General features: G+C 36.5%; 5 protein-coding genes across 8 annotated transcripts; 1 reads left to right on the top strand and 4 right to left on the bottom strand.

Moving 5' to 3' along the window:
• Positions 1-41,588: 41,588 nt before the first annotated feature.
• Positions 41,589-58,414, top strand: LOC150107007 (lysozyme c-1-like). Its single transcript, XM_090392884.1, has 5 exons — positions 41,589-41,916; positions 47,635-47,726; positions 50,783-50,846; positions 53,850-53,925; positions 58,065-58,414. The coding sequence occupies exons 1-5, from the start codon at positions 41,784-41,786 to the stop codon at positions 58,129-58,131; spliced, it is 432 nt and encodes a 143-aa protein (XP_090249010.1). The 5' UTR covers positions 41,589-41,783; the 3' UTR covers positions 58,132-58,414.
• Positions 58,415-113,719: 55,305 nt separating this feature from the next.
• LOC150107006 (lysozyme-like) lies at positions 113,720-137,971 on the bottom strand. The gene is made up of 5 exons (XM_090393538.1): positions 137,923-137,971; positions 121,824-121,915; positions 117,849-117,912; positions 114,461-114,536; positions 113,720-113,968 (listed from the first exon to the last, which is right to left on the bottom strand). Exons 1-5 carry the CDS (start codon positions 137,969-137,971, stop codon positions 113,902-113,904), a joined length of 348 nt encoding a protein of 115 aa, XP_090249664.1. The 3' UTR covers positions 113,720-113,901.
• On the bottom strand, positions 137,172-154,539 carry LOC150107005 (MFS-type transporter SLC18B1-like). Its single transcript, XM_090393537.1, has 5 exons — positions 154,348-154,539; positions 151,913-152,008; positions 150,275-150,348; positions 137,923-137,998; positions 137,172-137,337 (listed from the first exon to the last, which is right to left on the bottom strand). The coding sequence occupies exons 1-4, from the start codon at positions 154,537-154,539 to the stop codon at positions 137,977-137,979; spliced, it is 384 nt and encodes a 127-aa protein (XP_090249663.1). The 3' UTR covers positions 137,172-137,337; positions 137,923-137,976.
• Positions 154,540-169,306: 14,767 nt separating this feature from the next.
• On the bottom strand, positions 169,307-222,035 carry LOC150107004 (MFS-type transporter SLC18B1-like). Of its 3 annotated transcripts, none has more exons than XM_090392882.1 (14): positions 221,974-222,035; positions 207,371-207,558; positions 197,621-197,716; positions 192,729-192,802; positions 192,478-192,625; positions 189,763-189,831; positions 184,104-184,191; positions 182,046-182,188; positions 181,456-181,554; positions 176,565-176,656; positions 174,485-174,580; positions 171,490-171,564; positions 171,002-171,095; positions 169,307-169,941 (listed from the first exon to the last, which is right to left on the bottom strand). In XM_090392882.1, exons 1-14 carry the CDS (start codon positions 221,987-221,989, stop codon positions 169,792-169,794), a joined length of 1,428 nt encoding a protein of 475 aa, XP_090249008.1. In that variant the 5' UTR covers positions 221,990-222,035; the 3' UTR covers positions 169,307-169,791. The 3 variants fall into 3 exon arrangements, with proteins under 3 accessions (XP_090249008.1, XP_090249007.1, XP_090249009.1); XM_090392881.1 differs by lacking the exon at positions 221,974-222,035 and adding an exon at positions 220,191-220,306; XM_090392883.1 differs by lacking the exon at positions 221,974-222,035 and adding an exon at positions 220,191-220,306 and having other exon boundaries at positions 169,853-169,941; positions 171,048-171,095.
• A 4,187-nt stretch (positions 222,036-226,222) lies between these two features.
• Positions 226,223-268,314, bottom strand: LOC150107003 (MFS-type transporter SLC18B1-like). 2 transcript variants are annotated; one of them, XM_090392879.1, is made up of 14 exons: positions 268,187-268,314; positions 247,590-247,823; positions 244,662-244,757; positions 244,480-244,553; positions 241,131-241,278; positions 238,465-238,533; positions 238,282-238,369; positions 237,997-238,136; positions 237,742-237,840; positions 233,186-233,277; positions 232,836-232,931; positions 229,195-229,269; positions 228,913-229,006; positions 226,223-226,624 (listed from the first exon to the last, which is right to left on the bottom strand). In XM_090392879.1, exons 2-14 carry the CDS (start codon positions 247,809-247,811, stop codon positions 226,514-226,516), a joined length of 1,404 nt encoding a protein of 467 aa, XP_090249005.1. In that variant the 5' UTR covers positions 247,812-247,823; positions 268,187-268,314; the 3' UTR covers positions 226,223-226,513. The 2 variants fall into 2 exon arrangements, with proteins under 2 accessions (XP_090249005.1, XP_090249006.1); XM_090392880.1 differs by having other exon boundaries at positions 247,590-247,820; positions 268,187-268,295.
• Positions 268,315-288,358: the final 20,044 nt, after the last annotated feature.

Genomic DNA, 288,358 nt, shown 5'->3' with positions numbered 1-288,358 from the left:
CGCGGGACGTACGCTTCACGTTGGGAAACACTGAACTAAGGTTATGAGAGACCAACTGTGTGTGGGGGGGAGGGGGGGTGTAGGTGTGCTCGCGTGATGCACAAATTGAGTATGTTCTTTTGCTGGTTTGTCTGATTTGGTGGGATGGAAAAGTGTACATCGTTCATACCGACTGACTTACGGAGGTTCTGCAGAATCAAGGTATCAACTCTTTAGCCATGTAGTTCTCAAATTCTTTTCTTCTTTTAATTTTCATATACTTATACGGGGAGAGCCGCAAACCATTTCCGACAAAATTTATAAAATTCTCCTTTCTTACATTGCTTCGCTTTCCGCCCAATCGGATCAAAATGAAAGAACGAGGGTGTGAAGGAAAGAAAATAAGAATATTGTCACATACATACTACTACATATCTCAACTTTCAACCAATTTGCCATTTATTCCTCAAGTTCATAAGAAAAAATGGAATTCAGGTGCTGACACACCAGGAAATTATCTGCAAATTGGAAGCGTCAGCTTGGCTGACAATATTGTTTTAAATGTTGAAAATGTGAATTGTATTCTGAAATTAGCGATCCAATTAGAGCAAAAACAAAAATAGAACTAATTATTAAAAAAACATAATGTCAACAACGTAGCTATCCTCCTGTTTACTCATTACTTTGCTTAGTTGTTTTTGCGCTAGAAATAAAATAAAACACGCCATTGCTCCTTCCACTTTCAGAATATTGTTTTAATGTTATATCTACATGGAAAACATTAAATGTGAGGAATAATAGTTACTAGTAGAGAAGAAAGAGCGATGAAATTGAAAGAAGAAAACGTAAAAGATGCGAACTACAGAATCTAAACTTCCAGATTAAATCAATTTAAGTTGTAAATCAAGGGATTACAATAAAAACAGTTAAAAAATTTAATCAAACTGTTAAAAGGGAGGTGGAGGGGGATTAATCATGGAAAAGTTTCAGGAAAGGAGGAAGCACAAGAATTGGATAAAGGTAGAAATCATCCTGTAGAGAAAAGAAAAATATTGTCATTTTTTAAAAACTGAAATTAAAATTAATTTGCATATATCTCTATGGTATAATTAAGAATTCCTTTTATTGTTTCCTTTCAGACGGAAAAGTCTTCAAATGATTTTTTAGGTACGTTGGGTTATCAAGCGCCAGAGATGCTGACCAGTGACCGATACAGTAAGTAGTTTTATTAAGTATATTCGAAGAACGTTTCCTTGCACTTGCGAAGTTAGAATGACCACTGCACTATTAGAAGATAAAGGAATCAGAGAGACAGACAGAGAGAGAGAGAGAGAGAGAGAGAGAGAGAGAAAGAGGAAGGAATGCATTCACTTAGTGAGCTGATCCTACAGAAACTCTAAATGGACTTTTCAAACTCTGAATGACAAATGTTTAACAGTGTGGTCGACTACTAAGTCCTTCCCCCACTGAAAATATATGAAAAATAGGTTTTTGCAATTTAACCTGCCGGATGCCTGTGTTGCCCTGTGGAAATGACATTTGTGTAAATAACGCTAGGCTACCGAAAGAAAGTCGTATAGGTTCGATTCTAGTCTTGAATTTTTTTCTAGGTCTTTTCTTTGACCATTTCCTGAGTTGGTCGTTCTTTGACTCTGGCAAAGTAGGATTTTTCTACCAATAAATGGGTGGGCGGTAGGAGTTGTTAATGTTAGCATTAACATTGTTTCCTATTCATGAAATAGAAAAGAATGCCACCACACGTCGGAGTTCGTTAATGTATAACTTTATTCTTTTCAGATAAGGTTGTTGATTGGTGGGCAGTAGGAGTTGTGAGTCATTGCATTCTGTACGCAAAGCCTTTAGGTCGTCCTAATAAATGGGTATCGACTAAAGTTATTGGAGGTTTTTTAAGAAGAAGAGGTAAGTTTTTTTATTTTTATTTATTATTATTTTACTTATCTAATACTGTATATCGAAGGTAACGTAATCTCAAGTAATCTGATTTGGGCAAATGACGGGAAAAAAGCATATTCGTAAGCAGACTGTCTCGATGTATCTAGAATTTCTGCAGAAAAGTTTCATGCCGAACTTATTTGGGGGGGGGGGAGTGAGGGAGGGATGGGTCACTCTTGTCGTTTCTTTAACGTCGTCGATCACTTCATACGTCATAGGGATTGAGGAGTAAAGTCTCTGCTAGAAAATGAAGATTAGCAGAGTCTTTGTTCCCTTTCCACATGGAATTAATAATCGCAAACATCCCTGCCCATGGTGGATTCAAACCCATAACCGGTTGATTGGAAAGCGGATACGTTTCCATTTGGCCAAGGCCGATATTTGAGGTGTATGCAGTGCGTTTAAGAATTAAATCTATACAGACTCTATCAATTGGCCGAGTGGTTAGCCGAGAGGTCAGCGTATCCGCTCTCCAGCCAAAAGGCTGCGGGTTCGAATTCCGCCGTGGGCATGGATGTTTGTGACTGTCTGTGAAAACAATAGTGATGGTGGTGGAGAGCAGATGGCGTTGGCGTAGATGATGAGGTTGAGTAATGGAGACGGAGAGTTATAGAGTAGGTGCCCTTCCTCGATGAGTCTTTCGACTCCCTGGAGGTGTCATATAATAGTAATAGTAAACAGGAATCCGGCCTTTTGGTAGGAAATACTTTGATTCTCATTTGGGATGGGATGAACGTTGTTGTTTTTGAGTAACTCTAAAAAAAAACTTTAATTCCAACTATCATTTGTCTTTCCAGTGGTAAAGAAAGGAATATTTGTGTTTCCGGAGACAGCCACCGAAGAGGAAATAGAGTTTCTTGAGGAGTTGTTACAACCAGTAAGTTAAGTTATCTCCCTTTAATACGAAATCGCATTGCTTGTTATAGTTCTCTAGAATCATAGAAATTAATCTGTCAATACAAAAATAAAATCTGAAATGCTTTATTCAGGATCCAAATCAGCGATTAGGATATTATGGATTAAGTGAGGTGAAAGCACACCGTTACTTCAAGGGAAAGATCTGTTGGCACGAGGTAAGTAAGCCCACCATTTCGACATTTTCAAATGATACTACTAATATTATTGCATTCTAGTGCCGTCTTAAGGTTGCCAATCCGCTGCTCAGTGAATGCGTCGTGAAAACTGACATATTCAGAAGCGAGCAGTTCCAAACTAGACGATCGCGCTTAATCAATGTTTTTATTATATTTATTTTGATCCATTTTGCAGTCATTACCCCATTAATATTGCGGGTGGGCAAAGAACTAGATAATCTCCGAACCAATGGGATCAAAGATGAAACTTTTTTCAATCCACTTCACCATAATGTCTCAGAACGTCTCTGGTTTTCATGACAGTGGTCCAATGATGATGATGATTATGATGATGAATAGTAAGATATTTTTTAGCTCATTTAATTATGGGACAGGGAAACGATGATAAATTCATTTATTGCGAACGATATTATCGAACAACAAAAAATATAAATTTATTATTTCGCGGTGATTGTTTTTGTTTTAGTTAAGACACTTAAGGAAAGAAAATCAAATTAATTAACTCGAATAAAGAATTTTAAATAATTCCTCGAACAACAATCTTTCTTTTACTCTCATAGTTTTAGCAATTATTTAATTTAAATGTCGTACGAGGCATCAGCGTATTAGTCGGAGAGGAAGTGGGAACATAACTAACCGTCCAGCCAGGTCGGCTATTATGCATGTCTTCCATGTTTCATCAAAAATGGTATATCAATTCACTTCTTCTTCTTCTTTCCAGCAATTTTCTGTCCATCTGTCTACTGCTGGACGAAGTCCTCCTCCAGTTGCTCTCACTGTTCTTGACAATGATTGACCAATTTTTCACAACAAAATTTGACAATTCATCATTCCACCTTCTTTTAGGACGTCCTCGGCCTCGTTTCCCTTTTAGAATCCAGTTAGTCAGTTATCATGTCTTCTGGATAGATGTCCAGTCCATTTGCATTTTAGTCGCTTGTGGGGAAGATGATATCAGTGAGATGAGTCTGGCTTCTTATCCAGGTGTTTCGCTTCGTATCTTTTAATGTTAAGCCTAGCATCATCCTCTCCATTTTTCTTTGAGTTGTTGCTAGTTTATTTGTCAGTGCTGTTGTTAGATACCAAGTTTCACAACCATATGTGATGACTGGAAGTATACACTGGTTAAATATCTTCCTTTTAAAGCAGAGTGGGACATTATTGTTTTGAAATATGCTTTTCAAAATATTTTAAAATAAAGTTCTCATTTTGAACTTCCTTTCTGTATCTGTAGGTCTGTAGAAAATTCATTTCTAAATTGTCGAGTGGATAGCGTATCACCACAACAAACAATACAATGTGGGTTCGAATCCCGCCTCGGCCATGGGTGGTGGTGGTGCTGGTGGTACACGAATGTCATCGTAATTGCAATCAGCTACTGTTTCCTTCAGAATCATCACAAGTCACAATCAATCTCAGTTATTTTGCAATTATTTGCAAACAGTTTATTTATCTGGTCAAAGTACTGAAGGAGATGAAAGATTTCACCTTGCTTCTGATCTACGTTACATTGCCTCAACAGTACTCAACATCAGTGGCGGCTCGTGGCTTGAAATCGCGGGGGTTCTGCAACTTTCGAAATATACACACACACTGTAAGTACAGTGAATACCTGTGTGGATAAAATATCAAAATTATGGTAAAAATTTAAAAAAAAATTAAACACAAAAAATATTGTTTATTATCGATAAAATTGTACAGTTTAGTATAATTCAAAATTACTTAAAAATGAAATCCATTCCTTTAACTGTAATTAAAGGAATGGATTTACTTTTGGACATTACAATTAAATCCTTTAATTGTATCGTCCAAATATTTAAAGAGACGGAGTAAATGCGGTAGCACTACGAACACTCTACTACTGCCGCAAACTGCATGTAAACAACAGTGGAACTGCGCGACGGACAGTGCCGCATTACGCTAATAGGCACACAATGACGTGTATATGCTTGCGCGCGTAGCAATATGACACAGTGCTTTTAGCGTCCTTCGCCCTCCTGAGTGTTTCAAGATGGATTTTTATTATTTTTTTTTATACAAAATAAGAGAATTGTATAGGGTTGTTGATAAAAAATTAAATATTACAATCAAATATAAATACATTAATAAATATATTTATATATCGAGAAAAATTGGGAGTGCTGCAGTTCCACTGTGCTTTTACACGAGCCGACCCCTGCTCAACAGAGTACTTGGAGGAGTGTTCTGTGCATCAGTTGGCACAAAATCTGTATCCGCCAGAGAAAAGCAGAAGTTAGTGATTCCGACAATATTTACTTATAAGAAAAAATAAATAATTAGAATATTTAATTACTTACAAGCATCAAAATTAATACCAAACATTAATTTGGTAGTATGTTAGTCTGGTGTCCAGCTAATCTGACTTAGTGAAAAGCAGATGACAGTGAACTTGAAAACTATCTAGCAAAAATGCATAAAGAATTCATTTGTAACTAATTCGTATATTGCAATATTTATAATAGTATATTGTGAATATATAAATTATACATTCGTATTTATAAGTTTAAATATTGTAATAATCATTACACACCTGTTTTTTTTAATTATAAATGTAGTACAGTAACCTTTATATTTGATTTTCTATACAAGGAGTTTTGGTGAATGTTTTTGATGAGAGCGAACGTGTTACTTTAGACTGAGCCTGATTACATTGCATACAAGGTTTCTCAGTAATCTCATATTGCACTGGTGCTAACACAGTGTGATTCCTACTGTCTCCCCCTCTGCACGAAAAGTGCAAGAGGTCAAATGGCCGGCAGGCCCCACCCGCAATGAGGACCAGTGGTGGTATTAAGGTTTTATAGCGAGGTAGGTTTCTAACTGTGGCCAAGTGAGATATTGATACTCCTTTTCCCAAACTAGTAGGTTCTAAGAAGACTTTTCTAGTAGACTAACTCAGTCTAGACATTTGCTGGCAGGCTTCAAGCCCTGCGGGATCATATATTGCTTGTAGTCCGTCTAGGTCTACAGGATACTTTGCTGGCAGGCCCCCGGCCCTGCGGGATTATTATACTGCTTTTAACAAATCTCTGCTGGCAGGAAATCGCCACTTTGAGATGGACAACATCAAAGATCACATCCAGTTCCTTAACAAGGAACAGTCTCTAGAAGTGCTCAAACTTATAATAAGCAAATTAGAAACTGACTGGCCAGGATTTATAAAAGAGTACATTCACTCTAATGATGGAGAGGAGGAGGAGAATGAGATCTCACAAGAGGATCTCATTGCTGCTCTGTCACCAAAATCCCCGTGTCAAAACATCTCTCAAGGGGGAGCACTCTTATAAAAGAAGAAGAATCATAGAAGACCAGATGGATGTAGACACATGTACATTAGAAGTCCCAAAGAACACCGAAAAGGTTCCACCAGTAATACTAAGGGACAAGGACAAATGGATTTTTTGCCCAGGAATATGCAATTTTGTGTTCCCTGAAGGCTGTCACCACAGCCCTTAGGGAACACAAAATTGCATATTCCTGGGCAAAAAATCAAGATGAAGGAGTCAAAATCCAACCAGCCTCAGTCATTGACTACAGACAGCTGACAAGACTAATGGATAACAAAAGTCTCCCATATCATACTTTTGCTTTACCCAGTGAGAAAAATCTCAAGATTGTGCTTCGCGGAGTGACCAAGGGTGTCACCTGTGAAGAAGTCACCACTGACCTTATGAGTCGGAACCTAACACCAGTGAAAGTGAGCAGGATGCTTAGAGCAGATAAACGGCCAATGCCACTGATGCTTGTAGAAATTGATAAGACACAAAAAGAGATATATGAATTAACAACGATATGCGGCCTCAGAATTTCTACTGAACCACTAAGGAAGAGGTCAACAGCTGGGCAGTGCCATAGGTGCCAAAGGTTTGGCCATGCCCAAAAACTCTGCAAGGCAAATTACAGGTGTTTAAAATGTGGCGAGAGCCACCAGACAGTCATGTGTACAAAACCAAGATCCACTCCAGCTAAATGCGCCAATTTTGGAGGACCTCACCCTGCAAACTACAAGGGATGCATTACACACCCAAATAACTGAGGGTTACAAAAAACTACCCTTCCAACACAATTCAGCGATGCTCAAGACAGCCGTGCCAGTCACACTCCAGCACAAACTATCCCTAGCCCAACAACTCAAGAAAGGAAACAAATGCCTACAACTTATGCAGAGGCAGCACGAACAAAGGCTACTCCATCTCATGATCATATAGGCTCAAATCTAACATCAGTACCAACTGCCTCACTAGCTACCATGCTACAAGAATTCAGTATGACGAATCCTTCGCCGTCCTCCACGAAAAGATTCCTACAAGGCACCCACTCAATTCTGACAGCCTTCAACAATGAATAGAAGAAAATTCCATCCCAACTCTCTCATGATCACGGCATGGAATGCCAACGGACTCAGCAATAAAACTCTAGAACTACAAGAGTTCTCTTACAGGCATAATCCTGACATAATACTGGTAAACGAAACACATCTCAGACCAGCTAATAATCCCAAATTACGGAACTATACTATGTACAAAACAGATAGACTAACCGGAAGCGGAGGAGGAACAGCTATATACATTAAAAACTACCTAAGCCCCAATGTTCTGACCAATCTACAAACCAAGAACCTAGAGATAACAGGAATTGACGTTAATACCAACAATGCTGGCAATATTAAAATCTATGCTGTATATAATCCACCCAGCTTTCCATTGCTGGTATCTGACTTGGACTCCATTCTCGGCTTCAGTGACTCCATCATCATGGCTGGTGATTTGAATGCCAAACATACAGCTTGGCATAGCTCCACAATCAACGATAAAGGTCGAATTCTAAATAATTACTCAACGCAAAATTCTATTGTTGTAACCGGACCCACAGAACCCACCCATCACAGCTCAACTGGAAGTTCAGATGTACTTGACATAGTTGTCCTCAAAAACATCAGATACCAATATCATCTGGAAACAATAAGTGAACTTTCATCAGATCATAACCCTATTCTGCTTCAACTTGGTACACAAGAACAATTCTCCCCTCCCCACTCTTTCATATCTTGGGACAAACTCTCCAGAATCCTACCTGATCACATTGGTCCAGTTCCTACTATTCATACTAAAAAGGAGATAGAAATGGCTGTAATCAGCTTTACCAATCAAATCAAAAATGCAATAAAGGCAGTTACCCAAACCACAGTTTTTCACCCTAGTGGACGGATCCCCGAGGAAATTATGGATTTAATTAGACTGAAAAACAAAGCCAGAAAGCGGTATCATAACACAAGAGCTCCTCAAGATAAAGCAAACTTGAATCAATTAAACAGATATGTATGTGAAGCCCTCCAAAAGCATCGAAACCAAGAATGGGAATCTAAGCTCACAAAATTAAACCCTGAGGACAACTTCATATGGAAGTTTCTGAGAACTTTCCGCCCCAAAAGACAACTTTTACCCCCAATTCAAACCTCGAATGGTATAGCTCACAGTGATGGGGAAAAGGCGGAGGCTCTGGCTGACAGCTTGGAAAGTCAATGCAACCCCTCATATGAAAATTTGAACATCAATCTCATCTACAAGATTCACCGCCGAGTTAGGCAGGCCATAATACAACAAAAAGATGACCTAGAACCTCTGACACCTACTTCTCCAACAGAAGTTATAAACATTATAACCCACCTGAACAACAGTAAAGCTCCAGGCTCAGATGGAATAACAAACAAAATAATTAAACTACTCCCCAGAAAAGCAATTGTACATCTAGTCAACATAATTAATGCCATCCTCAGACTCCAGTATTTCCCATTAACATGGAAAATAGCAGATGTCACACCAATCAAAAAGATGGGAAAAAACGCTCAACTACCCGAGAACTATAGATCTATCAGTCTTCTGTCTAACCTTGGAAAGATCGCAGAAAAAGTAATCCTCACAAGACTTCAATTACAAACGGATAAACTAGATATAATCCCAAATGAGCAATTTGGATTTAGAAAAAACCACTCCACCGTTCAGCAGATTCACAGGCTGATCGAATACATTTCCGAAGGCTTCAACCGGAACCTTCATACAGCTGCAGTCTTTTTAGATGCCGCAAAGGCTTTTGATAAGTTGTGGCACCAAGGTCTTCTCTACAAACTCATCACATTCAATATGCCTATTAATCTAGTTAAAATAATTCACTCATACCTCAAAGACAGATACATGCAAGTCAAAATAAATAAAACTGTATCAACCAGACGCAAGGTTCTGGCGGGAGTGCCGCAGGGCTCACTCTTGGCCCCCTTGCTGTTTTCTATCTATATTGCTGATATCCCTCAAAACCCAAGCTCAACAATCACTGCATTATATGCTGATGACACTGCATTATTAGCAAGATCTCTCAGTCCCAAACTAGCTATTAAGAGACTTCAAAGCAGCATTCACACGCTGGAAAGATGGTTTATGGACTGAAGAATTCAAACCAATCCACAGAAGAACTTAGCCATACTGTTCACTAGAAAAAAGCCTCAAATCAAGGAAGATATACATTTACTAGGTGTTAAAGTCCCATGGCAGAATGCAGTCAAATATCTTGGAGTAATTCTGGATAAAAAACTACAATTCACTAACCATATAGAACACATAAGTTCAAAGACATCCAAAGCAATAGCGCAGCTCTAACCCATGATCAACAGAAAAAGTAAATTCGATACTCAGAACAAACTACTCATATACAAGATGGTAATACGCCCAGTCATAACTTATGCATCTCCTGCTTGGAGTCATACTTCTAAAACAAATATTCAAAAGCTGCAGAAAATACAAAACAAATGTCTGAGAATGAGTTTGGATGCTCCGTGATTCATCAAAAACTCCCAAATTCACAGAGACGTCAGCATTTCCTACATCACATCTCTTCTTCATTACCCTAGCTGAAAAGTTCTTCAATAAGACAATTAATCATCCAAAACCACTGATCAAGCAAGCATCAGACTATAATGAAGCAGATTTCTGCAAGTACAAGAGATCCAAGTCAATTCTATGCTCAGCTGAACACAGTTAATCTCACTGCCCTTTCAGGGCGAGCATAAAGCTCAATAATTCTCCACCCAAAGAACTTTCCTTTTCAGATGGAGGGGAATATGAAAAGCATTTATGCTTCACCCATCAAATCAGTACCGTTATGCGTTCCGTACAACATTCTTTGAGCAGACCATCCGGAAAATTTTATCGCAAAACAATGTACATTATAAAACGTTATAGTCACTCCAGCTTATAATAAAAAAACAATAAAATAGCAAGTGTTTATGATAATTTGTCATTTGTGTTTTTCAGATATAAATAATTAAGGTACGTAAATATAGTATCTAAATAAAGTGCTTTTTTTTACCTCCCGAGATGTTGTTTATAGTTTTATTATTTTTATTTGATGTTTTTTTTTTTTTTTTCAGGTAAAAAACGGAATTGTTCCTGGTAATTTGTCTCTTGCTGTGTGATTGGGCAAGACTCTTTTTATCGTCATGCTAATATGAGCATGCCCAGCTTTTGCTTGAAGGGTTACCTTTCTATGCAAAGTTGCTGATCAGGTAAGATATAAATTCGTTTATTAGCATTATAATACTCATTGTAATAATACTGTTAATCACATAAATTACTTTCAGCAAGTAAAGGAACCATCCGCCCAGTTTAAAGTTTTACTATACTGTTTAGTGGGGTGTGCATTCTTATTACATATACATTTGAATTGGAGCATTAATTTAAATTAAATTATTTAAATAAATCACTAATAAAATATTATCGTAGTATACACCATTTAAAATCCTATATCATCTCTAAATATGAAATTTTACCTTAAAAGCAAGAGTTCTGTCCTATCAAGACTGCAAACAGCAGTGGACCAACAGAAAATAATCCCAAATGAACAATTTGGGTTTCGCAAAGCTCACAACACGGTGCAACAAATTCACCGACTAACAGAACATATCACTCATGGTTTTAACTGGCACCTTCATACTGCTGCTGTATGCTGTATTTTTGGATGTTGCCAAGGCTTTTGATAAGGTCTGGCATCAAGGCCTTATCTTCAAACTAATTGAAAACAATATCCCAATTAAACTAGTGAAACTCATATATTCATATATCAATGAAAGATACATGCAAGTAAAACTCAACGGAATTGTTTCTTCAAGGCGCAGAATCCAGGCGGGAGTACCTCAAGGTTCTCTTCTGGCCCCAATACTTTTCACAACTTACATGGCAGATGTTCCTCTCAACCCAAAAACTACTACGGCTCTTTATGCCGACGATACCGCTATTCTGGCCAGATCGCTCAGCCCTCACCTAGCAATCACTAGACTCCAAGGAAGTATCAATGAGCTAGCAAACTGGTTCACCAACTGGAGAATTCAAGTAAACCCCCTCAAAAGCTCAGCCATGATGTTTTCAAGAAGAAAGATCTGCAACAAAGAAGACATCCTGCTCTCTGGTCAAAAGATCCCATGGCATTCAGAGACCAAATATCTTGGAGTATTGATGGATAAGAAACTCCTTTTCAACAAACACATCAATCTCGTTTGTTCCAAATCTTCCAAAGTCATAGCTCAGCTCTACCCATTGATCAACCGCAAGAGCAAATTGAACCTACATAATAAATTGCTTCTTTACCGGATGGTAATACGTCCAGTCATCACCTACGCCTCACCAGCATGGAGTCACACTTCAAGATCAAACATTTCAAAATTGCAGAGAATCCAAAATAAATGCCTTAGGATGATCCTGGATGCACCGTGGTTCGTCAGAAATTCACAGATTCACCGAGAAACCGGCATTCCATACATCTCCTCCCTTCTTCGTGATCTTGCAGAAAAATTCTTCGTGAAGTCAAGTTCACATTCAAACCCACTAATCGTGCAAGCTGTCAATTACAATGAGACTGATTACTACAAACACAAAAGACCGAAGGCTATTCTTCTCTCAACTGATCATAGCAAGAGTTCTGATTTTGCATTCAGCAAGATTATATTGAAATTATGCTATTAATATTAATATTAATTAAGTATTTGGTTTGCGAGTGTGTCATTCACACAGCAGTTTAGTAGTTCTTGCTTCAGATCGCTTCTCGGCCTTTTGGCTTAGATCAAGTGTGTACTAAAGTTCATTTTTGTGAACTTTCCCCATAAGTGTTTAGCTAAGCGCAAATTGTAGTATATGTTAGCTCAGTTATTATCGGCAAAGCGTCTCATAGAGGCACTTGATAATAAACTACAGCAGCAGATACAGAATAAACCCCAGACTGGGGCAAGAACAACACACTCGGTGGTGGGAATAGCTTAGGACCCCCCCTCACCAGCATGGCTTTGCCGCGTACGCGGACCCTTGGAATCGAAGTTGAAGCTGATCTACGACCTCGATGTTTGGCCAAAGCCCTCATCGAAAGCGTCGGCGCTGAGCAGATTTTTGGGTTTACTCCCTTTGGTGGTGGCCGCTTCCAAGTAGTAGTAAGGAGTGAGCAAACAAGAGACAAACTACTTGCAGGATTCGAGTGTAATGGAAAAACAATAGTTCCATTTTTGGTAGGGAGCATTACCAAACTACTTCGAATCCCCAGATTCCCTTTAGAATATATTGAAACGGATGTAAAGATCATCCACGAAATATTCGGGAAATGGGGCGTTATACACAAGGTGGAAGTCCTAAATGACGCAGAAAACCCCAAGTCGAAGTCGGGTGAAGTCCACATCTCCCTCGAGATGAAAACGCCCGTTCCCAACTTCATTATTATTGGATCCGCCAGAGTAATGATAAATTACCCTGGTGTAAAAAAACAATGTTTTAGATGTGGTGCTTTCACTCACCTTGGGGCGGACTGTCCTAGAGTGAAATGTAAAAACTGCCTCAAAGCAGGCCACAACCAAGAAAACTGTGAGTCAGCTTGCCTGAAATGTGGGGTCATTGATCACAAAGTGGACACATGCCCATCCAGAACCCTTGCTGAGAGGATGGGTGGTGCAATCACGCCAGCAACTCCACCAAGCAATGGAAATGACGCACCACAGGAAGCCTCTCCTCCTTTCGAGGCTGCTCCTGATATAACAGAAATCCATACCTCCACGTCTAAGAAAAACCGTAAGGGAAAAAAAAACTTCCACAAGCAGTAAAATCCAACAAGAAGAAACAGTCGCTATTGAAACCATCAATACCAATATAGATACTAATACAGACATAGAAGAGGGAAAGATGGAGGTGAACACTAACACCTCCAAACGGCCATTAAGCCCACAGAAAGAAGAGTTGGTAATGCCCAAAACAGCAAAAGTATCTGAGACCGACCACCCAGAAGTCCCTCACGCGAAAGCAGGGGAGACTCTCAGCCATCTCATCAGAGGTATCCCAGGGATGGCGGAAAAATTCAAAGAAGCGATGAAAAAAATAGGAGAACCTGAACTTCTCACAGGAGAACATGGATCAGACATCGTCAGTGCAAAATGGGGTGACATTTTCGTTGATGACATCAGCAAAATCACCCCTGAGCAAGTAGAGGTATCCCAGGATTTAGACGAGGAGGCAGCCTCGACGTTCTTCATAGCTCTCTGCAAACTAGACATGGCCAAGGGAAGTGAGGTGGCCAAAAGAATAATAACTGCCCACAACAAAAGAAAGACACAGTAACCACCTTGTGGGGTTTCTGTACACAGCTTCACCGGTTTCAGCTATCACAGGTGGGGGAGGACCTGAGAACCCGAGCGGCGAAGGCTTACAGCGAGGCGGTGCAGTTCCTTGTGAGCTGCATCACTCGGGCAAGATCCTTCCTTCACCTCTAAGTTTAACTTTCAATTTTTGCTTTTTTGTTTTTGTTTTGTTACATGTTTCCTTTTTAGGATTTTTCCTTTTTTTTAAAGTGAAAAATCAACGACCGTTTTAGAAACGCCCCTGGGTGGCAAACAGCTAAAACAGGTCAACTGAGGCCTCTTTAACCTACTCTACCACTATGCACTCTATCTTTATTTTCCTCTCCTACTATCTGCTGACTCTCAGCCTATCTTACTCTACAGGCCGATGATGAAGATTTGTTGAACTCACAAATTATTTATTAATACTCTACTGAAATAATGTTAATTGCATTCTAATTAATTTCAGGCATTTAGATTTAGATCTTTCATTATAGTGGTTGTGAATGCGTTATACAACCATATTTTCATAACGTTGTTTATAATAACTGATCCCATTCGATATATACTTTTGTGTTTGTGAATATCAGTAGCCAATTAAGAGGTAAGAATTGAATTCAATTTTCTATGGAAAACTTAAATTCAGACAACTTAATCCAAATTTTAAACCGAAAATCAAGCGCTTGACCTTTTTTAAAAGCTGTTGAAGAAGTTTGAGGTCCAGGATACAGAATATTAAATCCATATTCGTAAAGTGACGATGCTGATACAGAGGATGAAAATATAAACTTAATGTTTTCCCCACGTAAGGAGCATCATCAGTTGGATTCAGAGGAGGAACATGTCAGTAAAAGACGAAGGACTGAAGGAGATCACATGCAGGATGACTCTCCTATAAAGGGTGTGCCATGTAAGAATGAGAAGGTTCCTCCAGTCTTTTCGCGACAAAGAAAAGTGGACTTCGATCACACAAATCATTAAGGATTAAAATATTGCCTACTTCTGCGCAAAAAATACAGATAAAGGCTTAAAAATTCAGCCTAACTCAGTTATCGATTACTGTCAGTTAAATAAACTTATGGATAATTCCAACTAACCACACTTTTGCCCTAAGTAGTGAAAGAAACTTGAAGGTTGTACTTAGAGGAGTCACTGAGGATGTCACTCTCAGAAGAAATCGCGACAGATCTTATCAATCGTGGATTAACTCCAGTTAAGGTGAGTCGGATGTACAGAACGGACGAAAAACCAGTGCAATTGTGTTAGTGGCAATTAACAACACTCAAAACCAAATTTAAGAATTAACGTCCTGCGTCTCAGAATTACTACTGACTCCCTTAGAAACTCTACAAACATCAGCCGGGCAATGCCATAGACAAAAATTTAGCAACACCCAAAACTGTGTACGACTGGCCATAGATGTCCGAAATGTGGTGAAAATCACCCAACCAACTCTTGTGCCAAACATAGAACCACACTTGCCAATTGCGGTGGGACTCATCCTGCCAACTACAAAGGATCTAATTTCTCTCCAAAAAATAGATGGACGGGAAGAAATACAGAGTCTTCCTCCTATTTTTATACCCATGTCATCATACCGATTATCCTCCAACTCAAATAAACTCCACAAATCAGGAAGGAAAGCAATCACTGAACAAAACTTACGCCGATGAGGTGCATTCCAAATAACACGTTATGAACCCCAACCTAACTGCGGTTACAACCGCTTCACTAGCTACCATGCTATAAGATTTTAACAAATCCAGACCATCACTGATTTCTACAAAAAGATTTCTGCAAGTGACCCACTCTATTCTAGCTGCACTTAGAAACAAACTTTTACCAAACGCTCTCCTGATCGCCTCTTGGAATGCCAATGATCTCATCAACAAAACCCTCTAACTGCAAGAATTTGCACTCAGATACAACCCATATGTAATTCAAATACAGTGAGACGGATATTCCGCCGGCAAACAATCCGAAATTACGAGGATACACTATGTATAAAAATGATAGACTCGATACCAGAAGTACTTCCATACTTCCATATATATTAAAAACTATCTTAAAAATAATGCCATAGCCAACGCCAAACTAAAAACAACTCAGAACTGATTAACCCTACTTCTCCAGCAGGATGAATTAACATCATCAAACATTTCAACAACAAAAAAGCACAAGGTTCAGACGGTGTCAAAAACAAAATCATCAAACTACCTCCACGCAAAACTAAAAGCCCTATAGTTTTGCGTGGGATTTAAATGTTGACAATGATGCTCATTGATTACAAGATACCCTATTGTAGTATAGGGTATGTGAACATCATAAACGCCATACTAAGATTGCAGTATTTTCCTGCAACATGGAAAATTGCCGACATTATTCCAATACACAAACCTGGTAAAGAGACTCAGGTTCCTCAAAACTACCGATCCATCAGCTTACTATTCAATCCAAGAAAAATTGCTGAAAACATCATCCTATCCAGATTGCAAGAATAATCTGGAATCAACACATAAATTAAACATAATTTTAATTGAACAATTCGGTTTCATACGAGGCCATAGTACAGTTCAGGAAATCCATCTGTATATGTATTCTATATATGTATATTCTGTATATCTATATGTTGAATACATATACAGAATATAACTGGAAACAGCACATTGGCGCTGTATTCCTGGATATTGCAAAGGCTTTTGACAAAATCTGGCACCAAGATCTTTACAAACTAATCGAGCAAACATACCAATAAATTTAATCTTTGTAATTAAATCATATTTCAGTGACAGAAAAATGCAGGTGAAGATTAGTGGAATAATCTCTACCAAACATAATACATACCTGGAGTTCCGCAAGGCTCATGTAAGATCTATCCTTCTATACCTGGAAACCAGAAGACTATAAGAGTGTATCTCCACGCTGGAAAAATGGTTCTCTGATTGGAGGCTTCAAGTAAATCCTCAAAACTTACAGCCATACTCTCCGCCAGAAGGCTAGTATCCCCCCAAAATGAGATATCCAACACGTTAATGCAAAAATCCCACTTCAAACAGAAACTAAATATCTTGTGTTAAAATTAGATAAAGGACTATTCAACATTTACATCAACTCATCTGTACTAAAGTATCCAAATCAGTCGTTCAACTTTACTCCATGAGAAAATGTTTCAGCACTTGGCTAGAAGGACCAGAACAAGGGGTCATCCCTGGAAGTTGAATAAAGGTGTGGTTAGTAGGAGTGTGAGGACGAAAGTTTTTTGCTTTGTTTTTGGAGTTGTGAATGAGTGGAATGGATTACCAGAGTCAGTTGTGAGTGCTTTGTCTGTTAATGGTTCAAGGAGAGGTATGATAGATTGTGTAGATAGTTTGGGTCTCCCGTGATGAGTCTTCTGACTCCATGGAGGTGCCCATACAGTAAAATAACTTTGCCCCATGATTAACCGTCGTAGCAAACTAAATACAAGAAGTAAACCATTACTTTATCAGATGGTGATGCGTCCCATAATCACTACTTCCAAATATAACATACTGAGACCGCTACGAATACAGAACCAATGCTTAAGGTGCCCCATGGTCCATCAGAAATAATCAGATTCACCGTGATACCAATATTCCATGCATCTCTTCTTTTCTTCACTCTCTAGCAGTAAAATTCTCTTCAAATGAGGCCATGCATCCAAAATCAACTGATCAAGCAAACTGATGATTACAAAGAATATGATCACTACAAGCACAAAAGACTTAAGGCAATTCTACTATCCACTGAGTGACTTCATCTCGCAGTCCCTAAAAGGCGAGCTTAAAGTTCGCAAACTGCACATAACAGTATATAACTTTCAACGCAGATAACGGGGAGTATGATAAGCTGTTCGCGTCACCCATCATATCAGATCATCATATCAGAGAATATTGTGAAAGGGATTCAAAGAACATTTTTGTCTTATTATGTTCTTCTATTCTCTATTAATTTCGTCTTAATTTCACTTCTTCAGAAAAGTGTAGTAACAGCTAACTCATATTACAGAACAAAGCCAGCTAACGGTATTGCCAGTAATACGGAATATTTGAAATACACCCTCTGTTCAAAAAGAAACCGAACTTTTCGAAAATATAAGAAACTAGTGGGGCACCTGTTGTATCTTTTTGTTGTCGAAAGCGGGAACCTTCGTTAGTGTTGTGTCAACTGTTTATGCCATTTGTTTTATTAGAGGCCGAGTTATAGTGCCAAGAGTGACAGAGTGTTTTGATGAACGGTCGGAAATTGACAATGTTCAATTCGATACATTTTTTGGTCGTCGGTCAATTTGTGGGGAACAAATCGCGAATTAAATTTACGAAGGCCCAAACGCTCTGTAAAAATGTTGGGCACAGTTGATTTTGGAATCCCCAATTCATCTTCAATCAATCTCAGGGACGATTTCGGTTTTTTTTTTTTTTTTATGACATCACGCACTTTTTGGATGTTAACTTCTTACAGTCCAGTTTTTGAACGGCCCAGTTTTCGTCGTCCTCAAGCGTCTCACGACCACTTGGAAATCGCTTAAACCACTCGTAAACTTGAGTACGGGATGAGTATTCATCACCGTATGCTTTTTGAGGCATTTGATGCGTTTCGATAAAACGTTTACCAAGTTTAACACAAAACTCAATCGCAGCTCTCTGTTTGAAACTCATTTTCCGACCGTTCGTCAAAACACACTCACTCTTGGCACTATAACTCGGCTTCTAATGAAACAAATGTCATAAACAGTTGCTACAACACTAATGAAGGTTGCCGCTTTCGATAACAAAAAGATACAACATGCGGCACCACTAGTTTCTTCTATTTTCGAAAAGATCGGCTTCTTTTTGGGAAGAGGGTATAGACTAATAGTATTGCTCATGCAGGATTCACATAGTATTAGGATGGGTTGCAGAGTTTACAAGAACTGCATGCGCCAGGTTTTTAATTAGGAGCGACCAGGCATGATGTCGGATGATATCTTGTTTCTCCATGAATAGTCTTAAAATATTTCAATCAATGTAGACAATTTCTCTAAGCTACCCCACTTGATGATTAGTCTCACTTGTGTGTTTGGCTGATCCTGATTTTATTATCCATGCTGTTTATATGTTCGTTCTCACGTGCGTACTTCTCCTAGTGGATTGTTTGAACAATATCGCAAAATTCTCACTTGTATACTCCTGGCTTTTTGAGTGGTGGTAGTGATAGCAGCTTTGGAGGTTTTGAAAGACGATTATGATTTGTGATCTTGATTACCTGAGAGAAAGCCACTTTTACTAGCAACTGAAATTGAGAGTGAGGAATGAGAAGGCTCCACGTCCAGCTGGCTAAAATTCTTACTGCCACTTACTCTGTTAATACACGCATAGACAGAAGATTGTGATCATTCGGTGCCGGTACCAAGGTAGAGAGTATTACACTTCCACACCAAAATGATCACAAAAAACACAAAAAAACTGACTAGTAATTAAAAACAGACGTTATTTCTAACAAAACCTCAGCAGACGATCTCAATAACTAATGACCAGGTCAAATGTCCTTTGTTGTACGCACTTTTTAACGAGACATTCTCAGTGCCGTGTGCTTTAAATGAGACTACAGCGACCTCTATCACTTCTAAAAAAGCATTGAGATTTTAAACATTTTATCAGAAATTAAAATGTCTCATAAAATATCCAAATAGTGCTTTAATAACATCTGCCAAAGACAAGGATGATCTATTGGCGTCTTTCTTCCATTCTTACACTGATCGCAAAACAACGCTCCCATCCAATTCACCAAGATCTGCTCACATCCGCTGGTCTTCTCTCAGAATCAGAAAGAATTCAGACACAAACAAGTAACGTGCCATTGATTGTATTTCCCCTGCTGTGCTAAAAACGCATAGCTTAGGAATTAATATCTATCCAATAGGCCTTTTCAATATTTTCAACAAGAAATGCGTCTGCCCTACAACGTGGCAACAAGCTCATATTCAATCCATTCCCCTCGCTCATCCGAGTATTAATCGTCAACCAAGAATTTACAACACAGTTGCACTTATCCCAGTTTGTCATAAACTAAGGGCGAACATCATCATTAACTCCAACTTCTTCGCCATCTAGAGATCCACTAGCCCAGCGCTTCCGAAATTGTGGGCTACTTCCCCCCTTGGGGTCCGTAAGTTTTGTTGGGGGGGACCGTGAAATAATGAAAACAAACTTAAAATGTGTTTAAGACTAAGTAGTGGTTTTTTTTTTAATCTTAAAAGAAACGTATTTTATTTTTATTATTTATTATTTGTTATTTTTTATATTTTAATTGAAAAAAATCACACATTGGTGTTGGTTCACAAATTTTGCTTCTTGCATATTTCGGCGCTTAATAAATATTAGTAAATATATGCTTATTCATATAAGTTTCATTTCAAAGAAATACAAAAAGCTTACAAACGCAAATTCTTGAATATAAATTGTATTGAATATAAATGCAATAAATATTATAATATTATAATAAGATATGTCTATATTACGATTCTTTTTTCGATGGGGCCGAAATATTTTAATTTTTCCAAATGGGATCCTGACATCCAGAAATTTGGGAAGCACTGCACTAGCCAATTAGCGTCCAGCAATAGAGATTTTGCTACTCTCTATCTACATCGGATCTCCCAGCCATTTGCAGAAATTCAAGTGGTAACTTATGCATTTATACTGTATTTGATCAGGCCTGCCTTCTACCATTTATACTTGGATCTCCAGCTTTGCTTCTGATCACGGCTGATAGCTTCCTTTCCAGGAATATAAAGATCGATAAAACTGTCGTTGTTCTTAATTACTACAAAAGCAGTTCCAGCTATGAGACAAATGCATTGTGTCTGTTTATAGATGGATTCTTCTGGCTGTTTGGTTTTTTTTTTTTGTTTGTTTGTTTTGTTCAGGGGTGAAAATCCCAAATTCTCGGCGATAAAACATCGTTGCTTTCGTTCGAGACTCTTATCATCAGTTGAAATTAGTGGGAAAGCGTTAGCCGTTGAAGAAAGGGTGTGGGGACAAAATATCCTGCGGATTTCTTCTTTCACCCAGTCTCCTCCAGTTGGGCTAACTTACACCTCCACCCCTTCTTAAACACAAACATATGGGAGTCATTTATTCCCATCCTCTAAAAAAACTAGGTGCTTTTCTGCTTAAGACAATACTTCTCACTTTTATAACTGTTAACACTGTATAAATCCCAATCCCGCTCCACCTTGGAATGCTGCTTGCTCATAAATATCACTTGCATGGTGGTTTACCTAAAACCATCGCCGAATATGCGCGATGCTGTCCAGAAGAGGAGAATCCGATTAATTGACGACTCCTTACAGATTTACTCCAATCTTTCTCCTCATACACGTTATAGTCTTTGCCATCTTACTGAAATACGTATAAGCGAAAAAGGGCTGACATACAAAAAAAAAAGAGATAAAAATAGCAGATCTTATTTCGGATCATAACCATTCCCGTTCCATTTTGGCTTATAAATTGAGAGTATCCCAGACTGTCTATTTATCTTTAACTGGGAAATTGATCCTCTCCTCAACACGAATTCATCGGCTTAATTCCAAAATTATAGACTCAATGGAGTAGATAATAATACGGTGGCCAACCTGGAAAAGTAAACAACAGCTGCGCTATCGGCTTTGCTAATAAAATTATGAAGAAAGCCAGGCGCGGTTTCCCTACAGGCAGTCTAACCCTGAAGACAGGAAAAAAATGGTTCATTATGCGTTTAAAATCCCATCGGAACCAATAAATGAGACAAAACTTCAATACTGAGTAAATAGGATCAATCACTGTGGAAAAAAGGCAAAGGCTCTTCGCGTCCTCCCAGCAATCCATAGAGCGCGTGATATTCCATCCTTTGATGCATGCAAAGCCGAGTCTTTTTCTGACAGTGTGAAAAATCGCTGGAGTCCCAACTTCGTTTTGTAGAACTGGATTTCAGCGGGGAAATAAATTTTCGTGTGCGCTGTACAGTGAAACACACAGAATAACTCCAAGGTATCCAAGCTACCTCATAGGCTCAAGGAAATGGAAAGCACCGGGCACGGACCAGATTTCCAAAGCTTATGCAGCACCTATCGTATATAGTTGCCAAGCACATTGTAATATGATCTAGACTCTAGAGTATTTGCATCAGAGCATATAATAATAGTAATAATAAATTGTATCTTTTTTTTTTCTTTAGATGCAGTCTCATCGGATACTGGTAATGGAAAAGTCCCCTTTCCCGTATTATAGAGAGAAGAAAAAAAAGAAAAAACTCTCTTGAATTTTGTTGTCACAGAACTTAGATGACCTCTGAGTTGAATATGGTTTTGTAAAAATTCTTTCTAATAATTAAATGGACAACAGTATTAAAATCTGAGTATTATAATCTTATCTCTTTCTGTGTAAAGAAAAACAAAATTCGCTTGCTTAACTAAATAATTATGAGAAAATATTTCGATGGCAACAACTAAGCTGGAGTTCAGTGGTAACAAGCACCATTGCCTACGAACGTGTGGTGTTCCATTCTAATTTTCATTACATTAAAGGTGCACACCACGTTTTCAACTGGCAGGTGTTGTAGGAGTTACTGGAGGAGAAATAGAAACAGATACATATGGGTTCCTTATATAATTTCAGTTCATTTGAATTTAAAGACAAAAAGGAAAAAAAAAAAAAGAAAGATAAAGAAGTAAACGATCTTTTTATTGTTTTGGTTGACAAAGAACAGTAAATATTGCTTTGTTAAGAATAAGCTTCAATACGTACGTCTTGTAGCGCCATTAGAACGGCAGATTCCAAATCGTGATCAAATGTTTAATTATTTTTTTATATGTTATTATATATATATATATATATATATATATATATATATATATAATATAACCAAGCTTATAAAATTACTTGGTAACCCTAATATATATATATATATATATATATATATGTAATGACAACTGCAGGTAATGACAACCGCACATTCTTGTAATACCCCTGACTCAGCAAAACAAAGACACTTCTCCCCTACGACTTTGGACCCGAATGGAAGAGCAAAGGTTGCTATAAACACAAAAAACAAGTCAGTCAATTCAAAATCTTATGCTAATATTGTATCTAATGGAAATATCCTATCATCCTCCAAAACACTGATCTCACACATGAATGCCACATCAGCCATCAGTATACCGATTAACGAAAAAAAACTACTACTGTTACAAATGTCATTTCCCTAGAAAATGGAATTGTTATTTTCACCACCAAAGAAAACGTAGCACTAGAAGAGTATCTGACGGCGGTCGCCAAAGTTTTACCCGGCTTTGTATTTCAGCCACACCGACTGATGTGGCTGAAATACACCGACGTGTATTTGAGCCACATCTCATGGGTACAAACGATACTGCAAAAAGGCGTCGTTATAGGCGATCATCACTCCGAAGCAGCCCCAATAGCTCTGACCCCGACAAAAGTAACGGTTTCAAACGTTACTTTTGTCGGGGTCTTTTGTCGTTCCCCCTGAAATTTCCCATGAACGTATCAGATCCATATTATCAACATACGGTTCTGTCACAGGAAAAATACGCACATTGTCAATGTGCCAGAATTCGCCCATGTTAAAAGCTTCTGAAGACAGACAATTCCAAACAGCGACGCACTACACAATCTGCCAAAGTTAATCAACGTGGACATAAATGGAATCACCTACACTTTCTATTCATCCTTCTCATCACAGTGCTTGTTCTGTCATGAAGAGGATCGCATTAGTAAACACTATTCATCAACGATTCATCAACAGATATCCCAGTCCAGAATAGCAAACCAGTTGAACAGAACAGAACAACATCGTACATGAAGAAAATCAAAACATAGGAAAAAGTAAACCGAAAATCCTCTTCCCGCCATGAATTTCAGAGCCAAGTAAATTCCAAACTAGAAAAGACAAGGTTAACGTCGCTGTGGAATGCCTGAAGAGTAATGAGATCCAAAGCTCTGATAACGAAGTCGCACATCAAGCAATACTTAACATATAGCATGAAAACACGGATCCTCCTAACAGATATGACCAGGATGAACTACTTATAAGCAATCCCCGGACACAACATCCAGAATCACCAACCCAGGTTCCCACTAATTCAAAACCTTGTTCGATAGAAGAATATTCTCGGAATGGCCTTTCATCACCTGCAGCCAACAAAGCAGGAACAGAGCTCCCAGATGACGAGGAAACTGTCCTTTCCTTCCACATGATGACTTGGAGGAGGAAAAAGCTGAGGGAAAACTTCCCCACACTGACGCTCCCCTAACCATGAAGCAACTGTTATCCTTCGTACAAAAAAGTGCGAGGCTTCCCTCAGAAAGCCCTTAAATACACCACAAAAATCCTGAAAGTAATATCTCAACTTAAGGATCTACACTCGAAATTGAAATGTAAAAAGAGCAGAGCAGAGGTTAACAGGAGCAACCGAATCTACTACTTAATTAATGGGCTACAAGCACAATACTAAGACCAATATTAAATTCACTTACAATCAATCTTTCATAAACATAATTTCGCTGAGCCTTTTTTCTCTCAATGCAAGAGGATGTGCCTTTGCTTTACGCAATAGAATAGTCCTTGACCAGGTACAGAAATACCATATAGACGTAATACTTCTGCAAGAAACAAATATCCACTTCTCATCCAATTAATCTAGAAAATGGGCAGAGTGGCCTTATGACCTACATCACTCTGCAACCGAACAATACCATGGAGCAGGGGTTAGCTTAGGTGTACATCATCCACATAAAAGCACCCAATCATAATACCCTGCGCATGTGTTCAATATCTACGTACCACAGCAGGATGTTCTGGCATCACAAATCTTGGACTTCTTTCAAAACCATCTTTCTAGTATTGACCGAAGACACATCATATTAGCTGAAGACTTTAACTGCACTCTTGACAAAGAAAAAGACAGATTTCAATGTGCTGACCATCGTAGTTCATTAATAAACCGACTTCAAACACTAGTAAAGGATAATGAACTCACTGATGTCTTTCAGCATCAGCATCCAGATAAGAGGTCCTATACATGGAGGTCAGCGATCACAGCAACTAATAGGCCTCTCTAACAAGCACGACTGGACAGATACTACATCTCCAAACAGACTGCTCCTCTAGTTAGAAACATCTCACATGTTTCTTCCTACATCTCAGATCATTGCTTCATAAATCTGCAACTTTCACTATCTTTGGAAGCATCCAAATCAGGAAGTGCCTACTGGATCTTCAACAATACCCTTCTGAAAGATCTAGATTATATAATAAAAACTCAGACTTTAATAACTAACTTCATTCACTCGAAATGGAATACAGAACCAATGAAAACACGGTGGCCTTACCTTTCATTGAAATTTCAGCTAAAAGAATCGGATCAGTGTCTATTTTGCGAAGTTTCAATGAAAAGTAAGGCCACCGTGTTTTCATTGGTTATTTCTTAAACACACAAGAAATAACCAGCACCCATCCATCACTGAATCAGAACAATCCTCATGTGTAGCCTATGTCGGGAACTGCAAAGCAGGTTTTCACTAGAATTTGTTGATTACAAAGAAACAGGAACTGTCGCAAAATTCATAGAGGAGTGGAATCCAACCAGTACCCTTTTCTGGATTGCTGACAACGATACACTTCAGCTGAAAAATAACTTAAAGTGATACTGAACAGTAATATTGACTCTTAGTAAAAAGACAAATCCTGTCTACCACTGATGTATCTTTTCCCCTCATTTATATTGTATATCTAAAAAGAAAATTCCTTTTTTTTTGTAATATACATTCTTATAATATGTAAATAGTCATTTTTTGTTGTCTATCTTCTAATGTACATTTCATCAAGTTTAATAAAAAAAAATCTATCTATCTATCTATCTATCTGAAGGACAAAGATACTTAGGTGTGCACCTTGGCAACACCAAAATATATAACACACTGAACTGGACACAGCTGCACAATCGTTTTAAACAGGTGCTAGGTAAATGGAACAGCGTTCGTTCCATGTCTTTACTTAGAGGAAGAGTACTAATAGTTAACCAGATGGCTGCGAGTGTCTTATGGCATACCCTCAAAGTACTCACACCTCCTGAAGAATTTCTCTACCACATTCAAAAGGAAATCAAACGTTTCCTCTGGAACAAAACTCACTGGACAACATATCCTCAACTCTGCAAGCCACTCAGCAAGGGAGGTCAAGGCCTGATTTCCCTTGAAAACAAGATTCGATCCTTCAGGATAATCCTCCTCCTAAAGACACTTGAATGCAATCACACTTATGTAACCACCTTCGATTACATCACGAAAGCATCCACCAGAGGACTTACACTTTCCACAATCCTCCGAATGGCCAGTCCTGCACCATCTCCTCCTAAACTACCTCCTTTTTACAAAGATACTCTACGGCGATGGAAAAACACAGGACTCCATCACACACTCACAGGATCAACAGAGTCAACTGTACTTACAGAACCACTATTTTCAAACAAAAACATCACAAGTCTCACAACTGGCCAGCGTTTTCTTTTCCCTACATGGAACTGGGCATGAATAAGAGTCATAGGAGACCTCCTAACCCACACCCTAAAGTGGAAAGCATTCACAAGCCTACCAATGAATAACCCAAAAACTGAAAAGCAATATCAACAGTTACAAGCCTCCATTATAAAAGCCTATCCAGATATCGCTACACCTCAGGAAATCCGTATTCCTTCTAGAAACTGCTCGGGGCCAATATTTCATCTTGTACAATCTGAAGCCTCACTTCCAAATCTTCCCTCCAAGTACAAGAAAATATACCACTTCCTCATGTCAGTGTCCCCATCCTCACCATTCTTATATTCAGCCTTAACACTCTCATCTACAAGGCTCATATACCACACAGTTTTCAGTGGGATCTGCCATATAAATCAAAATGTGCCAAACCAGATTCCGAAATACAGTGGAGACTATGGCATAACATCTTGCCAACTCCTACAAAGCTCTACAAATTTAAGCTAAGAGAAACGGATCTGTGTCCATTCTGTGACGTTTCAGGCACCTTGGAACACACATATCTGACCCGCCCTGCAAACAAAGTGATAATCACCTATGCCCTGAATACCGCCTCTAGCACCTGTAACTACACACACAGCCAAAAAGACTACTGGAATTTAGTCCACACTGAAGAAAACAGACACAGAACATGCAATTTCATCTTCATCTGCGCTAAGGCCGTCATCTACAGCTTTTACCTAAAACAGACAAGAAGTAACCAGCACCCATCCATCACTGAAACTGCACAAACCCTCATGCACATCTTCCGTCGGAAACTAAAAAGCAGGCTTCTATTGGAACTTGAGCACTTCAAAAAAACAAGAACTGTCACGAAATTCCTAGAGCAATGAAATCCAACTGGTACCCTCTTCTGGATTGACGACGACAATGTGCTTCATCTGAATGATAACTCAGACTGAAACTGAACTGTTAATTTTGAATATTCATTTATTGCATTCTCTATTGTACACCCAGAAGGAAAATGTTTTCTTTCTCTGTAAATATATACTTATAATATGTATATAGTCATTGTTGCCTATCGTGTAATGTTTATTTTAACAAGTTAAATTTAAAAAAAAATATCTAATCTGTTTCGTGACGCTGAAGTGTGCAGACGTGTCCAAGGTCCCTCTTGCCTAAAGTTGTATTTTGTGCGGTCGAATACGTCAATCAACTTCAAGATTTATACCTACATAATCGTAAGCACCTAATCTATCGCGTTAAAAAATTAGTTTTCTAAATTTGTGAAGCTAGGAAAAGTTATCATAAATTTTAAATTTTAAAATCTTCTTTATTGGTGGTGCGTATTGTTACAACGGTATGCCTTCGAGTACCTGGAATTTGTGATAGCTTGCGTTTCCCCTTATTCGCCCGAAGCAATGGCCAGTATAAACCACAGCATATCACCACCACCAGCAGCCGGTCCACGCCCGAGCTCAGCAGGAATCGGTCAAAGGTCGCAGAATTCCGATCAAGGAAAAGACGCCAGTCACAGCCCCAGAGAAGGAAAAGACATCAGTCTCACCCCCCCCGGACAACAACGGACAAAGGTCAGTACTCTCTGTCTCCTATGCTAACATTGTAGCTAATACTTCCGCGCGAATTAATACTACTGCAACAACGACCACCGCACGTACGAACGTTCACCCAGCCAACCGCTTTTCCCGAGATAACGGAATTGTAATTTTCGCAATCGAAAATACCCCACTGGAAAAGTATCTAGACGCAGTAGCTCAACATGTTCCCCCAAAAAATATAACTCACATTTCAAGAGTTGCCAGAACCGTACAAATGTACTTTAACAACGCATCTTGGTCTGAGACATTAATTGAAAAGGGAATAGACATCGGAGTATGCCACGTGAATGTCTCACCAATCGCAATTGCTCCCACAAAAGTAACAGTGTCAAATGTCCCACCGGAAATAAGCCATCAAATGCTTCGCAGATTACTATCAAAATACGGCGCAGTGACAGGTAAAATACGAACGCTATGCGCCTCTACAACTAGGCCTGAATTCGCTCACATCAAGAGCTTTAGAAGACAGGCTCTAATGCACTTTGGCGACAATACAATCGGCTCCAAACCCAAAATAATCAACACAGAAATAGACGGAGTACCCTACACCTTTTATATTACTGTTGCTGCTCAGTGCTTTTACTGCCACGAAGAAGGCCATGTAAGGAAGTTATGGCCGTATATACCCTGAAATGAGAAACCGGTTAACAATACTACCAACCCTAGCAGATCAGAGAATCAGAAGCAGCAAGCAGCCAATCCCAAAAAACAGAGTATCTCTAACAAACAACAAAGATCTCAAGGAAACAGCTCTCAGTCCAGTACCGAGGAGACAAAATCAAGTGGTAGCACTAAAGAAACCCAACTTTTGAAAGAACCTCCACCAACATCGATTAAAAGCAATCCTAGAGAAAAGGAAACTGAACACAGACAACTAACTAACTCTGATAAAGATACAAATAACGAAGAGGAGCAAGAAACAAAAACGTAAAAAAAGTCAAAGACAAACCAGCGCAGCTGCAGCAGGGAACCTTTGCCTCCAAGCATTCTGGAACCCTCCCAACAGCCTGTAGAGGGGGATGAAGAGATCAAGCTTCTTGAGTCCTCAGATGATGAAGAGGAAACTGGAAATGCAGGTCTTCCTCACAGTGAAGGCCCACTTACAAGTGAGCAGCTTCAGAGTTTTCTTAAAAAAGTTCGAGGCTCTTCACAAAAACTGCTGACAGCCTATGACTACACCACTGACATCAGTGGCCTTATCTCCCAGCTGGAAGAATTAAGAACTATTCTGGCAGGAAAAAGAGGGAGAAAAACCACCAATCTCAGGAAAAGGATATACTACCTGATAAACGGGCTTGAATCCCAGCGGCAGCGTAACTACCCTTAGGGGATGTGAGGATTACCGCACCAAATAAAACTAAACCATAAAAATAATGAGCAACTCAATAAACCTTCTCTCACTAAACGCTAGAGGATGTGCCACACCACTGCAAAACAGGCTGGTCCTGCAGCATATCCTTGCCCACCGGCCAGAAATAGTTATGCTGCAGGAAACAAACGTCCATTGCAACAGCAAAGCTTCATATCAACACTGGAAGAACTGGCCTTATACCATGCACCACTGTCTTGCCATACAACTTCATGGATCTGGAGTCAGCATTGGAATTCACCAAAACAGCGCTCTAAAAGTAGAAATAATCGATACCTTTCCTGGGTGTGCAATATATGCACTCATTACAACTCAGACAGGAAAGAAAATATATATCATTAACATATACATCCCACAAAATGACCAGCTTGCAGTGCAGGTACTGGAGTTTTTGCGAAACCACCTCAGCAAGGTCAATGGCCACATCATACTGGCAGGGGATTTCAACTGCACTCTGGATCCTGAAATGGACAGAGCAGCAATGCCAAGAACATCGACACTCACTAGCTCAGCTTCTTCATGATGTAATAAATGACTTCGAGCTGACTGACACCTTCAGACACTTGCACCCACATGAGAAAATGTTCTCCTGGAGAGCCAAAGGTGGTCCTACCAGTGTCCTATACCAGGCACGGCTCGACAGATACTACACATCGATGCACACAATACCCTACATCAGGAGAGTCACATACCATCCATCTCATGCATCAGACCATGATTCCATCCTTCTTAACATTTGCTTTCCTGGACACACGAGATACAAAGGAGGAGCATACTGGATATTTAACAACAGCCTACTAAAGGATACAGAATATCTCAGAACCTCTAAAATCTATATCGAAACTCTCATCAGAGATATACCTACTTCACAATCAATTTCCGAGTGGTAGTCACTTTTTAAATCCAAAGTTAAGGTATTCACCCAAAAATATAGTCACCGAAGAAATTTGAATAAGCATTCAGCCCTTAAAAATTTGCAACAACAACAGCAACTGCATCATCCAGAATCTGAGGAATACCAGTCCCTAGAAGCCACCATACGCTCACACCTAGAGCACTCTGCAAGAGGAGCACTAATAAGAGCACGACGCAAACATATTAACTTCGCAGATGCCCCTACAAAGTATTCCTTTTCACTAGAAAAACGCCAACAAGAGTGCACCACTATATCTGCTATTAAAACCGATAATGGAAACATCATAGAAAATCATGACGAAATCCTCTTATATACCTTGCAGTACTACAAAAATTTGTACCAAGCCAACCCAACATCTATGGAGGCCACGAATATAATTCTCTCCGATGTGAAAAGACTCTCACCAACAACAAGGAGTAACACAGAACTCCCCATCACGTTACACGATCTGAAAACTGCCTGCACCTCCTTACCTAAAGATAAATCTCCTGGTATAGACTGATAAAATTCAGGCTCACCACTGAATTTTATCAGTCCTTCTGGGAACAGCTTGGACCTATCCTCTACTGAGTATTTGTCGAAGCGAATACCAATGGCTTTCCACTCAATATGACAACATCAGTTATCAAACTCATTCCAAAAAAAGGAGACTCGACGAAACTAGGAAACTGGAGACCCATCTCTATCACAAACACCGACTGCAAAATTATATCCAAAGCCATTGCCAACAAACTTAAACCCGCTCTGAGCGAAATAATAAATAGGCATCAGAGCTATTCCATCCCTGGAAGATCTATCCACGAAAACTTACACCTCATAAGGGATCTCATAAGCATAGCGAACAACAACAGTGAAACAATGGGTCTTGTAACACTAGACCAAGAAAAAGCTTTCGACCGCGTTGAACACCTTTACCTCTTCAACTGCTTGAAAGCATTTGGCTTTGGCTCAGGCATCATTCACTCTATTAAAATGTTGTATGCCAAGGCACAGTTTTGCATGAAAATAAACAACAGGCTTACCATAACTGCACCATACAGCAGAGGTATTAAACAAGGCTGTCCACTCTCCGGTCCTCTTTACACAATTGCCATCGAACCCTTTCTGTGTAGACTCAGCATGCTGCTCAAAGCATGCCGCCCTAAACTTCCTTACCAAACCATAACCCTGACAGCATATGCTGATGCTGTTACAATCACAGCCCGCAAAGAAGAGGACTTTCATAACATACAAATGGCATACCAACAATATCAGGCAGCCTCAGGAGCCAAACTAAACACACATTAAACCATAGGACTATGGTGTGGCAAATGGAAAAACCGAACCGATTCCCCAATGTCTGGTACCTGGTCCACAGAGGGGAAACAAATACCTGGGGTTTTACCTAGGAAACACACCCTCTTATGTGGATAAGAACTGGGAAACACTAAACAAGCGTTTCAAGCAGGTTCTAGGAAAGTGGGCAGCAATACGAGCCTCTGCCTCCACAAGAGGGAGAACAATAATCGTTAACCAAATAGCCACCAGTGTCCTTTGGCATACACTAAAGATTCTTACGCCACCAGTGCAATTCATCAAACAAATAAAGTCAACCATATATCGATTCATATGGAATAAAACAAACTGGCTTTCCTACTCCCAGCTATGTACTTCTCTCAAAGATGGAGGACAAAAGTTGGTCTCCATTGACAACAGGATAACAACGTTCCGCGCTCGATTTCTCATAAATGCCCTACAACAGGAAATATCACACAAATGCACAACTGAGTATATTTTCACTTCTGGAAGAAGCTAAACCTCCAGCACACAGTGAAGACAGCATCCCTACCTGAAATCCTCATGGAACCCATCTTTCACAACACGATGGTAAGAAGCTCGATCACTCAGAAAGAATTTTTCTTTCCTCCATGGAGCTGGCGAAACGTGAGGATCTTGGGTGACATTCTTTCTCCAAGCCTCACCTGGCGCTTTCCAAATTCGCTCGAAAACCTGGAATATGGGAATGAGTCTGAGCAGATAGACACCGTAAAGGCCGCTTTTCAAGCCGCTATACCTGATAGCATAACAGAAGTGGGGCTTAGCCATCCAAACTCAGAAATTTTGGCGCCTATCTTTCTGATAAAAACCAATAACTCATGGAAGAAACTTACACCCAGCAACACCAACAAGATCTACAGCACACTAACACAACAGTCGAACCAAAGCACTCTGTTGGAAAATCCTGCATCATCTGATCAAACACTATTTCAATGGGATCTACCATATCGCACAAGAGCCATCAAACCTGACGCAGATATTCAGTGGAGAATGTGGCATAATATATTACCTACTCCTACTATATTACGAAAATTTAACTCAAACGTCTCAGATAACTGCCTCTTCTGCTACCAATTAGGAACGGTCCGGCATATCTACTTGGAATGCCCAGTCAACACTAAATTAATCAGTTTGACTCGGGAAACGGCAGCTCTTACCTGTGGTAATCTTCATACAGAAGAGGAATATTTCAATCTCGTCCATGTGGAGTCAAATAACCATTCATTCTGCAATTACCTTTTCATCACCGCAAAAGCGGTAATATCCAACTTCTACCTCAGACATACAAGACCAGACAGCACAGCAACTTCACAGAGAGAGGCAACTGACCAACTCACTGCAGCCTTCCAACAAAAGGTGAGAAGTCGGATCCTACACGAGCATCACTACCATAGGCAAAACAACACCTTAGATCTTTTCCACCAAGAATGGAATCCACGGAATCAACTCCTGGCTGAGCAGGGCGACTGCATTATAATCCACTTTAAGTGACACCTTCCCCCCCCCCCCCAAAGAAAGGTGGAAAAAAGAAGGATTGTTGTGCTTAACAGTGCGAAAATTAATCAGCTGGCACTCTCATGTTAATAGATAATATTGTGCAATAGTAACTTTTTTCTGCATCAAAAAATCACTGCTGATTTATTTATTTGTTTATTATTATTTTCATTCCCAATGATCGATATCATACTCACTAAATTTTGATTTATTTTTATTTTATCGTGTTTTAGATTAATAAGTGAGATACGCAGAATAAAGCTTTGCTTTTTTTATATTGTACTAAAAATCATTAAAAAGAGTGAAATTAATCATAGGTTCAGAGACACTATGTTCTTCTTCTATGTTCTTCCACATTTATGTTCTTATACAGTATCATGTTAAAATAACTCTTAATGGGGTTAACTTATTTAAAAAAAAAATGTAATTAGCCTTATAAGTGACTTCGATGTAACATATCTCAACAAGAGTATGAGCATGTAACCTCTCTGTCTGACTGCAGAGAACCAAAAACCGGTTAATCCTGTATATAAAATTGTTATGTTCACAATAAAAAATAAAATAAATAATAATCTATCTATCACTGGAAAGAAAGAATAAATATTGCAAAAAAATTGGGGATCAATTTCCATTTTAGTATAAAGTAAAAAAAACAAAATGACTTTACTTAAATTAAGTGGATATTAAATCCCACATAGTTTTAAAACCGAATAAGAAACTCAAAGATTGGAATCAGAGAGTTTCTTGTCGAATATAGTAAACTATAAAGTATCTGCGAACACTTAGCGTGAGCTAATGCAAGTGACCCTAGTACGTAGTACAATAGCTATCTGAACTTTCCCCACCTTTGCAACGAGTCGTCCGGTATTGTACCACGTACTAGGGTCACTTGCATTAGCACACGCTAAGTGTTCGCCGATACTTTATAGTTTACTATATTCGACAAGAAACTCTCTGATTCCAATCTTTGAGTTTCTTATTCGGTTTTAAAACTATGTGGGATTTAATATCTCCTTAATTTAAGTAATGTTTTCATTGCAGAAATGAAGCTTATTAGCTCTTTATACTTAAGCAAAATGACTTTGGTTGTGGTTGTGGATTTGGAAGCGTTTTTTTTTTTTTTTTTTTTTGTGAACTCACTGCAGATTGTGAACTTCACAATCTGCAGAATTTCGTGGATTTTTTTCTCTCTCATTTTTCAATAATGATTTCATAATTTTGACTTACTCGTGAAGACAACCTTATAATCAGAATATTTAAATATATGTTTTGTGGCTTTATATTTATTTCTTATGTATAGAAAATTGAATTTTAAAATTTTACTATATGGAATATTTATTTTATCTCCAGAGATAGTAGCTTCTATTTTATCTATCAGTTTGACATATTTTATCAACTGTTGGAGGTAAACTGGGTTTAAAAAGTCAGCTGCAAAAAGGTACTTTCTCAATTGAAATCTTCGGGAACTGTAGTGTATTTATATGCGTTAATGAATTAGGTGAGTGAGCAATTGATTTTATTTTATAGTGTAGGGAATGTCAGAATCAGAGTCAGTAAATTCCCTATAGGTTGGTTGATGATAAATTTTCGAAGTGAAACTATTTCCGGATCGGGGAATACGGTAGTTCCTTTTTATGGCGTTCACATTGAAGATCTTCTATGTATTGAGGAAAAAATAGTATTTTGTATTTATTAGTGTCACGTCATAATTTTAGTGATTTCGTTTCAGTATTGAATATTAATAAAATAATTCCGTTTTTAAGTTCTTAGATCTTTTAATGTCTTTCTTATACTCCAATATTAAGGAACCCTTTTTTTCTGTCCGACTCATTTTTCTATTTTAATCGGGTTTTTATTCTCTTTTTTTTTCTGCATCAAAAAATCCCTGCTGATTTATTCATTTGTTTATTATTATTTTCATTCCCAATGATCGATATCATACTCACTAAATTTTGATTTATTTTTATTTTATCGTGTTTTAGATTAATAAGTGAGATACGCAGAATAAAGCTTTGCTTTTGTACTAAAAATCATTAAAAAGAGTGAAATTAATCATAGGTTCAGAGACACTATAATATAATTTTTGGTTGTTCCGCAGATTTTCATTGCCTAACAATAATAATAATAATAATAATAATAATAATAATAATAATAAAAACGAGAAACTCAACTTACATTCTATAAAATTACACTTATAACATTTATCAAATTAAACCATATAACGAATATGGTTTAATTATGGTAAAAAAATTTTCCAGGCTGTATCTTATTGAAAGGTCATACAATTGCTATATTTCAAAATGCATCTCAGTCTATTTCACATTCATTGTTAATATGTTAATATGTCACATTCATTATTAATTGTAAGCGACATTAAGAATGATAATGTGAATTGAAGGTATTAATTTTAATGAGAAAAAAGATATCTGAATGTATTTTTCTCCAAAAACTAGAGTTAATTTCTATTTCACATTTACGCTTTCAACAACTGAGTCAAAAAGATGAATTCTTAGTATGCATTATATCGTGCAGTGTTTTTTTTTTTTTTTTTTTGACCTCCTTCATTGGCACTCATTCCTGTTCTCTAAAAGAGTACGGACTCCAAGAGATTTTTGTAGAAAAACAGATAAGAAAAACTAGATTTTATAAAATAGAATTAAACTTTTTATTTATTTTATTTTAAAAATATACTAAAATTTACAAAATAGATTAAATAAGTTGGAATAGTTTGAAAAATTTTTATAACACCTTTCAAATATTTAAATAAAAAGAATATAAAAAATATGCTAGATGGTTTAAAGTGGGACATTTATGGGTGTGAACGTCCCAGTCCTTTTCAGGACTTCCAGGGTAACAATTAGCAATGCTGAACCGAGGAAGTAAACTGAGGTTCGGCTGTTGCTGTTATCCTGGGTGTGAGTTTTTGAGTTTGCTCCCTTGGGGTTTTTGCCTTAAGGGAGCACCTTGAGTCTCCGAAAAAAGGTGTTCTCCGGCAGGTCCCGCTGAGGGTGGGGTGGGGGGGGGGGGGGGTGGGGGGGGGGGGGGGTGGGGGGGGGGGGGGGTGGGGGGGGGGGGGGGTGGGGGGGGGGGGGGGTGGGGGGGGGGGGGGGTGGGGGGGGGGGGGGGTGGGGGGGGGGGGGGGTGGGGGGGGGGGGGGGTGGGGGGGGGGGGGGGTGGGGGGGGGGGGGGGTGGGGGGGGGGGGGGGTGGGGGGGGGGGGGGGTGGGGGGGGGGGGGGGTGGGGGGGGGGGGGGGTGGGGGGGGGGGGGGGTGGGGGGGGGGGGGGGTGGGGGGGGGGGGGGGTGGGGGGGGGGGGGGGTGGGGGGGGGGGGGGGTGGGGGGGGGGGGGGGTGGGGGGGGGGGGGGGTGGGGGGGGGGGGGGGTGGGGGGGGGGGGGGGTGGGGGGGGGGGGGGGTGGGGGGGGGGGGGGGTGGGGGGGGGGGGGGGTGGGGGGGGGGGGGGGTGGGGGGGGGGGGGGGTGGGGGGGGGGGGGGGTGGGGGGGGGGGGGGACTAGAGATCGTCCGATTTTTTGAGATTTTACCCTTTACTTACTAATCAGGACTTCCAGGGTAACAAATGGCAATGCTGAACCAAGGAAGATAACTGAGGTTCAGCTCTTGCTGTTATCCCGGGTGATGAGTTTTTGAGTTTGCTCTCTTAAAGTTTTTGCCTTAAGGGAGCACTTTGAGTCTCCGAGGAAGGTGTTCTCCCGCACGGCCCACCGAGGGGTTCTTGCCGGTGAATTATTTTCCTCGGAATTTGAGCGGTTCTGCTCAGTGGTCGGGGAGCCCGTCACTGAGTGGAACCAACGCTGAGATATGGACGGTCTTTCGCCCACTATGGAGTGGCCTAGAGATCGTCCGATTTTTTGAGATTTTACCCTTTACTTACTAATCAGGGTAACAATTAGCAATGCTGAACCGAGGAAGTTAACTGAGGTTCGGCTGTTGCTGTTATCCTGGGTGATGAGTTTTTGAGTTCGCTCTCTTAAGGTTTTTGCCTTAAGGGAGCACTTTGAGTCTCCGGGGAAGGTGTTCTCCGGCACGGCCCGCTGAGGGGTTCTTGCCGGTGAATTATTTTCCTCGGAATTTGAGCGGTTCTGCTCAGTGGTCGGGGAGCCCGTCACCGAGTGGAACCAACGCTGAGATATGGACGGTCTTTCGCCCAGTATGGAGTGGCCTAGAAATCGTCCGATTTTTTGAGATTTTACCCTTTACTTACTAATCAGGGTAACGGATGGCAATGCTTTATCCATCCAATGAAGTTTTAACTGAGGCTCGGATTGCCGTTACCCAGTCATGACTAGAGCTTTTTAGCTCAATAACACTTCATTCAGATGACGGGATAAAGATTCAAGGATTCAGTCCATCTCCCAGTTCTTTTAAGAACTGTAATGATATGATACCCCATAGCGATGGAAAATTGCCAACGTTTTCCTAATTCCCAAAACTGGGAAAAATACAGTTTCCTGAAAATTACAGACCAATCAGCCTTCTTTCATGGATAGGTAAGATAGCCGACCGTGCTATTCTCACACGAGTTCAAGAGGCAACAGATATCATCCATATAATTCAAGATGAGCAATTCGGCTTTAGGAAATATCACTCCACAACACTACAAATTTACAGAGTTATCGAACATATAACCCAAGGGTATGAATGGCACCAACACTCTGGCGCAGTTTTTCTAGACATCACTCAGGCATTTGATAGAGTGTGGCATCATGGACTAATTTTTAAACTACACGAAGTTGGGATTCCATTGCCACTAGTGCTGCTTATCAAATCATATCTAAATAACAGAAAATTTAAAATAAAACTCAACGGTATCAGATCCACAGAGAGGAGAATCACGGCCGGAGTACCTTAAGGCTCTCTACTGTCTCCCCTACTCTTCTCCATATACATGTCAGATCTCCCCAAACTGTCTCCAGCTATCACCGCTCTGTATGCCGACGACACAATCATTATAGCCAGATCCCTCCATCCACATCTGGCCACAATCAAGCTGCAGAGAGCAGTCAATGAATTGGAGGATTGGTACACCAAGTGGCGTATCGCAATTAATCCAAACAAAAGCTCTGCAGTACTTTTCACCAGACGTAAAGCAGAACCGAATACAAGCATACAAATATTTGGTAAAATCATCCCTTGGCGCAATTCTACCAAATATCTGGGAATCCATCTTGATAGACGTCTAAACTTCAAGTCACATATAGACAATGTTGCCACTAAGGCAAGTCAGACTATAGCACAGCTATATCCACTTTTGAACAGGAACAACTTCCTAAGCATAAACAACAAAATCCTCCTTTTCAAATCGGTAATCAGACCGCAACTAACTTACGCCTCTCCAACGTGAGGTCACACGACTAAAAGCAACATCAACAGACTTCAGATAATACAGAATAAATGCCTAAGAATGGCATTTAATGCCTCATGGTTCATCAGAAACATCCAGTTACATCAAGAAGCCAATCTTCCAGATATTAAGACCTACATGACAAGCATTGCAGAGAAATTCTTCACAATCACGGATAATCACCCAAATCAGCTAATTCGACAAGCAGCGGACTACAAGCCCTCAGATCGTTTCAAACATAAAAAACTGAAATTCTCCATCGCAAGAGAAAGCTGATACAGCCTCAATGCTCACAATGAGCGGGTAAATTACCCACAATAATCTCATCACCCACAATCTAAAATTCAGATGAAGGGATAAAGAGTCAAGGACTCAGTCCATCAACCAATTAAGTTCAACTAATGATATGATATGATATGATATGTGAATGAAATTCAATTCACTCCGAATGGGAGTCGAGGTTAATCGGCCATGAGATGCAGTGATTAATAATACCCTTGTAGGGTAATGGATGGCAATGCTGTAGCCAATGAAGTTCTAACTTAGGCTCGGCTATTGCTGTTACCCTCCTACTATGATCAGAGCTTTAGTAGCTCAATAACCTTATCCCTACACTATCCTCTACAGATAACGGGGAAGATGAAAAGCATTCTTGCTTCGCCCCTTTAAGTCAGTCCTTAGAAGGATAATGATATGAACAGAGTATATATATTTACTATTCATCTCATTAAGGAAAATCATCAAGCAAACAGGATGAGTGAAACACAAAATATCAAATACGATGTATCATAAAAAAACATCAAGAAACACATTGCTTGGGAAGAAGTCAACGGACACTGTAGTATGAAGAACAAACAGCCAATGCGCCCAACTTAAATAGATGTGGTACAACCTATCACTGCAGCAATCCCAAGTGGCATACTTTTCCATAAGTGTACGAGAGCGATCGATGGGAATTTTAAGCCATTCTTCCTGTAGGTATGTAATGAGGTCCTGAACTGTTGTGGGGAGGACGTCTCTTGACCTCATCCGACGCTACAGTTCATTCTACAGATGTTCAATAGGGCTGAGATCAGGGATATCTGGAGCCAGTCAAGTGTGGTGAGGTTCATGTCCATAAACTAGGCAGTTACAGCAGTAGTCTTATGACGGGTGCATCGTCGTGTTGAAAGAGACAATGGTCAGTTCCGTAAAAACGCTAGAATGTAGGAAGCATTGCATTGTCCAGAATGTTTATATGCCTTTCGGAGATCAATGTTCGTCACATTACAAACAGAAGTCCAAACCCAAACTAGGAAAAATAGGAGAGGACTATATCATCACACGGCCACCACCGAAATTCATAGCAGAGGTTATGCACTCTGCTAAGAGACGTTCACTTGGTATCCATTATGCTTGTCCCCATCTGTCTATCTGCCAGAGGGTGTAGCGTGATTTGTCGCTCCATAAGACAGCTTTCAAAACTTCCAAGTCCCACTGTACATCCTCTTTGCACCATTGAAGACGCTGCATGTTGGTTCTCGTAATGTGGGCTTGCATATTGAGGTCCGAACATGGAAACCCATGTTGTGAGCCTCGGTTCTGAATGTTTGGTGTGCAGATTCCCGTTCTAGTCGATGCCTGGAACGCTGCATTCAACGTTTCGCCCGACGAATTGTCGTTTTTATCTAACTTCCTTCATAACATCGTACAGTCACATTCAGTAAGTGTGGTGGGTCATCCACTGCAGGTTGATACCGTGCGATTCCACTTAAGTAGGGTATCACTGACTGTTGACCTGGGATGACCCAATTTGTTACCAGTTTCCCTAACACATAGGCCTGCAGCATGGCTTCCTGTCGTAACGCCTCTTTCACACTCCGTGAGTTCCCTTCTCGCAGCCATTTCATCCGGACACAGTTGCATTGATTGGGAGCATCACATTCCTCCAATTTATACGGGCTACAAACACGTGACTCGTTACAAGGCACGATCACCTTGAATCTGTAGTGTCCGTTGACCTCTTTTCATATGTCAATAGCTTTCTCATTTCTCAAGTTTTGCTAGCTCCCCCCGCCAACACACACACACACGTAACTCTGATAAGTTGTAAATACTGCTAAATCTCATAGTTGAGATATGCAAAAATAAAATCCAGGACTGAACTCGCGATTGCGAGTTAATTTATCAATAAATAAGAAGTAGGTAAATAAACGTATTAATAAATAAGAAGTAGGTAAATAAACGAGCCACAACTTGGATAGAATTCTTATCTTACATTTATTATTAATATTTATTACAGGATACTTCCATGGATTCCTTGGAGGTGTCCCTTATGTGTATGTTTCCACTTTCTTTTTATTATAAGCGAATTGGTTAATTCGTCCCCGGGATATTGTTATGATAATTTAAGAGATTCGGGTGAAAGATAAAGGAAATTCAAAATAATTTACAAATATTATAATATTGGTGTGGATTTTTCTGTATAATCTTAAATGTTGTGTGTAAAATGTTTATGTTTCGCAAGCGCTATGTACAATTTTTCATTTCAAATAAATTTATCTTCTAAAGAGAATAAAGGCCAACACATTTAACTCAGTTAAAGAACAAACATTACATAAGATTTCTTCTCTTCAAAGTCACGGGTTTTGTTAGAATACACAAACTTTAACTCATAACACAGTTTTTTCAAGTCTCAATAATGGCCATAAAATATCTTCGCGCAAGCGCACTATTGTCTGACGCGTTAAACAACATGGCGGTAAGGGCTTGATAAATGAAGGGAGAGGTGAACTACATGGTAAATAATAATAATAATAAAAAGTTATTCTTTCCTTTTTATTTAATTATTTTATCAAATTCGGCCGCCGCTAAAAAAATTAATGTAAGATAATCTGATATCGCTAGATAGCAGATATCTTACAGACTCAGCATTGGAGAGCACATTCCACATCGCAACTCACAATCTCCTGTAATAAGTCCTCCTTCTATACACTACGCGACACTACCACCTTTAACAACCAGCGCAATCTACCGCCCATAACCATTTTTGGCAACAAAAAAAATTCCTCATCAATACAATGGGATTTTAAAACCTCTGTCATTATAGAATTATTCATTATTGAATATATATATTTATTATTATATTAACTTGATGAAACTTTGAAAGACGTGGAAGCTATGTAAAGGTTTCGTGGAATTTAAGAGGCTGTATTTATTGATAAGTCATTTCGTATGCTAAGAATAAGGAAGTTGGTTTCCATCGGAAATAACAGAGAAGGATGTGCTGGTATCAGTTCCTGAGAATAAGTGCTGACTCTGATAGTTGTATTTCTTTGTTTTGACACGCTTCTGTTGTAATCAGCAAGCAGTGTTAGTTCAACTGCATTAGTTACGTGAGATCTGGAGCACAGGGGTTTGGATTTTTTCCCATTTCTTAAACTGAAAAACAGCCGAAAAATTGTTGCAGGCAGAATAACAGACTTAAGTTCCTATACAACGAGTCTTACAAGATGGTTCTCAAACCGAGTGCCGTATTTTATCTTCTCGGACTTGCGTTTATAGTCTCGGGAAAGAGATATACGCCTTGCGAGTTGGCTTCGAAATTGGTCTCATCTGGGATTCAGAAATCTCTCATTCCTGACTGTAAGTGCATAGTAATCTATTTTTAATTAAAAAAGTTTAATTAAAATGGCGAAAATTAAGATGTATGTTAAAAATTAAATAAACTTGAAAAGCCCATTAGTTGCGTTGTGAAGTCTCTTTTCAATCGGGAGAAGAAAATCACCTACTAGTAAGGAGTGAACATGCTTCTGATGATGCGAATTGAACAAACGGATTTTGAATCGAACGGCAAAACCAATTTTCATTATTTGTAATGATAATCATTCCATGCCACGTTCTAGAACTTCGTATCATTCTATTGTTTTAAGAAATGCATTAGTAGGTTTCTTTTTTAATAAACTAAACGATAATTATAAATATAATAAAAATCTTAATAAATTTATTTTTATTTACAACCTCATTAGTTATATATAGAATCATCCTCTATAGCCTTGGGAGAACATTTACATCAGTGTTATTACGAAAGTTATTATTAAATAATATGTGGTATAATTTATGATATAGGAACATTATTATGATGAGCTTCTATAGGTCAATCCGTTTCGACGATACCCTTCTGTTTGAAAAATCTGGGTTCACTCGGAAGCGAAGAACAGTTATCAGGACTTTTCAAGTGAAGGTGGGCTAGTCTCATACGAAGGTGACAGAGTTTCATCTAAATGATATCCCTGAAACTACTGGGCAGGTCTTTTGAAGATACTATGGAAACCAGATGGTGATTTATTATCCCTTAATCGTATTGCATGGAACATTAATATTCACGCGTATTTACAACAGTGTTTCGTGCGTTTATAATTTCTGTGTCTACGAGAGTATTTTTAAGGTTTTATACACAAAGTATAGATGGAGATCATCTATAGTTCACTGGAAGTGCATTTTACATAGTATGTATTGGCTATAGGTGTTATTGTAACCGTTGAGTAGGCATACAACCTTTGTTGATTTTCGGATTGCTCTGTATTACTTTCGTGGCAGCGCAGTGACATCACCATGTAATGTCGTAAAGAAGGAATAACCATGCAAAATCTTATCTGTCACTGAATTGATTTCAACTGAATGTGGATGACTGGTACGTTTTTTTGTTTGTTTGTTTGTTTGTTTCTGTCTCTCTTAGGTTATCGAGTATTAGTATTTTGTATTGAGCTGCTGTTCCGTATAAACTAGAGTCCATAGATGGCGAACCTATGGCAGGCGTGCCAGAGGTGGCACGTCCGAGAATTTTGCTGGCACGTCAACGATTTACAGGTGATATCCTTTTATACGTTTATAAATTATTCAACCTTTTTTTTTTAATTGTTACAATTCGCACAAGTTAAATTTTGTTTTACACCAGAGAGCAGCTATGACAATGTGCATATGATTGGTACGGTATTAACAGAAGGTCGCGCCACCCAAAGACAAAGACAACCTACAATTCTTGAGTTGAAATGCTAATTCTCTTCTACCGAATTCCATAACATGTGAAACTGTCATAACAGCATTCACTATATATTTCTTAGTTTTAACACATTCACGACGGGGTGTCGTTTATCGTTCTGACGAAACTTCTCTTTATCATTGGGCTCAACTCATCAAAGTTTCAACCTTTGGTTGAATTTAATTGCTGCTTGTTTGCGTTCGAGCTGGCACAGGAACTCACACATGCATTATATGGCATATTTCAATTCGTAGTAGAATTTTATTTGAAGTTAGCCTTTGTGATCTGTCATAATGACATCGAGAATTTCAAATGCAATCAAACAAACACTTATTTCATGTAATTGAAAAATTGGACAAGAGTTTTTAGTTAGATACTGTGTTTACGGTGCAACATATGGTTTTGCTTGAGTCTATACAACATAATTTCTGTAAGAGGGGACACGTGATTTATTAGTTAGCGCCGTTTTTATTCCAGCTGTCTCTAATTGCATTATTTGTTGAGAAATATATTACACAGACTGCAAAAGCCTCCATACCTTAATCAGGGATGCAATAAAACTACTTGTTTTTCTTGCATCTGCAGCATAATAGCTGTTGGCATATGCAACACTTTTTTCGTAAAGTGAAATCAGGAGTGCCAGTTATACGCGAGGGAGAGTTATTTTCGAGTAAATATGGTAAGCGTTTTGCCAAGTTGACATCCTTCTGCTGCTTCCCTTGCTCAGCTAACTTCGATGGATTTACAATTCATAAACATTTTTCTCACTACTGTTTTTTTTTTTCCAAACCAACATAATGAAAATCAGTTTAATAATACGATAATCAATTTCACACTGAATAACATTATAAATTTATATATAAATAAATATTATAAATTTATACATAAATAAATATTACAAATAAAATAATATATATATATATTATAAATTTGTAAATAAATTAAGTTAGATTAATTTTCTATTAATTTTTCCCCTATTAAAAACTGCCTGTCACGTCAGCAAATTCGATTGGTAAATTTTTGGCACGCGCACATAAAAAAGGTTCGCCACCACTGAGTTACTAGACCATTATTGTTTATTTATTTGTTTTATTAAACAAATTCAAATGAAACTGCTATAGCGTTAAAAAAGCGATATGAATTAGGGAGAAATGAACGAAAGAGATAATAAAGATTGAACTGTGTACAAAAGAAAAAAAAACAGTACCTCTGTTTTTTATTTATTCTAGTCTTCCTTCACTGGTTCGATAGAGTATAATAGCCTGTGGATACAGGTAGAGATCAACAGAATTGAGAAAAAGATAGGAATGAGCCAAATGATTGTTGCTGTGTACAGTGCCGAAAATAAGCGCGTGATTTACAGTTAACTATCTTCCAGCAATTTGGAGTTAACGAATGCACAGATCCAATTTCTACCGAGGACTACTGCAAAGGATATTGTAATCTAGGCCTCAGTTTTTCTGCTATCTGTTCTTTCGAAAGGCAACTTTCCTAACAGAAACATAGGAGCTTTCAAATTAAAAAAAAAAAAAAAAAGAAAAAAAGACATAATTATTCTCAAGGCAGATAAAGCAATGCCACTGCCATCATGAACACACTGACTACGGTCCAAAGATTTCTCTCCTTTCACATTCTTCCGCTTACGTTTATGCGATCTGTCTGAATGTTTCTTGTCTTTCTCATCACCATATGATATCCACACTGAGTTCATTAGAAATATTCATCTTATGGTGCTTTATACCTACATAAGACTTCTACATTATGACTTAGATTGTTTATAAATTAGAGTCGAAGGAACTACGACTATGAGGTCAAGTATTACTTCTGTCGATGGGGAGTGGTTTGTCTGTTTTGCTGAAAGACACAAAACATCAGAATTTCCGTAGGAAAAAAAATTCGAAATAACCTCGATTCCACAATCTGAAACAATCTAAAGGTATCTTAGCAAATATAAATGAAGAATTGCTGAAGTTACATCTGCTTTCGTTGCAGAGATTACAAGTCACAAGGACCTCGTTCCTCGTCCCACAGAAGCTCAAAGGAACTGAAATCGGTTGACTAAGGACCTAGATCGTCCGATTTCTTCACCACAAAGAATAACTGTTTAGAATAAATGGATTCTTCGTCGGCAGCGATGTCCATGATGTAGGCAACATCCTTCTTTGCTCTACCAGTAACGAGGGGATGATGTCATGTTGTTGCTGCTACCATATTGTTATCCTTTCCATTAGAATGAGCTTGGATTCACCATCCGATGCGAACCTTCTCCAGTCCTTTCCTCTCCAAAGATGATGTTTTTCACCAAACCTAACCAAATCAAAAAACAATTTTGTTGATTACGCATGGCGCCCTTTTCGTCATTTGTTATTATACTGCATTCATAACATTGCTTGATTCATGGTGTGTGTGTGTGTGTGTGTGTGTGTGTGTGTGTGTGTGTGTGTGTGTGTGTGTGTGTGTGTGTGTGTGTGTGTGTGTGTGTGTGTGTGTGTGTGTGTGTGTGTGTGTGTGTGTGTGTGTGTGTGTGTGTGTGTGTGTGTTCAAATACGTTCTCTCAGGTACCCCTTCTAGTTATACTGCACAGTTTAATGGGCGACAGCCACGTCGCCAATTATAGAACGTTAAGGATTATGTAATCCTTTATCCGCTTTTCTTGTCAATGATCCATTTATGTTCAGATGACAATATGACGTACTGTTTTTAATTAATTTATTTATTTTTATTATTTTTTGTTATTTTTTTTCGCACCACTCTCAGATTACCCGAGACAGTTTATCATGGCCATAGTAACATGGCAATAAATCTACTCAGATCGCGATCATTGCTGAAGGTCACGAATCTCCACGGAATATTTCTAATATTTTGTTCACTGAGGATGTGCATGTGTATAACTATAACATCGTGGTAATTTGTTGATATATACCGTTGCAGAGGTGTAGAAGATACTGTGATAATTCCCACAGTTAAATTTTAAAATGAATGTGTAATTTGCCATGTGTCTGATAATGTCCGAATCATATCTTCAGTCTTCCCACTAAATCGATCGATCCCCTTAGATCTTAGCACTCTTCTGGTTCTTACTGCCTGTCATAGTAACTGGCATCAAATGCCCATTTTGCTAATGTTTTCTCTCCCATTCTTTCCAAGTATATCATATACCATAGTAGATTAGCGCTACTGACACAATCTTGAATGCTAACACTTTCAAGATCTTTTCCATAGTGTTCAATTTCTAGATGGTACCATCTGTTCATTCCTTTCATTTTTCTCAGAACTCTCATATGTATGGTCTCAAATCTTTGATGAAATGTTTTTTTCTAACTCAGCTCACGGATCCATAATTGAAAAGGTTTCTGTACTCCTACTTTAGTGTTTTGTCTTATTAATCTAAAGCATAAATTGATCCAATTGACTGTCCACTGTACCATTTATTCTTAGTCTATTGACACTTTCCAAATTTATTTACCATTTTAATTAAAATTGGGGCTTAATAGCTATAATATATTTCAGTTATTAATTATGTCCCTCATTTTACAAGAAAATTTATCTGCTCACAATGTCTTCTAAGTGCTGGCTTACAACTTAAACGGAGACTACGTATGGCTCTGTTCATATCCCATTTACACTATAAAGTTATAGCTTTCAAAAAATCAGTTTTTGTCTTTTCCAGGTTGATAAAATTTACACAGAGATCCTTTTTATATTGATTACTTCTGAAATAATTGCCATATACTAAAACTCTGATTCTGCATTTGGTACGAACCCGAATTTACATATTTTATTTTATTTATTTTTATTTATTGATTTTGCTATTTATTGATCATTTTAATTCATTTATTTATTTTTGCTTATTGAGCCTCCGTAGCTCGGTCAGCATAGACGAATCCCTTCGGTCGGGAAGACCTGCGCCTCAGACATGAGGGACCTTTATCTGGTCTCTTTCGAGTAAAGGTGAGTTAGCCGGTCTCATTTGGAGGTAGAGGGTTTTTTTCTCCCTTAAACTCGGATTTTTCGTCCCTCAGAACAGACAAATCGGCCAGTAGAACACACGCAATTTCCAGACATAGGGTAATCGCATTATCCTCGTATTACGATTGGGAAGTCCAACGATTCTTGGGAAGGCGATGTACCTTAAAGTGCCTGCTAAAGCCACTGCTGAATGGATGGATTTTTGCTTATTATTTTATTCATTTATTTTTATCATTATTTTTTGTTTTATGAGAGTTTTTCTCCTACACGAACATCATTTTGTTATATATAATACTGTATGATATAAACTTGATTTTTTTTCCCTTAAATATATCATTAATTTTCTCATTTAGTTGTCTGTCTCGCAAAATACGAAAGTAACTTCAATACCAACGCCCGTTCTCCTCTCAACAAAAATCGTAGCCGCGATTATGGAATCTTCCAGGTATTTATTATTATTATTATTATTATTATTATTATTATTATTATTATTATTATTATTATTATTATTGCTGTAATAGCAGTATTATTGGTATTTGTTGGTTATGATCATGCTGTCATACGAGTAGGATAAGCAATTCCACTCATTAGTACAATGAGTGGACTAAGGGTTAGATAATGTGATTTTTCTGTTCTACACATCTAACATAGATTTATATATAAGATATCAGCTTTATACAAAACTTGTATATTATATAAATGACAATTTGCAAATATAATTCTTTTCCCGATCAATGGATGTCGCTTGTCAATTTCTCCCATTCGCTTTAAGGGAAAAGAACAAAATTGAAGACAGTATTTGCATTGTTTGTCTTTTCATATGACCACGAGATGTAAGAATATGGGAGTCGTATGGCTGCACTATCAGTTGCAAGATGACAAGAAGAATGTAAACTTTGTGATTTAACATCTGGCTGATTTCTTCTGAACCAAAAAAAAGATGCTTTGGTGGTACGAGTTTGCATTCACACACCCACACCAATCCCCTACCCACCCCCACCCCCACCTCACATACAAAAGAATATTTTCTGTACGTGATAGTTATTACAGATTATGGTAGTAGATATAATAAAATAATATTTATTGAATACATTAGATTTCTCAAGAAAGGTACTAAAGCTGGTCAATTTTTATCATGTAACATTTTTAGTGGTTAGTTATTACGGGGTCACCATCAGTGAAAAGTATTATATTATAAAATGATTTCGAAATATCATACTTAACAAGGTTTATCAAACTTCTAGGTCAAAATACATTTCACTACTATTTATTGAATTCTAATTAGAGAAAATAAAATAATAAATAACCTCTTCACCATTCTAATCCCTGAACTATAAAATATTGTTTTTATCTCTGCAACAACAGCTCTATTTTCTTTAAGCATCGTAATCAATACCACAAAAGTAGCAAGATTAATAAAAAAATCACAGAAAGAAAGTATGCATTTAAAATTATGAATATAATCATAGGTAGGGAATTATATTCCGAATTGTTTTTTTTTTTTTTGTAATTAATATTTATGCATTAATCGGGAAGATGAAAATCTATCTTCATTATAATAGAAGCCAAAAAACAAAAACACGTTCCTTGCACGAATTAAAATTAATCACAATGAGTAGAAACACATCGTTTAATCCACAATGATTTATATTTACACTATTGTAAAAAAACAGCAACAATCACATAATAGTGAATTCTTACAGCCATATACAGTAGCTGTATTTTGCCCCGATGTCATTCAAACATGAATTAATAATAATAGAAAAAGTGGCTTTATTATTAAAATCATGTTTGTCACAAGATGAACAAGAGAGGGCGCTTCTGTTTCATCTTACGAGGAAAATGGATGTTAATAATTTGTAGTTTGCAAGCGCGATTCAGACCAAAAGTCGCGTTTCTGAAGTCATTTAGACTGAGTCGTAAAACGCGTAATGTTGACATTGAAGTATCAGTTGGCATCTGTGTTACACAGGGTGTCCCAAAATTCACGCAAGATTTAAATTTAGAGCCATTTGTGCGGTAAAGTGTTGCCAACGAGAAAAAAAAAAAAGACAGCGTGACAGCTGACAGTTCAGGGTTATTAAAAATGGAGCGCTACACGAAAGACCAACGCATTTTCATTGTTGAGCAATATTTTAAAAATAATGAAGGTTTGGAAGCTACAGTTCGCAATTTTCGTACAAAACATGGTCGGAATAGTGATTTAACTTCATCAACTGTGAAAAGATTAATTAAAAAATTCAAGGAAACTGGATCAATTAGTGATCTTATACACTCTGGCCGTCCTTCAACAAGTCGTTCAACAGAAAACATCGAAGCAGTTCGTGAGAATGTTGCTGAGAGTCCAAGAACATCAATTCAGCACCGTAGTCTTGAATTGGGCATTTCGAGAAGCTCTCTACAGCGTATTCTCACGAAAGATTTGCATCTTTATGCTTACAAAGTTCAATTGACTCAAGAACTGAAGCCTACTGACCACACACAGCGAAGAGAGTTCGTTGAATGGATTATGGAACAACAACAAGTGGATGCTTATTTTTCGAACAAAATCATCTTCAGCGATGAGGTTCATTTTCATCTTGATGGCTTCGTTAATCGACAAAATTGTCGCATTTGGGATTTAGAAAATCCACGAGTGATTGTTGAGAAACAAATGCATCTACAACGTGTCACTGTTTGGTGCGGATTTTGGACTGGAGGCATCATCTGTCCATTCTTTTTCGAAAATGCGGCTGGTAAGGCAATAACAGATGGTGCTCGCTATTGCGACATGATAATCCAGTTTTTTGTACCTAAATTGCAAGATATGGATGTGGACGACATGTGGTTTCAACAAGACGGTGCCACATGCCATACAGCCCGAGAAACAATTCAATTACTGCATGAGTCATTTCCTGGTCGTGTAATTTCCCATTTTGGTGATCAGAATTGGCTGCCCAGATCATGTGACTTAACGCCGTTGGATTTTTTTCTTTGGGGTTTTTTGAAGTGTAAGGTTTATGCCAACAAGCCCAAGACCGCCCACGCCTTCAAGGAGGAAATTGAGCGCTGTATCAACGAATTTCAGCCATATTTATGCAAAACGGTCATGGAAAATTTCGACAAAAGAGTGCTTATGTGCCAGCAAAGCCGTGGAGGCCATTTACCCGATATGCTATTCCATGCATAACCCTATACTGTATACTTTATGAATCAATAAGAAATTACAATTTTTAATTAAACACCTGTGTTTTTTATCAAAATTACTTTTTGCGTGCATTTTGGGACACCCTGTATTAACAAACATATTAAAGCAGTTTATTCAGTAGATATTGATGTACAAAACGTTTCTAGTAGAGTGAAAGAAAAAATTAAAAAAAAATCCGCGTTTGTGGAATAAATTTTGATAGATAATCAATTCGCAAATAAAGACGTCTAGTTTTGTTTTCAGTGTCTTATACTTAGTTTGAAAGTGCATGCCTAGCGCTAATCAGTGGCGTTCTTGTTGTTGTATCATTGCAGATCAATGACAAGTACTGGTGTGCTCCTCCAGGACCACACAACGAGTGTAAAGTGAAGTGCACCGGTAAGTTCGTTTCTGTTTTATTCATGATTTAACAACTGGTTCTTCCTATCAAATACTGCTTCAGAAAAATAAATAAATATAAAAAACAGGACCACTAAACAAAGTAAATAAACCAACTTACAACGCTTGAATTTGCATAATATCGTACATAATTGGAGGATGTAGGATGCATAATTTGCATCCTCCATCTTTCACTATTTTAGGCTATATTTGTTTTTAAAATAATTCACCGGTAATTCCTAAAATAAAGAACCAAATGACTTCAATTCGGCTATGCAAAATTACATAAGCAACGTTGATATTAGATCCAGAATTATTTCAAACTCGAATGTAGAAACTATGAAAGTTTCGTAAGGTAAGTTGATCAGAGAGCTTACGGGAATACACTCGTTGGCATTCACGAGTTGCCTATGCGCGGGCTATTTAAAAGACATAAACTCCCCCCAAGTGTCTTGTAAGCTCCCGTAAGCTCTCTGGTCAACTTACTTACTTTACAAAACTCGTAATTTCTATATTTCAGCTTTGTAATAATGCTAGATCTAATATCCACTTTGATTTTATAATTTTTTTTTGACGAGTTTAGCCTTTTGCTCATTATTTTAGTAATTACTTTCATACACCGAACAAGAGTTTGCATATGAAAAATACATTAATATGACTGTAACCACGACAGATAGCGGGGAATATGAAAAGCATCTTGCTTCACCCTTAAAGACATAAATGTCAATTGTCAATTGTCATTACTATTACTAGTGAACGAGTGTTTCTGTTCTCTCTTTTTTGTCAGTTGTTTATTTTGAGCTCGAGGTCATGATTAACAATAATACCCTTCGAGGGTAACGGATGGCAATGCTGTACCATGAAGTTTAACTGAGGTTCGGCTGTTGCTGTTACCCGCTTGGGCGTTGAGATTCGAGTTTTGAGTTCGCTTTCTTAAGGTCTTTGCCTTAAGGGAGCAATTTGAGTCTCCGGGGAAAGTGTTCTCCGGTGAGTTGCTTTGTCGGTGAATGCTTTTCTTAGGAATAGGAATTTGAGCGGTTTTGCTCGGTGGTGGTGTGTGGGTGGAGCCAACGCTGAAATGGATGGTCTTTCGCCAACGATTGAGTGACCTAGGGATCGTCCGAATTTGTAGAGACGGCTTTACCTTTACATATTTTTTTTTTTTTTTTTACTTTCTGTTTTCTATATTTCTATTTGAATCTGGTTACTTACACATTAGGAGCAATTTAAGACTCCAGGATTGATGTTTTCTGACGTGGCCGTGTCGATAATTGCTTTTCCCGTGGAATATGAGCAGTTCTGTTCAGTGGTACGGTGAGACTGTCACTAAGTGGAACCACCGATTGAGTTCGACGATCCTTGGGTCACTGGTAGGGAGTGTGGTCTAGGAATTGGTTCAGTGGTAGGTTAGACTGTCACTAAGTGGAACCAGCGATTGAGTTCGACGATCCTTGGGTCACTGGTAGGGAGTGTGGTCTAGGAATCACCTAATTTTTAGAGAGGCCTTTACTTATACAATGCCTGATCTCTGAAGACCGATCCAGGTCGAAACAGCTGTCAGTACAGTGAAACCTTATCAGAATGGACTAGTAAAAGGCGGAGATATAAGACGCTTGGGCGGCGCCTATGTATTTTAAGTAGTTAGTCTGCGCTAAGGCAACTCGTGAATGCCGGGAAGTGTATTCCCGTAAGATCTAATACTTTTTCGAAAGTAGAAACTTTCATAGTTTCTACATTCGGCTTTGAAATAATGTTGGATCTAATATCTACTTTCCTTATATAATTCACTAGTGTTTGTTCGTTAATTTCTTCCCAACAATCAATGAATCCGTATTATTATTATTATTATTATTATTATTATTATTATTATTATTATTATTATTACTTTATTCACATGATTGAAACACAGCTAAAATAAGATATCATTCAAACAACAAGAAAATTCAAACAAAGAGAGAGAGAGAGATAGAGATTGCAATGTATTTCCTAGATAAGTTGAATAGTGATCGGGAAATTATAAATTTCTTAAATGACATTATCAGTTATTTGTTAATACCAGATTTAAATTTCTTAGTAGCAATACACGGATTAACTATAAATAAAAAATATAAAATATAATATAAAAATAATATGAATAATATAAATATAAAAAATATAATATAATATAAAAATATAAAATAAAAAAATATATAAAATAATGTATATAAAATTATGGCCTTTAAGCCTGTCCTGATAAGGATTTAGGTTGTGTGTGAGAGAGAGATTGGAGCTGAAATCGACCGTGAGATGCGGTGATTGATTCATTCAATCCAATACCTTGGAGGGTAATGGATGGCAATGCTGTAGCCAATGAAGTTCTGAGGCTTGGCTGTTGTTGTTACCCTCTTGCCATGATCAGAGCTTTATAACTCAATAAGACCTTATCCTTACACTGTCCTCTACAGACAACGGGAAAGATGAAAAGCATTCTTGCTTCGCCCCTTTAAGCTAAAGAATAACCTTGTCAGTAGATGATTCCGGGGATTATATCAGTAGATGGTGATTACAGACAGAGGGTAACGAATGGCAATGCAGTAGCCAATGAAGTTTTAACTGAGGATCGGCTATTGCCATTACCCCGCCATGACAAGAGTTTATTGCTCAATAACACATCATCCATAAGCTTGTCAGTAGTGTTGCATCTGTGCTTTTAATGTTAAAAAGAGGTTAGGAAGTTATTAATACTTTTTTGTTTAAAAAATAAAATTGCTCCTTACTTAAATTTTCGGATACAGTGTGTTGGGAAATCTCGTTAAAACCCGCACTGAAATCAGTCGTTGTCTACTCTCGGCCCGACTTCAAACTCAAACCAACTAAATATTTTCTTGTTTTCCTGCTAATAACTTCTGAAGACGTTCTAAACGTCCTTGTAACACCTAAAATACAAACGTTCAAAGAACGTATATAGATTATTAATTCTTTATTGCTCAAAATAGTTAATAATTCATTGTATATTTCCATTAGCCCTGCTGGATAACAATATTGATGATGATATAAGATGTGCCAAGAAAATCTACGCTCGTCACAAGTTTTCTGCTTGGTAAGTATCAAACTTTCACTTGCCTCTCAGTAACTGACTTAACTTTCAAATAAATATGCAAACTGAACACACGAAACTTATTTAGATAGACTTCGCTCAATTCTGAGCACTGATATGGAAAATTTCTTTATTTTAAAATTCAGATTGAGTTTTAAGATTTAAAATGTTAGTTTTATCATCATCATCCCATTATTTCTTTAAACGCTTGTATAATTATCTTCTGTTGGCATAGCATCAACGTTCAGTCTTCTTCCATTCCTTTCGGGTCTCGAGCTCTTCCAGTCCCATTTAGGATTCCTGTCTCATCTAAATCTTTTTGGATGTTTTCCTCTCCTCCCAGTGCATCCGTAGTCAACCACTGGGTGGTTTTCCATCAGGCTTCATCTTGAATGATTACTTACCCGTTTTCTCCTCACCCACTGTTTCCACATGTCCAATCCATCTCAATCTGTTTGCTCGTATCAACTAGAAGTGAGGATCTATAGAGTTCATATATAATTCTTGGTTATGTCTTCTAGTATCATCTCTTACGGGTTCATAGCGTTTTCTAAAGATTTTATCTCCAAAGATATGTACGTATTTGCATCTTGGTCTGTTATGTAACAGGTTCCCCTCCATACGAAACAATAGTTTTAATGATTGTCTTCCATATTTCTGTTTTAACTCTGCTTCATAGAATTTTGGAGAAAAATAAATGATGTAGCGAATGATAAGATCTATTGGAGGAATGTATTCTGTCTTTTATTTCTCTAATCATTTATTATCACGAGTAATCAATGTTCCGAGATATTTGAAGGAGGGGGCACTTTTAAATTCCAATGGTAACTTGGTCATTTTCTGCTTGCTTGTGATTTCTGCGTACATTTAAATATTCAGTGGGTGAATTTTAATTCCAATTTCTCAGCAGTAGTTTTGAGTTTTCTGAATGTTGTATTAATATTTTTTACGTAATATTTCTGTTCTATTTGTTTATCTTTTACAGATTCTGGAATACAGTTTTCTAATGCCAAATTAAAAAGGATGGGCAAAGGATCATCTGCTTGCTTCAATCCTGTCTTGATATCAAATGGTTGGAATTAGATCTAATTGGTTAATGGAATTAGTTCTAATTCCATTAACCAATGCAATGTTTCTGCTGTCAGTGGCGAAAATATTGACGAAGTGTATTATCTTATAAACTATCCCCAGTTCATGTGATGCTTCCCAAAGGCTTTTCTCTATGAATGTTTTTTTAACCGTAAACTTGTAATTAAGGAATGCAATTTCTTTCTTTCTTTTTCTTTAAACAGAACCAATATCAACTTTTACCAAGAAATCTTTAAATGCTTAAAAATAAATACCATTATTAATAAACTAATATTATTAATAAATAAGCATTATCATTTTACCTGTATATGAAAAACGTTTCATCCCTGCAGCCAAATGTGGACAAACATTTATTGCAGCATATCAGTATATTTTATTATACAAAAATATGTTCTAAATTTAATACAAATTAAATTGCAATACGTTGTTGGCAAAAACTATACATTTCCTAAGGACGTAGTTAAGGAAATAATGTACAGTGCTTACAGAAAACGATGCTGGGGGAGACATTTCAGTATACAGGGTGTTCGGGATAAATTTGACAGTTTCGTAAGGAAAAAGAAAATCTTCTTTGTATCTATTAAATTTAATGAAGTGACAAAAAACATTACAGGCAGAGTTAATTACAATACTATCAACAAGATTTACTCAAAATAACCACCATTAGCATCGATCACAGCTTCAATTCTGCTTCGGAACCTCGAACAAGCTGATGCTACAGTCTCCCTGGGAAGGGCCGCAAAAACTGTTTTAATTTTATCCATTAACTGGGCTTTTGTATTACTGGAAGTGCGATTGGTGTCTTTTTCAACTGCGCCCCATACAAAATAATCCATGGGGTTAAGGTCTGGGGAGTTTGGAGGCCAAACATTTGGACTGGTGAAGTCGTAGAAATTTTCAGACAACCATTTTTGACTTTTCCCAGAGGTGTGGCAAGGGGCCGAATCCTGCTGCCATACATACGGCCTACCATTGCCTACCCTTGTTATCCAGGGCTTGACTACAGTTAGCAACTCCACGAACAAAGCCCGAATTCCAATGCCAGGGTTCTTCAACACCTGTTCCTGCAGATTTGCGAGGAATTCTGCTGTACGAACGCAATCAGATCGTCTGCTAGGGATCTTTCTTCTTGCTACATCCTCGTAGTCACCATTGCAAGTCTCTAGTTCATGCCTGATTGTTTTTACTGTATTCAGGGAGCATTGGGCAGCAGTCGTAATATCCTTATTTTGATGGCGGGCACGAATCATCATGATACAAGTTATTCTCTTCCATGATTCAGGTGGGTTCCAGCTATCCATCCTTTCTGACATCTTGTATATGAATGAAGAAGGGTCCAAACTTTTAAATGAAGAGAAGTGTGTGTTAATACATGTAACTTACGGAAAAATATAATTAATTATAAATATGTCAAATTTATCCCGAACACCCTGTAGAATATATTCACCCCAAATTGCGATGCAGCAATCAGAACATCGTATACCGCACTTACTACCAAGCGATTTAAAAGTTCTTGAGGCAAACTGGCCCACTCCTCCTGTCTGTTTTCTGGAGGGGAATTTCGAGCAGCAGTGCATCTTTCTATTGCATTCAAAACGTGTTCTATGAGTTGAGATCTACGGAGTATGCTGAGCACTCGATTCGATTAATATTCTCAGTCCCTAGAAGTATCTCCGCTGCTCGTGTACGATGTGGCGTGGTATTGTCATCCGTACAAATCAATTCTTTGTCTACAGCACCACGGAACAGTTGAATAGGATGTTGTAAAAGGCGATGCAATATCGCTCACCAGTCATACTCCCTTTTCTCTGCACTTGTAGCTCAGTGCGTCCATTAAGCAAAATGCCTCCCCACTCGATGACCTTAGCAGCGCCGTATCTATGCCTTTCAAGAACATTCTCGCGATGATAGGCGGTACTACCACTTTCACGCCAGGTCAAGTGTCGTCTATAATATGAGGAAAGTGTAAAACGACTCTCATCTGTAAAGAGTACGTTAGTGTCTTGTCCAGTTTTTATTGATACAACACCGCCGAAAACGTGCTCTACGAACTGTGGATAAAGTGACGAAGACTACAGGCCTTCGGGGAGTATAGACCTACTTGTTGCAGTCGTCTAGCCACAGGTTGTCGAGATATCCATTCACCCACTCATTTGTAATGGAGCCGACTTGCAAACTGACCTGCCGTTGTGGGTCGATTATGTTTTTCTGATATAAACAAAAATCTGTCTGCATTCTTCATGGTAGAGGGAGGACGACCTCCTAGCAAACGTTCGGAACACATTCCATTAGTTCGAAACCTGTACTTCTGCAAACATGCTAATAATTCTTCCCTGCGTGAAATCACCTAGACAATGTCTTTGAGACATTACAAGACATCCAAGTTTGCAACTTTATTCCTTCACGAAAAGAGCTTCCTTCAAACACATCTCGCTTAGCGCAGCCTTTTGCCTTTTATCCTACTGAGTTCTACCACGTGACTCCCTTGAGCGATTCTAAAATTTGAATGTGTACTCGTTTTCTACGCCAAATCGTCAGTTATATAAATCGAAACATGCTGATTCGTGTGAATTTGAGGTTTTGCATGTTTAGAAATAATGTTTGTCCTTAGGTTTAAGACACCAGTGTAAACTTGAAATAGCAATATTAGTACAGTGGATAGGCTAATGCTCTAATGTAATTAGAAATGCCATTAAAAATAGGTACAGTACAATTTGCAAAATATAAAATGCAATTTACATCGTGAATGGCAGTAATATCAGAAGAATAATTTTACTTATGTCATGAAATATTCAGTGAAATTACACACATCTCCACTAGCGTAGAAATAAATAATATAATGAGCGCGAATATTTCGATGGTATTTAAAGATAAATGCTAAAGAATGGTCTCAGAAGACATAGCTGCTTATTGATAACATCTGAAAGATATACAATTCCTCAAAAAACATTTTATAATTGACCCACAATGCATTTAGTTAACTTAATCGTATTGAAATGCTCTATTTATTTATTTATTTTTTGCTGTAATTCTCATTTCATTTATTACATTAGGTATGCCTGGATAAACAAATGCAAAGGAAAAAACGTGAAACAGTACGTCAAAGGGTGCAAATACTGAACTGCGATTCGGATGTTTGCGATGGACGGTCTTGTTACCGACGACCTTCATACTTAAATGTTTAATTAAAGTATTTTTGATGGCAACTCCAAAATTGCCTTTTCACTTAATATGCTTTTAATATGTTATGCTCTAAGTGTAATGTGATATGTATGCTTATTTACAATCAATAATGTTTATATCCTTGTATCAGGTAATCACTTTTAAGGTTACTTAGAAATACTGTGTTTTATTGCATTTCTTTATACGCAGTTGAAATAAAACGTGTATTATTCAAGTCGAACTATTCTCTACTTTGTTTTCTTCATATATGAAAGGTTTCCAGAATTTTGAAGTGGAAAAAATGTCAAAATGAGAATGTAATAAAACGCTGTTTAGTGATCGATGAAAAAATGTCATTTCTTTCAATACCAAAGGTATTAGTCTTCTTTAAAATGTTACAACAAAGAAGGATATAAACTTCCTTAAAACTAAGCATTATTCCGAATATAAAAAGTACAGAAGAAATCTTCAGAGTACCATGAAGTGTAGGAAATATTACTAACTTACCAGAGAGAGAGAGAGAGTTCAAACTATTGGGGTACGCATATGTTGTAGCCTCAAAGGCATCAGTGACTTCCGTTTCAACTTCCACTCTTCTGTTTCTCTGTTTCAAAACTCCCTGATCTCTCTCTCTCTCTCTTTCTCTCTCTCCAGTAAAACAGGAAACACTAAGCATTGTGGTTAATTAATTAGCACTTGATCCTACAATGGCTGTGAAGTAAAGGACCTCACAGCCGTTATTAATACTGACTTCATCTCATGAAGCCAATATTAAGCTATTGGCTGTGATGTATTTTTTGTGTGTAGATCGTGTATATTCTCCTGATCGGGTTGCCTGTTTTGACGCACGAAACACCCGAGTTTCCAGGAGAGAAAAGCCTTTCATCTGCGTATGAGATCGGCTAACTCACAATTTTATTAAAACACTAATAAAGTTTTTTTGCGTCATAGACCAGATTCAAACCTGAGTCTTTCTAACCAAACGGATCGTCTTAACCAACTGAGCTACGGAGGCTTTTGCATGGTGGTGTTGTTACGAGACACATTTTGGTCTGTTCACCGAGTGTTAAAGATGGCCGAACAGTCTCAGTTGAGATCCATCATAAGTAGCATCTGCAATTGAAGCCATCTTGCATCAAAGTGTAGTACGACGGGCAGTCCTTATTGGGGTATTACAGTGCTGCTTGTTGGTCGTATGACTTCAAACGAGCTCCTGTTATGACTATGAAACACCTATTGCAGATCCAATGGAGGACCTCTCCATCCTTGTAAAAAAAATCAAATCATGAAATTTTCGATTTAAATAAAAAAAAATAAAGGAAAGAGAAACAAATGAAAACTATTTGTATATTTCTCAAGTATTTATATCATTATAAATACAATAGGGTCCCCCCTTATCAGCGGAGTTTGGTTCCATCGTCTTCCGCGGATAATACGAACCTTATTATATAATGTGTTTTTTCCTATACCTGAATACCTATGACGAAGTTTAATTTATAAATTACGCACAGTAAGAGATGAACAACAATAACTAATAATAAAACAGAAACAATTATAACAACATACTGTAATAAACTTATCTGGATGTGAATGGAATCTTAGCAACCTCAGATATGTGTAGCTTTCTCCACCTTTGCAACGAGTTGCCCTGGTGTTGGACTTCCTCTGGGATCAGCCGAACTGTCGATTACTAAAAGAAAGAGCCATACAGCTTCATTTCGGCGATGTAACAACTAGTTTTGTTGATTTGTTGTAAAATACGTGTGCAATAAGAGAGGTTACACTTTCAGGTAAGCTTTGCTTACTTTCATGTAAAAATGGATGATGAAGCGACGAACTACTTTCTTCTGCCATTTTGTAATTGGACCAAACCAGGAGTTCACGCTACTTCAGAGCCTGTTAGATGTGTTTGACGGAAAATTAGATGATCTCAACTTATACACTACAACACCAAATTCAGCTGTATCTGACTGAACAGAATACATTCCGTTTTGCAACAAACAAGCTAAGATTTCGAATTCCACCGCAAACATGTGTTTACTTAACAGTCCAGGGGTCAGCAAACTTGTTCGCATGAAGGACTGGGTAGGAAATACTTTAATCTTCACGGGATAAGAAATAAAATCGGGAATATCACATACTTATATATAAGACAGAAAACAAATTTTACATATTTTTTATTAAAAAAGAATGGATAATATTACGGTATACGAGATTTGATGAGTGCTTAGTACTAAATTGCAAAAATAAAATTTCAATACAGACAAATATCTACCAATATTCAGATAAACTCGTGATACTCGAGACTATGATTCGCAACGCGCTGAAAAAACTGTTAATTTAGCTATGCGAGGGCTAAACTCCAAGCATGATGAAATCCGTTTCAGACTGTTGCGCGTGCAGGTTTCAGCTGATTTGATTTGCTTGCCTGAACGTGTTTCAAGAAATCTCATTCCGATACGTCAAAAAGTCTAACAATGTAGGAACGGGCGCTGCTGCCAAGAATAAACTAATTTCAGACATCACAGTTTTAATTTTGTTAAAAATTCTAACATTTTTGACTACTGGTAACACTTTACATCGCAATGAACAATAACGATGGAAACTTTGCATGTACATTATATGCATTATATAATTATATGCATATATAATATTTATTTGTTTATTTTATTTATTTATTATTATTATTATTTTTTTTTTTTTTTTTTTGTTTGAAAAATGTGTAACCTTTTGAAACGGATATTTTTATACCGTTAAGAAAATGTGAGCACATTTTTATATACAGAAACTTAAATTTAGATTTGGTTTTGGATCACCAAATTTATGTATTGAGTGCGAATATTAAAAAATGTGAATGTAAAATTATTGGAAAAAGATGAATAATAATAAGAAGAAGATGTAAAAGGTGTTTCAAATCAAACCTAGTATCAATTTTATTATCCTGATTTTAATATTAATTTTGATTCTAATAGTACTGCTAATGTTATTGAATGGCATTTCTCACAAATCAGAATTTATTGTTAATCTATGGCTCCAATAATGTCCATTTTCTTAATCAATCTTCAATTGAGAGTTCGTCTAATATTCCCTTTGAGTAGTAGGGGAGCCTCTTCTGACAAGATCAAGATCAAGATAAGATAAGGAATCGTGACGTGTTGGTTGATGACGTCATTGTGTACATGGCTTCATGGGTCTGGAATGTTTGGAATTTCCGTGTGGGCAACTGTGTCACTGGCTTCATCTCTTGTGTTTTGGTTCGCGTATGGGATTATGGGTGATGATAGAGATAAGGATTCGTGTTGTGATTGGTGGTACAATTCTGACAAGATGAAGATCAAGATAAGATAAGGAATGGCGACGTGGGTGTGTGTTGTTTTCAGATGTAGATAAATGACGTCATTTTTTATTTGTAAATAAATGTCGTCATTTGTTATTTGTAAATAAGTGACGTTGTTGTTTTGAATGGAAAGGATGATATTAGTGGATAAGAAATCGTGTCGTGATTGGTGGTCACTTCTGACAAGATCAAGATCAAGATAAGATAAGGAATCGTGACGCGAATGTTTGTTGTTAGTTGTAAATAAGTGACGTTATTGTTTAGAATGGGAAGGATGATTTTAGTGGTTAAGTAATCGTGTCGTGATTGGTGGGACACTTCTGACAAGATCAAGATCAAGATAACATTAGGATTCGTGACGTGAATGTTTGTTGTTATTGAGTTTGGAATGATAATTTAATTTAACTATATTCTATGTCACACAAACATACAGATTTTTTTCGTCTATAGATGGTTGAACTAATTTTCCAATACATTTTGGGTATTTCTTTCCGGTTAAAGTGTGGGAATTCTTAGAGAAAGTCGTGATGGTTCTCGTGTTTCGAGCTTTTCTGAATAATTAATTATATACTTAAAGTACCTGTCCTTAAACACACACACACACACACACACACATACACATTAGACATAAAAAATCGCTAATGTGTCCATGTTGATACTCTAATATATACCCTATGATTATTCTTATGGAAGAAAAAAACTATTCAGTATTAGAATTACGCTTACCAAACAACATGTGATCAGTTATGCTTAAGTTAAAAAAGTACTTACAGCTTTCCAGATGACTCTTCTAAATACGAATATTCCAAAATAGTTCAATTTTATATCCACAACACAACACAAACACAAAAAGCACAAAGAATGAAATTTCTGTAAATACTGTAACCTGAACTAGTTACTTCGTCCTTTAGATTACGGACCGTAGATGGTGAGGTTTCGTCATTGCGATATCCCCCAGCAAGCGCTTTTCTTCAAAGGGGATGACATGAGTGACATCCGTAAATTGGGGTATTGTTCAAAAGGTAGCATTTCCTCAAGTTTGGATATTTCTCAAATACTTACATATGACTAAGGGATTAGTATCCACATGTTTGAATGAATATTATTCATTCTTCGTTACCGTCGGCATTCATTGGTGTAGTAAATTAATGCTTACATTTAATGTTAATTTAGATTGCTGTTAGAGTATGGAATTCAGACAAGTGAAATTATTATTATTATTTTTTTTTCAAATTGATTGGTTATTTTCTGTATTTTACTTTTACAGGTCATATTCTAACAGAATAACTGAGCAGAATTAATAAATATATAAAGTATATGTGAATTTATTTCCAACACTGAATATTTCTCATTAAGTCTTTTCTTAAAGTTGCCCAACCTTGGTAGGAAAGTCTATGCGCCGTTTTGTTTAGGGTAAGTGTTATTTCCAGTTTCGAATTCCGATTGCTGTTAGAGTATGGAATTCTGACAAGTGAAATTATTATTTTTTTTTCAAATTGATTCGTTATTTTCTGTATTTTACTTTTACAGGTCATATTCTAACAGAATAACTGAGCAGAATTAATAAATATATAAAGTATATGTGAATTTATTTTCCAACACTGTATATTTCTCAGTAAGTCTTATCCGGTCGCCTTTTGTTGTACGTAGGTGAGAAATGGTGTGTTTTGTTTCGAACTCGTGGTTTCCGTTGGGAAATTACCAATATAACTATTAATTTTACCTTCGATTACTTGTACTCTTAACCTATTTCTGTAAGTAGAATTTATTTGTGAATTATTTTCGCACACTGTTAATTTTCATTCATTAACCTTGTTTGTAGATAAAGAACAAATAAGACTTTTAATTCAATGAATCAAAAAAAAAAATTCTCTAGTTACTTTGTGGCATGAAATTTCACAAGGGAAAAAAAAATGTTATCTTCCTTCTTAAATTTGTATAACACATCTACGACACCCAATTTGTTCATTTAATTTACACATTTTATTGAACGAAATATTATTTACAAATTGTATTTACTGAATCTAACAATACAGAAAATAAATAAATTGAAAAATACATCAAAGGTTCTTCCATGCTTGTGGAATTGACATCGTATGGTTTTGACAATGTGACTCTCATCTGAAAGTTAATTTTCATTTGGTGTTTGTTTGTTTGTTGGGAATTTATTACTGCAGTAGTAAAATTAAGGGTTGCATATTTATATTTTCGAATACAATACGTATACTTCAGAGAATTATTAAAAGCACAGAATCTTTCGTTATGTTTCCAAAAGCATTTAAAAGTACACATTAGGTTTTACGTTTTGGGCATCCAATTTCATTTAAATCAAGAACAGGCCTCCCTATTAACTTCGTTAATGTTTTTGATTTTTCTCTTCCTTTGGCAAGTAATATATGATATTTGCATGTTGATTCTATCTCTTAGTTTGTCCAAAGCTAGTGAACCGATTTCCCACTTCAGCTGATGGTTATGTTTTTTAACTCTTTCAGGAACGGTTCTGGCTATAAAGTTTGTTAATGGTATTGATTTTTCTCTTCCAATGGCGGTAATTTTTTTTTGATACATTCATGCTGATTCCTTGTTATTGCACGCTACGATACCTTTTTATTTTCTACAACAAACGTTTTTTGAGTTTAAGTAACGTGATTGGCTAAAATATCAGCTGTTTGTCTCTGTAAAATAATCAAATTCTAACAGTCGTATTGTTAGAATTTGGTACGACTGTTTTTTCTAGTCTGGTGAAGGTATCTACAGATGTAGTAACAAAATTGTCACTTTTCAGTTCATTTTTACTTTATTCACCAAACTACAAATATGTTGTCAAGTTTTGAAAAAAAGAAAAAAAGTTTCGATTGGCAGTGATATGTTTTTAAACTTTTATCATGTACAAATATCTTAAAAGAAAAGAAAAATATACCTTATTTTCTTTTTTACATCAAGCTTTTTTAAGAGTTTGGTAACGTGATGAGTTAAAATATCTGCACTCTGTAAAATAACCAAATTTTTATCTTACTTTGTGTGGGGAAAGGTAAAATTTGTGTTTGTGTTATCTGGAGAGTACAAACCTTTTTTCTATACTAAACTTTAAGAGTTTAACTTATGTTTTGGGTAAAATTATCTGCTTTCTCTCTGTAAAATCACCAAATTCTAACAGGTAGGATTTTCGAGTATGCGAACGAAATGTTTACAGATAACTCAAAAAAAAAAATGTCAATAGGTAGCATTAGACAAATTTCTAAATACTTAATCACAGGATATCAGGTTTCCCATGGTCCTTGCATTAATTTCACATTAGTGATTTTTTTTACAATAATTAAACAGAATTGCATTAAGGTATAAAGTTATGGATTTAATTAAATAAATAAAAAATAAAAAAACGCGTTTTTTTATTTTTTTCCAAAAAAGTTTTCATAAAAAATGCGTTTTTTCCCTAAAACGTTATCATATAAAACCAGTTTTTAAAATTTTTTTTCCCAAAAAAGTTATCAGTATCAATTGGAGGTGACATCACTAAAAGATATCCGCAAATGATGAGCTCGCTCATCTCCACGAGGCTGAGCAGACATTTTCTGGAGGAGAGGGGTTTAGGGGAGTATTGCAAGGAAGACCTCAGTCACCCTCTTGACTACCTTTTCACTTTCACAACCTGATGCTATTTTTTTTCCTCCAAAGTTATCAGTATCAGTTGGAGGTAACATCACTAAAAGATATCCGCGAATGATAAACTCGCTAATATCCGCTAGCCTGAGCAGACATCTGCTGGAGGAGAGAGGGATGATGGGTTAGAGTATGGGATGGGGGAGCATTTAGCATCAGTTGGAAGTGACATGACTAAAAGAAATCCGACAACGGCAAAATAGCATATCTCCCTTAGATGAGCAGACATCTTCTGGAGGATAGGTAGGGTGGGGGAGCCTTGCAGGGAAGACCACTGTCAACCTCTTCACTACCCTTTCACACCCAACACATAATGCTATTTTTTTGGCGAGATCGTTCATCTCATTGGTTATCAGTTTGAGGTGACATCACTAAAAGATATCTACAAATGGGTAGCTCGCTCATCTTCGTTTGGATGAATTCGAGCCACAGAGATAAAGTTTGTACCATAATGTCACAAAGTAAGATAAACGCACATCAACATCAATCCACCAGCATGCGAAAACATGTCTGTGAGTCACCTGCGCGAGTTTCATTTTTCAAGTTTCATTTGGAAGGAACGGTCAGGGTAAAGGGTCAGGTAAATAGTACTATAAAGAAAAACAATCGAGTCGAGTGTCTTTTCAGTTACTGCAATTCGTTCATCCAGTGCAGCTATCGTGTTGGGTTGTGTTGTGGTGTTTAGGTCCAGTAAAGTAAAATAATGAGTGAACCACAAAAGTGTTTGAAATTTTCTTTCTTCAGGAAATTGTGTAAACTAAATATTGTGAAATATTTTTAGGTAATTACAAGTTTCGATTTTTTTTTCGTTGTAAGTAATATTTCAGCAAAATAAAATAAGCATTTGTAAAACTGAAATGAACAAAGATGTGGGTTGCTGTTGAGTTTTCCACAGTGAAATTTTTACTCAGTTATTCAGTTTAGAATTTGATAATTAAATCCATAACTTTATACCTTAATGCAATTCTGTTTAATTATTGTAAAAAAAATCACTAATGTGAAATTAATGCAAGGACCATGGGAAACCTGATATCCTGTAATTAAGTATTTAGAAATTTGTCTAATGCTACCTATTGACTTTTTTTTTTTTTTTTTGAGTTATCTGTAAACATTTCGTTCGCATACTCGAAAATCCTACCTGTTAGAATTTGGTGATTTTACAGAGAGAAAGCAGATAATTTTACCCAAAACATAACTTAAACTCTTAAAGTTTAGTATAGAAAAAAGGTTTGTACTCTCCAGATAACACAAATACAAATTTTACCTTTCCCCACACAAAATAAGATAAAAATTTGGTTATTTTACAGAGTGCAGATATTTTAACTCATCACGTTACCAAACTCTTAAAAAAGCTTGATGTAAAAAAGAAAAGAAGGTACATCTTTCTTTTCTTTTATGATATTTGTACATGATAAAAGTTTAAAAACATATCACTGCCAATCGAAACTTTTTTTCTTTTTTTCAAAACTTGACAACATATTTGTAGTTTGGTGAATAAAGTAAAAATGAACTGAAAAGTGACAATTTTGTTACCTTCACCAGACTAGAAAAACAATCATACCAAATTCAAACAATACGACTGTTAGAATTTGGTTATTTACAGAGAGACAACTGATATTTTAGTCTATCACGTTACTTAAACTCTAAAAAAGTTTATTGTAGAAAATAAAAATGATATCGTAGCATGCAGATAACAAATGAATCAACATGTATATATCAAATAATAATCGCCTTTGGAAGAGAAAAATCAAAATCATTAACAAACTTAATAGCCATACCCGTTCTTCATTTAAATGATACCAAATGATGAAAACAATATGGGTTTGAATTTCCAAACTTTGAAAAGCTGATGAATTTCTTGCTTACTGTGATCATAAATAGTTATTTGAATGTAAACATTTTATTTTTCTTGCGAGTCGAAACTTATTTCAAAACTTTACCACCCGTACATTCAAGTAATGGGGGAATTAAAAACAGAGACCATACCAAATAACGGATTTGTAGTTTTGTGAATAAAGTAAAAATGAACTGATAAGTGACAATTTGTTACTACATCAGTAGATACCTTCACCAGACTAGAAAAAACAGTCGTACCAAATTCTAACAATACGACTGTTAGAATTTGATTATTTTACAGAGACAAACAGCTGATATTTTAGCCAATCACGTTACTTAAACTCAAAAAACGTTTGTTGTAGAAAATAAAAAGGTATCGTAGCGTGCAATAACAAGGAATCAGCATGAATGTATCAAAAAAAAATTACCGCCATTGGAAGAGAAAAATCAATACCATTAACAAACTTTATAGCCAGAACCGTTCCTGAAAGAGTTAAAAAACATAACCATCAGCTGAAGTGGGAAATCGGTTCACTAGCTTTGGACAAACTAAGAGATAGAATCAACATGCAAATATCATATATTACTTGCCAAAGGAAGAGAAAAATCAAAAACATTAACGAAGTTAATAGGGAGGCCTGTTCTTGATTTAAATGAAATTGGATGCCCAAAACGTAAAACCTAATGTGTACTTTTAAATGCTTTTGGAAACATAACGAAAGATTCTGTGCTTTTAATAATTCTCTGAAGTATACGTATTGTATTCGAAAATATAAATATGCAACCCTTAATTTTACTACTACAGTAATAAATTCCCAACAAACAAACAAACACCAAATGAAAATTAACTTTCAGATGAGAGTCACATTGTCAAAACCATACGATGTCAATTCCACAAGCATGGAAGAACCTTTGATGTATTTTTCAATTTATTTATTTTCTGTATTGTTAGATTCAGTAAATACAATTTGTAAAGAATATTTCGTTCAATAAAATGTGTAAATTAAATGAACAAATTGGGTGTCGTAGATGTGTTATACAAATTTAAGAAGGAAGATAACATTTTTTTTCCCCTTGTGAAATTTCATGCCACAAAGTAACTAGAGAATTTTTTTTTTTGATTCATTGAATTAAAAGTCTTATTTGTTCTTTATCTACAAACAAGGTTAATGAATGAAAATTAACAGTGTGCGAAAATAATTCACAAATAAATTCTACTTACAGAAATAGGTTAAGAGTACAAGTAATCGAAGGTAAAATTAATAGTTATATTGGTAATTTCCCAACGGAAACCACGAGTTCGAAACAAAACACACGATTTCTCACCTACGTACAACAAAAGGCGACCGGATAAGACTTACTGAGAAATATACAGTGTTGGAAAATAAATTCACATATACTTTATATATATATTAATTCTGCTCAGTTATTCTGTTAGAATATGACCTGTAAAAGTAAAATACAGAAAATAACGAATCAATTTGAAAAAAAAATAATAATTTCACTTGTCAGAATTCCATACTCTAACAGCAATCGGAATTCGAAACTGGAAATAACACTTACCCTAAACAAAACGGCGCATAGACTTTCCTACCAAGGTTGGGCAACTTTAAGAAAAGACTTAATGAGAAATATTCAGTGTTGGAAATAAATTCACATATACTTTATATATTTATTAATTCTGCTCAGTTATTCTGTTAGAATATGACCTGTAAAAGTAAAATACAGAAAATAACCAATCAATTTGAAAAAAAAATAATAATAATAATTTCACTTGTCTGAATTCCATACTCTAACAGCAATCTAAATTAACATTAAATGTAAGCATTAATTTACTACACCAATGAATGCCGACGGTAACGAAGAATGAATAATATTCATTCAAACATGTGGATACTAATCCCTTAGTCATATGTAAGTATTTGAGAAATATCCAAACTTGAGGAAATGCTACCTTTTGAACAATACCCCAATTTACGGATGTCACTCATGTCATCCCCTTTGAAGAAAAGCGCTTGCTGGGGGATATCGCAATGACGAAACCTCACCATCTACGGTCCGTAATCTAAAGGACGAAGTAACTAGTTCAGGTTACAGTATTTACAGAAATTTCATTCTTTGTGGTTTTTGTGTTTGTGTTGTGTTGTGGATATAAAATTGAACTATTTTGGAATATTCGTATTTAGAAGAGTCATCTGGAAAGCTGTAAGTACTTTTTTAACTTAAGCATAACTGATCACATGTTGTTTGGTAAGCGTAATTCTAATACTGAATAGTTTTTTTCTTCCATAAGAATAATCATAGGGTATATATTAGAGTATCAACATGGACACATTAGCGATTTTTTATGTCTAATGTGTATGTGTGTGTGTGTGTGTGTGTGTGTTTAAGGACAGGTACTTTAAGTATATAATTAATTATTCAGAAAAGCTCGAAACACGAGAGCCATCACGACTTTCTCTAAGAATTCCCACACTTTAACCGGAAAGAAATACCCAAAATGTATTGGAAAATTAGTTCAACCATCTATAGACGAAAAAAATCTGTATGTTTGTGTACATAGAATATAGTTAAATTAAATTATCATTCCAAACTCAATAACAACAAACATTCACGTCACGAATCCTAATGTTATCTTGATCTTGATCTTGTCAGAAGTGTCCCACCAATCACGACACGATTACTTAACCACTAAAATCATCCTTCCCATTCTAAACAATAACGTCACTTATTTACAACTAACAACAAACATTCGCGTCACGATTCCTTATCTTATCTTGATCTTGATCTTGTCAGAAGTGACCACCAATCACGACACGATTTCTTATCCACTAATATCATCCTTTCCATTCAAAACAACAACGTCACTTATTTACAAATAACAAATGACGACATTTATTTACAAATAAAAAATGACGTCATTTATCTACATCTGAAAACAACACACACCCACGTCGCCATTCCTTATCTTATCTTGATCTTCATCTTGTCAGAATTGTACCACCAATCACAACACGAATCCTTATCTCTATCATCACCCATAATCCCATACGCGAACCAAAACACAAGAGATGAAGCCAGTGACACAGTTGCCCACACGGAAATTCCAAACATTCCAGACCCATGAAGCCATGTACACAATGACGTCATCAACCAACACGTCACGATTCCTTATCTTATCTTGATCTTGTCAGAAGAGGCTCCCCTACTACTCCTTTGCTTTTACCACAGAAATTTCCTCCATTCTGTTGTTTCAAATCACGTGCAAGTTGCAGCTTTTAGAATGCGAAGTAAACCAGAGCAAGTACACTTCCTGAAATAATAACACAGCACAATAAATCCACTCCCTGATAGATATCTAAATCCCCCTCCCAAACACACAGTAGACAGATTTAGAATTTTTAAATGTATTCTCTCCACGACCGCAGACATCTCGTTTATCTAGGAGCACTAATGTAATTATGAACCTTTGGGAAGTTAAGCAGCAAAATGGAGTTAGAAGGGTAGGCAAATATAAAAATTAATCGGAGAAATAATACAAGAGAAACGTGAAGTGGGGAATGAAATAAATTGAAATGAAAACGATGGAAAATACAAGAGATAAATACAGAACTGCAGATGACATCTTTGAAATGATGATATAAAAAGAGATTGAGAAAGAAGGCAAGATCACATGAATGAAACATGTGCATCAAAAATTTTCCCGAAGAATGTGAATGTTTGATTTCAGTGGCGCAGGACTTACAGGAATTGGACAACAGACAGTTGATAAACTGTGGTTTGAAATGATGAATCATGATATTCTCAAAATCCTCAAGGTGATGTTATGCATCGGGGAATGATTTTACTGATATGGAATAGAATCCGTTGCATTCCGTTGCTCTTTCCATGCGGTTTCTATGTATTATTATAGACACTTGTGTCCATAACCTAAGGGCAAATATTATTTCTGAATATTAGAACCGAAATTAAGACAAAGCAGCTTGTGGCAATTGGTATAAGTAATGATTTCAAGTAGAAAGCGGTGTACATTCAAATTTTCAAATCGTGTTCCAAAGGATCACGTGGTAGTACTCAACAGGATAAAAGGCAAACGGCTGAACTAAGCGAATTTGTTTGAAGGAAGCACTTCTCGTGAAGGAATAAAGATTCCAACTTTAATGTCTTGTAATATTTCAAATATATCATCAAAATGATTTCACGGGAGAGGAAGAATTCTTGGAAAAGTGAAGAAGGCCATACAATTAGCGATATTGCCGGAGAGTTTGGAATCACACATAGTATCCGGACTCTGAGCATCGTTTCAAACCAATAGAATGTGTTTCAGGAGTTTGCTGAGAGGTCGGCGTCCTTGCTCTTCCACCCAGCATGAAGACAGATTTTGGGTTATAACAGCAAAACATAATCGAATTACAAGTCAATTACATTTTGCTGTTACAGGTACGCGAATATCTTAACAAACTGTGATAAGACGTCTGCGACAATAGGCCTATGCGCCTGAAAGCCCTGTAGTCTGCATCCCATAATCCATAGCTCATCATAAAGCATGTTTTCATTGGTTTTCATATTGAACTAATGTACTCTTTACAGACGAGAATCGTTTTAGTCTTTCCTCTGATTGTAGATAACACTTGATCTGCCGTGAAAATGATACTGCTTACCATCGCGAGAATGTTCTTGAAAGGGATAAATATGGTGGTGCTGGGGGGGGGGGGTCAAGTGTGGGGAGGCATTATGCTTAATGGATGTGCCACGCTACAAGTGTTATAAAAAGGGACTATGACTCGTGAACGATATTGAAACGAAGTTTTTCAACGTCATGTTTGATTGTTCCGTGGTGCTGTAGGCGAAGAATTCATTTTATGGATGACAATGGCACACCACATCGTACACGGGTAGCGGAGATACATCTGGAAACCGATGATATTAATCGAATGCGAGTGGTCAACACGTTCTCCAGATCACAACCACATAGAATACGTATGGAACGCAATAGGGAGACGGATTTGTATTCGAAGGAGGAGTGGGATAGTTTGCTGAAAAACTCCTGAATCACCTGACGTATGGTATGACATTGTGAGAGCTGACTCGCAGGTTCCGGGTGAGGTGGACATGTTCCATAATGAAATGTCTGTCAGCATAGTCTTTTGTAATCACTGTACATTTATTCCTTAACTGCGTCCTTAGGAAATTTTTAACTTTTGCTGAAAACGTATTGCAATTTAATTTGTACGAAATTTATAACACATTTTTGTGTAATGTAATTTATTAGTATGGTGGCAATCGCTTCAGAACTTCGAGATAAAACTCACCATTGACCGATTGACCAGGCGGAACGAATTCTTTGTGGATTCTCTTGGAACCGTATAAACAAATCAGCATTGCCTTTACTTTTGACTTCTCCAAGCGACTTTTTTTTGGATGTTCGTCTTCTGGTGGTCTCCACTCTGCACTCTGGCGCTTTGTTTCGGGCTCCTACTCAAAACACTACGTTTCGTCACCACCAGTAACGTTTCAAGGAAGTTTGAGTCCTTACGAGCGGTTTTAATGAAATCCTTGCAGTGTTTAATTCGATACATTTTTTGGTCGTCGGTTAACTTGTGGGGAAGAAATTGCCAATTCAATTTACGAAGGCCCAAACTCTCGGTCAAAATGTTGCGCACAGTTAATTTTGGACTCCACAATTCATTTCAATCAATCTCACGGACGATTTCTGGTTTTCTTCGATGAAATCACGCACTTTTTGGATGTTCATTTAGTCCAGTTTTTGGACGGCCCGGCTATTCGTCGTCTTCAAGAGTCTCACGACCACTTTGAAATTGCTTAAACCACACGTAAACTTCAGTACGGGATAAGCATTCATCACCGTATGCTTTTTGAAGCATTTGACGCGTTTCGGTAAAACGTTTACCAAGTTTAACACAACAGTCAATCGCAGCTCTCTGTTTGAAACTCAATTTCCGACCATTTGCTATATATATATAAACCAAACTTGTTAGTTATATATATACTAGGGGGATACGCTCCCCCTTTCTCCTACGGCGCTCAATACCCCCGATTTCTGGGCTGGTAGGTCATGACTGATTATATGCGGTTGCCCTTGTGTTGCACTACCTTTAGGAGAGAGCTACCTACCCAATGAAAGGGCAACAAGGGCGACTCGCAGCAAAGGTGGAGTAAGCATCACGCATTTCGTCGCCTTCCAAAAGTCATAACCTAACAAGCTGACGTCACAGCCGTTTCGAATTTTATGTCACATCCGTGACATAATTAAGTTTCAAATTTCGGCTTATCTTAAATACCTGGAAACCTCTAATTAAAGGAACTTTATTGGGAGAAAGAAAAATAAAGTAAGAAAAAATAAAGAAATAAAAGATAGTTTCATAAATATGTAGAGTAGATATTTATAATCCTGCAAAATCTTAAATAAACTAAATAAATCTTTTAACACCTTTTAATTTTATATAGAGTAGATAACAAATAAAGTGACATAAAAACGCTTTAAATTTCGTATTTTTAATTTTATATTATATTCTCTCTTTGCTTGTAGAACCTTTTCTGTCCTACGGTATTTTTACTAATCTACCACCACGATCCTACTCTTCCCTAGATCCTATATCTTTTTTTTTGGCCGTGGCCAAACCTAAGACTGACATGTCTTCACTACTTCCTAGGGTGAGAACGGTCGGTTTTCAAACTGACCCATCCCTAAACAAAAGACATATCTGCAAAGCACTTTGTGAGGCAGTAGGTTCCGAAAACATTTACGGGTTTACCCCCTTTGGGGCAGGGAGATACCAGGTAGTGGTAAAAAACACCACAACTAGGGACAAACTGCTGGAGGGTTTTAAATGTAATGACGTAGAAATCACTCCGTTCTTAGTGGGAAGCCTGTTAAGAACGGTAAAAATTGACAGGTTCCCCCTCGAATATATAGAAAATAGCGACGACGTCATCCACAAGACATTCGCTAAATGGGGCACAATTAAGAACATTAAACGGGGCACTGATGTCGACTACCCGGATTGGAAATCAGGAGTGGTCATCTTCACAATGGAGATGAAAACTCCTGTTCCGAACTTTGTCACCATCGGCTCCGAAAAAGTCATGGTAAACTACCCAGGTGTCACAAAGCAATGCTACAGGTGTGGCTCCCACGAACACCTGGGAGCAGAATGTGCCAAGGCCAAGTGCAGCAATTGTGGCGAATCTGGCCATTCCCTACCACATTGCACCAACCCCTGCAAGAAATGCCACCAAAAAGACCACAGTTACAATGTGTGTCAACACAGAACATCAGCAGAACGAATGGGGGGTGCGATACAACCACTTCCCGTTCCTCCCCCCCCTTAGCTCTGACAACACAGAACCACCAAAAATACCCACCCCGACCCCGCCACCGATATCAACAGCCCAACCCAAACGTGGCAAACAAGAGGGGTTCAAACAAGTATCACTGGGTAAAACCAAAAAGTACAGTAGCCAAAATTCAACAGCCAGCGTTCCCCCCACCACCACGAACGCAGATACAACCACAGCATCTGCCATAGAGGAAATGGACACCTCTACAGCAAAACGTCAAAGGGAACAGGTAGAAGACGAACAAGCTTCGTTTAAAAGGTTGCCTATGGGCGGAAACCCTACTACCCTCCCCACGACAGGAACAGAACCCACCCCAGCACCATTCCCTAAAATAATTCCAGGGGAGCTACTATTCTCCACCATGTCCAAAAAGACCAGGACGGGTTCGAAAGAATCCACAACGCCATAGAGAAAAACGGCGAGCCACACTTCTATGCCCACTACACAAAGGGTTCATCAAAACCCTGTGTTGGCTTGGAATGGGACAAACTTGCCGTGCCAGATATTCTAAATGAGGAACAAAACTCCTTTAGAAACTCCATTCTAGCCGCCAATATGGGCTTACATGACAGCGCTATACCAAGCACTAATCAAAATAGTTACCGAAGAGACACTAAAATTCTAATTGTCCCTCCCTATAACTACACCACTAAAATGAACAACACTTTTCGCGTCGCCACTCTCAACATTAACGGTCTGCGCTCCGTCAACGCACAACGCGCTGTTTGGAGCCTAATCTTACTGCTAATCTTACTTAAGGTTCATGTACTCTTTCTTCAAGAGACGCATTTTTATCAGTACTGGGACATAGAAAACTTCTCCAGAATCTTCCCCGTTCAGAGCTTCTGGTGTTTCGGAGAGCGCTGTGCGAGGGGGGTGGGAATCCTTATTCGTCAGTCTATTCTAGGTGGGTTTTTCAATGTACAGAAAGATGCTGCAGGACGTCTAGTCTCTATAGACTGGAAGTTTGGAGGTAGAGTCATCCGCTTCCTTAATGTATATGCCCCCAACAACGCCCACCAGCGAAGCGGGTTCTTCATGTCCCTAGAACCCTATTTACACGGGGCTCAGTATATCATCGCCGGGGGGGACTGGAACTGCATCGCTGACGTAAGACTTGACAAAGTTGGTGGCAACATCAACTCCGGTACCGGTGGCTCTAGGGAACTGCAACTCTGCTGTGATAATGTCGACCTCATCGACATCTGGAGGGAACATAATCTAGACACAGTGGGTACCACATGGGCGAGCGGAGGAGTCGCAACGCGACTAGACCGCCTTTATATTTCCAGGAACCTTGGGCCACAAGTTATCTCGGTCAGGCATATAGCGGTTGGTAGCTCGATAACAGACCATAAAATGGTTCTGATGAACATCGAACTACCCGAGGTCGTAGAAACATCGAGAGGACCCTGGAAAATGCCTCCAAGCTTCCCCAAAATTTATAGCAAGGATTTGCAGCTGCTATGCGAAGGAAGGAAAAGGGCCCACTGGGACTGGGACGCGTGGGCCCAGTTCAAAACCGAGGCAAAAGAGCTCTTCCAAAATATCTCGAGAGAAAGAGCTCACGCGCAAAGGAAAAAAATGAGAGAGCTGTACCGAGAGCTAGGGTGGTACCGGGCTAACCGGAGAAACGGTATTCCTAGCGATTCGCTTATTAAAGCCGTGGAAATCGAACTCGAGGCACTTCGACGAAAAAAAGTCGCCGAGCTCGATTTTCGCACCAGATTGTTTCTCCGGCAGGCGGAAACACCTTCGGCCGCTTTTTATAACCGGCAGCGCATAGCAGCACAAGATGAGAAAGCGGTTCGGCAAATTCATGCTAACGGGCAAACACTCACAACCACGGGAGACATCCTGCGGCAATTTTCCCAGCATTACACGAGAACCTATTCCGACGAAGCTGAGGAGACAGGCGACTTCGGAGTGTGGAACATTGACAACATGCCTGAACACCTCAGAACTCTTCAAAAGAGACCAATCACTTCGGAAGAGGTTACTCGAGCCTATAAACAGCTTAAGCTATGGAAAACCCCTGGCCTGGATGGGCTAGGCGTTGAGCTCTATCGCTCAGCCTGGAACTTCATCTTGCCTATCCTGGTCTCACTATTCAACAGCTTCCTATTCACTGGTGACGTGCCTGCTGACTTCGTTAGCGGGTACACAATTTTCATCCCCAAGAAAGGGAGAGACCTAAATAGCATGGGTAGCTGGAGGCCCATTTCCTTGACTAACACAGACTACAAATTATTCGCAAGAGTGATTTGTAACCGTCTGAAGTTGGGCATTGGAAGTGTACTAACCAGCACTCAAGTATACGGAGTTCCGGGAAGATCGATGGCGCTCAACCTCTTCCTGATAAGAGACCTTCTTCGCTTTGTGACGAACAAGGAACTCCCACTTGCACTCGTATCAGCAGACTTAGATAAAGCGTTCGATAGTGCAAAGCACAACTTCCTGCACTATATCCTAGAGAAAGTCGGAGTGGCGGCCTGCGTAAGGGAAGCAATCAAAAGCATGTACGGTAAAACAACAACGCACATTGCAATTAATGGGTTTCTTTCAGAACCCATTCCCATACGCAGAGGGGTTCGGCAAGGCTGCCCCCTTAGCCCCCTTCTTTTCTCTTTAGTACTAGAGCCTCTTCTAAAAAAAATTGATGAGACGCGCGCAGTAAGAGGAATACCGCTACCCTTAGGCTCCAAACAGAGCAAAACTGTCGCATATGCCGATAACATTGTCGGAACCCTTAGGGATTCCGAATCGATTTACATCTTCTTCGGCATACTGCGAGAGTTCAGCGTGCTCAGTGGTCTTCACACCAACCCAGAAAAAACAAGAATCAAAATTTATGGGAAATTCGACCCTGCCAGTCTTCCGTATGGACTGAAACCCACAACCGGCCCATTAACAATACTAGGAATTCCCTTCCTAGAGACCCCAGTGTTGCAAACACAACACTTAATAGAAATGTGTTGCGAAAAACTAAAACCCTTCAGTCCCAACTACCTATCATTCGAAGGTAGAGCAACAGTTATCAAAACAGTCCTAAAACCGATGTTACTGCACACCATTAACCTCACAAACATAACAGACACACAAGACAACGCCATTCACAAACATATCACTAATTTTTTCTGGAACAACAGGAAACACGAGGTGCGCAGGGCATTTCTCCATCTTCCCCCCACACAAGGGGGATTCGCCCTGCCAATCCTCAAATACTGCCACCTAACCAACGCTGCTCAGACCATACGGAAAGCACTGGCATCAAATCACCCTTCCGGCAATCTGATGAAATACTTCTTAGGATTTTTCCTACCCTACTTCGGGATCACTGGCCACGCCGGACCATGTGCAGAGACGGTGCCTGAGTGGTACTACACAATATGTAAACTTTTTAAAAAATTGGCAACGGATGGAGTTCGAGTGCTTCAGCTCAGCCCAAACAAGCTGTACTGGAAAATTTTTGACAGCTTTGACTGGGAAAAACCCGATCTGGGCACAAACGAAGAGGTGCTGTTCACCAACATAAAAAACAGCTGGGGGCAACCATTTCACCGGGACTTAGCCTGGAGAATCGCCTACGGCAGACTCCCGGTGAAACTCGTAAAATCAGCTTACAACCCGCGACCATGCAACCCCTTCTGCGACGTCTGCGGTGCGATAGAAACCGTAGTGCACCTCTTCTTTCACTGCCCGCCAGCACAGCGTGTTTGGCACAGACTGGCTGAGGTGCTTGCGATCCCAGCGCTCACATTCCCCGAAATAGTCTTTCTACAGTTTCCTCCCCCAGTAACCAAAAACAAGAAACACCTGATTTTCCTAATAAATGCGATTAAGCACCACATTTGGAAAACCAGGAAAAAACACCTTCTTAACGAGGAGGATCGCATCTATCTCCGTGTTAAGAACTGCCTCTCAGCCTACCTCCGCCGCTTCCTGGAGCAGGAAAGGTACTTACGGGGAGAAGAGCGGTTCCTGAGGAGATGGTGCGATCCACCAACCATCTGCCAGATCATACAGGGGGGGAATCCGGTTGTTTCTGCTCCTATAACACCTTCAAGTTGTAGGTGTTGACGCTATCTCGATCTTCCTTCCTGATCAGCGTTTAACCCACAGGTAGGTCTAGTCCTTTCACAGTTGAAAGTTTTTCTATCCCCAGGTTGGGGTTGACCTGAACAAACCCGGACTGCGAAGGCCAACATCGAGGTGGTCCCAAGCCCTTTTCAGGCCGGGGTCTTCCGGGCCAGGTCATCTCCCTTCTTTTCCTGGTTATACTGTTCTGGGTTTGCTCGGCAAACTCATTCCTCTATAGAATTGTCTTCCACATAGTCTTTAGATTTATTTACACTTGTTAAATTTGCTTAGTCTCTCCTTTTTTTTTCCTTTTCAGGATTTTTCCTTTTTAAAAGTGAAAAATCAACGACCGTTTTAGAAGCACCCCTGGGGGGTCAACAGCTAAAACAGGTCAGCTGAGGCCTCTTTCATCTACTCTACTACTATGCACTCTATCTTTATTTCCTCTACTACTATCTGCTGAATCTCAGCCTATCTTACTCCACAGGCCAATGATGAGATACGTTGAACTCACAAATTATTTATTATTATATATATTAGGGTGCTCACCGAGAGGTGAGCTTTATGTCAAGTACCACCGATTATCGCTTCTCGGCCTTTTGGCTTAGATTAAGTGTGTAGTTCATTTTTGTGAACTTTCCCCATAAGTGATTAGCAAATTGTTTAGCTAAGCGCAAATTATAGTATATGTTAGCTCAGTTATTATCGGCAAAGCGTCTCATAGAGGCACTTGATAATAAACTACAGCAGCAGATACAGAATAAACCCCAGACTGGGGCAAGAACAACATACTCGGTGGTGGGAATAGCTTAGCCCCCCCTCACCAGCATGGCTTTGCCGCGTACGCGAACCCTTGGAATCGAAGTGGAAGCTGATCTACGACCTCGATGTTTGGCCAAAGCCCTCATCGAAAGTGTCGGCGCTGAGCAGATTTTTGGGTTTACTCCCTTTGGTGGTGGCCGCTTCCAAGTAGTAGTAAGGAGCGAGCAAACAAGAGGCAAACTACTTGCAGGATTCGAATGTAATGGAAAAACAATAGTTACATTTTTGGTAGGGAGCATTACCAAACTACTTAGAATCCCCAGATTCCCTTTAGAATATATTGAAACGGATGTAAAGATCATCCACGAAATATTCGGGAAATGGGGCGTTATACACAAGGTGGAAGTCCTAAATGACGCAGAAAACCCCAAATGGAAGTCGGGTGAAGTCCACATCTCCCTCGAGATGAAAACGCCCGTTCCCAACTTCATTATTATTAGATCCGCCAGAGTAATGATAAATTACCCTGGTGTAAAAAAACAATGTTTTAGATGTGGTGCTTTCACTCACCTTGGGGCGGACTGTCCTAGAGTGAAATGTAAATACTGCCTCAAAGCAGGCCACAACCAAGAAAACTGTGAGTCAGCTTGCCTGAAATGTGGGGTAATTGACCACAAAGTGGACACATGCCCATCCAGAACCCTTGCTGAGAGGATGGGTGGTGCAATCACGCCAGCAACTCCACCAAGCAATGGAAATGACACAGCACAGGAAGCTTCCCCTCCTTTCGAGGCTGCTCCTGATATAACAGAAATCCATACCTCCACGTCTAAGAAAAACCGAAAGGGGAAAAAAACTTCCACAAGCAGTAAAATCCAACAATAAGAAACAATCGCTATTGAAACCATCAATACCAATATAGATACTAATACAGATGATATAGATAGGGAATAAGGAAAGATGGAGGTGAACATCAACACCTCCAAACGGCCATTAAGCCCACAGGAAGAAGAGTTGGTAACGCCCAAAACAGCAAAAGTATCTGAGACCGCCCACCTAGAAGTCCCTCACGCGAAAGCAGGGGAGACTCTCAGCCATCTCATCAGAGGTATCCCAGGGATGGCGGAAAAATTCAAAGAAGCGATAAAAAAAAAATAGGAGAACCTGAACTCCTCCTCACAGGAGAACATGGATCTGACATCGTCAGTGCAAAATGGGGTGATATTTTCGTTGATGACATCAGCAAAATCACCCCTGAGCAAGTAGAGGTAGCCCAGGATTTAGACGAGGAGGCAGCTTCGGCGTTCTTCATAGCTCTCTGCAAACTAGACATGGCCAAGGGAAGTGAGGTGGCCAAAAGAATAATAACTGCCCACAACAAAAGAAAGACACAGTAACCACCTTGTTGGGTTTCTGTACACAGCTTCACCGGTTTCAGCTATCACAGGTGGGGGAGGACCTGAGAACCCGAGCGGCGAAGGCTTACAGCGAGGCGGTGCAGTTCCTTGTGAGCTGCATCACTCGGGCCAGATCCTTCCTCCACCTCTAAGTTTAACTTTCAATTTTTGCTTTTCTCTGTACTTTTTTTTTGTTTGTTTTGTTACATGTTTCCTTTTTAGGATTTTTCCTTTTTTGTAAAGTGAAAAATCAACGACCGTTTTATAAACGCCCCTGGGGGGCAAACAGCTAAAACAGGTCAACTGAGGCCTCTTTAACCTACCCTACCACTATGCACTCTATCTTTATTTCCTCTCCTACTATCTGCTGACTCTCAGCCAATCTTACTCTACAGGCCGATGATGAAGATTTGTTGAACTCACAAATTATTTATTATTATATATGTTCGCTCTCTGAACAAGTTTTCATGATGCTCTGGATGGAATTAAGTTCTTTAAAATGTATCGGAATTTTTACAACAAGAGAAGAAATGTGTGCGTCGACTTTGGATTATAGATGAGAGATTCTGCGCTTGAATGGGAATAATATGATAGTATTAATGCGCTAATTCTTCCAAGCTATAATTCGCTTACTACGCGAAACCGAATCCTGCTGGAGCGCACAGTAATAAGCACATGCACACAGTTGTTTGGAATGACAGAATCGCAGATATCACTGCAATGTTTTATATAATGTGATCCTTTTGCTATTGTTGTGCTTTGTAAATATTTTCAATTTGTATGAACAAATTGTAGAAGCCTCAATAAAGAGAAAATATATATAGTCATGTTTTGTTTGTTAATAAACAACATACGTGTTATTGTCATTCTGGTTTCAATCATAAGCAGATTTTTCTCAAAATTTAGCCAATAGTGAAACTATATGAAAATGCGACAACATCTTGTTTCCGCTTTATTCCTAGTAGCCTTATAGTCCTTATAAGGACTGGCTTAAAGGGGCGAATCAAGAATGCTTTTCATCTTCCCCGTTATCTGTAGAGGACAGTGTAGCCAAGCCTCAGTTAGAACTTCATTGGCTACAGCATTGCCATCCATTACCCTCCAAGGGTATTTATTAATCACTGCATCTCACGGTCGATTAACTTCCTTCCGAAAATCATTCCTATTCCTAGTAGCCTTATAAGGACTGGCTTAAAGGGGCGAAGCAAGAATGCTTTCATCTTCCCCGTTATCTGTAGAGGACAGTGTAGGGATAAGGTGTTATTGAGCTATTAAATTAAAGCTCTGATCATGGCAGGAGGGTAACAGCAATAGCCGAGCCTCAGTTAGAACATCATCAGCAACAGCATTGCCATCCATTACACTCCAAGGGTATTGGATTGAATGAATCAATCACCGCATCTCACGGTCGATTCATTCCCAGTAAAGTTTGATTAACTTCTGTATGAGAGACTTTATACAAAAAACAAATAAGTGTTTCAAAAAATATTCAGTAAATACTAGAAATTTAAGTATTCTTAGAAAAAATTGTTAATTTTATATATTATATAAGAAATATATTATTTTTATATTAATTTTATGTTAAAGATTAGCAAAAAATGCAGTTGAGCTGGGTTATTTCTATTTTCTTTCTAGATAATCAATGTAATCTAGCACATGTCTGTACCTGGATAAATACTACGTGTTTTACTGAGTTGATAACTTGGATAAAAAACAACCAAACAACCAAACGAATATTAGTGAATTGTGATTATATTGATAAAAATGACAGGAATAATGACTGAAGTTGCAAATTAATAAATAAATTATGCAATATGATTGAAAAACGTTTGGAAACTTTTTTAACTTTTATGGTAAAATTTTTTTTAATTTTTATGATCTTCTAGCAAAAATTGATATTTTTGTTAGAAGACCATAATTCCAAACGTGATTCGTTTGGAAACGTTCCAAACCGGATTCGAACCCTTATAATTTGAATTCAAAGGCCTCTTCATTACCGACTAGACTACGAAGGCTCTGAGTTTCAAGCAAAAAATGTCACCAATGGCGACCTAATAGCGAATATGAAGATATTATAAAAGAACTTGACATCCTGAATTAAGAGAGCTAGTTTAAACTGCTATGGTTATTTAAACAGAATGACAAGTAAACGATAAACAAAATAATTAGGGAGCAAAAATAACAGGAACATGCAGAGGGATAGTGCGATATAAGTAGCTGTTTCAGTTGGAAGTTCTTTAAAAGCCTAAAATCTAAGAACAAAATCATATCGAACACCAAATATTAATTATTTGTACTCATGTCATATTCAAGCCATGTGAATACACATCAGAACATAATTATTTACACACAGAAATTAAAATATTTTCCAAACGGCTATAAAGGAGGTCGAATTAGAAAATTTCCATTTTTGTTTGCGTTTAAAACCCTAAGTTAGATAATTTACGAAGCTGAATAAAAACATCTGTTAAACAGATAGAAGAAAATACATTTTTCCCTAATGTTAACTTCCTCCAAGTTTTGACATAAACTTTTCATTTATATCTATGATCATCGGAGGGAAAAAAAAGTCTGTTCCTTTTCCATGCAGGAAAATGGACAGGGAATATTTATAACTGAAGTAACATTGGCAAGTCCATTATCTTGACAAAATATAAGTAATTATTAACAGGTCTGTGTTTCTATCAAAAATAAATATGAAACATAGCACAGTCTTTAACCAAGCGAAGGAAATATGCAAACTGATGACGGAAATAAAACAAGACACAAATTTAAAAAATAAACTACACGAAAAATTACAAGCCGATTGCCGAGTGGTTAGCGTATCTGCTCTCCAGCCAAGAGGTTGCGGGTTCGAATCCCTAGGCATGGATGTTTGTGATTGTCTTCCACCTTCATACATTCATTCATACAAGTGAATAAACACTCCCCCCCCCCCAAAATGGACTGGGTCACCATGGAAGAAGTAGACCCAACCCTCCCGCAATGGAAGAGGCCTTCACTGTAATGGGTGGAAACACAGGCTAATCATCTTCATCACAAGCTAAAGATAAATTCTGAGTCTTTCAAATAAAAAGAGAATACAGCAGAGCGGTGATTACTCAAACTAAGATCAGTGACGTCATTTGTTAGTTGTAAATAAGTGACGTTATTGTTTTGAATGGAAATGGGAGATATATTAGTGGATAAGGAATCGTGTCGTGATTGATGGGACACTTCTGACAAGATCAAGATAAGACAAAGAATTGTGACGTGAATGTTTGTTGTTATAGAGTTTGGAATGTTTGGAATTTCGCTGGGACCCTTGTCTGTCGGGAACATCACGTGGTGTTTTTGGTTCGTTTAATGCATTGTGGGTGATATTTAGAGATAAGAATCGTGACGTTATGTGTTTGGAAATTTCTGGGGAACATATGTCTCTCTCTCTCTCTCTCTCTCTCTCTCTGTGATATCACATGGTATTTTGGTTTGGCTATGGAATTGTGGGCGATGTTTTTGAGATAAGATATCTTGGAATTTTCCCAGGGTGACACACATCCGTCATTGTCGTCATGTTTGTTTGGTTGTGTGTACTAATTTCCAATACATTATGGGGTATTTCTTTCCTGTTAAAGGGTGGGAATTCTTAGAGTAGAGTCGTGATGGCGGCAGTGATTACGCTTTTCTATATAATTTAATTATATGCTGGTGTTCCACAAACACACACATATTAGACATGAAATTAATGGAAGGGCCTTTTGCTTTATGGGAGATACTGAGATAGGAGTGTTGGTATCTTGCTCCACCTTTGCAAGGAGTCGCCCTGTGTTGTACCACTTTACCCCAGTCCTGAAGATACTTTCAGGCGAAAACTTTATTTGCACAGACTTGGATAAAGGATTAAACTAAATTTATTATAGTCTGACAAAGTGAAAAATGAACTGTCAACATCTTTCTCTAAATCCAGAGTGATTTCATAAAAAGATGGCACACCGTTTGGCAGCTCCTATAGGAGGAGATGACCTTGTTAATGCTTCTGCGCTTCTGCATAACACTTCATATACTGATGAAGAAGACCGAGGATTGATTTTCAATCCAATACCCTTGGAGGGTAATGGATAGCAATGCTGTAGCCAATGAAGTTCTAACTGAGGCTCGGCTATTGCTGTTACCCTCCTGCCATGATCAGAGCTTTAATTAATAGCCCAATAACACCTTATCCCTACACTGTCCTCTACAGATAACGGGGAATATGAAAAGCATTCTTGCTTCGCCCCTTTAAGCCAGTCCTTATATATATATATATATATATATATATATATATATATATATATATATATATATATATATATATATATATATATATATATATATATATATATATATAAGGACTATAAGGATAACAATTCATAGGTTAGAATGAAATAACATCCCAGTCCTTTTTAGGACTTTCAGGGTAACAATCAGCAATGCTGAACCAAGGAAGTTAACTGAGGTTCGGCTGTTGCTGTTATCCCGGGTGATGAGTTTTTGAGTTCATTCCCTTTGGGTTTTTGCCTTAAGGGAGCACTTTGAGTCTCCGGGGTAAGTGTTCTCCGGCACGGCCCGCTGAGGAGTTCTTGTCGGTGAATTATTTTCCTCGGAATTTGAGTGGATCTGCTCAGTAGTCGGGGTGCTAGGACGGGGCGGCCGACACTGAGTGGAACCAACGCTGAGCGGTTCTGCTAGGACGGTGCGGCCGTCACTGAGTGGAACCAACGCTGAGACATGGACGGTCTTTCGCCCACTATGGAGTGGCCTAGAGATCGTCCGATTTTTTGAGATTGTACCCTTTACTTACTAATCAGGGTAACAAATGGCAATGCTGAACCAAGGAAGTTAAATGAGGTTCGGCTGTTGCTGTTATCCTGGGTGATGAGTTTTTGAGTTCGCTCTCTTAAGGTTTTTGCCTTAAGGGAACACTTTGAGTCTCCGGGGAAGGTGTTCTCCGGCACGGCCTGCTGAGGGGTTCTTGTCGGTGAATTATTTTCCTCAGAATTCGAGCGGTTTGCTCAGTGGTCGGGGAGCCCGTCACTGAGTGGAACCAACGCTGAGATATGGACGGTCTTTCGCCCACTATGGAGTGGCCTAGAGATCGTCCGATTTTTTGAGATTTTACCCTTTACTTACTAATCAGGACTTTCAAGGTAGCGGATGGCAATGCTGTAGTCAATGAAGTTTTAACTGAGGCTTGGCTATTGCCGTTACCCAGCCATGACTAGAGCTTTTTAGCTCAATAACACTCCATCCACACAGACAGATTTTTTTCATTCAGATGACTGGATAAAGAGTCAAGGACTCAGTCTACTTCCAGTTCTTTTAAGAATAACAATTGATAATTGTAATTTCAATAATCACTGCTCCTATGTTTTGGTAAGCGTAATTCTAACACTGAATAGTTTTTTTTATAAGAATAATCATAGGGTATGTATTAGAGTATCAACATGGATACATTTGCGAGTTTTCATGTCTAATATGTGTGTGTTTATGAAATACTAGCATATAATTAAATTATATAGATAATCACGACTCTACTCTAAGAATTCCCACCCTTTAACAGGAAAGAAATACCCCATAATGTATTGGAAATTAGTACACACAACCAAACAAAACATGACGATAATGACGGATGCGTGTCACCCTGGGAAAATTCCAAGATATCTTATCTCAAAAACATCGCCCACAATTCCATAGCCAAACCAAAATACTATGTGATATCACAGAGAGAGAGAGAGAGAGAGAGAGACATATGTTCCCCAGAAATTTCCAAACACATAACGTCACGATTCTTATCTCTAAATATCACTCATAATGCAATAAACGAACCAAAAACACCACGTGATGACACCACGACAGACAAGGGCCCCAGCGAAATTCTAAACATTCTAAATCTATAACAACAAACATCGACGTCACGATTCCTTATCTTATCTTGATCTTGATCTTGTCAGAAGTGTCCCACCAATCACGACATGATTCCTTATCCGCTAATATATCTCCCATTTCCATTCAAAACAATAACGTCACTTATTTACAACCAACAAATGACGTCACTTATCTTCATCTGATAACGATAAACAAACATTCAAGTAACGATTCCTTATCTTATCTTGATCTTGATCTTGTCACTAGTGTCCCACCAATCACGACACGATTCCTTATCCGCTAATATATCTCACTTTTCCATTCAAAACAATAACGTCACTTATTTACAACTAACAAATGACGTCACTTATCTACATTTCATAACAACACATACCACGTCACGATTCCTTATCCTATCTTAATCTTGATCTTGTCAGAAGTGCACCACCAATCACAACACGAATCCTTATCTCTACCATCACCCATAATTCCATACGCGAACCAAAACACAAGAACTGAAGCTATTGACACATATGCCCACAGGGAAATTCCTAACATTCCAAACCTATGAAGTCACGCCCACAATGACGTCAACCAATCACGTCACGATTCCTTATCTTATCTTGATCTTGATCTTGTCAAAAGTGCCTCCCCTACTACTTATATATATTAAATAACACTGGTTACATTGGACATCCTTGAGGGAGATCTCCTCTGCTTATTGATTTCCATTTTGCAACCTTTTCATTGATTCTTAGAGCTATTTGGTTGTTCTAATACATGCTAGTTATTGCAGCAAGTAGGAATAGGAATGTTTAGATTCTTGAGTTTGTTCTTTCAGAATGTCAAAAGCTTTCTGGTAGTCTACATATATTATGTGTGTTTCTATTCGTAATGTTTTCCCATTAAGATTTTTAATGTAAAAGCTAGGTCAATGCATGATCGTCCTTTTCAGAGGACATTTTATTATTCGCAAAGTTTATCTTCTTGTACTGTACATATCATTTGAGTTTTGAAGTTAAACCAATCTACTTGTATTTAATTTATATATTTCTATGTAATTGTAGGAACACACACACACACATGCTTATAATGCAAACAGTGTGCACACATTTTTTTCATGCGGATTTTTTTATTGTTATTATTCGTGTTTAAACGCTGATAAGATGCATATCATCATCTTCCTTCTTTTCTATGGTTTCATGAATGATGATCGAAACATCAACAGGAACCCCAAAGACAAAGATCCTGTCATTGCAGCAGATTCTAAGCTGTATTAAAATCATGCTGCATTCCTCTATCTTTGTAAATGTAGCGATAATTTTAGAATTTATTTTATTAATGACATAATAAAATAAAGACACTTAATGCAACAGTGAAAGCCATTAAGCGTTAAGTTATTTGAACTTTAAGAGGATGTCAATAAAAGGCTTAAATTTTCTAAAGTAAAATTTAAAATACTTATATAACAAAATATAAATTATTATAATAATTAGGAAATTGTTTAAATCAAAGACATATTTAATTTTATAAAATTAAAAATAGTAAATAATTTATACATCTTTTATATTTCTAAATGATATATTTGAAAAGATATGGCAGAAATAGATTATTAAAGTACGTTTCAGTTAGTTGCTGCATTTGGGTCACAGATGTATAATCCATACATCTGTGACCCAAATGCGATCAAACATGTACAAATGTATGTACGGACAGCGAAACGATTAATTACTCAGAACTGTTACAATTAAGATAGAAATGCTTCCAAAATTTACCAGAAAGTTCCGACTGCGTATCTATTCGAATTATTTGAATTTAAAATTTTAATATAAAGTTAGAACCACGCGGTTGGAATTCTATCGTGCCGTCAACGAGCTTTTTGAGTTATTTAAAAATAAATTATACAATACACTTGTACTGATCTATGAGAAAATAAAATTTAAATAAATCAGAATTTATACAAGCCTAGTACTTTATAAATATATTTTGTGTACCTCGGGGTACGTGAATTTGACAGCACGACGCCAATGCTTGAAAAACTAATGAAACTACGAAGTAGCTGCATTTCCTTAAATTCCCCATTATGATACTTTTTGACATTTTAAAAGTTTGTATTTTACATGATAAAATTTCAAATTAGCAGTCGTAACCTGATGGCGACTTTCATTTTGTTACACTTTGAATTCTAAAAATTGGCTTTACCACTTAGCATTATGTTTGTTGACCACCCCACTATTTCAATCTGGTGGAATTCCTTAGTCCTCCTAATACATCTTATTTGTCCTCGGAGTTTGCTTCGGATTATATCACAAAGTAACTTATAGTTGTTGTCAGATCAGGTTGAAACTTACCAATTATTTGCATTTGGCTTCTTCTTGTTGTTGTCTTGTCATTTGAAGAGCCTTAGATATTTCCATGTACTCCTTGAACTGCTTTGGCAATGTCGATGATTTGTTCGTATAGAGCTGTTGTTCAGGATTAGGATCTATTTCTTGCAAGGCTGCTGTAATTGTTGGACAGGTAAAGATGTGAGTGGGTGTCAGTTCAGTATTGGGGCAGTTGTTGCAGTTTCTATATGTTCTCGTATCATCTGTATTGATCTTCATTCCTCTATAATGTCCTTTTCGGAATCTTGCTATTGTGGTTGAGGTCTTTCAGTCAACATTGACTTCGGGAATTTGATGTTGTATGCCTGATTTCAGTGGAATTAGTTTAGATTTTGCTAATGCGTTTGCATCAGCAAGAGTTATCATGTGAGTTTCTTGGTTGAGTTCTCTGGCCTCTTTTGCTAATTTATCAGCTGGTTCATTGTAATCAATGCCTACATCAGCAGGAATCCATTGTAAAATGCAACTTTTTTCCCAAACACTTTAGTTGGCTTAAGAGTTTATGGATGTCTTGAGTGAGCTTGGTATTGCCATTTTTTATTGCCTCCATAGCTGATCTTGAATCACTGTAAATTATAATCTCCTCTGATTGTTGATATGATGATAATTTTACGTATTCTTCCCGTGCTTTATTTATTGCGTAAAGTTCGCTGGTAAAATGGGAAGCAATTCCCCCAGGTCCAACTTTTATTGAAAGTTTTTCAATAAAAAAACTTTCGGGAGTAAAAGGAGAGCACCAGCGCCTTTATATCATATTAGTGTCTGACAATCCATCGGTATAACAAATAACCTGTTTGGAGGATGAAAGAAGCTTGATAGTATTTAGGCCTTTTTGTTTGAACGTTTCGTTTTTTTTTTTTTTTTTGCACAGAGTTTGGTAAGGTTTAGATTTATGGAGCTATGTGAAGGTAAAGGACTGGAAAATAGATGTTCTTTACTTATGTGGGCATTTAGACGATCAAGACCTATTTCCTTCCTGATAGTGTCATCATGTTCTAAAGTTGATGATCTGTGAAGTCTGTCTTTTTTCATTCCAACGTTTTTAGGGAGATATGATCGCTTTGATAGCTTCTGATATCATTAATGAATTTTATGGTGGCGAATTTTCGTCTGTCCTCCAGGTGGTGAAGCCCACATTCTTGTTGGACTCTGATGTTGCTAGTGGATGAGACTGCTCCAATGATAATCTTGGACATGGGGGGAGAAGTCCGACCACACCTCCTTGTTCCCCCCCCCCCCACGGACCATTGAAGCTTTTGACCAAATTTCTTATGGTCCGATTTCAAGGGACTAACGTAGCAACGGCATCCAATTTTCCAATGAAGAGTCACAGAACGAATTTGGCTGCTTATGAGGTATAATAATACAATATTGTTGCAAACGCCATCTCTTAGCGATTCTATAAACTAAATTATAAAAAAGTTCTGACTTGCTGCCACTTGGAGAGATTTTGTTTTCACTGCTATTATTATTGAGATCTTTTGTGACAAAAATATGTAAACTGACTCATTACAGTAAATTGAAATAAATTATATAACTAATATAATACACAAATTATTATTAATTCCTATTAAAGGTTTCACACAAGACATTTTTTTTCTTCAAAACAGAAGTAGGAGTTATCAGTTCTATAGGCGGAGTGTATTTCTACATGCTAGACGAGAGGTCAAATATGGAATTGATTAAAAAGGTGTATTCTTGAAAAAAGAAAAGATTTGCATCAGAGATCGGCTAACTGTGGAACGGGAAGGAAAATTGCATAAAAGGATTTTATTAATGTACGCCGTGATTTTATTTATTCTTATCTATAACGATATAACTAAAAACTAAATAAATTTCAATAAAAATAAATAAATAAATAAATATCGCTTATAATAAACGAAAAAAGGCAACGTTATAGGTCAATTAAAATGCGAAGGCGAAAAGTTATTTACTTGATTTTCTGCTACTGTACAGGGTGATCAAACTTAAAGTATTACTGTTTAAAGCCTTGCCGAGTGCCACCCAAATGATCCAAATGCACGAAGGGTTTGCAAGAATGCACTGTGCGTCATGCGGAAGCGATATCTGAGAAACCAAAGTACTTTCAAAACTCACCATCCGGGGTGTTCTAAACACCAAATACATGGAATTTGCATATCACACAACTCAGCAGGTGTCACGAAGGTTTAATAAATTGACAGGATTTTTCTCTTCATTCTTGTCATTAATACCATCCAAAAAGTGATGGCACTAACCTTGCCTCAACGTGCTTTGCTTGTGAAGCTGTGCTACTAAAGAATAGCAATTCTGTTTTATTTCGCATTTTTGACCACCATAACCCTTTAATGATCCCATCTTTTCCTCGCTAATGATGTTTTAAACGGCAATTAGCATATTCGGTATTTCACGGCCTTAATTGGTAGTAATTTTGTGACAGTGCTGGACTTGCGGATGCAATCAAGTAATTCGTTTCGAAGGTTAAATCCTTTTAGATGGTTGCCTGCCGATTGTGCCATTAGTGAAAAATGAAACGATTTATATTCAGATTACGTTCCTAATTATTTATCATTTGGGCATCGTGATTAATAGACGGTTTCTTTTGAAATATTGCTCGCATTTATCTTAACTTAGAAAGAGAACATTTTGAATCAATTCTGAAATTCCTTTGTCTTGTTCTTCTAATAAAATTTATTCATATATAAGATTTGATTTATTTCTTTATTTCGCCACCATTATTCTCCTCTTTTTTTAAGGCGCTCATCTTCGTTCACATGATCAAGTAACATCCTGAGGATCCATAGCAGGAAACACAAAACTAACATAGGTCGTTTTTAAAGTATTGCTTTGAATTAAAAAATAAGCAACGAACTCTCTGAGGCTAATGTGTTATATCTGTTACTTGCGTATATTCTTCTGGTCGGTATGCATGTTTTGCTGAATGAAAAGTGAGTTTGTAGAAGGAAAATCCTTCTCTCTTCCGTAGGCGATGCGACAGTTTGTCAAAGCATAAATTGAGAGGTTTTTTGCTATTACTCACCAGTATTGGGATTCCAGTGAAAAACAGTGAAAAGTTCCCAATACAAAAAGGCATCCGGCAAGGAGACACCATATCTCCCAAATTATTTACAGCTGCACTAGAGGAAGTCTTTAGAAGCCTTGATTGGGAAACAAAAGGAATAAACATAAACGGAGAAAGACTGCATCATCTGAAATTTGCAGATGATATTGTCCTGATATCAGATAATATTCAAGATCTGGAAGAAAGGAGAAATCAGCTAAACGAAGCTTCCAGAGAAATTGGATTAAAAATAAATAGAGAAAAAACAAATATAATGAAGAATAAACACATAAACCATAGAACTATCAAAGCTGAAAACCATGAAATAGAACAAATTACTTCATATGTATATTTGGGGCAATTGTTATCCTTTGAGGAGTGCCAAAGAAAAGAGATTGAACGAAGAATTCACCTTGGATGGATGGCTTATGGGAAAATAAGAGACATATTCAGAAGTGGCATCGCTCTGAGTCTAAAAAGGAAAACTTTTGACCAGTGCATACTTCCTGCCCTAACATATGGAGGAGAAACATGGACTTTAACAGAAGCCCTAAACAAAAAGCTGAGAACAACACAACATCGCATGGAGAGAAGTATGCTAAAAATAACATTAAGAGATGGGAAGAGAAATATCTGGATAAGATCTCAAACATGTGTCATGGGTATTGTAAAATACATTAAACAGGCTAAGTGGAGATGGGCTGGCCATATTGCCAGATGCGGTGAAGGGAGATGGACTAGAAAAACAACAGCGTGGAGACCAATGGATGGAGCAAAACAAAGAGGAAGACAGAGAAGAAGGTGGAGAGATGAACTGGAACAAATTGCAGGAATGAGATGGATGGGAGAGGCAGAAAACCGAGTGAGCTGGAAAATCATGGGGGAGACCTTCGTTCAGCAATGGACAGAACCAGATGGTTGAAGAAGAAGATTGGGATTCCAGAGTATGCTAGCTGTAAATTGTTATTTCGGGTGAATATTTTATTAAAATACACATTTGGTTGAGACATTCTTTAGTTTCCTTCAGCATAAACTGTACCTATAAAAGGCTTGGGGTGAAAATTAGATCGCTTTGTCGTCTTTTCACATTTTGTAAAGACGTAGCGAACATACCAATTCCAATATCATTACGAATTGATAAAATTTGTTATTTTTTCTTTAATATAATTATAATAGATTAAAACTAAAAAGGGTATTTGAAAATACTAGGTTTATTTTACAATATTAAAAATTACTTAAAAATTTATTAACTATTTAACAATAGATTATAGTTTACTAATAATTATTTCTTCATAAATATATACAAGAGCGATACTGAATCTTTATTTATTAAATAAATTCGAATTATTTTCGTTTTAAAACCAATATATAACATATCCTCAACCTTTCATGTCAATCACTAAAGGTTGTAGATATCATATATTAGTACTGTGAACCAGGCTCTAAAGAATCCGAAAACCCTGTTTTAGAGAGAAACACGGAACTTTACGCCAACAATAAGCAGAGTTGCTGTATATTCTCACCATTTTTGCACCCTGTGTTCGCAACATTGGACTACGAGAATTGCGTATCATTTAAAGACAGAGAAACATCCATTCCATTCCATTGACAGCAGATTTCAATGCATTTATGAAGATGAAACGTGCTTCTTAATACAGTAGATATTCTGTAGTTGTGTCAGCATTGAAATCTATCCTCCATTTCTTAAACCATCTTTCCAGGATTTTTGCTGCATTTTGTAATCGCTGCGTAGCTAAATGCGGCCTGAGAGATCTGGTCAAAATTGCCATATCCGCGTAGCAAGCCATGGTGGTTGATGCTGTGCTTGGAACGTCTGCGACGTAGACGTTGAAAAGCAGCGAGCTTTGGGGTACACCTGCAGTGATCCTTTTCATAGAGGATCTGAGTCCACACAGCTTAACCTGGAATTTCTGGTCTTTTAGATAAGAGTTAATGAGTTTAGTAAGGTATAGTGGAATGTTGGCTGTAATTAATTTGTAAATAAGGCCTTTGTGCCAATCCTTATCAAAGACCTTTGCAACATCAAGAAAGATAGTTCCTGTCTGTTGTCTCCAATTAAAACCAGTTGTTATAAACTCTATCCATCTGTGGACTTGCTGAGTTGTACTGTGCCCAGTATGGAACCCAAACTGCTCTTTCGGAAGGAGACTTTTTTGTTCATCGCATCTTGCAGACAGTTGAGAATAATTTTTTCCGCAATTTTCCCCAGGCACGACAAGAGGTTGATGGATCTATAATTCTGAAGGAACTTAGGTGCTTTCTCCGGATTGTGAAAGAGGATTATATCTGCTTGTTTCCAGAGAGTGGGAAAATAATTGAATCTGAACATTGAGTTTATAATGGCTACCAGATGCATATGCTTTATGTGGGAGCACCTTTATAGTTTTTGTTAGTAATCTCATCAGGACCTCGGGCCTTTTTGTTGTTGAGTTTTTGATGATAGAATAAACTTCCCTAAGCGAAGTATGACAAATATTTTAGGGGCTGCAGGGCTCAGGGAGCGCACAGCGAACATACCGGTGGATTTTCTCGATGAAAAGCAAATCCGCATGCGTGTAGTTAGGACTGCATTGAAGCTCCAGGGCATCCGTGAAAGCTTCTGCCTTTTCTTCATCTCTATAAACCATGCCTCATTCTCTGTCAATAGGCTGGGTGTTGGAACGATCAGTGTGGAGAGCTTTAGTCAATTTTCACAGCGAGTTATCTCAGCTTTTAGGGAACACAGCCTCCTTTCCCACTGTTGGTTCCTTTAATCTTTCAGCGCATAGCAAAGTAAATTGGTTGCCCTATTTAGCTCTTAACGGTTCTGGGGAGATAATGTGTTGTGATAGCGGCGTTTGATTCTGCTTTTATTGGAGACTAGATTTAGAATTTCTTCCTGAAGCAGGTTGGCTTGAGCTCGGGTGCTAACGATTGAGGCTGCTGCCAAGCCAGTATGAATTGTACTTTCTAGATCATTGAACGCTACATCTATTTCTTCACAGGAGGAGTACTGAGCCTATAAGAGTGCAGACTGCGACATTGAATTTAGTGAAGCTTGTGCAGGTCTGACTGGGGATGAGTTCAGGGTCTTCTCCTAGGCTTAGTAGTACTGGGTCGTGGTCAGAACTAAGAACGTTAATCACCTGTTACTGGAATTGTTGAGAGGTGTTCTTGAAGATGGCTATATCCAGCACATCAGGTCTGTCATGCAGTCCGTAGTGTGTTACTTCAACCGGACCTACAGTGAATATGTTTCTTAGCATAGCAAAGTCGTAAAGAATCATCCCATTATTATTGCAGATTTTATTGTTCCATAAAGGATGTTTTGAGTTGAGATCTCCCGCCACGAGTGTTGCTCCGTTAGTATCGAGCAGTTGAGAGAGATCGGAAGTTAGGAAGGTTTGCCAGGGGCGTTATAAGCTGAGTATATGTTCAGGTTGCCTCCGTTATTGGTGTGAATTTCAATACCAGTTTCATCCAGATTTGTTGTGGTGGTCTTCTTGATTTCGTTATAATGGATGTTTTTCTTGACAAAAATAGCTGTGCCGCCACCTCTGGCATTGAGTCTGTCATTTCTGACTAGCGAATAATATCAAAGTTTGGGGTTGTCGTTGGACATATGTGATCAACTCACTCTATTTACTATCTAAAACTATGTAGATTAAATTATCCTTTCACTGTGTTAACACATAACTTTGACATTTAAAACTTTCTTATACGTTACAATACACATGCATAATTCTCAGGACACATAATTACTTATATAATATTAATATTAACAAGCATACTTTCATTATAATCAATCATGTACTAAAGTCCTAGTATAAATTTCCTTAGTTTCTTCAACAGTTCAGTAATAGAATAATGATTAAAATTACAGACGATTTTCAGTTAACACGAGATTTTTACAATACCTTTTTCTCTTGAGTTTTCTATATTGGCCTCTACATTTTTCCGATTGAACTATCCTGATATGATCTCTCCTAAAATTGTCACTCCTAAGTTTTTGACATTAAACTGTGCTTATGCGATCTTTACTTTTCGTACTTGAATTAAGAACACACTTCTATACCATGGCTGTGAAACTCATTACGAGGACATCGACTTCCTTACAGATTTCCTTTTCACTGGACGATGAAACACATAGATAATACCTTCTTTCCTTTGGCTAAATGGCATTCCTCGTTTCTTACCATAGGAAATACGGAATCGAAATCCCGTTCACTTTTGTTTCCTTGTTGTGACGATTGAGATTAAGTCCAATCCCGCCACTCAAGAAAACCATGTGAAACCTATACGAAGGAGCTCGTTAAGAAACTATCCGGGAAAAAGCCTCTGTGAGGGGGTTTCTAACCCTTTTATACCTTGACTGCTAATGGCACCTTCTTTAATTTCTTTTCTCCGCCCCTTACTTGATTAGACATCACCAGCCAATTAGGGTGGCGTTTTTCTACCAAACATCCTTTGGTCGGCGAGCTGAGTTCAACAAACACTTTTTTTGATATATATTTTACTTGGATGCAAGAATATTTTTCTTTCTTTAAATAATTTATGTATTAGCTTTTATATAGGGGTTTTATTTTATTTTCTCCTCATGTTACACCATGATAACTAGGAATTCTACATTCTTAAGGTATCAGGGTGTAACAATATGTAAACAAATGTAAGTAATGTATCATATGTAATCAAATGTATGTAATAACTGTAACAAAAGTATGCAATAAAAAAATTTTTATTAAAAAAATTATTATTAATCAGAGGGCACTGTGTAGACAGGCGGATGCACGTACGCTGTATCGCTATCGCCGCTCCTGGTTTTATAGATTTAAAGTGTTATTTAACTCATGTTTTTAATTTGAGAGTGCTGCTCTTTAATTCTACGAGTTCACGCCGAAGACAGGGACATTCAAATCACCAAACTCGGATAAGTAATATTCAAATTTTCAGTGTTGGAAGTTCATAGAGTGTACAGCAGTCACCAGCCAACGAAGAACAAAGGACGTCGCCATTTTGAAAGTCGCACTACAGTCGCTAACTGGAAGAAAGTCTAAAGGTCACCGAGACAGCGAAGCTCAAGCACAATGAGCTGTAACAAATGCAATAAGCCATTAAGCTATGAAGAGGACGGGTTGCATTGTTCCGGATGTAACAAAAAACAACATTTTCACTGCTCAGGGATCTCAGAAAGCACGTGGAAATCAAAGGGAGCCGCGAAACGGACCGAATGGCAATGTCAGTAGTGCCGTGAGAAAGTGAAGAACAAAGACCAGACACCAAAGAAAAGTAATGACGCACATCAAGGCAAGCCGCTTCCTGATCCTAAAATAACAGATAACTTTGATTCATTTAAACACATGGTGAAGGACTTGCTAAATGCACACATGGAACAAATTAACAAAAAAAATTCGAGGAGTATGAACATTACATACAGTTCAATAACGAAACCTCTGAAGAAATGTTAGGAACCGTGCGAGAAATAAAGACGAAATTAACGGTAGCGATAGAAACGCAAGAAACACTCGAACGCGAAAATCAAGAATTGCGGAAAGAAGTAAACACACTCAAGTGTCAAATGGAACACGTGCTACAAAATGAAAGAAAAAAAGAACTTCAAATTGAGGGAATAACGAAAGAAAATACAGACGACTTAAGCAATATAATGGAACTGATCGGCAGCAAAATTGGAATTCAAATCGCAAGCACAGATATCACCTATATTAACCGAGGCCCACAAAAAAACAAAGAGAGACCACCACCAATCATCGCTAGTTTTACCAACAGAAGTCTGAGAGACTTGATTCTTGCAGCAAGCAAGAAAACAAGGCCGAAAACAACGATCCTAACTGATTAGAAAGTCCCAACACTAATCTATATAATCTACGGAACACTGGACCCCATACTTCAAAAATCTTCTATACGAAGCAAGGAAGACAAAAACAGAGAAAAATTGCAATGTAACTGAAAGAATTCCCAGATATTTTTGAGAAAGAATGAAAACACTCGAGTATACATAATTACAAGTCAATCCGACTTACACAGTCTACCAATATAAAACACTAACTTTTCTCATCCTTAAGAACAAGATTAGAACTCATTTAAAAACTATAATGGAGATCTCAAATATAGGCGAATATCCAGTCAGACAACATAAACTTCAAGGTCTTTGACTCTTTGAACACCGGGTCAGCCAACATTTCCACCAATACCAAATTCACTATCATACACACAAACATAAGAAGTATAAAAAAACACTGGCTTACATTGATGAAGCTTACAGCTCAACTACACCATGATAAATATAGATGCGCTAATACTGACCGAAGTTGCAATAAACGCACAAAAATTTACGCATACAACATAAATAATTAGCAAACCTACAACTTATGTAGACCAAACAAAAGAGGAGGTGGAAGCGTGGCATTTATTAAAGAAAAATGCAATGTAACTGAAAAAAAAAGTCATTTCGAACATGCGGAAACACTAATTTTGGAAATCACAAATAGCCAAATAGTATCAACTACACAATAAACACAACATACAGTCCCCAGATAATAATCCACTCAGCTTTCTTCACGAGTTAGAAACTTGGCTATGGCATCGAACCACGTACAACACACAGACTCATCCTAATAGGAGACATTAACATAAATATTCTTAACCACGTTTCTTCAACCACTAGCACATATCTGGATATACTAAGTCGGTACAACATAAACCCTACCATTAACTCCCCAACAAGAGAAGAAATACTCAATAATTCACTAACACAATCATGCATTGATCATATCAACATACGGGCTCCCATCCATACATATTCATCATCAGTAATTAACGAAAAAATTGCCGATCACTACTTTGTCTCAAGTTAGTTTTATTACGTTACCTATCCTCTCCCCCCGCCCACCACCACAAAAGTCGACAAAACTCGATCATACTGAAAAGCACTGTCGATAACGAAGTAAAAAATACAGACTGAAATTCCCTAATTAAAATAAACGATCCTGTAACATTATACGAGATTTTTCAACTAAAGTTCACTGAAATATTCAAAAAAAGCAACAAAGCCTACACAAACGAGGCGACAAACAGACAACAATCCACGGATAAATGACGACATACTAAATACTATTACTGTAAAAGAAAAGCTATGGAAAAAACTTAAAAAGTCACCCAGCAACACATATTTACAAACCTTATACAAAAACACAAGAAATCAACTAACAACAAAAATTCGTTGGGCAAAGAGACGCTAGTACTTCCAAAAATTCATGGAATGTAACGACAACATTAAGCAAACATGGGCTACACTCAACGAATTAGTAACTTGAAAAAAGAAAACTTCAGCACAAGATTTAATTGCAAAAAGTTTCGATCAGAACACAAACCAAGAGGAACTAGCAAACTCATTCAACAATGCCTTCACAAATAACATCACACAACTCAAAAAAGACAAACTACCAACGAGCAACAAAAAACTACCGACACAAAGTCAACAACAAACGATGTATTTTCCACCCATAACAAAACAGGAACTGAAAGAAGGAATCCTACAACTAAAACCAAAGACCACTCCAGGAATAGACAAAATAACACTCACAGACCTTATAACACACTTTGAACAAATAAATCCAATACTTTTGAAACTCGTGAACATAATATTCGACACAGGCATTATTCCACAACAACTAAACACTGCAGTAATTACGCCAATATACAAACACGACAAAAGAAACGATACTCAGAACTACAGACTAATAGCTACACTACCAGTCAACTCAAAAACTCCTAGAAAAAATAACACACACCAGACTACAGAACTATTTACAGAAGTACAACATCATCTCACAAAACCAATACGGTCTTCAAACAACAAAAAGCACCATCACTTTATTAGAAGACATCGCAGACACAATAAACAAAGCTCTCGAAAAAAACAAGTACGCCGTCCTTATACTGCTGGACCTAACCAAAGCATTTGATACACTTGAATATGACATACTGCTCACCAAACCATACTCAATAGGTATAAGAGGAACACTGCATACATGGTTCAAGAATTACCTCTCAAACATAACACAAGTAACAAAAATAGGTACATTAAGGTGCTATATTATCACCCACTCTATTCAACATATACATTAACGATGTTCATAACATATCCACAAGAAGTCAAATATTTCAGTACGCAGATGACACTGCACTACTAGCAATCCACACAAACATCAACACGGCTCTCTGTAAAGCACAAAAAGACCTAAATGAAATAACAACATACATCCACCAAAACACAATATTAATTAACGGCACCAAAACACAGATGTGTGTTCTTTTTTCTAGAATTTTTGAGGTGACTGGTAGGGTAGCAATTGGCCTGTAGTATTGATAATATACAACCCAAGAATCATAAGCCCCGCACCACTATCGATACACTGTGACACATACCGCTGCATTAACAACAAAAATACCTGCCAATTTTACGAAATCAAACTTGTAACACATACAAAATACCTCGGTCTCTATATTGGTTCCCACCTTAAATGGACAAAATATATAGAATACCTACACACCAAAATCCGGATCATCGCTGCAAAACTCTCCCAAGTTGAAGACATTATTCAATCCAACATAAAAAACTGTTATATGACGGTATCTGCGAATCCCTACTCGGATACGGAATAACAGTCTATGCAAACACATCAAACAGCCACCTAACAAAATTAGAAACACTACACAGGAAAATCGTGTCAACAGTGATCTGGACACCTTACACGCAACAACCAATATCCGACCAGCACATGGCGATACACAGAATTCTGAGCATTAAAAACCTGAAACACTACATGACATTAACAAGGAATTACTTCAACATCATCTATCGAAACAACAGAGACACATATCGTATAACACGACCTACAACAACTCTCTACATCCCCACACCCTTCAACAACTCATACGGTTCTTTTGTGAGATCACATCAGATACCCACGCAACTCAACAGTCTACCAAGAAAGTTAAAACACGTAGATAACTACAGAACATTAAAAAACGAACTCTGGAAAATATACCAACAAAGTTAAGAAACCATTAACACACTAATATACACATCACAAATCACTAGCATCCAATGCCTACATCGCATACATAAACAGTCGCAACAACACAAATAGGGAAAGCTAAATCCCACTCTCTTCATGAAAGCTAACCCAAGCTTCGAAGTTTTTTAAAAATATATTATTATTCATCTTTGCGGTAATTACAAGTACCTATTTTTCTTATCATATCACTCAGCAAGTAAATTTCTCATCTCAACCAAATCTAAATCTCAGTTTCTGTGAAAACAAATAATGTGCACACATTTATCTAACAGTTTTAAAATATCCGTTTAAAAAAGGCACATTTTTTTTGTAAAAAAATAATTCTAGCATGATTGATTCCAATCAATAATGGATTCGCCCCACAAAACCCGGATCTCAACTCCGATGGATATTTTCTTCCACACGTAGTGGAAGAAAATATTGAGAAGGAGTTGCAGGCAAACAAATCATTTGAAACTCCAAGCGCATCAATTGTCTGACACGGGATTACCGTGCTGGACTCTTAGCCCTCGCTTAGCTAAACTGACATTGTTTTGAGTGCCATGCATATGTTAGTCGCAAGTTTCACGAGATTATCTGAATTTTTCATTCTTTTTTCTTTTGTAAGGAGTACTAGGATCATCCTATAATGCACTCATCAAATATTTTTAAGATCAGTCATATATGGCGAGCATTTGCAACCCTCTTTTGATACGGATATTTGTCTCGTAAAAACGGTTTCTATATTTCTCACTAATTTCTTCAAAATCTGTTTGCACGCAGTTACATTCTTTATTTTGTTAACACAAATAGGTAAATTTTGTTTTTTCCATCTTATATGTAAATAAGGAATAACATTGAATTTATCTTTTGATCGTTCGCGCGGTTAGCCCAGTGGCTTTGCGCTTCAACGGAGTGTCCTAGGTTCGATTCCCGTCGACGACGCGAGGAGCTTAAGGATCGTTTTCAGTCATACGCAAGTTAGCCAGTCTTGGGCGTGGACTGCAGGGTTTTTCTCCCCAGTTTATCTGAGGTTTTACCTCATACAAGCAAGCAAACCGACCCCGTGAACACACACGGATTACATTCAGGAATACTTGATTGTAATACAGATAAGAGAGAAACACAGCATGGATATCGGAGTTAATTCTATTTTTTAATTCTATTTTATATTTAATTCTATTATATTATTTATTTATTCGACCGCATGGATGTATAATATCATCCTTTAAAATAATTTCTTAACTCTGTAAATGAAATGAACTGAAATATTAATATTTTAAAACTGTGTTTTCTGGAGCTCGTCTTGCATTTTGTATCAGAGGCGTGTTTTCAAGGTGTGCTAGATGTGCGGTGCACACCCTCGGAATAGCAATTTCACCGATTTTGTATTTTTGCATTTATTCCTAATAAAGACTCCACTAATTCTCTACTGGCTTCGATTATTTCTAAAATTAAACAGAAAATATTAATATTCATGAAAAGGAGACGTTTTGATGCGTACGCCTTGTATCATATTCATGTTAACAGCACGGTTGTGCGGTGACAGATACGGACGCCTTTGAGCCCTTTAAACGGATGTGCAGCGTGTCAAATGCTTAGCGTTCTAGTGGCTTAAACTGGCAAGAAAGCGAGGGAGGGTGTGTGCACTGAGATAATAGCACCCAAAAGTCATTATAGCTATGAGTGGTTATTGTGTGAAGCAATCAAATTGAACGTTGTCATTTGTCATGAGTTGCTGTTTTTGTTTTGTGAGTTTCATCTGTTTTGCGTTCGTGAAGTGGAAAATAACGTGTTTCACCAAAGTTCTAAATTCCGATACTAATTTAGAACTTTGGATAAATACGTCAGTTCACACTTCACGCACGCAAAACCCACGAAACTCAAAAAACAAAAACAATCTCTGACTTATAATGACTTCTGTGTAGCACTTTTATTTCACAAGAAACACAAGAACACAAGAACAGGACACTTCATAAATTCCTAGATGTGATAAAGAAGAGAGTTTGTCCTTATGAACGGATGAAAGTTGCCAATTTGACATAATGTTTAAATACGACGCTCAGCTACAGTATCCCTATTACTCTAGGGATACTGTGGGATATCTTACTTCATACCTTCTTAGCCAATGGCTATAATCCCCCATAGGATAGAAAAAATGCTAAATGCTCCCCAGAAATCCCCTCCATTACCTGCCACACAAGATTATAGCAAAACGGTTACCATCCCATACATTCAAGGCAGGCACATCTAAAAAGATATCGATGGGCAGACAGGAAGAACTGTTAACATCCGCCTTGGTGAACATAAAAAATACATCCGGCACCGTCGTTATGGCAAGTCTGGTCTAGCACCATGCCTTGGATACCACTTCACACAGAATCAATTTGAAGAAAACAAAAGTGCTACACAGAAGTCCATTACAGGTCAGAGAGATTGTTTTTGTAATGACAAAAAGTTTCAAAACATACTCCAAACTTCAACAAGTATGGCTGTATAGATGTACCAAAAATCTGGGAGACAGTCATTTTAAGCTATAAATAATATTTGTTTTCTCTCTTTTTCCAACACAGAAGGCACTAATTAGGACTTTAATTTCTTCTGTTGCCCGGTAATACAATTTTTTTAAACTAGTCCCACTATTATACCAAATTGTTCTTGTTTCGTGTAATGTGACAAACTGTTTTTATCCTCTGAAGATGCAGAATATAACAACACGAAATATCAGCTAAATAAGTTAATAAATATTATTTTGCTATCGTTACATTATTAATTATTATTAATTCAACTATGTATTATTAAGTAACTGTGTACAAAGCATTTCATGAACTCTTGAAAGTGATTATACTCGTATCATACAAGGATATAAACAGTTGTGACTGCATTAAGTACACAACTTCTATTCCACTTAAAGAATAACAAGTTATAAGCATATTATGCTAACAGTATATTGGCAGTTTTGGAGTTGGTATGAAAAATACTTTAATTAAACATATAAGTATGAAGCCCATCGGTAACAAGACCGTCCATCGCAAACATCCGAATCGTAGTTCAGTATTTGCACCCTTTGACGTACTGTTTCTACCAAACCGATGCTTGTGGAGATGCGTGCTATATCACTGATTAATTCATGTCATAAGTAAAATTATGCCTCTGATATTACTGCAATTGACGATTTCAGTTGCATTTTATGTTCACATGACATTGCTAATTTTCATTTCACTCCTAAATATTTTGAAATAGTCTCAAGTTGCGACAGGTAGTGATAGGCCAGTTAAATCTCAATACGTACCAAGCAGAAAACTTGTGACGAGCGTAGATTTTCTTGGCACAGCTTATATACATCATCAATATCGTCATCCAGTAAGGCTAAGAGAAATATGCAATGAATTATTATCTATTCTAAGTAATAATGAATTAATAATGTATAAACGTTGAACGAAAGTTCGTATTTTAGGTGTTAAAAAAACGACTATAACTTCTTCAGGAATATTGGTAAGAAAGCAAGAAGGATTAGAAAGTTATAAGCTATATATTATAAGTTATATATATATATATATATATATATATATATATATATATATATATATATTATTAAAAAGTTTTAATGACTGATACCGAGAGATAAAGAGATGACATGGTATATTTGAAAAGAAAGATACTACTAGTTTACTAGTTTCGTTGAATTGATCAACATCTTCAGGTATCACAATCAACGAAAAGATTGTCGAATCTAGGGAAATTTCTCTAGATTCTTCTCATATCAACAACAGCTTAAATTTCAATCTCTCTGACGCACACGTTGCCTCTGTTCAGTATTGGTGCACTCGTGAAAGCGCGTAGTCTACGTTTATTTGGAACTCAAGCTCACATTTTGTTTTCAAACACTCTACTGTCTTTTGTACTCTATATATATTATATTATGTACTCTATAGATATATATATATATATATATATCCGGTATCTCTATTTTGAGAATAGACCAGAGCATACATGCTGCTATGCAAGAACACGAAGCGCTGGTTTATTTTTTCTTTTAATTTTGTTCGTATTTTTGGTCAGTACTTCTGTTTTGAAAGAATAAAAATTATAACTTGTAAGAAAATAGAGTACAACACCTCAAGATTCAAAAAAGGTGGAATTATATCAGTATTATATTTATGTTATTCTTTGTTAGATGAATCAGTAGCGCAATTGGAAAGAATAACAAAATCTTCTGGTTTAAAAAAAAAAGAAGGAATTCACTTTCAAATCCCATTAATATTTTTTCTCCATTACCTTCTTTCATTTTCAATTAGATGGTCACAGACAAATATAAAAGGAGTTTGTTTTACTTTCTGCGCATCTGAAGGACATTATATCACTAAAATAAATGTTTATTTATTTGCAAAAAGTATTACTTGACAGAGAAATAGAAGATTGAAATTTATTAATACAGACCGCTTCGTCATAGGAACGGATATAATCTGTTATTTTTAATAGCATGAAACAAAATAAAAGTAAAATTATGATACTTCCATCCTAAGTCTTTAGAGGCATTCACTTGACAACAAAACAGTAACTTTTCATTCACCCAAGTTTTCTCCAGTATTTGTTTCTATATTTCGTATTGCTTTTCTAAAATTTTCAAAGTAATTTTGAAACTTAAAATTTTAAATGTTTGAATAGTTTTCAAACAACTGCTAAATCGGGATCATTTGTCGTCAAAGCGGTCATTGGTACCATTTGTTAATCTAGTCACCCTTCTCTGCACTTGGTTGGGGCAGTTTTCCCCTTATTTCATTCCATAATCAAAAAAAAGCAGCCAGAAGACATAATTAATAGACACATTACACTGGTGCTTCATAGCCTTAGTTGCGTAGGCTACAATCCAATCCTTCTACACGTTATAAACCTATCAATATCCTCCATGCGCATACCAACCTGTATTCTTTTTAGAGTGCCTGTCTAATAATAAATATTTCAGCGGCTCTTAAGATTTTCAAAATGTAAAATTATTACGTTTCTAATGGTTAACAAATTCATTTTCTATTAAACTGGCTTGCACTTTTTTTTTTTTTTTTTTTTGCGTCGGTTCATTTTGAAATGAAACGTCAGTTTGAAAATTTAAATCAAAGAGCTCAAATGCACAACAGTCAACCTCATGCATTTTAATGGGGCATTAGTGCTATGAAATTAGTAATAGAAATTAATGTCAAAATTAATGTAGAAAAACCAGCATCTGTTTAAAAATATTTTGTTACGTCGCTCTTTTATATTTATTGCTTACTTTTTGAAAACATCCAGAGATTACACTTTTGTCTGTATTAATTTCCGAGAGACTCCAATAATCACCTTTATAAAAACACAGCATCTTCTCGAATCTAATCGCATACTGCGTGTAAAAGAGCCTCTAACAGCGCGAGACATTTTGCGCGTGATATCATGCTTTCATATTAAAACGTGCAAATGCAATCAATAATGAAAGCTGTGTATTTCTATGTTAATTCAGTCCGCATTGCAGTCGTTTATGTCAAATTTTTTCGGAAAATAAATTTAAGTAAATATTACATAATTAAGTTGAATTAAGTCAATATTTGTCACTTATCCCTGTTTGAATTACATTATCCACAACTTGACCAAAAATTATCGAACAAATTTAATAGCTTTCGATAACAAATTATAAATCTATGGTAAACTATATTACATCTTAGTGATCATCGTAAGTGGTACAGGTGGTATCGTCTCGTAAGTAGCGTGACTCAACTGCGAAAACATATGTTAAGATGAACGAAACGTCTGAGAGTGACGAATGTAACATATACACTGACGGAAATAAAATAGCATGAAAAGTCGGTTATTCTTTCTTGTTTATCACAAGTACTCTCAGGAGCGTACTTTTGCAAGGCGCACGAGGCTATTGGATATGTTTTGAGGTTCCAGAAAAATTAGGGCCAATTTAAGGATCCCAAACAATGAGGACAGGGCGGAGCAATCTAGCTCCTTGGGCCCCGCCAGTGTTGAGAAAAGTGTAAGGACTAACCTGGGTTCAAACTGCATCTTTGTTCAAACCAAACAGAACAATTTACCAGAGTGTATTCACTCTCGTATCTCCAGCAATCTAACTCAACACCTCTTATCAAAAGATCGCAGCAATTTACAGTGACAACATTGAACATCAAAGCAACCACCTAGCGTTAATACAGTAAACAAGAAATGTAGTAAGGAATCTCACTCTAAAGGGATGGAAAATCAACTTCTGCTGGGTCGAGGCACATACTGTAATAGTAGGAAACAGTAAAGTGGATCAGTTGGCTAAAGCAGCAGCTATAAGTTACGAAACAGCTAACAGCTAGAAATAAGTTACGAAAAGCACTCAAAATTTGCTATAAAAACTTACAGAAGAAATAAGCCTAAACTTGTGGGAAGAAGAATGGAAAACATCTAAAAATAGATCCAAAACATATCTCCAGCTGGAAATAGACTTCATCCCTTCAGGTTTACCCAATTATACTAACAGACATGAGAAATTAAAACACTACCTACATTATTACCATATTCTGGAATCACCATTCTGCATTTGTTGTCCACACCTTCAACAGACTGCTGTTGAAAGTTTTTCACTCGGTTATCAAATTAATGATAACAAGAAATTACATCCTTCATCCAAGTCTAAGCAAACAAAGTCTGCGCCTGAAGTACCTTGAGGATTGGGGTAACTCGTGTAAAGGTGGTATGATTTAACATCACTTGTCTTAGTAGCCCATAATGCAAAGCACATCCCCTTGCGGAACATGTATTATGCTATGCATTATGGGAAGGGTCACTACTCAGACCGCAAGGAGATGTGCTTTGCATTATGGGATACTAAGGCAAGTGAAGGGCAGAACACTGATTCCAGGATATGATATTAATGTAGGTAGTGTTTTAATTTCTCATGTCTGGCTAGTATAATGGGTAAACGTGAAGGGATGAAGTCTATTTCCAGCCGGAGATATGTTTTGGATCTATTTTTATATGTTTTCCATTCTTCTTCCCACCAGTTTAGGCTTATTTCTTCTGCAAGTTTTTATAGCAAATTTTGAGTGCTTTTCGTAACTTATTTCTAGCTGCTTGTTTATAGCCGCTACTTTATCCAACTGATCCAATGTCTTGTTTCCTACTATTATAGTATGTCAAGTCACACCACCTTTTCCAAGAGTTGCCCAGTCCTGAAATACTCCAGGCGCAAACATTGTTTGCTTACACTTGGATAAAGGATTAAACGAAGTATATAATTTCTTGGTATCTTTAATTTATACCTTCAACAGACTGTCGATCAATTACTCTTGACTGGACACTCCGGATGCCCGTGATACAATACCTTAGAAAGGTTCTTTAGCAGCAGGATTGGTTCTTTCCACTCATACGCGTATTCAGAATGAGCATAGAAAGGCTTCAGAAATGTGGCTATCAGGATATCTTTCAAGATCGGCTATAAGAATGCTCTCTAACATATCTGAAAAAACAATACGTTTGTTATTTTCTCTGCAAACAAAAACGGATCTGATACTTCATATTTCTACGTGACCCATGTACTCAACTATCTTAGGTTAGGTAGCAACGAACAATTTCGTTTGTAAACTTTTTGCTTTAAAAATAACTAACGGCAACGTTTGGATTAGTGAAGTTTGTTCACCTATGTTAGGTAAAAATTCCGCCGTTATTTCGGTTTCATGAAAAAAATACATACAAAAAACTATTGAAGTCCATTTTATTTCTGCACAATATATGTACTTTACGGATTGTAATTTTGATCAAAATAGTACTTTGTCTTGAACCTAAATATAGACGTTATAGTCCTTACAAGGACTGACTTAAAGGGGTGGAGCAAGAATGCTTTTCATCTTCCCCGTTATCTGTAGAGGACAGTGTAGGCATAAGGTGTTATTGAGCTATTAAAGCTCTGATCATGGCAGGAGGGTAACAGCAATAGCCAAGCCTCAGTTAGAACTTCATTGGCCACAGCATTGCCTTCCATTACCCTCCAAGGGTATTAATCCATTCCTATATTATTATTATATTCAAATATATAGATATATAGACGTTTTTTCCGTGAACTTCATTATTAATATTTTATATACGATTTTATACAGAGTGTACTAATTAATTACATATATATTACATTCTTTTATTATTTTTAATTCTGTTATTTTAAAATTTAATTGTTAATTAACGTTCCACTCTAATTATTTTATTTATGGTAATTTTTATCCAAAATATTACTTCTCCTGCTGATTTTTGATAATCCCTCAGGAAAGATTCAAGACTCAAGGTTAGTGGAATTATATTTTTAATTTAATCGACAAGTCCTGATATAGAGACTAATAACTTCTCATCAACTGCCTGAATATCTGATAATGCAAAACATACTTCCTTTCGGAAGACCAGTTTCGACCTTTATTGAAACTTTCATTAGTTCAATATCTCATGAAATGACCTAACAAGAAAAATCCCACTCTCTTAATAGCTCAGACAAAAACATAAAAATCTTTATCGTATGGCTTAATTTATCGTAGGCAAAGCTGAGAGATTTGTCTACGCAGTAGCAGACAACTAATGAAAATCTATCAATATGAACATGAACACTCCAAAGAAACAGAACTTCGAAAACTACATTCTGAAATCATACAAAGATGGGAAAATTATGTAGTTTTCATATATTATTTATATATAAATTATAAAAGGGTGTATTGTTATATCTTTAAAATACTTTGGATTAAATGGAAGACAGGAAGCCATTAACTTATTTTAACTTAAATTATAATTATGAATAAATTATATTATTAATTTTATTTTATTCTTAAGTATAAGAACAAAGTATCCTGACATTTTGTGACTACTAAGGTATTTGTAATAGAAGATGATGATTTCATAATTTCGTATGGCTAGCTATAATACACTGCGCAAGGAAGCGGGCTTTGCATAAACAATATACTAAGGAACTGATGTGAAGTTAATAGGCTCCATATATACACGTCGCTTGATCATGAATATACTTATGTGTGTGTGTATATAATTAAATCAAGAATTTACTTTCTTTTCTATTATAAAAATTGAGTATACCTCCCCTCTACACAGTTAGCGTAGTGACGTTTCTTCCGAAAATGATACAGATAATCTTACTAAATATTTGCTTATTTTTTATTGTTTGTCTATTACATTCTCAGTGCAGAAATAGAGAATTTTGAATATCTTATGGTTTTCCTGACCAAATTCTTGACCCTTGTGAAAAGTGCATATTTTTGAAACTGCACCAATTGGTCAGTATATCTCATTTCTTGTATGTTGATCATGCACGTTAGGGTTTTAATATTATTAATAATAAACACGAAATTTATTTCCAACTCACAACGCAAGCTTAGTCTAATTCCCTCCAATATTCTGTCGCAAAGTAGATGTGCTGCAATCTACAGCTGTACATGTTTCAATAATGTTTATACATCAAAATAAATATGAAAAAAGAGGAAAAATTACGGTAAAAGTTATTTATTGTGGAATTTTCGCTTAAATATTATAGATTGATAACTTCAGTACAGGGTTATAGAACGGAAATCAAACAATAACATACATTTCAGGAAAGTGCAACCTTAGTATCTAATGTAAGACAACTAAAACGGTCAATAATTTTGTAACACACACGCGCGAATATCGAAATTTAAAATAAAATGCTGTTTTACCAAGACCACTAACACAGCATCGCCTATTTTAACAGTTCCTTTTTCATTCTCATTTAAATGAAAATGTTTCTCAAATTCTTTTTATTCCTTCTTCAACTTTATGTTTTTTTTCTGGCTCTTTATTCTAAATATACGTTTAATAAACACTCTTTATAACAACAACAACAAAAAAGTCTTGTTTAGGCTCTCTCTGGCGTCGGAAAACCAACTGAGTCATAAAATATCACGAATTTATAATTCATTGGGCGAATAACCAAATTACTTGAGGTGTACATTTGACAATCAAAGATATCCCAGTCTAAAAGAAAGATAAAGGAAATTTCTCTCTCTTTCCATGTTATTTATTTATTTTTTGATACTTTATTTTAATATTTAAACTATGTTTTAATACGTAACTGAAAAGTCACTTTTGCTTACTGCTCCCTCTCGTGTCGAAAAATGAAATGCATTTCAAAACGTATCATGAATGACAAATCTTTTGGGAATGAAAATAAAACTAATTGCGAAAGAAATTTGACATTCGAAGATATTCTAGTAAAAAGTATTGCAAAATTTGGTAGTCATAAGAAATCAAAGGTTTCAATTTCTACAGTGGACAAACAAACATTGTGCCTTACTTATAATTACATACAAATAGACGAGAGGAATAAAAACCACGAAAATCCACATTTAAAATAACTCGTTTAGTGATTAGACACAACCATATATATAAACATTAGTCCATAGGATTAAAATAAATAATATATTTATTTAGCTACTAATATTCTGGTTCGCAGTTCGCAATAACACAAGCAGACATATTTTAGATTTGTCTTCCACCTGAGAAAGATTTTTACACAATCCGAAAACTCTATTCTAGAGAGCAAACATGGGGTTTTTCTAAGCTACTTCAGACCTGCAATAAACGGTGAGGTGATCGTATGCGTTGCACCACATTCCCAGAAGACAAACTTCCAGCTTTGTTACCACTCATAGAATGACTTCTAAAATGCCAAGAAAACCGTACTGCCAGCCTAAAGAAAACAGTCATTGGTTTTGTGGACAAATGTGCACAAGAATCAAGCATGGCATGCAAATTCCAGAGATCAGATGAACAGTGACTTCAAAGAGTAGTATTCGCATCCTTAAAGAAGCATCAAGGAGTTCCCATAAAAATAACCAAAGAGCACGTAAGTGCTATTGAGATGAAAGAACTGTTCTGTATTGGAAGTGCTAACGGAACCTCCAGCCAGAAATAAATTTATTACAATAAGAATTCATCTTCACAGTTCTCCAACTTAATTTCAGTTCCGACAAGAGAGTTGAGCGATACATTAAATGGAGTAACTTTGTAAATTTTGCTTTACAAGGTTACTTTTAAACGGAAATTGTGTGTGTCCGTGACTGCGATGCATAGATAGACAGACAGATAAATGATCAATGCAAAGCAATTGCTGTATAGTTTTATGCAATGAACATTTTTGTGCTTGATTATCATACAATATTAAATGAAGGAAAACGTTTTAGTTTTAACAAGAGTATTATGATGGTCTGAAACGTTCTCAGGTTCGACCATAGATGGCAACACTATCGGCAAGATTTTTCTTTTTCTAAGTTAGTATGCCTGTCATAAGTATCCATGGGAAATTTGAAGTCATTCTATCAAGTAGTTTGTTTTAAAGCTGTCGGAAGCAAAAGTGTTATAAAATTCTTTTTAAAAGAAGATTTAACGCCAAATGAAATTCATTCGAAGTTCAAAAACGTTTATGGACACTCTTCTCCTTCGTTTTCGACAATTAAGAAATGGGCTGCCGAGTTTAAACGTGGCCGTATCAGCCTTGAAGATGATCCACGTGAAGGACGCCCAAAAAGTGTAACAACACCAGAAATCATTGATTAAGTGCACGGTATGGTATTGGATGACTGACGAGTCAAAGTGCGTGAAATTGCTGAAACTATAGGCATTTCAAAAGAACTTGTAGGATATATTTTGCATGAAGAACTGCATAAGAAAGTTTCATTATTATAATTGTTATATATTCTTGTTCTATGTATGTAGTGATTTCTTAGAAGTTTATCTGCTTTCTAAAATAAGGAATCTTATTTTAGAAAGGTTGAAGACTTATAGCCATCAACGTTGAAATTTTTCAAATTCTCAATTATAAAAATTATGCATTTTTGTGTGCGTGTGTGTTCAAGAAAGTGTGTGCATGCTACCTCCGCTAATGGCTATCTCCTACTTATTTATAAAGAACTATATAGTTAAAAGAAAATTATGTAACAAACGGTCAAATACCAAAATAAAGGAAATATCAACCAAAGAGTTATCAGTAAAATGATAAACACAAAACATGTTCATTTATTACAAAATATATTTTATTTAGGAAGTCCATTACATTAGCAAACACAATAAAGCCTCCAAACTTCACTACCAATAAAATATAAAAAAAGAATAAACATGGTATATAATTCTCATGTATTAAGGTTAAAATGTTATTATAAAATGACAAATATTAATTACTGAGATAAGAGCTAACAGGCTTCACTTCGGCGAAGTAAAATTATTCAAATTAAGTGGATATCGAATCCTACATTATTTCTTAGCCGAATAAGAAAGTCAAAGATAGGAAATCTATCTAAGAGTTTCATTCGGCATGAAACTCTTAGATAGATTTCTACCGGAAAAACTACGAACGTTCGGCGAGTCAAAGCGTAAGCCAACACCTGGTAGTACAATGCTAGGGCAACTCGTAGAAAGGTGGAGCAAGTGCCGATCACTGTCCTTAGTATTTTCCCATAATGTAAAATAAAACATAACTCCTAGGAGATGTATATTATGAGAGAAGGTGACCTTCTCTCATAATGTATAACAGCATACATCTCCTAGGAGTTGTGTTTTATTTTACATTATGGGAAAATATTAAAGACAGTGATCGAACTTGCTCCACCTTCACTACGAGTTTCCCTATCATTGGACTACCAGGTGTTGGCTTGCGCTTGGACTTGCTGAGCTTTTATAATTTCTATATTCGCCATGAAACTCTTAGATATCCTATCTTTGACTTTCTCATTCGGCTAAGAAATAATGTGGGATTCGATATCCACTTAATTTAAATAATCACAAATATTAAGATTATGATTGCCATATATAACTGAGTGACCTCTGGTAGCAAATGTTGTAAGTATGGATGTCATCTGTAACTATGGAAACAAAACCATGTATCAAGAGTTCAGTATCTGCATCCTTTCACATAGTGCTTGACGTTCTTCCCTTTACAGTTGCTAATCCAGGCATACCTAAGAAGTAAAAATAGGAAGTAAGACCAAATGGTCAAACTACTTAAACATGAAAAAGAATAAACAGTAAAATAATGAAATTATGTCCAAATCGACTAAGTCTGTGAAGCTAGTATATTATTCTTTCGAACTGCTTTTATTCTCTGAATGGTATATATTAAATTTATCAAAATGCAGCATCTTGGATTTAGAACATCAACAAAGGATTATGGCGATTAAATGCTATCATTGGGTCAAAGAGCTTAAGCCGAATTATTCAGAGAAAAACAAAGTATGCATAGTTATGACTAAATACGCTGATCCGGTGTATTAAGATAGAGTCTCCTTACTGATGTTAATCCATTTTTTCTCAGAAATGAAAATAATACTGAGTTCCCTCAGTATTCTATTACTTCTATATTTGCTCTTAAAAACAGTGGAAAGTGTGTTGAATCTCCTGTATTCATCAATAAAAATTCTAAGCCTCACTTAAATATGAACGTTATCACTCACCATGCGGAAAACCCATGCCGGCCGTAAATTTTCTTTGCGCATTTCATATCGTCATCAATATTGTCATTGCGAAGATCTGCAGAACAATAAAATGGTAGTAAAATATTTTAAAATATCACTGATTTCAAACATAACCCTTAATCAAAAATATTTGATGTGAACGAACTTTTTTTGTGAACATATCACACAAACATTATAGAAATCATTCAACCAACATAATGGCAGTGATGACATGTTCGCGAATAGCAGGTTGGAAAGTTTTATTATGAAAAATTCCAATTGAATAATTTTACTTAATGTATTTTTCATGTGAATATGTAAAATGGCTTTTATTATAGGCCTAGAATAGTTAATATAGGAGAACAAGAGAGCCTGATAGTAATAGGAGAAAGAAAAGCATTATGAAAGATAGAATGAGTATGAGTAAAAAAGGCCTGATCTTTTTTAATCATCATTTAGCGAAAAGTTATTACTTTTCCTTTTTCACCAGTCTCATATAGTGGAACAACAACCAAACTACAAACCAGCGATGAGATAGACTCCTCTGCTTGGGATTGCTCTTCCAGTCATCGCTGCAGTGACCGTAAGGTCACAGTGAATTAAGAGGATGGAACCATTTAAAAAATCTCTCGTTGTAAAAACAAACAGACTTTTATCTCGCTCTGGTGAATATTGCATACTGTGGGAGGTCTCAATCAATCACCAAATTTCTGGTATCTCCAAGAATGTTTCTTTCTAAATACAAAAATCTAAGTGAACAATAAAATATCCATATTCCGATATTGTAAAACATTTGTTTGTCATATTGCTGGTTTTCAAATCCATATTTTCCTAACTTTCCATAAATGGTATATATCTCATTAATTACAAAAATCCAAATTCTCCTCCCATTGCTGACAGCTGGGAGTACTGAAAAAGAAAAAAGAAAGAAAACTGCTCTGTTGGTTACAGGAAAATTCATCGAAAAGGGAATTCATCGAAAGACAATTCATCGAAAAGGAAATTCATCTAATGAACAATTCATCGAAAAACAATTCACCGAAATTTTTAAATTTTCGATAATGTTATGGTAAAAGTAATCCATTTAGAACAAAAACTGAACCATGCAGACAGCTTCTTGTAAACAACTTCTACTAAGTCTTTTAAGGCAGAGAGTTTTTGTAATACAGTACAGAATTTGGACACATTATTTCTTTGTTGCCCCGAATATAGCTGAACTGAAAACTGGAAGGGTTCGACATTTTCTTGTAAAAGTTTCAAATAGCGAATCTGAGTAAAATTCATCCCATAATTGCTGTATTGAAGTCGCATATTACTACTAGCAACAATAGTAATAATGAAGTCCGCATAGTTCAGTCGGTAAAAACGAAGCCGTTTAGTTAGAAAGACCTGAGTAGTTGGATCCCATTTACGCATAATTTTTATCAGTCCTGTTCTGATAAAGGTAAGTTAGCAGGCATAATATAGATACGGCTGGGCTTTTCTTCCGGAAACAGGCAAATCAGTCCCATGAACAGACATGAAACAGTTATCGGACAAGAAAGACTATAAGAACCATATTGTTCTATAATTTTTCCCCTATGAAAGTAGCATTGTAATCTCCTTATTCATGGTTCAGGTTTTGTTCTAAATGGATCAATTTTCTCATAACATTTCGAAACTTTCAAAATTTCGGTGAACTGTTTTTTCGATGAATTGCATTTGCGATGAATTGCCTTTTCGATGAATTGTCTTTCGATGAATTGCCTTTTCGATGAACTCTTCGGATACCGTTCTGTTGCAAGTAATGTAATTGCCAACAATTTTTCCATTGTTGGGCAGCTGTAGAATGCATGTTCTACTCTTTCCAACCGGTAGCAGATGTCACAGATTGGATCTCCCATATTAAAGTACCTCTGTTTGAAGGCATTTACTGGATGGCGACATTTTTAATTTTCCAATCAAGATCTCTCCTGTTGAGATATCCTTGGAACTTTACTTAGGTCACTAAACAAAATGTTATTGTCAGTATTCAGCTGTGGAAGTTCGTGGAGAAAAAAGGTTAAAGATCTCCTTTTACCAGATTTCGCTGTAGTTAATGGAAAGAATGTCAATGCCTGATTGCTGTAGGTCTTAGACTTAAGCAGAGAATGCTGCAGTATTGAGGAGCAATCACAGCTTTTTGACCATCATAATCATTTAATTCCAAATAGCTGGATATGAAATCATTAGTACCGGAAAAGGTCCAATATTTTATGTATTTTCGAAGCTGTATTTGCTTAAATAGTATTCTTACTTCATTTTTAACTTCACAATAAAATAAGAATAATAAACCGTCATTACAAATAAGGATAAAAAGGTTATTTGAAGAAACAAATTCAGGAGAGTTAAATAAAATTTAATTATAATATATTCACACACCTTTTCCATTACAGAAACACAATATTTGGTTTTTTAACGATACTTGTGACATAATGATTAGAAATATATATACACGTTAGCACAAGAATAATGTTTAATTTGCCAAATATTTCGGTCTGAATATTAGAGACCATCTTCAGTGAAATATTTGGCAAATTAAACTTTATTCTTGTGCTAACGTCTATATATATTTCTAATCACAAACACAATAACTTATTGATACATAATGAGTTTTTCATTAATACATTAGAATTCCGGAGGGTAACAGATGGCAATGCTGTAGCCAATGAAGTTTTAACTGAGGCTCGGCTATTGCTTTTACCTAGGCATGATCATTAGATCAGAGCGTATAGCTCAATAACACCCCATCCATACATTTTTTTCCGCAGATAACGAGGAATATGAAAAGCATTCTTGTCTCACCCATCTAGCCGAAAAAAATTTCAATTTCAATTAAAACATAATGAAAAATGGTTTTATGTAAACCAGTAACAAATTTGATTCATCTGAAAATTGGCTTTTTTCTTTTATTTATATTTATATGTAAGCAGCATACGAAAAGAAAAAGAAAGAAAAAAAAAACAGTTAAAGCAACATAATCTTTACAAGGTGCGTCTGTGAACAATACGCGCACGCGCACACACACACACACACACACACACACACACACACACACACACACACACACAATATAATCTGTTTTTTTTTGTTTGTTTGTTTCATGTACTGATAATATACTACTAATACAAAGTAATTTTAGATTTATAACTGTGTGGACATCTTTAACTGCTTAATGTTAAATATTAAGTCTAATTGTAATTCATTTCTTCCCCCTTCCCCTTATTTGGTTGTATTAGGTTTAGGTTTAGTGGTGCGTGGGGAGTATAAAAGAAAACAGAAGCTATGCTTTAGTATTCAAAAGTATGTGCTTTAATTTATTAAACTGCACTTTAAAAAAAAATACAAAAATCCAGCAGGTGCCACTTACCAGTACACTTCACATTGCAGTCATTGTGAGGGCCTGGGGGTGAACACCAATATCGGTCATTAATCTGGAAAAAAAATTACAAGATAAAATACTTACACACCCTGTTGAGTAAATCCTGTATATTGTAATGGAGAGTAAATTACATAATCTCTCATAATCTTTGATTAAGGAGCAGCAAATTAATCGCACTAGATTAATCAATGTGGTGTCTTCAGATCAGACTGAAGAAAGGATTCAAGAACACCACCGATGTCTTGAATTTAACAGAGACTCAAAGTGAATTCCTATATGTAGTTGACAACTAGTTGACCCGTTCCAAAAGTATTTGTTTTGTTTTGTTTCTACAAAAATTTTTTACAAGAATATAATGAAGGATAACCTTCATTATGTTCTCATCCTAAGTATGTTCATTTTATTTCGAAATTTCAATTCTATTCTTTCAGCCATGTGGCTGGTGAGGGTAGCTTTATGCCACCATACTAGGGAAATGAGTATGAGCAAGGTGGTTTCCCGTTGCCTTCCTTGCCGTAAGTATATTTATGGCCGTAGCCGTGTGTGCTCACAGGACTGGTTTGCCTGTTTTGAGGCATGAAAAATCCTAGTTACCTGGTGGAAAAACCCTCCAGAGACCGGGTAACTCACCTTTAGTCGAAAGAAACTAGATAACGGTTCCTTACGTCACTGACAGGAATCGAATCCAGGTCTTTCTGACCAAAGGGGTTTCGTCTATACTGACTGAGCTACGGAGGCTCCTCATTTCGAAATGATATTTGTTATTTCGATAAATGTCCTCTGATGCGTGTTTATTTCTCAAAGGGAGTAGGCTAAGGTCGTTTAGCCTTAATCCATGTTCCGATTCCTTTCCTAAGCCATTAATCAATCTCATGGCTGTGACTACCTTTAGGCATTATAGACACGTAAACACAAGAATATTTTAATATTTTCCAATATTTCAGTCGGAAACTAACAGCCTATCTTCAGTGGCTACATAGGAATAGTTTTGAACAAGGTGGAATACCAACAATTGATCATTCAAAAGTAGAACGGGCCGCGTGATGTTACATTGCTAAGCATTAAAGAGAGGGAAAATTTCATCAGAGTGATGACTAAATTACAGGTATGAATTCACAATTTCATATAATACTTTTGAAAGTATCGACACCCCAGAATGCATTTTGGACATGAGTACAGAATACTTCGCTTCCTCGTAATGTCGAAACCTTAACAATCGTGGTATTGTTTAAAAGAGTGTGAGTTATTCGGTTGATTTTTCTGAGGTCTGAAGTGAAAAACCCTAGTGTCCAGGAGTGAGGGAAGCACACACATATATATATATACACACACATATATATATATATATATATATACAGGGTGTTCGGGATAAATTTGACAGTTTCGTAAGGAAAAAGAAAATCTTCTTTGTATCTATTAAATTTAATGAATTGACAAAAAACATTACAGGCAGAGTTAATTACAATACTATCAACAAGATTTACTCAAAATAACCACCATTAGCATCGATCACAGCTTCAATTATGCTTCGGAACTCGAACAAGCTGATGCTACAGTCTCCCTGGGAAGGGCCGCAAAAACTGTTTTAATTTTATCCATTAACCGGGCTTTTGTATTACTGGAAGTGCGATTGGTGTCTTTTTCAACTGCGCCCCATACAAAATAATCCATGGGGTTAAGGTCTGGGGAGTTTGGAGGCCAAACATTTGGACTGGTGAAGTCGTAGAAATTTTCAGACAACCATTTTTGACTTTTCCCAGAGGTGTGGCAAGGGGCCGAATCCTGCTGCCATACATACGGCCTACCATTGCCTACCCTTGTTATCCAGGGCTTGACTACAGTTAGCAACTCCACGAACAAAGCCCGAATTCCAATGTCAGGGTTCTTCAACACCTGTTCCTGCAGATTTGCGAGGAATTCTGCTGTACGAACGCAATCAGATCGTCTGCTAGGGATCTTTCTTCTTGCTACATCTTCGTAGTCACCATTGCAAGTCTCTAGTTCATGCCTGATTGTTTTTACTGTATTCAGGGAGCATTGGGCAGCAGTCGTAATATCCTTATTTTGATGGCGGGCACGAATCATCATGATACAAGTTATTCTCTTCCATGATTCAGGTGGGTTCCAGCTATCCATCCTTTCTGACATCTTGTATGTGAATGAAGAAGGGTCCAAACTTTTAAATGAAGAGAAGTGTGTGTTAATACATGTAACTCACGGAAAAATATAATTAATTATAAATATGTCAAATTTATCCCGAACACCCTGTATATATATATATACAGAGTAATCAAAATTTTAAGTATCCCTATTTATGGCTTTGGGAAGCGCCAACTAGTGATCCAAATGCAGCGAAATTTTGCAGAATACATTGTGCGTCATGCGGAAGCAATATCCGAGAAACCAAAAAGCCCCAAAATTTACCAGTAGAAGACGCTGTATTTTTTTGTGTGTGTGAGAAGGAAGAAAGCGATACAAGTATAAATAACATAGTTTTATTTACTGCCATTATGCATTCACGGGCTGCACTGATCAAGGTGCTGACCCTCTTGACATGCCACAAATTGCATCCATTGCACAGTGGATTCAAAGGCAGAACGCAGCTGGTCGGAACGGATGTTGCGCACGTGCTGCATTATGTTATCCTTCGGCGCTAGCAAGTTATCATGATGATCCCAATGTCTTTAAGAAATCCCTAGATCCAGAAGTCACAGGGGGTCAGATCACTTGAACGAGACGGCATGCAGTGGGAAACGCACTTCTGATCACTCTGGATTCCGTTAAATTTCTCGAAGAACCTCCTGTTCGGTTCGACGATGTATGCATGAACAAGCGCTGCTGTAGCTGTGGCACAACAAAATTGTTTATCATATCGCGATACATCTCGGCAGTAACTGAGCAGGTCATAGCACCGGTCTGACGAATGACCTCAAAGAAAAATGGTCCAGTGATGAATGAAGCTGCAATCTCGCACCTAGATGAATGCAAAGAATTTGATGGATTGCATGCATGTTTTCTGTAGCCCCTACTCGGCAATTGTGGGTGTCCATGGTTTGTTCAGGTGAAAGTGAGCCTCATCTCTCAACAAAATCATTCACGACTACGCAACGTTCAACTCCATTTGAGCAGGAAATGTTAAAGCGAATCTCAATCCACTTTCAAAGTCATACTGACGCAACTCCTATTTCAGGGTTATCTTGAATGGGTAGAAATGCAGATATTTTGTGTAGTATTTTCCAATAAAAGTTGTGTAAGGCAGAAAATGCATCCTTGATAGAGTACGTGCACTGCAGGAACTATTGATGTTATTGATCGCCTGCTTTCCACAACGGCAATAAAAACTTCATTCACTTGTTGTAAACTGATTAGTTTGCGACCTGTGATAGACGTCACTCCTAACGGTCTCGTTTATTCAAAACGAATAAATATTCGTCGCAGGGCAGACGGAGATAGTGAACCTTGTCGACATTTGTTCAGGCGACGAAATTCACGAAATGCAGCAACAGCATTGCAATGTTTAGGTAGTACAGCTTCACGAGCAAAGCACGTTGGGGAAAGGTTAGTGCCATCACTGTTGACGTTATTAACAATCAGAATGAAAGAAATATCCACCTTTTTGAACCTTCTAGGCACTTGCCGAGTTGCGTGGTACGCTTATTCTATACATAAGGTGTTTACAACTCCCCTAGTGGTGAATTTTCGAAATGTGTTTTCTCTCTCTTTCTCTCTCTCTCTCTCTCTCTCTCTCTCTCAGGTATTGCTTCCATTTGACTCACAATGTATTCCTGTAAAGTGTCGCAGCATTTGGATCACTGGAATGACGTGTTCTTCGAGGCTAAAATCTCTACTTTCCAGAGAGAAAGTAGAGTTTCTTAATATACTTAATTTTCTTTATCTGCAAATTTCATTTTTAGATAAAGAAAAAATCCCATAAACCTACAGGTAACAGTGAAGAATAAATACCTGAAACAATCCGTGGTCCCGGCTTCCATCTCCGTTTCGACGCGAAAGGGCCCTTGAATTGAAATTACTTTCGTGCTTTACCAGACAAACAACTGAAAATAAAAAATAAATGAAAAAATTGCTCTATTTAGGAATTTACCAAATTCAAAGAATTTGAAGTTGTTAAAGCTAAGTTTTTAATTCTTAAACATAAACATTAATACATGGACTGTATATGGTTAAATGAAAAAGACATAAATAAAACTAAAAGATTAATTGTTTTCCAGGTTTCGAAAAGTTACAGTAGTTCTGAATAATCATTGAATTATTTGATGTTTGCAGTTTTTATAACTGAAGTGAGTTAGGAAAAATGCGAAAAATAAAAACAATCTGAAAGCAACCACAGAATCACACACAACAATTATGATAAGATATAGATAAGAAGTTACTTGGAAACGTTAAAGAAATATACTTACAATCAGGGATCAGGGACCTTTTGAAGCCAGACGATGCGAACGTTTTAGCCAACTGACATGGAGAAAACTTTTTTCCCGATACCAGAATGGAAAGTCCCAAAAGACACAACACAACGTACTTGGGAGACATAATATGATGTTCTTAATTTACTACAGTGGAAGGTGCAATGTTACTCCTCTCGCCTTTCTACTGACTGACCTCCGTGTCTACATCGATATATAAATACCGCCTGAATGTGCAATTTTTGTCTCCACTCGCAACTTGACAGTTGATGACACACCAACCAGGAAGAAAGATGGAAAAAACCCGACAGAGTTGAATCGACAGTCGCGCAACTCCAATTTCAGGCTTAAAAATACAACTGTGTAAACACAAGCATCAGATGTCTTAATAAAGTGAAAGAAAACATTAATATTGATATTCTCGTTCCTTTTTAAACGGAAACACGGATTGTCTGATCGGAAGATTCTCCTGACAATTTCTATAAAGATGGGAAAATCCTAATTGAAATAATGCACTTATCTCGTGCAATACTAGGCCAATCCTTGAGAAGGTACCACGTTCGAGTATTAATAATTGAGTGTAAAACCTGATTTGATGTTATAAACGGGTCCTGAAGTTTTGCTTGAGAAGACGAGTTAATTTATCCAACGTTTATTAATTTCTCTCTCTCTCTCTTTCTCTCTCTCTTTAAACTGATGTTTGTCTTTTTGGGTAATATCTTTGTCTTGATTAATTATCTAGTTCGAAATATATTTTGCCTTTATTGTCTTTAAAAGTGATTCATCATTCACAAACATTACAGTTAGCAAACCATAGTAAAAACCTTAGGACGTTTCCTGCATGGTTTTAATTGGAAAAATATCGTCCAGGTGCAGGGATACCATTACTAAATAACCCTGCTTGTGATTTAGTAAAAACCTAGAGAAAACAATTTAGACAATAATGTCAATGGGTCTTTTACATACAAACTATGAATACTTCTTTTGAGCGATGGATTAAAATTGTCCAATATGAATCTTAGCCAGTATAAGTGTAAGATTTTTTAGGATGTGTCATTATCAGTAAGAGAGCCCAAATATGCTTATTGATCATGTCCAACATTTGTTATTTTTATTTTTTTCCCGAACTTTGCACTGAAATCTGTGTTACTTACTATGGTCCAACATGTAGGACCAGAACACGACTAAGTCCCAAACGATATTCTTTGCTATCCAATTCCAAACCTTAGGATTCGAGAAGTCATTCTCTGGTGTGTAGCCATGTTACTAGAGTGCCCTGCAACAGTGGCGCACCCAGGGGGGGGGGGCTAGGGGCCCAGGAACCCCCCAAAGAAAAGGAAAAAACACTAGAAAAATTTCCAAAAATCTTTTCCTAATTAAAATTCACTTTTTTTATTTATGTTGTGTGCTACTTATGAATTAGCGATCACTGCAGATGCTCAGTTATAGGTCGTATGCGATGTGTAGTGTGTATTCGCAAAACGTCTATCAACTCGGCTCCCCCCCCAAAGGTTAAATCCTGAGCGCTCGGCCCCCTCCAAGATTAAATTCTGAGTGCGCCACTGCCCTGCAATACACTCAAAGAGAGGATCTTGAAATCAGCACGAGAGTCCAGAACTTCATAAGTCCATATAACTATGCTGACACCTGAAGTAGCTAGAAAATATTCCAAGTTTGATCTCTTCAGCCAGGATACAGATATTCAACCTCGGTCGCGGTATTAAGATTAATATAATAAAAGTTTATAACTTTTCATAGATTAGATTCCTATAAAAAAGAAATTGTCAATACTTAAATTGGTTAATGTCTATTCAGTGGTTTTATGATGGGAACCAATTACATTTTAAAGCAGTTAGAGTACTGTCACTTTAAGCTATTCTATCACTATGCATTTTTCTACAACTAAAAACGAATCTCCATTCAAATGTAATTGGTCAAATGAACCAACTATACAGCACCTAGGCGTCTACAACCAACATTACAACATTACAACCACTGAAAATGTCCTTGTAAAAGGAACAACATACGACAAACCTTTTTGCTCAGGAGATTATTAGTGTTCAATCAACTGGAGAGCTGATAGAGTTGTGGAATATGTTTTTGGGACATTCACATTTACAAAGACAATCACGCCTTTTCCTTTAGAGAAAACTGTCTGAACTCTGTGTGGGATATTCCACTGTATACTCGGGTGAGTAAGCAACTTTGTAAACCGCTCAAAAGAATGAAGAAAAGGGCCTGGCTTTCCATTAAAACGGAACCACCTCTTTCTGAATCATCTTATGTTTCAAACGCCACCTCAGACGAAACAACAGACGTATGATGCTACTCCTGAATGCATTCTGGAAATACCGATCGGAGAAATTAGCCACAAATTATGCACTCTTTACCGAGACTCTTCACAACGCTGGAAAAGAAGACGCCCAACACGCTTTGACTGAATTATCGCAAAACTTCTGTTTTCAAACAAAATATAATAAGAGCAGTGCAATTGACAAATGCTCTCATTTTCTGCAGGACTGAGTAGGAATAAGAACCTTCGATCTCGTAATACAAAATCGGAAATGGAAATTCATCAAAACTCTACTGCAGAATACTTGAAAAGCCGCCAATAACACGAACTGCCATTACAAAAGCATTTGAGAAATAGCTACACTTCAAAGAAACCAAATAAAATCCCGTGAACCCAAATTCCAGCCTTTGTTTTCTGAAGCTTTTTGAAATAGTGCCTAGTAAAATTCTAAACCGAAATTTAACTCAAAAACGTTAATTCGCTATGCGGACAACGTGTACCAATAGCAAATTCTTCGTCTTGCTTTAAGCTTTAGCTTGTTGCGTCTACAGTACCTCGGTGCATTCCTTATTTTTTCGAGTATTTTCCCATTTACATTAAATTTACATCTGACTGGTTCTTTTGCAGTTGCCAGTGTTTTGGATTTCTCTGTGGATATTTGCATCCGAAGAAAGTCTACAAACCGAGAGAGTGCTACTGTGTACGGGGCAGGCGACGCGTCTACTCGAAGACCACATATAGTAGGTGAGAAATCAGCAATGTGATCAGCCAAGGACGTGAAACACGTAGCCCCCCCCCAACATAAAATCATTATACCGACCTGGCAAATTGCAATGAAAATTTAAAAAGACTGAAATGGAGTATTTTAGGTTTATCAGAGACACATTGGTGAGGAGATGGATTCATGTATTTACCAGAAGGAAGACTATACTTCTCAGAAAGAAAAGATAACATACACAGAGAAGGAGTGGCATTAATAATTGAGAACAAACTTACACACTCAGTAATTGAAATAAAACTAGTATCTCCTAGAATAATCACAGCCAAACTTCAAGCAAAAGATAAAGATCAAACAATTAAAATAATCCAAATATAAGCACCAGACAGTAACCATTCAGAGGAAGAAATATAAAATTTCTATGAAGAACTACAACAGGAAATAGATAATTCCGAAAATGGAGAACTCATGAGAGTGATGGGAGATTTTAACGCTAAAATAGGACAGTTCACAGCCCACGAAAAAGATGTGATGGAGAAATTTGGACATGGAGAACTTAACGACAGAGGAGAACAATTACTCCACTTCTGTAAAGCAAACGATCTAATGGTTGCAAACACATTGATCTATCAAAGCCCTAATAATAAATATACATGGAGATCCCCAGGTGATAATATAAAGAACTGCATAGACTATATCATCATAAACAAAAAATGGAAAAGATCAGTAAATAATGTACGAACATTAAGACACTTTGATTTCGACACTGACCACGAAATATTAACTGCCAAAGTGAACATAAAATCCATCAGGAAAAACAATATCAGAAAAGAAGAAAACATCACCTTATCAAAACTAAAAGATAGCTCAAGCAGAAGTCGATATTTAGAACAGATGTGCTCGAATTTAAAACCCTCTATCTTCCAGAACAGCGGAAAATACTGGGAAGAAGGAAAAGAAACAGTGTTATAAATTTCAAAAGACACCCTAGTACCAAACCCAAAATATACAAATCGTGGATAACCCAATAAATCGCAGCTACAATAGATGAGAAAGGAGAGGCCAAGATACTTGTAAACCAACAAAACAATGAAGAGAATAGCAAAAATATAGAGAAATAAAAAATAAAGTTCATAACCTATGCAAAAAGCCAACGAAAAATGGTTAGAAGATAAAGCTAAGAAATGTCAAGAAGCATACCAACAAAACACCCTAAAAGTTTTCCATGACACTATAAGAGAAATTACGAAAGAATTCTCAGCAAAAGGAATAACAATGATAAATAACAACAAGATGATTGAAACCGGGAATATTGAAGATATAAGAAAAATCTGGTCAAACTATTTTAAGACTATCTTTTACCAAGGAAACAAAACTACAATGCCAACAATAGAAGAAAATAAAGACAACCCAAAAATTTTACAAGACGAAGTTAGATACGCAACAAAACAGATGAAAAATAATAAAGCACCAGGCATTGATACTATCCCTACTGAACTGTGGTCATATGGAAGCAGCACATCAATAGAATATTTAACAACCCTGGTCAATAAAATACCACAAACAGGAGAGATCCCAGATGAGACAAAGAGACTGCAGAAATTACAGACCAATAAATGTACTCTCCCACAACTATAAAATAGTCGTAAGAATTATACAAAATAGATTAAAAAACAGTGAAGAACTAATAGGCATAGAACAAGCTGGTTTCCCGAGGAAACTATTCAATACTAGACCAGCTTTTCACATTGCACTAACTAGCAGAGCTCAGCTGGAAAGACCATAAAGAACCATACAGCATATGATTGTTTTGTGGACTTTAACAAGCTTTTGATAGCATCAACAGAGAAATCTTAGATTTCTACTAGAAAAAGTAATAGACAAATATATAATACAGTCTCTGATAAAATATTAATCTAAAGCAAATGCAATAATTAAAAAGGACACACTAACAAAAGAATCCATGGAGATCCAAAATGGAGTGATGCAAGGATGCCCATTATCCCCATGTCTATTCAACATATATTTAGACGAAGTTGTAATGATAATATCAATTTGATAAATGATATCAAATATGCGGATGATCTCTTCCTTATTACAAGAATCCCAAACGAACTACAAAGGTTGATAAACAAGCTAAACGAAACCTGTAAAACATGTGACATGACAATAAATATACAAAAGAGAAAATTGATGAAAATAAGGAGGAACAGGACTACCATCTCAGCCACCCTAAAGAGAACAAATAGAACAAGTAGACAACTTCATATACCTTGGATCAAAACTAACAGAAACAATAGATGAACTCAAAACAATCAAACATAGAATAGACCACCATGGGAAAATTACAGAAAATCTGGAAAACAAACAAGATATCTAAGCAAGCCAAAATCAAATTGTATGAATCAATAATTATACCAAAAGTCATCTATGGAGCAGACAGTTAACCACACTACAGGCCAGGACGTATATATACGGCGAGTTTATCATGAATGCAAAGTACATATTAAAATTGTAATCCCATTGATATTACATTGAAATATATGATTGATACGAAGCGTATGAGGATGCTATTTGATCCATAATGGCCGGTAAGGTGGCTAAGAAAAGAGAGGAGAAAAAATTGCTGGCATTTGAAATGAAATGCGTAAGAAAAATAAATAGAAAAAGTTGGACAGAAAAGAAAACAAACAGCACAGTCAGACAAAAATTATTGTATAAAAAGACAATAATAGAAAAAATTAGAAAACAACAACTGAGATGGTTTGGCCACACTGTATGCATGGACGCAGACAGACTTCCTAACGTCCTAATCAATGCTTTTCCAACTGAAAAAAGAAGACCCGGAAAACCAAGAATTACCTGGCTGAAATTAATAAAGAACATCTCCGGATGCAGAACATATAAGGAACTTTTACGAACAGCAAGGAATAGAGAAGACTGGAAGATCCTGCTCAAGAGAAGACTCAACCCATCTTAGACGGAAGAGAAGAAAAAGAAGACAAAAATTGCAACTTAAAACTGCTGCCTGTCTCTTGAAATTTAAATAATTGTTTTTGAAAATCATCTTCATCTTCTGCAAGTAATGCTACGTCATCTGTATATCCAACCAAATTTGAACTTTCTTTTTTAATTTTTATTTCATTTAATTTCTCTTTCTTAAATTCTGTTATTACTTCGCTTATGATTATGCTAAATAAACATGGATTTAAAGAAACACCTTATCCGATCTCTTTCCTTAGAGGTATTGTTGTGTATTTGTGTTCTGACATCACACATTCACTTGCAGCTGTATATTTCTTGATGATAGTACTTGAGGACATCCTCTAATCTGACTCTGTTCGAAAGCATTCTCCAAGTGAATGAAACACATAAATATTGGTTTATTTGCGTTATTTGCTTTATAAAAAAAAATAAACATCAATATACGATCATCCCTTATGGAATACTTGTTGTCCGTCACTGTAATTTATTCTTGACTCTAATTCTTCTTTGGTAACTCTTGCACATATTTTTAGGGTGGTGCATAAGTTTATTCCTCGATGGTTTTTGGGTCTTATTTATAAGTCATATCTTGTTATTTATATTTGGCTAAATTAGTTTTACCTTATAAACGTTTATTAAATGTAGTTTTTAGGTATAGTATTGCACTTTTATTTCCTCACTGTTCCAGATATTGTATTTTTCAGTTTGTTTCTGTTCCAGTGCTTCTTTAACGCTTATTTCCAATTTTTCCAATGCGAATCTATACGTTTCTTCATTTCTGATAATATTTCTTTGAAATCGTTCTTTTAGTCGATTTTGTTAAAGTATTCTTATACTGTCTTCTCGTAATAATTGAACCTTCAATTTATTGAGATGCATTTCTTTATTTTGCTTTTTTGATTTATTAAGTTGAAATCTAAATTTTCCCATCCGTAATCCATGGTCACTTCCATTGACTGCAGATGTTAGAACTCTTATTTAAAATTTTGGTTCTGATTTTTACTGTTCGCTTTGCTATTACATAAACTATGGTAGGCGTTTGTCCTCTGTTATTTCTCCACGTTATTTTGTATTGACAGTGCCTTTTCCATTGTTGTTTCCTAGTCAGATCCGTCTGTACAGTCCAGCTGCATCTTATATTGTTTCTACGAGCGTTTAATGTTTACATCACATAGTCGGTTTGCTATCAATAATTGATCGCCCCTTTGATATGGCCGTAATACTTAGGGTGTCCCTTCTGGTTGTTTACACTACCGGAATACATCGACCGTTCCCTGTCTCACTGTACTGATATAGCAAGTAGAACTAAGACAATAGATTTTTGTGCAGGACCTAATCCATAATTCAATCCTTGATTTTTTATTTCAATTCAAGAATCATATAAAATAAAAATGTAACTCTTTTAATAATTTTAATTTTAATATAGATGAAAAGTTTAATTTTGAAATTTTAGAAATTTTATTAATATCATTATACACCTTATATATATATATATATATTAGTACTTTTTATATATGGGTGATGATACCATACTCTTGGAGGGTAATGAATGGCAATGCTTTAGCCATTGAAATTCTAACTGAGGGTCAGTTATTGCTGTTACCCTCCTGCCATGATCAGAGCTTTAATGGCGCAATAACACCTTATCCTTACACTGTCCTCTACAGATAACGGGGAAGATGAAAAGCATTCTCGCTTCGCCCCTTTAAGCCAGTCTTTATAAGGACTGTAAGGACTTTATATATGAACCATGAGATGCGGTGATTAATACCTTTGGAGAGTAATGGATGCAATGCTGTAGCCAATGACGTTTTAACTGAGGCACGGCTATTGCTGTTACCCTCCTGCCATGATTAGAGCTTTAATAGCTCAATAACACCTTATCCCTACACTGTCCTCTACAGATAACGGGGAAGATGAAAAGCATTCTTGCTTTGCCCCTTTAAGCCAGTCCTTATAAGGACTTTATATATATATATATATATAAAGTACTAATTTATTTGTGGATGTTGAAATTTATAGAGGTAAGCGTTCTTGATTTTGTGAAAAAATATCAAGGTAAGACTTTGATTTCATATTCTACAAAATTTCTGCTGGGAAGTCTTTAGACCTGCGGGATTTCTAATAGCGCTCATACGCTATTAGAAATACGTTATTAGAAATCGATATGAACGTGCCTGATCTAGATGTAATCACCGATTTGCTCGCTCGATAAAGAGCCAGCTCTTATGCTTGTTAATAAACTCCAAAAAAAGTGCAGGCTAACATGGCCTACTAGTATTGTCGATTCCGACATCATTATCGAGTCATTCGACAAAGGGTGGCTGAAATAAAAGTGAAATTTTAATAAAAGTGAGTGTCACTCGACACTCACTTTTATTAAAAAACTTCTCAAGAAAATTGAACTGGAGTGGCCCAGCTACTTAAACCTGTGTTCTTCACCCGACGTCGACGTTGAGGAAAATGATGACTCTCCTCAAATGGAGGAAAAACTCAATCTAGTTGTCTCTACCTCTCACCTTTCTGATCAAGGAGAAATCCATGCTCGTAAGAAGAGAAAAACTCTCGCTGCTGAGCCAACAAATGATGTTGGTATGGATGAGGACGCTACCATATCAGATTCCTCTGCCTTCCCCAATGAAAAGGTGCCACGGATTATCCTAAGGGAAAAGCAGAGATGGACAACACCAAAAACCATCATGGCTAATTTACAAATAAGTTATAGATATGCTAAAAATGTAGACGAGGGCATAAAAATCCAGCCCGCCACGGTGGCTGATTATAGAAATCTTACAAAGGAGCTGGACGCAAGAGGAACACAATATCACACATTTTCACTTGCCACCGAAAAAAATCTGAAAGTGGTCCTACGAGGAGTCTCCGAGGATATTGACACGAATGAAATAGTTACTGACCTCAACTTACAGAATCTACCTCCCATAAAGTTCGCTAGAATGTTTAGATCAAATAAGACACCTGTGCCTTTAGTCTTAGTAGAAATTAATAATATTTACAAAGACATATACAATCTGAAATCAATTTCTGGACTCAAAATCACCCCAGAACCACTGAGAAAGAAAGCATCTTCTGGGCAGTGCCAGATGCCAAACATTTGGCCATACCCAGAAGCTATGCAAAGCTCTGTTCTGATGCCTAAAATGTGGCGAGAATCACCACACAAACACCTGCGCCAAGCCAAAATCCACCCCGCTAAGTGCGCTAATTGTGGAGTCCTCACACTGCTAATTATAGAGGGTATATACATAACCCCAAAAACAGATGGAACGATCCAAATCTTCAATCTACCTCGTCATCTAGTGCGAGAGTTCCTGAAGCTCAGGCTCTCAGTCCTCCAAGAGTGAGATCATGACAACAGGTGCTCGCCCATCATTAACTGAGCCCCTTAGGAAAATGAATCTTCAACATCAAGCGAGAACATATGCTGATGTGGTCCGCTCCAAATAGATAGTACAAACCCAGAACCTGAATAATCCATATTGAAATCTATCAGCTATTTTCACCTCTTTTGAAAACATGCTGCAGGATTTCAGCAACTAAAGTCCATCACTAACTGTTACAAAAAGATTCTTACAGCAAACCCAATCCATATTATCTGCACTCTCTGATAAATAGGAAAAAATCGCCCCAAATCCTCTTAGGATTATTGCTTGGAATGCCAACGGTATCAAAACTAAACTGTTAGAAATCCAGGAATTCAATAATAGATACAACCCAGATATATTTCTAATCAATGAAACTCACCTGAGGACTGCTGACACTCTAAAAATCAGAGGGTATCAGATTTACAGAAACGACAGACTTGGGTATGGAGGTGGAGGTACAGCCACCAATTATCAAAAACTATATCAGTCATCAATCAATAACCAACCGTACAACCAGCAACCTCGAAATCACAGGAATTAATGTCCTCACAAACTCAATTCGAAACCTTAAAATTTTTTCTGCTTATAACCCTCCATTAAAGACATTATTGATCTCAGATCTGGATGCCATCCTTGGAGTAAAAGGACCGGTCGTCATCGCTGAAGACTTCATTTCAAAACATCCTGATTGGAACAGTAAATCTACCAATAAAAATGGTCGCATCCTTTCAATCTACACAGGATCAAACTATGCTGTTGTGGCTGGAGCTACCGAACCAACTTATCTCAGTACGTCTGGCACTGCTGACTTCCTGGATATAGCTATCCCGCAGGACATTAAACTACAGTACAGTCTTAAATCACTAAACGAGCTATTGTCGGATCACAACCCAATTCTACTGCAATTGGGAGAACAAGAATGCTTGTCTTCTCCCTCTCATTCAGGCATATCGTCGAAGAGATTGTCTAAAGCATATAGGGATCAAAATGGACCTTTCCCTCGTACATGCACACCAGAAGATGTGGTATCTGCAGTGACTAGCCTCACCCAACAGATTAAGTCCGCTATAACGGTTGCAACCTTCCACAAACCTGTTCCCAAGCCTGGTCGTTTGCCTGAGGATATTATGGACCTGATCAGAGAGAAGAACAGAGCTAGGAAGAGATTTCGTAACACTCGCGCTCCTCCACCAGTTGGTGAGAGTGACCATGAGGTGATCACGTGCAGGGTGACCAGTCATTCGAGGACGTCTGTTAGAAAGGGATATATGTGGAATTATAAGACTGGTAATTACGAAAAGCTCAGGAAACAGCTTGCGATAATAAATTGGAAAGAAGAACTGGATGGAAAGGATATCAATGCTGCTTGGGCCATACTCAATAACTATTTGGTGGAGGCAATATCAGAGTGTATTCCGAGGGTCAAGAGGGTAAACAGAGTGGGTGTAAAATGGATGAATCAAGAGATAAGGTATGCAATATGGAAGAAGAAGGTATTATGGAAGAAACACAAAATGAGTATATATAACAACCAGTTGCATGAGAAGTACAAAGAGCAGGCGAGGAAGGCGACTAGCTTGATAAGGGTAGCAAAAATGTAGTATGAGCAGCAGTTAGCTAAAGCGGCCAAAAAAAATCCTAAGGAGTTTTTTCGATATGTCGCCAGTAGAAGAAAGAATGATTATGGTAGAATGGGACTGATTGGTGAAAACGGAGGAATGATAACCGCTGCGGAGGATATAGTTGAGATATTTAATGAGCAATTTCTAAAGGTATTTCACTCTTGCGAATGTGACATCATGCAGAACTTGAAAGTAGTGGGAGAAGAGGAGGAGGAGGAACTGTTAGTAAGTGAACAGGAGGTATATGAGGAATTGAATAGACTTGATGTAAATAAGGCTGTGGGACTTGATGCTATTTCACCACGTGTCTTGAGGGAATGTGCCAGAGAGTTAACAACAGCTTTTGTATATCTTTTCAACATTAGTCTCTCACTGGGTCAAGTTCCAAAAGAGTGGAAAGAAGGTAAAATTGTTCCAATTCATAAGGGAGGTGATAAGAGTAAGGCTTTGAATTATAGACCAGTCTGTGTGTCTGGAGTTGTGGTCAAGGTATTAGAGAAGTTAGTTAGGAATAAAGTTCAGAATTGGGTTGACAACAGAAAAATACTCTTTGGTGGCCAGCATGGATTTACTAAAGGAAAATCATGCTTTAGCAACCTGCTTACTTTTTATAATAAAGTGACAAATGCGCTGGATAAGGGTATTGCATACACAGTGGTATATTTAGATTTTGCAAAGGCGTTTGATAAATTGCCACATGACAAGCTGGTAATTAAATTGGAACGGATGGGGCTGAACAGTATATTGGTTCACTGGATTGGAGATTGGTTGTCTGATAGGTATCAGCGAGTTGTCTATGGAGGAGCGATATCGCAGAAGAGGAAAGTTACTAGTGGTGTACCTCAAGGGTCTGTTTTGGGTCCATTGCTGTTTAATGTGTATGTAAATGATATCTGGAGAGGTCTGAATGGTGATGTGCAGTTGTTTGCAGATGATGCAAAGTTGGGCAGAGCTATCAGGAGTAGTGTGGATGTTGTAGCTTTGCAAGAGGACTTGAATACACTGTCTGAATGGGTAAATAAGTGGGGATGTCAATTCAATGTCTCAAAATGTAAGGTTTTGAAATTTGGGAAGCAGAGATGGGATGTAAAGTACACAATCGGTGCGAATATCTTGGAAGAGGTAGAGGAAATGAGAGATCTGGGAGTGATTGTAGACAAGGACCTAAAATTTCGGGGACATTGACTTGTAGAAGTAAGGATGTTATTATTCCTTTGTATAAGGCTTTGATCAGGCCACATATGGATTACTGTGCACAGATCTGGTCACCTGGTTTTCAAAAAGATGAAATTGCGTTGAAAAAAGTTCAGAGGCGATTGACTAAGGTGGTTTCTGGTCTCTGGAATGTAGAGTATGAAGGCAGATTGACAAAATGCAATTTGCAGAAATTGGTGGATAGAAGGAGGTGGGGGGAATATGATTGAGACATATAAGCTGTTGAGTGGTTATTACCAGATTAACGTCGGGGAGGTTTTGCACAGAATGGGTGAGGATAGCAGGAGAACAAGAGATCATTCTTGGAAGCTGTATAAGGAGGGTGTGAGCAAGGGAGTGAGGAGTAGGTTTTTTGCATGGAGAGTGGTGAGTGATTGGAATGCTTTGCCCGAGAGTGTGGTGTGTGCAGAGACAGTGAATATATTTAAGGCACAGTATGATAAACTGTGTGTATAACAGTGGACCTCCCACGATGAGTCTTTGACCCCATGGAGGTTTTTGTAATAATAATAATAATAATAATTACTGCTAGATCTTTTAAAAATTCTACATTGAAAAGTAGGTTTAAAAAGCCCTTATATTTATCGTTCGATGCAAAATGCTTGCATAAAGCTGTGTAATTTCTACACATAGCAAGAGCCGTTCGTAAACTGCAGGCTGTTCATCGTGGTCCAAACACACTGCCGATCTTTAAAATTTCGATACCAAGGTCTTTTGAAATCGTATTTAATTCTCGTTGATAAGGGAGTGAGGAGCAGGTTTTTTGCATGGAGAGTGGTGAGTGATTGGAATGCTTTGCCCGAGAGTGTGGTGTGTGCAGAGACAGTGAATATATTTAAGGCACAGTATGATAAACTGTGTGTATAACAGTAGACCTCCCACGATGAGTCTTTGACTCCATTGAGATTTTTATAATAATAATAATAATAATAATAATAATAATAGATTGAATGAAGCAGTACGAGATGCACTTAAAACTCATAGAAACCAAGTTTGGGATAAAAAGTTAGCCTCTATCTCACCTATTGATCACTCTATCTGGGGGTTACTATGAAACATCAAAAATAAAAACAGATCGTTCCCCCCCATAATCTCAAACCAGGGCCTAGTCTACACAGATGCAGAAGCCATACAGTGCAAACCTTCTTATAACAACTTAGATATCAATCGCTTGTACAAAATCCACAGACAGGTCAGGCATGCATTAAATCTCTCAGATACCAGTGCTGACCATATTGCACCCACATCACCTGTTGAAGTATATGATATTATTAAAGAACTTAAGAACAATAAAGCTAATGGACCAGACGGCATCTCAAACAGGGTGATCAAGCTGCTGCCTCGAAAAGCTGTAGTGCACCTGACCAGTATAATAAATGCAATTTTAAGATTTCACTATTTTCCTTCCACCTGGAAACTGGCTGATGTAATCCCTATACATAAGCCAGGCAAGGACCCTCACCTACCGCAAAATTATCGTCCAATCAGTCTCATTTCCAATCTGGGTAAGGTTGCAGAGTAGGTCATCCTCTCACCACTCAAAACCTCAGTAAATGACCTAAACATCCTCCCTAAAGAACAGTCTGGTTTTAGATAATCCTTCATCACTTGAACTCTATTGACAGTGGCTCATATACTGTAAAAAGATATAGTATAAATAAAGTTCTGTTTCAAAATTTGCGATATAATTATTCAACTATTGAAATGACTACAAATAATAATAAAAAGTATTTTAGCCTCCTTAAAATGTTAAAAGTTGATTATCACAGCTAGATTTTCCCTACCAAATTTTTCACAACTTTCTATTGAAAGTTGTGGAAAATTTGGTAGAGAATTAATAATATTAATTTCTACTGAGGTGAAAAAAATGTAGGTTTTGCATATATTTATGTTTGTGAAAATCCACATTCTTCTGTGAAAATAACTAATTGTTAATAGTGGTGATCATGAACAGAGACTCCATTTCATAACGACAGAAATAAAAAAAATAATAAAATATTTGTTTAGCTACGTAATAGTCTAGTTTACAGCTGAAATAAATAAATAAACATATAAGATGCAAATATTTTCATTTGAATTTTGTGGCCGAAAGTTTTGAAAACTAGTCTCCTATAGTATATAGTTAGAGTGGGCAAGCTAACATTATTAATTTTATTATTATTCTTGTTATATTTTATTTATTTTTACATAATTCTAAAATCTCGCTGCGATAATCAACTTTTAACATTTTAAGGAGGATAAAACACTTTTTATTATTATTTGTAGTCATTTCAATAGTTGAACAATTATATCGCAAATTTTGAAACAGAACTTTATTTATTCTATATCTTTTTACAGTATAGTAATTTAATTTCTTTTTGTTCAAATAAGTGTCTGTATGGATGCAGGCCTTACCCTACTGGGTTTGACCTTTATTGTTTTTAGTGAACTGTAAAAAGAAATCTATAAATATAAATATAACAAACGATCAATAAACCGATAAGTACAAATTATGTTTATGTGTTAGAAAATATATTTTATTTATAAAGTCAGTTACAGTAACAAATACCATAAAAGGATTTAAAAATGTCCAAGCTGGAACCTCTATAAAAAATAAATAAAAGTGAATAAAAATACTAAAGCCAACATTCTTTTACTTTTTAAGATTTAATGATTTTATTATAAAAACAATTATTTTAAGATTATGACGAATATAGTAGCTGAGCGTCCTCTGGTAGCAATTGTTGTAAGTATGAATCGAATCGGTAACTATGGAAACAGCACCATACATCAAGAGATATCTGCATTCTTTCACATGTTACTCGACGTTCTTCCCTTTACATTTGCTTCTCCAGCCGTACCTAAGAAACAAAATAAAGAGGAACACCAAATGACCAAACCATTTAAACAAGAACAAGTATAAACAGTACGATGTACGTCTGAGAGCTCAACGAGTACTCGAGTCTGAGAATGTCTGAGTATTCGTTGAAATGGTGGCCGAAACTACTAAGGTTTTGAAGATAGTATATTATTCTTCCAAATGCGGGTATTCTTTTTGGTTGGTTTTCCTACACAATTTCTTAAGAAAAGATCAATTGAACCCCTCCTTAGTAATCTCTCAATGACACATTAGACTGAACAAGAATGTGATAACTTGTACTTCGAACATCAGTAGAGGAATATGGCGATTAACTGCTATCAGTGAGTAATAAATGCTTACGCAGAATAATTTAGAGAAGGGTAGAATATGCGTAGTTTTGAATAAGTAAGCTAGTGCATACAGATACAGAATTTCCTTACTGTTCTTACCCTATTTGTTTACGAGTTGCCTCAGTGTTGTATTACTGCAAACGTTTGTTCCTAAGAACAGTGGAAAGTGTGTTGGGTCTTCTTTAGTCGTCAAGAAAATTCTAATCTGCAATTTACCTAAGACAGTTAATACTCACCATGCCGAAAATCGGTGCCGGCCGTAAATTTTCTTAGCACATCTGACATCGTCATCAATGTTGTCGTTCCGAAGATCTAAAGAACAATGAAATGATAGTAACATATTTAAAATCTCACATAAAACATAATTCTTAATCAAAAATATTTTGAAATTTCATGAACAATTATTTCGTTTACATTTCACAAACCTTTAAGAAATCATTTAACTAAAGTTACGTTCGGGTGATTGTGAGGAGTCGTCGAGTGATACTTGCAGTTGACTCCTCTTTCGAACTCCGTCAGGTTCCCTTCTCGCAGCCATTTCACCAGGACACCGTTGCAGTGACTTGAGAGCATCATATTCCTCCAAATTATACCGCCTATAAACACGTCACTTGTTACAGGGCACGATGCACCTTCATGGGGAAGTCCGTTGTCTTCTTTCCAATCAGTATACGAATTGTGTGGTAAATTCATACAAATGTTCGATATCGAACTACTATGTGGCGTTAAATAGAAAAATGAGTTTTTAATTTTACCTCCTGATTGCAATTACTCCAGAGAAGGCTCAGCGGTTTTACTAAAAATAAAATAATTCCACTGGACGTAAGAAACAGTGCTCCAAGATGCCTAAAAGACATCTGTGTGACCACCTAAAGCATCAACCCATCTAAGAACAAAGCACAGCAGAAGGAGATGAAAGCAAAGTCATCTAATGATGCAGTGTATTCTTAAAAAGATGTACAGATGCTTAAAGAATATATCCTTCTGGTAAGAACATGGATACTCATTCAACCGAAATACCTAGGATGTTTCGGGGAAAAATGCTTGGGAGATATTTGCAGAAAGAGAACAACATTGAGAAGTCTGAAATAAGGAAAGACACTCTTGAATCTTCTAATGATAAGGGTGGGAAAATGTTAAACCAGCATAATCTTCCCAAGGTGCATTTGTGAACAGCACACACACACACACACACACACACACACACACACACACACACACACACACACACACACACACACACACACACACACACACACACACACACACACAACAATCCATTTTTTTTCACGCAGTGGCATTATATTACTAATTTCAAATGATTTCAAATCTAAAATACTTTTAGATTTCAAATCATTTGCATATATTTACTCGCTCAATGTTAATTATTAACAGCCTAATTATAATTCGTTTCTTTGTCTCCCTTATTTATATGTACGAGGTGTTTTTGAACCTCAATTCACGCTAATAGAAGAATAGTGGAATGCACAGTAAAAGAGAAGAAAAGAAGACACATCTGAAATACATAAATCTGAGAACAGTTGAATCTACTTTGGTTACGAAGTAGATTCAATTGTTTGTGTTCTTTTCGCGTTCATTAGCTCAGTAAAGTCCAAATATTCTGATGTGGTTTTTGAGCACCAAACTTCATTTCATTTTGAGATAAGAGCCCCATTATTATTCCTCTGAAATCCTCCCCCCTTTAATACCATTTACCAGTGGTATTAATGGAGGAAATTTTCTCTATTTGATAAAAAATAAAGTATATCAAATTGGTTACAACTCCTTGTCATAAATGTCCTGTCGTAGCGACAATATTGATGACATTTATACTTTTTTATTATTAAAATAATAATAATAAAAACAAATACAACAAAAAACAAGAATACGAGTATAAAATAAAAAATATATATACATTCCCATTCGTATATCGTCTCCTATCTCGGAGGTTGACTGCCACGATGTGACTCATCGTTAACTACCACTGTAACGACGTGTGGTGAGGACCCTGTCTCTTCAACATATTGTCGTAAGTATTCATGACTGTAATCCGTGTGTTTTCAAGGGGGCCGGTTAGCCTGTTCTGAGGGACGAAAAACTCGAGTTTACGGGTGAAACAACTCCTACCTCCGTATGAGACCGGCTAACTCACCTTTAGTCGAAAGAGACCAGATTAAGGTTCCTCACATCACTGATGGGAATCGGACTCCAGGACTTTCCGATCAAACGGCTTCCTCTATACCGGCTGAGCTACTGAGGCTCTTATATATACATATTTGTAATGTTGTACACTCTTTGGGTGGTGTGACTATATTTATGAAATATCAGCCAACAAATCAATATTCGTATAAATTCCGGTCTTTCGGGCAACAGATTGCAAAAAATTATTAACGAAAACTTACATTTAGTTATTCTAGCGCATGCACTTTTCGATCACATAATACATAATATATATATATATATATATATATATATATATATATATATATATTCCATCATTCTCATAAATATCCTTTCGGGTGCATTAAGAATTGGTTTTCTTTGTAAGAGCTACTTAAAGTTATTACCTAAAATGTAGAAATCATGATGCAACATAAGAGGTGTTGAGTGAAAAATTCGATATTCGTGATTTCATTGATCTAAGATACACCGCGATTTCAATATTGCTTCTTATATGTTATTTAAAACCAAAAATGTAGAATTCAGTTTATTTTTAATAATAATTCAAATCTTAAAAATGTATTAATTTTTTTAAAAACTTCATGTGTCTAATTTAATTTACAAAACTTACTACTACACCTTTTCATTTACATAATCATAAAGGTACTAATTTATTCGTGATTGGCGGAAGTAGCAGATGGTTAGGAGTGATGAGTAAAATACCCTTGGAGGATAATGGATGGCATTGCTGTAACCAAAGAAGTTCTAACTGAGGCCCGGCTATTGCCGTTACCCTCCTGCCATGATCACAGCTTTAATAGCTCAATAAAACCTTATCCCTACACTGTCCGCTACAGATAACGGGGAAGATAAAAAGCATTCTTGCTTCGCCCCTTTAAGCCAGTCCTTATATAAGGACTAAGGAAGTAGCAGATGACTTTAGCAGTTGATTCTTTTTAATACTTTGTGTTAATTCCATTTCCCAAACATTGATTGGGTAGAAGAGAAATCTCAAGATAAGAAAGAAGAGGAATTCATTGAATTGTTACGAGACAACTTTCTTAAGCAGCATGTGAAAGAAGGAACTCCAGGCCAAAGAGTGTTAGATGTTAGATTTATTCATAGCGTCAGAATGGGTCTCTGTTAAGAATATAGCTATTTTACCTCCAGTTGGGGACAGTGATCATGCTGTGCGTTCTTGGGAAGTATCTAATTGTATTGATGCTCCTATTAAAACAAGTTACATGCTGAACTACAAAGCTGCGGTTCTATGGGATAAATATCAGAAATGCAAGGGAATATTTGAAAAAGTGCTTAAATAGGGCAGTATATGAATATATCCCAAGTGTTCGAATAACAAATAGGTTGGGAGTGAAATGGATGTCCAACCTTATTAAGCAAGAAATCCATGAGAAGAAGATGATGTGGAAAGAATATCATGAGAATAAGAGTGAGAGGAGTTATGAAGTATATAAAGCTCAGGCCAGAAAAGTAACGAGTATTGTGCGAAGCTAAATCGAGGTATGAAAACGAAATTGGGCATGCAAGCTAAAGGCAACCCAAAATAATTTTATCATTATGCTGCAAGCAAAAGAAAGAATGAATGTGAAAGAATAACTTCGTCAAATGCAGATGGTACTCAAGTGTCGGAAGCTAATGACATTTTTCAGCTGATGAGTGCTCAGTTTTCTAAGATATATCAACCAGGTGTATGTTACATGGTGAACAGTGCTACTGATACATCGGATGAAGAGTTAGAGGTTCATGAAAATGAGGTTGAAGAGATGTTGCATAACCTGGATAAGATTAGTCTTTAGGGATAGGTGGAATATTAGCCCGTTTGCTAAAAGAATGTTCAGTCGAGTTGGATCCGCTTTTCACATGTTTTTGTAACTTGAGTCTCGTCTCAGTAATGGAAGGAATGTATGATAGTTCCATTGTACAAGGGTGGTGCAAATAATAATGTGTCTAACTACCAATCCATCAGTATCTCTGGAGTGGAAGTGAAGATTTTAGAGAAGTTGGTAAGAACTCGCATACAGATAGAGGTTGACAAACATGCCATACTCTACAAGGAACAGCATGAGTTTACTAAAGGAAGGTCATGTTTTAGCAATTTGCTTATATTTTGTAACAATGTTACAGCTGATTTAAGTTAAGGAATATTACATCCCATATTGTTTCATAGCCGAATAAGAAACTCAAAGAGTTTCATGCCGAATATAGTAAATATATACAGTTCGGCGAGTCCAAGCGTAATCTAATACCTGGATAGTGTTACAACACACCTAGGAGCTGGGTTTCACATTATGGGGAAATATCAAGAATAGTGATAGGAGCTTGCTCCACCCTTACCATGAGTTGCGTCAGTGTTGCACTCCCTAAAGGGTCCGATGTAACACTATCCAGGTATTTGCTCATGTTTCCCAAATGGTGGGTCTCGACCTGGGTCACGAAAGCTAAATCCCTGGTCGCAGAAAAAGCGATAAAATTTTTAATGCCTTTTGTCCCAACCTATAAGTGTGAAACAGGCTTTCAAACATTGGTTTTTCTAAAAAATAAATATAGAAACCGATTGGAAGTCGAACTGGATTTAAGAATAAAGTTATCATCTTTTCGTCCAAACCTGAAGTTTCTAGTTATCACACTTCTCATTAATAAATTACTTGGTTTTAATTTAATTTCTTTATATTTTTGTAAGAGTAAATGCTTCTTTATTATAATAATAATAAATGAAAACTCCATGAACATTTAAATCTGTTTTTTTTTTACCTATTGGCCATAAAAATTTTAGTGGGTCACGAAGATGAAGTATTAAAATAACCGGGCCACGGAAAAAAAAAGTTTGGGAAACCTTGAAGTAGGGAATACGAAATCACAATAGTTACCATGGAAACAGTACCACGTAGCATGCGTTTAGTGTCTGCATCTTTTCACATAACGTTTAATATTTTTGCCTTGACAATTGCTTCTTCATGCGTACCTAAAGAAATGAAACAGGAAGTAAGATTAAACGAATAACACAAATGAAAATATCAAAGAATATAACAACCTGTCAGGAAAATCAATGTTGCAAAATAACGTCTAAAGAGCCTTTAACTTTTAGGATTGGATCAGTCAAAAGTTTTCGAATTAGAAAACTTCTGGAGATACTGAATTAATAAAAAAGAATGAATGATCACATAAATAGCATGTACGAGATGAAGGAAAAATTTATAAAAATGCCATCTCATTCGGATGTAAAGAAAAGGCTTATTCAGAGTTATTAGAAGACTGATTCATGATGAATATATTGAATAAATGCTGTCGGGTCGTGATCTTCTTAGAAGTGTTGCAAAGATCTCAAAGAAGAATATCTTGCTCTATGATATTTTTTTCTTTTTTTCACTCGTAGAACTGTAATATCAATTACTGCAAGATAATCGACTTTTTGTTTCATTTAGAAAGAAAGAGTAGATGTTTTAATCCCATTCCCCTATAATGCTGTCTTCTGGAGAAACAGAATAAATAATTCTTCCAAACTTTTTTTTTTAATTCTCGAACAGTGGCAACTCATAGCTTGAAATTGTGAGCGTGCTGCAATTTTCGAAATATACTAAATCTAAAAAACAAACCTATAAAAGTTAAACAGAGATCAACGCCTTCTAACCATACGAATGATTAAAGGATACAGCAGAATATCGTTCGATGCGCCTTGCGTTATTGCTAGTCTAACACCCATCTACCTGAAGATGCTAGAATTATCTCCTATATATGAAGTCACTTCCGGAAGATATATAACGGAAATCTCAATATTGATCGAAATTGCAATGAACGTCCCCTTCACTACAAAGAGGTGGCCTTACCCAGCAAAGATAACATATATTAAGGAGAAGGAAAGCTCTGAAATTGATAATTACCATATATAAACTCACGGGAACAAAACTAAAGGAAACGGTGGTTGTTGTTCTTTCATTGTATATTACGGACAGTCCACTATACAAGATCCCCTCTGTTACAACAACCAAGCAGTACTACTTGCTGTAGTTCATTCACTTACATACCTCCGGGAACTCAACTGATCTCATCAAAAGGCAAGAACGATTTACAGTGACAGTAGAAGCACTAAGAGACAGCATAAAAAACCAGACTAGCCATCTAGCGTTAATACAACAGACAAGAAATCTGGTTTGGAATCTCACTCTAGAGGGATGGGAAATCAAGTTCTGCTGGGTGAAGAGGCATACTGAGGTAGCAGAAAACGAGAGAGCGGATAAGAAACAAGTTACCAGAAGTACTCAAAATCTGTTTAAAAAGCACTTGCAGAAAAAATAAGCCTAAATTTGTGGAAAGCAACAAAAAACAGATCAACAACCAAAGGATTCTTGCCAAGTATCAGACGATGTCTCCAGTTGAAAATACACGCCATCTCTCCAGGTCTACCATGCTAGGAACGGGACATGGAAAATAAAGACACCATCTATACAGATTCTATATCTTGGAATCGCCATTATGTATTCGTTGTACAACTTCAACAGATTGTCGATCACTTCCTACACGACTGTCAGCTACTGGACTTCATCCGGATGACTCTAATGAAACACGCCATCACTTCTGGACACATCAAACCAGAGACTTATCCAAAAGTATTATTAAAAATTTTTAATTTTGTCAATAACTTAAACTTCCAGTAGCTGTAATGTAACATAATTTAATTATGATGTCTGAATTAATGAAATGGTGTAAATATATGTGGATATAAATATTAATGTATATGTAGGAAGACCTATATGTAGATAAGAAAATATAAATGTAAATGTTACTAAAACAATTTTTTCCATCGATATATTCCTACATAACTTTAACTGCAAAATTAATCAAAACTATATTATCTGCATGGAGATTGAAAACGTGAATACTATAGCCTATTCAGGATTAAAAATTGACAACAACTTAAACTGGAAACCATATATTAGAGAAGTATAAAATAGAATAAGATTTATGCTATCTCGAGTCTTCTTTTTAAAAAGATCCTTAACTGCGATAATGTCAAGAACGTGTTTCTGCTGGATACGGACAGTTAACAGTACGGTATACCAACCTGGGGAGGAACATACCACGCCACACTGACACCAGTAATCTCATTACGAAATAAATTAATACGCAGTTTGACACTGCAGTGAACGCAAAATATACCTTAATAAATATTTGACCACGAGACAATTATATCTACAGGATACCACTTTTCCTAAAGTATAATAATCAATACCTCTTAATAAAGGAATACCGTGAGTAGACATATAAATACAAAATTAATGACTGAAAATCTTACGTAAAAATATTTTTTTTAATAGTATAATTTTCTGTGTCACAGGCATCTTCAGGATATCTTAAGCTGAAATTAAACAATAACTGACAATTCCAAAAAGCGCCACCTAAGTAACTAGTGTAAGATAACTAGAAAGGTCAATAAAATTTCCTAACAAAAAAAACTATACAGGGTGTTCGGGATAAATTTGACAGTTTCGTAAGGAAAAAGAAAATCTTCTTTGTATCTATTAAATTTAATGAATTGACAAAAAAACATTACAGGCAGAGTTAATTACAATACTATCAACAAGATTTACTCAAAATAACCACCATTAGCATCGATCACAGCTTCAATTCTGCTTCGGAACCTCGAACAAGCTGATGCTACAGTCTCCCTGGGAAGGGCCGCAAAAACTGTTTTAATTTTATCCATTAACTGGGCTTTTGTATTACTGGAAGTGCGATTGGTGTCTTTTTCAACTGCGCCCCATACAAAATAATCCATGGGGTTAAGGTCTGGGGAGTTTGGAGGCCAAACATTTGGACTGGTGAAGTCGTAGAAATTTTCAGACAACCATTTTTGACTTTTCCCAGAGGTGTGGCAAGGGGCCGATTCCTGCTGCCATACATACGGCCTACCATTGGCTACCCTTGTTATCCAGGGCTTGACTACAGTTAGCAACTCCACGAACAAAGCCCGAATTCCAATGCCAGGGTTCTTCAACACCTGTTCCTGCAGATTTGCGAGGAATTCTGCTGTACGAACGCAATCAGATCGTCTGCTAGGGATCTTTCTTCTTGCTACATCCTCGTAGTCACCATTGCAAGTCTCTAGTTCATGCCTGATTGTTTTTACTGTATTCAGGGAGCATTGGGCAGCAGTCGTAATATCCTTATTTTGATGGCGGGCACGAATCATCATGATACAAGTTATTCTCTTCCATGATTCAGGTGGGTTCCAGCTATCCATCCTTTCTGATCTTGTATATGAATGAAGAAGGGTCCAAACTTTTAAATGAAGAGAAGTGTGTGTTAATACATGTAACTTACGGAAAAATATAATTAATTATAAATATGTCAAATTTATCCCGAACACCCTGTATATGGAATAAAAAGTTAGGAAAGAAAGAAAGTACTATCTCCCATAAAGGGGGTAGGTTGGGAGAGTGGAGTGAAGTTTCACATATTTCTTTATAAAGCCGTTCCATGAGGAACCGACTTTTGTGAAGGACTCTTGTCTTTTTCCAATGGACTCTGTGTCTGGTTAAGATGGCACGTTCTGCAAGTTCAGACTGTTCAAGTTTAAGGTACTGAATATAAGACTGGTGTTCTTCTAGTCGATTAGAGGCAGATTTTCCTTCTTCGACTAGAAGAACCAGTCTTATATTATTCAGTATCTTTAACCTGAACAGTCTGGACTTGCAGAACGTGCCATCTTAACCAGACATAGAGTCCATTGGAAAAAGACAAAAGTCCTTCACAAAAGTCGGTTCCTCATAGAACGGCTTTATAAAGAAATATGTGAAACTTCACTCCACTCTCCTAACTTAAATAGATCTGATGGTTTACGCCTACCCCCTTTATGGGAGATAGTACTTTACAAATCAGCTAATCATTCCTAACTTTTTATTGTATATATAGTTTTTTTTTGTTAGAAAATTTTATTGTCCTTTTTATTTATCTTACACTAGTTACTTAGGTGGCGCTTTTTGGAATTGTCAATTATGGTTTAATTTCAGCTTAAGATATACTGAAGATGCCTGTGACACACAGGCGAAAATTATACTATTTAAAAAAATAATAATAAAAGAATAATAAAAATAAATAAAATAAAATAAAATAATTAAAAATTTAAAAAAATCTTTTTACGTGAGATTTTCCGTCATTAATTTTCTATTTAATAATCAATACGTATGTGTTAGAAAAGATACATAGTTCTGCAGAAACGCGGGCTTAACATATTTTATCCCAAAAGTGCAAAATGAAATAATACACTAATGATATATATATCTATTGGGCTGCTCCAAAAAATCTTTAATGGCTTACCGCTCTTAATATGAAACGGAAACAACATGACCACACACAAAAATCTAATTAGACTGTACCAAAATGTTTATAAGAATATTGAAAATTTGGTTGGAATAAGTGGACAATACAGTGAAGTGGACCATTCAAGTGGACAATACAGTGAAGCTAGCGGTTTTTATCACGTTAACAAGAAACCAACGCAGACTTCGTCGAAACTGATGTATTTTTTATTTTATTCGTGTGGAGTATCCCCCCCCCGACCATCCCTTAGGACTGGTTGAGCTCTCCTAATGAGGGATTTAGTACGCATTTTTGAGAGCATGTGTTCACGGGGCCAGTTTGCCTTTTCTAAGGGACGAAAAACCTAAGTTTCCGGGTGAAAAAACCCTCTACCTCCGTATGAGACCAGTTAACTCACCTTTAATCTAAAGGGGAGTTAACCGGTTAACAGATAAAGGTTCCTCAAGTTTTGGACGGGAATCGAACCCAGGCCTTTCCGACCAAAGGGCTTCGTCAATCCCGACTGAGCTACGGAGGCTACTGGTACCCTAACAAAGGCGGGAATACTTCTATTCTCTGATAAGTCCCGTTTGAGCCAAAAACTGATCCTAGACATTCTTTGATCTGCAGATAAGGAAGAATGCTGTAACATCAGAGAAAGGAACACTTATAGCTACTTCCACCGTAAATGTCCTTTTCTAAATGCCTGCCAGCCGAAGAATGATCAGTTGCCGCACTCTCCTTTATATTTTTGACAGGGATTCTCTAACTGCCCAAAGTTAAAGAAACAGCCAGTTCTTTTAACTTTGGGTGGGGCTTTGTAGGGATTCTTTGAACTGAATGCTACGAACACCGTTGTCCCAATACGCTGTGTAATATAGGTGATTAACTAATTAGAAAAGTAAAAGCCTATTGAGGTAATTCCTTAGCGAGGATTGAAATTATCAACTTTGTGCGCGGTCTGTCACTGCCAAGAAAATCTGAAGTGAAGTGGCAAGACATCCAACATAACATACAGCTAAGGACCGAGGAAGGATGTCCCTATTGTTAATTCCAGATTATAGGATGTATGCAACATCCAGTTCTTGAAATGTTAATAGTGATAGGCTTCAATCATTTCCATAGGTGATGTCCCAAAGTGGATAGTGCTGGTTGATGATTAATTTACTATCCTCTAGTCTTTTGACAAATTTCTTCATTATTTTAGGGTGAAATTGTGAGGGTGATGGCAGGATTATTTGATGTTTAGCCTTTATCTTTCCTTTTTGGAATACGTCGAATACAGGTTGTTTTCCTTCCATAGGAAAACGTAAATGAAAGACCTCGGAAGATTATTAAAGTAGGAAGCACATTTTCTACAAATGTTCCTTTCAAAATCATACTTGAATTTTTTCATGGATTTGTTGCAAGTGTAATGCAATAATGGATTTTTTTTCTCCAGTGACTTTTGGTATGCGAAGCTTTTGACCGCTCTTAGCACAGCTAATGAATCAAACATCAAGACAATGAGAGGGTTCGAGGATTTAAAGTGGAGGAGAGACGATGAAGACGAAATCATTTCACAAGTTCATATAGAGAAGACACAAATAAAAAATAAGAAAATTTTCTTTCACTACGTTAATGTTGACAGTGATATCTTCACTCTGATTAAGGGGATAAGAGTATGCAGAGGATTTAAAATAGGAAGCGAGTAGATCAAATATATATTATAATGTGAAGAAAATATGTTCGAAAATGGAAAACAGAATCAAAGTCGAGAATTTTCCAGAAGTCGATGATGAACACAAATACAAATATTATTCAAGAAAAAAACGAAAGAGTTCGAAAAGAAGAACAGAACCTTGGCGAATCAGACAAATGCTGAGAGAATATTGACTGATCCAGTCAGAAAAATAAGTTGTGAAGTTTGTAAAGTGCAAATAATTCGAACTCAGGGCGGATTCCAGAAGTTATGGAACAAATAAGTAATCAGAGTTAGTTTAAAAGAAAAAGGGTCATTGACTAGAAACAGATGGAATCAATCATGGAATCATAAGACAAACGACAATATTAAGATTAATTATAATCCTAATACTAATTATAATCCTGAATGCTAGCAATGCCAATTATTATAATAACTGGCATTGCTAGCATTCAGGAATATGTATGAAAAAAGCTATGCTAAGATTGTATAGTCATTTAAAGAGAAAAAGGAAAGATTGGAAACAAGCATTTGATACCAGAATGGAAGAAACAGACCCAGAGAAAGACTACGATCGAGGTAAATTCATTCAGTCAGAAGTGCCTTAGAAGAACGAAATGTTAGATATGACAATATTGAAGTCTTGAGAAATAGCATATTAATTTGGAGGAAAACTGTCGACAGGAAATTAGGGAATTAAACTTATTGTAGTAGTATAGTATTCTGTACACCTCTTGAAGATACATATCTTCATAGAGTGATGATAATGATGGTGATTTATCAGTCCTGCACATGACAAGTACATCCTGTGACTGCGCATCAGGAAATGGCCAATTGTTGACTTTCATCAAATGATCCATCTAAAGTATCAGAAGATGAAGAGCCTTTACACATTTTTCTCCCGTTATCAACAATATTGGAAACGAGGTATTCTCAACTAGAGGGCAAACGTTGTAACGTCCTTATGACCCTTGCACAGTCTTTATTATCGCAGATATTGCATCCAAAAAATTAGGTTTTCTTCTTTCGCTAGAGGCGGTACTTTAACTCCAAACAGATCCTAACCATATACAAATCACAAATCCACCGAACCATTGAATACTTCTCTCGCATCTGGGATAGTACTCCTAGGAGCTCCCTAAAAATACTGGATTCTATAGAAAAGAACAGTTAGATTCATTGGTGATCCCTCTCTCATTAATACACTCCATACACTCCAATCACTTCCACATAGCTTTTGGCCACTGTTTATCACAATTGGAATCAATAATGTTCACCCACAGCCTGTGCAATTGATCCAAATGCCAAATGCAGCGTCAGTCAACACACTCTCCCATATTGATGATATTCTTATAACCATACCGAATACTCATAAAACCTTAAATTTTCTTAATAACTATATAACAAGATAGTTAAAGTTAATAACTCACCTAAAAAGAATGATAGAAATGGAAGCCACCAGCATTCCACCATTTAAAACAGACTTCGGAGTTAAACGGGAGACCTATGATACAAAATCATATTCTGAATATCACACGCACACACACACATGCATATTGAAATTTATAATGTAACTAAAAGAACGTATAATGACAAACACACGGAGTGTTCAAAAATATATTCATGAAATATTATCGCTTCATCAGAGGCATTATCACTTTCTAGGTTTTCTAGGTTATATGAAAAAATCAGATAGGCAGATATTAAGGGATGATATCTGTGTGGGGGAAAGGGATGGTGTGCAAAATTCACACCTTGACCAAAGTGTGAAGGCCATCATGAACAGCAACTGTCTGGAGCAGAAGAAGAAGAATGGCCAAATAATAAGCAGAAAACATGCAACCATCTGTAACCTGAGACAACAAGAGATCTCCAGATCGGACCTGAACATAAATTGATTCAGAATATCGTAAAATATCTCGCGGTTGGTTCTGCTTTAATTCTGCTATATGTTCAAAGAAAGCAGTATTGACTTTACTGGCAAATTTTCGACTGCAGCTGTCTTCTTGAGAAAGAAAACAAATAAGTCTTGATCATTTTCTTTTTTGTTGCTTTTATTAAATTACTGCTATTACATATACTGCTGCTAATACTACCACATTTCATAATAATAATCAGAAAAATCAGGAGAAGGCAATGGCTTTTTTCAACCCCATCTAGCTTTTGGAGACTGAGTGGGCAGTTCAATCTACACTGATAGCCAATCAGAGATAGCTTACCCATGTCTATCACTAATTATAAGAGGCAACCGAGGAAGAGTCTGGCAAGAAAGTGCTGCCATCTGGTAGTACCTAACCCTAACGGGATATGCTCTTATCTGAAATACTGTGGGTTCTACAGTCAATTTTCTTGAGTTTACGCGATGAAAAATCAGGGTTTCTGGGAGATAAAACCTACTTGACCATGCCAGACTTCGACTAACTCGAGAATGGGTCGAAAGTTTAGAAACGTTCCTCCAATCGTTGACTAGAGTTGAACTTAACGGCGGCCTAGTGCAGAGAATGCCAGCGCCTCAAGCCTTATAATAATAATAATAATAATAATAATAATAATAACAATAATAATATTGAGAACAGCTGACTTTTTGAATAACTTTTAAGAAATTTGTGATTGTGCTTAAAATAGCATTATTTGTCGCTACAGCGAGTTTGGAGATATTACTGAAATCATTTCCTTAAAGAGAACACATGTACTTTACATACAAAAAGACACTAGTAGTGGTAGTGGGCAGTAGATGGCGTTGGTATACGTGATGTGATGATGGTAGTAGCAGTTGGCTGTAATTGATGGATGGAGTGATGGTGGTAGTGGAGAAGGAGAGTTGTAGAGTAGGTGCCCACCCTCGATGAGTCTTTGGGCTTCTTGAAGGCGTCATGTAATAATAATAATAATAACAATAATAAATTATTGATTCTGATTTTGATTAAGTATAAGATTTTACTGGGTCTTATACTTATTGGGTCTCTTTCGAAAAAATATTTCTCTTTTAATCGTCAGATGCAAAAGTTGCAAATATTATTGATATAATATGTTAAATTTTGGTTATTCGTTATAAGATATAAACTTACTAATTTTCCGAAGATGGGAGACGTCACGAAAATAGCCAGGTGGAAGATTGAGAAAACCAGTCCGTATTCTGTAGGAGTTGCTCCTTTTGACTCGGCCTAAGAAACAAACAAAATCGTATGTCCAGTATGATTTTTAACAGTTCTTAACACTAAATTGCGTTTTCCGGAAAAAAAAAAAAAAAAAAAAAAAAACATTTAAATCAGGAAAGATATGGTATTAGCTCTTCTTGGATTTGTGTTTACGCATGGTCAAAATTATAAAGAGTATCAAAAATCTAACTTTTTTGAAGTCGTATATAATTTTAAAATATTTAATATAAGACTCGTAATTGATAATTTCAATTTTATAAAATTTTAAAAAATTAAACAATTTGCTAAACCTATCAAACAAGCGATAAGAGATTATACAACCTACAAAAATTCTGCATGACCTTCAGTAACCTCCTCAAATAACTTCAATATTTTCCTTAGCAGGGCAAGCAACCTGACTTCACTACTCCTTTTAGCATTACAATTCCTTTCCTCTTTTTTTGGTGCCATTTCAAACTCTATTTAATATTGCAATATCTTAACAAAAATATGCTATCAAACACTAAACACAGTCAAAACACTAAAACATACGTTAATATACTATAAAAGGTTTGGGCCTTTTATAGTAAGGGAAAAGCACAATAAAACAGATAAAAATCATCAATTTTACAAGAGCACTAAATTCACTGTGCAATCACAAATCGATAGCCTCGAACCCAAATATGCATTTTAACTGATATTTAATAATGTCTTTAATATGTAATATATATGTAATAAATAAATAAATAAATAATATATATATATATATATAATTACAATTATAATACTATATAAATATAATTACTTGGGCTACTAATGGACAGCGATGTGCAATATGCAGTCAAGTCAACCCCACCTCCCTGTGGTGTGGTGTGGTGTGGTCTATTTCCAAAAGGGACTCTGGCAAAACCAGCGGGTATTCCCACTACAAACGGATACCTTTCTAGACGGAAGAAATGCTGACTAGACTCACTAGCTGGTAGATGTCCTTCGTTATAAGGTCCTTAATCAACAGGTGAAATATCATCTATCATCACCTGCCTTATTGGAGGTCGCAAATAGCAAAAGTCCTTATAAGGACTGGCTTAAAGGGGCTAAGCAAGAATGCTTTTCATCTTCCCCGTTATCTGAAGAGAACAGTGTATGGATAAGGTGTTATTGAGCAATTAAAGCTCTGATCGTGGCAGGAGGGTAACAGCAATAGCCGAGCCTCAGTTAGAATTTCATGGCTACAGAATTGCCATCCATTACCCTCCAAGGGTATTGGATTGAATGAATCAATCACCGCATCTCACAAATAGCAAAAGTTCTTAAAAGAACTGGGAGATGGACTGAGTCCTTGACTCTTAATCCCGTCATCTGAATGAAGTAAATCTGTGTGCATGGAGTGTTATTGAGCTAAAGAGCTCTAGTCATGGCTGGGTAACGGCAATAGCCGAGCCTCAGTTAAAACTTCATCGGCTACAGCATTGCCATTTGTTACCCTGGAAGTCCTAAAAATGACTTATTTCCACAAATAGCAAAATTTATTATTTTTTTAAATAATAAATTTTGCTACATGAGCAATATTTAAAGAATTTGAAAATAATAAATAAATGGTGTATTAATTCATTTAAATTATTTTCTGAATATGAATCAACCATGGAAATATTTTTATCTTATATATTAACATTATTTAACTTACAAGAAATTATATTCTCATTTTCATTAATATTTCAGAATAAAAGTCAAATAAATAATCTCCATGTAGATGAAGATTTTTATTTCATATTTTCAGCGAAGTAAAAGCAGATAACGTAGACAATAGTGTATGTTCATTCCAGCCTGTTATCATACCTTTATCTTTGATAATTAGTTAATTTATGTGAATATTTAGTTTTGCATTAGTAGTATGTTTATTTTATTTCAGAGCAATTAAACAAACTTATTGCATCGTTATCGATCACACATGCAGATAATTAATTCATCGATCTATTTAATATCCAACTGATTAACAAATTGCATTATAACTGTATAATTATAATTAGAATAACATTAATGCTAATTAATTACGTTCATAAATATTAATTACATTAATCACAATATAATATTACAAATTGCACTGCAAATCATAAATTATTATTAACTAATAACTAAGTGAAACTAATAAAATAATTAGTTGAGAATCTAAAAATAGCTAAACATTAAAAAAATAAAATTTAAAAATTATAAAAAAAATTAAAAACAAAAAAAAGGGAGAAGGAATTATATTTTAGGCCTACAAAGTGTACATTTTGAATCATAAGATTAGAATATATAATATTTGTGACTGCATTTGAAATAAGATATATATATTTTAAAACGAAATTCGCTTATCGAAAACTCACCTCCCTTGGGAAAAACGGACCTTGCAGAGATGAACAAATACCAACACAAAGATTGCCAATGGACAAGTTCAGCAGAATCCATTGTCGTTTAGTAAAATGCAGTTTGGGCGCATGCGTTGACTGCTCTTTATCCCCACAGGTTACCGAAGACTTTAAAGAATTGGTTATTATTCTTCCATTTGAGCAAAGCATTTCATCATCTGCTTAATGTAAAGATGTATTCATTTAATTATATCTGTAATCATTTTCTTTTTCAATTACATTTGTAGTATTTCGGCTAAGATTCATTAATAGATATTGACTGTTCTATGTTAATATGAATTCGAGTCAAGTAAACAAATTATTGTACACAATCATAAAATGTGTATGTACAGTGACATTTATTTTCACAAATAAATAAACCTAGAATTATTTTAGTAGACGTATTGTACAAATATTTTGTTTTGTTTATTGAATATTTCGACTTCATCTAAAAATTTAACTAACTCTCAATTTTAATTTTAGTGCTAAACCAAACTGAAACTCAAATGTTAAAATTATTTATAAGTATCTTACCACCACGTTACTTGACCGGATTTGAATGGGAAGTATTCAATCCAATACCCTTGGAGGGTAATGGATGGCAATGCTGTAGCCAATGAAGTTCTAACTGAGGCTCGGCTATTGCTGTTACCCTCCTGCCATGATCAGAGCTTTAATAGCTCAATAACACCTTATCCCTACACTGTCCTCTACAGATAACGGGGAAGATGAAAAGCATTTTTGCTTCGCCCCTTTAAGCCAGTCCTTATAAGGACGTTACTTGACCGAGGTGAGCTGGCAAAATCGACCATGAGATGCGGTAATTGATTAATACCCTTGGAGGGTAATGGATGGCAATGCTGAACCAATGAAGTTTAACTGAAGTTCGGCTGTTGCTGTTACCCCCCTTGGGCGATGAGTTTTTGAGTTCGCTCTCTTAGGGTTTTTGCCTTAAGAGAGCAATTTGAGTCTCCGGGGAAAATGTTCTCCGGCACGGCCCGCTGAGGGGCTTTGTCGGTGAATGATTTTCTTCGGAATTTGAGCGGTTCTGCTCGGTGATTGGGGACCCCGTCATTGAGTGGAACCAACGCTGAGATATGGACGCCCACTATGGAGTGGCCTAGAGATCGTCCGATTTTTTGAGATTTCACCTTTACTTACATAGTCGGTGATTAATACCCTTGGAGGGTAATGGATGGCAATGCTGTAGCCAATGAAGTACCCTCCTGCCATGATCAGAGCTTTAATAGCTCAATAACACCTTATCCCTACACTGTCCTCTACAGATAACGGGGAAGATGAAAAGCATTCTTGTTTCGCCCTTTTAAGCCAGTCCTTATAAGGAATAAAGACGTCACTTGACCTTTTTAGGACTTCCAGGGTAACAAATGGCAATGCTGTAGCCAATGAAGTTTTAACTGAGGCTCGACTATTGCCTTTACCCAGCCATGACTAGAGCTTTTTCCCTCAATAACACTCCATCCACACAGACTTACTTCATTCAGATGACGGGATAAAGAGTCAAGGACTCAGTCCATTGCCCAGTTCTTTTAAGAACTTTAAGAACGTTACTTGACTTACGTTCCAACATATGAACGTCATATCTTTACTATTTTATCTAATCTAATATAATTGTATTCATACAAACACAATTTGAAGTGCGCTATCAATTGATAGTATCTTTTTTTAAAAAATAGGATTTACTTTTTAAATAAGTGTTGGCGTTTATGAAACGGTATATTAATATTAGTCCAGTAGGTACTCTAAAGATTAGATGCTCTTAAAATAGTCTATAGACCAAACATGAACATTTTCAGGCCAATGAAGGTCTCCACCAAGAGATTAAATTCATGTCCCAGCTAGAGATGTTCACAAAATATTCATGCCCATGTTAGGGTCCAGAGCTCGTTGGAGATTGGAAGGAAAACTAAAATTTCAAGAAAAAATAAATAAACATTTTTCACTAAATTCTATCCATCCATGATATCATGTTGCCAATAAAAATAATTACATTGAAGCAAAGAACATAATTTCAAATAATCTTTGAAAACAGTCCGACTAAAGAAAAATTGGGATTGCTCCACTTTTGTAACTACAATGTTTGTCCCTCTTTGGTAGATCCTGAAATCATTTGCAATTTAATTAAACATTTCAGGATCTACCAAATTAACTACAAAAAATATATTGAGAATAATCAATAGCCTGATTAGAAATGAATGTTTATTTTTATTATGATGATAAGAACATAAAGTTCTCATTGATATCTTTGAATTTATATAAAAAATAATTTGTTCAAAAAAAATTAAAAATTTCCTCTTTAAGCAAAATTTAATTTATATTTTCATATATATTTTAATTAAATTAAATAATTTGTTTCCACGAATTTCCAGATATGTACTTAATGGTTGTACAGGTTATTATGATTAGTACCACATGATTAAATTTACATTATCAATAATCTCCTATTAACAATTTTCCTCTAAGTTACTCCATCACTTGTCAGCACAAGTCTTCTTTAACATTTAGTGCTTCTAAAGCACTGCTAACTGCTAACTGAATCGATCCATCTAAACCAGCACTTCCCAAACTGTGGGCGCGGCCCCCTTGGGGGCCGTGAAATAATGAAAACAAATTTAAAATGTTTTAAAACTAAGTCAAATGTTTTAAGACCATGTCAAATGTCTTAAAACATTTGACATGGTCTTAAAATTAAGACCATGTCATCAAATGCTAAAAATGTAATATTTGCATTTGATTTTTGCAATATTCGCTGTGTATGTTTTGTATTGAATATAAATACAATAAATATTATAATAATATATGTCTGTATTACGGTTTTTTTCTTCCCGATGGGGACGTGAAATATTTTAATTTTTCCAAAGGGGCTTTTACGTCCATACGTTTGGGAAGAACTGATCTAAACTCGGTCTTCCTCTGGGAAAACCAAGGTCTAGGTGGATTCTTCCTGCCCTCTTGGCATCACACTTTTGTTTTGCTAATCGTTCCTCTCCCATTCTGTTTAAGTGATCATACCACCTGAGATTAGCTCTGCTAACACATTCCTGGATGCTAACAATGTCAAGTTCTTTCCTAATTTCCTTCGTTTTAATATGAGACTGCCATCGACACCGTCGGTTCACTACCATAATTATTCTCAGAACTCTCATATCAGAGATCCCTAGACTTTGATCAAGTGTATTATTTCTAACCGAGCTCTCAGATTCATAAGTTAAAATTGGTTTGAACACTGTCTTGTATACAGCTAATTTAGTGTTTTGACCAATTTCTCTCTTATTCCATATAAATGCATTCATTTGACTGCTCACCATACCAGCTTTGCTTATTCTGTTGTCTATTTCCAGATATAACCTGCCATCTCCGCTAAAAACTGCCGAAATATTTTACTTATTTTATGGGTTTTCCATTGAAAATGCAGCTGAAGTTTTTCATGTTCCTGCCTATTTTCATATTTTTTGGCGTTTTGTTGCAAATTTTCATGCCAAATTTGTTACAGCAGTTATTCAACTTAGAGAATTCTGGAGACGAAGTAGATATATGTAGGAGTACAACATCATCTGCATTAAGCAAAGAACAAGTTTGACATGTACGATTTTAACAATAGGTCTAATTCCGCTTTCGATCAATAATGTGATCCATATAGATGATGAATAAAAGCGAACATCATGTGCATCATACAAAACAAAACTTAAATACAGATCTTTGTTATATTCCCATGAATTCTGAACTCTTTTGTCTTAAAGTGAAAACCTGATCTTTACAACCTGTATTTGGTCTGAACCCAGCTTGTTCTTCTCTCAGAGTCTCTTCCACATTTTTTTCTCAGCCTCTTTTCAAGTAAGCTTGCATAAATCTTAACCGGAACATTTAGTAGAGAAATTCTTCTGTAATTCTCACATACAGTTTTATTTCCCTTTTTAACAGATGAGAACTATTAGATCTCAACTCCAATCATCAGACATTCTGATTTCTGAAGAGGTCTTCTGAATTATACAGTGCAGCCACTGCAACACTTTTTTTTACCTCCATATTTAATACTTTAGAGTCGATTATCACCCATTCTAGCTACCTTTCAACATTTTTAGTTTTTGATAGCTTTTTCTACCTTGAGTATTGATATTTCTATTTGCATTCCTCTTGAATATTTTCTATTACTTTTTGTGGATGATTGTTTTGTTTAACAGTTTTTCAAAGATACTGTATCTAGTAAATCGTTATCTGCTGTTTGCATGCCACCTTTATCATCTTTCATTCCTTTCACAGTACTCTATCTATCCTATATTTATGGAAAATAAATATCCGATATTTATTTTCCATATTCTTACCAAAGTCTTCCCATCGCTTTTGCTTAACTACTTTTACACATAGCTTAGCACTCTTACGTTTTGATCTGTATTTTAGTGACTTATATGCTAAGAACGTATTTGTTAGGAACTTTTGATAAGCTTTCTTCTTGTCCAGGACCACTTCTTTAACGTCTTGTGACCACCACGGGCGTTATTAGTTTTATATCCTCGCAAACAACTTCAATACATTTCTCCCGAGTCGAATCAATGTTTTCTTTGGAGTTTGCCGCTGAGATTTCAAGATTTCGTTCCTGTTTTAAACTGCTTCATTTTTTCTTCAATAATGCTTGCATAATTGAGTCTACAATTCATCTCTAAAAGCTTCCCAACTTTAACTATTTTTCCACGTGAAATTGGTGTGCATCTTTGTGTTGGAGCATGGTGTTACCAACAATTTGTTCGTATCCTTAGCAGAAATCTAGTAGATACCGTTATTATTAGCTTTGCCATTTTCCTCAGAATTTCCCGAACTATGGTGCCTAGTGGAATCCATTTTCTATCTGCTGTTTAGATCTCCAACAAGAATAGCTTTTTTCCATTTACTTTTGTCAGCTTCCCCTTCCAATGACTCGAAAAATTCTTCCACTTCTTCCTTAGAAGATTTTATAGTATATAGGTTGTTCATATTATTTTTGGTCTTTACTGATTCCCAAGAAAGTGTATACTTAATTTAGGGTTAATACGCTGTAATCAACTGAAGAGTTAAGAATTCGTTTACTATTTTTAAAATTTTCATTAATTTTAATTTAAATAAAGGCTGCTTAGAAATTTAGTTTAATACCAACTTAAAAGTGCCTTCCAGGGATAGATTTAGAATTTTGTTTCTCTGCTTACAGTTCTAGCAAATACATGATCTACGTACGATTCGACTTACCATCGAATTCCCTTGTCAAAATAGTATATGTTTGACTCTCTGCATCGCTACTAATAAATCCGTATAATCTTAAGTGGAGCAGATATTTCTTGGCAATTATATGTTCATATCACCAGTTATGAGAACATCAAATGAAATATCGGATACAATCCTAGACTAGTTCTAGTGTAATGTAGGGTTCTGTGCTACAATGAGATTCCAGAAACTAATAAATGATAGTCTAAGTGGAAATTTTTATATTGATAATATTTTAATAAATAGATCATTTCGAGTGAGTCTCTAGACCTGTCATAATCTGGACAATGATAATGTTTTAAATTGCTTATATGGTACAAATCAACATCATCTTGAGAGTTTATTCTGTCTGTAAGTACGCCCGTGTGTTCTTCATATTCTCATATTTGTAAATAACAATTTTCGATTCAAAATGAAAATAAAAACACTTCTTAATTCTAATAAATCATTCTATGCTGTAGTTTTAAGAAAAGTGAAATCACTCAGCCATTTATCACGTTTAGGAAGTGAGTCTTATTTCTCAGTGTATTTCTTGAAGTTTACAAGGATCTTATGAACACTTGATTCGATATATATGGCAAGATTTTTATTTTTTCATATGGAAAGTTTCTCACCTTTGACCCACAGTTATACGTAGTCTGGTAGTAGTTTATATCTGTTGGTTATAAACATCAGCTACTTCAGATTTCCTATCAAGTGTTAGTTTGATAGCTTTGAAATGTTCGCAGATATAACAACAGTAGTGCTCATCCTACAATCCACGATATTGTGTCGTATGAATACGACTCATAGCTTTCCTATCATTTCTCCACTATGAATTCGACGGCAACTATTGCTGACAGAAAATTGAATGCACAGCTGTTTTGATGCACTGTTGGCTGAGTAAAACATTCTCAAAGCTGTCCAATACATCCACTTGCAGAGAAAGGGATGAGAGGCTTGTACTGAAAAAGCGTAACTTGGTGAGTTTTATTTCATTTCGTATGATGCACAAAGACACAGATAAAAAAACATCCATTGAAACATGTTAATATATTTCACAAATAAATGTCTTTCATAATTTTAAGTAACTCTTTACGTTAAAAGAACAAAATGTAGAATACTACACAAAACATCGAACGTAGAATCTGCTACACTAAATTTGATGACGTCAAATGCCCACAGAATCGGTTCTTGCAAGTAACGTGCTCAAGGAAACCTTGTGTCAGAATATTTAATGTGTTGGAGCACGACCAATTTTTTTATGTGCCGACTGCTACAATAAAAACAACTGAAATATATCGTTACTTTAAAATTCATATATTACAAAAAAAATGTATCATTCTTAAAATAAAATGTCCTCATAAGTGTAGATCTCAACTATACTTATATATTTTATCAGAAAACAAAGTAAAGAACTTTCTACGAAATACGAACTCGAAATATTGAGAATCACCTTGAGGGTTTCTTTGTGACGTATTATAATGCTACACAATTCCATCACTGTTTTGTCATAGGAGACAGTTTTATATCATTTTATCCAATACAGTTTTAATATATTGAGAAAAAATAATTTATTAATAATAATTATAAATTTTTAAAATATATAGATAAATATATATTAAAATATTTATTTATTTATTATACCTGCTTATAAAATTGTAAAATATATTAAAAACCCTTTCTGAATTTTAATGAAGATATTATAATAGAATGAAAATTTGCTTATTTTTTTGTATGTGTATAATTGCAATAATAACCGTGATCTGATTGAATTGATATATATAAATATAAATGATATATGATAACCGTCATCTGATTGAATTGATATAGTTCTAGATTTGTACATCCGAAGTCCACTAAAATGCATAATTCAATTTTTATACGAAGATCCCAACATGGTTTAAAGACTGTTCGTATGTGCATCGGCAGTATACTTCTCTGCTTGAAATAACACGGCAACAAATGTAGTCCTATCCGATGCATATCGCTACTATAAAACACGACTTCAGGAATAAAAACATAGCTGTGAAAATTCTCAACAGAACAGTTTTAAATAATAGGAAAATGCATCATTTCTTACCTTTGCTTTCTACCATGTTTATAATAGCACAATCTGTTAAAACAACAATTTTATTTTAACAAAAAAAAAAATTAAAGGGCGTATTTGTTAGATCCGTTTCTTGTTGGAGAAGTACAAAATGTATATACTTGCTGCCGTCTTCATGTTATAATCTAATCGAAATATCTTAAATAAACACTACTGAATGTTGGCTAATGGTGAAGAAAGATTTCTTCAGAATGTCCTTTTATGTTTGGCAGATGATGTCAAGCAAGGTCATTCAATCCGGAAGATTTTTATCATTTATCGTTACAGTGATACCTCAAATTCATTGATTATAAAATAAACAAATACATTAAGTTAGAATGAATAAGATTAGCACATTTTAACGATCAAGTATAGTAGATTTATGAAAAAATAAATGTAGTACCATCTCAATTTTTTCATTGCAATATTCATGCAAACGAATTGCTTTATTTGTTTATATTTTTCGATACTGATCAGAAGGATGTCACGCGATTCGTCACTCGACATCAAACTTTCAAGGCTCTCCAGAGCTCTCACAATCCCTTGTACATAATTTTCATAGCAATTGGCTTACAGTATGTACAGCAGTACAATATCTTTGTTTGCTCTTTACGAAATTATCCTGTTTGTAGACTCTTTAGATTCTGTAGACCTTTTGAACTCGTTCATCTTTCGCACATCATTGAGTGTCAGGATTTCTGTACTACTCCTACTCCCTCCTAAGCATCCTTTGTTAGCTGTGTAGATGTCCTCGATGTTAGCTGTCTAGATCTTCCTGTATATTGGATTGTGAAGCATTTCATGACATACCGAGTACACTGTGAGTTAGTCATTATTTGCTAGAGTATAACTAAAAGAATCTTATGACTTTGTTGGACTTTATTTAAGAGTTTCAACCACTAAGATAATCATTTGAATCTTATCTGAGAGCTCATTGGCCAGAAGACAAATCCCCTAAAATACTCTCAACTCAATCCGTATCGAATATTGATATGGCTTGAGTTAAGCAATATCAACCTAAGTCATCATCTAGTATGCATCGTTTTGTATCTATCACTATGATTTTTTTATCATGTTGTATTATGTTTGAGTAGGATTTAAACAAATAAAATTTGTATGGCTAAGCTTTTAATAGTTTAGCATATCAATGAGTGCCGTTTAAATGTTTCTCTCTTGCTGTTACTGTACTGCCTAAGCAATGGAAAATATTAATTATTTTATTTCTTTCATTAACAAAATAATTAAAGATAACATTTTTATTATTTTCATTTTTATACTTAACTTACAAGATAAAAATACTAAAATTAAAAAAAAAAAGAAAAAATCAGGATAAAAATTCAGTTTATTTTTAAAATATGCTGTTTATAAACTAGCAAATGATAAGAATAAGAAAACATGTATAACGCGTCAAAGCACAGGAGACCTCCGACTTACTCTAGCATGTAAGAAATGCAGAGAGGTGATAGGCACTTGCAATCATTATGCATCCCTTTCGTCCCGTGGTATCAAACAAAAAAACAAACTGTTTGTAACATTTCATTTGACATCTAATAAGAGTAAGGGACGTCATAAATGTTAGATTGATTGCTGACCAAGACGGAATAACTTTATGGACCTAATATTAATTTATAGGGGCAATAGCTTGAGGCATGTAAGTTATTCGATTTTCTGAAAGGTTGTTCTTTCTCCTCCCCCCTCCCCGAAGTATTTTAGGGTTTGCGTGTATAATCAAGTGTTAAAAAGAAAGAACCTACTGAGATTTTTCTTGAAACGGTGGAGTTTGTAATTGTTGACAGACCTCACTGGTAAGGTCTTCCATATTAGATTGGAGGCAGTTGGAATCAAGAGGACGAGGAGTGGAAAGTTCGATTGGTTTGAACTGTAAAATTATGCTGGGCAGCTGCCACTAGTGTGGTGTTTTAATAGGTTGAAAGGAATGCTGAAGGGAGTAAGAGAGAGAGAGAGAGAGAGAGAGAGAGAGAGGAGGGGGGGCATCAGCGATTGGCCTAACTGTCCTCTTCTAAACGTCATCAAGAACTTTCAAAGATTTTTGTTTGTTGTAGCATTTCCAAAGATGAGAATAGTATTCTAAGTTTAGGAAGATTTCGAATTGACAAATTATTACAAGGTAAACAGATGAAGAAGCGGGGTTTCTACAGGAAAAGAGAAAAAGGAAAAACTTTTTTATTGACGGGATGTGTTTGTTCCAGGAAAGGGTTGGCATCCAAGAAGACATATCAAAGGTAAGGAGAGGAAATTCTTGCGAGAAAAAGGTCTCACTCTGTTTTGGTAACACTAATGATGACTAGATTATCCTCACCGAATAGAGACGAAGATCAGTAATTAAATCATTGAATGCAAAAATTCTTGAAGTGTGAAATGCTGGTTCGCTGCAAAAGAGAAACGCAGAGAAAGAAGACAGAAAATAGAACAGTCTTCCGAAACATACCTGCATGCTGGAGAACTGCAAAAAGAGATCTACCATGGCACGGTGATTGACCAGGGAAAAAACTGGCCATCCTATTTACAGAGGGCTGGAAGGTAGACCAGTGGTCTAATTTGACGAGCAGGCATAGATGCTAGTCCCAAACAAATCTCCTGCCAATATCAAGAACCACCACACATTTCTCTAAATCTCTCCATAGCACATATACAGAAGTAGAGGATGCAGGTTAGATCTTCTCTGGATCGAAAGTTGCAGAATACATAATGGTCGTCCTGATTAACTGAGGAGGGAATCTTCAGATGGTTAAGAAGTTAATCGTTGATTTTCTCTATTATTTGACGAGGACAGAGGCCAGGATGAACAACCGCTAGCTTGATCATCGTTTTCTTCCCGTTTTTAGAACGGACAGAACACACCTGCTTCCCGTTTGTGAAGGCGACGATACAGGATCGGTGTTAATTCTGGAACGCATGTTCTTACTACAAATGGAAGGATACCACCTGGGCCGAAGAACTTATCAAGGATTTCGAGCATTTTCTGATATCTTCCTGTCAATAGATCAGAAGAAGCACAGTGAGAATAGTTGGTGGAATAGTAGTTAAAAGCATTTACCTTAGTCATATAAACAGGATTTGGAGGAGAAGGTTGATGCCAAGAGGATTGCATTATCTATAGTAGATGAGTAGACATTTTTCTCGGCAAGTTTGGCATGGGAATGGAAGGCTCGACTGCCATATGAGCAGGAGGCAATCTTAGTGCATTATGTCCTTAAAAAACGTCTATATTTGGTAATGAATTTTTACAACCTATAGTAAAGCTAAGTGAGAGGTTAGAATTTTTAGCTTAAGCCTTTGAGTGTATGTTGCATTTTAGCTTAGACTTTTTTGTTTTGGCACATTTGTTGGAAAACCAAGGCTGATAACAGTCGCAGATTTTGAGTGGAATGGGGCATAAAGGCACTCATCCCAGTAAGAATAATTTCAGTTATAAGGAGAATGGAAGAAATAATCAAACCAATACAATTAGCACCATTGTATTGGTATAGGATACGAGAGGACATTCTCTATAGAAAGAGAAACATGGACAAGATGATGGTCAGAGTTGCGAAAAGGAGAACTAATATTAATGGTTATTTGGCGAGAGAGCTGGAAAAAGAAAACAAAATAATATTTTCGTGTCTCAGTTTAGGCCTAGAATGAAGCTGGACATCTGTCTCAAGTTAGTTTTGATAGGCTGATTTTTTTTTCTAAAATTGTTGCCCTGAAACCCTTACTTGTTAAACCACGGCTTGTAAAGTGATGTTTATGTACTTTGCTACGGCAAATTCTGGAGCATTCCTTCTTGGACAAGTTCAACAATAGGTTTTTGCGACTCTTATGGTCAATATTACCTATTACTTATCGCCATTACCTATCTTGTTCGTTACATATTTGAATGGTTTTACAATTATCGCATAAAGATACGAGACAATCCTGAGCCAAAGGGCTCTTCTGGTTATATATGTCAAAACTTAAGCATGGTTACCCTGACATGTTTAAGATGAGAAAGTGCCTCTTGATAATCCAATATTAGAATAAAATTTGAAGCTGCCCTTGCAATTTTTACTTTGACAGTGACAACTATTTGACATTCCATATTTTTTTTAATACCGGTTTCTTAAACTAGGACAAAAAAAAAGTTTTAAAATGTTGTTGACGACAATATCGATATTTCTTTATTTTGAAAATAACACCCATGTTAATGTTTTTAAATCATAATATTGGAAGTTCCTTTTATCGTGCCAAATTTTATTACACTTTAAAAACCTAATTGATCTATATTAGCATCGATTAACCTAACTCAAATTCCTTAGTATGTATAACAGAAATCCGTTTACTCGTATAACTATAACCAGATATACTGCTTATATTTAATATGAAGAAATTGTATTAAATAAAAAGGTGTCGAAAATAAACTTCATTATATCTTTTTTTACTTAAAACATGAGTAATTTATTCCAAAAATCCATTTACTCGTAAAATGTCTCTATTCACCGCATCTCACGGTCGATCCCACTCGTAAAATGACGCAAGACGCAGGATGGCGCAGAGGGTGAAGCTTGACGCTTTTCATATTCCCTGTTGTCTGTTTCGGGAGCTGTGATAGGAGAGATTTATGAGCTATTTCAGCTCGCTTTGAGTGGGCAGAAGTGGTTATTCGTCGTTGAGTGTTAGGATGGCTTTCGGTCTTTTATGTTTCCAGTGGTCATTACCGTCATAGTTTCCGGCTTGCTGTATTAGTTGGTTTGGATGCGTAGATGTCTTCATAAAGAATTTCTCTGCTAGGGAGCGTAGTAGTGGAGAGATGTAGGGGATATTTATGTCCCGGTGGATCTGGGCGTTCCTGATGAACTACGGGTCGTCCAGTATCATTCGCAGGCATTTGTTCTGAAGTCTTTGTAGCTTGAGGATGTTTGTCTTGGAGGAATGGCTCCAGGCTGGGGAGATGTATATAACTGTGGGACGGATCACTGTCTTGTACAGTAGAATTTTGTTTTTTTGAGCTTAGTTTGCCGTGTCTGTTGATCAAGGGGTATAGCTGGGCGATAACCTTTGAAGCTTTGGTGCATGTGCTCTTGATGTGGCTGTTGAAGCATAATCGCTTATCGAGAATTATTCCGAGGTATTTTGCTTCAGTTTTCCAGGGAATTTTGGAGTTGAACAGGGTGATGTCTCCTTTGGGGGGGATGCTCGTCTTCTTGTGAAGAGTATCGTTTTGCTTTTCTGGGGGTTTAATTGTAGTCGCCAGTCTTTAAACCATTTTTCCAGATTCAGGATGGTGTCTTGTACTCGTAAAATAAGATATGCTGCTTATATTTAATAAGAAGAAACTGTATTAAATAAAAAGGTGTCTGAAATAAACTTCATTATATCTTTTTTTGCTTAAAATATCAGTAATTTATTCCAAAATTTCGTGTTACTTTTTTAGTATATCTGATTTATTATAGATATATATATAGAATAATATTTTTATCTTGGAATGCAGTTCTTTTCAAACGTAACAATATGGTTCTTACAATAATGCATGAGATTCTCTTATTTAACTAAAACATACTTGGTCTTTGATTACTCATGAGAAATTATAATTACGTCATTTGCAAGGGAGCGAAATATTCAGCCTAGTGCCAGTGACTTAGTCTTTTAATCCGCTTTGATAATACTGATGTTTTCTTTGTTTTGCCGCTAATCTTCCAGAATATCTGGAAGGCATCATCGATACTATGAAGGCCCATATCAAGAAAGGACAAGTAGTGGTTATTTGCAATTTTCGATATAAAAAGTTCTACAATACGGTATGGAACGCAAGCAAAAAAAAAAAAAAAAAAACAGTACTGAACTTCTGCACTATGAGATATGCCGTACGAGTATACGTGCACAAGAGAAATTAGCCAAAACATTAAACTATTAGAAATAAGACAGTCTTCAAACCAATTTTACTCAATGGATATGAGAGTTAGGTCAGAAATAAGTTGGTTGATTGAAGACTGGAGACCTCTCATAAAACAGTTCTAAAAACGACCTCTGACTTTTGAGAAAAATTAAAAGTAAAAAACAGATAACATGACAGAATCATACTAAGAATAATGACATTAGAAAAATATACACCCTTTAGTGTGTGGAAGATGTTGAATAAAATAAAAATTAAAATTCATTTAGGCGATAAATGTTTCAATAAGCTAGAATTAATTGAATTTGTTTATATAATATATATCAAAATTCACTGTGCGCCTTGTCAGAATATACACACACACACACATGAATATATTGACATTTTCAGGGTTTGCATTTTTTCCCCCTGTTAATACCAGACAACAGCTATGTGAACATTGGCTTTAATGTGAATATCGGTTCATCTGGATACGAGCTACAATAATCGAAACCTTCACTTTGGGTAACAATTTGGAATCGATTTTTTAACTGACCTCAGTTGCATTTGCAAGATTGTGAATGGTAGGTTAAGTTATTCGAATCAATGGCCAGAATGAGTTCGTGGAATTCATAATAACCTGTTAATCAGTTATTCATTGTAGACTGATTGACTAGCAAATAGAGGCACGAACTCAAAGTAATTTTATGTGTTTTAAAACAGTAACGCACTGGGATACTTCAGTATTCCAAATCATTATATGTATGCGATTGTGCCAACGTCTTTTATTTTAGCGACTTTGACTGAATAACTTTTTAATAATTAAATGAAAAAGTGAAGTAAGCATTATTCAAGAAAGTTTTCTATAGCAGTGATTTAAATTGCTTCTGGAGCAATGTACCAAAGATATTTCAAGCATTCATTCATACTTTTGTAATAACTTGGATACCAAAGATATCTTTGGTGGCAATGGTATTTCCACAATTGTGCTTAAGTTTGTTCTCTGGAACTATGAGCGAGGGGCGATATAACCAAAAGAAAGAACATACCCTAGAGCTCTTTAACCCCCTTGTTTCATCAAATGGTAATAATTTGTTCTTTTTTCTTTTAGGATAAATAAGAAGATGTCAATTCCTTCATGGTGACTATCACAACTTTTCAGCACACTCTCGTAATTCTCGTTCTGTATTTTCTACACTCCTTTCTACTCAGCTAGCATCCACCGAGACTGTAGAAGTAAGACATTACGTCAATTTCAGAAACGAGTATGTCTTTCTTCAAATCGTGGCCCTATTGTTCTCATTAACTTAAATTTCGTCATTACTTGAAGTGCACATAATTTAATCACTCGAAATGTCGATCCATTGCAGAACTCCTTCCTTATATCACCCATGTCTAGTATGTTAAATGATGGTTTATTCATCGTAATAATTTTATATTATGTATAACTTATAATCTGACAACACTATACAAAAATATTATAAAAATGTAAGAATTAATGATTTGCTGTTCATAATTTCCACAAGGACGAAACAACATCCCCCACCCTATAATCCTATCACAATTTTGGCAAGCTTTGACTCAAAAATATTCACAGATTCAGTGCTCTAGGTTATGGTGCGTCTAGTGTATGCAGCTACAAAAAGCTACAATAAAAAACTCAACAAGAAACTAAACGAAAAATTAGATTAAACTTTAAATATAAAATATGATTGCATTGAACATGTCGAAATTCTTAAGCATATCAATAAAATTAAAACTCGACAATAAAAATATCTACATCTTTTTATTCACCTTAATAATATACAATGCCATAATAAATAAAAGAAATAGAATAAAACAAAAGAATCTAGAGTTCAAATCGAATTCGTGAAAAACACGTAAATACGAGGGTATTCTAACTCGGAGATAAAGAGCGATCACAGATGACTTCGATCCACTTATGTATATTCGTTGTACCTGAGACATTTGGACTAATCTCTGCAGTTATGCCATAGGGTTTAATTAATCTTGTTGACTAATCCATGGGAATCTATTTATTCCTTTTCACTATTATCTATCTTAGGCCTTTTTGTCATGTAGTAGGGCATATCCATTAAAAATTTCTCCGAATATAAACTCTATATACCACCCAATTTTATTAAGGCTTGTAAATCATTAATAACAGAGATCAACACCGTATCTAACACGCCCATAAAAAGTCTTTAAAATGGAATCCAAGTAGAGTTAACGCCACCACATAATGATTTCATCATGGAATACCATTCAGGTGTCTCTTATGTTCAGAGGTGCTACTCAAAGTCTGACTTCCGCAGAGAAGATTTGTCTTTTCAGTAGGCCTATACTTAGAATTCTTGTATTGATTATTTTCCACCACGATATAGATTATGGCAATCACAATCTGAAATATAATAACAATTTTTAAAATCAAAAACTTTGTCCACCATTTTTTCTATATAAAACTACTATTTAAAAAGGTTAAGTTGACAACAGAGCTTGTTGCAGTTCAATTTATTTGATTTTTGAATAATGATGGGTCTATAATATTATTTTCTTTCTATATCTATTATCACGTGCGCATGTATTTATGATTGTTTCAATTAAATGAAACAATGAATAGGATAGAGACTCTTTAATGTAAAAATTCAAAAATGCTTTACTTGGTTACTAATTTTTGTCTTCTGATGTCATCTGCAATTTTTATTCATAATTAGGAAAATATATGTTCTTTCGCTCCGATGTATGCTACTCATAACACACAGACGCCATTTTTGGCATTAAAGAGTATATAGTAATCATATTTTATGTGCAGCGTTTGAAAAAAAAATATTAAATGTTAAATTATTAGATTAGATGTAATAAAATATTTGTAATCCTTAATTTCTTAAAAGTTATTTAATCATCCTATCAACTGAAAGTGAACATTATTTAAACGTTAATACTAAGATGAATTTTGATGCATGTAGATCGTGATATCTGCTATTAGTACTGCTATTGGCTAAGCAAGGCATAGTTTGTGCGTGCGCATGCTGTTTTTGTAAAAATAAATTTGAATAAACAACAGCTATAATAGCTAGATTTTTCTATCAACAACCAACTCATATACGATAACCAAGTTGATATTTTCTGAGCAATGGTACTTTTATTTTATGAAAAGAGCGAAACCCAGCTATGAAGAACTCTTTGACATATGCTGCACTACCGTATCTAATTATTAAAAATTTTCGAAATTATTTTAATGCATCATTTAATAAAATTAAGATATAAAATTTACTTGTCAATTTACTGAAAAGATTATTGCAATAATTACACCTTTTATTTATATGTATCTTTGATTAGATATGCAAGAAATTGAGTAGAAATTTCTGGTAACTAAAACTAGATATTGTGTGGTCAAAACAACATTTTCTGGATGTTTTTAAAAGAAATATGAAATGAATCTGAGACGTAAATATACTGACCGTTACTAATTCAACACAGGAGAATACCAAAGTGGACATTTCATACCCTGTTTTCTCCATCAAAAATCCTCCTATTGTTGGACCGAAGAAAAACCTAAAACATATATAAATTCTATATAGATATTTACACTTATAAAGTTGATCTGTATTGAAATATTTGGGAAATAAACAATATATTTTAACACATGATTATATTTGATATCGGTGCATCAAAATAAATTCATGAAATGAAAGCCAATTGAAGATATTCAAAAGATTTTAGTCTGAATAATATTTAATTTGAAATATTGAAATTTTAAATCGATATTTTGGTTAAAATATCAATTTATGGGAAAAGACGAACTCATTTTGTGTTACTGTTGAATATCTTCTCTTTTTTTTTCCTCCAAGGACAGAAATAGATTTTTTCATTTAACTATTACAAACATATTTAAAATATTAAAACAAAAAATTCCGACTATCAATGAATCTCAATTCCTTTTACTTACCCTATGGAGATGGATCCCGTTATGGCTCCAGATACAAGTCCATGAGTACTCATATCATTCGGCATTCCTCTGGCTCTAAATCAAATACATGATTTTTAATTTAATAAGAACAAATTTAATATATATATATATATATATATATATTAATGATTAAAATATTCATGAAATTTCATTATTTTAGCTTTAATATTTATAATTAAAATATTTTGATGAATATATACACACCTTTTATCTTTTTATATTATTTTATACAAGGAATAAAGTACTGTCAGTTTTAGAAAATGCATATCATCCTAAGACACACATACACACAGTCAGTTTTCTCTGAAATCGGTAATGGATAAATCAAAAGAAAACCTACTTCATTAAAAATTATCAGCTGGAATGCTAACGGTCTTCCCAGCAAAATACAAGAATTACAGGAGTTTGCAGCAAAACCCAAGCAGACATCATTCTCGTAAATGAATCACACCTCCGTCCAAGCGACAAAATCAGAATCAACAATTATAGTACATACCATACAGACGGATTCTATGCAAGAGGAGGAGACCCCGCCATCTTTGTAAAAAGAAACATAAAGCATAATACAATAGCCGAACCCCAAACAGAACACATGGAAACCACAGGAATAGAAATACATATGGAAAACACAAGCAGTATCACGATCTTCGCAGCCTACAACCCCCCCCCCCGGAATAAAAAACTCCTTGAATCAGGATTAGATATAGATATGACACCAAACGCAGGCAGAGCAGTAATCATAACTGGAGATTTTAATGCCAAACATTCAGTCTGGACTAGCAGAAACTCAAATATCAACGGAAGAATACTCAACTCTTATACTACTTCACGAAATATAACAGTAATAGGACCCACAGACCATCCTGATGTACTAGATATAGCCATACTAAAACATAGTGCACAGCTATCAAATACAAGCAATTAACGATTTGATTTCTGACCACCTCCATCATATTGCAACTAGGCAACAGGAGTCAACTGAAAATACCACTACAACTGTTAACTGAAATCGATTTCCCCTTAACCCTTCAGGAAAACCTATACCACATATTACATCATCTCCTGAAGAAATAGAAATCGCAGTGACATCCTTTGAAAAGTAAATATTAACAGCAATATCACAGGTAACAAATATAACCACCCGTACATCGCCAAATGGTCTCCCCTCTGGGAGATCATTTGGCGATGTACGGGTGGTTATATTTGTTAATAACAATATCAAAGAACAATGGATCAGATAAACAGGCAGTCAACAGAGCAAAGAAACCAGGTTCGATATGCTCTGAAGGATCACCGAAACCAGCTCTGGAACAAATTACAACACCTAAACACGGAAGATCAATCTTTGAGGAAAATTATGAGATCGATTCGCTCAAAACATTACACTCTTCCTCAAATCCAAGGTGAATGCGGAATAGCCTACAATGATGAATCAAAAACAGAAGTATTTGCAGACAGCTTGGAAAGACAATGTAGTTCCAATTATGATAATATAGATAACTTCATAAGAAAACTCCACACCCAAGTGCGTAAAATAACTCAGAACGCCAAACTCCCATCCAACAACAAATCCATATCACCAGTGGAGATTTATCAAATCTTAAGAAAACTAAATAACAAAAAGGCTACGGGTCCGGATGGAATCACAAACAAGGCGCTAAAATTACTTCCACGTAAAGGTATTATGCATCTGGTGACCATTATTAATGCCATCCTACAGCTAAAATACTACCCAGAACGACGGAAACTCGCAATTGTTTTCTTAATTCAAAAACCTGGAAAAACTACACAGTTTTCTCAGAACTATGGACCGATTAGCCTCCTATCTTGTGTGTAGGTAAGATAGGAACGCACTATAATCACACGGATTCAAGAGGCAGCAGATAACAACCACGTCATACAAGTGAACAATTCGGCTTTAGGAGACATCACTCCACAACACTTCAAATCTACAGAGTCGTTGAATACATCACGCAAGGGTATGAATTGCACGAACATTCTGGCGCAGTCTTCCTGGACATAACACAGGCATTTAATAGATTTGGCATTATGGCCTAAGTTTTAAGCTATACCAAGTAGGAATTCCATTATCACTAGTTCTACTTATCAAATCATATCTGAATAACAGAAATGTAAAATAAAACTCAATGGAATCAGATCCACAGAAAGGAGAGTCACGGTAGGAGTCCCTCAAGGCTCTGCTATCTCCCCTACTCTTCTCCATATACATGGCAGATCTCCCCAAGTTATCTCCATCCATCACAGCCCTCTATGCCGATGACATGATTATCATAGCCAGTTCACTCCGTCCTCAACTGGCCATAAACAAGCTGCAGATAGCAATCAACGTATTAGAGAATTGTTACAGCAAATAGCGTATATCAATGAACCCAGGGAAAAGCTCCGCAGTACTATTTACCAGCGTAAAGCAGATCCTAACACAACCATACAAATGCTTGGAAAAATCATCCCTTGGCACAACTCAACCAAACATCTAGGAGTTCAGCTTGATAAACGCCTAAACTTCAAGTCACACATGAATAGCATCTCCACCAAATCTAATCAGACTATAGTACAGCTTTACCCACTCTTGAACAGGAACAGGCAGCAGACTATAAGCTCTCAGATCGTTTCAAGCACAGAAAACCAAAGTCCTTCATCTCAAGAGAAAGCTAATAAAACATAAAAAGCTCACAAAGAGCGGGTAATTAACCCACAATAATCCCATCACTCACAAACTAAAATCAGGATGAAGAGTCAAGGACTCAGTCCATCAACCAAAGAAGTTCCAGTACTGTCAGTTTTGCTATGTAAATATAGTAGATTGTAGCATGGTGATTGTTGATAGTGTATAAATATAACGATAGCTCGACTTGAAGTATTTACAATGTGGTACAATTCTAATCAGATATTGATTTGATTGCAGACCAAACATAAGAAGGTAAAGATGAAAATTAACGATAATTATGCTTACCTGGAATCTGTAAGACAACTCATAAAACTTGAAACTCTTACTCCAGCTAAGCCAAATCCAAATAACGTTTGTGCTGTAATTACCACCGATAATAACCTAGAGGGAGGAAAATTAAATTTTAAGTAAAGAACAAGTAGCTGCGGTGGTGCAAAATGTTAGATATTCTTTATATGCCGTGTCTCCAAACACAGCTTATAAAGAAAACATTCCTCACGAGTAGAATATGATTATCGTATCTACTAAAACACTTAACATATTTCCAATATATTTCATACTCATCTGACGTTTCTCCTGGCGACGTATTCACAAGAATGAAATCTTTCAGTAATTTTGAAATTTTATGTAAGGAAATTAATATTTCAAAGAGAACAATCTATGATTCGTAAAATTCCATTTGTGCTGAAAGCGTGTGTCATAGAAAACGTTTTTATTTTTCTTTAATTACAGTAAAACTGGTCACGATTTTAGTAAAAGTGAAAAACATCTATGGGCTCACCAATTTGTAAATAAATTTGGATTTATTTACAAATCCAAATTTGTAACCAAATTTGGATTTGTAACTTGATTACAAAGGTCGAAGCAAGCATAGACCTTTGCAACCAAGGAACATCATGTGCGAAGAATAATATAAATAGCCTTATTGTGATCTGCATTATCTTGATGTTCCTACAGTTTCAAAATGATTTCACAAGTCAAGGATTTTAGGCCACCAAGAAGTTGAAGCACCTTAGAAAATTCAGATTTTTTAAGATTAGAAATGTGTTACTTAAAAAAACAAAAACTTTTAAAGTCATTTACAATTAATATTCAATTATCAATTTAGCTTTCCATCGCATCTGCTTTATCACTGGTGTGTTACTAGCTTAGTATCTTTTTTTTTTAATGGAACTTAATTATAGACACAAGGCTTTCAATGCTTTTTTTTTTGAAAGAAGAAAAAACTTCTATCTAGAATGAAAAACATCCTGCCACTTCCATAGCGGCGCTTTCAACTGAAGATAGGTCAAAGTTCCGTGTATTCTAGACAGAATTCGAACTCGGTCTTTCCAACCAAAGAGAGTCGACTCTGCCATCTATGCTTAGGTATAAATTTTAAGGTAGAACAATTATTTCCGCATTTTTTTTTTTAATTGTAATGTGAAGGAGAATAGAGAAAGAGCTGTGTAAGGCACTCTCGGAAAGGAGAGAGAGTCAAAAGCTTCACTTATGTATAATTCTCTTGATTCTTGACGGGGTATTTTTGGTTGATTTATTTACGTGGAATGCGTGTTTTATAATGCTAAGATTTTGCATAAAGCATCGACTGTGTCTGTCATAACCAGCTTGGCCGGAACAACTAATCCTCAAAGCCAATAATAATGCACTTTTACCTTCACCTTCCCATTGTCATATAAGCGTTGTACAGTATCATTGATGCGACTATCCCACTGTTACCATCTACACTTCACACTCACACTTTTATATTAATAGCATTCGTTATTCACAGTAACGTTGTTTTTCAATCTTTTTTTATGTGAATCCATCCATGAAAAATTGTAATGTGAACCAAGGGTTAGATAATCCAGAAACTCTGCTCTAGAAACGAAACAATCATCACGGTACCTATAGGGAGTCCAAAACTCATCGAGGGAGGGCACCTACTCTACAGCTCTCCATCTCCACCACTCAACCTCATCCGCCAACCGCTTCATCTACGCCAACGCCATCTACTGTCCACCACCACTACTAGTTTCACAGACAATCACAAACATCGATGCCCATGGTGGGATTCGAACCCGGCAACTTTTTGGCTGGAGAGCGGATACGCTAACCACTCCGCCACAAAGGCCTTTTTTTTTTTTTAAAGACGATTCAGCACTGCATTTATCTGCAATTGCCTACGACGTGACTCACGGCAGGATTCAAACCGGCAACCTGTTAGTTTGAGACGATATGTTCTCTTATTTGCCAGCTAAGCTAAACCTGAGGGATGTCAGAAATGTGCGGGGTATTTAGCTGTATGGTGCGATTGAAATATCTAGTAGTTAAGTAACTGATCGTTAATAAACTATCATTACAAGTATTGTAAATGAATACATACGGTTGAAAAGGCATGAAAGGAACTGGACCAATTATTAGATAAGCCAAGAAGATCATGAAACTGCCAAGAACACTCCAGATTTTCTGCGGGACCTAGCAAAAAAAAAAAAATCATTTTCCCATCATAACTTGACTTTCTTATACGTAATTCATACTAAGTAATAAACTAGCTTTAAAACTCAGTTTGTTGCTTATTCATAGGACAGCTATCCTATGAATTTGTGTTTCAGTGTGAATTACGGCAGTGTTGGCTAGTATCCTCATTTGTGGAGTGCTTTTCTTTGCACAAGTAAGAATTAGCACCCTATTAGCAATCTAAACAAAGCCCATTTTTTGGTGGGAGATGAATTGTAAGGCTAGGTGTGTGAACGCTGTTCCATTATTAGAAACCTGAAGTGAATGAAAAATGTTTTTGTTCTCTAGAGAGAGTTTTTTGCACTATGTAAAAATTAATTCAAATACAAAAAACATATAAACTTTGATAAAAGTAGAAAACAAGTCTTTAGTCAACCCAAGATACGAAATGTACCATAGTTTTGCGAATAACCATTCGTGGGTGGGAGCAACATAAATATATATATTTATGTTGCTCATAAATATATATATATATATATATATATATATATATATATATATATATATATATATATATATTATATAGACATTGTTTGGAAAGAAGTCAATAGATACTCCCATGGGCAAGGCGCATCTTGCAATGTAATAATGAGTCATGTGTTTGTGGCCAGTAGAAATTGGAGGAATGTAATGCTCCCAAGTCAGTGCAACTGTGTCCATGCGAAATGGCTATAACTTTTTACCGACGCCGCTGCGAGTAGCAGGTCTGCTTCTCAGGTTTGCTTTTTTCCTTTTCCCAGGTGATCCTTTTTTGTACTAATCGTTATTTATTAATAATTTGTTGGCTCTAGTGGGGATATTCTTATTTTTCTTCCACTAGAGCGGGATTATTTGCGTTCAGGCTCATTGACTAACATTACTTACATAACTCTAAGTCAATTGTGGGGGGGGGGGAAGAATAGACTTAGAGTCTATCCCTCCCTTTTTTTTTATTAACGCGGAGTAAAAATTAGTAAATTATTTCAAGTCCCGCCCCAGGACTAGAACGCTTGAAACAGAAGTGCCAGGATTGGAAGACCTAGAGTTTTAACGAAGACCCTTAAAGAAATCATCGGTACACAGAATATCTACTCCTTTACTCCGTAAGGTAGGTTGGATTGAGATATGGCATGATGATGCTAATTTAGCAAGGATAACAACGATTGATTATGATACGGAATATCAACAGGATAATCTAAATAAACAAGAGGCAAAAGTGGCTTCGGAAAGTTATAATGTACGAGGTTAAAGATTGTTTATTATTACAGCATTGCGTGTCACCTCAAAGGAAGCCATGGATCATCGTGGGAGGGCACACTCTTCACTGTAACTGACTATTTCCGTTTCTTAATCTTCCAACTGCATGACACCACTACCATCACACAGCTCCATCTGCTGGCCCCATCATCATCATTAGTATTTGTTTTTAATTGCATGTGTTCTCATTTCCGATTTGTCTGTATGCGGGATGAAAAACCTGGCCTACATCCGTATGAGATCGATTAACACTTTGCATAAGCTTTTTCAATTGATATTTCAATATCAATTGAAAAAGCTTATGCAAAGAGATCTTCGTCACGATGATATGGAGGGCAATTTAATTTCATTTGAGACTGACGAGAGTACACAGCAAGAATTCATTGCAAAGTGGTAGTGAACAATATGGGTTTGAAATTGACGGATCACACTAATACCGAAAAGAACAAATTTATAGGGCCAAAGAAACCAATTCTACCTCTTTAAATTGCATATTGATTGAACAAACTCTCTAGAATTCACCCAGAGCACATTAGCCTAGTCCCTGTTAATCACAATACAGGAGATCGACATCCCTGTAATCACCCTAACCAGTCAAATCAAAAAAGCAATAAACAGACGAAATGTCCTTATAAGGACTGGCTTAAAGGGGCGAAGCAAGAATGCTTTTCATCTTCCCCGTTATCTGTAGAGGACAGTATATGGATAAGGTGTTATTGAGCTATTAAAGCTCTGATCTTGGCAGGAAGGTAACGGCAATAGCCGAGCCTCAGTTAGCACTTCATTGGCTACACCATTGCCATCCATTACCCTCCCAAGGTATTAATCACCGAATCTCGTGGTCGATTTCTCCTCCAACCCACCTCCCCGCCTTCAGACGAAAAGTGACATTTATGTCTTTAGGGCTGAAGCAAGATGCTTTTCCTCTTCCCTGCTATCTGTTGTGGTTACAGTGAGGGTAAAATTTATGAGCAGTTTGCTCGTCCTGAATGGGCATGGAGATTATGCATCACTAAAGGAGGCTAATATAGCTTTTGGTCTTCTATATTGGAATATGTCCGTTGGATCGTATGCTGCAGCTTGCTGAACCAAATCGTTGGGATGTGTGGACGTCTTTAGGAAAAACTTAGATGCTAACGATTATAGAAAAAAGAAAATATAGGGAATATTTGCATCTCTCTGAAGTTGATTGTTTCTAACATGCCACGGGGCGTTCAGAATCATTCTCAAGCATTTGTTCAGCACTCTTTGTATCTTGATAATGTTAGTATTAGAGGTGTGGCTCCAGGCTGGAGAGGCATAGGTGATTATAGGACGAATCGTCATCTGGTATAGTTGCAATTTGATTCTATTGCTGAGCTTGCTATTTCTATTAATTAGCGGATAGATCTGAGCTATGGCTTTAGATGCCTTTGTGCACGCAGATTTGATGTGTTGGTTGAAAGATAGCTTTTTGTCGAGAATCACACCCAGGTAATTTGTTTCTGTCTGCCAGGGGATTTTAGTATTGAATAGTAACACATCTCCTGCAGGGGACATTGGCCTTTTTGAGAAAAGAACGGCTGAGCTTGTCAGGGAGTTGACTTCCAGTCTCCACTTAGAGAACCAACCCTCCAGCTTTAGAATGTTTTATTGAAGCTTTCTGGTAATGAAATGGGGGTCTGAGAGATCTAGTTAGTATTGCTGTATCATCCGCATAGAGGACCAAAATGGATGTCATCGGATTTTGCAGGATATCTGACATGTATACAGAAAACAGCAATGGAGCCAGTAGATATCCCTGCGGCACTGCAGCAAAGATGTGGCGCTGGGAGGATGTAGAACCTTTGATTTTTACTTGCATTGATCTATTCTGAAGATATGAATGGATTAGATGAACCATTTTTAGTGAGATACCGGCTGAGATAAGTTTATGCAGGAGTCCAAAATGCCAGATTTTTTCAAATGCTTTGAATAAGTCTAGGAAAACAGCTCCTGTGCACTGGCGCCAGTTGTAGCTGGTGGTGATGTATTCGACAATTCTGTTTATTTGCTGGGTAGTGCTATGGTGTTGCCTAAAACCAAACTGTTCTTTAGGGAGGATGTTTAGGTCATTTACTGAGGTTTGGAGTCGTGAAAGAGAAAAAGTCCTTATAAGGACTGGCTTAAAGGGGCGAAGCAAGAATGCTTTTCATCTTCCCCGTTATCTGTAGAGGACAGTGTAGGGATAAGGTGTTATGAGCTATTAAGGCTCTGATCATGGCAGGAGGGTAACAGCAACAGCCGAGCCTCAGTTAGAACTTCATTGGCTACAGCATTGCAATCCATTACCCTCCAAGGGTATTAATCTTAATCACCGCATCTCACGGTAGATCCATTCTTCACTTTCCCTCTTCCAGACGAAAAGTTCTTAAAAGAACTGGGAGATGGACTGAGTCCTTGACACTTTATCCCGTCATCTGAATGAAGAAAATCTGTGTGGATGGGGTGTTATTGAGCTAAAAGCTCTAGTCATGACTGGGTAACGGCAATAGCCGAGCCTCAGTTAAATTTTCATTGGCTACAGCATTGCCATTTGTTACCCTGGGAGTCCTAAAAAGGACTTTTTTCTCCGGCTATCTTTATTCTCCCAAACGAAAAGTAGTCCTTATATAATAAGGACCGGCTTAAAAGGGCGAAGCAAGAATGCTTTATCTTCCCCGTTATCTGTAGAGGACAGTGTAGGGATAAGGTGTTATTGAGCTATTAAAGCTCTGATCATGGCAAGAGGGTAACAGCAATGAGCCTCAGTTAGAACTTCATTGGGTACAGCATTGCATTCCATTACCCTCCAAGAGTATGGTGTCCGCTGAATCCACTCGAAATCTGTGAGGATGAAAATTGTTCATCCCTTTATATATAAAAAATATGAGATAAATTTCACACTGGATCTGAAAAAAATTAATATTTATGTAGTTCAAAGTTAGTTTACTTAAGAATAGAAAAATACTAGAAAAAATAATAAATATCCACTAATTACTTTAGATGAAATTATGAAAATAAATGTAATTTTATTTTAAAATTAATTGAAAGCGTACTGGAATATAATTTTCGGTAGCAATCGAGTGTTCACTTATGAAAAATACAATGCCCAAAGTGAGACGGCAATAGTATTAACAGTGCGTTTGGCCAGTTTGTGATGAAAACCATGGCGAAACAGCTGGCAGCTCAAGTAAACAATTAATGCTAGGCACTGATATAAAAATCAACTCATGCTTAGAGCTCATCTTTAAATAGAGTGCTTAAGTTTTCATATTTTAAGATTCAAAATCAAACATTGTTTTGTCATTTGTCTATAAAATAATAGTGTATGTTTATTATCCTGTTTATTTTTCGATTTTTAATTTATTTATTAAAGTTGAAGTTTTTGGAAAATAACGAAATGCTAACTGCGCTATAACTTCGAAATCTAAATCATTTTATAAATAACTGTCAATTTACACTTCATTGGATATACTAATAATTCAGTATTAAATGCATTTCAAATATCAATCTGGACTTACATTTTTATTACAGAGTTTGGCCCAAAGAGGCATTGATACTGCGTACATACAACCGGAAATGACGAAGAGCAATCCTACCGTCGATGCGCTTAAATTAAACTGCAAAAGACAGAAAAATAAATGCAATGTTTTAGAGTAGATTTTCAAATAAATTTCTCGCATGATTAAACCTTGTTATTTCGCAATTAACTAAAATACTTTAATTCGTTTAAAATAACCAAAACTTGTTTTTGAAATTAAATGCTAATTAATATCGTAAGTAAAATTAAAATACTGTTTTTTGAAATAAAGAAAAAACATCGATATTTTGTTGATTAACATTTGTTAATATGTTAAACTGTTAACAAATGTAAAAAAAAAACTTGTCCTTTTAAATTACTGTCAATCTAATACTTTAAATACGGAATTATAATCAGCAGTGATTTATAGCAAAGTTTATTAATATTTGGAAATCTAATCTATTAATAATATTATCGTTAATAGAAGTATTTTATAGAAAATTAATAATTCTAATTATTTTTAGCTATTACTGCAATAAGAATTCAGTCGGAATGCATTCGAATATCCAGAATAAGTTCATAAAATGTTACCTGTCGTAGATGAGGTTCCAAAGTTGTGAGATTGAAACCGAGTATCATAGATGAAACTGCAATCATAGTGGAACTCATGACCACGTGAGGGAGGATGTAAAATTTCAGTATATTCGTAGGATTATTTTTTTGCACAGCCGGCTCTGAAAACACAGATACGATTGAAAAAAAAAAATAATAATAATAATTAATTAATAAAATCAATGATAATAAAACCCACAACATTCTCGATTATGTTAGCTTCTCGTAAAGATAATTAATATAGTCATTAGTATTACCTGTGGATTGTTTCAGATCAAGTAATTTCCTACACGGTGGAAAAATGGTCCGATGGATATGAACTCTTCCAGCAAGACAATTCCCAAAGTCACAACGCTCGCACTGGGCAAGTGTGGTTCGAATAGCACATCCAAGAATTCTGCGTGCTCTTCTAGTCACTTAATTCTTCTGATCTGAATCCCATCGAACATTTGAGGGATCGTGTGGTAAGCAGCTTCCGCCACTCAACACCAGTGCCTCGCTTGATCTCTGACCTCCAGAATGCTATTATCTCTTGTTCATCCAGAATACCTCCAGTCGAGTTCCTAGTTTAGTGGATTCGATGCTAAATGAGTGCAAGCGGTTATCTCGCCAAAAGAGGCCCAACGTGCTGCTCTCATGCGCCATGATATTTGGGCTCATGAGTGCAGGTACACTAATGGTTAAAAAATCCAGGAATCACGCTCTAGAAGCTAAACGTTCTCAGCTTAAATTCAAAATTTTCCATAATATCTTCCCTTTCCATTCTTCTTTACATACAGCCCTGTTTTGATTATTGTAAGATACTTTCAAAGATAAAGTAAGAAAGATTGAAAAGTACGTATTTCAAACTCTTACCTGATTTTCCTTTCAGTCGTTTCCTACCTTAGGTGACTTTGTAGGCATTGCCCACAAAGTATTCCTGGTGAGATTTTTACAGGGCAGTTCACCATTGCTTTCCCCAACCCTCCAATTTTATTCGGGCTCGGAGTATGACTGGGACGTATTCATGACTGTAATCCATGTGTGTTCACGAGACCAATTTGCCTGTTCTGGGGGGCGAAAAACCCGAGTTTCCGGGTGAAAAAAAAATACTTTACCTCCTTATGAGACCGGTTAACTCACCTTTAGTCGTAAGAGACCGTATAAAGGTTCCTCACGTCACTCACCGACGGGAATCGAACCCAGGACTTTCCGAACAGAAGGCTTCGTATATACTGACTGAGCTACGGAGGCTCTCGCATCTCCAATCAAGATAATGTATAGCTGAACCTTTTCTGAAACAAAACAGATCTCCAATTTTTTCATCCTACAAAAAAACATGGGTTCTTTTTCGTTTAAAACACTATGTTATATGAAATAAGACCCGTGTAAATCTCAAATGCGCCCAAATTTAGAATATTGTTCTCATATGTGATATGGTGCACCTAACACATCATTCTCTCCAGAAAAGGAAACTCCTGTTAATTGGTATCCCCTCTCCTAGTCTCGGACCACTTCCTCAGCTTGATGACTGAGAAACGTTCTTTCTGAATACTTTTTATTGTTATTTTCCTGATTGCTCTTCTTATAAAAGAAAGTGGCGACCAGTTAATAAAAAAAAAGCTATAAAAAGGAGTCTCTCTTCAACATTAACGCACCGTTCGACTTAAAATTTATCAAAACCTAACCCCCTGTTTATGCCATCCTTCGGAAGCTTGTTCCGTTTATCAAGTGATTCTCAACTATGCCTTTGCGGACACAGTTTGAAGTTGACAAAAATCAATGTCTTGCTAGCATCCAACAAAGAGGACACTGAGTCGTTATCTATAAAAAGCCGAGGGACGACATAAAAATTTACTGACACACTAAGGGAACTTATGGGATAAAATATGCCATTGGGAACCTTTTTTCCCCTACTTACATGTAATATAAAGTTTCTAATCTGTTGTATATGAAGTCACAGAAGAATAAAATGAAACTTATTAAAAATGGTAACAGATTAATTTCATAAATTTACCAAAATTTAAAAATAATTATGATTCAGTGTAATTTAATTACCTATAGAAGGTATGCAGAAAACTGTAGTAACTCCACAAGTTAAGAGAGCGCTGCCACAGGTAACGAACGGTAACATAAAGCCACTTGCCTATATTAAATTAAAAAAAGAATAATAGATAAATTATAAAGCCGAAATAATGATATTACTTTACAGTCGATTTAGAGTGAAAATTCGATCAAAATGGTTTAATACTCGAACTCCAATCAATAGGGTGTTGGTTTGAATCCCACTGTTGGGGACAGGGATGTTTATGAATGCCTTTAGGGAAGGGTGGGCGAATTGCATTCACCGGGGGACTACTTCACCTTGCTTACTACAGGCTGGTAAAAGGGTTACAGGCAAATTCATCGAAAAACAATTAATCGAAAGACAATTCATCGAATGCAATTCATCGAAAAAGCAATATGCCGAATAAACAATTCGCCGAACGACAATTCGTCGAAAAGGCAATTCATCGAATGACCAATTCCTCGAAAGACAATTCATCGAATGACCAATTCCTCGAAAGACAATTCATCGAAAAAACAATTCTCCTAAAATTATTCGATGAATTCTTTCATAATTCATCGAAAAGTCATTTTTCTTGCAAACTATTGTTTAGAAAATGTTCAGTAACAATGCGGTACGTTACCCATGATACAGACAACATATGGAAGTGGGCATTAAAACGTAATAATTATTTTATTGCATTTTATAACATTTAATGTAAGTGTACATCCTGCTTCATTGTACAGTTAGCGATTTATCTGTAGGGAAGACAGGAGTACCACATGCACTTATCTCTCGAATAACCTCGAAAACATGTAATTGCAGTTAATAAGGGGAAGAATAGGCTAAGAAATTCGTTCTACCAAATTTTGTCACAATAAGTCTAGTCGATTGAAATTAAAAATTTCATTAAATTTGATCCATCCAGAGCGAAATTGCTGATATCATTTAGGAACTTCTTTACGAAAATGTCATGATACAAGTGATCCATTACGAACTAAAACTGAACCGTGCATTCAGCTTCTTGTATTGAAAACTTCTGCGAATTCTGCTAAGTCTGCGAGTTATTGTATACATAATTTCGACACTTTTCTTTGTAGTCCCGAATATAGCTGAACTGAAAACTGGAACGGTTCAACTTTTTTTTGTAAAAGTTTCAAATACGGAATCCAAATAAAATTTTTTCATTAATAAATGTAATAAATAAATAAATTTACTGAACGTAAGTTAGTAGGCCTAATACTGAGATGACTAGGCTTTTCCTCCTGGAAATAGGCAAATCGGACAAGAAAGACAATACGAATCCATATTGTTCTGTAATTATTCCTTAGTAAAGCTGCATTGCTATACCAACAATCATTATATTGAGGAGGATGAGGGAAAATAGCATTAATCATTAATATCACTACTAATAATACTAATACTACTACTAATAATAATAAATTGATTCTTTCATGTAAATATTTTTCACAATATAATAATAAAATATACAGGAATTCAGAGTAAAAATATTGGAAAACTTGAAAAAAATTCATTCCTGAAGATTTTTCAGTCATGTTTTTTATTTACTTATTTATTCCTGTTTCTGTTATTCCTCGACGACAGGAGTGACACGTGCACTTATCTCCCGAATAACCTCGAAAGCAAGTAATTGCCGTTAATAAGGGAAGGAATAGGCTAAGAATACTAATGAGTATATGCATGGGTATATTTCTGGGTTTTGAGGAGGTGATCGGTGCAGTTTGTTAAAAAAAAATTAAAATATTAAAATATTCTCTAGGAAAGGAAAATAATAAAATGAGGAATGATGAATAAAGAGTCTTAAAAAACAAACCTGTAAACCTTTTAGAAGCATATTCATTTGGTGTTATATTTAGATGAGCAGCGGTTGGAAGTCTTATTCGACTTTTGAAGGATGCCAGTGGTCGGCAGATCACAGAAAACACAGTGCTAAAGGAAATTGGATCGGGTTGAGTTGTTTTGAATTAAGGAAGAAGCAACTGGCCTTAAATCCCTGCGTGTTTTTCCAATTCGGTTCGCTTGTTTTTCGGCAAGAAAAAAAACAAGTTTCAGAGAGGAAAAACCTTCCACCCTCGTATGAGACAGGCTAACTCACCTTCAGGTTAAACGCCCTGATAAAGGCGCTTGACATCCTTGATAAATGTAGGATGCTATAAATTCTAAATGCTGCTATTTAGAATTTATGATCAGAGATGTTGAAGCCTAGATTAATATCATGGCTTTTATGACGTCATTAAAAGAGTTTTTTTTAAGGGGAAGGGGCAGACTACTGCATGTGGCGACAAAATTTCTAAGGTCGGCCCTGGGGCCAGTCCTGGTGAATATGTGTTTGAGGTAGATATTGAAATCCCAAGTCGTATATTGTCTGTTGGATTTCATAAGCAGGTGCATTGTCCTGCAAAAGCAACACGCCTCTGCTTACTTTCTCGAACGATTTTCCTTCAGTACCTCCTTCAATTTCTTCAGAGCTGCTATAACAGTTTCACCTTTCTTGAGGTAAGGTAAGGATTACACCATTCATATCCTAAAAGACAATGGCAAGAACTTTCACTGCTAACTGTTTGGTTCGAAACGTCTTTGGCCATGGAGAACCTTTGTGTCTCCACTCCATTGACTGGTGTTTGTTCTCTGGGTCATAGTGACGAAGCCATGTTTCATCAACGGTTAGAATATGAGCTAAAAATTTTCACGAGGATGAAATCCCTTTATGAAATGTTCTTTTGACATCTCAACTATACCCGCCTCAGTGGATATCATTCACTGCAACCAGTATGCCCCGCCAAAACAACGCTTTCCGAACGAAATAGGATAAATAGTAGTTATAAATAGTAGGATAATAAAAAGATATATACCTCTCAAAATAATCCGAAACAAACAAACAAAAAAAAAATTGCACACACATCTTCGCCCCCACATGCCTTATAATTCATTTTTCGGTGAACTGTATTTTCGATGAATTATTGGTTTTCGATCAATTGCGTTTCGATGAACTGTCTTTTCGATTAACTGCTCATCGGTGAATTGCTTTTTCGGGGAATTGTCTTTCGATGAATTGCTTTTTCGATTAATTGTTGTTCGATAAACTGATTTTCGATGAATTGTTTATTCGGTGAATTGCTTTTTCGATAAACTGTTTTTCGATGAACTCTCCGGATACCGGTAAAAGCTATGTTCGGTGTATAGTGGTTTTCTAAAATATCTAATGCTTCGCCGCTCACAGTAATATTAATATCATATGGGATAACAGACTTTCGTAGTTGAGAGATTCACATAAAAACATTATGAACATCAGAAATTAATCAGATTTATATTTCTACATCTTTAAACGTAGATGTAACACTACAAGTAAATGTGATTTATGAAAGTGTTATGCCTTTTTGGAAAACGCTAGAGCATTTTGAATAAGAGCGGGTACGACAGCTAATTCTTTTAAGTAAGGGTGGTGAGAGAAATACTGGACACTGCTGCCCTGCCTGCACTTTGTATATCGACCAGTGATTATTATCTGTTACAAGTGCGCCTGTGTCCTAAGATTCACGAGGCCGCTAGTCCACTGATTGGCGGAGTCAGTAGAAAACATTGGAAATTAGGTTTGGATGTATGTGAGATGTGTGTGGGAAATAGAAAACGAACAGTCCTACCTTCGGGAGAAGCATCAGCATCTACTTCAAAACTTATTTATTGTCAGAAAATTACGCATGAGGCTGACGATTTAGCGTGTGCAGTTGCAGAAGGAGGCGTTTGCATATCATTCTGTGAAACATGACTTCGTTTAGAAAGTAATTGTTCTAAATTAAGAATATATATTTTCGATTCCACGTTTTCTTGTGCAAGTACAAAAAGTGAAGCTGTCAATATACTGACCCCCTCACTGGCAGAACTTCAAAACGGTTAAAGTCAGTTTTATATCTGTGTCATCAGACGCTTTCAATAGAAAAATCAGTTGGGTGAATTCCAATAATGACTCCATTTTTTTTCATCCAATTCATGAGATCGGACTCAACCTTCCGGAAGTTCATTCTGTTGAAAGTGAAACATCTGACATTATTGTGAATGCTATTGTACAGTAGATTCAGTCAAAAAAGTTCACGATTGAAGATAACATTTGTTTTGAGGTAATAATACAAATATAAATTTTATTAAATTAAGAAATGCATGGAACAGAAATGTAATTGGAATTGCCTGCTTACACTAATAACAGAAACAAGGGAAGAACCGAACAAATTAAATTATGTGAGTTGAAATGGTTTAATTTTGGAATTCTACAATTGCGCTTTTGGAATCTTTTGTTTTGTTTGAAGAATATTTGCCGGTGCTTGTATTTTTAATTGGGTCAATTTATATCCTGTACTGGAATTGGATGAAATTGTAAAAGGGCTATTTCTACATCATCTAAATTTGATGAAACATTAAAACAGACAACTTCTTCAACCAGACCACAAAGTACATAAATATTTACCAAGAACAATTATTCTGCTTATTTTATTTATTTTTTAATTTTTTAGATAATAATTAATACAATGTTTTTTTATTTTGCTTTAATGTACACGGTTGTATTAAAATAAATTATAAACAACGTGAAAATTTTATTTGAAAATAGTTTATAACAGAACTATTTCATAGGTCCAACATATCAGTCCATAAATAAATTCCAAAATATTATATAATTTTAATTATTGTTATCCCTTCTCCACTCAAAAATGTCCCAATTTAGATAAATTATATAATCATCCGAGTTAACACACTTCACAGCACCATCCTTTAATTTTTTTGCATCTTGTTGACAAGAAGAAACATAATGAAATAAAAAAAAATCAAATACAGCAGATTTAATTCAATAACATCGAGGGATTAATTAACCGCGTTAATTAGGGATACCTGCAGATTTAATTCAATAATAATAATTTAATATCCTTATAAGGACTGGCTTAAAGGGACGAAGCAAGAATGCCTTTCATCTTCCCCGTTATCTGTAGAGGACAGTGTAGGGATAAGGTTTTATTGAGCATTTAAAGCTCTGATCATGGCAGGAGGGTAACAGCAATAGCCGAGCCTCAGTTAGAACTTCATTGGCTACAGCATTGCCATCCATTACCCTCCAAGGGTATTGGATTGAATGAATCAATCACCGCATCTCACGGTCGATTGATTCACCAATCAATAATTTAATATATCCAATCAAGCATATTTTATATATGTCTTATATTTAAAAATAAATGGTATATGAAATTCCTCAAGCGCTTTTTCCTTTTTTCCTTTCATTTTTAAAAGGTCATTAATAATTTGTAATGACATTGAATTTTTCTTTCCTGCAACTTATATTAAACCTGATAAGAAACCAATTTTCTTTCTTTTTCTTTCTTTTTTTGTGTGTGGGGGGGGCAATATTTTAACGTATTAAACTGTTTGGCATCTTCACATCTGAGCTAAGTAAGTATCTGAGCTAATATAAGGTGGAACATTATTTGTGATGATGTTTTAGAAGCAAACGTTGCTTTTGATTAGTTAAAATAAAATATAAAAATAATATAGTTTCGTGAGAAGTATAATAGACTTTCCAATCTAACAAAATAAAATAATAAAACTAAATTTCATATTCTGATAATATATAGCTTTCAATGTAAAGACTATATTTTATGCGATACTTACTTCATAGAGGGCGCCACCTATTGCTGGACCCACTATTAGACCTAATCCAAACATAGTTTCGAGATTTCCCTGCAATAAGAAAAATTAAGCTTTGGATGTGCAAATTCACTTTTGGTCACATATTCCAGTCATAATAACCATTTAGCTCTGAAGTGACGTCATCACTTGCAATGGTATTTACACAATATTTACTTGAAACTTAAAATACGAAATGCACAATTTAATCAAACAAAATTAGCACTAGTGAGAATGAGCGATATGTAATTAATACAGAATATCAGAATCAAAATGATCGAATTCACAACAGCTAAAATTTACATGATGGCAAGAATCCGTTGGTGTTTGCACTTTACTTTTCCGGTTTTTTTTGAATAAAATATGCTTATCATTTTGCCTGCCCGTTCGCTCCTCTAAGTACCTATTTGTATACATTCAGGTAGCCTTCCTTTGAATTTTGCGTTGTAATAAAAGAGAAAATATTTTCTTTCTTCAGCTCAAGATACAGAAAAGGAAACAAGCCTTACACTGTAGTCCCCATAGAACTGACATTAATGATTCCCGCGTACCAAATTTTTAATCCATCATTCAAACACCATGAGTAACAAATAGTTACGTATTCAACATAATCACTTATGTTCTAGAATCCAATATAATTTTTTTTTAATCAGTTAGTTCTCGCATCAGGTTTTCCTCCAGGAAATAACTCTAGGATTTATGCGATAAAATGGATTTAGCTAACTACTGTAGGATATATCTGCACTCACTCAGAACTCAGTGGAAATGCACTTCAACCTCGGTGATGCACGCAGACTGCCGATTGCATTTCCCCCCTTTTTATGCTGAAAATTAACTTACAGTAAGCTGTCCTGAAAACCGGAATGCTCTAAATATACAGGGTGATCAAAATTAAAGTATCCCTCTTGAAGCCTCGTAGAGCGCCACCTAGGGATCAAAATGCTGCGAAACTTTGCAGGAATACATTGTGTGTCAGGCGGAATCGTTACCTAAGAAAAATATTCCAAACTTAACCACCAGGGAACGCTGCAATGCCACAGTCTGCATCCTTTGCACGGTGTGTTCAACGGCAGAACGCAGCTGGTCGGGACTGATGTTACGCACATGCTGCGCTGTCTTTCAACGCTGAAAAGTTATCAGGATGATCCCGATAAGCCGTGTCTTTGAGAAATCCATATAGCCAGGTCACAGATCAGATGAACGAGGCGTCCTTACAGTGAGAAAAGCATGGCTGATCACTCTGGAACCTCCTATAAAGATTGACCGATGTGTAGATAGAGAGACCCCATCCTTGATGAAAATGACTGAATCCATGCACAGGCGCTGCTGTAGTTGTGGCACAATAAAACTGCTCATCATATCGCGATACCTCTCGGCAGTAACTGAGCAGGTCACAGCACCGGTCTGGCGAATGTCCTCAAAGAAGAATGGTCCAATGATAAACGAAGCTGTAATCTCGCACACCAGACATTTTTTTGGGTGAATGCTAAGGAATTTGTTGGATTGCGTGCGGGTATTGCGTAGCCCATTCACAGCTCCGTTCAGGTGAAAGGGAGCCTCATTTCCCCACAAAATCATCCCCGGCCATGCAGTGTCTAACCCCACTAATGTGAGGAATATTAAAGCGAATATCAATCGATTTTCAAAGTCCTGCGAGCATAACTTCTCTGCAATGGGTAGAAATACAAAATTTAAGTGAGTGTTGTATGGCACATGTATGCCTCTTGATACAGCAGGAACTACCGCTGTTATTCATGGCCTACTCTACAAAGGCAGTAGCAACTTCTTTCACTTGTGAACTGATTGGTTTGCGATCTCTGCTAGGTGTAACTCCCAACGATTCCGTTCCTTCAAAACGACTAATCATTCGCGCAGATCACATGAGGATAGTGAACCTCGTCGACGTTTGTTCAGGTGACGAAATTCACAGAGGGTAGCAACAGCATTGCAAGGTTTATGTAGTACAGCTTCACGAACAAAGCACGTTGGGGCGAGGTCAGTGCCGTCACTGTGGATGTTAACTAGAATCAGGGAAAAATCCCATGTCTATCTTTTTAAACCCTCTTGGCACCTGCCGAGTTGCGTGATATGCAAATTCCAAACTTTCTTTGCTGAAGAAAATGATTTTCCCCAGAAATTCGTGGTATATCATCATATAATCAAGTTTAAACCGCCAGCCGATTAAATCCAGCGTTATGTAGCACTCCGCTCATGGTATCTCTACTGGACTGTTTACAGCATCCAACCATCTGTTTATTTGGGGTGGCACTTTCCTCCTTTTGTGATTTTTGATATGAATACACAAGTATAGATTTTATGGAAACCACACCCTCGAATGGGTTTCACGAATTTGCGGTATAATGTTGCGGTGTGTAGATTAAGGCTACGATATCCAAGAAATCCTACTCAAGGGACCAAATAGCGGACTGACATGTGATAATACTCTGAATAATCCGTAAGAAATGAGATAATCACAATAAGATTGAAAATTACTGTAATAATTAAATTATATAAAAATTACATATTTCGCTGTCTCGCCTTTTAACATCAGTGTGTGTAAGAATGAGGAGCCACACATTCTTTGTTTATCTAAGAAAAACTGGAGTTCTTCCCTGAAAAACCGAAAATCGGCTAGAAAATATGCGCGCAAAAAAAAAAAAAAAAAAAAAAAAAAAAAAAAAAAAAAAAAATCCTACTTACGAAACGTGATGCAATATTATCCGGAAACTCCATGGCTATAATGGCAAAGGCAGAAGTCCTGTACGCAGCTGCACCAATCCCTTCAGTTATTTTTATGACGAATGCCAATGCAATAAACGAGAATCCAGGTGGACATTTATCAAGAACCCTCAAAAGGAAATATATCGTTATTTCATAAATTTAAAATAAGTTCAAGTTAACCTGGAAAATGCACAATTAAGGAAAAGACGCATCACCTTACTGTAACTTACCCAAAGAGAACACAACACGTGCCTACAACGAACATGCCAGTGTTCAAGAGGAATTTCGGAGTCAAGCGAGATACCTGCAAGAGAGATCATTAATAGGGGAAAATATAACTAAAGGAAATACTTCCGGTTAAAATAATGAACCGTGATTATATCATAATCTGTGGTTCATCCCTAAATTCTCGGAATGTTAGATTCAATAATTATCATATATACCAAGAAATTACTTCCGTTTTAGAAGGTTACATATAATCCATTGTCTCTGCCTGGGCCTGAATGCACGATGTGTGCAAAAATGCTTAATATGCTAAACTGTGGTATTCTATTCCTGAATAAGAACTATCTAGTTGTGACTAAGGAGTCAAGCAAACGCAGAAAAACTGCGACGATTGTTCTGCTTATAAAATAAAAGAATTTCGTAATATCAAAATCAAACGAACAAGATCTTATATAATATATATGCAATCAACCCGTATATATATACGGGTTGATTTTGTTGGATGCACTCAACGTATATATACGTTGAGTGCATCCAACAATGTTTTCATATATAGTCTTTCTATGTAAGCAAAATTATGGTGTGATTCAGTCTGGCTTTCCTGTAATACGCAATGATAATGCCCTAACTAAAATCACACTTTCAAATAAAGTATTTTTGTTTTTTTTTTAGATGGGGGAAGCAAGAATGCTTTCATATTCCCCGTTATCTGTAGAAGAAAATATGTGGATGTGGTGTTATAGAACTATAAGCCCTGGTCATGCCGAGGTAACGGCAATAGCCGAGCCTCAGTGAAAACTTCATTCGCATTGCCATCTGTTACAATCAATCTTCTATCTGCCGATAAGATGCGACGAATTTTTTTTTATTATTATATTCCAATGATGTTTTTAAGGAAACGTAAATGTCGATGTAATTATTGAATTTATCTTTGTTACAAGGCATATAAATGTAACATTGACGTCAAAAGGTATTAAATTACATTAAATGAAAATACGTAGGTATTGGAACGAATAAATGAATAATTTAAAAGATTTATCAGGCAGCATTTCTCGTCTTGAAACATTAAATACTGCTCATCCTTAATCACTGCATAATGTTACTTCATTTTAGGTTAAGGCGTGAAAATAGAAATGCTATTATGAGGTAGCTGACAGTTTCGTGGCCCCGCTTATTGAAAAATGTTTGCCTTCTTCTTTGAAGGTTCCATGTGTTTTGTGGATTAATGATTAGGTCCCCTATGATGGAAGACAGGATTCTGAATCTTTCCATAAAAAATGTAAATAAAAGAAAATTTCCTAATTTATTATTCTTTCTTTCATTACAAAAATATCTATGATAAATACCATTCAAGAAATATGTCTGTATTTTTAATAAACTGTATTGGCACTTAAGTGTCAATTTAGATTGAGAGTGATCATCGATTGTGATGTGACAGATTGTGATCTTCTGATTATATTGCGATACTGTGATTGATTAAGTGGTGTGAGATACGATTGTAGATTTTTTACTCTAGTTTTTGTGGGAAGTAGTAGCTGTTTCACACATAGATGTGGAGAGAACCACCCCACTAACACTTGCACTGAGCCTAGAACCAAACCGGTCAGATGTGCCAACTGCAATGAGCCCTCATCCGACAAATTATAAAGGATGCACCTACTATCCATAAAACAGATTGGCAGTAATTCCTCTCAACCTCGCATACAATTAAGGATGTAAAATTAAATTTAAAAAAAAAAAAGCAGATATTCATTAAACTAACAAAACTATGCCGAAGCGGTGCGTCCCATGAAAGAAACGTGCAGGATCAAACACATCCTAACTTGACTGCGGTTATTACTGCCTCACTCGCTGCCATGCTTCAAGATTTCAGTAAATCAAACCCATCACTAACCTCTACAAAAAGATTCCTTCAATAAATACACTCTGTCCTAACAGCACTTAATTATGATTAGAAATAAATTTCTTCCAAACTCCCTTTTAATTGCCGCTTGGAATGCCAACGTCCCCTCTCCAACAAGACTTCAAGAATTTTCACTAAGATACAATCCAGATATTATACTAATAAATGAAACTCACTTACGACATGCGGACAACCGGAAATTGAGAGGATATCTGCTCTGCGGAAAAAAAAAACTGGATTACAGAGGTGGTGGCACTGCCATTTTTATTAAAAATTACATTAAACATAATTCAATGACCAACCACAATTAGAGGTTACAGGCATGGAAGTTTACACCAACACAGCTGATAAGCTCAAAATCTATTCTGCGTAAAACTCACCAACCAAAACTTTACTATTGACTGAGTTAGACGACATTCTAGGGCATCAGGGAGTTCATCATCATTATCTGGGCATCTTAATTCCAAGCATCCAGCTTGGAATAGTAACACAAGCAATAAAATTGGTCGCATACTTTACAATTACACAGGATCGAAATACGTTGTAGTGGCTGGTTCTCCTGTGCCTATGCATCACAGTCCTTTGGCAGATCAGATGTCTTAGATATTGCTATCCTACACAACGTCAAATATCAATACCACGTCTAATCACTGAATGAGCTGTCATCCGATCACAACCTTATCTTACTTAAATTAGGCAACCAAGAACAATTATCTCTCTCCTCATTCCTGCATAGCGTGGGAAAGATTACCAAAAGCATTCCCCGAATACATTGGTCCAGTATCCATCATAAAAATCAAAGGAAGAAATTTACAAAGCAACAGAAATCCTCATTAATCAAATCAACAAAGCACTAGCAGCACTCACCAAACTATTTGTAAACCTAACCATCTTCCAGAAGATATTAAACAAAATTAGAGAGAAAAATAAAGCATGGAAAAGAAATTATTACACACGTGCTCCATAAGATAAAAAAACTCCTCAATAAAGTAAACAGTTCAGTCATAGAAGCTCTCAAAAATCACAGAAACCAGCAGTGAGAAAATAAGTAATCATCTCTTAGGCCGGAAGATCATTCACTCTGTAAATCTTTAAAAAATCTCAGAAACAAACCTCTATCCCTCCCCTATGCAATCAGATCTCGGTTGAGCACACATTGATGCTGAAAAAAGCAGAAGCTATAGGAAGTAATCTGGAGAAACAGTGCAGTTCTGCATAAGAAAATTTAAACATCCGTCATGTTTATAAGGTGCATCGTCATGTTAGACGCACACTAAAACAACCTGACAATAATTGAAATCTGATTAATCATACTTCACCAGCAGAAATAATTAACATCGTCAAGTATCTCAACAATAAAAAAAGAAGCTGCAGGTCCCGATGGCATCACAAAGTCATCAAATTGCTACCACGCAAAACCTATAGTGCATCTTGTTAACATCATGAATTCAATCCTCAGAATGCAATATTTCCGTCCCTCTTGGAAAATTGCTGACATTGTTCCAGTTCACAAGCAAGGCAAAGACTCATTTACCTCAAAATTACTGCCCCACCAGCCTGTTATCAAATCTAGGAAAAACTGCCGAAAAAATTATCCGCTCCAGACTTCAAGAATCAGCAGAGAGATTAAATATTATGCAATATGAACAATTAAGACTTTCGTCGAAATCATATTACCACCTCACAAATTCATCGTTTAATACAGTGAATTACTACGGGATACAACTGGAAGCAACACACCGGTGCTGTTTTCCTTGATATCGCAAAGGATTCTAAAAAAATTTGGCACTATGATTTGCTTTATAAAATTATCACTGCTAACATATCAATGAATATGATTTAATGAAGTCATACCTTAACAATAGAAAAACGAAAGTCAAAAGTAATAGAACCAGTTCTACCCAATGTAGAATTTTGGCTGAAGTTCCATAAGTATCCTTACTGGCCCAGCTTTTGTTTGCAATCTACATGGCAGATATCTCACAGAACCCCATGGCATCCATCGTGCATATGACACGGCAGTATTGGCTAGACCACTCCGTCCCCATCTTGTAACAAAAAAAACTTCAAGATAGCATTTCAATGCTATAAAAATGGTTCTCAGACTGGACATTGCAAGTAAACCCTAAAACAAGTGTAGCCATACTCTTCACCAGAAGACTAGCATCTCCCAAAGGGGGAATTATTCTGTTTGGTACCAGAATAATGGGGCAGATAGAAACCAAACATCTTCGGTTACTACTACACTATTTGACTTCAGTAACCATATTAGGCACATCTGTATGAAACAACTATCGCTCACCTCTATCCCTTGATTAATCCACACAACAAATTAAACACAAGGAACAAATTGCTACTCTATCAGATGGTGATTCGTCCTATAATTACCTATGCCTTCCCAGCTTGGAGCCACACCTCCAAAGTTAACATACTAAAATTACTAAGGTTTACTAAGGAATAGCTAAGGCTTACTTCGATTCAGATAACGAGGAGTATGAAAAAACGTTACGCTTCACCCTTTTGAATCTAATTGAATCTAATGTCATTGTCACTTAATACCAGCATATTTAGTGTTAGCTGCACAATAATCAGTTTATCACGTTCTGTAATAGCTGTAATTAAATTTAATGAGTGGTTAACTCACTTAACATTACAGTAATAATCAATGGAGAAAAATGTCAGTGTGATTAAGTCAATTTTTTTAGCTCCATTTTTTTTTTCTCTCAATAAGCCTTGTTCTTTCTTTTTAGGTTTAATGTATTTTATATTCCTCCTCATCTTCCTGTGACAGTTTTTCTATATAATGAAATTTTATTCTAAAATTATCTTCTAAGCAAGCCTTATAAGTTCATATAGATTAGTTGAAATGATATTAATGCCTATTAATAAATACGATATTAAATTAATGCTAAATTCAGCATGGATTCATTGAAGCCTTATGGAATATTTCAGTTATAGTAAGTAAATGTGAATTTTGCAATAAAACGCACTTACCAGTCGGCCGAATATAGGAGATGTCAGGAAAATTGATACGTGGAAAATTCCAAACACAAGTCCATACTCGGTAGGGGTCGCCCCTTTCAATTCAGCCTAATAAAAATGCTGCCTCGTTAAGAAGTAATTTAATAATATCCACACTATTAATTATATTTCGAATCAATATTAAACATTCTCAAGGAATTTTAATACTTTACGTTTGTAAAGGAATACAAATTGAAAGTTTGAAAATTCTAAAAATAAAAAATAAAAAGAAATGGTTAATTGCTTTGTAAGTTTGTGAAAAAAAAATTCTTAATATGCAACTTCCATATATTGCACTTAAAACAAAGCTTAATTATGCCGAGTCAGGAGTTTAGCTTTGACGATTAACGCCGACGGATATGTTCACTAGAGAGCTGCGTTTCTTTAGGCTTCACTATTCCACTTTCGGAGGTATTTCGTGATTCTTGAATTCCTTCTCTCTCTCTCTCTCTCTCTCTCTCTCTCTCCCTGCACGAAATATGTACGAGGTCAATGCCCGCGTAGGCCCCCACATGCAAAGAAGACCAGTGGTGGATATTTGGTTCCCAGGAAGCTAGGACATTCGTGAGCCAAGTAAGAACACGACATCACCCCCCCCCACACACACACACACACCACTTCCTTTTGTTAGTAGACTCTCCTAGTCTACAGGATCTTGCTGGCAGGTCCCTGGATCTGCGGGATTTTTCAATTGCAAGGAATAGCGTCATCATCGCCAATTGCGGGAAGGAAAATGACGCATACATAGAATCACTCGACAGAGGGTGGGCGCCCTCGAGCGATTTTCAAAAAAGCATTTCTCAACATTTTCAAAAAACTTATAAAAAAACAAAATTTGAACACGAGTGGCCGGCATCCTTAATTTTTACTCCTTGTCCAGAGAAGTTGACGAGGACGAAGACACTGCCCACATGGAAGAGAATCTGGAATTGGTGGTGTACACTCCCACAGACTTCGAGAGGTTCGTGCGCGCAAATAGTGCAAAACAACAGCCGCAGAGCCACCCAAGGACAAAGGAATGGATGAAGATGGTCCCATCTCGGAATTCTCTGCTTCTCCAAAAGAGAAGGTCCCCCGATCATTCTCCATGAAAAGCGCAGATGGACGTCCATAAGGTCCACCATGTCCGATCTGCAAATATCTTATAAAACAGCCAAAAACGTAGACGACAGCATAAAGATCCAGCCCGCCACGGTAATGGACTACAGAAGATTGACCAAATAGGTAGAATCAAGCGGTGCACAATATCACACCTTCTCCCTCAGCTCGGAGAACAACCTAAAGGTGGTTCTTCGAGGTGTTTCTGAGGACATATCTACAGATGAAATCGCCCCTGATCTCTGCTATCAAGACCACCAAATGATCAGAGCTGACAAGAGCCCAATGCCTCTGGTTTTGGTTGAAATCCATCAGGCCTACAAAAACATTTATGACTTGACATCGATCTGTGGATTTAAGATGTCCTGAACATCTTAGGAGAAGGGCTTCAACAGGACAATGCCACAGATGATGCCAGAAATTTGACCATGCTCAGAAACCGTGCAGGGTACATTTTAGATGCCTTAAGTGCGGGGAGAGCCACTCCACCAACACTTGTACCAAGCCGAAAACCATCCCGGCTAAATGTGCCAACTGCGGCGGCCCTCACCCAGCAAACTATAGAGGATGTATACAACACCCGAAGAATAGACGTCGGACTCAGCAACACAGTCTTCCTCCTTCTAGTACACGAAGCCGGTGGCTCCTGCTCCACAGCCAGAAGCTCACGTGCTGCAACCAGAGGCCTTTAAGAAAAGAGATCATCAACGGAAGACAAGAACTTATGGGGATCGCCCGTTCCAACAAGACAACACATGAACAGAATCAGCCAGCAGCACATACTAACCTGACCACTGTCATTACTGCCTCTCTAGTAAACATGCTACAAGACTTCAGCATGTCTAAACTTCATTAACCTCCACTAAAAGATTCCTACGTGAAAAACAATCCATCCTCACAGCACTTATAGATAAATAGAAACAAACTAATTCCAGACTCTCTGCAGATCGTTGCATGGAATGCAAAATGGCTGAAGAAACAAAATTTTGGAGCTCCATGACTTTACTCAGAGATATCAGACAGATATATTGTTCTAACAAGTGAGACACATCTAAGACCCTCGGACACCCCTAAGATAAGGGGATATCAACGTTTTAGGATATCCCTAATTTTAGGGGTTATCCCTAAAATTAGGGGATACAGAACCGACAGGGTAAATGACAAAGGCGGCGGCACTGCCATCTTTATTAAAAATAATATCAAACACCATTCTGTAAATAACCCTCCAAACTTGAGGTCACAGGCATAGGGATTTTCACAAGCTCGGCTGGCAGACTGGAAATCTACGGAGCCTTCAAAAGGGATTTAAATTCGAAGCATCTTGCATGGAACAGTAGAACCACCAACAAGACCAGCCATATCCTCGATCGTTGGGACAACTCATTCAATGATTTCAGGCTCTACTGAAATTTAATGTTTTGCAAGATAGCTATATCCAGGATGTCAGCAATGCCAAACCTACTGTGATGAGTTGGTTCCAACTACGGAGTCGTGGCAGGCCCACTGAACCAACTCATCACAGTACGTTTGGCACTGCTGACATCCTGGATATAGCTATCTTGCAAAACATTAAATTTCAGTACAGCCTAAAATCATGGAATCCGATCATAACCCAATTCTGCTCCAGCTGGGAAAACAAGAACATCTGTCTCCTCCCTCTCGCTCATTCATATCTTGGGAAAAATTATCAAAAGTACTCCCGGACTACATTATTCCTGTTCCTCATATAAGTTCAAAAGATGTTGAAACTGCAAGTCAAGTCTCACCCAACAAACTAACTCAGCTATAATGGCAGTCACATCCTCCACAACTCTCCCAAAGCAAGGTCGTCTGCCAGAAGACATTATGAACTTGATTAGGAAAAAAAAACAAAGCAAGAAAAAGATTCCAGAATAACCGCGCGCTACAAGATAAAAAGCTCTTAACAGACTAAACGGTTCAGTTAGAGATGCACTTAAAGCTCAATTATGGGAAGAAAAGTTAATTTCCATCTCACCTACTGATCACTATCTAGGAACTATTGAAGAATATCAGAAACAAAAACAGATTCCTTCCCCCTCTACATGCAGACCTGGGCCTTGATCATAGAGACGCAGAAAAGGCAGAAGCCATAGCTAAAAATTTAGAAAAGCAGTTCAAGTCTGCATATGAAAACTTAAAGCTTCAACCACTTGTACAAAATCCATAGACAGGTCAGATAGTCGTTAAAACATCCTGATACATGTGCTGACCAAATTGAACCCACATCACCACATTCTTGAAAAGAGGTGGGTAAAAATCGTGTAAGAAAAACTTGGAGAACAAGCTCGCTTCAGGCCGAATAAAAGTTGTGAGGATCAGATTTGCATTGTACCAAATTGGTTGAGAAATCATAGGAATGTGACAAAGATCTGTACTTACGTTTCGTGATCTGGAAAAAGGCATATGACAAAGTGCCCTGAGCTTTCAAAACACTACAATTATATGGGTAAATAGAACATTATAGAGAATAATTCATAGCCTACATTTAAGTTTTAAGTCTGCAAGTAGAATTTAAGGAAATACAGGAAGATAGTATGATGCAAAATCAGGACTAAGACAAGGATGCACATTATCTCCATTCTTATTTATCATCTACATGGACATGGATCACATTATGAATGAAAGTGGCATCAAGCCTGATATTAGAATTGGAGATGTCAAACTTAACTCTTTGCTTTATGAAGATAATGTTATACTCCTAAACACATCTGGTGTACCTCTCCAGGATTCACTAACTAAATTGAAAAACCATGAAAAGTGGCTGTAGCATATTAAACTTTAGTTTACATTCTCAATGGATAATCGTTAGAACAAGTAAAATATTTGGTATTTAGGCCCACTTTTAATGAAGATAGTACATTAAATTTAGAAATACACAACAGAATAAATCAGAGTAGAATAATAACAGAATAATGGTATGATGAGGAGCCAATTGAATGATTTTATATGGAATAAGAGAGAAATTGGCCAAAACACCAAAACTAGCAGTATAGAAATGAAGGACTTGTTCAAAAAAAACCCACAGATATGAGAGTTGTGTGAAAAATTAGGGGAGTGAATCGATGACATCAATGGCAGAATCATATTAAAATTGAGGATCTTAAAAAGGAACTTGATATTGTTAGCATTCAAGAATGTATGAACAGAACTAACCTAAGGTGGTATGGCGACCTAAACAGAATGCAGGAGGAAAGGTTAGCAAAACAGTCACCAGGTGTTTAATGGCAGGAAAGAGACCACGAGGAAGATCAAGCTTTGGGTGAATTGGTTCAGTCAGAAGTGGCTTAGAAACATTTCAAATGCTAGATACGAAAACATTGGAGTGGTGACAAGTAATAGACTAGTTTGAAGGAAAATTGTTGATAGATTAATAATATAAAAACTGATTATAGTGTTGTCATAGTTTCCTGAAAACCCCTGGAGGGTACATATCAAGAAATTGATGACGATGATAAAGAATTAACATTTGGAAAAAATTAAGTAAATAAGCTTGATTATAAGACTAAATTTAAAAGCTCTTATTTGCGAGTGGTCAAATCGGTGTATCTCCGAAAATCCTGCTCTATAGGCCAAATAGGGTACTTTTTCAATCCGCTTTAGAACTCTCTCGAGCTTATTTTAAGAGATGATTTTTGCGTGCCTTGCAGGGTACGCTGATGGCATGGAGGACTTACCAGGGAATGACTTCTCGAATCCCCGGGACTGGAGTTGTATAGCACAAAATAATGTTGTGGCACAGGTCTCTTTTGGTCATAATGTGGGATGGTAGTACGTAAGAGACCGCCACACTTTTGGATTTTAATTTGTATAATATTCATATAAGGGAGTTAGAAAGTGGAGGTTTTTTGTCTCTCAAGAAGGCAAAACAGTTTGAGGAAACATGTAATTAAAAGACACTGTCTTTTCAGCCATAGTTACTCTGGGTGTAATTACAACTAAAACCAAATAAAAAATTCATCATGTTAATTTTGGTTTCACTATTTGAGTCTGTTCACCCTAGGCTATTAGTCTTTTTTCTGGACATATTACATATTCCATTCTTTATCAATTTATCTTCACTGTTTGCGAAACATAATATAAGCCATGTCAAAAGAATCAGAGCGGAAAAGTACATGGATAGAACAGAGATAACTTTATCTGCATACTTTATCTCACATGACGTAGGTGGCATGTTGCTTTCAATATTCCCCTGACTCAGTGTAAACTTCTACTGAGTAGGACAGTTTTGAACTGCGGTAGAAGTAAGGTTATGAGGCTAATACGTTGTGCTTGTTTAGGTGTGTTCTTCTGTCCACCTTGCAAGGAAAAAAGTTAATTTAGAGGTTCGTCAATAGAAAGAGAGACACTAAGCCAATGTATTATGTCAGGGGTGTTCAACCCGTCGATCGCGGAGCGATTTTTGGTCAATCTCTTGTGTATTTCTCCTTGCTTACAAATTTAATTAAAACTGAAAACATAATATTTTATTTATCATTATTTTGTATTATTTTTAATTCGCTTTAAGTGTATTGCTATTGTTTATTTATTTTTCGTTAAAACAGTCAAATCAGTAATTTTCTTATAAGTCCGGGTAAATGAATTAATTTGGATCAGTGGAAGTCAAACAGCGAGCCGAGTAAATACGATTATAAGCAAAGTGTAAAAACTCGATTGTAGCTTAAATATTCCAAAGTACATTACATCGATTTTTACTTAGGTTAAGTCCTATGTGAATATTGTAAAAAAATAAACTTTGTTTGTCTCGGTATAGTTTGTATTAGATGTTTCTGTAAATAATTCTTTTGAAGCTCACTATATACTGTATACTGCTTTAATAAGAATATGTTCGAGTGTTAAAAACAAAGACAATGTTTTTGTCGCCGAAGCTGTATATGGCGACATTAGAAAGATTATTATTGAAACTTGTATATATGAGAAAGGCTTGCAGGCTCTAAGTGTAAACATCTCCGAAGTTAGTCAGAAAGAGTTCAAACAACTTTCCGATGGCCGGCAACTTACAATCAAAAGAAAGCGGAGGAGAACAAAACGCGTCCCGAACTTGGAACTTAAGATGAAAGACTCATACCGATTCTTTGGGGGGGGTTGCCAAACTTCATGCGAGGTCTCAGAGGAGGCCTAATAAAAAAGGGACTGAAGCAAGCAGAAGGGGTCCCGGTTCAAGAATTGCTGTCAGAGGACTAGAGGGGAAGACATGTTTTCGGCATTTGGTGAATTTGTGAAACTTCCGCTTTTTAAACTTGTGTCTATTACTACTTATGATGCTCCTGCAATGATAGTAAATCAGTAATAAATCAGGCTTCATTTCATTATGTAAAAACGATGACAAATACCCAGATTTTTTTTAACGTACCACTGTATTATTCACCAACAAGAACTGTGTAGTAAAAGATTAAACACAAAAGATTTTTTGGATATTACATTTAAAATTGTAAATTCTGTTCGAGGAAAAGCCCTGCAACGGCGGTTATTTAAATTGCAGGGGCAGATGATGATAGGGAACTTCTGTTGTACAATAATTTTCGCTGGCTAAGCAGAAGTCAATTTTTAGAAAGATTTCTTGTATTAACTAACGATATAAAAAATTTTCTTAATGAAAAAGGAGATATTTATCCACAATTGAATGATAAAAGATGGTTGTTACACTTATCATTTTTAGTAGATTTCTGTACGAAATTAAGCAAATTAAATTTAGAGTTACAAGGCAGAGATAAAAATTTAATTCACATGTTAAGATCAATAAAAATTTCCATTAAAGAAAAATATAAATGATCGCTAATTTAGACATCTCCCATATTTATTAAATTTTTTTTGAACAAAATCAAGAAATGCTTCGCTATGATTTAAAAGGATTTACTCGTGAAATAGAATTAGTTGAGGAAGAAATAAATTCAAGATTTAAAGATTTTAATAAAACTGAAATGATTGTATCTTTTATCAATAATCCATTTCAAGAATACTTGAACATCACAGAAATTTCAAATAAAATTAGCGGGCTGTTTGATATAAACCAAGCTGAAGTAGAATTTGAGATAATAAACATTCAGAATACTTTACGTTTAAAACAATGAAGTCATTTGGAAGTATGACCATGGAAAATTCCCAATATTAACTGATATTGCGCGAAAAATTCTGTCGTGTTTCGGATCGACATACTTGTCAGAATCCGCCTTTTCAAATATGACTTAATAAAAAATCAATTAAGAAACCAAATTACAATTGATCATTTGGATACACAAATAAAGTTTTTAGTTGTGTATTTTTTTAGTTGTTTTTTTGTGTAATCAGATATCAGGTTGGAGGAACGTGATCTATATAAGACAGTAGATCGCCGAATAACGTTTTATAGAAAAGTAGCTCCGGTAGTAAAAAAGGTTGAATACCACTGTATTATGTCTTCCCTGCATGTGTTCTACGGTTTGTTTGTCTTCCCGTTTTCAGTTCAGTTATTATTATCGGTTACTCCATGGATTTCTTAGTCTCATCAAGAGAGGCCTTAAACATCATGTCAAACACTATCCAACATTTGCGCATAATCTATCACGCCTCTCCTTAGACTCATTCACAGATGAAGTACTCACGACTACCTCTGACAACGCGTTCTACCCATCCCCCCCCCCACACACACACATCGCCTTACACTTCAAGCAAAATATCTACTCCAAATATCCTTGTTAATCACACTCTTACACAATTTCCAGAGGTGAATTGTCGTTCTCTCTCCTAATGCACTACCGAAAAAAGTCAGTGTCAATCTTGTAAAAACCCTTCAATAACTTCAATGCTTCTATCATTTCTCCTCTATCAGGCCTATGAGCTGGTTCATGCAGCCCACAGACTTTCAGTCTACTCTTATAGGGAGCATTTCACACACCTGCACAATCTTTGTCACTCGTCTCTGGATCCTCTCCATCAAAGAATCCAGGTTACTAGATCTGTCCTCAAGAACATGACCTTATTAATTCCTTAAAAGTGAAACCAAGAACTTTTCTATCCATGCTTCTCGTGTTCTTGTAGGTATGGAATAATTTGTTGTGATGTTTTGGTGCAACCTTTGCGATATGCCCTCTCAATTCTTTGTCCGGAATAACCCTTAAGGGACTTGGGGGGGGGGTTATTCCGGACAAAGTAAATACGAATAGTACACAGTATGTAACATCATCCTCTAAAACCGCATTACCTTACACTTCGCTACGTTAAACTGTCAACCTATTTAACTATGTCCATATACCGCCAGCATATTTAAGTTATCCTGCAAGATCTCTACATCACCTTTATTGAGTGTGGCTCTTCCAAATTTTGCATCATCAGTAAACAAGTAAATATTTCCTTTCAAATTACTTTCAGTATCATAATCTACAGATTAAGCAACACAGGGCCACTGAGCATTGAGGTACACCTCCATTAGTCACCTTCCTTCCTCTGGACTCAGCTCCTCCATAAACCAGTATTTGATATATGTTCATCAGTCACCCTTTAATCCAAATCACCACCTCCAAATCCATTCCCATTTGCTCCAATTTATGCAACAGTTCCGTGTGGAATCCTGTCAAATGCCTTTGCAAATTCCAGCAGTATCAATAGAGTAAGGCTTTCCTTTATCCGACTCTACTGTTACTTTATTATAAAAAGTAAGTTACTAAAGAAAGACTTAACCCTAACAGAACCATTTTGTTCCTTATAAAGTATATTTCTGGCTAATTAGTCCTGAATTCATACTTTTATTAACTTCTCCAAAACTTTAACCACCACTCCTGATATACTAATTGGGCTTATAATTTGCTACTTCTGTCTTGCAGCCTCTCTTATGCAGTGCAATTACTTTCCCCTTTATAGGATCTTGACCAGAACTTAGGCCTAATTTAAACAGCTTGGTCAGAAGAGGTGCCAATTCTCTCGCACATTCTCCTAACATATGGGACGATATAAAGTGCTTCAAAAACTGTTACGTAATCTCCACGTTTTAATATCATGAATTATAACTAGATGGCAGCACTTTTGAATAACTTATCCAATAATCAGATTACCATGAAAAATCCATGTAGTTCAGACACGCGTTTTAGAAGTGGCGATAAACGTTGGAATAGCTATGAATTCGGCCTCTGAATAAATTGCACCCAGATTATTTTCATGTGTAATTAATGATAAGTTATCTTTGAATTATACAGATGTATCAGAACGCACTTTACCATCGAGCTGTAATCACATTAATTTCTGGGATTGTTGTTGGAATTTCACAGCTAGTAAATATGCAACAATACCAATAATCGCCATCTAGTGGCAATTGGCAATAAATTGAACTATAACAATGATTTAAATTGCATGATATTAGCAGGAAATGAAAATTATGCTTGATAAAAAATAATACTTCCGTTAATTTCGTTGGCATTGTGCCAGTTTATACGTTTAAATTTTAATTTCTTTGAACAAACTTAGAAACTAAATAAAAAAATAAATAAAAGCGATTGGGGAAAATAAAAAGAAAGAATGGTGGGAAAACTGGTTTCCAAGGCAACACATTTTCTCTGTAATAACACTTAAAATATAATTTAATTTATTTCACTGAATCATCTCAACGTAAGGCAATCGCAACCTAATTACACTCACCTCGTGTGGGAAAAATGGACCAAGAAGAGATGCGCAGGTTGCCACGAAAAAATTCCCCGTCGATAAACTAACGAGGAGCCACAGCTGCTTATTGGAAAACCTCCGAGTGCGAGGAGACGGATGACTGGTTGTTTTATCCGTCGAATGACTGAGAGAAGTCCCTTCGCTTGAATCGACTTTCAAGTGATCTGAAAGGAGAAAATATATTTTAAGACAGCTAGAAGCTTTTCGCCAATGTGTTTTAACAGGGTTTGTATCCCTACAATCAATTTTAAAATGCACCAGCAATTCAATGTGGATTTGCAAAAATTTATGAGAATTTTTCACAAACGTTAAACTACTTACATATTTATATATATTCACAAACTCCACCTAGTGGTAAGAACTCGAAATGTGCAACAATAACACTCTACGTGATATTACTAGGAAGTGAAAAATTACAAAAAAAAAAGTTTATGCAAACTACAAAAAGTGTGTTTCATAAATTATGATTAATTCATAAAATTTTTGGTTACCAGTGATATGAACTATCGTGCATACTAAGAATCCAGATCCTCCATTTAGTTCATTTTAAGGCCCCAACTATACAAGCTTTGCAGTGAATAAATTAACTATGGTGTATTTGAATCAACTTCAAATTATTTTTATCTCGCAGACATTACAATTCTGTGGGAATAAACAGTTCGTTTAAACAGTAAGTACGTTTCTTTTTGTGGATTGCTCTTCAAAGTCTATTGTACAATTTCTTAATAACACGAAAAAATGAATAATATTTATTATTAAAAAGAAACAACTTAGTTGTCTCCTCATATTTGTAAACAGTCAAACTATCTCTTTCCACCATGGAATTGTGAATGCTGTGTTTTTTAAACGTCATGCAAAAAGGCATTTCTTAGGAATTACGTCGTATAAAAGTTAAACAAAATCATTCTGGCCGCTTTCGCATATTTCTTCAGAATAAAATAAATTATTTCTGGAACATTCATGGAATCCACCAAGAGCGGAATCGCTTATAAATTAAAGTTACCACGAAATTATATACTTGGGTTAACCCTTTATCCAAGTGTAAGCAAACAAAGTATGCTCTTGGAGTATTTTCAAGACTGGGGCAACTCGTATAGAAGCTAATGACCTTCACATTACTTCCCTTAGTAAAGCACATATCCTTTAATTATGGGAAGGGTCACTACCCAGACCGGTTTCGACCTTTATTGAATGTTCAAGTACAGGTCAAACTCCAAAAAAATCAACATTGTTTCCCCTCAGTAACAGGCTCACCCTACCACTGAGAGCTCTCAGAACCGGTTGGCTCTACCCAGTGGCAGGCCCACTCCACCACCGAGCAGAGCCGCTCATTTGCACATCTGAGGGATAACAGCAACAGTCGAGCCTCAGTTAAAACTTCATTGGCTACAGCATTGAAATTCATCACCCAAGCTTCCAACCGGTATCGACCCTCATTCAGGTCTCGTCAGTGGAGGCAGAACCAGAGGTGATGCTAAGGTTTACAACTTACAACATTACTGACCTAAGGGGCGAAGCACAATGCTTTTCATATTCCCCGCTTTCTTAAGAGAAGCTGTGAGTGGAGTTAGTTTTATGAGTTAATTGCCCTGAGTGGGCTTGGAGATTAGTCCTCAGTGTTGTAGTTTAGGATGGCTTTTGGTCTTTTTATGTTGGAAATAATCCATTGCGTCATAATCTGCAGCCAATTGGATCAGTTTGTTAGGGTGCACAGATACTTTTGAGAAGAATTTGGTTGCTATAGTCTGCATGAAAGTGTAAATATAGGGGACATTTGTGTCACCATGAAGTTGCACAGTACGTACGAACGATGGGGCGTTCAGGATCATTCTGAGACATTTGTTTTGCACACGTTGCAACTTAAGAATATTAGTATTAGCGGTATGACTCCAGGCCGGAGAAGCGTACGTGAGTATTGGGCGAATCATCAGTTTATATATGAGTAGTTTGATTCTGGTGTTCAGCTTACTCTTCCTGTTGATTAGCAGGTAGAGCTGAGCTATGGTTTTTGGTGTATTTGTACAGAGAGTCTTGATATGGGAGCTGAAAGTCAGTTTTCTGTCTAATAGTACGCCAAGATATTTGATCTCAGTTAGCCATGGGATTTTGGTATTGAATAGGAGGATATCTTCTTTAGGAAGCATTGATCTTCTAGAGAATAGGACGGCTACGCTCTTCAGGGGATTCACTTGGCGAAATATTGTTCGATTGGCAATAGGTTTTCTTGCAGTTTCTTGATGGCTAGATGCGGCTCTAATCCCTTAACGTACCAATTAAAAATCAGAAAGCGATCGTTTTTCTGCCAAATTTTTTGGGCGAGGCTGATTTGCTGGATCAAATTCATCATTTGAAAAATAATGATGAATTTGTGCAAACGCAAACGAAATAGCCGATACACTCCGTTGGCAACTTTTCTCGGCTGCAAGGAAATAGGCACAAGATTGTCTAGCGTCTATATGCGGCTGTATTTATATGTTAAACCAAAATTCACAATCAATTTTGGTGCAATGAACAAAAGACGTGTCACAGACATCTTTGTATGTTAAGGGGTAAAAGATCTGGCCAATATCGCAAAATCATCAGCGTATATAGGGCTTTGATTGATGACAATGGGTTGGGCGGGATATCATACAGGTATATGGAAAATAGAATCGGTGCTAGTAAGGATCCTTGTTGAACTCCAGCCAAGATGCGTTTTTGTGTCGAAACTACCCCACACATCCTAACTTGCATGCGCCTATCGGAGAGGTATGTCTTGATTAGACGAATGATTCCCATTGGTATACCAGTTGATATCAGTTTATATAACAAACCATAATACCAAACCTTATCGAATGCACTGGCTATGTCAAGGAAAACAGCCCCAGTGCATTGACGCCACTTAAAGACCGTGGTGATATATTCTACTAATTTGTATATTTGTTGCGTGGTGCTATGAAATTGGCGGAAGCCCAACTGCCCCGGAAGGATATTTAGTTCGTGTACTGATTCTTGGAGTCTGGTAAGAATTATCTTCTCGGCAAGTTTACTGAGGTTTGAGATGAGGCTGATTGGTCTGTAACTTTGAGGCAATCGAAGGTCTTTTCCAGTTTTATGAATTGGTATTATGTCCGCCAGTTTCCAGTAGGAAGGGAAATGTTTGTAGTGAAGGATGGAGTTAATTATATTTGTCAGATGCACAATAGCTCTACGCGGTAGTAGCTTTATCACCTTGTTGGAGATACCGTCAGGTCCGGGGCCTTTTTCTTTTAAACTTCTTGATGATATCATATATTTCAGCAGGTGATGTGGGTGCAATTCGAGTGGAATATGTGGCAGACGATTTGAGTGAACATCTTACGTGTCGGTGGATCTTGTATATGTGATTGAAATCTAAATGATCGTAGGAAGGATTGCATTTCTAAATGTTTTGCTATTGCTTCAGCTTTATCTGCATCGGTGTGGTTAAGACCTGAATCTGTTTGGAGGAGGGAAAGAGGTTTATTTCTGTTTTTAACCCTCTCGCGCACATGTCCACTATGGTGGACGGCTACTATTGGTTTACTTCACAGCTCCATGAGACATGTTTTGTAACCTCTGATGCATGCAGTCCACTCTAGTGGGTTTCTTCTGCATAGTAGTGTTACCTAGTGGCTAAAAATGCGACTTTCACAGTCGTAAATTGCTTTAATTTGTACTTTGTAGCCAAGATGGCGGAAATTCATGCATGAGAGGGTTAATCTTTCTGATAAGATTCCATATGGAGTGGTTATCAGGAGAAATCGTGGTCAATTTTTCTTCCCAAAGTTGATTCTATGGGCTGTGAGGGCATCTCTCACTGCGGAGTTGAATCTATTTAAAATCCGTTTGTCTTGTGGCGCCCTAGTGTTGTGGTATCTTTTCCTTGCTTTGTTCTTTTCCCTGATCAGATTCATAATATCTTCTGGCAAGTGGTTGGATCTGCGAGTAGTTGCGGTGATAGTAACTGCTGCACAGGCTGTATTAATCTGTTCAGTTAGATCTTTTACAGCTGTTTCAATTTCTTCTTTGGATTTTATGATGGATACAGAACCAATATATTTCGAGAGTATAGTTCGCCCACCGTTTGTAGATCTCTCCTTGGCATTTTGCCAAGAATAGTCGATTCATGCTGAAGGGGAGAAAGAAATGAAGGATGTACGAATTGGTCGCCAACATGCGAAATCACGTGCTTTCTTGTCTGTCGCTGTACTAGTACTAGCTCGCTTCTTTGCATTATTTTTTTATTATTAAATTGTATGATGGATCCAGTACAGTCAACACGTTCTGTTGATAAACGTTTCAGTAGCTCTTGCAAAAGAATATTGAATAATGTGCTGACATTCTGCGAAAAAGAATCGTCAGACGGCCGTCTCCTTGTTCCCCTTTCTAAAGTCATAAAACGTGCAAGTGCAATTGCGGGCGTATCGGGGTCGACTGTTAAAAGAATTCGTAGGGAATCAAAAGGTGAAGGTAAGCCAAAATTTAAATCTCCTAAAAAAAAAGCGCCAGAGTAAAGAAACCCATCGAAACCGTAGCTTTGAATGATTTTGATGTAGACGTTATAAGAAGAACTATTCACGAATTTTACGTGAATAGAGAAAAGTGTGCCAACTGTTCTGAAATTGATTCCAGTGCTTAAAGAAAAAATTAATTTTCCTTGGAAAAGAGAAACTTTAAGGAAAATACTTCATGAAATCGGATTTTGTTTTAAAAAGTTCCAGAATAAAAGGAAACTTATCATGGAGCGAAGTGACATTGTTTTATCTAGAACGCAGTATTTGAGAGCAATAAGACGTTTCAGGGAGGAGAAAAGACCGATTGTGTATCTAGATGAAACTTGGATTGATAGTAAATTAACTTATGGAAAATGTTGGAAGTCTAAAGAAGAATGTAGAGTGGTACAAACCGGAAATGCCTCGCGGCGCATAATAATTTTGTGTGCGGGTGGAGAAATGGGTTTTTTTTTTTACCGAATTCAAACTTACTATACAAAGCCAATTCAACTATTGGAGATTACCATCGGCAAATGAATTCTACGATCTCCGAAAAGTGGGCAAGAGAAAAACTTATTCCAAACCTTCCTAAAAATGCTGTTGTTATAATTGATAACGCTTCATATCACTGTATTCGATTAAACAAAGTTCCAAATTGGTCTAATAAGAAGCAAGTTCTTATGAATTGGCTCTCTGCAAATAACATTCCCCAGATATGCGAAAAATTGAATTGCTTAATTTGGTCAAAAGAAACTCGCCCACAACTAAACTATTTAAATTCGACACGATGCTCAAAGAGCATGGATTTCTAGCACCATATCATTGCGATATTAATGCTATTGAGTATGTTTGGGCAGAAGTGAAAAGTTTCATTCGCCATCACAACATAACTGGAGATATTGACACGTCGAAACTTCTTAAGCTTTCAGAACAGGCGACTAAAAGAATTACAGTTCAAAACTGGGGAAAATATTGCTCTCATGTTACCTTATTGGAAAACATATATTGGGACAGAGACGGAATTATCGAAGAATTATGCGAACCTTTGGTGATCAGTTTACAGTGAAAGCGATTCGGACACCGATTCAGATGACTATGAAGATTAAAATGGATTTGATAATGGTATTTTTTCCAATATTTTTTCGCATGGGCTTGTTAAAAGAGTCACAACAAGTCGTAAATAATTAATCGGTTTAGGACATTAAAGTCTCAGTTCTCTCAACTGTAAGTTTAGAATATTTAAGTTAATTTGAAAAAAATTCTGTTTTCTGTACAATTGTTTTTATTTTATAGAAAACTTTCTTAAAAATAAACTTAGTTAAAATTTTTGTTTTATGTTATACCTTTTTTAATTTTGTTAATACTCTACGTACATTTTTCCAACTGTTATACAAGCAAAATAATTACACTTTAAAAACAGCAATGTTCGTAAAAAAATGTAAATTTTCCGACCTGTAATAATAAACAAACACATCCCAGAAGACAGATTGATTACCTTATTATCGGAATGGATTCTCCTTTTTCTAACCTGCACAGAAGTGTCGATGGACCTCTAATCGGTGGGCGAACTATAGATCATTATTTTATTAATCCATCATGTAATTATTCTTATTCTAAATAAATGATGATAGATCATCAATCATCATGTGATATATATATTTTGTGAGTTCAACGTATCTCTTCATTGGCCTGTGGAGTAAGATAGGCTGAGGTTCAGCAGATAGTAGGAGAGGAAAATAAAGATAGAGTGCATAGTAGTAGAGTAGATGAAAGAGGCCTCAGCTGACCTGTTTTAGCTTGACCCCCCAGGGGTGCTTCTAAAACGGTCGTTGATTTTTCACTTTTGAAAAGGAAAAATCCTGAAAAAGGAAAAAAAAGGAGAGACTAAGCAAATTTAGCAAGTGTAAATATATCTGAAGACTATGTGGAAGACAATTCTATAGAGGAATGAGTTTGCCGAGCAAACCCAGAACAGTATAACCAGGAAAAGAAGGGAGATGACCTGGCCCGGGAGACGCCGCCCTGAAAAGGGCTTGGGACCACCTCGATGTTGGCCTTCGCAGTCCGGGTTTGTTCAGATCAACCCCAACCTGGGGACAGAAAAACTTTCAACTGCGAAAGGACTAGACATACCTGTGGGTTAAACGCTGATGAGGAAGGAAGATTGAGGCAGCGTCAACACCTACAACTTGAAGGTGTTATAGGTGCACACAACCGGATTCCCCCCCCTGTATGATCTGGCAGATGGTTGGTGGGTCGCACCATCTCCTCGGGAACCACTCCTCACCCCGTAAGCACCTTTCCTGCTCCAGGAAGCGGCAGAGGTAGGCTGAGAGACAGTTCTTAACACGGAGATAGATGCGATCCTCCTCGTTAAGGTGTTTTTCCTGATTTTCCAAATGTGATGTTTAATCACATTTATTAGGAAAATCAGGTGTTTCTTGTTTTTGGTTACTGGGGGAGGAAACTGTAGCAAGGCTACTTCGGCGAATGTGAGCGCTGGGATCGCAAGCACCTCAGCTAGTCTGTGCCAAACACTCTACTGGCGGGCAGTGAAAGAAGAAGTGCCCTACGGTTTCTACCGCGCCGCAGAATGGGTTGCACGGTCGCGAGTTGAAGGCTGATTTTACCAGTTTCACCGGGAGTCTGCCGTAGGCGATTCTCCAGGCTAAGTCCCGGTGAAATGGTTGTCCCCAGCTGTTTTTTTATGTTGGTGAACAGCACCTCTTCGTTTGTGTCCAGATCGGGCTTTTCCCCAAAGTTTTCAAAAATTTTCCAGTACAGCTTGTTTGGGCTGAGCTGAAGTACTCGAACTCCATCCGTTGCCATTTTTCTGAAAAGTTTGCATATTGTGTAGTACCACTCTGGCACCGTCTCCGCACATGGTCCGGCGTGGCCAGTGGTCCCGAAGTAGGGTAGGAAAAATCCTAAGAAGTATTTAATCAGATTGCCGGAAGGGTGATTTGATGCCAGTGCTTTCCGTATGGTCTGAGCAGTGTTGGTTAGGTGGCAGTATTTGAGGATTGGCAGGGCGAATCCCCCTTGTGTGGGGGGAAGATGGAGAAAGGCCCTGCGCATCTCGTGTTTCCTGTTGTTCCAGAAAACGTCAGTGATGTGTTTGTGAATGGCGTTGTCTTGTGTGCCTGTGATGTTTGTGGTGTGCAGTAACATCGTTTTTAGGACTGTTTTGATAACTGTTGCTCTACCTTCGAATGATAGGTAGTTGGGACTGAAGGGTTTGAGTTTTTCGCGGCATATTTCTATTAAGTGTTGTGTTTGCAACACTGGGGTCTCTAGGAAGGGAATTCCTAGTATTGTTAATGGGTTTCAGACCATACGGAAGACTGGCAGGGTCGAATTTCCCATAAATTTAGATTTTTGTTTTTTCGGGATTAGTGTGAAGACCACTGAGCATGCTGAACTCTCGCAGTATGCCGAAGAAGATGTAAATCAAGTCGGAATCCCGAAGGGTTCCGACAATGTCATCGGCATATACGACAGTTTTGCTCTGTTTGGAGCCTAAGGGCAGCGGTATTCCTCTTACTGCGCGCGTCTCAATTTTTTTTAGAAGAGGCTCTAGTACTAAAGAAAAAAGAAGGGGGCTAAGGGGACAGCCTTGCCGAACCCCCTCTGCGTATGGGAATGGGTTCTGAAAGAAACCCATTAATCGCAATGTGCGTTATTGTTTTACCGTACATGCTTTTGATTGCTTACCTTACGCAGGCCGCCAATCCGACTTTCTCTAGGATATAGTGCAGGATGCACTAACCATCCAATCACACAAATTCACTTAAAAATTAAAATAATGTCACTTGTTTCAAGAGTTTTCAGCCCTAATAAAATAGAAAGTATCTTCTCTCTACCAGGACTCAGGTGCGGCTCGTGCAGAGGCACTGCGCACTGCAGCCCCCCGTTATTCTCCATATATAAATATATTTATTAATATTTGCTTGTAATATTTAATTTTACCATCAACAATCCCGTACAATTCTCTTATTTTGTTATAAAAAAAATAATAAAAATCCATCTTATAGCACTTAAGAGGGCGAAGGACGCAATATGACACTGTGTTTACCACAGTGTCATATTGCTGCGTACAAGCATATGCACGTCATAGTGAGATGCGAGCTCTTAACATAATGCGGCACTGTCCGTGGAGCAGTTCCACTGTTGTTTATATGCAGTTTGCGCCAGTAGTAGAGTGTTCGTAGTGCTTATCGTGTTTACTCCGTCTCTTTAATATTTGGACATTACAATTAAAGACATAACATTTGTTATAGTTTTTATTTTAGAGCATTATTGGGTTATGATAATGGATTTTATTTTTTAAATATTTTTTTTTTAATTATACCAAACTGTATACTTTTATCGATAATAAACAATAATTTTTTATGTTTAATTTTTGTTTTAATTTTTACCATAATTTTGATGTTTTATCGAAACACGTGTACACTGTACTTACAGTGTGTATGTATATTTCGAAAGTTGCAGCACCCCCCCCCCCACGATTTCAAGCCACGAGCCGCCACTGCGTCTAGGACATAATTCGGTCCAGGGTGATAACCTCAAGTACTCCACATTCATTTCTATTATCTGTCCGATTACTTGCGTCTAATGAACACACAAAAGGAAATCCATTCCAAATTCAGTTAACTGTAAGCGAAACGAGATTCGCTATATACTACTTATAGCTAATCTTCTCCCTTTCCATTTTTAGACTTTTTTTTTTTTTTTTTTTTTTGTAAGAGAGGTCAAAACAGATTTTGTTTGTTGCAAGTTCACAATCATCCTCTAATTCAGTACTTTACGATGGTGCAGATGGTATTAGGCATTTGATCTCGTTTGGTTACATGTTTGTACAAATATAAATGAAACGAAGTTCGTCACCTGTTAGAATAGCAAAGCAACCTTTTACAGATTTGAACCTTTCATACATAGAATTATCGTAAACATGTTTTATTTCAGATGTATACCATAGTGGATGACCCAGGAGAATGAAACTGCAGCATTTCAGATTTTGTTTGCGATTTAAAAAAAAAAAAAAAAGCTTAATTTAACACGGCCAATTTTGCACCAGCAGGGAATAAGTGCCGTCATTTCGTCAACCAGCCGCTAACAACAACACTGCTTGACTTGGGAAATATCATCGGCTAGTTAAGTCTGTCTCACGGCGTTACATTGGTTGACCAAGTGTATGCTTTAACTGAAAATATGCTTTGTGTTTACAAGCAAGTACATTTATTTTTGGAACTGCAAAGCAAAAGGTGACCTTGAGAAATACCAATAAATTAGAACTGTCCATTCACATGGAGAATGTTCATTTATGGACCAAACAGTCTGTGTTTCCAACTAGATAGAGCTCCACATGTTCAATTACCTCACCCATCATTACTATTCCCAACATTATATGAGTCCTTATCCGAATGAAGTCTGGCGATGCAGGTCGAAAGAAATTATTCTGGATGCAATACTCGAAAGTATTGCTTTTAGAGTTAAATGAAGAGATCATTGCATCCATCTCCATTGATTAGAAGGTTCAACAGGGCTGCACTTCATCGGAGAATTAAATGCTACGGACTACATTCGAAATGACCATCGATAGATCGAATAACGAGCATTATTTCCAAATAAAAGGCAAACATTATGTGTGCTTATAAGAATTTTTTTTGATATTCATTTCTTTTTTATATTTAAATTAGGGGTTTGAGATGATATTTAAAGCATGTAATTTTTAGTTGCAAAATATCTTTTACATGATATTCTAAGCCAGTGCTTCCCAAACTGTGTGTCGTGGCCCCCTTGGGGGGGGGGGAGTTTTGTTAAGGGGCAGTGAAATAATTAAAACAAATATAAAAATGTTTTAAGATTAAGTGTGCCATGTCAAATGTGTATGTTAGATGCTATAAATATAATATTTGCATTTGATTTTTGCGATATTCTCTGTGTATGTTTTGTATTGAATATAAATGCAATATATATATTATAAGAATATATGTCTGTAGGAAGATTTTTTTCCCGATGGAGGCCGTGAAATATTTTAATTTTTCCAAGGGATCCCTTACATCCATAAGTTTGGGAAGCACTCTTCTTACAATTTGCCTTATTTCCATACCGATTAGGAATTGGGGATTCCTCCTTCCTCAGATTCCTCTTCTTTCAGAGTTTATCCGTATGAGAAATTCAAAACTGTAAACATGCAGTCCATTATCATTTGTCCTATTAGGTCATTTCTATGGGTTATCACACTGTACAACAGATAAACTGCATCATTCGGATGAAAAAAAAAATTTTTTAAAGTGATTACTTAAATTTGTTTACAAGACTATCAGACGTCGTTTTCTTTAATATATAGGTCATCCGTAAGTAGAATGTACGGAGTCATTAATTCTCTAAACAGATCACGGCAATGACCCACGAAAAAAAATTATGGAAAATAAATGGAGACTCCTCAACTTTATTATTCTTCATAATATTTAGAAATTCATTTTCCTTTCTATGCGACTTACGACGCAATAAGAGAACAAAATGCAGTATCTTAAATGTTAAAAGATACCAAGTAATATTTTAAACTTGGTTTTAATCCTTTTTCCCAAGTAAGCAAACAGACAATTAATTCAAGTTTGCGCCTGAACATAGTTCAAGTCTGATGCAACTCGTGGTAAAGGTGGAGTAAGCTCTGATCGCTCTCTTTAGTATTTCCCCTAATGCGAAGCACATCCCCTTGCGGAGATGTATGATGCTATGCATTAAAGGCAAGGGCCACTACCCAGACCGGTTTCCCTGTTTAAGTGCGAGGTAACCTCTCCAAAAACTCGTGAGATCCCCCAATAATGAGCGACCCGCAGGATCAAAAATTCAGAAAATCAGCGTTGTCCCCCCCTCAATAACAGACTCACCCCGCCACTGAGAAGAACTCTGAGAATCGGTTGGTTCTACACCGTAGCAGGCTTCCCCATCACCGAGCAGAGCCGCTTATTTGCTCATCTGAGGGTTAACAACAACAGCCCTGCTTCAGTTAACTTCACAGGCCACAGCATTTCCATTGATTACCGGCCCACTCAGGCCCTGGATGACAGCAACAGCCGAACCTCAGTTAAAACTTATTGGCTACAGCATTGCCATTCATCACCCATGCTTCCAACCGGTTTCGACCTTTATTAAGGTCTCGTCAGTCAGAGCCAGACCAAAATGCCAAGGTTGAAGTAATGCAGAGCTTACAAATTTTACCTAAACAAGTTGCCACATGGTGCTTTGACTTTAAATAAAAATCTCAGGATGAGAGAAAGATGTAGAAAGTTTTTTTTTTTACCTTGGGTATACTATACGTTAAAAGATACGAAGTAATTTTTTAAACTTGGTTTTAAACTTGAACTAGTTTCAGACTTGAACTATGTTCAGGCGCAAACTCGACATACTTGTCTGTTTGTTTACTTGGGAAAAAGGATTAAAACCTAGCTTATAAAATTACTTGATATATTTAACATATAGTATACCCAAGGTAAAAAACTTTCTACAAAGTACAGTATCGTTTGTGAACAACCTCTTTTAAAAAAGACACGACCATTACTTCCCTTCTGACTTATTTTTTTACAATAAATTTAATTCATTTATCTGTCATTCAGTTTTTATAAGACAGTACACTTCTCTAAATACGTCCACGCTTAGATGTTTGGTTACTCATGCCTACATCTCCGTAGAAAAATGTTATCTCTGCCTCGTACATTTTTATATTTAATAAAAAAAAGGGATTTTTTTTTAAGCCTCGAACATCTGAGGATCTCTAATTCATCTAAGAACATTCGCAAACATCCATCTTAAAGAGAAATTATACACACATTCGAAATACTTAAAATAATCCAAATATCATGAAATACAGTTTGTATACTTTCCTTTGTCACTTGAGTTCCTTTTCCAAATTATCCACAACGAAGCATTTCCGTGCCCTCCCACCGGATGAGACAGAATTGAAACACTCAGTAAAATACATCGATTTCACTGCTTCCATTGTAGTGCATGGGGGTCAAATGCTGATATCCCATTGTTTTCTTTATATACTTTCAATTTTTGTGGAGTTCTTAAACTTAATCGTGCACTATTTACTTTTTTCTTCTGAGAATTATCGCATTTGATAAGATGCTACGATTTGGAAATAGAGGGGTCAACCAGTTAGCCAAGTAAGCGTGGCTTACTTTCAGTTACGTTTAATAAAATAAAAATAACGACTACTGTAGCACAATTACATTACTGATATTAATATAATAACATGCGATCACTTTAAACTCCTATAACGTGCTATTACATACCATCGCGTTTCGTCATTCTAGAACGTACATCCCTTCGGCAGTTCCGATGGTTGACTTCCTCAAACACTTTCGGCTCTTGATTACATCCGTAGGCATGTACACTATTTCCTGTGAACCTAAGCTTCCTTATGTCCTTGATTTGACATAAGGAAGCTTAGGTAAGTTATATATACGTATGCTCGCATGCTTAAAAAAAAAAAAAGCCTTGAACTCTGGCGGCTGACACTAATAGAAAATAAATAAATAAATAAAAAGCCAACAATTCCACGCCATTGGACAACATCGCTGGAGAGTGAAGGGAAATGGTTGGCGTTTTAAAACTCATTTGCTTCAATGCCATTTAAAAAATATGTTGACTAAATAAAATTAAAAGAAAGCCATAAGTTTAAAAAAAATTGCTTGCTTGATGTCTTAAAAATAAGGGTAAGGTTTCGTAATTAATAGCCATGATTTTAACGGGGTAGATGACATCTGATTTAAATCTTTCTTGAAGAAAGAAATCACGTGGTAGACACTGACAAAGTTTAAAAGCTGAGAAAAGTTTCTTTTACGTATGATATATAATTTTGTAAGTAAAATATTTGTTATTCAGAACATTTTATTTTTAATCACCACGGAAATAATAATACCTCGCCACAATAAAAAAACTGTACTACGAGAACTTGATTTTAAATAGTGCTTCTTGACAGGGCTTGCAAAACAATTTCAGCATTGGATCGAATCAAGAAACGACAATTAATGCATTTTAAAAGTACTAAAACATCTAAAAATGCAACTTCGTTTTCCCTCGTTTTCATCTACCTCCTTCTTCGGACACACCTTCATAGGTTCTGCAAACTTAAAATGATTTCGACCAAATTTGGTTTATGATCTCATGCTTCCAAAAAAATTAGCCCAGCGGAGCAAATGAAGAGAGAATTTCAAAGAGAAGAGGAGGAATTGGGTCCTTCGTAGATACCTCTACAAGTTGTATCCTATAATTGTTTTCAATATAGTTGATTCTTATGCTGAATAAGGTTATTTGCATATTTTTGCTTTCTTCAAGTCTTTGAGTTTGTAATTTATCTTCCTGCATATTTCTTTCATAAGTCATTCGTCCGATGCTCTCTTTTTGTATTTTTCTATTATTCTCATTATTGATATTCAGTTTAAAGAATGTAAATTTCCCGCTGAAATTTTAAGACAATACGTCATCAACAATAGCATTCATAAAAAAATAATTACTCAAAATCCGTTGTAAACAATCCAATTTGTAACTATACCTGAATCATTACATCCTTCCCTTTACAACCCTCTGATCGTGCAGAACTTGTCAGAGGATATTAAACAACTTAAGATACAACTGCATTTCAGATTTAGCCGAGGATTAATAAACAATGCAAACTGTAGGGAAGCAGAGAAGGAATATATACTATTATCATTCTTTAATATTTGAGATACCATTGAATATCATTATTAAGGTCCGACTTTATTTTAATATGAGGTTTTTAATAAACAAATATTTGAAATAAAGTCTTATTCGTATTCAATTGTAAATATTATTTCAGAAGTATATTAAATGAGAATCTATGAGGGAGATTAAGTTTAGTGACGTACACATTCTTCCCTTAGTAGAATGTGTACTTCTGTCTCCATTCGCAGATGGAAACAGAAAACCTATACGGAAAAACAACACTGTGGCCGGGGGGGGGGGGGTGAAAGCATTGCACACGTAATAAAGAAACATGAAATTTCATAAATTAAGTCATTAAAAAATTTATATAACGGCTATAGTTCAAATTACCTCTGTTTTTTTCCATAGCTGTTGAAGAAATCCCCACTTTTCCAGTGTACACTCATTTACAGTCCAGTTCACCCTAAAAGCAAAGGGCATTGTGTAATGGCAGTCATTGCACCATGAGTATTGTTAATAACCAATCGAAATGCTGCCTTTATAATAAACATGTCTCTTGCATTCTGGTTTACTTACGCGACATCTTATAGATAACATACTATTAACCTCCTCCAGTCAATACACACAAAGCAAAGGTCACTTCGATTGGTATAGGGAGGAACAAATTACCATAAAAAGCCTCTATTGGATTTATCGGTTATAGACAGCTCAGTAGTTGGTAAGCACATATTTCATTTCACTTAAATATATTTGGTAAGGTATTTCACTTAAATAAACAATAAACGCTATATATATATATATATATATATATATATATATATATATATATATATATATATATATATATAGCGTTTATTTTAGACAGCGATGTATTTGGTAAGCATATATTTCATTTCACTTAAATATATTTTATATATTTTATATTTGGTAAGGTATTTCACTTAAACGCTATATGGGTTCAAAGTAGCACATATAAGCTAGTAGAAGAGGAAAGAGGGATTCTGTGAATACTTTACAGTTTTGGGCTTAATAAGGAATCATTTTTAACAATGAGTACAAAGACATATAGCTGCCAGTCGTTGTCAAAAAAAAAAAAAAAAAACACCAAAGAATGACAGTAGTCAATTTTAGCTATCCTAGATTATTTAGGTGTCATTAAAAATACAATCTAATTAATTTATACATATTTTTAAAGTTAAATATTTTAAATTTTAAAAGTATATTAAAGCATCCAATATGAAATCATATAAATTATTATTTTTAATATAAAAATATATGGAATAATAAACAAAAATTCCATCAAATACACATAATTATACCATACTTAGTTCTCAGTAATACGATTGGGATATTTTTTTTCAACCACAGAATTTCTACAACCTACAGCATTGTGGGTAGCATATAATATTTTTTCAAAAATCTCCTACGAGAAGTTAACCATAGACAATTCCCGCCAGAGTGTTAGCATATCCGCTTTCAAACTAATGAGCTGTAAGTTCTAATTCCCCCGTAGACATGGATGTTTGATTGTCTTTAGACAGCAGATGACTTTCATATTTCGTATTACATATCGTGAACAACAATAAGGAAGTTGAATAAATAAACAGTACAGCGCATGCGTTACACTGGAATCCCTCTATGTATACAGTCGTGTGTTCATAGATTAAAAACTATTGGACTGAAAATAAAAATTAAAATAAATGAGCGTTACAAAACTTGACATTACAGATTTATTTAATACAGTGGTGGATGACAATTTCTCACACTTTAGAAACATTACACAATCATTGCGATTGGAGTTGGGTCGATGAAGTAGGACTTAAGCACTTTCTTTGTATAAGCGTTCATGTTTATATACGGATTTACGTAACAGCTTTGTGTTTTTCCCATTGGATCCTGTGGCTAGTGTTTTCAATTTCATGTTGTGCCAGGCCAGATTTGTGAAGTTTGATGCAGTTTTGATGTTCAGAGATATTTTTATTGACAGATCCTCCTGTTTATTCATAGCAAGTAACCAGATGCAAATTTAAATTTGAATAAATCCACAATGTCTGATGGAAATGTATGGGGTTAAAATTCTATTCTCTCTTTGTGAGGGATTTTTGTGAAGCGACACACAATGTCATAGCTTACCAACATGTCTGTTTATGTATTTTATTCTTGTAAGAAATTCTGTGGATTTTTTTTTTAATCAAAGAATCTCAGTGACCAATGAGGAGGCGAGAAATCTTGAGATTTTATTCGCGGGTTTGCCTATAGAATCTACAATAGGTGTAAGTGTGGACAGTTAGGAGAGGGGGGGAAGTCTTGCATGGTATGTTCTAAGTCTTTTGATAGTTTCTTGATCTGCAGATGTTGTTTCTTCCAATAACTCGATGTGTTTATACCCCTATAAACTCATCGAGGATTCTCACCCCTATGCAACTTGAGAAACGGAGTCATGATGCTTATACTCCTGCTATTTTGAACATCAAAATAGCACCTTTCACATCTTTATTCCGTTCTTTTCTAGATCTGGTTCCCAGTCTTCCATAGAGATTAATCTGGAGACGAACCCAGGAAAAGACCAACTCTAGGCGACCAACCATGAATGAGTTGCTCACCTGCGCGCCTGTTGCCTCCGTGGTCATGGTAATCTGGCAGACTTCCGGGTGTGAGCATGAAAGAGCTGAACATTTGATATGTTAGAGCTAGAAAGATGAGAACCATTTCCTTCTCTTTTACCTTTCCAATTCTCACCCCTTCCTTTCCTTATTTTAGGAGTACGCTTGTCTCTTTTATTTAAATTAGCCAATGATAAGTTTCCTTTACTCCTTCAGGCAAAGGTCGGCAAAAGTCAGGTGGAGGAGGGGTTGCCAGATGGTTTCACGTGAGTCGTTCAGTGGTTCTCAGACTGTCGAACCGACATAAACAACCTCGAGGAGTACACTCAAGGAAGGAAACGAGCCATAACGCAGTCGGTAAATGATATCTCCGATCATCTGCTCTCCGAAACAGGAATGCTACCCCAAATCAACTACGAACTGACCTCGCATCGACTACAGGAACATATGTATCTGCTTCCATTGTTCACAGAAGACTTCACGAAGGTGGTCTATATGGAGATCGGTAATCTGCATGCCCCCTATCCCCAAGCCAGAGGAGAGAACCTTTGAAATGGACCAGGATTATACCCGTAACCAGTGGCGGGATCGGTGTTGTTTACAGACGAGACCAGATTTGCTCTGCAAACGATACCAAGCATGCTCTGATCTAGACAAAACTAGGGGAACGTTATCATCCCTCTAAAATATGTGAAGGGGATGAAAGGGACACTTATAGTGGAGGTAATGTGATGGTATAGGGAGGCGTATCGTTGAACGAACGCACTGACCTGTATGTGCATCCTAGGGGAACCATGAATGCTGTAGCTTATAGGCGATGAGATCCTGGATCCCCATGTTCGTCCGTATGTAAATACGATAGGAGAGACATTTATCCTACGAGTCGATAATGTTTGTCCTCATCGAGCGAAGCACGTGGGCCAATATCTGTAAAAAAAATATTTTGGTACGTACAGACTGGCCAGCCAATTCTCTTGAACTTAATCCTATTGAGCATGTCTGAGCAGATGCGTTGTTGCTCTCAACCCCCTCCTCCCCAAAACCTAGAAGGATTTATAAAAGCTTTGCAGGAGCAATGGTTATTATTACTATCTGAGCTCCTGAACAGCATTATAAACAGTATGAAACATCGTTGAGCTCTGTATTGCTGTGACGAGTTGATTGTTCATTTTTTTGATTATTCAATTAAATGATTTTTCAATAAGGACCACGGTCCTTATTGATCAATCTCATTTTGACCATTGTCTTCAATGGTCAAAATGAGATTGTTCAACCAACAAATCCCATTTGTTGCTGAATTAAACCATTTCTTTACTATTTTTGAGGATGTTTCTTTCCCATCTCATATCATACTTGGTTATGAATTTCACAAAAATTCGTCATAGAGTTTTTGAGTTATCATGATCTTTCTCTTTGCTCCTTAATTCAAGAAAACCAGTCTAGATTCAAAAGTAATATCCTCAGGTGGTATCAGCATTCTCCTTGGTTGGAATAACCGGGGTTCGAATCTCCTCGAGGAGGGACAGAACACTTTATGTAGAACTTTCAAATAAAGGATGAGTTAGCTGCTCTCCCATTACACACATGAACATATATTTCGGCTTACGATTAACTACCTTATCCTAAAATTATGGTTATTACGATTGTCGATCTAGGTAGGCCGGGGCCTTTAAATATCGCGCAGTGCCAATTGTTTTATTGTTATTACTGATATGTAATAGGAAAGCTTATCTGGAGAAGCTCTATTTCCAGTATGCTTCACTATTACAAATTAGTATTAAAAATAAGAATTACATGGAACTTACGTTTCAGAAAAAAATATTCAATATTATCATTACCCTTTTAATTTAATAAAAAATGTATTTATAATAATAATAATAATAATAATAATAATAATAATAATATCGTTATTATCTGAGAATTTTTAAGAGATTCACTTTAAGAATAACAGTTTAAAAATGTTATGGGTAATCTATTATTCTGTCCAGTTTTATGCTTTTAAGTTTATGTACAAGCAATCTACATGCATTCTGTAATCAGTTTTTTTTTTTTTTTTTATTGTAAAAGCAAAAATTTACAGTCGGTGAATAATAAACTATTGAATAGTTTTGTGTCTTATTGAATTATACCGTGGAACTTCTTTGTTCCACCTCATTTGCTATACAATCTGTAAACAATAATAGCAATAACCAAAAAAATATGTACACCTGTTTTGGAGAGAACCAAACTCCTTTGTTGCTGCTGTTAATTCGATCACATGGTGACCGTCAGATTCTCTTTAATATAAAGAGTTAGATACTGGAAAGCCGCTAACTGAGATTGTGACGTCAAGATAAATTTGCTTTTTCATTTTTTGTAATTAACGGAGTAAATTCGTTTGGATCTTCCATTTTATGATAGTAGCGCCACCACAATCCAGAAAAGATCATTATTATTACCTATAACAATAAAAAATAAAATAAATAATTATCAGTTGAATTAATGAATACAGTTTTGACGATTTGCATAAATTATTAATATTACTACTGGGAAATTGATTCTAATTTAAAACAATGTATGCTATTAAGGTTAGGATCAATTTATTAAACACATAAGATTCGAGTTGGGATCAGGAATGAGTTTCTTTGCTGCAATAATTTTGCAAAGATTAAATTTCTAGATTTTTAGTATCTATTTCGATTTTGAAAATCGAAATAGATACTAAAATCTACCCTTCGAGCCCAGGTCGTTTAAATCTCAAGCATTTTCTTGGGAAAAAAATTACTTCATTGTCATTATTTTGTTGTTATTATACATTTTTCTACTTATGTGAACCTCAGTAGATATCGATGATATGCTTTGAATTGAATGGAATGGGTTCCAATCCTGTCTGTGATGCAAAAAATCTTTATAAAGACTTTTCAAATGAAGGTGAGTTAGCTGGTTTCATACTGTGATATTAATGAACTCATGAGCTTATATATATATATATATATATATATATATATATATATATATATGAATAAAACATGTAAGAAATAAAGAAAGTCTTGAACCCTTCATCTTCAAAGATGAATAGGTAGTATTAAGTCCTAATTCGATCTTCAAATCGTCACCAGCCCTGAATTCGATTAGTGGTGGTGGCAAATGGGTGGTCGTCACCACCAATCGAATTCAGGGCTATTGACGATTGGAAAACCATGTATATATGGCAGACAACTTGTGATATTAATGAACTCATGAGCTTATATATATATATATATATATATATATATATATGAATAAAACATGTAAGAAATAAAGAAAGTCTTGAACCCTTCATCTTCAAAGATGAATAGGTAGTATTAAGTCCTAATTCGATCTTCAAATCGTCACCAGCCCTGAATTCGATTAGTGGTGGTGGCAAATGGGTGGTCGTCACCACCAATCGAATTCAGGGCTATTGACGATTGGAAAACCATGTATATATGGCAGACAACTTCCACCATCTCGTATTCTTAACCATGAAATAGTGTGAGTCCTAGGGCCAATTTTTTCTCATTTGAGGAGATTGAAAAACTGAGTCTCCTTAAGGAAAATACTCAACTTCCTTTGCCAAAGATACTTTCTTTGGCAAAGGAAGTTAATAACTACAACTCCCTTTGCCAAAAATACTCAACTTCCTTTGCCTTTCACCATTTTTTAAATGGTGAAATATTATTACACGGGAAACTCCATGGAGTTCACTCATCGAAAGAGCCTTAAACATTATGCCAAGCACTATCTCCTCGCTCAATTTCCGAGGATAACTTTAGTTCTCCCAGCACCAGACTTTTTCTGAAAAATACTCTCTGTACTAGTCCTGTAAAATTCTTTCAGTAAATTGTGTATGTCTAAATCAGGTCGCCCTTTCACGCTTATTATTCTGTGACCAAGAAATCTTTAACCTATCCTCATAAGGTGCCTTCCATAGACTACCACCATTTTGGTTACTTGCCTCTGTATCCTCTTTACCTCTTCCTCAGCCCCAAATATGATGGTTTGGGGCTTCCTCAGCCCCAAACTATCATATCTGTACGCAGTAGTCAAGAATGGCTCTTATCAAAACCTTATAAACAGGTATAGTAACCTACTTCTCCTCGTCAGGGAGTTCTTCAATAACCAAGTAATCTGATGAGCTGTTTTAGCCACTTTAGTCTTCTTTATGCAATGGAACTTTCCCTTTCATTTCGATTACCTAGCACCTTCCCATAATACTGAAGCGGATATATCATCTAATCCCATAGTTGTATTCACGTCAGTGTTCTGTAATATCCGATTGGACTCTATTTCATCTATTTTTATTTCCATACAAGCCCTTGCTGCCTAGTAACTGCAATATCTTCATTTGGATGAAATACCCTTTCAATTGAATCGCTTTGTAATCCAACTACATTCGTCTGCTTCAGTTACCTCCATACCATTGGCATTCGTCAAAATTATCCTTCAAATTGCTGTGAAAAAAGACTCCTATAATCGACGATTAGAATTGAGCCAATAATTGTATTTTTCCTGGTAGACTGGACAAAATAAAAAAATACATCCAACCGTGAGGCATGAATAATAAGTATATTTTTAAATCACTGGAGTCTATTGAGTGTTAGATATGAAGTAAACTTCTAATTCCTCTGTATAATATAATAACATATTTCTTGGAAAGAAAAAGCTATGCTAGTCTTGCAAATATTCAATTTACTTCTACTGTAATTGATTTGTTGCTGATACTTACAAAAATGCCTTCAAGGATAATAAAAGGCAAAGTTGCAGTACGGAATCCAACCTCGCTTAACAAAAGGCCACCAACTGTGAGTCCTAAGAATAGTCTGAAAAAGTAAATGCAATTTATTTAAACTGATCACTCTTAATATTTTAAATTTAAATTTAATTTAAATAAAGTATCGTTTTAGTGAAACTAAAGTTTCCAAAACTAATCTGCATACAGCTAAACGCTGAAGAAAATCGAGACAGCGAGAGAGAGAGAGAGAGAGAGAGAAAGGTCATTTTTTCTTACCCCAGTCCAGAGCTGACAGACAACACAGCTGTCACCATGCCGTAAGTACCAAAATCTTCAGGAAAATGTCTTTTCCTAGAATTTTTTTTTAAAATAAGATAAGAGACAGAAAGAAAGAATTTGTGTTTTAAATATGAGACAAATAATGATACCGGTTTATTTTTTTAATGCTTATTCAATAAATTGCAATGCTTACTCAACTGTTGTTTACGGGTATGTTTTTCCTATACATGTATTCATACTTTGAATATCTTCCATTTTTAATTTAATTTTAAAACTCTTCGCTATACATAAATTTACTTCTCATATAAATGTTCCTTTTTCCGTTACAAAAATTTAGCGAAGAGTTCCAATGCTCAACATTTAGGACCTATTTTTTTAGTGTTCTTGATTCATATGGTGATAACAGGGTTTAATTTTTACGCCAACAAAATAGAAACAACTAATCAACGATAAAGAGCCAAGAGGCTATTTTTCCGGAAGCGTAAATTAAGTTAAGGGGATAATAAATCCCTCATTATTTTAAAGCCGGATACAAAACTCGGAGATCGAAATCTAAGAGAGTTTCATGCCGATGAACGGCGAGTCCCAAGCGTAAGTGATCACCTGGGTAGTACAACACTAAGGCAACTCGTTGCAAAGGTATTTTAAATTGATCTATTGTGGATTAGTGTATACCGCTGTACAGTTTATAGCCATTGTGCAAGCTCCGTCACTATCCTTAATATTTTCTCATAATGTAAAACGCAGCTCCTAGGAGATGTATTACTGTTTTACATTATGTGACCTCAATAAAGGTCGAAACCGGTCTGTGTAGTGACCTCTCCTCATTATGCAAAACAGTAATACTCCTAGGAGCTGCGTTTTACATTATGAGAAAATATTAAGGATAGTGACGGGGACTTGCTCCACCTTTGCAACGAGTTGCATTAGTGTTGTACTACCCAGGTGATGACTTACGCTTGGGACTCGCCGATAGTTCATCGGCATGAAACTCTAAGATTTCTATAGATTTCGATCTCCGAGTTTCGTATCCGGCTTTAAAATAATGAGGGATTTATTATCCCCTTAACTTATCCACAACTAATCAACTTTCCCTACAAGTCTTCAAATTCATGGAAATTAAAGAAAAAGCGAAATGAAGATTGTAAAACTAATGGAAACGTGAGTTATTATCTGCATGAATTATTTTTTCTTTAAAAATAATTCAAAATTTTAAAATAGGTACAAATGCGCACCATGAAACAATCGCTTTGTTTTACTAATTTAGACTTCAAAGCTACATTTTAATATATTAAAAACTTTACAAAGTGTGTATAGTATAGCCCTGTGAAAGCGCGATTTCATCCATAACGCTGGACTTCCAAAAAAAAAGTTTATTAAGATTTATTCTAGTCGCTGACTAGAGGAACATTTTCTAGGAGATTTTCGGCTAGTTCAAGAGGTAGCCGAACTTCGGCAAACATGTTTACTTTTTCTCTTGTAAATTCGTGTTTTTAATCCTAGAACTCAAAAAAAAGTGTATAATTTATTACTATTTCGGACAATAATATATACAGAGTAGCGCAACAACTTCCACGACAAGATAGCCGTTGTCTGCCTTATTTTCCTCCCTGGAAACCTACGAAATCATTGATAGTTTTGAGCCACCTGTCAATAACGATTTCAATGCGATTTTAAAAAATAGTTTGGGGTTAAAATGCTCTTCTTCCTCTTTGCTTGGTGAATAAAATGCATCAGAGGATTTTTTTATAGTTTTGATGCATGCATACACACTGTTTAAGTCAGTATTGTTGATTCTACCATTTGACTTCTCTTCACCTTTGTGTATTTTTTCTTTACCCTTAGTTATAATTTCTCCTAACGTATACTATGTTATCCATAAATTTCATTCACCTCTTCTGAACAAGTGAGTCGACAGGGCCCATAAGAGGGTCATGAAGTTTTCCTCCCTGCAACTCACTTCGAAAGCAAAACTATAGCTTTTCCTCACACAACAGACAAGACAATGAACAAGAATCAAGAATTATAACATGTCTCGTAGGTATAGTTTGGTTTAGTAATTCTAACCAATAAACAAGTGATAAAATGCACGCTTTTCCTGTTTCCTAAGAAATATAGCAAAGCAAGTTTAGAAGTGTCATATATAACAAACAATAGTCAATGTCGTTAATGTGATTTAAAAAATACAATGGTCTGAGATTAAGGTCGGGGGCATCAGAATGTATTGAGAGATCTCAGCATACCAGCTGTTGTGAAACCTAGGATCACAGGAAGGTGGGTGGGGGAGATCGCATCTGTAGATTATCTGAAAGTCAAGAATTAGCTCCATATTTTATATTTCTTTATTTTTCTGATGAACAAATTCCAGAGGCACCCTATTCGTGAATATTCACGTGTGATGTTGCGGTTTAGTTTTACTTAAGTGGCCTTATCAATCTTTGCTTCAGTTTGTAGTTAAGTTAAACATTATGATAGAGACACACTCAAATTCGTCTAATGTATTTTCTAAATACAGTACATAAAGGACAAACTGCCATTTATAGCTCCATCAATTTCTTCTCAGTGTCTAATATAGTTTTCAGCAACCATTCATATTAATTTTCAGTTTTATCCCTTTCATCTTCCTCTTAATACGTTAGGCTTAATCACCTGTCAGGGCCAAGTAATTTGGTTTTAGAGAACTATCACTCTGATTGGGCTATGATTGGGATAGAAAGCTAACACCATAACAGTCAGATGTACAGTATTTGAATATCTGGGCAATTTGTTTATTTGTCTTGAGTGATGAAAATCCCGAGTTTCAGGTAGAACAAAACCATATAAAGTGGGTGACTCACCTTCCGTTGAAATGTGCTTGTAAATTTGAACCTTGATTTCCACGGAGTTGTCGTTACCGGCTGAGCGACAAAGGCGTCTTTATTATTATTATGAAAAATTTTAAGAAATTTAAATTAAACTCAACCAATGGAGAGGGTAAGTTAATATCTGCATAGTTTTATTTTTTCACCCGCTTGATTTCATTGATGAATGAGCATGCATGAAACTACATTCTTAAGTTGCATTTCCACAGCTGATGTCCACTGGGGAAATCTTTTAGTTCCGAGAGTTGCCATTTGGTGTCCATTATGCCACAATCCTGGTATTAGCACAGGTTAGAAGAAACAGAGTCAAGCGGACAATGACTAAATGTGTAGATATTTTTTCAGTGAAGCTGTTATATATGGTATTTACATATTTCTCTGTCATATACTATTTTACAAAGGAAATAGATGGAGCTCCTTTAGTGTAACTAAATTTTTGAAGACTATTTGGCAGGTAGTCTTCACCTATGAACATTTACTGATAGTGAGTGTGAAGTATTAATAAAACAAAATATTTCAGGAGCGCGAGAGAGTATGGCAGACTACTGTCGCCATCTCGTGGCTTCAGGAAAATTCGACTCGGGAACCGCTCGAAGAAAGACTTAAAAAACGTTCCTCTACTCGGCGATTAGAATCGAACTTAGAAGAGTCTTTCTTTGGGTGGTCTAGCGCAACGAATGTGAATGTCATTTTTTTCTAATATTGGTGGCTACACAGGCACCCAGTTGATTTAAATATTCACTGTGCTAAATTATATGAAGAAAACCATTAACTTACCTTGCATTATGTAGGAGGGTAATGCAGGCCATCACATGAGTTCCACTCTGTGCACAGCCCAACAGAATCACAGCTATTAATACGACTGGAAGAGTTCTGAAATGGTAAGAGTTCAAAATAGAAAGCGATCAGATAACAAATACGAGTATATATCGAATGCATTCAATAAATCTGATACACCTGAACATTTCTATGTGTGTGTGTGTGGGTGGGTGTGTTTCTAAAGGTGAGATATTGGTGATTAAACTATGATGACAAAGTCAGTAATGAACATTGGGTTCTGACAGATATAAGAAAACAAGAAAAGCATTTAATAACAAATGAATGTCATATGGACAGGATGTACTTACGTGTCTATATTTAAAAAAGGAGCAGGACCAATCAAAAGGAAAGATGCAAAGAACAGCAAGCAGCATACAGACGATAAAAATTGAATTTCCATCTGTTGAGGTAAAACGTTTTGCGATTAAGCATAGCATTCGGTATAATCTTTGTTTATGTTTAGAAAAGTTAAAATAAAATCAAAATTAGAATAAAAACATGATTAGAATAACAACTTCATTAGAAAATAATTAGAATAGAAACTCCATTAGAAATAATTAGAGTGAAAACAAATAAAATAAATTGCTAATGCCTTTTATTATCTATAGAGAGTAAGCGAGGTGAGTTTAACTCAGAAGACTGAGGGGGACAGTCAGTCTCCACTGATGGTGCCAATCGGAGATTGCTGGCCCCAAGAATATCACCAATTATAATCGGCATCTGGTGAATAGAAGCAGACAAGAATCGCCATCTCGCGATCCCTAACCCTAATGCAGTATATTATTGTATGAAATAGTGTGGGCTCAACGGTCAATTTTCTTGAGTTTAAGGGACAAAAATCTCAATTTACAGGAGAAAAAACCACTGCCTGAGATTGACTCGCTAGGTGATGAGTCAAAGAAACAATATCGGGCCCAAGAATATCACCAATTATAATCGGCATCCGGTGAATAGAAGCAGACAAGAATCGCCATCTCGCGATCCCTAACCCTAATGCAGTATATTATTGTATGAAATAGTGTGGGCTCAACGGTCAATTTTCTTGAGTTTAAGGGGAAAAACTCTCAATTTACTAGAGAAAAAACCATTTATCCGTGCCTGAGATTGATTCACTAGGTGATGAGTCAAAGAAAGAGTTATAAATCTAGTGGACCACTATATTCGAACTTAAAACGACTTTCTTTGGATGGCCTAGCGCTATGGATGCAAACGCTCTTTACACAGGCTATAGAGACCTTAGAATAAAAATTCATAAGCAAATAATTAGAATAAATACTTGATTAAAATTAAAGTAATGATAATAAAAATCTTTCAGAAGGAAAAAACTGGATTAATTTTGTCATTAGACTCTTCACTAGATTGATATCTGATGATTTAGATAGACAACAAAGTATAGAAAAATCAATTTTGCGTTCTTAGAACTATTTCAGAACAATCTGGAGCATTATCCTGCTAGAAGAGTCGCCTTTTCCAGATAGCTGTAGCTAGCCAGTATTCTACAGTGCTATTGTCAGACACTATGCATCTAATGGTTTTGCTCTCGTCATTACCCATGTTTCTCGTCCGAAATCAATTCAGATTCAAAGCACCAAGCGTCTTTTTTATTTCCTTTTCTATTTTTGTTTGAAGTTGCTCTAGTTATGGAAACTGAATATGTTTTTTGGCTTTTGAATTCGCACCCCTTCCTGATTGGTTCAAATGGAAATTTAAATGCAATCCAAAGAAATCTTTTTGTAATTGGAGACAAAATATTTTATAACACTGCAGTACACGAAACTTCATATTCTCTGGCATTTCCAGAATACCGCTCTTTTGATTCGAATAAAAGGGCCACATACCTTGTTCAATCACAAAACCATAAACACTAACAACAACAACAACAAAAAAAAAATCTAATTTCTGCCGTATAGTACGAAATAACGAAAAAGACGCCTTGAATGTAAGTAATAATTTCTAAGAAATTGAGTTTCATTTTACCACTTAGTTGTTTTGAGCAGCATTTCACAAACTTTGTCTGCCACTGCCCACTATCCCTTATACCCCACTCTTTACCCCACAGATCATAGTTGTGAAATGACGAAACTGCTCAAACATGTCCCGATAACGCGCAACCGTGACCTTGAAGGTCACAGATCCGGTTTTTATTTACTTACCGCTGACTTGGTATGCAAAATTCACTATTTTCTTCTCGTTCACAGCGCCATATTTCCCCTATCGGTCATTTTTTAATTAATTTTTTTTTTCATTTTCACAATCTCTTTCCCACGATCTGGTTAGAGTGCTAAATTGTGGGAAAAACCCACAATCTGGTACTTTTTCGTCTACTGGTTTTCTCGTAAGATTGCTCTGAATAGGTATAGTTTAATTTGAAACACCTTGAATATCGTATTCTAAACTGTATCTAAAAATTTACTGATTAAAAAAGAAATTACTAACAACAAGGTATAGAATTAAGATATTGAAAATTAATAAAATTCGCTACCCATAGACCACACTTTGAGAAGCAGTGGCCTAGAACAGTGATTCTTAACCGTGGGGGGGGGCGTGGAAAATTTATAGACGTTTCTAATTTTTAAAATTTTGAAATCTCTTAAAATAATTACTATTTTAGCTCTTTATTTTACTTTGTTTCAAACTTGTATCGTTTTATATTAGTAATCTGAATTATGCAGTTTAATGCAGTAATTTCTTATGTGGTGGCGCCACAAGTTGACTTTTCGCTGCTGGCAATACTGCAAGTCGTGACATCTGCTTACTGGACATGTAAACGTGTGATTCCCTGAAGATTTAAATGAAACTTGTACGAATGCCTATAACTTAACAATGTTAAGTGGTACTTGAGTGCAGTAGCGCACTCGGGATTTAAACTTAGGGGGGGGGGGGGGAGGGAAGGCGAGTTGAGTAGACGATTTGAGAATACACACTAAGCATCGCATACGACCTATGACTGAGCATCTGCAATGATCGCTAATTCATAAGTAGTATAGAAATAGAAGACACGACACAACATAAATTTAAAAAAAATGAATTTTAATTAGGAAAATGTTTTAGTGTCTTTTTTTCCTTTTTCTTTGGTTGGGCCAGGGCCCCTTGTCCCCCCCCCCTCTGGGTGCGCTACTGCTTGAGTGCAATTACTTTTCGAAACTTTCAGTGCTGTAACACAGATTTGTTATTTCTTAAAATTTAACCCCTTATAAAATCAACAAACAAAGAACATTATTATTTGATTTCCAAAATATAAACACAGTAAAGTTTTTATAGTAATATTTATATAAAGTTGATTTATGTTTTCTGATTTTTGTTGTCATTATAATCAGTAAGTAAAACCACTATGTTTTTTTTTTAAAGTTTAATTATGTTACTATATAATTAAACTTTTCATTACTAATTGTGTTACTACATATGTTACTATATATTATGTTACTACAAACTAGGGGGCCGCGAAAATATTTTAGGATACTTTGGGGGCCACGACTACTAAAGGCTAAGAACCACTGGCCTAGAGAATTACAGTAACTAGAGAGATTGAGATTTTTATCTTCATTAAATTTCTGGTGAGCATCCTAAAGGAGTATATAGAATAGTATTATAATACTACGTGAAAGGTTCACATTAATACCAACAATTTTCCTCCAAATTAATTTAGTATCTGTCAGTACTCCAACATTGTCTGGTCTTATATTTTGATCTTTTAAGGCACTTCTTACAGACTATCCTAATATCTTCTGGGTTCCCTTTCTGAAATCCAGATAACAGATTAACTATAGGAAAATTAGAAGTCCGTATTAATGTGAACTTTTCACTTGGTGCTATCATACCTATCAGAATTTTGGTAAAACTACTTGTTTTACTAACCTTTCCTCCACCATTCTGTTTAAGTTGCTATACTACCTTAGATTAGCTCAGCTCACACATTCTTGAATGCTAATCATGTCAAATTCCTTTCTAATATCTTCATTTTCAATATAATACTACAACTGGTTTAATGCACTGAATAAATCTCTTCTTCCATATAAATTTATCAGTTAACTCCCGAAAATATCAGATTTTCTTATTCTGTTGTCTGATACGATATTTAATTTGCTATCTTTATCAAAAATTGTGATTTTTTAAAAGGATTAAATCTTTTTCTTGTTCTATTGGTTTCCCATGTAGGATGCAACTGATATTTTCAAGGTTCCTGCTTATTTTCGCTGTCTTTTTATTGCTAATTTTCATACCAAGTCTGTTACAGCAGTTATAAACTTTATTTAAAACATCCTGCAGACTTGTATTGGATTTAATAATATATCGTCATCTTCATGTAGTAAAAAAAAAAAAAAGATTAACATCTCCGATTTTTATGAGGGTGGTCTGAAAAAGTTCTCGGCTTCGACCATAGATGGCCACACTATCGGCAAGATTTTTTTTTCTAAGTTGGTACATCTGTACAGCTCTCCTACGCTTCAAGTTCCTTAGTATTGAGAGTTTTTGCTCTCTTAGGTTTCTATCTGATCTCTGACGAAAACCAATGAGTTTGAAACAACTGTCAGGCCAGTGAAACCTTATCAAAGTGAACCAATAGGAGGCAAATATAAGGGCGCTTTGAGCGTACGTGTCTTCTATAAGGTTTGGCTAAGACAACTCGTAGTATGGCGGTATGTATATTCCCGCAAGCTCTCTGGTCGATTTTCGCATGAAACGTTTATAGTTTCTGTATTCGGCTTTGAAATAATGTTGGATTTAATATTCACTTTATTTATAAAATTTCGCATCGCCGAAGTGAAGATTTTTGGCTCTTTATTTTAGTATAAACTTCAGTATTTTTTCCGGTTTATTTATCACAGTGTAAGTAAAAAATAGACAATTAAAATTATACTCTCACCTTCAGCTGGCAGAGCAGTCCCCATACTGGAGACATCAACGCATACATAAAGCTGGGAACCACGAAGGCGACAGCCACACCAATAGGAGATAAATTGAACTAGATGAAGTAACAAAATGTTAGAAAAAAGGAATATAAATAAAACGTTAATTGATTTTGAATTATTAATTATTTATCTGAACAATATAATAATTCAACGTCTGTATGTTTATAGGTAGATATTAATATGTCATTTTGATTCCAAGCAAATCTTACCTGGCGGAGGTGAGGTTCTAGAGTGGAACCAATGAAACCTAAACACATGGACGACGATAAAATCATACTGCAATCAAGAACTAGCGGTAAATTAAAAATGTATTTACTCAGATTGCCAATTGGTTCAGATTTGAATGTTCCTAGAAGAAAATACCATATAAACAAAGATAAATAAATATTTTTCATATTTTATCTTTATCATACTTTTAATTTTCATTGCGATATCTAGTCAATGTAATTTCTGAATATTGAAATAATTCTTCAAGAATCCGTTTTCCAACTTACTCGATTGAGGGAGACCAAAGCTCATTAGAATGGCACATAAAAACAAGCCGATACTGACAGTTACAAATGGCAATATGAATCCTCCAATCTACAAATAAAACCGTATTATCTGATTGACAAAGGAATATCTTATCTCTGTTTGTTTAGAATTGCATAACTAAATGTCCAAACTGTTATACTTACTTCGTACAGAACACTTCCCATAATAGGCCCGACAACGTAGCCAACGCCAATGAAAAGTTCGATGAGGGCCTGCGATTATATTATAATTGATTTCAATAAGTATCCTCAGTAAATCAAAAAAAGTTTAAAATCAGTTCATTAATATTTATTTAATGAATTTGAAGTTGATTACGAATATGAATTGAATTTATGTTGCTGTCATTTATAGTGTTATCTTAATTTTATTTTACATAAATACATAAGAAACATTTGTGCATTTTTGATTATGACCCGTACGAAGTGCTGGTTACAATCACAAATCACTCTGAGCAGTGGCCTAAAACATTTCCCAAAATTGAATAATACCTTAAAATACGATTACCGGTGGGGCATTTTATTCTTCTTATAACGTAGGGTTATAAGAAGAGGGTGGTGTTGGTAAATTTTCAACAACCAACTCGCCAAAAATAAAATAAATAATAAATAAATAGTGGTGGGCGCTTCCTCTGTGAGAAGTACGACTCAGAAAGTTTCTTCTTAGAGTCATGACCTTAATCGGTTCGCAACAATTCTAGAAATGCGAAATCCTTGACAGACATCGAGCATAGGATTGTCATTACCTTAAGAAGAAGAGATCCAGACAAAATTAAGTGGATGTTTGCTAAGAAAAATAATATTCCTGTAAAATTGCTAGCGGAGATAATCCCTACGCAGGCTGCCATGTAAGGAGAAAAGAAGCAATGAGGATGCCGAAATAAGTGACCCTCTGGCTGGATTTTCTATGTCACTATATACAACCTTCTGAGGATGTAAGGTTGGATATAAGGATTCAACCTTCTAAGGATATATTTTCTAAGAATAGGATGGATACAGAAAATTACAAATGAAGAGCTATCGGAAAATACAACCAAAGAAGAATCTAATGAAGAAGATTATAAAACGGACACTGCAATTATTTGGACACATCTGCAAAATATCGAGAGAAACAAAGGGAGCTACATCTGGTATTTATTGATCTGGAGAAAGCATACGATAGAGTGCCAAGGCAAGAAGTCTGGAGGTGTCTGAGGGAGAAGAAGGTGCCGGAGAAATATGTCAGGTTGGTGCAGGAAATGTACAGAAATGTGAAGACAAGTGTTCGGACCTGTCTGGGACAGACAGAAAGTTTTCAAGTAACAGTTGGCTTGCATCAAGGGTCAGCATTAAGTCCGTTTCTGTTTAATATTGTGATGGAGGTGGTAACAGAGGAGGTGAGAGAAGATGCACACTGGACAATGTTGTATGCAGATGACATCTTGCTGTGTGTAGATTCAAGAGAAGAAGCGGAAACTAAACTGGAAAGATGGAGAAAAGTACTGGAAGAGAGAGGTATGAGACTGAGCAGAAGTAAGACAGAGTATATGTGTTGCGCAGTGGGCGGTGGCCAGGAGACAGATCTGAAGCTGGAAGGAAATGTCATCAGGAAGGTGAGAGACTTTAGATACTTAGGTTCAACAGTGGAAGAAGATGGAGGAGCTGAGAAGGAAGTGGGATGCAGGATACAAGCAGGTTGGAGGAACTGGAGGGAGATGGCTGGAGTGTTATGCGATAAGAGGGTGCCGATCAATCTGAAAGGCAAAATTTATAGGACAGTAGTGAGGCCAGCTATGACATATGCTATAGAAACTGTGGCCCTGAGGAAAAATAACATTAGCAGGATGGAAGTAGCAGAGATGAGAATGCTTAGGTGGATGTGCGGTGTGACCAGAAAGGATCATCTGAGAAATGACTATGTCAGGGAAACAGTGAAAGTTACGAACTTAGGAGCGAAAATACAGGAGGCAAGGTTGAGATGGTTTGGTCATGTGATGAGGAGGGAGGACGAATATGTGGGAAGAAGGGTCATGCAGATGGATGTGCAAGGAAGGCGGAAGCGTGGGCGGCCAAAGAAGAGATGGAGGGATCTGGTAGAAGAGGACTTGAAGATGAAGAACTTGGATGTGGTGACAGCCCAAGACAGGCGGGTGTGGAGGAGACTCATAACAAACAGTGACCCCACTTAAGTGGGAGAAGCTGCAGAAGAAGAAGAAGAAGAAGATCTGCAGAATGAGTGAGGACCGGAGGACAAAGACATTCATGTTTGGTATTGTGAATGGTGTAAACAGAAGAGGTTGACCTTCAGAGAATGGATAGACGACATAAAGGACTGGTGTGGAATGGGTGTACAGAAACTGCGACACTGCGCTGGACAAAGAAAGTTGGAAGAAGATGGTGCAGGAGGCATCACACACCAACGGCAGTGAGCCCATGGTTGGCCTTATGGCCTAAATGCTGCTAGCTATTGTGGATTAGTGTATAACGCTGTACAGTTTATAGTCATTGTCGTTTAAACAACTGGCTCACAAACTTTTGGGAAAATTAACAAGCGGCTCGAGATACCCGGTCCACCCCACCGCTAATTATAAGGCAAACGAATGTGGATATGACTTAACTTGAGAATAAGCTACTAGTTACCGGCCGGTGAAGATACGGATCTACAGTCATAAAAATACATACTTAATCCCTCGTATTAGTACCCATCCCCATACAGCAAATGATAGCATTAATACAGGATTCATAAATCCCACACAGCTAATTCTGCAAGAGATTTTTATATCAATGGACTGGTAGTAATAGAATATCAACTATAGTAATGGAATGTTTCTTACAAATTTTGGGGCTACGCTGCGAGGAAACTGAGATCCTATGATAGCAAACCTGGACATTTTTATGGCTGAAGAGGCACATCCTTCCACAAAGCGAACGGTGAATGCAAGTCCAATAAAGGAAGCACCAGGAGAAGATAAATCTAAAATACTGGTATGTAAAACAATAAAATAAATAAAAAAAGAGTCGCAAGATTCATTTAATTTTTGAAAAAATATAAATATTTATTTCTACTTTTACTACCAAAAACCCGATACCATTATTCGCATTTTGAATATTAAAGAATTAATTTCTTTATGCAATTGGGTTAAAACAATTAAATAAGTTTAAAATTATTTTAATTTCGATGAATTAAAGACAGATTAAAATATTTAATGAATCAGTTAATTTTAATAGAGGCATTTAAATAGTTCCACTGCATAGGGAGAATAAAATGGGGGGAGGAGTATTGTTGATGATAGCTGATGAGCTGCAGCCAAGGAGAATAGAAGTTGAATTGCAGGATAGAGAAAAGAGCACATTTGGGGCCATTTGGTGTGGGATTGTGGCTAGCAGAACAAAATATACAATTGGGTGCTGCTATAGACCAGGTGATGGAAAAGATGGTGGTGATACTATGCACAAGCAAATAGAAGAAATGGGTGGAAGAAGGGTGATTATTATGGGAGGTTTCAACTATGGTCGCATTGATTGAAGTGAGGAGAGGACACACGGGAGGAAGGAATTGGATTTTATTCGGTTATTAAGGGATAACTATCTGCGACAGCATGTAATGGAAAATACTAGGGGTCAGAGAGTGCTTGACCTAATAATTACATCTGAGGATTTGGCTGTAACAAATATGACCACATTGCCACCAATCGGTGAGAGTGATCATAGGGTCTTGACATAGGAGGTGGCTAAAGGTGTGGAATTTACAATTAACACAGGGTACATGTGGAATTATCGGTCTGGAAAGTATGACAAGCTTAGGAGTTTGATTGGTTCAGTGCCATGGCATGTACAACTGCAAGGACTAAAAGTCGATAGTGCATGGAAGGTAGTTAAGAAGCGTTTGCATGAAGCAATGGCTGACTGTATACCTACAGTCCGAATAATAAATCAACTAGGGGTTAAATGGATGAATAACACCATTAAGCTTGAGCTGCAAAAAAAGAAACAACTATGGAGAGAATTTAAGGAGAAAGGTGACTGGCAGGCACATGAACGGTATAAAGCGCAGGCCAGAAGAGTAACGAGTGTGGTAAGAAAAACACAAAAGGATTACGAAAGAACATTGGACATGCAGGCTAAAGAGATTCCTAAACAGTTTTTTAGATATGTAGCAAGTAAAAGGGAAAATGTACATGGCAGAATGATTTTAAAGAATGCGGATGGTAGGGAGGTAACTGAATCAGTTGATATAGTTGAGTTACTGAGTGAGCACTTTGCAAGAATATATCATCCAGGTTGTGACATTGCAGAAACGAATGTACCAGTAGATTATACGGGAATTGTGGTGAATGAAGTGGAGGTGAGTAGTCTATTGCATAACCTCAATGTCAATACATCTGTGGGATTGGATGGTATACCAGCTCGTGTTGTACGAGAAGCAGTTAAAGAATTGTCAGTACCCTTGACCATTTTGTTTAATTTGAGTCTCGGGTCTGGGTTAGTCCCGAGGGGATGGAAAGAGGGTAAAATAGTTCCACTGCATAAAGGTGGTTCCAAGACTGCTGTTGTAAATTACCGACCGATTAGCATAGCAGGAATTATTGTCAAGGTCTTAGAGAAATTAGTCAAGAAAAGAATACAGGATTGGATAGATGAAAATGGGATACTGTATGGGGGACAACATGGTTTTGTGAAGGGTAGATCATGCCTCAGTAACTTGCTCACGTTTTATAACACAGTGACGGCTGAACTGGATAGGAGTAATGGGTTTACAGTAATACTACTGGACCTTGCCAACGCTTTTGACAGGATACCACATAGAACCCTAATCGGTAAACTGGAGCAGATGGGGATAGATATAGGGGTGAGATGGATAGGAGGATAGTTGAAGGAGAGATACCAGAGAGTGGTTTATTCAGGAGTGGAGTCTAAAAGACGGCTTGTGACTAGTGGAGTGCCGCAGGGCTCTGTTCTTGGACCACTGCTTTTCAATTTGTTCATCAATGATATAGGAAAGGATTTGAGAGGTAGTGTTCACTTGTTTGCTGATGATGCAAAGTTGGGTAGAGCAATTATGAGTGCACAGGATGATAAATTTTACAGGATGATTTGGATAGTTTAGAGGACTGGGCTAGGAAAAATGGATGTCAATTTAATGTACCAAAGTGTAAGGTTATGCACTTTGGGGTGAAAAGAATAGCAGCAGTATATCGCATTGGTGGAACCGTACTCCAGGAGATTGATGAGGCCAGGGATTTGGGAGTGTTGGTGGATAGGGAATTGAAGTTTATGGGGCACATTGCAAAAGTGACTAAAACAGCTCACCAGATCACTTGGCTTCTGAAAAATACTTTAAAATGCAGAGACAAACAAGTTGTTGTCCCTCTGTATCGAGCCTTGATAAGACCCCATCTGGACTACTGTGCCCAGTTATGGGCACCAGGGTTTCTTCGTGATGGGGAGGAAGTGGAGAGGATCCAGAGACGAGTGACTAAGATGATAGCAGGTCTGTGGAATGAATCTTATGAGAATAGGTTGAAGATTTGTGGGTTGCAGAAATTGGTCGATAGGCGAAGGAGGGGTGATATGATTGAGACATTCAAATTACTGAAGGGTTTCTATAATATTGATCCAGAAGATATTTTTGAAAATATGACTGGTGGTGGGAGGACTAGGAGCCATGAATGGAAGCTGGGCAAGAGCGTGGTTGACAAGGGTGTTAGAGCTAGTTTTTTTACTTGGAGAGTAGTGAATGAGTGGAATAAGCTTCCAGAGTCTGTTGTGGGTGCTACGACCGTGAATGAGTTCAAGGCAAGGTATGATAGATACTGTGTGAATGTCGAATAGTTGTTCTTGACATGATGTTAGGGCCTCCCTCGATGAGTCTGTCGACTCCTTGGAGTTGCCCGGAACAATAATAATAATAATAATAATAATTTAATAACATTTGCTGATGTTGAAACTAATATTTTATAAAATAAATAATTTAACTTGTTATATATTTTAAAGTGAATATCATACGGGATTTATATGGGCGTTTTCAATTGCTGGTGAGTTAGCCGATCTATATATTCTTTTAACTTGGATAAAGTAAGTTGATTAAACACACATATTAAATAAATAATACTTTATGGAATATGCTCATTTATGTTTATGTATTATAGGAAAATCAGACAATAGTGAAAAGCAAAAACTTACCCCCAACATAGGGCGCACATCGAAACAGAGAATGTTCCTGCTTGAATCATAAATCGAGGCGTTATATGCGACATCTGCGGTGAAAATAGTAATTCTAGTTAATCTTACTTCGAATGAATAATTTGCATTTAGTAAATGAATAATAAATAAATGAATTTTCTTTTCTTTTTAATTATACGTACAAATCGGCCGAATATAGGTCCCACGAGGACCGAGGTCAGATGGATTGTTCCCATTATTGCGCCATAGACACCAGGGGTCGCTCCTTTAGATTCTGCCTATGCACAGAAAATCATAATATTTTGTCAGTATTTTAAATTATTCTAAGAAATTATGTTAGAATACGTTTTGGTTTAAAAAAAAAAAAAAAAAAAGATGATCTCAATGCATATATGGCGTATCCAGCTATCTCTGATTGGCTACAGTGGAGATTGAACTGCCCACTCAATCTACAAAAGTTAGATAGAGCTAAAACGGCCTCGCCTACTCCCTATACGGGAACAAAAAGCGTTAGCCGTTCTTTTTTTTTTTTTTTTTTTTTTAGAACAAATGAAATTGACGTACACAATACATAAGCCTCATTGCCTTAGCTAGAGCCTCCGTAGCTCAGTCGGTAGAGAAAGCCCTTAAGACCTGGGTCGATTCCCGTCCATGAAGTCAGGAACTTTTATCTCGTCTCCTTCGACTAAACGTGAGTTGAGTTAGTCATTCTGGAGTTTGCAGGTTTTTCGTCACTCAAAACAGGCAAGCCGGCACGTGAACACACGGATCTGCAGTCATGCTTAATCCCTCACTAAGAGGACTCAATCCCGTTCCAGCGGACTGGAACGGGGTAAAGTCCTCTTAGTGAGGGAGGAACGGGGAGAAACCCCATGCGAATAAATAAATTGCCAATAGCTGCTTCGGCCTTAATTCCGAACAACTACTGTCCCTCGCTTGTAGTTAAATTTTCTCTGGGTGTGAAAATAAATTGTACTTTACAAAAAAAAAAAAAAAATGAGATTATTTTTTTCATAAAGACCTGTGGAAGTGGAAGTGGAAGTGGCTCTTGCGTCCTCTGCGCTTGGGCGCTCGAAGTTACACTTAAGTTCAAGTCTAGTCGCCGACTGTAGGAACTTTTTCTAAGCCTTTCTTCGACCGGTTCCCGAGTTAGTCGATCTCTGGCACAGGCAAGCTGGTTTTTCCTCCCTGAAACTCGGGTTTTTCGTCCCGTAAACTCAATAAAATCGACCACAGTACTCACATTATTTCAGACAGCAACATATATTCGATAAAGAGCTATTTTACTGGCAACATAAATTAAGTTAAGGGGATAATAAATCCCGTATTATTTTATTTTACAGCCGGGTACGAAACTCGGAGATCGAAATCTAAGAGTTTCAAGCCGAAGAACTATCGGCGAGTTCAAGCGTAAGTCATCACTTGGGTAGTACAACACTATGGCAACTCGTGCCAAAGATGGAGCATGCTCCGTCACTATCCTTAATATTTTCTCATAATGTAAAACGAGACTCCTAGGAGATGTATAACTGTATTACATTATTACGAGAGGTCACTACCCAGACCGGTTTCGACATTTATTGAGGTCTCATCAGTGAGTAGGTAGACTCTGGAATATCAAGGTTTAAACATTATAAGGACTGGCTTAAAGGGGCGAAGCAAAAATGCTTTTCATCTTCCCCGTTATCTGTAGAGAACAGTATAGGGATAAGGTATTATTGAGCTATTAAAGCTCTGATCATGGCAGGAGGGTAACAGCAATTGCCGATAGCCGAGCCTCAGTTAGAACTTCATTGGCAACAGCATTGCCTTCTATTGCCTTCCAAGGGTATTAATCATCACCGCATCTTACGGTCGATTGTATCTCGGCCCATCCTCCATATCAAGGTTTAAGTGAACTGAACTTACATATACCCCTACTAAAGAATTGCCAGACCGGTGTACCCATATATTATTATTACTACGATAAAGAGCCAAAAGGCTATTTTTCCGGCGACATAAATTAAGTTAAGGGGATAATAAATCCGTTATTATTTTATTTTACAGCCGGGTACGAAACGCAGAGATCGAAATCCATCGAAATCTAAGAGTTTCAAGCCGAAGAAGAACTTGCTCCACCTTTGACACGAGTTGCCTAGTGTTGTACTACCCAAGTGATGACTTACGCTTATACTCGCCGATAGTTCTTCGGCTTGAAACTCTTAGATTTCGATCTCCGAATGTCGTACCCAGCTGTAAAATAAAATAATATGGGATTTATTATCCTCTTAACTTAAGTAACATATCTTGTTAGGGTAAGGTACCAAGAGATGGCAGCACTTGTTTGCCAGCCTCTTCATCGGTGGCTGCTATGATTAGTGATAGACATGGGCCAGCTATCTCTGATTGCTACCGGTGGAGATTGAACTGCCCATTCAGTCTTCAAAAGCTAGATAGGATATAAAGGCCTCGCCTACTCCCTATAAGGGAATAAAAGGCGTTAGGTGATTTAAATTTAAAAATTCCAAAATCTTTTACCCAACAGTGAGCAAACAAATGGCTGCACATTTACGATCTTCATAAATAAAACTACATGTATATAAAAGGAGCTAAATCAAAAGATAGGATGCAGACACAGAAATCAATTGTTACAGCTTTGTTTCCATATGCCATTATCGATTTAACATTAAGAAGTTTTATCAAAGGATAGAAACTCAGAAAAATCAATTGTAGTAGATATATTTAAATTTTGTAATTTTAAAATTGTTGATATCTTTTGAAATTTTTATACGGATAGATAATTTTCATAATAATTTATCTCAGAATAATTTATTTTACTTTATTTTTAATAATGATTCTATTCTCCAAAATTGACTCAAAAGAAACAGAATACATTATAAATTGAAAACTAGAAAAGTAACACCATTTAAGACTTTGCATAACAATAATACTAATAGTTAAATTATATAGTTGATTATAATGATAATCATTATAATGATAATGTTAATAATGATAACAGCATATAAATAACATTACACAAATATTGATAATAATGATAACAGCATATAAATATAAATAACATTACACACAATGCTTGGATTTACACACTTGGATTACACAAGATGCATTACCTCTTGTGGAAACAGAGGGGGAAACATAGACTCCATCGAACCAAATATCAGATTACACATGGATAAACTGAGTATCACCAACAGGGATGTTCGAGTATCAGAAGTCACAGCGAGAGATATTCGAGGTTCAGAAGGGATAGAAAGAGATATTGAAGTTTCCGAGAGATCCGTTTTTTTAACTTCATCATGGATGCATACGTTGGCTATGCTGGTGGAGGCCATACTTTGTGACTGCTAATGAAACATCAGAATATCAAAAAAAGGGCATACAAGTAAATAAGTTTGTATTTAAAAGCTTCGTAAAACAACTATTTAATTAAAATGCATAAAATAGCTTTTCTGATTTTAAATAGTCAATGGTCAAAAGATCTATACTTGATAATACACAAAGAAATAAAAAAATATTTTAAATGGAAGTATTAAAATTATTTCAAATTTTATTTTTTTAAATAAACATTGAATTATTTAAGTTATATTTAAATAACTACTAAGACACCATAATGTGAAATAAACATATCTTATATAAATAATTAAAATCACATCACATATTATATTTTTAACGAGTGAGGACTGAAGAGTCCTTTTTAGGACTTCCAGGGTAACAAATGGCAATGCTAGCCAATGAAGTTTTAACTGAGACTCGGCTATTGCCGTTACCCAGCCATGACTAGAGCTTTTTAGCTCAATAACACTCCATCCACACAGATTTACTTCATTCAGATGAAGGGATAAAGAGTCAAGGACTCAGTCCATCGCCCAGTTCTTATAAGAACATATATTTTTAACGAGCTCTAAAAATTGAGATTTCGGATTGCGTTGGTTAGCGTGTTTACGTTTATATTTATTATTAGTCTTGAGTTTTGAATTAGCGTAATTCTATTGCGAAAATGCTGGCGTAATGGCGGTTGCCAAGTGTTTATATATGTGATCAGTGATTTAAATAGTTTTATGATTTTCTGAAGAAAAATTTATTTTGTAAAATATTTGCTACTGATGCTGGTAGATCGATTTGATCTACGGGATAACTATATATAGAGGTAAGTGTTCTTCATTCTGTGAAACATTTACTACCTTTGCTGGTAGATCGATTTGATCTACGGGATATTTACATTGGGCTCTAGGTCCCACTTCTCAAACTTTATTCTAATAGAGTTGTTGCCTTCTATCAATCATGACAAAACCTCTCAATGAAGGCATATTTGAAGAAGTTTACAGAGAATTCCTAAGATTAAGAAAACTTTTGAGCGACAACTGGCCAGGGAAAGTAAAGCTGTTAAATACATTCCCCCCCTACAGCAGTCACAGAAGATAGGATGGATGATTCTAATGAAGGAAGTATGTTGACTGAACCAGAATCAAGTCACTCCACGAATACAGAGAATGCTGCATCTCAGGATAATACTCCGCAGTTTTTAGAAACCAACACAGAATTTCAAACAGTCAAAAAGAAAAGGAAAATCTCCTCTACTGCAGATACACCCAAAACAGTGGAGATAGAACCAGATAATGTAATTAAAGAAAGGGTACCCCCAGTCGTCCTAAGGGCCAAGGAGCACTGGACGTCCGTTGCATCCACACTGAAATCTTCAGATATCACCTTCATTAAAGCCACAAACACAGAAGAAGGGATTCGCATACAACCTAAAACATCATCAGATTACAGAAAAATGACCAAACTTCTAGACAACAACAATTTGCCATATCACACTTTTGCACTCAACAGTGAAAAAAATTTAAAGTAGTGTTAAGGGGAGTAACTGAAACATTACAAATAGAAGACCTCACTGCAGACCTCCAACTTAAGGGATTTAGCCCAATTAAAGTCAGCCGAATGCGGAGAGCTGATGAAACACCCTATCCCCTAATTCTAGTGGAAATAAGCAAAGACCAAAAACATATATACAATCTCCAAACCATCTGTGATCTAGTCATAAAAGTTGAGGCATTGAAACATAAATCAACTACAACCCAGTGCCATAGATGCCAGAAGATTGGGCATGCCCAACGATGCTGCAAGGCTGAATTTCGTTGCGTTAAATGTGGTGGCAAACATGCATCAAATGAATGCCATAAACCTCGTACACTTCCAGCAAAGTGTGAAAACTGCGGACGACCACACCCTGCAAACTATAGGGGCTGTATAGCATTTCCTCAAAACCAAAAATTACAACTCAAAACCAGTAAACCTCTTCAAGAACAAGCGTCTTCCCATCAAACCATAGTCTCCACAACGGATGGAAGATCGTATGCTGAAGTTACAAAATCAACCTTCCAAAAAGACCCAAAACCAAAGCAGTCACAGCAAACCAACAAACCTATCCTACTGAACATAACAAGCCACTTAGGTGAAATGCTTGCTGAACTCCAACAAACCAACCCAACTCAAGAAGCCAAAGATATCATCTTAAGGCATACACAATCACTCTTTATGGAAATTCTTAATGGATAAATCTAAAAGAAAACCGAAATCATTACAAATTGTTTCATGGAATGCAAATGGTTTATCTATCAAATTACAGGAGCTGCAGGAGTTTGCAGCAGAAACTCAAGCAGACATCATCCTCATAAATGAAACACATCTTCGTCCAAGTGACAAAATCAGAATCAATAGTTATAGCACTTACCGTACAGACAGATGCTTTGCTAGAGGTGGAGGCACTGCCATCTTTGTGAAAAGTAACATAAAACATAATTCAATAGCAGAACCCTAAACAGAACACATGGAAACTACAGGAATAGAAATACATATGGAAAACACAAGCAGCATTACGATATATGCAGCCTACAACCTCCCAAATAAAAAACTCCTTGAATCTGACTTAGAGGTGATACTAAATACAGGCAGAGCAGTGATTATAGCCGGAGATCTTAATGCCAAACACTCAGTCTGGAATAGCAGAAACTCAAATATTAATAGAAGAATACTCAACTCTTATATCACTTCAAGAAATATAACAGTAATAGGACCCACTGAACCCACACATTATGGAGCTACCGGTCGTCCTGATGTACTAGATATAGCTATATTAAAAAACATAGCGCACAGCTATCAGATATAAGCAATCAACGACTTAAGTTCTGATCATAACCCCATCATATTACAACTAGGCACCATACAAGATATAACAGAAAACACCACCACTTTTATAAATTGGAAACAACTTCCCTCAGCCTTCCAGGAAAACCTTGGTCCAATACCGCATATAACATCGGCTGAAGATGTAGAAAAAGCAGTGAAGACTCTTGAAAAACAACTGCTGACAGCTAAACGCAGGTAACAAATATAACCAAATGTACACCATCAAATAAACTTCCACAGGATATAAAACGTCTTATCCAAGAGAAAAACAGATTAAGAAGACAATATCAGAGAACAATGGACCCAGCGGATAAACAAGCAGTCAATAGAACAACAAACCAGGTTCGATATGCCCTAAAGGACCACCGTAACCAACTCTGGAATAACAAAATTCTCCAATTAAACACAGAGGATCAATCAATATGGAAAATGATGAAATCACTCCGTTCAAAGCGTTTTACATTTTCTCCAATCCAAGGTGAATCTAATGTTGTCTACAACGACGAGGAAAAAGCTGAAGCATTTGCTCACAGTTTAAAAAAACAATGCAGCCCCAATTATATCAATACAGATATAAATTTCATAAGCAAAATTCACACCCAAGTGCGTAAAATAACTCAAAATGCCTCATTCCAATCCAATAACAAATCTGTGTCACCAACAGAAGTATATGAGATTTTAAGAAAACTAAATAACAAAAAGGCTCCAGGTCCAGATGGAATAACAAATAAGGTACTCAAGTTACTTCCTCGCAAAGGGGTTATGCATCTAGTAGCCATCATCAATGCCATCCTCCGGCTAAATTATTTCCCACAACGATGGAAAATTGCCGACGTTTTCCTAATTCCCAAACCTGGGAAAAATACACAGTTTCCTGAAAATTACAGACCAATCAGCCTTCTTTCATGCATAGGTAAGATAGCCGAACGTGCTATTCTCACACGGCTTCAAGAGGCAACAGATATCAACCATATAATTCAAGATGAACAATTCGGCTTTAGGAAATATCACTCCACAACGCTACAAATTTACAGAGTTATCGAAAATATAACCCAAGGGTATGAATGGCACCAACACTCTGGCGCAGTTTTTCTAGACATCACTGAGGCATTTGATATAGTGTGGCATCATGGACTAATTTTTAAACTACACGAAGTTGGTATTCCATTGCCACTAGTGCTACTTATCAAATCATATCTAAATAACAGAAAATTTAAAATAAAACTCAACGGTATCAGATCCACAGAGAGGAGAATCACGGCCGGAGTACCTCAAGGCTCTCTACTATCTCCCCTACTCTTCTCCATATACATGGCAGATCTCCCCAAACTGTCTCCAGCTATCACCGCTCTGTATGCCGACGATACAATCATTACAGCCAGATCCCTCCGTCCACACCTGGCCACAATCAAGCTGCAGAGAGCAGTCAATGAATTGGAGGATTGGTACACCAAGTGGCGTATCGCAATTAACCCAAACAAAAGCTCTGCAGTACTTTTCACCGGACGTAAAGCAGAACCGAATACAAGCATACAAATGTTTGGTAAAATCATCCCTTGGCGCAATTCTACCAAATATCTGGGAATTCATCTTGATAGACGTCTAAACTTCAAGTCACATATGGATAGTGTTGCCACTAAGGCAAGTCAGACTATAGCACAGCTATATCCACTTTTGAACAGGAACAGCTTCCTAAGCATAAGCAACAAAATCCTCCTTTTCAAATCGGTAATCAGACCGCAACCAACTTATGCCTCTCCAATCTGGGGTCACACGACTAAAAGCAACATCAACAGACTTCAGATAATACAGAATAAATGCCTAAGAATGGCATTTAATGCCCCATGGTTCATCAGAAACATCCAGTTACATCAAGAAGCCAATCTTCCAGATATTAAGACCTACATGACAAGCATTGCAGAGAAATTCTTCACAATCACGGATAATCACCCAAATCAGCTAATTCGACAAGCAGCGGACTACAAGCCCTCAGATCGTTTCAAACATAAAAATCCGAAATCCTCCATCGCAAGAGAAAGCTGATACAGCCTCAATGCTCACAATGAGCGGGTAAATTACCCATAATAATCTCATCACCCACAATCTAAAATCCAGATGAAGGGATAAAGAGTCAAGGACTCAGTCCATCTCCCAGTTCTTTTAAGAACTTTGTAACGAGGGTAGTGGATGGCAATGCTGTAGCCAATGAAGTTTTAACTGAGGCTCGGCTATTGCTGTTACCCTCTTGCCATGATCAGAGCTTTAATAGCTCAATAACACCTTATCCCTACACTGTCCTCTACAGATAACAGGGAAGATGAAAAGCATTCTTGCTTCGCCCCTTTAAGCCAGTCCTTATAAGGACTTGTAAGATGGAAGTCACTATTTATCACTAAATGATAAATGATCACTTGTGATAAATGAAAACATATAAAATTCGTGGAAGTTTATCTTTTTACAAGAATCAGCATACTGAAACCGGAAAATCATATTTTTTTAAATATTATTTTCCTAGTTGAATACAATGCAATAGTATTGTATGCAATCGCGATGACTCACTGCATGAAACGACAGTTTTTATCTATGATCGCCTCACACGTATTACGTAATTTGGAGTGAACTTGTGATAAATGTACGTAACGTCCTCCAGCCTTGGAATCTGGAATCTAAAAATATACGCTTGAATTATATGCAAACGTATACATTTTAGTGTTCAAGTTTTTGTTGGGAGAATACCTGATAATTTTAGCGCTTGTTGGAAGAAATTATATTGAAATATTCGTTTAAGCTCGTTATCTCATTAATCTCGTTAACTTTCCCCATTTTAACATCTTTGCAATATACTAAAAATCATGCGCAGTTGTTGTAATATTTTATGTTAAAGTGAGTGCAGTTTTGTTTCATAAATTGTAATGAGAGATAAAAAAAATAAATAAATAAACAAATAAAGTAAACGTGGAAAGTGCAGTACTTGGAGAAGATGAATAGTGCAAACTATGAGGAAAAAGATGATGCCCTATGAGTAGATAGGAAAGCTATCATCTGGTAATAAAAGGCCATCTATAAGTTTGGTAATCTCCCTCATAATTCTATACAATGATATTGACTCCGATGATATTCACTTGCTTCATTAAACATGATCATTATAATTATAGTATAAATCAGATTTCACTTATTTAAATAATTCACGTAAATTTATTTGTTCATTTATATATATTTTCATAAATACAATTAACATATTATATTCTAATTTTAGTCTTGACAGAAACATATACAGATAATCTGTTTTCATATTAATCAGATTAGCATCATGTTGATGAGTTGCATTTTCCAGATGTAAATCATTTGTTGATGACGGATAAATAAATAGAATGAAAACAAGAAAAAAGTATAACCGCAGAGGAATACGAGATCAGGACTCAGGATATTACTGTTTCCAAGGATGAAGCAAAATGCTTTTTTTCCTCCCCGTTGTCTGATATCTAGAAAACAATGAAGGGAGAAATTTTATGAGCTATTAGCTCGTCCTGTGAGGGTTACGTATCTTCACTTGATATTAAGTTGGCGTTAGATCTTTTATGTTTGTAGAGGTCTTTTTCATCGTAATTTGCAGCTTGTTGTATCAGTTCATTAGGGTGTGTATTATAAACTTTACCAGCGGAAAAAATTGCCATCATAAAGCACTTTAAGAATAAAAAAAGAAGACCTCTGCAGCTAGAGAGTGTAAGAATGAGGAGATATAAGGAATATTTGTGTCCTGGTGAATCTGAACATTTCTGACGAACCATGGAGCATTTAGTATCATTCGTAAACATTTGTTTTGCACTCGTTTCAATTTATGAATATTAGTATTGGAGGTATGGCTCCAAGCTAGCGAAGCTTATGTAATTATAGGACGAATCACCATCTGATAGCGAAGCAGTTTGTTTCTTGTGTTTAATTTGCTGTGCCTATTAATCAAGGGGTAGAGTTGAGCAATTGTTTTAGATACCTTTGCACATACGTTCCTAATATGGTTGCTGAAGCTTAATCTTTTGTCCAGTAGGATTCCGAGATATTTGGCTTCTATTTGCCATGGAATGTTGGTATTAAACAGAAAGATGTCCCCTTTGGGAGATGCTAATCTTCTAGTGAAAGGCACAGCTACACTCGTCTGTGAGTTAACTTGTAATTCTAGTCAGCGAACCATTTTTAGAAGGTTTTCCTGAAGTTTTTTGATTACAAGGTGGATGAAGTAATCTAGCTAATACAGCCCTGCCAACTGCTAAAGGGCCGTGATGGATAACATGGGGTTATGCGGGATATCTGCCATACAGAATGAAAACGGAATCGGGGCCAGTAAGGATCCTTGAGGAACCCCAGCTAAAATACCACATTCCGTTGAAATAGTTCCGTTTATCTTGATCTGCATTGCTCCGTCCTTGAGATGTGATTTTATTAATCGAATCATTTTCAACGGAATGTTAGCAATAATGAGTTTACACAACAGCCCGTAGTGTCAAATTTTGTCAAACGCTTTTGCGATGTCTAGGAATACAGCTCTAGTGTGTTGTTTCCAATTAATTCCTGTCGTGTACTTGGTCAATCTGTGAATTTGTTGGGTGGTGCTATGATATTGGGCGAAATCTAAATCGTTCTTGTGGAATGATTTTTAGTTTGTTTACGGAATCTTAGTGTCTGAATATGATTTTTCAGCAATTTTTTTCTAGATTTTAAAGCAGGCTAATAGGACGATTATTTTGAGGTAGATGTGGATCTTTGCCCGGTTTATATACTGAGACTATGTCAGCAATTTTCCAAGATGAAGGAAAATATTCTATTCTGATGATAGTGCTAATTATGATAGTAAGATTTACAACACCCCTACGGGGCAATAATTTGATAACTTTGTTTGTAATGCTTCAAGACCAGGAGTTTTTTTTTTTTTTCTTATTCTTAAACTGCTTTATGGTGGCATTTTTTTTCCGCTGGTAAAGTTGGTGTGATCGAGCTGGAATTGTTGTTAGAGAGTTTTAGTGTGCATCGGATATGGCGATGCTTGTCTACTTTGCTTTTCTAAGTTCCTTACTATGGCCTCTGCTTTTTCTGCATCTGAAATTTACGAAGCTGATAGAATTCCGGTGATTTTAAAATAGGCATTTCGCTGCACTTTCTTTGAGTTTTCTCTGAAAATATTTCACGAGATTAGTTTTTATTTTCCAAATGTTTCTAAAAAGATATTTTAGCTTGTGGCTTCATTACTGTCAGCAACTGTGTGGGTGTGCTTGAATTATTTTCCTATTTCCTCCTAGCTTCTAGCGTGTGCACGTGCTTGCACGCGCTAGAAGCGAGTAGGAAATAGGAAAAAGAAAAGTGCAAACTATTTCCATTCCAATCTCGTGTCTTCCCATAGCTGCAAACGAACCAAAATTAACATTACACGTTTCTGCTTATACAGCAAGGAAATCTGTATGGAAAGGAAGTAACATATTAATAAGTCGTTGACGCTCTGTTTCACAGAATGGGAATAAGTAGCTCACATTTAAACGCAATTATCTATGCTAGACAATGACAATTTAGTCGCCTAAACTTTCGTAATGTGAAGCTTTTTTTTTTTTTTGTTATTCTTTCCGATTCTAGGTAACCATTTAAAAAAATTATTAAATAACCATATCCAGACACTTCCAGCCGTTTTAATTTTCATATCCTGTTAACGTGTATACCACGGTTGAGTTCAATGTTCCTTCGATTTGACGTGAACATGATCTTTGATGAGTAATGTACATTTTTCGACCCTAACACGAATGTGACAAATGATAACTGACATGGAGTTAATAAGTAGTAATAATATAGAGAGTTAAACCGACTAGTTTCGCCTCACGTGGCTTCTTCTGAGTTAAAAAAAAAATAAACGATAAGCGATAAACATGAACCATTACATAACTAAATACATAACCGAACATATAGGAACCGTTTTACACACACACACACACACACACACACACACACACACACACACACACACACACACACACAGAGAGAGAGAAACAGTGGAGCGTGGAAGATGACACGGAGCACTTATTGTTCATTAGGTATGCATGATAGTTTGCATAAAAAGTTAGTTTTGTGGATTAATTAATTTATTTATTTATTCGTATGATCATATAACGCCGTGAGGCCCCTTTTACGGGGAAGTATGGCACCATCTCAATTCCAATTCCATCCGGCATAACTGACGAATCTGGCCTATTGCTGGATCTTAAGTATTCCTGACTATAATCATGTGTCCATGGGACCGGTTTGCCTGCTTGCGGGAGGAAAATCCCCAGATAAACTGGGGAAAAAACCTGCTGTCCACGCCCAAGACCGGCTAACTTGGCTATGTCTGAAAAAGATCCTTGAGCTCCTGAAGTCGGCGACGAGAATCGATCGCAGGACACTCTTTTTCCAGGCATATGATTGCGAAGCGCATAACCACTAGGCTAACCGCACGGGCTGATCTGTGAAAAGATCTAATAAGTGGCTTCCAGATGTTACAGGAGATGAAGAAACACTAAAAGAAAAATTACATTCTCTTCTCCAAGTATTAGTGAGCAAAGGCTATTCTACGTAAATGGTACAAAGAATGCTGTTCTCTACTCCTGCTCCACAACAGATCCTTGGCATTCGATAGAGAGCCTCGGATTCCATCCCTTATAGTGGCAGACTTTCTCTCAAAATCGCCAATCTCATAACCTGAGAGTGGCATTCAAGTCCTACAAGCTTCGTAGCATTTGCCTAAGGACCATCACCCTTTCAACAAACATCTTGCAGTTTACAATATTGCATATTCTTGTGTCCTTGTTTACATAGGACCAACATCCAGAAGTTTGGAAATTAGACAAAAGGAGCATATTGGACACATCAATACTAACAACAGAGCAGGCAGCTCATGCCTGGCATTCCATTTCTCCCACACTCACCACAACATTGAATGGGACAAGAACCAGAAACCAGGGAATGATTTATGTGATATTTGGAAGTCAGTTATTAGATCTTTCCACTCGACAAACGTTATCCGTTCTGCCAACTATCATGCATGCATCCTGAACAATGAATGAATGACCTTTGCCAGCTTCCAGGATCCATGTTTTTCATATTTTTTGTATTTTTTGTGGGTGTGTAGGTGTGTGAGTGTGTAACGGCTCTTACATGTTTGGTTTTAGTTATACAATCGTTCATGCTTACCGCTAAATTGTATTTTTTGTTCTTTCTAACCAAGAAGAAGCCACTAGCATATGTGGCTATACTATCTATATTATCGCACCTATTAAACCCAGTGTCAGATATCATTTGTTATCATATATTATCAGATATCATATACAGGGTGTTCGGGATAAATTTGACAGTTTCGTAAGGAAAAAGAAAATCTTCTTTGTATCTATTAAATTTAATGAATTGACAAAAAAACATTACAGGCAGAGTTAATTACAATACTATCAACAAGATTTACTCAAAATAACCACCATTAGCATCGATCACAGCTTCAATTCTGCTTCGGAACCTCGAACAAGCTGATGCTACAGTCTCCCTGGGAAGGGCCGCAAAAACTGTTTTAATTTTATCCATTAACTGGGCTTTTGTATTACTGGAAGTGCGATTGGTGTCTTTTTCAACTGCGCCCCATACAAAATAATCCATGGGGTTAAGGTCTGGGGAGTTTGGAGGCCAAACATTTGGACTGGTGAAGTCGTAGAAATTTTCAGACAACCATTTTTGACTTTTCCCAGAGGTGTGGCAAGGGGCCGAATCCTGCTGCCATACATACGGCCTACCATTGGCTACCCTTGTTATCCAGGGCTTGACTACAGTTAGCAACTCCACGAACAAAGCCCGAATTCCAATGCCAGGGTTCTTCAACACCTGTTCCTGCAGATTTGCGAGGAATTCTGCTGTACGAACGCAATCAGATCGTCTGCTAGGGGATCTTTCTTCTTGCTACATCCTCGTAGTCACCATTGCAAGTCTCTAGTTCATGCCTGATTGTTTTTACTGTATTCAGGGAGCATTGGGCAGCAGTCGTAATATCCTTATTTTGATGGCGGGCACGAATCATCATGATACAAGTTATTCTCTTCCATGATTCAGGTGGGTTCCAGCTATCCATCCTTTCTGACATCTTGTATATGAATGAAGAAGGATCCAAACTTTTAAATGAAGAGAAGTGTGTGTTAATACATGTAACTTACGGAAAAATATAATTAATTATAAATATGTCAAATTTATCCCGAACACCCTGTATATATATATATATATGAAAAATAAATCAGAGTAACAAGTTCGGCGAGGCCAGCAGTTAAAGAAAATACAAGGGTGGTCTGAAAGGTTCTCGGCCAAATATTGTAAAATAGAATTTATAATTTCAAAATTATTTTTCTTTTTCAACATAATTTCCCTTAAGACTGATACATTTATTCCAGATTTATTCCAGAGATGCTCCAGCAGTATTATCCTGTCATTGTAGTGGTTCTCAGTAAGATCTGCAAAATACCCCTCTACAGTTGCAATCACTTCTTGATTCGAAGAAAAACGCTGACCAGCGAGAACGAGCTTTAGTTTTGGGAAGAGATATAAGTCAGAGGGTGCAAATCTGGAGAATAGGGTGGATGATCCAACAATTCATAGTGCAGATCCCTTAATTTTTCCATTGCTAAAACACCTTTCTTAGCAGGTGAATTGTCCTGATGAAGTGTGATTTTTTAATTCTGCAAACTGGGTCTTTTCTGACGAATTTTTTCTTCTAGTCTGGTTAAAAGATCGAAATAATATTCCCCGGTTATTGTTTTACCCTTTTTAAGATAATTAATAAACAAAATGCCGTTAGCATCCCAAAACACCGATGCCATCGGTGTTTTGGGATGCTAAAGACAATGGAATCGACTTTGTCTTCTTTGGCGCTGAACAACCGGCTTCTATCCACTGTTTTGACTGCTTTTTGGATTCTGGTGTGTAATGGTGAATCCAAGACTCATCCTTAGTAATAAATCGACGCATCGACGCACAAAATCAGTTTTATTCTTGTTAAAACGCTCCAAGCACTGTTACAGATTTTCATGCGAGTGCGTTTTTGATCTGCGCGGCACCAACCTTGCGCAAAACTTTTTCATTTGTAATTCTTCATGCAAAATATGTCCTACACGTTCTTTTGAAATGCCTATAGTCTCAGCATTTCACGCACTTTTACTCAGAGATGTAGCAAGGGTATCATGCGATACCCTGCAATACCATATAAAGCGATATGGTACTGGAAGACTCGCCGGTCATCCAATACCATATCGCACTTAATCAAAGATTTTTGGTGTTGTTACACTTTTTGGACGTCCTTCACTTGGATCATCTTCAAGGCTGGTACGGCCACGTTTAAATTCGGCAGCCCATTTCTTAATTGTCAAAAACGAAGGGGAAGAGTGCCGATAAACATTTATGAACTTCGAATAAATTTCTTTTGGAGTTAAATCTTCGTTTACGAAGAATTTTATAACCTCACGATACTCAATTTTATCCATTTCAAGGGATACAGACAACACTTTGGCTTCCGACAGCTGTATAAAACAAACTACTCGATAGAATGACTTGCAATTTCACATGGATGCTTATGACAGATGTACCAACTTAAAAAAATTCTTGCAATAGTATTGTCATTTATGGTTGAGACCGAGAATTTTTCAGACCACCCACGTATAAATGGACGTGTTACGTTTTACGTGTTGAAAAGTGCCCTTGGAAATATCTTTACAGGAAATAAAATTTGGAAAGTAACAGTCTGCAAGACAGAGGGTGAAGAGTGTCAGTGAGAGAGGGAGAGAACAGGGCTGTCGCCAGATTAGATCGCGCCCTGGGGCAAACAATTAAATATCGCCGCTGATGGAGTATAAGACAAAAATATAAGAAAATCTCCAGTTGCTATTTTCTTTTTATTACAAGAGAAACATTAATGCAAAACGATTACATAATAATATTAATTAAATGTTTGCCTACAGGGATATCGCTCAATAGAATTATTTTTAAGCTTTAATAAATTTAAATTATAAGCTTTGTCTGCCTCCATCGATATAGTTGCTAGACCAACCAATCTTTCTTGGGTCATTGCTGTTCGCAAATAATTTTTTATCAGTTTAAGCTTGGAAAAACTTCTTTCCGCACTTGTTAACGGAATTGTTAGCGTAGCGATGGCGCCTACCGCAATATGGCTGAACGAACGCCCTTATTAAGCCGCGCCGTGAGGCAGGCTGCCTCTATGCTACATCCTGTCGACGGTACTAGTAGAGAACACTCCCTACCATTGCTGATTAGGTGACAGTTCTCCAGGTGTCGTAGAAGTTGACTGTTGATGACCTTCGTTATTTTAGACAACATTGAGGTGAAAGCAATTGGTTGATAGTTTAATAGTATAAACTGATCAACTTTTTCGGATTTTTTATGTTCTCATTTTTACTCAGCTGAAAAAAATAAGTAAATGTCATATGCATAGTAAACAATGAATGGTGGTATGCAAAATTGTAACTTGTCTAATGAAGTCACGATATCCTTGCTACATCTCTGAGTAAATGACATTTTTAGCTTCCTTAAAAATGAGAACATAAAAAATCTTTGGTTCTTAAAAAAATCTTAATTCTTTTTCAAAAAATACCTTTTTTAAAAAGGAATTAAGATCGAAAAAGAAATATTTTCATTGTTTCTATATAATTTCTTCGTACATCATAATTTTTCTTAAAAAATGAGAGAATAAAAGTTTAGGAATAAATAATTGATTTGCATGCAAAAGGGCGCGAACTTCAAAGAAGGGTGGGCGTAATGGCTGTTGCCAAGTGTTTATATATGTGATCAGTGATTTAAATAGTCGTTATGATTTTCTGAAGAAAAATTTATTTTGTAAAATATTTGCCACTGATGCTGGTAGATGGATTTGATCTACGGGATATTTATATATAGAGGTAAGTGTTCTTCATTCTGTGAAACATTTACTTCCTTTGCTGGTAGATCGATTTGATCTACTGGATATTTACATTGGGCTCTAGGTCCCACTTCTCAAACTATTCTAATAGAGTTGTTGCCTTCTATGAATCATGACAAAACCTCTCAATGAAGGCATATTTGAAGAAGTTTACAGAGAATTCCTAAGTTAAGGAAAACTTTTGAGCGACAACTGGCCAGGGAAAGTAAAGCTGTTAGATACATTCCCCCCTACAGCAGTCACAGAAGATAGGATGGATAATTCTAATGAAGGTAGTATGTTAACTGAACCAGAATCAAGTCACTCCACGAATACAGAGAATGCTGCATCTCAGGATAATACTCCGCAGTTTTTAGAAACCAACACAGAATTTCAAACAGTCAAAAAGAAAAGGAAAATCTCCTCTACTGCAGATACACCCAAAACAGTGGAGATAGAACCAGATAATGTAATTAAAGAAAGGGTACCCCCAGTCGTCCTAAGGGCCAAGGAGCACTGGACGTCCGTTGCATCCACACTGAAATCTTCAGATATCACCTTCATTAAAGCCACAAACACAGAAGAAGGGATTCGCATACAACCTAAAACATCATCAGATTACAGAAAAATGACCAAACTTCTAGACAACAACAATTTGCCATATCACACTTTTGCACTCAACAGTGAAAAAAATTTAAAGTAGTGTTAAGGGGAGTAACTGAAACATTACAAATAGAAGACCTCACTGCAGACCTCCAACTTAAGGGATTTAGCCCAATTAAAGTCAGCCGAATGCGGAGAGCTGATGAAACACCCTATCCCCTAATTCTAGTGGAAATAAGCAAAGACCAAAAACATATATACAATCTCCAAACCATCTGTGATCTAGTCATAAAAGTTGAGGCATTGAAACATAAATCAACTACAACCCAGTGCCATAGATGCCAGAAGATTGGGCATGCCCAACGATGCTGCAAGGCTGAATTTCGTTGCGTTAAATGTGGTGGCAAACATGCATCAAATGAATGCCATAAACCTCGTACACTTCCAGCAAAGTGTGCAAACTGCGGAGGACCACACCCTGCAAACTATAGGGGCTGTATAGCATTTCCTCAAAACCAAAAATTACAACTCAAAACCAGTAAACCTCTTCAAGAACAAGCGTCTTCCCATCAAACCATAGTCTCCACAACGGATGGAAGATCGTATGCTGATGTTACAAGATCAACCTTCCAAAAAGACCCAAAACCAAAGCAGTCACAGCAAACCAACAAACCTATCCTCCTGAACATAACAAGCCACTTAGGTGAAATGCTTGCTGAACTCCAACAAACCAACCCAACTCAAGAAGCCAAAGATATCATCTTAAGGCATACACAATCACTCTTTATGGAAATTCTTAATGGATAAATCTAAAAGAAAACCGAAATCATTTCATGGAATGCAAATGGTTTATCTATCAAATTACAGGAGCTGCAGGAGTTTGCAGCAGACATCATCCTCATAAATGAAACACATTTTCGTCCAAGTGACAAAATCAGAATCAATACTTATAGCACTTACCGTACAGACAGATGCTTTGCTAGAGGTGGAGGCACTGCCATCTTTGTGAAAAGTAACATAAAACATAATTCAATAGCAGAACCCCAAACAGAACACATGGAAACTACAGGAATAGAAATACATATGGAAAACACAAGCAGCATTACGATATATGCAGCCTACAACCCCCCAAATAAAAAATCCTTGAATTTGACTTAGAGGTGATACTAAATACAGGCAGAGCAGTGATTATAGCCGAAGATCTTAAAGCCAAACACTCAGTCTGAAACAGCAGAAACTCAAATATTAATGGAAGAATACTCAACTCTTACACCACTTCAAGAAATATAACAGTAATAGGGCCCACTGAACCCACACATTATGGAGCTACCGGTCGTCCTGATGTACTAGATATAGCTATATTAAAAAACATAGCGCACAGCTATCAGATACAAGCAATCAACGACTTAAGTTCTGATCATAACCCCATCATATTACAACTAGGCACCATACAAGATATAACAGAAAACACCACCACTTTTATAAATTGGAAACAACTTCCCTCAGCCTTCCAGGAAAACCTTGGTCCAATACCGCATATAACATCGGCTGAAGATGTAGAAAAAGCAGTGAAGACTCTTGAAAAACAACTGCTGACAGCTAAACGCAGGTAACAAATATAACCAAATGTACACCATCAAATAAACTTCCACAGGATATAAAACGTCTTATCCAAGAGAAAAACAGATTAAGAAGACAATATCAGAGAACAATGGACCCAGCGGATAAACAAGCAGTCAATAGAGCAACAAACCAGGTTCGATATGCCCTAAAGGACCACCGTAACCAACTCTGGAATAACAAAATTCTCCAATTAAATACAGAGGATCAATCAATATGGAAAATGATGAAATCACTCCGTTCAAAACGTTTTACATTTCCTCCAATCCAAGGTGAATCTAATGTTGTCTACAACGACGAGGAAAAAGCTGAAGCATTTGCTCACAGTTTAGAAAAACAATGCAGCCCAATTATATCAATACAGATATACATTTCATAAGTAAAATTCACACCCAAGTGCGTAAAACAACTCAAAATGCCTCATTCCAATCCAATAACAAATCCGTGTCACCAACAGAAGTATATGAGATTTTAAGAAAACTAAATAACAAAAAGGCTCCAGGTCCAGATGGAATAACAAATAAGGTACTCAACTTACTTCCTCGCAAAGGGGTTATGCATCTAGTAGCCATCATTAATGCCATCCTCCGGCTAAATTATTACCCACAACGATGGAAAATTGCCGACGTTTTCCTAATTCCCAAACCTGGGAAAAATACACAGTTTCCTGAAAATTACAGACCAATCAGCCTTCTTTCATGCATAGGTAAGATAGCCGAACGTGCTATTCTCACACGGCTTCAAGAGGCAACAGATATCAACCATATAATTCAAGATGAACAATTCGGCTTTAGGAAATATCACTCCACAACGCTACAAATTTACAGAGTTATCGAACATATAACCCAAGGGAATGAATGGCACCAACACACTGGCGCAGTTTTTCTAGACATCACTCAGGCATTTGATAGAGTATGGCATCATGGACTAATTTTTAAACTATACGAAGTTGGTATTCCATTGCCACTAGTGATACTTATCAAATCATATCTACACAACAGAAAATTTAAAATAAAACTCTCAACGGTATCAGATCCACAGAGAGGAGAATCACGGCCAGAGTACCTCAAGGCTCTCTACTATCTCCCCTACTTTTCTCCATATACATGGCAGATCTCCCCAAACTGTCTCCAGCTATCACCGCTCTGTATGCCGACGATACAATCATTATAGCCAGATCCCTCCGTCCACACCTGGCCACAATCAAGCTGCAGAGAGCAGTCAATGAATTGGAGGATTGGTACACCAAGTGGCGTATCGCAATTAATCCAAACAAAAGCTCTGCAGTACTTTTCACCAGACGTAAAGCAGAACCGAATACAAGCATACAAATGTTTGGTAAAATCATCCCTTGGCGCAATTCTACCAAATATCTGGGAATTCATCTTGATAGACGTCTAAACTTCAAGTCACATATGGATAGTGTTGCCACTAAGGCAAGTCAGACTATAGCACAGCTATATCCACTTTTGATGTTCCAAAACAAAGCTAAAGTAATGAAAGTTGTGAAAATAATTCATTCAAGAATGAATTATCTTGTTGAATAATAATTCATATGGAATCTCTCATTGCGATCACTGACGAGGGTCATAAGGTCTATGCTACACTGAACAACAGGTGATTACTTGTGTCGTCATCCTCGAACAAGCACATTGCTACAAATCTGCACATCTTCATTAATCCACTTAGCTCCCACTTGCGAGTTCCGTTCTTTCCAAAATTAAAAAATGTCAACCAAATAGGTCTCTATTAGTGCAGCATCCACTTCGTATTTGTAATATACAGCAAATGTAAGCTCTTGCACCATTCAAATTATCATGAACTATCAATGCCCCCCCCCCTTCCTCCCAGAGTGAATTTTACTCGTCGATCAAAAGTCTTAATTATCTACAATCTCACAAGAGTTTGGCTGTTGCTAGTGTGGCGTGTCTGGGAAGTCAGTTTTATCTAGGAGACCGAAATATTTATAGTTTGACCTTCACGGTGACTTAAGAGATAACAGCAAAAACTGTCTAAAAACTTCACCTGATAACCAGTTTTAATCGCAGTAATTCGAGTTTGTAGATTAAAATTTGATATATGTGTTAATATTACTGTGATGAATTTAGATTTCTACTTTGTGAGAAAAATTAAGAGAATGTGGAAAAACAGAAGGATATCTTTCGATTTGTTAAAGAAATAAAACTGATTGATGATTATTTTGACATTAGAGACAGCAATGTATTCGTAATTCCATCTTAAAAGTTGATATATTTGGCCATTAAACCCCTATTATATAAATAATAACAGGGGCTTGCGTAAAAAGTAGATAGTCAGAGGTTTTAAATATTTTTCGTTCCTTTTGGATCGAGATTCTATTTTTTTATGTGAATATCACCCATAAAAGATAATAAACTGTTCACACATTGATACCAGGTTGAGATAATCTAGTTACTACTGTCTTTTAGAGACCAAACATGGTAATTTTCGAGACGTACTCTTAATAAGCAGACACAGTGACCCCACTTAAGTGGGAGAAGCTGTAGAAGAAGAAAGAAAGAACTCTTAATAAGCAGACAGCAAAATTTAAATACTTGAGTTTGGACTTTCGTATGTATAACCTTCCAACCAATCAGTACCACTACCACTCTGAATTGATGATAAAAAAAGTCATTGAGATGATAAACCTGTAAATCATGTGCCTGCTTCAGCATGAAGTACAGAAATATGAAGAGAAAGCTGTTTCACCACCATTTTCCAAATATCCAAATTCAAAGGTAATTTTTGTGATGCGTTTATCGCATTTGGAAGTTCGAAATATGCGGAAAAATAGCCGCAGACTACATTTGACTGCTTTTATTCTTTCTTTGAGAAACAACCCATACTGTCCACAGTATAATTCTCGTGCAGTTGATTGATTACGGGCATAAAATTTCTCACATTGTAAGTACAGTGTATACGTGTTTGGATAAAATATCAAAATTATGATTAAAATTAAACGTGAAAAAATATTGTTTATTATCGATAAAATTATACAGTTTAGTATAATTCAAAATTACTTAAAAATAAAATCCATTATCATAACCCCAATAATGTTCTAAAATAAAAACTATAACAAATGTTATGTCTTTAATTGTAATGTCCAGATATTTAAAGAGACGGAGTAAACACGATAAGCGCTACGAACACTCTACCAATGGCGCAAACTGCATATAAACAGCAGTGGAACTGCGCGTCGGACAGTGCCGCATTACGCTAATAGCTCGTATCTCACAATCACGTGTATATGCTTGACACTGTGGAAAACACAGTGCCGCTAGCGTCCTTCGCCCTCCTAAGTGCAACAAGATAGATTTTTATTATTTTTTATACAAAATAAGAGAATTGTATAGGATTGTTGATGATAAAATTAAATATTACAAGCAAATATAAATAAATTAATAAATACATTTATGTATCGAGAAAAATTGGAGGATGCTGCATTTCCGCAGTGCCTGTGCACGAGCCGTCGCTGATCGTGACATTTGGCATTTGTTTAGAAATTCGTCGGTTTAAAGACAAGTGCCCTTGAGGCGGTGGTAGGTTTTTTCTATCAGAAATTCGGGTATTTCATCCGAAAAGGGCAAATCGGCTCGTAGACACTACACAAACGGAGAGAATAGAATTACACTGACCTTATGACCTTAGTTATTTTGCTTATGCAGTCCTGACAAATCGATCTCACCTATTGTAACGAAGTCGCTACATTATGTACAGCTTTAGGATCATTTTAGGGATCATCCATAATTAATGTCACACTGTTGGCGTATGGAGAGAGAGAGAGAGAGAGAGAGAGAGAGAAACTGAGAATTGTGACATCTAAAGATAAGAATATAAGTTTCTGATACGAAACGTACGTAACCTAATTTCAAATTCTATTAATACTTTAACACATGGCTTTAAAATATTATATTTGGTTATTTATATCTCTCTTCTCTCTACTGAAAAGTTTAGAAATAGGAATAAATGTATCAGGAAATTCAGAGGGGAAATTTCAAGTAAAAATATAATCATATAAATATTAATATAAATTCACATACGAATTTCTTGTACTTTAAAAACATTTTAATGCTTCGTTAATTATAAGGAAGTCATGTTTCTTGATGTATGGGCAATTGTTGACTATGGGGAATGATGAGCAGGTGGAGGTGGAAATCCTAATAACAACCAAACATAGAATTTTTGTATACCACCGCAGGCTCATCTAACACTGAAATTAGCTACCATCTAAATACAACGAAAATGCAAGTTTAGAATAGGATTAAAATCAATAAAATAAAATAGTATGACAATTTTCTGTCTGATATAAAGAGGGGAAAAACTCACCAAAGGTAGCTTCAGATGAATAAATATATCCGACTTTAGTTGCTCGAGTTTCGTTTGATGTAATATTCATGCATCCCAGCTGAAATGGCACTTTAAATTTCAAGGTTCGTATCACAAGCGAAAAAGAGAGATAAAGTGTTAAACGTACCGTTTTAAATATCATATTTAGCACGTGTTTTTGATTATGGCATCCGAATGAGATAACGGTGAGTAAGGAGCAGTTGAGATTAAAGGTTATCAGTCTCACAGGTGATGATAATGTTTGCGGATGAGTCGATGGACGAATCACGTGACTTTAGCTCATACAGGTTCTTATCTTATAAGCTCTGGTGTGAAATAGTGAGCGTGCAAAATTAAACTGGATCTTTATAGGAAAAATGTGATCATCGTTTACTCATGAAGATGTATTTTACTGAAGTGAGATACTCTTCAAGTGTGGGAAAACGAGCGAACTGTTGTTGTTGAGAAGAAGAAGTCATCTTCAACAAGATGACAGTCTTATCGTTAACTGTAGAAAAATGAGAACTCTTGGCAAACAAAAAAAAATGTTACGTGAAGAGTATACATATCATAGCACAAGTGGTAAACGCATTTTTTGTATAACTCCTAGATGCCCTGTTACACAAACGAGGGTGCCATCTGTCTGTCAGGCTGAGAACTATCGCTTATTAATTATATTACGGTAAGAGGAAGGAGTTAAATGCGGTAAGTGAAAAATAAGGAAAATATTAGGTGCAAAAAGAAAGGGGATGTGAGAATGTTTTTGAACCCTCGAAACGTCAACGGGCACTTGGCATGGCTTCTTAGTATTTTGAAATGAATATCATATACCAAGAAGAGATAGTTCCATCACAAAAATCTCAGACTGCCTTTTTTATTATTGAAGTCACAGAGCCTGTGTAGCTTAGTTGCTTAGACCAGCCATTTGGTTGAAAATAGCGGTTGAATCCCGTCTGTAATGTGAGGAACCTGGATCAGGTTTTCACAATCAAATGGTGGGTTAGCCGGTTTCATACGGCTTAGTTGTATAAAGGGGTGCTTACACTATGATACTGAATAGGTATCAGAAAATTTCATATGTGTAGGAGGGAGTCTGTTAGATTTAGGGTGTTGAGTAGTATTCCCAACGGATCAGCCTTGAACAATTGTTGTTCAGTCTATTGCATTAATGACATTGAGAAGGATATGAGTGGAGATGTTTAACTGTTTGCCGATTTTGTGAAGATAGGCAGAGCAGTCAGGGATGCTACCGTTATCCAACACTTATAGGATAATTTGAGTGTGCAAATCATAATGGCTCTCTCAGTTCAATTATCTTTAGTGTAAAGTTATGCCGTTTGGGGTAATGGAAATTACAGCCGCATATTATATTACTGGAATTATTCTGGGAGAAACTGATGAGGCTAAGGATGTTGGAGTTATGGTTAGCAATGGATGCAAACACAACCCAGAGGATAATTTGCGATGCTGAAACGAACCTTAACATGTAATGAAGCCAATTTTCCCTTTACAGACTTTGATACTTTCACATGGACTATTTTGCGCAGATCTGGTCTCCTAGTTTCTGAGAGGATGAAGAAACTGTGGAGACAGTGCAACGAAGAGTAATAGAGATGATATCGGAAAGAGATGGAAGCTAAATTTTCACAAAATAATCAGTGAATGGATCTGTTTGCTGCTGAAGTGGTGAGTCCATCTACACTCGATGAGTTTAAGAAACGTTGTTATGACTGCTGGCGTGGGTAATGTATAGCCTCACACCATGAGGACCTGATTTAATGAGGTCTCTCTTACAACTACTACTACCATAACTAGTAATAATAAATTGGGCAAAATGGTATCACTGAATAAGGGGAATCTAAGGCAGAAGTAGCAAATTATAGACCAATCTGCATCTCAAGAGTGATCGTATCGTTATACTATTCGAAATTTGGTGAAAAGAATTCATAATTGAATGGATAGGAATGTTCTTTATAAGGGGAAACGTGTTTTTTGTTTTTTGAAGTGTAGGTTTTGCCTTAGTAATTTGTTTACTTTTATAATAAAATGACAATGCATGGATAAGGGAAATGACTATTCAGCGATATTGTAGACTTTGCAAAGGCATTTGATAAAATTCTACGTTTGAATCTGCTAGATAAATTGGAGCAAAAGAGGAGATAGATAAGAATTTTACTGCTTGGATTAGAAGGTGACTCAGGAACAAAGAGTGGTTTATGGAGGAGTTCAGTCGGCAGGTGAGTGTCCACTGGTGTACAGCGGAGCTGATTACTTGATCCTCAGTTGTTTATTTTGTACATCAATGCTATCGGAAATTATTTAACAGAAAATATTCAGTTCTTTGCTGAAGATACTAAACTGGGAAGAGGGATGGTAAATGAAGATGTTGCAGAGATCCTGCAAGAATATTTTAATCAACTAGTAGTATGGGCAGTGGGATTGCAGTTTGATGTGGACAAGTATAAAATCCATCATGTGTTGTATATATTGATAGTACGGAACCGCAGAAAACTGATGAGGCCAGAGATTTGGCACGTGATTGTGGAGAGGGAGTCGAAGTTCATAAGGGAATATTGAGAAGAAAACCAAAACCGCGAATCAGATTACGTGGTTGTTGCAGAATATACTAACAATCGAGGGTATTGTTCCCCTTTATAAGGCTTTAATAAGACAACTCGACTACTCCATGCATATCTGGTCACCCGAATTCCTTGGGGATGAAGAAGTGGTGGAGAGGCGAACAAAATACTACAACATTCCATAGAATGTTAAATATGAGAATAGATTGCTCTGTTTGCTAATATATCAGATTTTCGAACACTACCGTCATATGTTCTAGATCACAGTTGCTAATGGAAAGCGTCTAAAATAAAATCATATGAAGTATTAAGAACATAAAGATTGTATAAATTTGATGTGTGCATACTTTCACTCCTTCCAACAAATACTGTATTAGGTTTTTTTAATGTCTGGGTGTTGTTTTGATTTTATATTGCTGAGGAAAGAAATCACCTTTTTTCAGAGGAAGCACTTAATAAACAGCATTTTCCACAAAGTAGGCTAGTGTCATCAGAAAATATCATAATTTTAACAATTGAAATGAGTTTATATTTTACTGGATTACATTATAACATTGAACATTCGTTAAGTTTTATTGACACCTCACAAACTACGTAACATTGAACTCACCATATGGAAGTATGACAGTCTTTTCTCAAAATTTTGAGTTTGTTCTTCATCTTGAAAACTCACTTCTGGTTTCGCATAGTGAGTAGGTTTCGTTTGGTGTTGTCCTGAGAAGGATTTCAATGCAACGTCGACGCGAGGCCAGGAGATTACTTATCATGAAGAGTAAAGAATGCTCGAGTTTCTGGCTGTCCACTCACTGATGAAGTATATCTGATAGGAAGAGGTTCTTGTTGGTCATTCAAGGGTGAGGAAACATTTTTTGGGGAAAAAAAGGATGGAACGATGTGCGTAGAAATGAAAGGAAGAATTTTCCAGTAGCCATCGAGATTTTTTAAGAAGGCTTATGGAGGTGCGATACGTGCTTGAAAATCAGTGTTAAAAGCAGAATGTTTAGAATGTAAGGGATAATTCGTCAAATCTTCTTGCAACAAGAGCATTAAATGCCTTAAAATTCATTTTGTGTATTTGGTTTTTTTGTAGGATATATAATTTAATCAATTATGTATAGTGCGTTACACATAATGCAGCGCTCGCTACTTTAAATGATTTCACCAAGAGAATAAAAAATTGTTGGGTATGTAGTGATATATTGTGGTATCTTTTCTCAAATATCATATCTTTCTTCAGATACACAACAGTTTGCAATTTCTTCTTCTGGTACTTTCTTCATAGTCGACCTCAATCTGCTATGGTAAAAATACAATGTAGACTCCTTTCTGTATATCAACGAATTTCTCTTTTGAGTACATGTACAAACGACAGTTATTTTTGCAAGTAAAAATACATAACATATTTCGCTGTCATATGAAAAACTTTCATATCATAAATTAATCAATTTAGATGATATTATTCTGTAAATCTATTCTGATTGCAACAGACGGAAGTCTTCCAGCTAGGCTGCAAAGAGGATACATAATAAAAGCATTTAAGTTATTAAACGGTAGTTTATAGGTTTGGCATTGATTGAAGACACTGTGCCAAAAATGGACTGGGCACAATGGGAGAAGTAGATTCATCCGTCCTACCTTAGGAAGAGGCCTTTATCCAGCACTAGGGATTTTACAGTTTGGACATTATCATAATAATTATAAAACATTCACCATTTATCACACACATGCATTTCTTTTATTGTATTTTGAGTAATCTTTTATTTTGTATGATAATTCTCTTTTATTTTGTAATTCTCTTGCACGCACAATGCTTTCATTTCTCCAGATCCATAACGGTTCAAAAATTCTATAAGTTTTTTAATCATAATAAGGGAAACGAGATTGAGAAATATATCTTCCAAATTATCATAAAGTTGTCCTGTTTGACTCAGTTTGAACGACTTCACAGAACTTGTTAATTTATTGAACACAAATCCCACTTTTGAGAGAAAGTGTAACATTGTTGTATTGGAAATAACTCTGCGCCTCCAAGAATGCAAATATAGTCTTATTGGATGTATATGATCAGCAATTACACTTAACTACGACACTGAGCTAACTCGTAAATTGGCCAGTTTCATTTCGATTCGGGATATCACAAGACCACGTCATTTTTGGTTTTGGTCAAGAGGTGAAATGGACATCAATGGACAACTAATATCAACTTCTGGACAACGTGCTATATATCAACTAATTGATATCATGCCGATTTGCGTGTGTGCATACTACTAAATAACATCAAAATCCATAAACTCATCTTGATTAAATTTTATATGAATATCGAGTTGTGTGCTTGATTAACAGCAATCAGTTGTCCATAACTAATGCTAGAATTTTAATACATAGGATCGCGAACTGGCTCGTTTTCACCTTTTACCATCCTTATCAACAACATTTTCAGGAAAACATAATTAATATCACTGTATGAAGGAATCATTAAACAACACTAAAGTGAAATAAATTTGATCATGATATCCTAAACTACGAACTTCGATCTTCTGCAAACATATTATTCTATTTCATATTGATGCTAACACATTCATCAGGAATCCTGTATATGCGAAGTTTTGGGTAATCCATAACTATATTTAGTGGAATGGTAAATCATTGTTCTGTCAATCATTTTCATTACAACACACAGAGGTTCAGCTTGCCTCAGATTATTCCATAAATATTTTTTAAATTATATACATAATTTCTGTAGATTGTCTGTTGACAGTCTTTGGCATTTCATGTTCATCTTGACATTTTGTATCTTTTCCCTGCACCGATTAACCTTTTCTAATGGTGCAGTAGATTTTTATACACTTCATTTTTGCTCTGGGTTGCTGTGTTTGAGGAGACTTCAGAAACGACTCAACTTTACTAACTCGGTTTCTGAGCTTCTGTTCTACCTTCTAAATCAGGGTTTCTACTTAATCGTCTGCTAATACATACCTCGTCCCCTCTAGATTCAGTTTCACTGTTTGAGTATCTTTCCTCCCATCTCTAAATTCAGGTTCCTATACCTTAACATTCCTTTATTGTTATATTATAATTATATATTATATAATTATAATATTATAATTATAATAATGTTTATTATTATTAGCAGTAGCATTAGAAACCATTTGTCAACTTTCACATAGCAAATTAGCAAGTTGTGAAAGGAATAAGCTTCCGACAGAGTTCTTAAAGTTCTTAAAAGAACTGGGCGATGGACTGAGTCCTTGACTCTTTATCCCGTCATCTGAATGAAGAAAATCTGTATGGATGGAGTGTTATCGAGCTAAAAGCTCCAGTCATGGCTGGGTAACGGGCAATAGCCGAGCTTCAGTTAAAACTTCATTAGCTACAGCATATTGCCATTCGCTACCCTGGAAGTCCTAAAAAGGACTTTTATAATTCGGGGTCACCACCCGCTTCCGACAAAATAAAGGATAACAATTTAATAAATTTAAAAAATAGAAATTTGTGATAGGTGTGAAAATAAATTAAAAATATATTACGGCTAGATGAGAGAATAAGAAATAATATTTATTATATAGATTATTAGTTTATACTTAAAAAATAATTGTTAACATTATAGTTTAACGTATTCATAATTAATATTAATAAGGATGGTTAATATTAGTAATTAGAATAAATAAGAAATTGCGGTTTTCGTGGTATGTAATGTCCATAGTTTTTTTATCAAATAAGAACTACGTATTACATATTAGAAAGAAAGATATTTAATTACTAGTTTCGTACGTCCTCTCTTGTATATCTTCAGATTAAGTATTAATAGGAAAAAAGTATTAACAGAGCGATTTCTAAATTTATAATTTATACATTGAATGAACTTAAACCGGATGGTGAATATAGCATGGAGATGCCAGAAACGTGGCTTATTCTCTGTGTAACTACTCTCATTGCTTAAATTCGTTGATATGTTGGTCTTTGATACATGCCGACCAAAGGTCGCTTAAGATGAGACCTTAGTGTTTGTTATATTGGGTAGGACATGAGCCTCCGTAGCTCAATCGGTAGACGAAACCCTTTGGTAGGAAAGACCTTAGTTCGATTCCCAGGTCTTTCCAACTAAAGGTGGGTAAGTCCATTTCATAGGGAGTGGGGAGGGAGTTTCTTCCCGGAAACTTGGGTTTTACATCCGTCAAAAGAGACAAAATGACCCCTTCAACACACACATGTACAGACATAAATACTTACTGTAGGGCAAGGAAGACAACAGGAAACCACTTTGTTTCATAATCATTATTCCCTAGTAAAGTAGCCTATTGCTATCCCACTAATCATAAGGTTGAGGAAGGAAGAAAAAGGGTTAGACAACGTATCATTTCGGTAGCGCCTTCTTCTTCCTCCTCTTGTGCCTTTTCCCATCTATCTGGGGTCGGCCTTTTACATGATGCGACTTTACGCGCGCGATCCCAACCGACTTGTCGCAGAGCCTGATGTTGTTGGCGGGGGTATTTCTTGTCTGTAAAAGTGTGTGTTCACGGGACCGGTTTGCCTGTTCTGAGAGACGAAAAACCAGAGTTTTCCGGAGAAAAACCTCCACCTCCATATGAGACCGGCTAACTCAGTCGAAAGAGACTCAGCTAAATGTTCCTCACATTCTTGACGTGAATCGAACCCAGGTCTTTCCGACCAAAGGGCTGCATCGATAACGACTAAGCTCTCTTTAAATCAGTAAACATAGTTCAAAAGATATATTTCGGTGATTACACCACATTTTTTTATTATTCAGTTATACAAAATACTGACTGAAATGATAGTTCCCGACAAGTTTCGTAAATCGTAGGATTTACATCTTCAGGGGGTAAATAGTATAACTTAAAGTTTAAACAAGAGAATTAATAAATACAAATCATAACCGTCTGGGTATTCATAAACTCAAATGACAGAATGCAGAAATAAAACGTTATTGACGTTGAACAATACTGGACGATGTCACGTGTTCTTGTTCTCGTTCATGCAGTCCGAGCTCAGATTGAGGTCGATTTTTTATTAGAGCTGACCACACTTGATGGGGAATTAAACCTTCATTTTTATTGCATTGGGTTGGGTTTTTTAGCATATTAGCAGCTTCTTTAAATTTTCTTATATAACTGTTGTTTTCTATGTATGATAGAAAAGATTGAAAACAATGAAGATTTCTATGTATGACATAGAAATCTTCATTGTTTTTTGCCAGAGTACATCGTGACCCGTTTTTTTTTTTGTTCTTTTTTGTATTGTACGTCTTTTTGGTGTTCAGTCATGCGTATTTCTCCAGATCTTCCTGTCTGTCCTACGTAGCAAATCCCGCAAGAGCAATAGATTTTGTAGACTCCTGGTTTTTTAAGAGGATGATGAGGTGGTTTTGGTGGATGTAGGAATCTTGAGATTTTTTCCATAGGAAGGAAGGCTACTTTTATGTTGTGTTTGTTCATTAATTTGGCTAGCTTGTCTGTAACATTTTTGATATAAGGAAGCGAGATTGCGTTTTTGTAATCCTGTTTTTTTGTGTTGTTAGTTGGAGGCATTTTAAGGATCCTCTTGATAGTTTTTGTTTTATACCCATTCTGTTGGAGGATTTGTGTTAAGTATTTTAGTTATGATTTGTATTTATTAATTCTCTTGTTTAAACTTTAAGTTATACTATTTATCCCTGAAGATGTAAATCCTACGATTTACGAAACTTGTCGGGAACTATTATTTCAGTATTTTGTATAACTAAATAATACAAAATGTGGTGTAATCACCGAAATATATCTTTTGAACCAATTAGCCACAGAAGTCTATGCCTGTAAACATAGTTGTTTAATTCTATGTATGGCAATCCCAACTTATGTGCCCGTTTTACCCCACATCTTTGATATGTTTTTTGAAGTGTTTTTCTCAAGATCGACTGGTCTGTATCCATCATAACAGATACCGTATTCGTAGGTACAGAATTTTTTTTTTGGGGGGGGGGGGCATCAATTTCTTTGGCAACTCATAGAAATGCCATACATAGAATTCAAAACTGTGTTTGCAGAGAAAATTGTGCTATATGCTTTATAAACTTTGACACTCAAGAAGACACAGATACGAAAACTGGAAGTTTTCGAGACGAAAAGTCTCTGAAAAATAAACAAAACAAAATAGACATAAAAGAAAATAAATGAAACCATAAGACAAGACTTAAAATACTTAAAACTAAAAATACTTAGACAAGACTTAATAGAAAAGATAAAAAGAAGAAAACTTCAATGGTATGGACATGTCGAGGGAATGCCACCAAAAAGGCTACCCAACCTCGCTCTTTATACAAGATTAAAAAAAAAAAAAGGAAGACCATTAACTAAATGGATAACATCAATAAAGGATAACTCCCGATTATAAACCTATAGACAGCTCACCAGCCACACAAGAAACCGAGATTGCTGGAGGTTGTTGTGGAAACACGTAGACTCAAGCCGTGCCCGACAGAAGAGGACAGTAAGTAAGTTTGCAGATTTAAAAAAGCTGCCAAAATGATACGATGTCCAACCCAGCGCAATCAAAACCAAGGTCTCATCTTAAACCAGCTTTGGTTATCGTATAGGAGAGATCTACATAATGATGATATATTTATGACATAATAATGATAATGATATAATTAGACTATGAGAAACGTTACGTGACACGTCGCCAGCAATGCGACATGCGTCCGACATCTCCTTCCTATATTACGTATGATAATTATTAGCTTAGAATTATCTGTATTAATACTTTATTCCATTTGTACTTAATCTGAAGATGTATACGACAGGCGGTAAAACTAGAAATCAAATATTTTTCTTTCTTATATGTTATAATTATGAATAACTAATTAGCATACTATTATCATAAGTATTGTTATTATTAATTGTTATGAGAGATGATATTACCTTGATGGACCTGTGATTTCATGACTCCAGCTCGGATCCATCATGTCATGGATTCGCGTCATGGATGATGTCGGAGTCATCATCCATGACTACAGCTCATAGTCTTCTTCCAACTTTCTTAATCATTGGGTCTTCCCACCTTAAGGCTTGTCTTCCAGGTTTCCTTTTGGTATCTCTCGGATACCAGTTTGTTACTCTGACTGTCCATCTGTTGTCTCTCATTCTGGCGAGATGTCCTGCCCATCTTCTTTTGCTGTTGTAGATTGCTTTTATTACATCTTTCAGTCCAGACTTCTTCCTCATTATTGTATTATTGTGTGTCTTACGTGGTCTATTTTTTTTACATTGCACAATCTTCTTTCTATTGCACGTTGAGTTGTTATTAAGCTTTGTTCTTCTTTTAAAGTTGTGTTCCATGTTTCACTGCCATAAGTTAATGCTGGCAGGATGTGACTATTGAAAAGATGGGCTCTTATTTCTATATCTATGTTTTGGTTGGTAATTGTTGATTTTATTTTGTTGAAGGCTATCCAAGCAGCTCTTTTCTCCTTGATATGTAATTATTCATTTTTATAGACTGGCCGAAGTAGATGTAATCTTCAACTTTTTTTCAATAGTGTGGAATTCTAGAGTGATTATATAATCTTTACAGTATTTGTTTTTCATCCATCTTGTTTTGTGCGGATGTGTTTCCAATCCAATTTTTTGACAGTTTTGGCTTATGTTATTCAGCTTTGATTCTAAGAGTTTGGGTGAGTGAGATATAATACCGCATCATCGGCGAATAATAGGATGTTTAATATTTCATCATCAATGTTTATTCCACCTTTCATGTCAGTTTTTCGAATGATGCTGTCCAGAGTAGATGTGAAGAGATTAGGTGATAAGACATCGGCCTGACGTACTGCTCTACTTAAGTTAATTTTAATCGGGTGATTGAAAAGGGTGATATTTGTTGTGTCTTCTTTGTAGATATCTTTTATGAGTTGGATGTATGCTTTTTCTACGCCTTGTTCTATTAAAGCTTGGAATACTGCGTTATATTCAACAGTGTCAAATGCCTTTTTAAAATCTATAAAAAGAAGATAAAGTGGAATATGGTATTATCTGCATCTTTCTGTTTGCTGAGTAATAGTTTGAATGTGATCTATTGTCGAAAAGCCTTGTTTGAAACCGGCCTGTTCTTTGCAGCTATTTTCGTTGATGGGGGTTTGTATTCTGTTTAGGATGACTCTGGCGAATATTTTATATGTGTGTACTAATAGACAGATGGGTCTGTAGTTACTGATGTCTTCTTTATTACCTTTTTTATGCAGAATTATGGTCTTTGATGTTTTTCATTCAGTAGGTACTTTCCTTAATTGTATATATGGGGTAAATATTTCTGCTAGAGCTTTAAAGATTACTTGTCCACCCATTTTTAATTAAACAGATTCTATACCGTCAATTCCTGGTGATCGGTCATTTTTCATATGGTGAATAGCCATTTTCACTTTTTCAGGTCGGACAGATGGTATTTCTAAATTTTCCAAATTTTCTGGTACTGTGATTACTTGTTTAGATGAGCAAAGGTTCTCATAAAACGATTTTACTATTTTTTCCATTTCACCTCTGTTTGTGTGTCTTTTCCTTGATTGTCTATGAAGGCTGACGGTAGTGGTTGCTTTAGATTTATTTCTTTTTCTACTTTTTTTAGACTAGCTGCTTCTGCCAATTTTGTCGTTCTATATATATTATAGGTGTCGTTGATATTCTATCTCAGTTGTTTACAGATAATGTTATATTCTAAACGGTCTTTTCCTGTATCTTTTAGTATTCTTCTTTTCTTCAATAGTTCTATTGTTCTTGCTGATAGGCGATCCTTGGTCTTAGGAGGAAGTTCATACGAGGTTCTTTCTTTGCAGTTCATTAACTGATTACTAGAGTTTGTTAAATCTTCGTCGATGTCATTTTTTAATTTCCAGTCGGTTTCTTCCACATTTTTTCTACATTCTTCTGGGTCTTACGAGCACCGTCCAACCATAAAAACACTCAAAACTTTTCTGTTTTCAGTGTTTTTTATGGTTGGACTGTGCTCGTAAGCGTTCTTCATTTCTTCTTGTATTTTGAGGGTGGCTCTTATTGGACGGTGGGCTGAATGAATGTCGCAGTAGGTTTTCCCAATGACTTCGACATTTTTTATTATTCTTTTGCAATCTGTTAGGATGAAATCAATTTCGTTTCTTGTCTCTGCATTAGGAGATTGCCAAGTCCATCTTTTTCCAGTTCTGCTTGATAGGGATGAGGTCCCCCCCCCCCTCCCCCAAGTGCTGATATAAGTGTTGAGTGATGATATACTGAGAATAATATGAATACTGTGAGTTCTGAGAGAGTAGCTAGATTGATATGTAATCAATATGCATATTAAACGACTTTTGCTCTTAATAATGGTACAAGATTTTAAATTCAAGCAGCAATAATAACGGAAAGGAAACTTCCTTTCCCTTATTACTGGCAAAAGAAGTAATTTTTTGATAATTAGAAAAGCTAGTGCTGGATTGTCGTGTGAAGGAAAAGGGTGATATTCTCCCATTTATGAACTCCCAGCCAATCCGTGCGATAAGTAAATCCAATACGGGATTATTTGATTTATTTTTATTTTATTTTTCTTCTAAGCGAACTATTAAACATTTATTTATATTTAAATAAAGATAAATAACAAGTACTTAATAAATAAAAAATAATTTATTTAAAAAAGCATGCCGTACAAAACATACAGTGCAAGAAATGAGATAACATTTGTTGTGTTTACTACGTGATCGTTTTAAATAAATTCTTATTATAAACTCTAAATGAAAAGCGTTTATCACCTGGTGGTCAAAAAAAAAAAAAAAGTGACGACACAGCTGTTTTTGAAAAACAATTGATCGTTACTATTGACCACCAGGTGTCTCTCTTATCTCATTCTCACTAATATCAAACAAGAGTAATGTAAATTTGAAAATCTGCAATTACTTCCAATTTACTTTGGTGGAATACCTGAAGTTTTATACGTTTATATAAAAAATTGACTTTTTTCAGTTTGAGCCTCTCAAAGCTATTTCATTATGATTAAAAGAAACTAATGGAATGTCAAGAATAATCAAATTGTTGTTTTTTTAACAGCCGAGAACATTCTTCTGTATTTGGTGGTTTGTATCGATAAAGCCACCACAAGCCAGAACATATCATTAGAATTACCTATAAAGAAACAAATCCTAAATTAATTAAATCGTTCTTGTATTCGCTGAAGGAAATAAACACGAAAATAAACCGAGTATTTGAATTCTGTATTTCACTGAACTGAAGGATAAGGAAAACATTCACTTACAAATACACCTTCAATGATCATACAAGGAACTGTCGCAGCTCGAAAACCAACATCCCCTAGTAGATAGCCTCCTAACACTTGCCCCAGAAAAAGTCTGAAAGTTTAAAATATAATCTTATAAGCCTATTTCTTCTAGGTTTTTACAATGGCAAGAGAGTACAACCGAAGTATTACTGATGCTCCCCCCACCCCATTGACAAGAGGCTAACTTACGCTGTCATCTTATGACAGTTAAGGAATATACAGAAATACGTGGATATCTCAAAAAATAACTTTTGTTTCTCCCCTTATACTTACCCCAAAGACGAAGACATACCACATCCAGCGGTCACCAATCCCAAAGTTGACATGGTTTCGAGATAATTCCTTTTCCTGTAAACGGTAAAAAAATAAATAAAGGAATTTAATAAAGAGTTCTGAAAATAACTGAATATAATACTAGTACGCCACCAAGCAGTAAATGGCGAAATAGGGATTGTGTACTATCGTACTTAACAACTTTGTTAATCTATACTCTGCAGTTTGTATAGAAAGGTGTTTTGATCTGTATTTTATGTTATTTTTATAAAATATTCAAATGAAATAAAGCCTTAATATTGTTTTGTTATAAACCACGCAAACGTATCTGCATTATGCAGATATAGGGTGCTACTTTTTTTTTAAACATTTCAGTAATTTCGCTAATGATCACAAGATTTAGATGAGGGTACCCACACATACAGGAAACCCAAAATCTCTGTTTGATAAAAGTATATTTCTTTATAATTCTAATTTCTGTATCTATAATATATTCCAGGATATTTTTATTTGGCGATTTATTTTGACATGCAAGTGAGGTTTGTTTTTAATTACAAAGACTAACTTACAACTAGTAACTAAATTCCCCCTATCCCTCTCTAGGAACTGGTATATTTCCTTATTCAATCAAAATATCCCCATCTTCATTTTATATATTAATTCAGAGTCTTTCATAATTAAATGTGTCTACTCAGCCAGTTCCACAATCCGCAATCCATCGAGAAACCCAATGGCACTGAGGTTGGGAAATAAAGACTGGATCCCTACGTTATATGCTCCTGACTCGGCGGGCAGCTTCCGGGAAACCAAAGTGTTTGGGTTCCAGGGGAAGTATGGTTGTAAAGCTGAAACTTTAATGAATTGTCGGAAGGGCACCACCAAGGGGTGGAGCCTGCGAATTGATACCGATCATTGGAATCGGTATGTCTAATTAAATAAAGCTGTTTGTGAGAAGTTGTTGCCATGTGATTACCAATGAGAGATAAGTTTAGTACCAGAATATTAAGGTATATCAGTTGCAATCGGTGTGAGTATATATTTGGTGGGCAACTCAAGATTCTATATGAAATATGAAATAATATATAAGTAAAGTTTAACTAGCCAAATTTCAATAGATATTCTCTAAAGAGAGAATTTATCAGAGGGAGACTGGTGAGTGCATAAAGCACAATCGAGAATTCCTGGAGACAGCTCACGTCACACCGGGTCCGGCTGGCCTCACAGAGAGGTCCCGAAGGAGTATGCTCTAAGAGCAGCACTTAAATGGAGAAGTGGTCTCCCGACTCTATGCCTGAGCACAGGATTTCAAATGATGTCTCGAGTAGACATCATCTCGAACGCTTCCAGTATCATATGATGGTGTGATTCCATTTGACAATGCTGGAAAATATTCCCGGTGACTACTTTCGTTATACCGGGTCCGGGTGACCTTCGTGGATCCCGAAGAAGTATGCCTGGCTGCAGATCCGAGTAGATCGGGCATTCATGCTGCTTTTGGTGTGGGAATTGCCATCCCACCCGTGCACCTACGCACACGACTTTTCTCGTAGGGCAATTGAATTGGGAAGAGGTGAGAATGCCCTAAAGACTCTCACTGCGCCCCTATGAACATATAACGTAGGGGATCCAGTCTTTATTTCCCAACATCAGTGGCATTGAGTATCTCAGTGGATTGCGGATTGTGGAACTCGCTGAATAGACACGTTTATTTATGAAAGACTCTGAATGAATATATAAAATGAAGATGGAGATATTTTGATTGAATAAGGAAATATACCAGTTCCTAGATAGGGATAGGGGGAATTTAGTTACTAGTTGCAAGTTACTATGTAAATTAGTATGTAAGTTAGTCAGTACGCTACTTTGTAAGTTAGTTTTAAGAATGGAACAAATAAATCAGGTGCTTGGTCAATGAATATACAGAGAAGGAAAGATATATAAGAAAAAAGTAAAATAATGACCTAGGAACTGGTCTGGGTGTCGTGCTTAGAAGAGCAGCCACCAGGCTAGCAGGAAAAAGCATGTTGTCGTAAGGACATATGGTGATAATCATGTGATTGACACTAAGTTTACTTCTAGGAAAGAACATAATAGAATAGTCGAAAGGTTTTTTCGCATTAGAATAAAGCAATTTACGCGTACTTTTTTAAGACAATCATTAACTCTGTATAAAAAATACGAAACATGCCCAGTACTGATAATATTCTTATTTTCAATATGGTCACGACTAGGACCGTCTCAAAGTTTGAGTACCCTGGGCTAAAACAATTTGGGCCCTTAATCACATTGGATTAAGCAATAATTAAATAATACACATACAATAATTAATTAAATAACTTTCGTTGCAAAAATGTTATTTTAAAATATATCGACATTGCACATTTTTATTTAATTTAACAATATTTATAATATAATAAAGTTAGTTTATTTGTATTTATAAAATACACACAATAGAAAAAAGCTACTCCGTTCTTAAACGCCCTTGGATCAATGGTGCTCCTGAGCTATAGTCCATTTAACCCAATGTAAAAGGAGGTCCTGATCACGACACAAAACAAAAAGCAAGTAATCAAAACAAACTTGCTAAGTGTAATATATGACAATCACGAATTTAACATATCGACCGAGTGGCGCTGCAGTTGTCGAAGCTAAGATGTTATTTGAAGGGAAAAAGACATGATGTAATTTGTGGCCTCACGAGACGAAATCTACGATAAATGTTCGACCACCACTCAGAAGGAATAATAATAATAATAATAATAATAATAATAATAATAATAATAATAATAATAATAATAATAATGGGAAACAGGATTTTAAACTGTTTCCAGCTTCAGGTATCATATGAGAAACGTAATAATGAGATCTATTTCGTGTTTATTCATATTCTTCATATAATGGCACAAAAGTCAAGTGTGAAATTACAATAGGAGGCTACTGCTATAATATGAATGTCATAGATTTCGTGATCAACGTTCCTTTCTATTTAACTTGTGAAGTCGCTAATATCACCATTTTCTAATTGTCACAGAAGAAAAGAAACCAGTTTGAAATGGTAAGTTTAATAATGCAGTAATCTGAAAAGTTCCCTAATATAAATACATGTTGAGAACTATGACAAAAAAGTGGGTATGTCGAAACTAAACTCAATAATACAACCCAGCATGTATAGAGTCGTAGCAATCGTTATGACGTCACGATTGCACTTTTGTTTTTTTTACGATAGGTTATAACCCTCTAGTACATTATACCATGGACAAGATAATACTTTTTTTACTTAAATAAATGGTCCAGAATGGTCTAAAATGGTTCAAAATGGTCCAGAAACGCTGCTCTTGAAACTCTTGCAATACACTTCAGGCCTCCAATAAGCGGAGGCCTCACACAGGAGTTGAAATTCTTCTACAGTCTAACGATAATCACATGCATCCATACCCGAGGCCTGTTTATCGCTAGTCACTCGTCAAGCAAAGCTAATGTAATATTTTTTTTTCAGCTTTGCATTTAATGTTTGCAAAAAGTATGATATCATCATGGAGGATCGTAGGATCCGGTATTAGTTATATATAAGGTAAGTCGTTGCTTCAACATGAATCTATATAATAGCAACTATAACAGGAGTTGCCTATTTGAAAATTTTGTATACATTTTGTATACGTTTCAAACAACATGTATTACTTACATCAATTATATAATAATACAAAAATAATCAACTAACCTCGCATTATGTAAGAATGTCAATTTCCCTACGAAGTTCATTCCGCTATGTCCGATCTCTTGCAAAATCATGCTTAGAAATACAACCCACATTTTCCTGAAAAAACCATATAATAAAAGAGGATAGGATCATCTTATTTTCTGAAAGAATAAATATCTTATACTCAGATCAGATAATTAATACCAAACAAATCTAAGTAAACAACAATCCAAAATCCTAAAGAATGAATCCATAAGATTTGGAAATAAACTGTGCAACACACACACACACACACACACACACACACACACACACACACACACACACACACACACACACACACACACACACCACACACACACACACACACACACACACACACACATTCCGAGTTGCATTTTTTCTTTAAGATAACGAAATCCGATTCTGTTTTCTTGAGACTTTGAATGAGAAAGGTATAGTCTGTGATTTTCTTCTTTCCTTTTTATCTCCTACACACTTTTGTAGTGGATATCGAGAGTCTATCTTCTATTATATTCACTTTGGGCAAAAGAAAAAAAGTCTCATTTCTCCAGCACTGGAGAGTAGTGAGGTATATGGAATGATGATGGCACACAGATTTTGTCCATAAATTCCTCACAGACAAAACAAAGTGAGCGGATACATTGTCATTTACCCAAAAATAGATCGCATTTTAATGTTTAGTTGTTGTTTTTTTTTTAAGCCGAACGGACTGTCCCCAATGTCTAGTTTCATCAGCAAACATTACTCCACCTTCTGAATTTGAAAATGCAATCAAATATTAATTCCCTCATTATTTCCTATCCAAAACCAAGTTTCAATATCCTGTGGTTTCCATAGCAGTCCAAACTCTAAAGTAATACTTCATAGATATATACAGGGTGTTCGGGATAAATTTGACATATTTATAATTAATTATATTTTTCCGTAAGTTACATGTATTAACACACACTTCTCTTCATTTAAAAGTGTGGACCCTTCTTCATTCACATACAAGATGTCAGAAAGGATGGATAGCTGGAACCCACCTGAATCATGGAAGAGAATAACTTGTATCATGATGATTCGTGCCCGCCATCAAAATAAGGATATTACGACTGCTGCCCAATGCTCCCTGAATACAGTAAAAAACAATCAGGCATGAACTAGAGCCTTGCAATGGTGACTACGAGGATGTAGCAAGAAGAAAGATCCCTAGCAGACGATCTGATTGCGTTCGTACAGCAGAATTCCTCGCAAATCTGCAGGAACAGGTGTTGAAGAACCCTGGCATTGGAATTCGGGCTTTGTTCGTGGAGTTGCTAACTGTAGTCAAGCCCTGGATAACAAGGGTAGGCAATGGTAGGCCGTATGTATGGCAGCAGAATTCGGCCCCTTGCCACACCTCTGGGAAAAATCAAAAATGGTTGTCTGAAAATTTCTACGACTTCACCAGTCCAAATGTTTGGCCTCCAAACTCCCCAGACCTTAACCCCATGGATTATTTTGTATGGGGCGCAGTTGAAAAAGACACCAATCGCACTTCCAGTAATACAAAAGCCCAGTTAATTTATAAAATTAAAACAGTTTTTGCGGCCCTTCCCAGGGAGACTGTAGCATCAGCTTGTTCGAGGTTCCGAAGCAGAATTGAAGCTGTGATCGATGCTAATGGTGGTTATTTTGAGTAAATCTTGTTGATAGTATTGTAATTAACTCTGCCTGTAATGTTTTTTTGTCAATTCATTAAATTTAATAGATACAAAGAAGATTTTCTTTTTCCTTACGAAACTGTCAAATTTATCCCGAACACCCTGTATATACACAAATCTCTTCGATTCTATTTTCTGATAGAGAGGACATTGTAAAGAGAAAACGCACACAGACAATGACTTAACATAGTATTACTTCTCAAAAAATGCACTTTTTACTTCTTACAATGAAAACATTGCAATATCGATAACTACTCTAATGACACATTTGCGCTATAACTACGAGAGGAGATTGTTTCCGACAAAATCGGCTCTTTCAATCGAGTTGTTGTTCATATTAGTTGGCATTTGCAAAAGTAATTAAGGGTATGAGGACAATGTAAGTTGATTCGGCATGTTCTTTTAGTAGGTTTGCCAAAGAACAACTCGAGTTTCATAGATCAACACAATGTCTAACTCAGTCAATCTCAACCAACTTCTGTTGTGTGTGTCTGTATATATATATTATGTTGAGTCCATACACGAGAGGTTGGTTGATCAACCTATAGCACATAAGTACCGTGTATGATAGTGGGTTGGGAAAGAAGGTACTTATTCACATTTGATTTGAATGACTGTATATCGTATTCCTTGGGGAACATAGACTGTTCCACCGTACAGAAGTTGCAGGGATATAAAGAGGAGGAGGAGAAGAAACTTGTTCTGTGGGTTTCAAGATGCACTGTGAATGGATGTTGACCAGCAGCTGTAGGTGTTCCGACGAGCTTATTACTAAGTGAAGGAATTATTGATGCTATTTAGGATGAACATTTTCCTTGGAAATATTTGTAGAAAATACATTGAGCGGAGACCAATCGTCTGTGCGAAAGTGGGGGGGGGGGGGGGGTTGAGTTGGTAAGAGATGGGTCATTAATAAGTCTAACTTCTCTCCTCTGGATTGAGTCAAGCATTTTGAGTGAGCTTTTGGGGGCCCCACCCCATATGTGAGAGCAGTATTCAAGAGCTGGGCGGATTCGTGATTTGTATAAGGTTAGCAGAGGTCCAGGGCTGAAGTAATGTCTTAAGCAAAATAGAAATCCTAGGTTTTTAGACACTGAAGATGCAATTGTTGTGATGTGTTTATGCCAGGAGAGGCTTGATGTCAGAGTAATTCCAAGAAGAGGAATCTCAGATTGTTTGGAAATTTGAGTGTTGTCAAAAATAATAGTGGGAGAAAATGGTTCATTTTTTATGAGAAATAAGACAGTACTGGGTTTTATTAGTATTGAAATTTACAAGGTTATCTGAACCCCATTTGAGGATGGCTTGGAGATCAGAATTTAGAGAGGTGGTAGTTGATGTTTTGTAGGTTGAGGTGAGTTGTGCAGATAAACGTTTATCAAATGAAAGGGAGGAGTGCAATGTGCTGTCGTCTGCAAAACTATGTATTGAGTTGGAAGTCAACTTAAGTATGTTATTGATGTATAGCAGGTTAGTGAGAGGACAGAACCTTGTGGAACCCGGCAGTTGAATGGTGAGAGGGTAAGGAACCATCCACCATCACACATAGTGTACGTTCAGACAGAAAGCTGGATATACTAGAAGGTTAAAAATAATAAAAATTCAGATGATGATGTTTGAACTGGGC

Source organism: Typopeltis vanoorti, chromosome 5 (genome assembly GCF_054136105.1).
Source record: "Typopeltis vanoorti isolate ZY-2024b chromosome 5, IOZ_Tvanoo_1.0, whole genome shotgun sequence".
Taxonomy (NCBI): Eukaryota; Metazoa; Arthropoda; class Arachnida; order Uropygi; family Thelyphonidae; genus Typopeltis; species Typopeltis vanoorti.
This window is presented reverse-complemented; position numbering and strand designations above follow the sequence as displayed.

Bases quoted from the DNA above. Each gene is read 5' to 3' on its own strand.
- LOC150107004 (XM_090392882.1), bottom strand. The intron at 174,581-176,564 runs GTATGTATTCAT...TCCTCCCTCTAG, and splicing joins CCTTTCATGCCTTTTCAACC to GTTATTATCGGTGGTAATTA. The intron at 171,565-174,484 runs GTAAGCATAATT...TATTTGATTTAG, and splicing joins AGTTGTCTTACAGATTCCAG to AGCCAGAGGAATGCCGAATG.
- LOC150107005 (XM_090393537.1), bottom strand. From the start codon at position 154,539: ATGCTTTGCTCAAATGGAAGAATAATAACCAATTCTTTAAAGTCTTCG. The intron at 152,009-154,347 runs GTGAGTTTTCGA...TTTGTTTCTTAG, and splicing joins GTCCGTTTTTCCCAAGGGAG to GCCGAGTCAAAAGGAGCAAC. The intron at 150,349-151,912 runs GTAAGTTTATAT...TTTGTATCATAG, and splicing joins CTCCCATCTTCGGAAAATTA to GTCTCCCGTTTAACTCCGAA.
- LOC150107003 (XM_090392879.1), bottom strand. From the start codon at position 247,811: ATGGCCTCCACCAGCATAGCCAACGTATGCATCCATGATGAAGTTAAA. The intron at 244,554-244,661 runs GTACGTATAATT...TTTTCACCGCAG, and splicing joins GACCTATATTCGGCCGATTT to ATGTCGCATATAACGCCTCG. The intron at 238,534-241,130 runs GTAAGAAACATT...ATATAATCGCAG, and splicing joins GCAGCGTAGCCCCAAAATTT to GCCCTCATCGAACTTTTCAT.
- LOC150107006 (XM_090393538.1), bottom strand. From the start codon at position 137,971: ATGTCAGATGTGCTAAGAAAATTTACGGCCGGCACCGATTTTCGGCAT. The intron at 121,916-137,922 runs GTGAGTATTAAC...TTTTATTTTCAG, and splicing joins CGGCACCGATTTTCGGCATG to TTGTTTGTCTGGTAAAGCAC. The intron at 117,913-121,823 runs GTATTTATTCTT...TTTTTTTTCCAG, and splicing joins GGGACCACGGATTGTTTCAG to ATTAATGACCGATATTGGTG.
- LOC150107007 (XM_090392884.1), top strand. From the start codon at position 41,784: ATGGTTCTCAAACCGAGTGCCGTATTTTATCTTCTCGGACTTGCGTTT. The intron at 41,917-47,634 runs GTAAGTGCATAG...TTTCTCATTTAG, and splicing joins GAAATCTCTCATTCCTGACT to TTGTCTGTCTCGCAAAATAC. The intron at 50,847-53,849 runs GTAAGTTCGTTT...TATTTCCATTAG, and splicing joins GTGTAAAGTGAAGTGCACCG to CCCTGCTGGATAACAATATT.